General features: G+C 40.1%; 2 protein-coding genes across 19 annotated transcripts; one reads left to right on the top strand and one right to left on the bottom strand.

The window, feature by feature from the left end:
* Positions 1-1,347: 1,347 nt before the first annotated feature.
* On the bottom strand, positions 1,348-18,881 carry DEXI (Dexi homolog). Of its 4 annotated transcripts, none has more exons than XM_043523214.1 (3): positions 15,863-17,270; positions 8,331-8,374; positions 1,348-2,032 (listed from the first exon to the last, which is right to left on the bottom strand). In XM_043523214.1, exon 1 carries the CDS (start codon positions 16,669-16,671, stop codon positions 16,390-16,392), a length of 282 nt encoding a protein of 93 aa, XP_043379149.1. In that variant the 5' UTR covers positions 16,672-17,270; the 3' UTR covers positions 1,348-2,032; positions 8,331-8,374; positions 15,863-16,389. The 4 variants fall into 4 exon arrangements, 3 of the variants coding, with proteins under 3 accessions (XP_043379149.1, XP_037767247.1, XP_037767248.1); XM_037911320.2 differs by lacking the exon at positions 1,348-2,032 and adding an exon at positions 7,127-7,799; XR_006284102.1 differs by lacking the exon at positions 8,331-8,374 and having other exon boundaries at positions 1,348-3,850; positions 15,863-18,881.
* Positions 18,882-25,297: 6,416 nt separating this feature from the next.
* CLEC16A (C-type lectin domain containing 16A) lies at positions 25,298-214,942 on the top strand. 15 transcript variants are annotated; one of them, XM_043523247.1, is made up of 25 exons: positions 25,329-25,559; positions 38,829-38,957; positions 40,009-40,142; positions 41,673-41,821; positions 43,937-44,042; positions 45,825-45,830; positions 46,202-46,325; positions 47,281-47,455; positions 49,093-49,146; positions 53,298-53,411; positions 63,275-63,503; positions 68,968-69,091; positions 73,964-74,064; positions 82,506-82,628; positions 85,082-85,191; positions 90,761-90,805; positions 95,452-95,502; positions 99,062-99,190; positions 109,139-109,259; positions 157,272-157,423; positions 159,441-159,645; positions 161,770-161,937; positions 196,012-196,161; positions 203,280-203,399; positions 208,015-214,942. In XM_043523247.1, the coding sequence occupies exons 1-25, from the start codon at positions 25,480-25,482 to the stop codon at positions 208,374-208,376; spliced, it is 3,261 nt and encodes a 1,086-aa protein (XP_043379182.1). In that variant the 5' UTR covers positions 25,329-25,479; the 3' UTR covers positions 208,377-214,942. The 15 variants fall into 15 exon arrangements, with proteins under 15 accessions (XP_043379184.1, XP_043379183.1, XP_043379181.1 ...); XM_043523245.1 differs by having other exon boundaries at positions 68,962-69,091; positions 208,018-214,942; XM_007058151.4 differs by having other exon boundaries at positions 68,962-69,091.
* The last annotated feature ends 961 nt before the right edge of the window (positions 214,943-215,903 follow it).

Genomic DNA, 215,903 nt, shown 5'->3' with positions numbered 1-215,903 from the left:
AAAGGACATTTGAGCTAGAGCTCAGCAATTCTAAAATGTAGCCCCCTTTATATCAGTGCCTACATACGGAGTAGTTGCCTAAATCGAGGTCTCCACTGTTGAACATTTTGGCCGAAGTGATTTGCCTGAGATCTGACAAGTCAGGGACTGTTTAGCAAAGAACACAGCTCTCAGCACTCAGTCACCCTGTCCCCAGCAAGGACCCACGCCTGTGAAGTGCTGAGCAGCTTGGCTGACTTACTCTGCCTCTTGCAGGTTCAGTCACTAGCCTTGAAAGCTTTGTTTACGACACAGAAGATTGGGAACTGGGAGTGACCTATTGCTTCACTTTGCTGGAGAGTTGAAATATGTGATGGAAGTGCAAGCATGCCCAGGGCAGGGGAAAACCGGCCTTCAACAAGCATGCTGATTGGTTCATGGGGAACTGTAGTATCAGCTTACATGGTCCTGACTGGCTTTGAAAAGCTGAGATGGGTGCAAAGAAAATGCACACTTGGCTGCCTGCTGAGGAAAGAAATATTATCACTTCTAATAGCAATAGCTCATAGGAAGTCTAAAAAAAAGAGGTCAATTCTGTTATAGTAGCAATGCTCTTGCAGTACATCAACCTGGTTTAGGGGCTGATTTTGCTCTTACTCACAGTTTTATTTTGGGGAAATGAAACTGTTCAGCTTTCAGCCCTCATTCGAATAAAAGGGCTTGTTTGCCTGGCCCGGCAGTTCGGACTACAGGGGTGTGAACTGCAGCATGCGCTAGCTAGCTCACATTAAGGTGGTCCTGTTGGAAAGGGGATTACGTTAACGTGAACTAGGTACCTTGTAGTTCGCACTAGCAGGATTTGCATGGGGCAGTTACGATGCAACAGTTTGGTGTGCGCTGCAACTCATGCCCCTGTAGTCCACACTGCAGGGTCATGTAGACAAGCCCTAAATTAACCCAAACTATGTCCCTTTTAGTTTGCACAAGCGGTGTCCAAATGGGGGAGCTACAGCACAGCATGCTAGTGTACACTGCAGTTCACATCCCTGTAGTCCGAACTGCAGGGCCATGTAGGAATAACACATGCCTTTGCTAAAGAGTCTTCCTCTCACAGCTTTGCTAATGCATTTCAGTCAGGACCTGCATCATTCCTGCGATTTCAGTTTAGGAAGTATGTTTTTTAAAGTAGTTGTTAATGCAAAAGCTCTAAATGCTATTTGTATTTCAGGTACCTTTCTCTTCCATAAAATCTAGGTTTTAGTAGCTAAAGACTATATAGAACATGGAAGTGGCTTAGGAAAGTTTGATTTCTAGAAAGTACACTAAATTCCTTTGTGTAAATGAAACCAGAATGACTCCCCGACAAACTGATTTGCATACTTTTTAATTGAACAAAGTCAGTCTTCAATGTATTGCTTTTACACGTGTACATAAGAACTTGAATTTAAACAATGTGCAAAGTATCCTGTTAGCTAATTAATCCTCCAGATTTATACTAGATTCTCTCTTGCTGCCCTAATACAAGACTCACAAAATTAAAAACAAAACAAACAAAAAATACCCACACCTTACAAAACAATCCCTTTCTGTAATACTGCTCTGAACCAAATTTAATTTGCAGTGATTTTAGGCTCTATTCCAACAGCAGAACTGACCTTCTGAACTAACAGCCAGGAAAGTTTTCAACATATGACCTGATTTGAACTTCATAAACAGTAATAGAGATTGCCCATTTGGGTAATATATTTATTCAAAAGTTTATCAAATCTGAGTAAAAGCTTTGTTTAAAGTATGGAGAGACCACTTTTTAAAATGTCCATGAAGGCCATGTCCTAAGGAGGCCCGGTGATACATATGAATCACTGCAATTAGTGTAACAACCCTGATCCAACAATCCTGGGGAAAAGTCACAGCTGAAACATTCTGATGCTGCCACTTTACATTGTCTCGCCTGTTTTGTCTCCTGTACATTCCTTTTAGTTTTGAACATTCAAGGCCACAGTTTCGTGTTCCACGATTCCAGTCCTGGCACATTTTCAAGTGTGCAACAAACCTATTTGAAAGAAAACCAGATTATTACAATAACACTAGCTCATTAGTCCTTGACTCCCCAGTGGTTTTTGTTTAACCAAAGAGGCACTAAGTGGTGAAGAATAGCATGCAAAAATTTCAAACTAGACAGTTTTGAGGACAATGCTACTTATGTGTGTTTAAGGTTGAGACTGTTCATAGTGATGCCTAGGCCAGTTAAATTCCAAGACAAGTAAAGGTCTGAAATCACTCTTTCACTGAAGTCAATGCAACAGTGGGCTGGATTAGCCCTGCAGATAAATCTAACACTTATGCATGTCCAAAATTCATCGGAAAAGAAGCACAGTGCTATTCTCATTTTAAACTGACTTGGAAATCTCTCCTGAGACGCAATGTAAATTCACAAACAAAAGTTTTCTTTAGACAAAAATAGTTTGCTGCTGCCAATGTGGTCACCACAGTATAACACAAAGTTCAGACAGTCCTTGCCCCAAAGTGCTTGAGCAAAAGCGGGCCAAATCTGTGTGCTGTTCAAAGTTTTCACTGCTGTTTGAAGCAGCCAGAGTTTTCTTTGACAACTTTCATAAGTGTTTGTTACATGCATGTAATCAAACTTCCTTTATGCACTAAAATTCATTGTTGCTGGGGTTTGATCATAGCTAACAGTTGTCCTGTGTCTTCAATAGCCATCATTCTTTAGCAGTAATACCTGGACACAGGAAGACTACAAAGGAGTAGGGGTTAGGGAGTAGAGTGGGGTGGGAATTTTTGGATTAAATGGTTTTTCACTGGAAAATGCTGATGCATCAAAACCGAAACATTTCACGGGAAAGGGTGAGATTTGTCCTACCTTTTGTTGGGAAGGTTTCTCAGATCCAGGATGGAATTTCTGATCCAAACAAGGGGGGAGGGGAAGGGAGACACACATACACTACCCAGAATAGCCAATAACCTGGTGATAGAGTGCTGATATGGTTTGGATCCCTGTTCTGCCTAATTTGGAACAGGACTCCAAATGTGTAAAGTCCTGGGATTGGGAATGTCCTAGACATTAGGAACCCAGGAATTGCCAGAATGGATTAGACCCTAGATCCATCTAGTCTAGTATCCTGTCTCACAATAGCCTATGCCAGATGCTTCAGAGGAAAGTGAAAGAACCCCAAATTCGGCAGATGTGGGGTAACTACTCCCCACATAGGTCTCATCCTGGGTGTCTAACAGATTGTTTTTAGATTAGCCCATCATAATGGATGGCTAAGTACTGCAGACCTCAATAGCAGATTTCCTTTTTAAAAAGAAATCCCTACATTTGGCAGGCTATCGGGATCTCTTTCCACAGAATTGCTGTGTAATCCTGCGGCGACACACTGTCCTGACCCTAACAACTATGACTACAGCACTTTTGTGGCAGCTTTTCTCCTAATATGCTAAATGAGGCATTCTGTACATTAGAAATGCAGATGTATAAACTACTGTCTTTAGCTATGATTTTTAAGTGATCTCAAAACATATCTGCCTCCTTAAAATATAGTAATAATAACAGGAAAATGCCCTTTTCATTGTAAACAGAGGAGAACAAAATTGAGGTGCTGTATAACTTTACATACCAATGCTAATTCAGGGCCTAAGCCTACAACACCAAAATAATGCCATGGACGTCAAGGAGCTACTCACATGCAAGAAAGGATTTCAGGATCAGGCCCTCATGAACACTATCAACTTGAATATGGCCCCCAAATAAAATTTAAATTAAATGAAAACAAGCATCTATAAAACTTAAGACTAATAGAACTGCTACAATAAATTGTTTTCAGAGCTCCAAAGGTGCAGTGGGAAGAACCTGAAAGTGAAAAGATGCAATTGCTTAGTATTTTTCTCATTTTGGAGAAAGAGCACAGGGACAATGAAACTGGACGCTTACCATTCTTTTCTCGACATTTGGGATTTTTTTTTTTCTGATGTGGGTAAAGAAATGAACTTACCTTTGTCATCTTCAAAATCTCATGTTTTAAACTTCAGGGTCCATGAGTGTAAGAAAATGACAGCGTACATTCACAAACCCTTTTTCTAATACAACATATTGTACACCGTAATGTGTGTAGGAATTAGCCATTCAAAATGCATGAATGGCTGTCCTGAACTCTTCAGACTGTGATTGGAAAGGTAATTTTTCAAAGCTTGAGAGAAGGATTTATAGCTTACTTATCAGTGACTTTGATATTGCTCCACAGTTTGCAAACATAAGCTCAGTTAGCAGAATGTATTGATTCTGTGATGTCAATGAGATAGAGAAAGCAAGCAGATTATCAAATTGAGATAATCCAGCATTCATCTGACACAGTATATCCACTTCTCATACTGGTAGTTTCACTAGTATATAAGTAACTGTTACCTAAACAAATATTGTCCTTATGTTCACCTCTCAAGACTGGTAACTGATAGCATTGTTGTAACAGACTGGCAATGTTTATCTAAAACAACCCTATTCTGTTAGCAGGTGTTGATCCTGATGGGAAAGCGTTATATGAGTTCTGTTGACTCACCGAAGCAGGTGATTTCCATCATCTGGATATAAGTGAGGTGGTAAGTAGCTTGCTAGGAAGGGAGGGCCTCTAGTGTGGAAAAAACAATACTGAGAGAGGATCACCAAGCAGATGGAGGGGCTTTGATCTAATATTTATTATCTTATTGCTGTTTCTTTGTTAATAAAACCAAACCTCCTGAGCGGGGTGGGGGATGATTCTGGACTTCATATAGCATATGGACTTTAGTGTACAGTGCGTTAGGAAAAGTCCCTGCTCACAACTGCATGCAAAAACCTATTCATGTGTGTACCTTTCTTTTATGGGCCATTAAGTCTACCTTGCAAGAGTAGGTTGGTTTTGTCAGAGAGCAGCTCTTTTCAAGCATGACTCTGAAAATCCCATCTTTTCATTTTTCTCTCTGGCTGCTATGCATTTGCTTAACTTTGATCAAGACTGAGGGAGTAAGAGTCCCCAGAGATAATAGCTCTGCTCTGGTAAGTGGGGCTGTAACCAAACCTGGTACTTCTGGTGTTTGCCTTTCCCTGTGCCCACAAGTGGCCTTTACATACAACTTTCCAGAACAGCTTGGGAAAGGAATCAAAATATCTCTGCCTGCAACTGGGTGCTCACAGTTACCTCAGCTCCTGATTCTGTCTTCTAGACAGTCAGAGTACAGGTCCCATCTCTCCAAGATGCCCAAAATTGGTAAACCCAACATAGCAGTTACCATACCCAAACCTAGAGCCTGTTTGTTCCCTTCCATCTGCCTTCCTCCCCACAATAAAATGCCTGGGAAGGGACTTGGGACAAAGGACGTTTAAAAAGTGATTTGGAACGGAGTGTGGATCATCATTACAAAGGGGTGACCCTAAGGGCCTGGTGATCCAGCCATGAGGTACACAAGGCAGTTCATCTCATATTAGGCATGATCTCATTACCTTCCTTTTCTTTATTTAGGAACTTATGTTGATCTCCTGTCTAGGGTAAATGTTATTAAACAGACACAATTAATGTGATCATTATCATTGACTGTATTATAATGATTTAATTACAATTTACCTATATTTCACATAACCTCTAACTTCAGTTTGTCTTTCTCTTTTTTTAGAATCGCTGGACCTGCCAAGAAACTGTTATGGGGATCAGTAATATTGCAGGACAAGCTGCCTGGTTTTGGTGACAAAAATAAATACATCAGTAAGTCATGCACCAATCTTGCTTCACCTTCTCCTAATTTATTCCACCTGACCTAACCTGCCTTTGTTAGGCTAATGTGCGAGAAAACTATCAAAGGGGATTCAGTACCATAGCTAGAGGTTAATCCTGCCCTCACCTGGTATGATTCCGTTGGAGGCAGGATTTTGGGAAGTGATACAAGGAGTTGGTCAGATACTAAGATACTATAGTAATGGATGAAGGATTTTTAAAAAAACCAACTGTATGGGATGGTATAGCATGGAGCCCAGCTCTATAGGGGATTGGAGTCTTTGTATGGCTGTGTGCCAAGGTGTATGGATGCACAGAAGGTCAGGCATGGGGCTAAAGGATCCACTGCTAGGCAGATCCTCTGCCAACAGAGAGGGGGATTTTAGGACTCTGGAAGCTACGTCAGCCATTAGGCTGGAATAGACTCTGTAGAGCAACCTGCTAGGGGACAAGTCTTCTCCTTTCATGGAGATCGCCAGATGAGTTTGGGAGAGAGGATTGCCTTGTGAAGGAATCTTAACCCACCTGATCATCAATTAAAAGGAATTATATTTCACACTCACAGGAGATGGAAAAGCAGTACTAGGAAGCATGTCTTTTGTCTAATGTGGTATTTCTCTACCGAGTTTGTCTGCCATAGGAATGAGTTAAAGAGAAACACTACTGAAGAGTAAGGCTAAGATTTTGTCACTGATGTTTTTAGTAAAAGTCATGGACAGGTCACAGGTAATAAAGAAAAATTCACAGAAGCCCATGACTAAAAATGTCCATGACAAAATGGGGAGGGAAAAGGCTCCAGCACCTACCACTGCTGGGGCTCTGAAGTCCCCCACTGCCTGCAGCAGTGGGGCAGCTGAGGGGTCCCCAGGCTGCCCGCTGCCTGCAGAGCACATTGCCCGCGGCAGCCAGGAGCTGCAATCAGAGTGTGTCCCCCCCCGCTGCCCACGGTGGCCGGAAGCTGCAGGGTCCCCCCACTGCCTGCAGTGCTTCAGGGCTGAAGTCATGGAGGTCTCTGGAAGTCACGGATTCCGTGATTTCCACAACCTACGTGACAAAATCGTAGCCTTACTGAAGAGATCTATAAAGTACTATTACAGTCATCAAACACTCTTTATAACCTTGCTATTTAAACCAAGAACAAAGAACAGATGGAATAAGTTTTAATAAAGAGTTTAATTCGTCAATGTTTATCTGTTTAGTGATATTTTCCAGGCTGAACTGAACATTTTTGCTGCACTATAGAGAATATAGGTTTCAGAGTAGCAGCCGTGTTAGTCTGTATTCGCAAAAAGAAAAGGAGTACTTGTGGCACCTTAGAGACTAACAAATTTATTTGAGCATAAGCTTTCTTGAGCTACAGCTCACTTCCACTGAATGCATCTGATGAAGTGAGCTGAGCTCACGAAAGCTTATGCTCAAAAAAATTTGTTGGTCTCTAAGGTGCCACAAGTACTCATTTTTCTTTTTATAGAGAATATAGGGATTTTTTTTTTAGCATGCTATATATGGAGCAAACTCTTCTTTTTTACTCTTGTGCAACTCCAGTGAGTTGGCCTAGACATAACAGAGCAAAATTTATTTGAGCCTGTGCAGTTAGACTACCAAAGCACACAAGAGGGCTGCCTAACGAATGTTTCAAATATAGCTATAGGCCGCTAGACCAAGTTAGTAATTTATAGTAGCAGATATTAAATGGTGTGTGAATGATACAATTGACCAGCATATTCGAGTCTTGCCTCTCTATTCAATTGTTTAAAAAATAATCTATCCTTCAAATGTAATTTGAACTTAAACTTTAGTGATGGAAAACAAAAGTGGGCAAATCTTGTCGAGATCTTATAAATGCAGCCATCCTACTTGCTATAAAAACACCAGCAAGCATATAATGGTTCAGCTGCGAAAGCATAACACCAATATATTAAAAATAAATAAGTCATGCTCTTTTTGCTAATTCTGTCTTTGAAGTTGCTGTTCCTTCCAGGTCATAACAATGCAGAGGAAATGATGTGTCTTTATTTTGTATCCAGCACTGTATTCCTTCTAATTCCTGATATAATCCTGAAAGAAAGGGAGAGCTTAGAATTGGGCATACCACCATGCAGCCTCTTCCTGTCTGTTCAGACCACCATGCAGCCTCTTCCTGTCAGTTTGGCAGTTTCATTTTGGTAAGGTCAGATTTTTAAACCTCTCAACATCCACCAGATGGTAGGATTTTTATTTGTTAAGATCTATTTGGGATCTTTGACAGAATGGTTAATCTCTTAACAAAACCTTAGGAGAAAAATGCACTTAACTGGCCACGTGAAAAGAGCGTGGTTTGTAAATTTGAAAGGCTAAATTCTGACCAGTTTTTAGCTGATACTGACAGAGAAAAAAGAAATTGACCTTCCCAGATTAGGCTCTCCACAGATTTCCAAAACTTGAATTGTGTTTCTCTACAGACTTAACACAACTGCTAGTTTGTTTAAACTGCTTGTTTAGTGTTTAACACAGTACTCTACGTAACAGTAAGAATGAAAAGGAGAAATAGACTGTCCATTGCACACAGCTGGATAGCCTCAAAGGAGACCATGGAAAACTCTCACCTACCTTCTTTAGAGGAGGTGGCAGGCAACATACCTAAACTTCCATGCCTGTGAAGAGAAAGGGAGCTTATAATTAGCATAGATTAACAGAAAAATGTAGCCATCTCTGGGCAGTACTTGCTTGACTGGGACTCTGGGTTTCCCAAATAAACCCTCCATTGCTATGAAGTTTCAACACCCTTGTGTGGCGATAGAGGCAAGAGATCTAAGCTGCCCAAATCCACAGGCTAAGCGTCTGTAAACACATGACTTGTTTCTTCAAGTTTAGAACTACTGATTGCCATCTGAAAGGGAATATTAATATAGTCCTTTCTCCTAAAGAAATGATGCCTTTTTCTGTGAAGGATTAGATTGGATTCATTCCTTTATTCCTTTGACAATATGGCTATTATACCATGCTAAATGGCACTTGTCCCCTCTCATTAAAGTGAGCTGGTGACTTAGAGTGTATTTGCTTAGCAAAGTACTCTAACACAATAAATATGAAAATTCCTTAAATAAGTTTGCTTTTAAAATCACTTGTGCTCTGGTGCTTTTTAATAGATGAAAACGCTCCGGGCTCAGGCATTTTTGATCCTAAACTCAATCTTCATTTATTTCCTCTGCCTCATTTACCTTAGACTCACATTAACAGTAACTTTTGGAAAGCTCATAAAACATTTGCCTCCATTCCTGCAATATGCAACTGAATGTGCTCGTTCTAGAAAATGTCTTGGGACCAGGTGTCAAACCAGTGCATGGAGATGTTTGACGGGCTGTAGCTACTGTCCTTGAGGGGTCAATCCAGTTCAGTTGGCCAAGACTTTGTCTTCAGGTTCTACCTAGGGCAGAATTCCTAGTAGCTTGAGCTAAAATTGAATAGTATCTCTATATGGGCTATATTTTGACTAAGATTTTCAAAGCTAAGGGATCTGAACACTAATTCCCTTTCATTATAATAAATTATAATGGGAATTGGGCCTCCAAATCACTTACACGGCTCTAAAATTCTCAACTATTGCTCTTAAAGCCTGCTGTTACCACTGATGGTAGGAAATGCCAATTAGACTAGAGTGTGACAGATACGGCAATTTTCTGTAATATCCTGCACAAACCTTGTTGAATTAAGTTTAAGTATCTTTGGTGTCCATTTTGTATTAAAAATGCAAAGTTTATGTATAAGTGTGGGGTTGTATGTAATCTCTGGGGGCAAAGGTAAACCTTGGGAGGTGTTATGACCTTCACAGGACCCTTTTAAACAATGTGCCAGACAAACAAAGTTAAGTGGAATGCCTAGGAAATACCTGTGGGGAGGGGAATGCAAATTACCACCTCCGGTCATGCAAAGACCCAACCTTTTGAAGCTTCGCCCTGAGAGGAGACCATTATCTGGCTGGTTACCTATTCACCGTGTCTGCAGATGCATGCACCTTGGAGAACTAGTATGGAAGAATGAGAATTGTGAAGATCACATAAAAAGAAGACTCAGATTAGGTGCTGCAGCATTCAGAAAACTGCAAGCTCTGGAAGGCTAAAGACATTTTGCTTAAAATGAAAATCAGCATATTTGAGAGAACTGCCATGCTGATAAAGCTATACAGGTTGGAATGCTGGCATATGAGGAAAGCCGAGGAACTAAAGATATTGACTGCACAAGTGAATTAGCTAATAGGAATATTGAGAGATTCAAGACAGCAGAAAAAATGAAGTGACAAAAAAATGGCTAGGGCAAGAAATAATGCTGTTACGGGAGCTTCAGGAAAGACGACTGTGATGGATCAGACCCGTGTCAAGAATGGACCTGGAAAGGATATCACACGCAGCTATACACACCAGAGTGAGTGAGGAACTAGAAAGAGAGGAAGATCAAGAATCCACTGGACAGACGTGGTGTAGAATGACATAAAGCTAAAACGTGTAAAGATGAAGGAATCTCTGAAGCTGATACAAGCCAGAAAGCAGAGAAAGGGCTTCCTTCGGCCCCACTGGCGCTGCTGAGCTGATCGACAGGAACCAAAGAGAGAAGAGTTTTGATGCTGTCAGTGGGAATGGTTACACTCTCCTGCCCCACCTTCTCACCTATTGTGCCTGTTTTACACTTAGGGGAAACTCAGGCCCAAGTAAGTGAAGTGACCATGTTCACACAGTAGGTCGGGGCAGAGACAAGAGCCTAGCTCTTCTAATTCCCTATCCAATGCCTTGTCCACTGAACCACATTGCCTCATATAAACAGGGCACTTATTTTTAGTAGGCACTTTGTGTGTGTATAGCACTGCTATTTAAAGGATCTTAAAATAATTGCATAGGCAGTCCCATTTACAGACGGGGCAGAGTCCATGGGAGAATGTGGAACAGAACCCAGAGGTCTTATCCTTCACATTAAACTAATGACATTATAACAAGCTTTCAATTTACACAGCTGTGTACAAATAATAAGAAATCTCTTGGCTTTCATAAATGTAACATTTAGTGCTAATGATTAAAGAGAGCTAACATTTGTAATCCTAAATTGAAGTACGAGAGAACTGAGCTATTCCTTTGACCCTGATTTGGGATTTAAAAACTGGCATGCAACTAAAATGTTGCATTTCAGATTTTTGAATGCAGGACTTTGCTCATAAAAAGGAATTAATAATAATCCAGTGATACTAAAAAAAAATTATTATGCTGTTATTGTATATAAAGTATTAAATACATTATTTTTCTATTAAATATTTTTGCTGACTTTGATAACCTCATGATGAGTCACATTTAATTTTCAGGGATGTACAAAGAGAAGAGCAGTTACACAATCACATTCCAGTAGACCTCAAGTACATCACAGAGCTCAGAACACTCAACCTAAAATAACAGATGACACCGAGCAATTGCAGTTGCAATTCAGTTTACGTAGACAGGATTCTTAAAATATGCATTCTATTTAAATAGGACAGGAAGCTTTTTCAAGGGGTTTAGTGCTGTAACTCCCAAGCCCTGCCACCTACATGAGAGGATATAGAAAAGTCAGAGTTCTCCAAATAAATCAAGTGTAGTAGACTCCTCTAAGGCCCCACTTCTGCAGTCCATAAAAGTCTGTAACTCCTGTGATAGGGTGTATTTGCCACATCAGCCCCTGAGAGGGTAAATTAGGCCAGGGAAGCCTAACTGACCAATTAAGTGTCCAGAACGGGAGAGCTATAGGCTACAAGGAGGCCACTAATTAGAGGCAGTCGCAGCTGAGCTGGAACAAGAGGAGCCTGTAAAAAGCCCAGGAGCTGCAAGTAGCAAGGAGACCATAGTTGCCCCTCTGAGGGGGAGAATGGGCTGGCAAACCCAAAGAGAGAGGGGAGCCAGTTATGTAGGAAGACGACCAGGGAAACAGCAGCAAGGGCTAGCACAGTACAGGCCTTGCCTGCATGTTATAGGGTCCCTTGGCCAGAACCCAGGGCAGAGGGTGGGCTTGGGTTCCCCTGACACAGAGAGTTGGAGATGTCAGCTGGACAGCTGATCCACAAGGACTATGACTTTACCCGAAGGGGAGGAACTTAGTGACCTGGCTGGAGGGCCAAGCCACAAACAGGAAGCTGCCACTCCAAGAGGGAGAGACAGGCTCCAGAGAAGAAGGTGGGTAGAGACTGCTGAGGAGGGTGAAGCACTTGGCAGAGCTGACCCCCAGAATGGCCAGGGAGAGGCACCGTGCGCGATGACGGAATCCCATCACACTCCCTCTGAAGCTAATGGGAGTTTTTCATGAATATTGGCTGCAGCATTAGGCCTTTAACTGGGAAGCCCTAAGACTACTGTCCCAAGGGAGAACAAAATCTGGAAACACTTAAAATTAAATAAAATATTACAGATTTTAAAAGAATGCTAAATTACTTCATTTTATATCTCTATTTTATACTTCTGTATTAAATGACCTGAATTTAGAATGTCACACCATGTTAAACACCATTTAACCACTTGGCACAGGCTAAATTCATCTCCATTAAGTAGGATTTATACTAACAATGTTCTGATTAAGCAGCACTTTATCATCCTCTGCAATTCAGCTTAAAACATCCCTAGAAAGCAGGTGTCCTGACCAAGTGCTGTATACAGAGATTTTTCTCCTGTCTAGACAAGGACACACAATCGGAAAACTACACTTTCTGTAAGAACTCATTTTAAATGAGTACTGGCCACTAACTGGTTCCTTTTTATCTGTACAAGAACAGAATGATGATGGAAAGAAAGGAAGGCTGCCAAGCTTTATATATACACTGCACTTTGTTACGACTAGTCCGTCTAATACAGCTCTTACTTTTTCCTCTCTACAAACATAATAATATGGAAAATGCAGGAAAAAAAGCAAGATGACAAACTGTTTAAAAAAAAAAAGCCCATTAATTAAGAGAAAAATCTCTGGACTGAAACATTTGCGACAGAGGCAATGAGTTTAAACTGTGAGGAAGAGCAGTGTTCTTCATGTGCCTCCATGCTGAACTCGAAGAACAATTAAGCAATGATTGTGATAGGCTTTAGCAGCAATCTGACAAAGTCTTCCTTGCATAGGAAGATGGTGCTGCTGACCTGAGGGCTTGAGCAGTGGAACTGGATTGAAAAGAAAATAGGGGAAATCCTTAAAGGTGGTTTTGCAAGATGCAGAAGGATGAAAACGTAAAACCAGAATATAATATGTTAATCACAATGGGGCCTGTTCCTGGCCCCACAGAAAACCTTGATTAAACTCCCATGCACATCAATGAGATCGGGATTGGGACCATGTTATAATTTTATGTTTAATGGAAAAAGTAATGCCTATGTACTAGTCAATTCTGATAGCAACTCTGTGCCTCACCTTGCTGAGTTTTCTGTGAATTGTTCAGTGCCACACGCTTCTGGGGCAAGGCAGGAGGACTGGCTCCCTACACCTATGGATCTCCCAAGGTAACTCAAGATCCAGGTAGAGCTAGAATTCCCAGTGTCATCCCTCCTAGGAAATCACCCTTCAGCCTCATGCATGCGTGTTTTTGTTTCACAGCATGGTAAGAGATAATGCTGATAAGGTGAGCAGCACTATCTTGTACAGAATTCCCATAGGTGATGCTCTGAGTACATGCAGAGGGGTTTCTGCAGGAGCAACAGTGAGCTTGTTGCCTTTTCTTCCTTTTATGCCCCATAGTGCATTCAGCCAGGTTTTGCAAACCCCTGTTTATGGAACCAGAGGGGTACACTATGATTATATAACACCATTTTTCATTTTACATAGTATCCATCCTCCTGGAAGATCCCAACGCACCTCCTAGACTGTTAGCTTTGGTGGGAGTTATGTACAAATACCTGGGGACATAATTTTACCCTGTATACAAAAGGGTTACTCATCCATCACTTAAATGCTGCCAATGATGGGGACTGAAAGTCAGCTCCTGTAACACTGCACAGCTTCTTGGAAAGGAAATGAAGAACAATTTCTGCACCTTAAACTTCAGGGGGAATAAAGAATGGCAAAATATAATTACACAAGCTGGGCCTGGGTCAGTATACAACTAGCAAAAATAAAATGTGTGGGATCTTTTTAGGATCGCCTCCTATTGACATTTGTGGAAGTTGGAGAGAGAGCTGAGCACTTACCAGGACTGAGCCCTTAATTATTATGGATGGCCACTAGCACGATTTGTTCTGTGCTGACTCAGCAAAAAACATGCTATCCACTGAACCACTAACAATACTTCCTGCACTTTTCCATGTAAGTCTCCTGACCAGGCCCAATTCTGCTTCCGTAGTGTAATCAGATTACTGCTGAAGATGATACAGAACTCATTGCTCAGTCTTGCACCAGTCAAAATTAATTTCTTCTTTGGTAAGAGACAAAGACAAAATGAAAGATAGTTTTTAATATTTGTAAATTGTTTAGAGACACCTAGTTTTATAGAAAGAAAAGGAGTACTAGTGGCACCTTAGAGACTAACCAATTTATTTGAGCATAAGCTTTCGTGAGCTGCATCCGATGAAGTGAGCTGTAGCTCACGAAAGCTTATGCTCAAATAAATTGGTTAGTCTCTAAGGTGTCACAAGTCCTCCTTTTTTTTTTTTTGCGAATACAGACTAACACGGCTGCTACTCTGAAACTAGTTTTATAGGGAATTTTGTATAGTATTCCTTCATGGCTGCTATTATGAATGTAACTTTTCCCCCTCAAAAATTCTGTTGCAGTTTCCCCTTTTCATCTTTGTAAATGCTAAAGAAACTCAACTGATATTTCTGCAAAGATGCTCATTTTTATATATATATTTACATATGCTATTGTTTAGATCAAAATCCTGCTAGTACGTTTGGTAATAAGTTTCCATTTTAAAGTTTGTTTTCTTTAACATAAGAAGTTTGGCTAATTTGACTACACACATGGACTCCTGATTAAAAAGACTGAGTTTCTTAATGAATCACTTTTCAATATTTTTTAAAATGCTGCACCTTTCATAATTGTCTTTACTCCTTACAATTTTCAATTGTTTAGAATAAATCACAAGTACTAGAATAAATTAAGTTGACTAAATGATTTCCCTCCCCTAAAATGCTTCATGGCTGACTAATATGAAATCATGTATTAGTTGCAAATAACAGTTAATTGTGTAGGTTTCACATTTATCCAGGATGAATACAAATAGGCTTTTTAAAAGAAGAGTACTGATTCAAAATATTTGTGCTGCCCCAACTAGAATTTCTGAGTTTTTAACTGACTGCTGTGGCCTTTCTAGGCCAGAGTTATAAGTTGTGGTCAGAGCCCAGGAAGTTTTAGGGGCCTGATCATCACAGTTGTTGAGTCTAATTGAGTCAATAGGCCCTTCAGGGGTTCAGCACCTAAAAATAAGTCCTTTAAGGACAATACTATATATACCAGTCAGTGGGGGACAGCAGTACTGAGACTAGAACCAGCTTTTGCAATTCTGTATTCCCTTGCCAGTGAACTAAAGGAACTGCTCTGTTAAACTGGAAGAAGCTGGAGCCAGGAACCAAACAATTAAATGCTGCATTCTGAAATCTGATTAGAGGAGTGTATATGTATTTGAATTATGTCAATTACAAGACATGCTGCCAAACGAACGCCAGACGGCTCAGTGTGAACCACCACCCCGAGTTTAGCGTCAAACGATCTGTTTTGAAGCAACACAGAGATCACCCATCTAGACAGAGTCAAATTCTGTCCTCAGTTCAAGTCACTAGGGTTGGTTGCACACGCTTGCAGATGAGGGCAGTATCTCATCCCCACGCGCGGTGCACAGTTACAGACTCTACCATATCGATGTAGTGTGGAAAGGCCACCAGCTCACACATGGGATGCAGGATTTAATTTTAAAACGCTCTCCCTGTTTTCTGATCTACGTCCAGCTCCCAGTCGAATCGGAGTGTAAACTCCTCGCAGAGCCAACTCGTCCTTCCTTTCGGACTCCCTGCAGGCTGCAGTGTACGCCAGACTTTGCACCAGAACAAATGGAGACCTGTGCTTGAGTAGTAGAAATACACTGCGCTCCCGAAATCGCGCCCTCCTCCCAGCCCAATGCGTATTTACATGAACGTGAGCAAAAAATTAGCCAATACCTATCCACACGTGCCAGGCCAGCGGTTATGGGGAGGGGGCTGTTTCCGGAACTCGGTTAAGCCTCCTTCTAAACAGAATGGTACGCTGGGTGACGGGGGCTGGGGACAGATCCCCTAAACTTCCGGTGCTGCAAGTTCTGATGATGATGATGATGATACTGACCAAGCTGGAAGAAATGACTTACAGCGCTTTGGAGCCCGGCAGTGCCCCCTGTGTCTGTCTCCAGCTCCCCACCGGGGCCTCCGCCGCAGCCTCCAGTTCCCATCCCATGAGCAGCGGCAGGTCCTGGGCACCTCAGCGAGAGGCAGCAGCCCCCCACGGACACTTGCACTGGTGGGGCCATTTTGAGCACACGATGCCGCGCTGAGTGAAATCAGATGTAAGGACAGCACAGGGGTCTGGTGATCCCTTAGCCATGGCTACCAAGAGCAACAGAAGCCCTCCAATTCTTGCCGGGTGTGTGTGTGTGTGTGTGTGTGGGGGGGGGGGGTTATTCCATAGTCACTTTCTGCACTCTTTTTGCTTGTTATTCCAAATACCCATCAAATACATCCAGCTCACTGTCCGTGTCATAGAGCACCGAGCCAGGGTCTGAGAGCACCCCCAAATCCACCAGAGCCTGGTCCATGTCTTCAGGCAGGAACACGATCCCTACATTGAGGACGATATACTCCATCAGGAAGGCATAGTAGAGAATCAGCACATTGACAAAGAACAAGCCCACGTAAAACATATAGGGCAGCACCAGCAGCGCATGGAAGGCCCAAGACTCCAGCGAATCCAGATGTGCAGAAACTGCGGCGGGCATACAGCTGTGCTGAGTAGAACTGCCTCGGCTCTCCAGAGGCCGGGGCTGGCTGCTGGTGTGCAGAGGTGCAGAAACAGCTGGCGCGGGCGCCCAGCTGTGCAGAACCAGCAAGCAGAGGGTGGTCGCGCAGATTAGCGGAAAGCGCTGCGTGGCGGCGGGCGCCCAGCTGTGCAGGGGGCCAGTACACAACGCAGCTTCAAACAGAGGGTAAAATAAGAAACACGGAATGAGTGCTAATAACCCCAGACCGAGAGAGGAGAGGGGGGGTCCTTCCACGGCCCGCAAGGGGAGCAGGAACGGCAAATCCCCGAAGAGATCCGCTTGATCCACTCCCCCCTAATTCCCCTGCAAGAATGTGGCCAGATTTGGCTTCAGAAGCACTGCCGCAGCCCAGCCTTTGGAGGAAGCTTCTTCAGAGGCATTTCCCCGCGGCTGCTGCAGTCCTGCCGCTTGCTCTCTCGTCCTCCCGGCTGCAAACTTTGGGGGAATAAAGGTGCAGGCTCGCTCTTGTTGTTGTTAGGACTTGCCTGTAGTCAGCGATCCCACCCGCCGCCAGCCTCCGCAGCAGGAACCCCCCTCCCCCGTCCCTTACCCCTCCTCCTCCTCCTTCCCCCCCACCTCCTGTCTCCGCTGCATGCTGCTGCGTCTCAGCTGTTTGTGCACTGTGGGTCCCCCAGCATCACTTTCAGCACTGCTGCCTCCAGCGCAGACCGCCCACCCAAGTCAGCCTCCCCGTCTTGCTGATTGGCTTGAATGAGGCACTGATTGACAGCAGGGGGCTGGTTTGTTGACAATCATATCCCGTTTCACCTGGGGGGTGGGTACTGATTGCGGTCTCGCTGGCTTTCTGACCTGGTGGCGGCTTCATCAGTAAAGGCTCAGCAAGTTGCAACAATATTTATTTGTTTAGATGTTGCTTCCCTGTTTGGAATAACCACAGGATTCCCTTTCCAGCAACTTTACTATAACGTTGTCCTTAAGAACATATATATACACATTTGGTTCTTGAGGCCATTCTGTGCTCCTAGTTATCACAAGCACTTCTTCTCTAGTACTAGCCAATAGGATGAGATGGGGCTTCGGGAGAAAGAGAGAGATTAGAAATTGTTAGGAGCTTTTATATTATATTGCTGATTTATAGCGAGTTATTCCAGTTCCTTTTACTTTATCTGATCACCTCTTGGCATCGGAATCTGAGAGTCTTTTAAATGCTATGTGATTATCAGAACTGCTGGTTCCCCTGATGTCAAAGACCTTAATAATAAAATACTGTGGTGCACTTTTATAGCACATTTCACTGTGAGGTAGGTAAAGAATATTTAGGAATTAAATACCCATGACTAAAGCAGCCACTCTGGGAAGGAATTTGGCTTCTGTTTAACAGTGCACAACAATGCACAACAGCTTAGGGCTGAAACAACTGGGTAAGTAAAATGTAATTACTTGAGTTGGAATTTGGCCAGTAAACCAGAGCCCATACACTTGCGAAAAGTGCTATGGTATCTTATTACCAGTAGTGGTCAATAATTCTATTTTAACATTATGTCTGACAATGGCACCTATAGCAGTAGAGGCCCCTTAACATTATGCTGGGCATTTATATAATACTGACCAAGTCCTTGTCTATATTCAAAACATAATTAAGGATGTGATTTTAAACTGATTTAGTGAAACCGATGCAAACCCCTATGTGGAAACTCTTAGCTTAATTTAAACCTGATTATTTTGATTTAACTCAGTTCAGTTCCTTATTGAGTTAAGCTACATCAATATGAAACAGGTTTAAACTGAATTAAGAGTGTCCACTCTGTTTTTTGATAATATTCTCAGAAAAGAGCAAGCTGGTTTTTGGAAGGGCGTGGATACACAGACCAGATCTTCACTCTACGAAACATAATAGAACAGTGCTTAGAATGGCAACGGTAACTCTACATACATTTCATAGACTTTGAGAAGGCTTTTGATAGCATTCACAGGACCAGCCTATGGCGCATTCTGCGGGCATATGGAATTTCTTTCCGTATAATCAATGTCATCAAAAGCTTCTACTTCAACTTTACATGCAGTGTTGATTACAGTGAGCTCAGTTTTGAAGTCAAAACAGGAGTACGTCAGGGGTATGTCATGTCTGCAATCCTCTTCAACATTGTCATTGACTGGGTAATGCGGCATACAACAGAAGACATGCCAAGAGGCATTAAATGGACATTATTCTCATCCTTTGAAGACCTGGACTTTGCAAATGATGTCGCTCTCCTATCACATACCCAACACCATATACAAGAAAAAACAACTCAATGCATTCAGCCAGCAAATTGGACTGAAGATCAACCGCAATAAAACAGATATCATGACCTTTAATATTGTCTCACCATCACCAGTATGGATAGAGGATTATGTTCTCACCAATGCAGAAACATTCACAAACTTGGGCAGCACCATCAGCCAGGATGATGGAACAAGCCAGGATATCTGGAACAAAATCAATAAAGTCAGGAACACCTTCAGGTGCTTAAATACAGTCTGGAAATCATCAAAATACAACACCAAAACCAAACTGAAGATTTATCAGATCTGCATTCTTGCAGCACTACTTTATAGTGCAGAATGCTGGGGAATGAGAAAGTATGACATGACCAAACTGTCTTCATTCCATACAACCTGCCTCAGAAAAATCCTCTGTATCTTTTGGCCCAGAACAATCTCAAACCAAGATCTATGAGCACCATCATTGCCAGGAGGCGTTGGAGATGGATCGGTCATGTAATTTGGATGGAAACTGATTTCATCACCAGAGTACCAATAAGATGGACACCTGAAGACAAGCAAAAATGAGGCCGACACTGCTTCATTTGAAAGGCTAACACACTGAGGTGTAATGGCAACAGGCCAAACTGTCAGATCAGATCTTGGTACATAAGGAAGTTGCACGAATTAAAGATTACAATGTTGTTCCTTAGGAAGAACTTTCTGTTAAAAATTTTTTGTTTTCTAATAAATCAAAATAAATGGCAAGGGCAAATATGCCTGACCAACCTGATTGCCTTCTATGATGAGATAACTGGCTCTGTGGATATGGGGAAAGCAGTGGATGTGATATATCTTGACTTTAGCAAAGCTTTTGATACAGTCTCCCACAGTATTCTTGCCAACAAGTTAAAAAAGTATGGATTGGATTAATCGACTATAAGGTGGACAGAAAACTGCTACAGGCTGGGGACCAACTGGCTAAACAGCAGTTCTGCAGAAAAGAACCTGGGGATTACAGTGGATGAGAAGCCAGATATGAGTCAGCAGTGTGCCCTTGTTGCCAAGAAGGCTAACGGCATATTGGGCTGCATTAGCAGGAGCATTGTCAGCAGACGGAGGGAAGTGATTATTCCCCTCTATTCAACACTGGTGAGGCCACATCTGGAGTATTGCATCCAGTTTTGGGCCCCCCACTACAGAAAGGATATGGAGAAATTGGAGAGAGTCCAGCAGAGGGCAATGAAAATGCTAGGGCACATGACTTAAGAGGAGAGGCTGCGGGAATTGGGTTTATTTAGTCTGCAGAAGAGTGAGGGGGGATTTGATAGCAGCCTTCACCTATCTGAAGGGGGGTTCAAAGAGGATGGAGCTAGGCTGTTCTCAGTGATGGCAGTTGACAGAACAAGGAGCAATGGTCTCAAGTTGCAGTGAGGGAGGTTTAGGTTGGATATTAGGAAAAACTATTTCACTAGGAGGGTGATGAAGCACTGGAATGGGTTACCTAGAGAAGTGGTGGACTCTCCATCCTTAGAGATTTTTAAGGTCTGGCTTGACAAAGTCCTGGCTGTGATGATTTAGTTGGGGTTGGTCCTGCTTTGAGCAGGGGGTTGGACTAGATGACCTCCTGGGGTCTCTTCCAACCTAATCTTCTATGATTCTATGAAATCTTTTTTACAGATTTTTCCCATTGAATGGAATGTCTGCGGATGGTTTAGCTAGATATAAGCCCAGGCAACAAATAGCTACTAAAGTGAGGGAGGGGAAATGAGAATGAAAGACACATTCAAAACATCATTTGCTCTCCAGGATCTTGCTAGGTGTTGGATGTATTCCAAATCTTCAGTTTATTTTGACCCTAATACTAGAGGGCATTAAAGTGAACAATAGCAAGTCAGACATGGGTTCTGATCATTTAGGCTCCTATCCTGCAAGCACTTAAGTATGTGTTTAACTTTATGCACATTTAATCCCATTGAAACACGTGTGTGTATAGTAAAGCTCGTGTGCATTTGCAGGACCAGAGCCTTTGTTTTCCTTTAAAAGAAGAGAATGCCAAAATAGAACACTTAGAAGAAGCTAGGCTTATATGGAGAATTATACCTTTTCTTTGAAAACTGGAAACATAGACAGGAAAGAACAGGGGAAATACTTGATTTCATAAAGGGATATTTCTGATGAATTCTGGAGAGAATTGTTTTCATTTTATAGAATTACTACTTGTGTCACATCCACCACAGAGTAAACATAAGAAACTAAGACACCATATGTACTCAGTTAGCTGGTCCCTTTCTCATTTTTCCATTTGGAATATGATGGGAGGACACAGTTCAAAGCTATGGAGAGGCAGTGTGGCCTACTGAATAGTGCATTAGATTGGGATTCAAGAGTCCTGGATTATATTCCTGGCTCTGCTACTAGCCTGCTAAGGGTCCTTGGACAAGTCACTTCACCTCGCTGTGCCTTATTCTCCGCATCTGTAAAATAAGAATAATGATAGTAACCTCCTTTGTAAAGTGCTTTGAGATCACTGATGTTAAGTCATATTTAACTGACAGGTTTTGTTTCTCATACAGTAACAGGGGTTAGATTGTTTATATTGAGGGTTATGGATTTAGACTCTGCTGAGGCCTTTTGGATTTTCTTTTGTCATGGTGTGCACTCTCTGGCAAAGCAGTGGATGAAGCAGTATTGCTTTCTCCTCATAGCTTGGGACAAAGCCAGCCCTCTTTCCCAAACCTGTGGCCCCCTACAGACGGTGTCTCCCGAAACGTGAGCCCTCCCACCATTTCTGCTAACCCATGCTCGAGGGGCCTCACCTCACCAAACCCACTCTACACCTCATCTCTCTCCCTGCACTCTTCACTCCCTCCAGTGGTGCAAGCAGAAATCATTCCTTGCCAGTACTGCACTCATGGAAGGGACAAAAGGGGTCGGGGGGGGGGGGAGGCATGTGATCTCCTCACGTGACCCTCCATGTGACTCTTCCCCACCCCAGCCCCTCCTACAACTCTCTTTGTATATACAAACATCAACATGCTTAACTACTCACTTTCCCCCCAAATATGTAGTATTCAGTCTGTTTATATGGAATATGGAAGTTGGGTGAGGAGCCATTTCAGCATATGTATAACTTATTAAAAGACAAATTTTAAGAAGAACTGTATCCTAAACTGCTTTATGATATTGTACCCAAACATTGCATTTCAATGGGAGATTCAACTTCCTTTATAGGAACAGACTCTTGAAACTCTTACCAGCCCACAAAAGTGGTCCAGTCATGCAAATAGTCCCATTGTCTTCAATGGGATTGATCAAATGTTTACAGGATTAGATTTCAAGGTTGTAAATTGTTCTGGATGAAACTGACAATGCCTGAGCTGTCAGATCAGAAGGATCTTCATTCGAATAAAGGTGGGCAGGTGTGTGATAAGTTTTAGCTCCATTGCTTATATGAGGGACATATTTTCAGCCAAGTTCTTGGCAGATTCCTGAGGCAGCTGGTTTAAGGCCGTCAATGTCCGGCATTATAATCTTCACTTACAGTTCTCTCACCCACAAAGGTGGGAAATGAGGCATTTGTTTTCTTTGTTTTGCTGCTCCAGTTCCAGTTAACAAAATGCATGTTAGACTAATTTGGCTGCACAAAAAAAAAAAAAAAAAAAAAAATTCTATGTACACTGGGGACAACACCTGATTCCTGTAAGGCTGCAGAACTGGGCTGACATCAGAATCCAAACATCCTCTGGTCAGTGCAAGCAGAGGCATTCCTCCAATGATTTGGACTTGATGTGATGCAGTATGGATGTCATGGATAATTCAGACCAATGGGGAGAAACAGAATCAAAAACACGTTTAAACACCATCCGTCCCCCCACCCCTTCCCTCTTGAGGACTCCTGACCAATGTAACAGCACAATATATATGCTAACAAACCTTTGTCTAAGTTTGCAAAAAGAAAAGGAGTACTTGTGGCACCTTAGACACTAACCAATTTATTTGAGCATAAGCTTTCGTGAGCTACAGCTCACTTCATCGGATGCATACTGTGGAAAGTGTAGAAGATCTTTTTATACACACAAAGCATGAAAAAATACCTCCCCCCACCCCACTCTCCTGCTGGTAATAGCTTATCTAAAGTGATCACTCTCCTTACAATGTGTATGATAATCAAGTTGGGCCATTTCCAGCACAAATCCAGGTCCCCCCCCACCCCACAAACCCACTCTCGTGCTGGTAATAGCTTATCTAAAGTGACCACTCTCCTTACAATGTGTATGATAATCAAGGTGGGCCATTTCCAGCACAAATCCAGGGTTTAACAAGAACGTCTGGGGGGGGGGGTAGGAAAAAACAAGGGGAAATAGGTTACCTTGCATAATGACTTAGCCACTCCCAGTCTCTATTCAAGCCTAAGTTAATTGTATCCAATTTGCAAATGAATTCCAATTCAATAGTTTCTCGCTGGAGTCTGGATCTGAAGTTTTTTTGTTGTAATATCGCAACTTTCATGTCTGTAATCGCGTGACCAGAGAGATTGAAGTGTTCTCCGACTGGTTTATGAATGTTTTAATTCTTGACATCTGATTTGTGTCCATTTATTCTTTTACGTAGAGACTGTCCAGTTTGACCAATGTACATGGCAGAGGGGCATTGCTGGCACATGATGGCATATATCACATTGGTGGATGTGCAGGTGAACGAGCCTCTGATAGTGTGGCTGATGTTATTAGGCCCTGTGATGGTGTCCCCTGAATAGATATGTGGGCACAGTTGGCAACGGGCTTTGTTGCAAGGATAGGTTCCTGGGTTAGTGGTTCTGTTGTGTAGTATGTGGTTGCTGGTGAGTACTTGCTTCAGGTTGGGGGGCTGTCTGTAGGCAAGGACTGGCCTGTCTCCCAAGATTTGTGAGAGTGTTGGGTCATCCTTCAGGATAGGTTGTAGGTCCTTAATAATGCGTTGGAGGGGTTTTAGTTGGGGGCTGAAGGTGACGGCTAGTGGCGTTCTGTTATTTTTTTGTTAGGCCTGTCCTGTAGTAGGTGACTTCTGGGAACTCTTCTGGCTCTATCAATCTGTTTCTTCACTTCCGCAGGTGGGTATTGTAGTTGTAAGAATGCTTGATAGAGATCTTGTAGGTGTTTGTCTCTGTCTGAGGGGTTGGAGCAAATGCGGTTGTATCGCAGAGCTTGGCTGTAGACGATGGATCGTGTGGTGTGGTCAGGGTGAAAGCTGGAGGCATGTAGGTAGGAATAGCGGTCAGTAGGTTTCCGGGATAGGGTGGTGTTTATGTGACCATCCGTTTATTAGCACTGTAGTGTCCAGGAAGTGGATCTCTTGTGTGGACTGGACCAGGCTGAGGTTGATGGTGGGATGGAAATTGTTGAAATCATGGTGGAATTCCTCAAGGGCTTCTTTTCCATGGGTCCAGATGATGAAGATGTCATCAATATAACGCAAGTAGAGTACGGACATTAGGGGACGAGAGCTGAGGAAGCGTTGTTCTAAGTCAGCCATAAAAATGTTGGTATACTGTGGGGCCATGCGGGTACCCATAACAGTGCCGCTGATCTGAAGGTATACATTGTCCCCAAATTTAAAATAGTTATGGGTAAGGACAAAGTCACAAAGTTCAGCCACCAGGTTAGCCGTGACATTATCGGGGATAGTGTTCTTGACGGCTTGTAGTCTATCTTTGTGTGGAATGTTGATGTAGAGGGCTTCTACATCCATAGTGGCCAGGATGGTGTTATCAGGAAGATCACCGATGGATTGTAGTTTCCTCAGGAAGTCAGTGGTGTCTCGAAGGTAGCTGGGAGTGCTGGTAGCGTAGGGCCTGAGGAGGGAGTCTACATAGCCAGAAAATCCTGCTATCAGGGTGCCAATGCCTTTGTGTGTATAAAAAGATCTTCTACACTTTCCACAGTATGCAACCGATGAAGTGAGCTGTAGCTCACGAAAGCTCATGCTCAAATAAATTGGTTAGTCTCTAAGGTGCCACAAGTACTCCTTTTCTTTTTGCCAATACAGACTAACAGGGCTGTTACTCTAAAACTTGTCTAAGTTTGTTAGCACGTGTATTGTGCTGTTAAAGCCATTTAAAGAATGAATGCCCTCCCTAACCGCGTTCTGCTCCTTTAAGGAGTAGAGCGCAGCCCCAAGTCTTTCCGGTACCCCGCAACGGCTAAAAATCTCTTGCCGGTACCGTGTACTGGAGGGTACCACCCTGCTGGCGCCCAGACTCCCTCCCAAACCTGACCCTCTCACGCCCCCGCAGAGCTCCCACCCACCCGGGTCACAACCAGCGGCAGAAGGCGTGCACGGTGCATGCTGGGAGTTGTAGTCCACCATCTCCTGGCCGTCTCAGGGAAGGGGGCAGGGAGACTGCATTTCCCAGCGCGCCACGCGCGCGCATGCGCCTTTGCTCTTCCTGTCGCTGTCTGGTGGGGCGGCCGGCCAGCCGGGTTTGTAAGTGTCAGGGGTCGCTGTGCTGCCCCACAGCTGTGCGCTCGGGGCGATGGACGGCTAGAGCCCGCGGCCCTCAGCCTCCTCTTCGCCGCCAGCATGTTCGGCCGCTCCCGCAGCTGGGTGGGTGGCGGGCACGGTAAGGCCGCCCGCAGCATCCACTCCTTGGACCATCTCAAGTAAGTGCGTGCGTGTGTCGGGGGCGGGGGGGGGGAGTGAGTGAGTGAGTGTGTGTGTGTGTGTGTGTGTGTAGGGCTCCCCCCCCGGGGGGGGCCTGAGGCGGAGCGTGTGTGCAGGGAGCTAAGGTGGGGGCGGAGGGGCCAAGGAGGTAACTCAGGGAGGGGGGCGGGTCGGAGACCCTGTGGGACCAACGTGGGGCTCAGGTCCATGGCGTTTGGGGTGCTTGTGGTGTGGTTGGGGGAGCTCGGGTTGAAGGGGGGTTGCTCTGTCTCAGCGAGAGTGAGCTCAGAGCTTCACTGAGGCAGAAGGGACCCCTGTGGCTCTATGGCAAGCGGGTCTCTGGAGCTGGGACCTCTCTGGTGGGATTGGGGTGTGTGGACTGGGAGATTGAAGAGGCTTGGAGGAGTCTGCAATGGAGGGCTCCAGACTCAGGGGCTGACAAGGCCTTCAGGAGTTTGAGTGGGTCTTGTGGCTGTGGAAGAGTAATGACTTCTGGAGGAGTTTCACTGGGGGCTGCCATTGTAAACATGTACGAATGATATTTCCTCATCGTCTTACATCTCTCTGTGAATATTCATGTAACTATATTGCTTACAGTCCTCTTGAGTTCTCACAACTACTGATTATGTCATATACACTTCTCCTCCCTCCAGCAACCTCCCTCTCCCCAGCCAGTCCTGATTTTTGCCTTGCAGGTGATTGGATGTTCCTAAGTATCTACAGGGTGGTGATGTAGTGGCACAGCATGAAAAGACAAAGCTATGATTTTATAATGCAATAAACTTGTTCTGTAGAACAAAGTCTAAAAGGTGGTAACCTTAGATGAGTACCAGCATTGTAGAGATGGGGAGATATAGTTAACTGGGGCATCGAAGTGGTGAGAGAGTGGTCCAAAGTTGCACTACAAGTAATACAGAGGGTTTGAAAATATCACCTACTAGTCAGAGAACTAAACCTACTGGTGAGGAGGCAGGAAAAAGGGTCTTTCAGCACGGCCCAGGGGCCAGTGCCTTGGTTAGAGGCCTTAATCCCCATTACCAGGTGCTGGTAGAGAGAGAGAGAGAAGGTACTGGGAATCTTGAATGGGAGCTCTTTTTTTTAGGTATTACTCTCTGGCTAGGGGGTGTCTAATGAATATGAAGTCCCTGCACTGTAACTGGCTGCTGGAAAGGGGAAATAGTTTTCTTCTTGCACGATGAGCCTAGATCCTGGGGGAAGTAAAAGTGTGTGTGAAGGATGTTCTTTACTCCTTCTCCAGACTCCTGGCTGCTGTAAGAAAACCAGTGAGGTAAAGGTTCTTCTCCCTATTGAATAATTCAGGTTCTGGACTCTACCATAGCTCAAAATTTTCCCCAGCCAGGAGGGAATGAAATTGACCCATTCCTGTTGCCCCCACCTGGTTCTGAAAAAAAGCTTTGAAATTGAATAGCCTTGCTAATTTCACAGTCTGGCGGTTTGGGAAAGCTACAGAAGCGGTAACTGAGTTGTTCTTGGTAGACTGAGACACAACACTGTTTCAGTTTACTTCTGAAAAGTTTTTATTGCAACAGAACAGCCTAGAAATTTTCTTTTAAATGAAAGCTTACATGTTGCTGTAATAGTTGCTCGTAGTGTTTGTTGTAGTTGTATTGGTCCCAGAATATTTGAAGGACAAAGGGATGAGGTAATATCTTTTATTGGAGTAACTTATATTGGTGAAAGAGACAAGCTTTCTAGCTACACAGAGCTTTTCCTCAAAGACACTGGATGTATGGCTTATTACAACAGTGTGTAACCTACAAAATCCCCTCCCCCCCTTTGCCCTACCACTGCAGGGGTGTTAATGTGCCACTTCACTTGAAATGCTACTGCAACATAGCTGCACCACTGTAGCACTTGAATGTAGACACTACTTACGCTGCGGGGAGGGGTTCTCCCTTTGGCGTTAGGTAGTCCACCTCCTCGACAGGCAGTAGCTAGGACAATGGCAGAATTCTTCTGTCAATCTAGTGCTGTCTAAATCGGGTTTAGGTAGGTTTAACTATGCTGCTCAGGGGTGTGGATTTTTCACACCTTGACCAACATAGTTAAACCAACCTCATTTTCTAGTGTTGACCAAGCCTTAGAATATGTTTACTTATGCTGAACAATCTGTTCCACCTTGTATTTTAGCTGTGGTGCTCTGAGTACCTTTCCCAGACCTGAGGAAGAGCTCCGTGTAAGCGCGAAAGCTTCTCTTTTACCAACAGAAGTTGATCCATAAACCTTACCTACCTTGTCGCTGTAATTGATGGCTTTTATCTCCTTATATGCCAGGAGAAGTTTTCTACTTGCCAGTGATGAATAGGTGAATGGATTTTTCAAGACTAAGTAATATTCATTACATATTGACAAATTGCCCTGGCCTACCTCTTTCCATCTCAGTATTTTCTCTGAGTGTAGGTATCATTTTAGCAAGCATTATCATGAAAATTAAAATTGTTACTTCATTATTCTGATGCCTTCCTCTCTTTATACGTAATATTTTAGATGGATAAACCTTGCAGGGATCAGAAATTAAGGTTTCCCAGCAGCTCATCCATGGCGTTGAAACGACCATGCACTGGATACTGGAATTACCTGTTGTTCTGAAAGTACTATGGTATCTTTTTACATTAGCTTCCCCCAATAACATCTCTGAAGATGATGAAAGTATACTTATGACACACTCCCACCTCTTTACAAGACAAATAGGGAGGCCATCATCTTTGTGACAGAATGTTTGCTTTGTGATTTTAGTTGTACTCGGATACCACAGTGATGGTTGTATTAAACAGTACAGTACCATGATAGTTCATCTAAAACATACATTTCAATTTATCTGAATAGAAGACTCCTGAAATACTTCAGGAAATTATAATTTGATCAGTCATATCAGGAACAGAAAGTGAGTGTCATATATGAGCTATCCATTCATTCTTGTAAAACGTCCTAAATTACAATTGATGAGCTGCTAGTTAACCACAACATCTTGAGCTAGTGGTATTTGACAAACTGATCACATTTACTGTTTTTGGCAATCATACCATACACTGAGAACAAGGACCCAGTTCTTGGTGTACTGTATTAGAGCCTGATCCTGATAACCTTTACTCATGTGAATAGTCTTTGCCCCATAGTAAATCTCATTGAAGTCAAAGGGATTCCTCTTATGAATAAGGATTTGCAAATCCTTAATTGGTAATCATAGTTAGTGTCATTGGTGATGGTATATATTCTGTGCATCTTCCTATTTTTAAACTGGAATAAACAGGCACTAAGTAAGTAATTGCTGCATGTATGTTATCAACACCACTAATCCATAGCACAGTTTGACATCAGCACTCTCTGTAGGCATGAAATGGATGTTGCAGGTCAGGACTGAAGAGCATTGGTGTTATACCAATAAAATAAAAACCAGCAGGATCTTATTAAAGGGGAAAAGGCAAAATGCCACATTTATTGTGAATACAGAAAGAATCATAGTAAGCAGTTAGTTATAGCTATAACATTCCATTCAATCTCATATTCATTCACACACAGGTTCTGCAAGGTTGTTGTTATAGTTACCAGCCTTAGAGTTGCTCATGCCAAGCCACTGGCCAGGTGGCCTGGACATGAGGAGGGAGTAGGGCCTTGTCAGATGCTCATCTGATGCTCCTGGAAGTTGGTTTGCAGAATCAGACCCCAAAGTTCTCACTTTCTAGAGTCCATTTCTATAGGAATTTCTTCCTATGCCAGTCTATGGGAATTGCTTCATCATGCTGTTGCTGAATCAGTCAGCAGATGGCACATTCCTGACAGCTCCGTGCTGCCAGATGTTATCTTGTTCTTTGGTTCTCCCATTCTTGAGGCTGTTGGGTGGATTCCAGTCTGTCCTCCGGGGGTCCTCTGGTTATTTCCACTTGACGCCTTCTTCAGCCGATGGACACTGGATTCTTAAGCTGGCACCTCCCTGATCATGCAGTTATTAGCCACACCAAGCATCCATCCACATACATCCTCTATCTCTATTTTAATCACAATTGTTAATACAACAAAAGAGTGGGGAGTCTCTGGGTGCTGTTTCTGTTGTTACAGAGTATTGCTTTGAGTCTCTCTCTGTGTGAATTGCTTTGAGAACAGACTCTGTCTTAGAATGTACTAACGCAATTAGCAGCTTGCAAGTTTCACACACAGAGGGAGAGAAACAGTACCAAAAACCAAGAGACCTCTTAATTAGTAATACCCTGGAATTTAAACTATGGGGAATCAAACTCATTTGTGATTTTAATACAGAACTTCTTTAATATGATCCAACATTGGTAGAGTTGTGTGGCAAAATGTTACCTTACATCTCGTTGTGCTGTAGTATACTTGGCTCTGGGCAGTACTCATAAGGTTGTACTGTATTTTCATGAGCATGACTCATGCATAGTTTTAAAAAGTCCCTAATTTCTTGACTGCCAAGATGGTTTGCAACCTTGGTAGGTTCAAAGCCACAAACAGGCTTTATTTCACCTTTTCATGTTGATATATTGGGAGATGCATCATATGCAAACAATTGTACATAATTATTTGTGACCACTACATTTTAGAAAGTAAAAGAAATCTTTTTAAAAAGTTACTTACTGACTGCAGTTCTTGTGTGGCCTAAAGCAGGGGTGTGGGAGCTGGGACTTGCAGGCTGTGCAACTGATTGAGAGGTAGGTGACTCATCTGTGTGTCAGTTTACTACGCTGTAAAATAGGTTCCCTGATCAACAGCAATGTTCTGAAGCTTAATTATTGTAAATTGCTTTGAGATCATGTAATGAAAGGTATCTCTAAATGTAGATTATTTTGCTTGTCCCATTTGAGTTGGAGGAGAACGCAGACATGATTAACAGTCTGTTCATAGTTATACTAAGTCATTCTGTAATAAGCTTCATGTTTGGATTAGGTTGTAACTTAAACTCAAAAGCAACATCAGGCAGTGAAATCTAGAACTTTGAAAATAAACTTCTTTTTTTCCCCCCTTGGGGAAAGGGTAGGATGGACTATTGGGTTTTGTTTAATTTACAGGTTGATTGTGAACAATGCATATGTTATAATGCTAGCATGTTTTTGTTCAGTCATTTATGCACATTGGTCCCATGTACTGATCTATGATCATCTAAGATTTGATCTAACTTTCTATTTTCTGTTGCGTTTATAGCAGTTCTGTTTCCTGTATCGTGTTGTAGGGCAGGGTTTCCCAACCTGTGGCTTGGGACCCAAAATTGGGTCGCCAGAATGTTTCAAAGGGTCATGTGGCAGTTCCTGTGGCTCCTGTCCCGAAGTGCTGACTGGGCTTGACTCCCTGCTCCCGACACTGCAACTTTGGGGTCCCAGTGCCACTCAGGTTTGGCCCAGTCATCGTGATGACAGGAATCTGGGTAAGCCAAATTTGAGTTAGTGGCACTGCACCCCATGAGCCAGGTCACAACTCCACTCTCTCAAATTTGGTCCAGTCAGGGGGGCAGGGCCAAACTTGAGTGGTGCTGCCACCCTGGAGGTACCAGTGCCCAGATCAGAGAGCCAAGCATAGCCAGCCCTATAGTGCAGGAGCCACCAATTTGGGTTAAGTGCTGGGCAGGATCCGATTTTAAAAAACACCCCAGGGCCTCCACCCCCAGACTATTTGCTGGGTTGCGATAGGCCATACACATTTACAAATGGGTCTTGAGCCCCAAAAGGTTGAGAACTGCTGTTGTGTAGAGTATCCTTCAGAGTAAAGCCAACTGTCTATCCTTAAATTCTTCTCTGAAAATGAGTCTCCAACAAGGAGCACAGCATATGGCTGTGGAACATCCCTGCCACCTTACCTTTCCATGTTTGTTTTCACTGGTGTACAGTGCTTTCCCATTTCTTTTCCTAAAATGATAAATTCTGTCAGAAGAAAACCTATATCCTCTAGTTTTGTTTTCTAGAGAAACTTTCCAATGAGTTATACTTCATATAATCAAGAATGTGCATTTATTATTTATTTCTGGTGGTGCCACAGCGTGTTAGGCACTGTACAATAGCAAAGTAAGCCCCATTTCTTACCCTGAACAGCATGTAGTGAAACAGCTGATTTTTATGCATACTTACCAACATATGACCTGATTCTGCTCCCATTGACTTCTGTGGATAAGTGGATTAGACCTGTAACTGAGAGCTTGAGTCTTTTCTTAATTTAAAAAAAAAAAAAGAAAAAAAGATGTTGAGGGCCCATAAAGGCGCTAGAGTGGCAGATATGAAGTATTTTCCAGACAACAAGTATGGTGTAGACAGCAATAATGTACTCTTTCTCAGACAGACAGGTCTGTGACTCCTCTTTGATCTGGAAATGCCACTTCTAGGAGTCAAAGGGCTAATTTGGTGGCCAACTCTTTTCTTGGCTACTTTGCTGAGACTTGAGGAATGTGAGGTCTGTACTATGCTAGCTTTTGTTTTGTATTGTGGACTACTTTGGGGTTTTTTTTAATGGTCGTGCCTGGAAACTCCAGTCAAGGTCAAGAACCCATTATATTGAGCGCTTTGTAAACACATAGTAAGACAGTCCCTTACAAGAGCGTGAGTCTAGTTTAAGACCAGATATAAGTAGATATGATATACAAATAGAGGGAATGGAGGAAGGAGAATGAGGGTTATGGTGAGGCCAACACCAGGTTTAATAAATTAGTCATGTGCATAGCTAAATGGCTTCAGTTATTTTTAGTTTTAAAATATTAAAGAAAAACTAACCCCCTCCCCCCCTCCCCCGGCCTCTTGCTTCATTATTATTAGTTAACTTAGACAAGGTAGAAGTTGGGTCTTGAAGGATTTGAAGCAGGCATGAATAGTTGCTTTTTGGACTAATTAAGGGAAAGCATTCCATATGGTATTACTGAAACTTGGTGGGATGATTCCCATGACTGGAATGATAAAATCAATGGTTGTAACCTATTTAGGAAGGAGGGAGAGTGGTTGTGTTGAAAATGGCATTATCTGTTTCTGAGTCACCAACAACTTGGAAGAAGATGATTTTGAATGCTTATAGATCAGTAGCCTAGCAGATAAGGCATATGATGGGGTATTACGTGTTGTCTGCTACAGACCACACTAGGGAAGAGGATGACTGTATTGTGCACCTATATAATGTATAGGAAAAAAGCTGTGTGATCATGGGATATATGCTGGAGATCTCATGCTGCCAGTACTAAAACATTCTTGGAATTTCTAAATATTATAGATGACAATTTCCTACCTTAAAGTGTTGCATCCAGCATGGGGGAATTCTATGTTAAACTTCGTCTTGACAGATAAAGATGACCTGATCACAGAACTAAAAATTAATGGTAACTTAGGTATAGGTGATCATGACTGATTTAATCACATTTATAATGTGCAAACAGAATAAAGACTAGAACAGTGATATATATCCTTTTATATATATACTTGATGCTTTAAAATGGCCAATTTCACAAATCTGAAAAGAATTGAGCCAAATCAGCTGGGAGGAAGAATAGAATCAGAATGATTGAGAATTGTTTAAGAACACTTTACTAAATGACTAAAAAGCCACAGTCCAGCAATCAAGGAAGAATGCCATATTGGTTTAAAAAAACCTGCCCTGGTTTAGAGGGAAGTGAAGGCAGCTAAAAAATTAAACAAAATAAAAATTAATATAAATCAGAAACTGGGAATTGTAGAAAATTGATAAGGGGAGCAAAGATAAATTTGTGTTCAGTAAAGTTAAGGACAACGAGGAAGAGTTTTTTAAATAGGTTAGGAACAAAAAGAATACTAACAATGGTATTAGCCTACTACCGGATGGAAATGATAGAATTATCAATAATGCAGAAAAGGCAGAAGTGTTCAATAAATATTTCTGGTTTTTTGGGGGCGGGGTAGATGATAGATGATTTGAGGGTGACATGGTAAGATACAAGAATAGTAGTTTATGAAGGGACCAAGAAATTTGAAATAGAGGCCTGAAACTGAAGCAGTGCTAGAAGGTGGGGATGACATGATCAGAACAGGTCAGGAACAGTATGTTCATAGGAACATTATGAATAGACTAGAGATGACAGGCAGGCCACAGACAAGAAGTCAAGACAAGAATTAAGAGTTGGGAAAAGTTTTAGTGATGCAGACAGAACAGGCTGGATCTTTGCAATGTTATGGAGGAAGAAGTGGCAAGTTTTGGGAATGGGTCTAGAGAGGTCCTAGTTGGAGATGACATCTAGGCCTGAGTAACTGGGAACATAATGGTGTTACAAACAGTCCCTGAGAAAGGGAGAGGCCTTGAGAGTAGTAACTGCCTACACTGTGATCTGTGAGGCTAATGAAGACACCGTGACTCTAATCAATTTCAGACATACATTTACTGGTGGTGCTAACAGTCTAGTAGGTAAGAGCATGCTGCTTTGCCACTTCTAGGTGTGGGAGGAGGTAAGAGATTCTAGAGTGACGCAAACAGACAGAAGTGTTACCAATCATTGACTATTTTCAGTTTTCCCATCTTCTTGTGAAATCCAAAACAATGACATTGTGAAGGGACAGAGCTTCAGATTTTGCTTCATTTTTTGCTACTGAATTGTGTATTTCAGTTCCAAGCTCAGTGTCCAGCAACAGAGAGAGGCACCCATCTGTAAAACAAATTCTGGGTACTGTCGTGATGTGAAAGATGAATCACCTTGTTCACAGGCATGAGGAAAAAGAGCAGTGCTGCTGGGTTTCTTCCAGAGTGTAGAAAGAAGAAAATCAGTCTGACTAGTTAATTTTCTTCTGGGTTTCTTGACTTCTTGTTTTTCAAAGCTTGTTTTTTGAAAACAAGCCCATGCTCGTTTGAATGAAGTACATAGAATTAATAGTTAAAGGTGTACTCCAACTTCCCCGATAAAAATAGACTGTTTCTTTCTGAAAGAGAATTAATTTTATTCTTAAAAAGAAAAGGAGTACTTGTGGCACCTTAGAGACTAACCAGTTTATTTGAGCATGAGCTTTCGTGAGCTACAGCTCACTTCATCGGATGCATAGCATATCGTGGAAACTGCAGAAGACCTATGCATCCGATGAAGTGAGCTGTAGCTCACGAAAGCTCATGCTCAAATAAACTGGTTAGTCTCTAAGGTGCCACAAGTACTCCTTTTCTTTTTACGAATACAGACTAACACGGCTGTTACTCTGAAACGAATTTTATTCTTGTAATCTGTTAAAACTTGGAATATGCTTGGGTGACTTGGTTGCCCGTGGAGCCTTAATTTGCCCCCCTTGTCTATCAGCAATATGATAGTCTTTAATTCAGTGGTCCTCAAACTTTTTACCTTGTGCCTTCCCCTCCTTCACCCTGTCAGCTCCCCTCTCCCTTCAAGCCAGAGTCGGGGGAGGAGGGTTGTGGCTCCAGGCATGGGGAATGCAGATAGGCTAAAGGGGCTGGCCAGGCGGGGCAATGTGGACAGGGTAAGGGAGCCGGCAGGCAGGGCCACAGTGGGGCACTCCCTCCCTGCACCCCCATGGGGGATTGGCCTGTGTCCCAGCTGCACCCCCCCACCCCCAAACGCTCCTCCACACCCCCTAGGGGGGCACATCCCACAGTTTGAGGATCTCTGCTTTAATTACACAATCACAGACTATTTTTCCACTGGTTCCCTTCCTCAGCCTGTGCTTTCCAGACAGCTCGCTGACAACTGTTCCCTCTCTTGCAAGACCTTTTAACTGTTTAGTGTCCTTTTATCTTAGCCTCCAGCCTTAGCAAAACAGTTGCAAAAAGAAAAGGAGTACTTGTGGCACCTTAGAGACTAACCAATTTATTTGAGCATAAGCTTTCGTGAGCTACAGCTGTAGCTCACGAAAGCTTATGCTCAAATAAATTGGTTAGTCTCTAAGGTGCCACAAGTACTCCTTTTCTTTTTGCGAATACAGACTAACACGGCTGTTACTCCAAAACAGTTGTGTAATTTTTGCTGGAATGTGGAATTAGTATTGTTTCTAAACTTCCTGACTGTGTGCTCGGTGGTGGTTTATCTGGACCCATTGTATTACCTTCTTGCTTGCTTCGTAACATCCCTGCTAGTAAACTAAACCACCTGTACATACAGTACGCAAACAAATTTGTTAGTCTCTAAGGTGCCACAAGTACTCCTTTTCTTTATTCTGATGTATAGACATTTCACATGACCTGGTCACAAATAGTATTCATAAACTAATATGAATCAGCCTTTTGTCCTTCATACCTAATTCATTACCTGAGCACCACTCCTCCGATGCACTGAATGAGGTTGGGGTCCTGCCTGTGGTAAAAACAATATGTGATCACGTAATTAAAGACCATATCACAATGTGTTTGAATTAAGGCTGTATGGGCAACTTTAATTCAGCGTTTCCTAACTTTTCAGTGTTTGACGTTGCAACTATAATGTTCTTTTTAAAGTAGCTTTCTTGTATGTAATATTATATGGTATACAATTAATCTGCACAACATCCCTGCAGTGTTTTTCACCTTTAAGTTAATGAAACATAACACTGAGCTTTAGTATAGCTTTTGTCAGGGAATATTTAATTAGTGCTTGATCCTATTCTTGTGCATATCTAATCATAAGTGTAAATTTTGGCCTTGAGACCTAGAAACACCGTTTTCTTTCCACAAAGTCACCTGCCCCTTCACAGACCAGGAGAGTTAATTACAACAGCAGCGACACTGAAACCCAAGTAAATGCATGCAGACTTATGTTATGTCTACACTTGAACCACTACAGCGGCGCAGGAGGGGTTCTCCCGTTGGTGTGGGTAATCCACCTCCCTGAGGTGGTAGCGAGGTCAGCAAAAGGGTTAGAGAGGTTAGATCAGCATAGTTATGTCTCTCCGGAGTGTGGATTTTTCACACCCCTTAAAGAAGTAGCTATGCAAATGTAGGTTCCTAGTGTAGACCAGCCCTCACCTTATCACTTAGGTTACCAAAAGAACAAGTATAAAATTAAGCAACAATGAGTTTTCCAGTAAAATTCACCAAACAACTGGTAAACCTGTAATCAGTTTCCAGGAATATAAAGCCCTATTCACAAAGGCATCATGTTAAAATGTGTTCAAATTTAGTTTTTTGCAATTTGTCACATTGTGTACTAAACAAAATTTGTTTTTGGTAACCCTTTGGGAAACAGCTCAGAAATGCTTTGCAATGTATAGTGTCTTGGGGGCAAAGTTGAGTAATATCTTATGACTGTTTCTACTGTTTACTTTGACCAGCATTGCATTATTGGACTTATTCTCTCCCCTGCCACCCTCTCCAGTCTTCTGAAATGTAATTTAGTTCATTTCTAATAAATGCAGCCACTTACACGGATTCATTTCTCCATACATGTGATAGTTCAGGTTCACAGTTAATTCAGATAAACAGGGCTGAATATATGCAAAATATTGCACAGTTGATAGTTACCTCTGAACTAACCCTCTCCCCCCACCCCCCAAGGGGAGCTAACATTTGCTACCATCACACTGTTCTCTCTGCTTGTAATACCCCTTCTCCCACTCTGCCTGGACCTTGTCTATTTAGACTGTAAGCTTTTAGGGGCAGGGACTATTTAGGGGCATTACTGTGCCTAGCGTAATGGGATCCATTCTTGGATGATCCTTAGGCATACTGTAATAAACATGGTTAACTGAGTAAGTATGTACATTTTAACATTGGATCATACTAAATTTCAGTTTTCCTCATTTTGATTCTCTGCAAGTACTTACCTGGGAGGACAGACTGAGTCGTGTAAAGCTCTGTCTTAATAACATACAGTGTAATTGATTTTAAACGATATACAAAAGAACTGAGGTTGAAGATACATTACAGTGGGAGGAATTATCTGCAAAATGTATTAACTACTTTCAAATTTTCCTTTTCTTATCATGATTTGACAGTTGTAGTTTGGCAGGGCTTTTGGAGCTGGGCATATTTTGAAACTCTTGGACTCTGTGCTGAACAGTTTGTTCTGGTCTAAACTAGTAGTTAGACAATGTTCTGCATCATTTAAAATTCACACCCATTTTCAGCAGTAGTTAAATTTCCTAATGTAGACACAGCTCACAGTGTGAGGGTGACTCATCATAAAACATGCTGTTTTCCTGCAAGATAGTTGGAAGTAGATAGGTCAGGATAGGATCATCTGTGAGACGGAGTATTACATGTGGGTCTCCTTGTCTAAATGAACATTTTAGTTCATGGCAAGCTTGGGGTATGATTCTACTTTGCACTAGTATTCTAAGGGCTTACTGTCTTGTGGACCCTGCTGATATACATTAACAGTTTATAAATGCAGTTTGCTCTAGTCCTCTTTGAGGCTGGGCTAGGGCCTGGTCTACACTTAAAAGTTCAGTCAACAGAACTATGGCGCTTAAGGGTGTGAAAATACATAAATTTACTTACAAGTCTAACAAAAATGTGGCTTAACTCTTATTAAATATAATATAATTTCCCTAACATAACATGTTGTGCTTTTCTTCTATTTCCACGTATTTACCCAAGTAAAATGAAATTGGTACTACAGCTGTGTACAGGCACTCGTGCTGTTTCCTATCTGTCCTGGTTAAGATGTTTGGAGTTTTCAGCCATAAAATTTAGCCCTTCGGTTCAGACTGAGCCTTGGACCCACCTTCTCTCAAAGTAGTGTCTAAATACAGATGGTCGAAGGCTGAATAACTCAGCTCCACCCAAGGTGGAGCCAAGACATCCCTGACTGCCATCAACAATTAAGAATTCAAACAAAGATGCATTCCATGCAGCAATTCTATCGCTGTAATGATGCAGTATGTATTTCAGTTAACTTTACATGCAACCTGCTAGAATTAACCTCTCAGGGGTATTTAAATCTCTCCTTACACCCTGTAACTATATTTACCCACTTCGCTTTCTCTTCTCTCCCTTTTCCCATGCTGTTCTTACCCAACCGTAACCTACTCACTTAAGAAACTCAACAAATTACAAAAACAAATATAGAGGGTAAATAGTCAACATAATCACATTGTTTTAATAATCCTTTTTATTATGTACATGGTGCCTGTCATTCTAGGAGGTTAGTTTGCCTCTTACTGTTGCTTATTCATTGTTCTACCCCACCTCCAATGTCATTTTTAAAGTAAACAGAAGCAATTACATCAGGGGGAAAAAAATGAAGTTTCTTTCCTGGGATATAGTAATAACTGTGGAAGAATAGGTTAGTAGAGAACATTTGACAATGATTGTGAAAATCACAGCCCAATGTTGTTAAACACAGCAATAGTTACCAATTACATTTTTCTCCTCTTTTCTCCTCTCCTCAGGTATATGTATCATGTTTTGACCAAAAATACCACAGTAACAGATCACAACCGCAATCTGTTAGTGGAGACTATTCGTTCTATAACTGAGATCCTTATATGGGGAGATCAGAATGACAGCTCCGTGTTTGAGTAAGTGCTTTACAGCTTCACTGTTTATATAAAAAAAAAAAAAAAAACCAACAAAACCTAACCAATTAAATCAAAATTGTTGATCAGCTGAATGGGCGGGGTTGGCATTTGTAGATTGAGATGAATGGTGAAGCTTGCACTATGGTTCCGACCAAATGTGTGCTAGCTATAATTCAGCTGTCCATAGAGGTTAGCTTTCCTACTGTGCAAGTCATCAGCTACTTTAAGGAAGTTTCTTAATTGAAACTTGAGCAAACTATTTTTGGTAGAGTTCCTAACACACTTCATTGTAGAGGGGGAAGAGGAATTGCATACAGAGATGGTGGCACTTAGATGCTCTTAAAACAACTTTACAAAGGGGTGTGTGCATATAACTGGTATTGCTAGAAAGGTAACATAACCTCTCATCCTACTGAGGATTGGTATGTTAGAGGAAACAATAAATCATTTATTTTAAAAAATTCTGACCAATTCAAAGCTGCTTCATTGTACCATTTTGATGTTCATATGCCATGGTAAGCTTTGGAAGAAAATATGATGTAGTAACCTTTTTAAGGTCTACAGAGTAGTAGGTTTATAGGGTCATTCTAAATGTAATAACACACCTTTCTTTCTGATCCCCCTTCCCCCCCCCCCCCATGACGACAAAATACAGTAGAAGACAAGCTGACACTTTTAGTGGATTTTTTTTTTTGAAAGCTCTAGGAAATTCCACTAAAATATTTCCACTCAAAGACCCTTTCCTACAAAACTGCTTTCATGAGTTCGTAGGGTAAGGAAGCCTACTTTTCTGTTCAGTTGGACATTACATGTCTGACTAACCCTTAGATCTTTATCCCTTTTGTTTATTAATTTGAATGCTCTTCAAACATCCTGGTTCGTTTAATTTTTGACAGAGAGGCACTTTTTGTCAGTAAATGGATGCAATATTAGAAAGCTATACACTATGAAAGTTGTCAAACTTATAAAAAATAAGCCCCCAAGTCAAACCAACAGTTCGTCCTTTTTAAAAAAAATAATGAATCAGTAATGCTTTTACATTATCTTCTAGCTTTTTCTTAGAGAAGAACATGTTTGTTTTCTTCTTGAATATCCTGCGTCAGAAATCGGGTCGTTATGTATGTGTACAGCTGCTGCAGACCTTGAACATCCTCTTTGAGAATATTAGTCACGAGACATCACTCTGTAAGGACACATTTCTTATTAAACATTTGTTCTCCTTATTAAACAAATCAAAGCTTCAGCACACAGTGTAATTGCTCTTTTCATTTTATTAACTCTAAAAGCTAATGTACAAGAATGTTTTTAGGACTCAAGTCATCTAACTACCTCTGTGAGATCATTAATTTTTTTTAATTAAACAGCATTGGATTTCCAATGCAACTCCACTCTAAAGTGGTTGTTCATAAGTTTCCAGTAGTAAAAAAACCCTTTGGGTTGTACTGTTGAAAGCAAATAGTAAAAAATTTGAAAAGATTTACTATGTGGTCTTTTTAAAGGGCTATTTAAAATGTGAACATTGTATTGAGTATGTTCTAGATTATAAGTCTTCTACTCAAATGAGGAATTTAAAAACCAACAACCATAGAAAATCACTGGTTAATTAGGGTCTCAAATGTATGTACTTAACTGTTGCAGAACTAGCAGTGGAAGCATACACCCGCTAACAAAGCCTTTTGCTGTAGCTGTTCTGTGATCAGAGTGGTTGGCATCCAAACAAAACACCATGTTAATTTTAAGGTCCTTTAGAAACATATGAAGGGAGAAAAAAATAAATTCTTGCTAAATAAGAGAAACAAAATTGGCCAGGACAGCATCCATGCATAAGCTTTTGAGGGTAAATAATATGGAGGGGGAAAATGCTATTTTAAATAAATACTTGATTTGTAATGCCTGAGATTTGATCACCAGCTACAGCATGCTTACAGAAGAAACATAATATAGACAAGTGTATTCAGTTCTCATTATAATCCTATCTTTGGGAGCCAAGCCTTTTGCAAGAAGTTAATGAGCATTACTTCTATATATTACTGCTAATTGAAGTAGTCATTTGCATTGTTCAACCTAAAAATAGGGGTATTTAGTTGTCAAATGGAGACTTAATTACTGCTAGGTTGTGCTTATAAAGCACTTTTCATTGTCAGGCACTTTATATATATAAAAGAAAAAAAAATAAAATTAGGCTTGGAAGGATTAAATTTGTATTGCTAAGTGTCAGTAAACATTGATTTTTACTGTACACCCCTGCGCGCCCCTTCCCCCCCCCCTCCAAACAGCCCCAAAACAAAACCCATTTCCATCGATGGTGATCAAAATTTATGGAGGCAAAATAAGGAAAAATGCTGCTTGAAAACTTAGTTTGATTTAAGGATATCTACTTCATGTGTTTTGAAACATGATGTTGGCAATTTGTGTTTTAGCGGTTATGAAACCTTAACTTTTTAAGCTGTCTACTATCATTAAATTGTCTGATTCCTCCCCACCCCATCCTCCATAATTTCCTGCAAGTGTGAAAATTTAAATCAATGAAAACAAAAAAAATTGCATAACTTGTTTTCACAACTATGAAAATTTAAAATGATAAACGTTTTTCAAAAATAAACCTTGATATTATCCATTAAAACTTTAAAGAAATATTAAATTCTATGAAGCCTGTATATAACCTATTCCATAATTTTCCTTTGTGGTGATTTGTGATATGGTTTTATATTTCAGATTATTTGCTCTCTAATAACTATGTAAATTCTATCATTGTCCACAAATTCGACTTTTCTGATGAGGAGATTATGGCATATTATATCTCATTTCTGAAAACACTTTCCCTGAAACTCAACAATCACACTGTACACTTTTTTTACAATGAGGTAAGTGGCTGGAAAAATTTACAGTAAAAAGCCTTACTAACTAGTGTGTGAAATGAGTTTAAGGCCAAAACTTTTTGGTGGATCCCAGAAAGACTTGTCTCACCCATGAGCCTTAGCAGTTCTCTATCTCAGCTCAAGCTTCTTTCGAGGACTGCTCCTGCTCCATTGTCTTGCAGTTTAATATTACTTATATTGTAGTAGCAATGTGCCTGAGTAAGAATCTCAATCATGTTTTGTGTGTTGTAGCAAGTGTGTGGGGAAATCTTTTTGTGCTATGAAATGTCTGTCTTGTGTATTTCCCACTCTTCATACTGGTCTTAATTAAATTGTTAACATGTTAAAAGCTTTATACTGTTTGCACAGGCAATAATTAGAGTGCATTGTCTTTCTTCTGTAATAAAAAGTCTAAATTCCCTCTGTTAACTCCATTAGCATATAATATCTTGGCACGCTATTAGTGTGTATCATTTAAAAAAAATAGTGAAGGTGAGATTTTAAATATTTAATGTGTAGTTTTTCAGCAAAGTCCACAAAGTATTTTCTTTGGTAGTCCAAAACTGATTAACAGTAGAGGATAACCTCATCTAATCCCAGCCCACAACCAGCTTTCTTGATTAAATACTACAACCGCTGAAATGAAGGTCTGGTCTACACTTTAAACATAGGTACAGTGCTCAAGGGGGGGGGGGGGGGGGTGGAAATCCACACCCCTGAATGCTGTAGCTCTGCCAACCTAACCTTTGGTGTAGGCATGATTTAGCCTGACTGACCCCAATGTTTCAGTCAACGTAGCTGCCATCACTTGGGAAGGTGGAGTTCCATCACTGTAGCCTGAGTCTACGCTACAGCGGCATTCACTTTGGAGCTGTTGCTGTGCCGCTGTGGTGCCCCTAGTGTAGACATTGCCCAAGTATAAATACACTGCAACATGGATGGCAGAAGCTAATGTTCTTACTGATTCGGTCAACCTTTTTGTTGTAATAACATCAAACTGAAATAGTTAACTTTGTAAATCACTGCTTTAAAAAATTAAAAAGCTTTTAAAATATTGCATAGTGAGATCTCCATTTAAAAGAATTTAATATAATCTAAGTGCAAAAGAATATCCAAATTTACAGAAATTTGTCATTGGCATTTTGCATGTGTATATTAAAACAAACTACTTCATGGATCTTAGTACATATTGATGTTTTGGTCTGTCAGCTGCTATATTTGAATTATAAATGGCCACAGAACTTGGTATTGCAACATAAAGTGCAACATAACTTCAAACTTAAGTTAGTTCAGAATTCTGATGTTTCAGATGTAGTGATTACTCATGGAACCTAAAAAGAAAAGGAGGACTTGTGGTACCTTAGAGGCTAACAAATTTATTTGAGCGTAAGCTTTCGTGAGCTACAGCTCACTTCATCGGATGCATCCGATGAAGTTGAAGTGAACTGTAGCTCACGAAAGCTTACGCTCAAATAAATTTGTTAGCCTCTAAGGTGCCACAAGTCCTCCTTTTCTTTTTGCGGATACAGACTAACATGGCTGCTACTCTGAAACCTGTCACAGAACCTAGAGTTTTGTGTATTTACTACAGTACTTTATTCAACTGTAAGCCTGTTATCTTAAAGCCCTAATTCAGCATTTGAATCCACGCAGACACATCCCATATGAAATCAGTGGGGATCAGCATGAGCAAACACACCCACCTATTTTGGTTCAGTTGCAGGTCTAAGAGGTGGTTTTTTTTTTTTTTTTTTTCATGCAACCTTAGTCTTATTTTTCTCTCTCCACATAATAGTTATTGCCAGAAGAGGGCATCAAAGCTGTTTTAAAAAGTACAGAGATGTTATTGTGTGAAATATATGAAACTTTTGTTAATATATGCTTCCTGTAATAAACTCATGTACCTGAAACCTAATAGGTGTTTGAAACTCTCAGATTTTGTTTTAAAAAGGATTAAGATTGACTACATCTGTATGCCTTTATAGAACTATGCAATAGCTTAGATTTCCCCCTCGCCCCGCCTTGTTACCTTTGTCGGGTAACTTTTTTCATGCAAAATCCTAACAAAGTATTGAATGTTTGACAGGATAGTACATAATGCCTGCTGTATTTTTATTTCAGCACACAAATGATTTTGCCTTGTATACGGAGGCTATTAAATTTTTTAACCACCCAGAGAGCATGGTCAGAATTGCTGTCAGGACTATAACTTTAAATGTCTACAAAGGTAAGTTTAGTGTATCAGAAGACTAGTTCACCTAATACTTTGTGTAGCTAAAGTAAAATGTTAACAATTACAAACAATGCATATTAACCAGGCATAGCTTCTGATTTATGCAAGGTTGAATTAATTGTAAGCATGTTACTTAACATGCATGTGTTAACAAACATACATGTGTTAAATATAGACTTTTTCTTAATCTTTAAAGAAGACAACTCTAAAGCCAAAGTGTGTGTTTGTAAACATCCATGTATTGTCCTTGATAAAGAAAAGGGTGCCAACACAATATAAAATACACAAGGAAATTCACCTCAACTGCCACTAGAGGTCCTAATCTGGCCATTTAAAATATGACTTTCTTGTTAAGGATATCTGTTTCGACATATTAAACGTTTATAATAAGAGAAACAGTAATTTGTGGCAGAAATCAACATATATAGTTAATTTTTTTTATGACTGCAATTCTGGAATTTGGTCGTCCACTCATCAGTGGAGAAAAGCTATTGATAAGTTGTTCTTTGTGCAAGCAAGTATATGTAACTTGCACTTTATTGAAACAATTTGTTTTGTGTAGTTCTGTGTAAATTCATTGGCATAGCCTGGAGGCAGGAATGTAATCCTAGACTCTGGAGTGATCTGCATGGTGATGTGCATTCATATAGGGGTTTTTAGCCTGCAGTTGCCTTTAACTAAATTTGTATTTCAATATTTACACTGCTTTTTACATTACAAATTTAAAAGAGGAATTTAATATTAATTTGGAAATAGACTGTCAAGACCAATATAAAACTGCCTTACAAAACTTGCTATAAATCAGTGGATGTTGTAGTGATGCATGGACTGAAAAATGACTAGTCACTAGAAAATAATTTTTGAACTCTTATGTACAAAGTAAACACAACAATGCTTTTTAACTCAGTGACACTTTTTTCTCACAGACTTCTCTTTGAACAACTTACTGTTTAAGCTGTAAAGTATATAGCTATAATAATAAAATGATTGGATTAGTTTTAGCTCTCACCAGTATATAAGAAAGGTATAGAGTTTAATTGATCATTAGAATGTGCTTGTTACTGGATGTAGACAAGCTAATGGAGGAAGTAAAATGGCAACTGTGACATTAAAGTAACTGTAATTATTGATTACAAAACATAAAGCTGGAGAAAATTCTACTCCATGTTTTAAAAGCTGCTTGTTTGATCTGTATTGAATAAGAAAACTGTGAAGCAATGTGGATGCTAAGTGTCAACATTTATATGATAACCTTGAAGGATTTTTTGCTTTAGATGCTTTACAGCTGTGTTGATATCTGGACAAGGAGTACAAAATGTGGCACTTCCTGGTGTTTAGCAAGCAAGATCCATGCCAGGTTTTTTCTGCTTCTAACACCCAACCTCTGAGTGTGAGACTGTGTTGTTACAGAAACAGCAAAGTATGATGCACTTCATACTGTGTACATTTACTAAATAAAAAGGAAAGTTTTATGATGCTCTTGCCTAGAGTTTAAGTTGAATGTTGGAGAGCTCCGGGGGTTGAATTTGAAAAACACAACTATCAAACATGCAGGTGTCATAATTTTCTGACTATCCATTTGTAAATGTTCTGATCTAACACGTTCTAACCTCTATCTTTTAGTTTAGATGCTTCCTGCTTTAGCTCTTTAACCCTTTTGGAGGATGTCTCACCATCCCAGTTCCTAATCCTATTAACTGTTGTCTGTCTTCTTTTTTTTTGTTTTTTTGTTTTTTGCCTTTCCTTCACTGATGATTCCTGTGTTCCTTAATGCAGTGTCATGTAAGTCTAGTAACAAGTTTGGCTTTCAATATTATTGCTTTATTTTTACTTTGTCTTTTTAAAAAGAAAACTCATTTGAGTAGTGTAGTTTTCTGAGCTGCAGTAGATTTATTTACTATCCTGAGACCAATTGTAAAAATAACCTTAGTATTTTAAGAGGCTCATTTAGCCTTTCAAGAGTTGTCTATTAAAGTTTCATATGACATCTATTTCATGGATAAGATAAACCCATACAGGGGTGGGTGGGGGTGTGTGTGTGAGTTTAAAAAAATTAGCTTGTAATGAAAATTCAGAATGGTAAGTTGATTGTATCTTTTTTTTTTTAACATTGATCTTTTGGAAACTTATTTTCTTATTTAATTTCTCTTCAGTGGACAACCAGCCTATGTTGCACTATATTCGAGATAAAACTGCTGTCCCCTACTTCTCCAACCTTGTTTGGTTTATTGGGAGCCATGTGATAGAACTGGATAACTGTGTGCAGACTGATGAAGAGTAAGCTTCTTACAACGATTTTTCTTTTTGTGAGATGCATTGAAAACCTTTTAAGTTCATTTCTCAAGAAATGATCCTACCAACAAGCAGCCTAAAGTCTGTAATTCTTACAAGATAACGTTAGAAATCATTGCAGGAGGATATTTTCAAGTCATTTATCAATTTTAACATTCCTGTAAATAAATGATTTGTTGGAGACACGTTACTCCTCATCCCAGTTGGTTTGAAGTATATAGACTTTATTAATGAACTAAATTGTTATGCAGAAGATACATAGTGTTTGCATAACAATAAGACTAAAAGCATCTTTAGATATCTGTACACATTCAGAAAGCTGTATGTTAGGATAGTTTTCTGAAAAGTATGATTAGAATAATAGTCTTTCCAAGTTAATTATCTAAACACCATTGCCATCAATATAACTGGCAGATGGTAGCTTGTATAGAACCTCTTATTTTGTCAACTACAAAATTCCTGCTGTTGCTCATGATCACCACATTAGATTTGCTCTTTGAGTATGTATGGAGCAGTTTTTTAAAGCGTTACTTGAGTTAGAACAGTACAGAAGAAATATAAGTAGTTTTACTGGCTTTAAGATAAAAATGTTTAAATAGTCTTTTGTAATAGAAAACACAATTGTAATATTTCCTTTCATGACTGGCTTCTGAAAAGGCACATACAAAGTGGCAGCTGAGATTTTTATGCTACTCCAGAAAACCGAAATCTTGTACTCATCACTGGGGATGTTGCATTATGAAATTAATATGACAACACTCTCCTTCAATTGCTTCATTTTGATTGTAAAATCTCAAAGGTTACAGGAGGTAAATTGGATGTCTGCATTAGTCACTCTGTCTGCATGGAATCAGACAGAAAAAAGATGCAGATACATTATCTCACTGAGTTCTGATTGTTTTTTCTACCTTAGCTATGTCTAAATCTTTGTCTCTTTCAGGCACAGAAATAGAGGCAAACTGAGTGATTTGGTAGCAGAACATTTGGATCATTTGCATTATCTTAATGATATCCTTATCATTAACTGTGAATTCTTAAATGATGTGCTCACAGACCACCTACTTAATAGGCTATTTCTGCCTCTCTATGTGTATTCATTAGTAAATCAAGATAAGGTAAGGAATAGCTTGCATGATTTGGTGATTAGTTAAATCTTAATAATTAATGATTTCCACTCAGTATTTACAGTAATTTGTGCAGTAAGTGTATCCCATAAGTAGAATTATTATCCTCTACATTTAAGTACTTTACAAGAAACACAGTTTAAATAATTCAGGTCTTTGTTTTTCTTAAATTAAAAGATGACTGCCCGGGAGATGCTGGTTTAGGTGTATGTGTGTGATATATAAACCCAGCTAAAGACTCACGTACATTGGCCCATGTAGTTAAACATTTAGAGTCAATTGTAGTTGTTAACCATGGCTTAGCATTTAATGTTAGCAGTAGTGAAGGGGACAGGAGCAGTAAGTTTAGGTCTGGGCCTGAATTTCTCAGAAATATGTTTTAAAAGGCCAGTATAACTGTATCCAAAAGATGCTTTTTAAAAAAGTAACCTTTAAGATTGAAAACAGGATCTCTGTTATTTAAATATAAAATTCTCAAATCCATGCACCTGGCCTCTAGTCTGCTTTTTCTAATTTCAGTGGTTTTGCTTTTTTTTTTAAACATGTGACTAATTTAAGTATCATCTGTGGCTCTGTAAAAGGAGCAGAATCAGGCTTGCTATCTACTGTATGGAACAGATGAAAATTTTGCTTAAATTCCATCTAATCCAGGTTCTTATACAGTGCCCATCTCTGTGGTAATTGCATGTGTCTTGTGATCCTCTTGTATTTTTTATCCTTGTTATAATTGTGTGACATCAGTTGCTCTAAAGATTTATCGTACTTTGCATTTGTATGGAGCCTGCCATCAAAGATCTTAGTGTTTTTCATATGTTAATTAATTTAACCTGTCATATCCCCTTCTGGGTTAAGTAATTATCTTCATTTTATACAGTGAATTAGTGGTAGAGGTAGGTATAGATCAGATTTTATGATTTCCAGACTTGTGCTTCAGCCATGTTTCCTTCCATCTCTTTACAAATGCAAAAATATGCAAATATCTCTAGTGGCTTAAAACATGTTTCAGACAAGATGGTAAATATTGTAAATAGTTCTCTTTTCTGTGGGGGTAGTGGTTCTTTCAGAAACCAGATTATTCTAATTTTAATGGAGATTTTAAAGTATTGTCATTCTATAAGCATTTATTGTGCTCTGATTATGGAGAGAAAATGCCCGTGAAGCCAGAATGACCTACTTGAATCCAACAACGAATGTCAATAACTTTAGTAAAACTTATATCGGTCTTAATTTGATTTTGTGGAATAACAAATTGTAAGAGTCTCCTTTTATGAATTCGTCATTTCAGAAGTACCATCTGGTAAGGATATGTTGGAGGGATAAATACATACTTCTCACTTAAGCATCTGGTAAAAATAAATATTACAGGAAACTTTGGCAGCCATATTTTCAAGTGTGCAGCAAATGAAAAATGCATTCTTCTGAAATCCTTTTCCAAAGAAATGGAAAGTCACTGGAAAACGTCAGCATATTCGTTGGAACTTAGTAGCATTGTGGGAAGTGGGGGAGGTAGTGCACATGAATAAATCAAGCGTTTATACTTGTTTTTCTTCTGTGTTTAAAAATGTTCGCCTTTGTTCTATTTAATGGTGTAATTAATTAACTGAGCATTCTTTTCTTTTCTTCCATAGGGTGGGGAGCGTCCAAAAATAAGTCTCCAAGTTTCTCTCTATCTTCTCTCACAAGTATGTCATGTTTCAATGTGGTGTTTGTAATGGTCTCATAATTTCATTATAAAATGTGTGTTTCAGGGGGCTATTTTTCAGCTATACATCTGGAGAGAATTGTGCTCAGTTTTGAGGTGCAGTGTGTACCTTTTTAAGGGACACTTGTATATTTTTTTAAATCATTTGCTCACTGGTCATCACATGGGCCAACTGCCATCTTTACTTACTAGTACCTTTCCTTGGAGGTTCTTGGAATACTTTACAAACATTATCTAATTAAAACTTTAGAACCCAGTAAAAGGTGGATATTTTGAAATGTTTGTAACAATCCCTTAACTCACCAGTCTAATGCAGCCACCTCTTGAATGGGATGCAGCAGCTATTAAACATTGCATAACAGCATTGTACAACAAGTCAGGACTGAAGTGAAGAATACAGTATTCAACTGCAGCTCCAGGCAGAATACAGCATTCCAAATTTCAATTTGACTGGGACATATAGAAATCAGGGTTTTGAATCTTACTCTTGTGCAAAATGTTGTGGGATCTTTAATTTCAGGTAGTCAGTGCCTTTGTTTTATGTCTCTTGAAATGTGATCAGCATTCTTGTATTTACAAAAATAAAAATTGAGTGTCTGAATACTAAGCAGATGCTATAACTTCTGACAATTGAAAATGCCATTATGGATTGCACACCTCTTAGGTAATTTTACAATAGATCAGAGTGCCACCATAAACTTCTTTTTAAATTGGGAATTTTTTAAGTGAGTGGTGAAATATATAGTTAAATAAAAGTTCTTGAAAATGCCTGATGCTTATCTTTGTTCTTCAGATTATTGCTGTTTGCCCTAGAGGTTGAAAAAGCTTATTCTGTCAGCTAAATATTAGCCTACCTACATGCTCAATACATTTACATTCTTAAGTTAATATATACATTTAGGTCAAAATATATTATTGACTTGAGATTTCTGCTAGAAGCGACAATATTTTAAAATGACTTATTTTTAAATCAGCCTTTTTATAAGTGGGAGTATACTCCCAGGTTGATTTCTTGATGACAATTTGTAGACATTGTAAAAACCAGTTTCCACCTGTTTTGTTGCCTCAGAGAAAAAAACACTGCAATGCTGCTAAGTTTCTGTTTCCCACATCATTTTCAGTTTGAATTAGGTTTAGTGACTTCAGAAATGAAACCTTACAGTAGCAATCCCTTGAAACTAAGGGAATCAGTGTTTTAAAGTCACTTAATGCCTCTTATGAGATGCGTTGAGCCCTCTAATTTACCTTATGTAAATGGGAGTATTGAAGCAGTCCGCATTAGAGAGAGTCAATAATTTTTCAGTTTACTAACCATTCTGAAAAGTGTTTTTAAAACAAAAAAACAACAAAAACCAGCCAAGTGAAATTTGACAAATTTCTTTTTGGGGTGAACTAAATGTCTTGAGTAGTAATGGGCCAGAGATAGGGTGTATCAACTGAGAATGACTCTAGCTCAGTGATTAGGGCACTCGCCTGGAAGATGGGAGACCCAAATTCATGTCCCTGCTCTGCCTCAGGTGAGGGGGAGGGATTTAACTTGGGTGTCTCACATTCCAGGTAACCACTTTACAGGTAATAAAGGAGGCAATGGGTCCTCTAGCCATTTTGTGAATGGCATCTAAGTCCTCTTGTGAATCTAGCCCAAACAATTTCTGTGTCAAATTCACAATGGTTTGGGGTTGACTGAAACTGTATTTCTCCGGGAATGAATTATTTATCCAAAAAACGTCACCCTGTTTTGCTCAGCAGCTCATTGGGCCTATTTCATCATACCCAGGGCTTGTATACACTTAACACGCTACGCTGGCATAGCTATTCCACTGCAGCGCATTAGTCTAGATGCTACCTTCGCAAACGGGCGGGATTTCTTCTAAATCACCTGAGAATCAAATGTGTGTATCTAGGGGCAGAACATTATTCACAACATTGAGTAGTAGATTTCCATGTTGGTATCAAGATGCTGAGTAGTTAATGCAGCAAAACTCTTCCTTTATGGTTCTACTATATTGCATATCATTAGTATGGTCTGTCTTGTGCTACAACTTGGTCCATCTGATTTGAGTATAAATTGTAAAATGCAATCCCTGTTTATTTTATGCTGTCATTGTGATAGCATCTACCAATACAAATGCAGGATTATAGTAACTACTCACATATGAGTAGTTCCCAACCTATACCTCCTCAGTCAACATTAAGTTGTTAATTAATATCTTGATGGTCTGTAGTGAAGCAAAGGCTTGTTGAAAGAATCCTGAAATAGATCTCTATAGGTCAATAAATATCAACTCTGACAAGGTGGAAGTTGGACAGCCAGGTTCTTCCACTGAAATAATCTTGTTTTGAAGAGTACACATTAAGTAACTTAAGAAAACCACTTTAGTGATTTCTGCCATCAGTGTTGCATACACAGAGATGGACACTAGCATACCAGATACTCCATATAATGAACAGCTTTCTAAATTAGAACCAACAACTTGAATTGCATCCAGCAGCAGATGGGAAGCCACTGCTGTACCCGAAGTGCAGATGTAATGAACTTTATGCCAGGGCATTCCTGTGAGCAGGCAGGCCATTATCTTACGTTCCTGAGCTACTTCTAAAGGGTAGCTCAAAGTTAATCTTTGATAGCATATTGTTATTGAAATTCTGAAGCGGATTTATATGGGTTCTAGCCCATCGCTGCCAAATAGGAAGTCAAAGGTTCCCCCTTGCCATTGGAAGGCCGGATAATAGCATGTTCTGTAAGCAGATGTGGTCAAACAGTGAACCCAGGGTGCTGGTTTAGTGACTCTGAAACTGTTTTTGTCTCTTTCACCTAGAACAACTAGGAATTTATTTTAGGTTTTTCTGTAGCACCTATCATAATACTTTCTAAATGCTTAAATGTTGCAAACATTGGAGCCTTATTCCTACATTACATTGAGCTTATTCCTACGTTCTATAGAATCATAAAACTAGACCATTCCTGACAGGTGTTTGTCTAACCTGCTCTTAAAAATCTCCAATGATGAAGACTCTACCACCTTCCTAGGCAATTTATAAGTTTTTTCCTAATGTCCAACCTAAACATCCCTTGCTGCAATTGTCCTGTCCTATCCTATCCTCAGAGGTTAAGAGAAACATTTTGTTTTCTCTCTCCTCCTTGTAACAACCTTTTATGTATTTGAAAACTGTTATGTCCCTTCTGTCTTCTTTCTTCCAGACTAAACAAACCCAATTTTTTTCAATCTTCCCTCATAGGTCATGTTTTCTAGAAATAATTTTTGTTGTCTTCTCTAGACTCTCTCCAATTTGTCCACATCCTTCCTAAAATGTGGCACCCAGAACTGGACACAATATTCCAGTTGAGGCCTAATCAGCACAGAGTAGAGCAGAAGAATTACTTCTCGTGTCTTGCTTACAATGCTCCTGCTAATATATCCCAGAATGGTGTTCGCTTTTTTTTTTTTTTTTTTTTGCAACAGCGTTACACTGACTCTTGAGATTGAGACTTGTCAGATACCTCTCACTGAAAAACAACTATTAAGAAAAATGTTCTTACACTGTTGAAAAGTCTTAGATCTTCAGGCCAGAAGGGACTGTTTTGCAGGATGTCAAATTAGATCATAAACACAGGCCATAGAGCTTCAGCCACTACTTTCTCCATCAAGCATATTTTGTAAAATCTTATGCATGGAGTATTGCTAGGTGTTCCCATACCACAAGGCCTGTGAATATAATGTACCAGAATCACTTAACTGTCCTGGCTTTCCCCAATAACAAGATTTCTATGAAATTGGTTGACTGTAGATGAATGCTATAGAATCTTCATGTTTCTTGAAACAAATGGGGAGGAATAAATGGTGCTTAGCTGGAAGAGGATAAAAGGAAACTAGTGAACACTGGCCAAGTAGACTATCAATCAGGCTTGGAATTCAGGGAAAGGCAGATTAATTTGATGTAGAAATGGATTGTGGTCTCTGTTCCTCCTGAATACTAATTACAGCTCAAGTATATCCCAGTTTGGATTTTTTTATTAGACATTATGTAACGTAAAGAAATTTAATGATTTCATGAGGTGGGGGAAATGCCTTCAGTGTCTAAAAAATATATATATGTCTAACATTCTTTTCTCCCTCCCCCTCTTAATAGGTTTTCCTGATTATACATTATGCACCTCTGGTGAACTCACTGGCTGAGGTTATTCTTAATGGGGACCTTTCAGTATTCTCCTCAAAAGTTGAGCAAGATATCCAGAGAAGTTCAGTAAGTGGTCAACTAACTTTTGTATGTCTTTATTTTATTTATATATATATATATATATATATATATATATATATATATATATATATATATATATTTTAAAAGGGAGAGAATAGGATGGAGAAATCTGGTTAGAAAATACTTGTCTGCTTCTGGAGAACTGATGAGCTTCCATCGCATTCAGTGGGAGGCTATTTTGCAGCCTGATTGACCTTTCTGTTAAGATGCACTTCATCTGCTCATTTTTTTTCTATTACCCTAAATGTTTCCTTCTCTTCATTAATAGTATCTTTCAGTTTTTATGTAGACTTATCACTTTTTGGAGATGAAGCCAAGCTATAGCTTTCCTATTGCATAATTGTAAGTGAAAATGCAATATGGACTCAAGCTATTTGGTACAAATGACAGTGTTTTAAAAATTAACCCTGTGATTTCATTCTCTGAATGTTTAAATCAACTGTTTTATAATTAGGTGTGTAATGTACTCCAAAGTTCTTCCACAATTGTTTTTTATTTCTAAAAATATATCAGCCTGTTAAATCAGGGAAAGTAATGCTCTTCAGTTTTTTGATTCCCAGGTCCCTTTCAGTCATTGAATTAGGTTCAGCAAATTCTGAGAACTGAAACCTATAGCAGCCATAACTTTCAAGTAGATATACATAATTATCAAAATATAATACTTATGTGAGATCTGTAGTAGAAATGACCAGGCAATGTTTTAAAATAACTGGATATATTAATCCTTTTTAATGGATATTTAAATAGGAAGAAAGATTAAGTCACCTATGTTACTTATCTCTGAATTCCCTGCAGCGTGTGCTTGCATTTGCATACTTAAGAGTAGCTTAGTTTTTCTAAAAGCAGTCAAATCATGACTGTACATGACTAAACAGACTGTAATTCCTTTGTCAAAAGTAAAGTATGTCCTCTAAGCCTATGTCTACATTTATTGAGGCATGTAGGGTACAGACACTGAATGCCCAGTTAGCACAGGTATAATAGTAGTGTGTAGATAGTGAAGCACTGCTCAATGAGTAGAGTACAGACATGCCAGAACCATAGGGTATATATCTTCTTTGGCTCTTTACATGCCCAACCAGTGCCTCCAATATCTATGCTGCAGTGAAAGACTCTGGAAGGAGGAACTGCTGGAGCCTTTCCTCACTGCTACCCCCCATGAGAGCCTTTCTGCTGTGGCATGAAGCTACGTGTACTCTACATGCTGCCACAAGTATAGACAAGGCCTAAGTATCTGAACCTTCTACCCTTCCTCCCCCTCCCCCCCCCCCGCATGCACAATTTTTCTCACCAAATGTAACTTCAGGTTTGGCTCTTTAGCATGTTTAAGGATATTTAAAAGAACCTCTCAAAGGCTTGCTTTAACAGAAGTGAACTTTCCTAATGCCTCGTTGTGTCAGGGGAGCTTTGTTATGGGCTGATCTTTATTGTCCATGGCTATTCGGCACAGATACGGGGGTAGTCCGACTTTGCTCTTAGTATTGGATTTCTTTTTAAACAGACACTCCAGGGTGGAATGATAGTATTGTGAGTGAACACTTCCAGATAAAATAATCTCTTGTTCATGTTAGCAAAGGTGTGTGGCCTTTTGTTTGTCGCATACTGGATGTCTTAGTGTGAATTACTTGTATGCCGTAAATGGGTTTCATACAGAAGCAGCTTATTACTAGGAAACCTGTGGCCAGAGGGTGGGGTCTGTCTGTCTCTGCAGAAATTACACTTATTCTAGTTCACAGCTCTTATGCAAAGGCACCTATATCTGATGTTCGAGTGTTTTGGAATGTTTGTTTCAACGTTAACGGGTTTGTGGATTTCCTACAAGCTTGGGTTCGCTTTTATTGTTACTTTGTGCAGGTTTTGTTAGTGCTTTTTTTGGCTGCCACTTCCTACTGCTCAAGATAAGTGAACTGGCTGCATATAAACTGGAAGTCATGTCATAGCTAATCACATGAGCTAAGTAGGGCAGGTGTTAAGTCTTTCTGTGCTTGCTGATAGAAGTTTGCTTGTAGGAGAGTGAACTGAGCTTTTGGGGCTAAGGGGTTTCAGTGGAAAAGAGGAAAACTTCAAGTTAGGGAAACTATATTTGTGGAGAGTTCATCTATAGACTCTAGGAAGTATTTATAGGGAAGTAACGGTTTCATTAAGCTCATGGGGGAAACCTGTGGTGTGGAGTTTCCAATGGAAAACCTGTCAGCAGGAGGGAATATAGTTGGCTGGGGAAGCTGGACAAGAGGCTTCCAGTGAAGGGAATGTATCAGGTATCCAGCATGGTTCCAATAAAACAGACAGACAACATGGTGTAGGTGTAGCTATGTTCATGTAGGGTGGTGACAGGCTAAAGCCAGTCAGAGGTATTGAAAGATTCCTGATGTATTGGGGATAGGGTTGGGCAGGACAGTTTAGTGTTCTCTTCTCTGTTAACCTGTGATGGTACTCGCTGGGATGACTCAGGTTGGGTCCCAAAGTTAGTTGCCTACCAGTTTAGGGGTTATTCTCCAGGGCTATTTCTAGGTAGCTGAGTACCAGTATCACCACTGAGTACAATTTGTCGGTAAGAATTAGCGATGATATATTTCTTCCTATTTATCAATTAAAACTTTGCTCAGGAACTGGGTTTTTCTCTTCTCAGGTAATTACTGTATGTCGTAAATGGGTTTCATGAAGAAGCAGCTTATTACTAGGAAATCTGTGGCCAGAAGGCGGCGTCTGTGTATCTGCAGGGGACATTGTAGAAGAGTTGGGAGTGAAGAACAGGCTTAACTTACTATTTTCTTCCTCTTAGAGTGTTAAATTTTACTTTGAATTCTCAATTCTAGTAAGTCCCAACAGATTTCTCTTCCTCATTTCTTACTGTATGCTGCAGTGTTCCACAGTACATGTTTGAGTGCTAATATTGGCTCCATAGACTTGCATTGTGTTTAGATTTACCATAAAAATATGTTTAGGTCCTACAAACAATCAAAGGATATATCTTAACATACTATAATGAGAAGCAGTTATAAGCTAAAGAGAAGAGGAAAGTTTCATCTTGAGACTTAGAGACAGGATCTCAGTTCAAAGTTTTGTGTCTCTTGGTATTTGAAATGTCTTCAAAGACTTACATTTCCCAGGTACTAATGTGTGGCGAAATGCTGGTGGAATAATTGCATCACAAGTACTCTCTGGGTCCAGTATGCTATTTTAAATATATATTTCAAAACTGAAATTCAAAAATTCCCTAGAATTGTTTTTACTAGAAGTCCTGGATCAACTGAATGGCATTTCACATGGATATAAAGATCAGACTCGCTAGAATCTGAAAATTGTTCTCAATTACCCTGGCTACAAATATGAGCCAGTGGTGTGGAGTAAGGGTGCCTACGTGAGGGTAAAGCAATACAGTGTTGAATACTGAAGTCTGTAAGAGGTTTGCACCTACTTTATCAAAAAAGCAGTCAAACTTGTGTCCCATCAATATCTTCAAACTATAGGTGTGGTGTTTACTCTATTCCAGTACCGTCCCTTTGGATCCATGTTCTTTTTGGCTAGTGAAGGCCAGTGAGGAAAGTACTGGATCCATTGCTGGTGGAGATTAATACCTTTATTAGGGAGGGTAGGGTGCCAGCTTCTTTTTAAGAAGCTCTGGTGCATCCTCTGCTCAGGAAACCAACATCTGATGCTAGGGTCTTCCTTTTTTGGGTTTAAAAAGGCTGTGGGTTTTGGGTTCTCTGTTAAGATTACAGAGAAGTTTATAGTAAGACAACTGTTGCCTCAACCACCTTGATCCTTACCAGTCTGATTACAGAGCTGGGTATGGAACTGAAAGAGTCTACCAATGCAAGAAGTACAATCACCTAATGATGGATGAAGATCAGGTAGGGTCCATGCAGATACAGTTCGAGCTGTCAGCAGCTTTTGATGCCATCTAATGAGGTGATTTTGACTTACCTATGCACTGCACAGGTGAGTTGATTTAAAAACAAATAGTTTGCGGAGGACAGCTTGGGAACTAACAATTACCATTGTAACATAAAAGCTAACAGACCTGTCTTGCAAGTTATGTCAAAATGTATTTGACAGCTTTGCTATGGTACTAATTTCTGGAAATCAGGGTTTATAATGGAAATAGCAGCACATGTTGGTGACTATAAAAAGATAAGGTCATTAATTAGGGTTGGCAACTTTCTAATTTCTGAAAAAACTGGACCCCTCTGTTCTGCCTCTTCCCTTGAGTGGTATCTCCCCCCGCTTCTGTTTCCCCCCACCAATAGCTCACTGGGCTCCCTCTGCTCTGGGGCTGGGACAGGAGCCTCAGGCTGGGACACAGCCTGCCTGCTTGCAGGTAGTATGTAGCCCCTGCTGAACAGGGGCTGGTGCGAGTTGATGACCCAGCACCTCCCCCCTGCCCACAGTAACTGGACAATTGGTGTCCAGTCAGTACATCTGACCGGCTGCTGCCAGGTCCCCTTTTCATCGGGACTTTCTTGTCGAAAACCGGACACCTTGCAACCCTATAATTGATGCACAACAACACCTATAGTGATTACTGCTCAAAACAGATCAACAGTAAGAGATGTTTTTACTTTAAGTATCCAAATCCTGTGTATACAGATACAGTTCAGTGAAACTTATGCCAGGAAGTCTCGACAGTGCCTGTTTAAAAACGTGTGTGTTTATAAGTGAACAAACACCACATATCAATGTGTAGCAAGTTCTGAAAATAGATGTGAGTAGCAGAAATTACATGTCAAGGTAACTATTTTCTATATACTTCCTGTTATTGGACAGTGTTAAAATGAAGCTCTTGCTATGTTCTTCTTCTTGTGACTGTAGTTAAATATGTGAAGTCAGGGAGAATATAGTATAAACAATTTGACAATAGTCACATTAAGGTTTACCTTCCTTCCTGTCGGTGAGATCTGTTTCCTGTGTAATTCGGATGTTGCTCAATCCTACCTGTTTTAGATTTCTTGGTTTTTGTTTAACCTACTTTCTCCTTCTCGTAATATGAAGATAAGTTACTGGTATTGCCTTGCTTTACCATCACGCTTTACACAAGATCAAACTGCAAATATGTAAATAATTACTTGAGAAGGTGTAAATTAACATTAACCTAAAATTGGTATCAACCTTGATAAATTATGTGCCTTCTAAATTAATTTCTGCTCTGATCTTATGGTTTAAAGTATTAGGAGCGTGTAGCTCTTGTATCTGACAGCACACATTACATATTAGTTCTTTGTAACCATTCTTTTTCTCCAGACTAAACAGGCCATGAAAACTGGCCTTTTTATAGTATGTCCTTGAGTGTTCATCTCCTTGTTTTCAACATGTTTCATTCACATTGATAGGCCACAGTACACTGCATTAAAAATGTACTTACAGTATATTAAACATTTTCTTTAAGGAAAACTGTATGAGGCTTCTAGAAATAGCTGAGTCGCTAAATAATGGAATGGGAAAAATAAACTAAATAATTCTTGCAACTTGCATTTTATAAGATGTTCCCATAAAGAAAAGACTTCATTTGTTCCTCCATTTTTCATGCCGCTTGTAACAAGAACTCATTAATATAAATAGGGCTCTAAATCTAGTTATTTCTAAAACTTCATGTGTTGCAGTTCTATCTCTGGGTAAAAGTAGATTTGAGAGGTTAAGGGGAGATAATTTTGTGCTTAAAATATAAAAGCTTCATAGTGTGTTTTTTTTTTTTTTTTTGGTCTTGTCACTGTGAAGGATTCTTGTACCAAAGTATTTCTTATTATGATAAGTAGCTATGGGTGACCTGGGCAAGGTTTGAATAAGCTTTCTCTACAAATTGCAAATCCTTACTTGAACCTTTTAGGGCTACAAATTGTGCTAGAGATCTTGCCAGGCATCCCTTTCATGGTGTTTCATCACTTTTTATTGCTGTTCTGAAACAAACTGTGCAGAAGTTGGAAAAAACTGTCCCTTCACTTTTTAAACTTTTGAGCCAGAAGGCTTGATTATATACATAATTTATCCAATTGGTTTGCCCCTCAGTATTCATCTCAAAATACAAATACTCACTGAATTACCTCCATCAGAAGATATAGAATAAAGTACTGGAAATCCAGTGATTTTTGAGTTTTCTGTATCTGTATAAGAATATACATTTGTTCAAATGAGATCAGCTGTCTGGAAATAACCACCTCCACTAGCAAGCATATGTGAACAGCCTCCCTAGATCAAGGTTCTCAACCTTTTTCTTTTTGAGGCTTCCCCCCCCCCCCCCCCCAACATGGTATTAAAAACTCCATGGCCCACCTATGTCACAACAACTTTTTCTGCATATAAAAGCTACAGCCTAGGTTAAGGGGTAGCAAGCAGGGCAGTTGCTTAGGGCCCCATGCCACAGCAGGCCCTGCAAAGCTAAGTGGCTCAGGCTTTGGCTTCCGCCCTGGGTGGCGGAGTTGTAACCCCAGGCTTCAGCCCCATACAGAGAGGCTTTGGCTTTCTGCCCTGGGCCCCAGCAAGTCTAATTGCAGCCCTGCTTGGCAGACCCCTTGAAACCTGCTCGCGGCCCCCCGGGGGCCCCGGACCCGTGGCTGAAAACCACTGCCTTTATATGAGATTGTCTTTGTCTCACAAACAATGAACCAGAGTATTGATCATGGCTGTGCTGCTTCACAGTTAAGAAATAGTCTCTCTCAATGTCCTGCATAGCATGTACCTTGATTTGTTCAAAAGAAGGCTCTGTCTCTTACTTAATTTGTGGGATAAAGCCCTGTTTTAAATGAAGTACGTTTCAGAAACTTGCTGCACACAGCAAGAATGGGTAGGGGAGCTGCTGGAGGAAGACGCTAGATGAAATGTTCTTGAAGTTCAGCTTTTGCAGAACTTAAATGCACACACAAGCAAAACTTAAGCAAACCAGCCATTCTCAGCAGTCCTTTGCTCCTGGAATTCCCCCTTACAAGCTGATTCTGAGATATCTGCCAGCTGGCGGTTAAAGTCTGTGCTCATAGTCCTTTGACCTTGCTTGTATGGCTGGCTCCTACAATTAAAGACCACCCAATGATTTAAAGATTTCCCTGTCCCTCTAGGCCATTGATTGAGGTTGCTGTCTATATGGAATATTGTTCAGGTTAAATAAAGAAGCCTAGGTGTGATGAAATATTGGAATTGTTTTGCTGAGTGTGAATTTCTTGAGATACTTCATAGCTTTGCACTCATAGACATTAAGGCTTCTTGCCCACATCTCAAATGAAAATTGAAAATTGCTTTTAATAAAAATAAACAATACAATGATTTTGTGGCAACTTTGCAAATAAGACCACTGGATGACTGGAGAAGGTGTTTTCCTTGGTCATGAGCCTAGTAAGTGGAGTGCTGCACATCTGTTGCTAAGGGGAATGGTTCATAACAGATATGTTTGCCTTTAGCTGCCTTCATTTGTAATTATCCAGAACTTATTTATTTCCTATCTAAGGCACAGCAGTTTGGGTGTTATACATGTTTCTCATTCTGGAGTGCACTGAGTTGAATAATATTACGTTGAACATCCTAAAGTTGGAATACTTGGTAATTTGTGTGATATGGGTTTATGCAGTAATACTGTGAAATATACTTAATCATATCACACAAAATACTGGTGCTATGTTTTTGTAATAAATGAGACCTCCAAAGGTCCTGGTAAGAAACATGTCTTTTATTTTCTGTCTTCAGTCACTTGATGAGATAAGGTTACAAGAATCTTATACTCTTGTTGCACAACAGGAGTCAGTATCCACTATCTCCAGTGGCTGCTGTTATGTGGTGGGTTTTTTTTTTCCATATTGCTACTATTTCTACCCTGAAATGTGATAGCAATTTTAACTGATGAAGTATTGCCCATGGAAGCTGTAAACGTACAGTGACTGAAAATTTTTTCACTTAACAAATTGCTCTTTGTTTTGCATTTGTTTTAATAAGACTTATTAACAAGTCTGCATTATTTGTTAGTGGAGAAGCAAAGGAGGTTAAAAAGCCCCCCAAAAGCCAAGCATCCGATGTTGACTGGCGATGAGTAAACCCATCTACAGCATTTGTCACATTTTTGGGGTGGGGGGGGGAAATGTAGTCTTAAACTGCTTTGATATACTGCAGCTTTGCATCAGAAAAGAAACAGGCTTGTGTTAAGCCATGTCTTTTCAGTTCTTTATAATGCATGCCACCCACATACATACTACAAAATAAGTTTAGAAAACTAGATCTGCGGAGATGTTTTCGGAGTATAGAGAAGGACAAAATGAAATCAATTAGGGTTTGTCTACCTGGTGCTGTAGTCTGCATCAGAGGGGTTTAAATTTTAGTGTGCACTAGTGTGTCGTGCACTAGTGTGTCATGCACTAATTGGCCCATGTAGACCCTGCTGGCATGCATGAAAAGTTCCTTAATGCTGTTAATGGAGTTCTGTTTGAAACGGAACTATGTTTATGCGCACTAGAGAAATTTCAGTGTGCACCAGCAGGGTCCACACAGGCCAGTTAGTGTGTGGCAAGCTAAAGTGTACTAGAATTTACACCCCTGTGATGCAGACTAGTTCACCATTGTAGACTAGTCCTATGAAATTATTATAGGTTTTTGGGGGGTAGGGAGAGGAGGGAATGATGGTGACTGAGGCAGATGCACCAAGGACTAGGGATTTTGCTAATAGTGAAGGATGGGGCCAAGAAAAGAACATTGTACGTAATAGTCTAGCTATATTTATCCTTAATTGAATAGATTTATCTATCACATCAGCAACAGGAAAGTAATACCATGTCTGATATTGTGATAACTTTTGGGTTAGAACATACACATTTTAATGAATCCAAATGTGTTCGGTTCTATATAATCGGGGCCTTCATTTCAAGTGCAAAGTGTTTTTCTTGGAGCCATATTGTATGCAGAATATGAGCAGACAGGAAGTGTATCTTAAATGTCATCTTTTAATGTAATTAGCAGATGAACAGTTACTGGTTTTCAGCATTTACCATTGCAGCTTGAGCCTGCTGTGTACATAAACATTTAGGAAATTTCAGTTTTTTTGACTGAATATGGGTGCATGTTTTCTTTTTCTATATATTTTTAATTTTTGAGAAGGCAAATTCCTGAGACACACACACTCAGTGTAGTTGTATTTTAACTCTAAACATTCTTACACATGAAACTAGCCTTTTTAATTGAAGTTGATATGAAAACAACTACCAGTTAAGTACACTTTGACCTCTATTTAAAACTTTAAAAAGAGGTTAGAGGTATGGTAGTTTTTCATTGAACACATTGAGATAAAAAGCATACCTATAGTTTACTTAAAAGCTGTATTTTACATTAATGGGTTTTCTTCAGCCCCATTTTTGTTTTTTACTATTTCACTCCTTCCTGTTTTTTGCAATAGGCTTTTGTCTGAGTCCTCTCTGAGCTGTCTCCCCTGCATGGGCTAATTCAAAGAGCAGCTGGTGCAGTTTGTAGCATCAGTGGGATTTGATTTAGTTTAGTATTGTATGCTCTTGCATGGCGAAAAACAAGGTTTACTTTTTGACAATTTTTTTCTTGATGGTACATGCTTTTAAAACGGTCATGTTTAATAGATGGATCTAGAACTTTCTTGTCCTGAAGTGTTCATGTTTCCTAATGCTACCAAGTCCTTAAGATTAGAATAATTTTATTTTGTAGGTGGCCTGGAACTACTGATGATTAGATATTGCTAAACTGAGATTCTCTTTCTGGCCTTTTTAAGTTAAATTTGATGTGTGTAGGTGAAATGCTTTATAGATTTGTAAATAACAATTTGTCTTGCGCAAACTGAAGTTACTTCTACCCATTTTATGCTAAATTGCTGAAGAAATATATAGCTAAAAATGTATCTCATTTAAATTTAATAGGCAAAATCAAGCATCAGATGCTTCATAAAACCTACAGAGACACTGGAGAGATCTCTTGAAATTAACAAGCATAAGGGAAAGAAGAGGTTGCAAAAGAGACCCAACTATAAAAACGTTGGTGAAGAGGAGGAAGAGGAGAGAGGACTTGAAGATACTCAAGAAGACCCAGATAAGGCTAAAGGTACAGAGGGTAGTTCAAAAGGCATCAAGGCAAGTGGAGAAAATGAAGGTGAGTGCACCAATGAATGAAAACCATGCAAACTTTATATATGCTAATAATTTAATTGTATCACGTTTGTGGTCTAGTTCATGTTTTTTGTTCATTTATAATACTGGTTGCATAACTAAAACAAAATCATTAGATTTTTCCACTGTCAGTGGTTCTTGCTTATTTTTCAACCTCTCCATGTAGAATTCAGCTCTTTAAAAAACTTGGTGGAAAATGTGAAGTGTCTGCAGTTTCTCCTGTGGCATCCAGCCTTTAATCACAAGTACACCTTCTAGCTAGTTGCACGTGATTAATCAGTCTTGTAAGACTTGTTAACAAGTCTGTGTCATTTGTTAGTTAAAAAGCCCCCCAATGGCAATGAGTAAATCCTTTTCTACCAAGTACTGCCACATCTCTACATGTGCCTATTGTGCAAAATTAAAGAAACATCCCTCAAATTTTTTTATTTAATTACCTGACTGATGTGCATTCTAGTTGCTTCACAGAACTATCATGCCTGAATCGTTAGATTTAAAGTATTGGGTGTGCAGTTACTTTCGTTGTTTTAAGTTACTAGTGAAGAGGAAAATGCATATTAAAAAGTAGAGGTTTTTATGCATAAAATGAGACCGCGATGACAGCACTGCATCTAAGGAAGCATATAACACAATACAATTTTTTTTCCCTATGTTATGACTTCTTTGGGAGCCCTTTTTCATGTCCTGCTTGCATTTTGATACATGTAATTAATCTGTCCGAAAAGAACTTCCAAGTTCTTTATTCTGACTTCATGTAAATGATGCTAAATACAATGCATGTAATGACTGTGTATTGTCATTTTTTGTTCAAATTACATAATTGAACTCCTGTGCTTACGAAATGCATTTTTTAAAATTCTTCCTCTTCCCAATTTCTCAAGAGGCCTAACAAACTAATTCTGGGATGGGCAAGGGACCATGTTAGAGAAGTGAGGGCAAAAATCTTTGTGTGCCTAATATCTTAAACTGGGAGAAGTGTGTAAAACTTTTTTCTAACCCACTTTTTCTTCTAAAGTGGGTTAAAGGTCATTTAACATGGCTTGCATCCATACTACAACTTAAAATCTTTTTATACAAATGTCAGAACACTATCAGAAAGTGTTTCAGAACAGCTCTCACTTTAACCTGGTTTCTTTATAGTGGGGACAGGGCTTTAGTGGGTAGTTTGCATAATTTTTATGATCCTCCTGGGTAATCCCCTAGTACACAGCATAGCATTAACTCCTAATTCCAAACAAGTAGCGTCATGCTAATCAACATAGTGTGTACTGGGCTTTGTTCCATGATTCCAAGTATTGCATATTGGGCTTTGTTCCATGACTCCACATATTGTAAAGCATGTGTGTATTGCTTCCTGGCAAACTGGGGCTGTTCTCATAAGTTTGACAGTGATATAGCTTTTATAATTTAATCTTCAGCATTTACCTTGAAAAGCTTTAAATCCAAATTAGGCAAACCTACAACATTAAAAAAAAAAAAAAAATTAGGTGTAAAGGAAAGGGAGAGTGAGGGTTGGGACAAACGTTGTGGGCCATGCATAGTGACTGAGGAGAGCCTTAAGCTGAACAGCAGTGGAAGTGGTGGTTATTAAGCTCAAAATGTGGGTCTTGAGGCAGGATTTCAAGGAAACTGAGGATGTTTAGTAGAAAGAATAAAGATGCCATTCCAGTCACAGGGGACAGCATCGGAAGATACAAGAGCAAAAATAATAGGGTACTACTAACCCTAACTGTGTTACTGACTTGCTGTGCAAGGTTGGGGCAGTCTCTCTTATTTCACCCTGTCAGTTTCCACTTCTGTAAAATGGGGATACTACCTATCCAGCAAAGTTTGTTGTAAAACTTAGTAGTGTTAATATACTGTTGTCTTAGGATGGAAATGCATGTTAAGGCTTTTGTAACTAAGTGAAACTAAATATCTTGCTCAACTACTCTGCTTTCACTCAGACTTTTTTTTCCACAATGTGGACGACAACTTACTGTGGTGTGCATCATCTTCCCTTCCATTTGCAATCCTATGACATCCCTCTGGCAATTACAGCAATTTATGTGAAAAAGTAATATTAGGAAAACATTTGGGGAGTGCTGTAGTGATCATTTAGTGTGACTTAGTAGCTTTAAATAAGAGCTACAGGCCTGTTTAAAAGCTGTTTTTAATTCATCTGTAAAAACAGATCTATCAACTGGATAGATATCACATTGGAGTAACTTATCTTTATATGCTAATATTTTTAATAAACACTTTGTTCTAGTTTTGTTTTTGTTAGTCATAAGGATAAGTTCATATGTACCTAGGTTAGCCTAGGAAATTAGAAGTCCTGACCAATCCACTGACTCAGTGAGACTTTGATCCTTAGCACCTGAACTATAAAATTACATGAGTTCACTGGCAACCAGACACTGCACCTAAGTTGATTTGCACTGAGCAAATCCAAGAGATGAGTAGGTGGAATCTCTTGGCTAGGAATCTATCTATTTTGGCTATAGCTGATGGAAAAAGATTGGACTCTTTTTGAGTTTATGAATTAATTTGCCCTGTATAATTCTTGGGAATAGCACTTCCTTAATTGGTTTGAGTTGATTTGGCTGGCTGTCTTTTTTTTTTTTTTTCATGAGTATAACCGCCTGATCCACATTGATTCATATCTTCCCATGGAGCTACATGCATGCACCAGGATGACACTGTATCTTGAAGTCTGACCTTCACTTTTTTTTTTTTTTTTTCCTGTTATGGCTGCTCCTTGGAATCATGTATGTGGGCATGATAAAAATATGAACTCCTTTTTACAGCCATGGAAACAAATTTATTAGAGGGGCTAAATTGAATGTCATTTTTACTTCTGACCTATGCACTGTGCACACCAATCTAACTCTGCTGAGACTACAACTAACATTTCTACTTTGTCAGAGTCCCCATTGCTGTCATTTTAAAAAAAACCAACACACACACCACTGATTGTTTCTCATAAATGTGGCTTTGATAAAAATGGATTAAATTTATTTTCCTATAATTTCTGGGCCAGTAACTATCATAAACTCTTCCCTTACAAACCACATATGCTCAAGGAAATTTTGTATTCCATTATTTTGCTAGGATTCTAGGCTATTAAATGGCACAAGTGTGAAAACATTATACTGTCTGCATGCCAGTTGTCAAGGACTTTCCTGAGGAAACAGGAAAAATATGAAGAATCAGAGTGAATCCTGTCTTTGGGGTGGGTGACTCTTGTCCTCAGGGTGGAGGCAAAGTCCCAGATTACTCTGAGTGGACTGTGGGGCTTAGAGTAGTTGGCTTGAGGAATCAGTTGTCACTGCCAGGGAATAATTGGCTGTGGGTTTGAACTGCTAAGCCTACTGACAGTAGAGTTTCCGATTTTTGAGACTGCTAAGGGAGGGGCATAGGAGAGAACTTGGTTAGTAGCACGGCTATTTACAATTCAGCATAATTTTGTTTGATATTCCTATACTAATAGCTAAAAGCCTGTGCTGTTGCATGGGTATAATTCGTTGTCATGTGTTTAAAAGAAAAAAAGGCCATAAATGGCTGAGAATTTCAAAATGGGGCAGTAATGGACCATGAAGCTCAGTGATGATTCAACCTGATGATATTCTGAACAAAAAGATCTGTCACAATCGTAACTGTTTCCATCACTTCACACTGACTCCGCAGACATTCTAGGATTCAGAGTGACACAGTGACAATCCTAGAATCTTGGTACATAGATATACTAAAGTATCCTTTTTGTAACATCTTGTTTTTTCATGGTTGGTTTGTTTTTTCTTATTTGTTTATGTAGCCTCTTATTAGTTTTACTCTAAAATTTAAAGATTTTAAATATTTCCCCTTACTTGGTAGAGTGTTTTTATTTAAGAAAATGGTAGACGTTTACAAATGTGTATGAGGGGAATACTCTTAACATGACTGCCTTGGAAAAACACAGCTCAATATCATGGAGGGGAGGGATCCGGGGACATGGTTCAGAGCTTTGGAAATTGTCAGGAGTAAATTTTGCCTCTCCATGGCCTGTGTCAGTCAAAATCCTGCTACATTATAATGCTATAGTGCAAGCTGTGGCCAGAAAGTTATCTTTTCTCTACATTTCAGGATATCAGGTGTAGATGTATGGTAGTTTGTATGCTATAAGGGTGATCGATAGCAATTTGTTAAACCTGAGTGACATGCAGATCTTGCCATCAAGTGGCTCTGTGTGCAGAGAGGGATACATAGGCCCCTATCCACTGCCCACTTCACCTGTGACTGAGCGTCTCAGCCTCTGCATACCTATAAGATATGTCACTTGACCCTGGTGCCAATGAGCGCACAGTCTATGGGCATGTAAACAAGTGAGCCAGCACTTACAAAGTTTAAGTTTTCAGGGTCTGAAACGGTCTTTTCTTTATGGCATGCTGCCTTCTAGCACTGCCCTGTGCACTAGACAGGAAAGGATCAGCGAGTACAAGTGATTACAGGGCATTAAAGTCAATCAGTTGGCAGCTCTTAGTGGATCTATCGGCTGTCTGACAGTGAGGGGTTTCTTGTGTGACTAAATATGCAGTCTGTCTAATGGTAGCCTAGGGCTTCCATTGCTGTCTGTGAGGGAATGAAGTTTTGACATCACCAGTGAAGAACCACAAGTAACTCCTTGTGTCAGGAGAAGAGTGGCTTTACAAACTGCCTGTATGCACAAATTAATGTTTACTGGAAAAAAATCTCAATACATCAGTGTTTTCTTTAGCCTACACTTAAAGAAATATAGGGAGACCTTTACCAAAACTGAATTTCCTCAGTGTTGTGGAGGAAGTGTCTGTCTATAGACAACTTGTTGAAAGACTTTGAAACGTAATAGTTTCATACTCAGAACCTGAAATATTAGCCATAAACAGAGTTTGTTTGCATTAGTTACTACAGTAACAAGTGTACTACTCCTTTAAATTCCACATACTGTTTCCCTCCACCTTTTTTTTTTTTGTGCTAGTGTATTTTTTATAAAATCTGAAGCAGTTATATATACACTAGTTTTGTTATGTTTTGGGCGTAGAGTGAACAGTTTTTCACTTAAAGCCGCTGAGATAATTGAAAGTGTAAATAGTTTTTTGGCAAATGCTGACCATTTAAAAAATGCTGTTAAAAATGCTTGGCCGTTAACAGTTTTGTAAAGGCTTTCATATTCAGAACTGATGGTGTAATTATTTATGAAGCCCCGAGTTTATTTCCTTCAGATTGTGTTTTTTTAAATCTTATAAGAAATGCTTTTTAATATTTTGTGGTGATGGTAGGAAAATCAGAAAGGCCTCTGTGTATATTCTGACACATAAGCAGTGTCTTCCCTCATTTTTAGGTGCATAACACTTTTTAAAAATCACTTTTTCACACTTCGCATAAAAAATACTTCAAATAGGTCACATCTTCCTCTAAACTCAATTTTAGCTCTTTCTTTTAAGAAATAGAGATGGTAATCATGGAGCGGTGTAAGATGTCAGAATTGTCTATCTCAACTGTGACAGAGCAGAATACAACTGATGAAGAAAAGAGTGCAGCAGCCTCTGGGAATGAAATGATAAACTGGAGCAGGTATGAAAGAATTGTAATTCACCTGTCCAGGTTCCTTCCTTCTGCTTCTTTTTTCTTTTTTTTTCAATTTTGTCATCTCTCTTCTCTCCCCTTGCCCCCCGCCCTCCCAATTTATGGCTCATCCAAACATTTGCCTTTGACTGGTGTAGCTGTCTTGTATATGGTCATGTAGAAGGTGTCAGTAAGGAAGCAGTGTCTGTCCTCTTCATTCCCTGGAGGCTGCTGTATCCAGTCTCCTGCCTGAAAGGGGTGCCTTGTCTTAGAGCAGTTCTGTATGTTGTATGCCAGAATAGGAAGCATTACATGTAACACACAAACTGTGTTCTGAGGATGTGTTTTGTATGTCTTTTTGGTTTGCCACTTTTCTTACAGTAGTACCCAGAAGCCTCAGTCGAGATCGGGGTTCCATTATGCTAGGTGGGAGTCTTGCAGCAATGACGTTAATCTTTTTGGTGCCGAAGAGCCTTTTAAGTGTGAAAATTAATTCTTAGCAGTTAAAATCTGAAATACTACTAACAATTAGGAAACTAAAGGACGTGCCAAATGTTCACTTTCTTCCCATTTGATTGTCTTAAATTGCTATAGAATTAGTAACATGTAAATGATTCTGATTTAAATTTTAAAAAAAGTAAAATATTGATTCTGTTTTTGGCATAATTTTCTCTATTGTGTCCTAGAGTATCCTGTTCTGCTTTTTCCTCCTGTGTTGGGTAAATGACTTTTTAGATGTCACCATACCCTGCAGTAGTTTGGTTTGGATGCTGGGGTGATCAATAGCAATTTTGGTAAACAGAACACGTTGACAATAACACTTTTTTTATCCAAGTGATTTGCAGTGTTGTGTATATAATGCAGGTGAGGTACTTTTTTTTTTTTAAACTGGAACAACTTCTGCTGGTGAAAGACAAGCTTACATGGAGCTCTTCTTTAGGGAAGTGCTCTGTGTAAGCTTGACAGCTTGTCTCTTTCACCAACAGAAGTTGGTCCAGTAAAAGAGATTACCTCTACCACACTTGTCTAATTGTCAAGTGGGACAGCTTCATGAAGCGTAAAGATGGGTGACAGTAATGGGAACATAACGTTACAGTTACTAGCAAGTGTGGGCAGCATAGGGGTTTTTTAAGTGAAGTGTGAGTGAGCAAGAGATTCTGGTTTACCACTTTTTATAAAATGAAGTTGGCCATGATAGGACTAAGGACAGTGCCTGACGGTATTAGAACATTAGCTTTTAAGTCTTCAAAATGCAAAGTATTCATCTGATCATCCTAATACCTTGTCAGATATTTGCATTTCAGGACAGATGAGAATATAGATAGCGATCTAACAGCATCTTGCATCTTCGTTCAAATGCCATCTGTGCAGAAGTGAAGCACGTCTAAAAGCAAGAGTAGATCTTATCACACATGTAAGGGAAGTATTCCTAGACTTAGCAAAGTAAAATACTGCACAAGACTTTTTGTTAAAGTCAATTTTTCAGTTTCTTGGTTAAGAAACAGTTAAAATCTTGAATTTTTTTGATACCTCAGCATTCTAAACACTATTTGAATCCTCCCCTGTATAATGAAATAAACTGGATGAAATATTTTTTGCATTAAAGATTGGATCTGTTTATAAGGAATATCTTTCCTATTTTGGTTATCCAATCTAATGGATCACTACAAATGTCATAGCGAAGTTTGCACTTTCCAAAAGTTATGAAACACTGGTGGAAAGTGAGATAACTGAGGGCATGGCTACACTTGCAGATGTAGAGCTCTTTGAGTTAGACCAGCCTTCGTAGAATGCAGTAGGGAAAATGCTGCAGTCTGTCCACACTGACAGCTTCAAGCACATTGGCTTGGCCACATTGGCAGCACTTGCAGCAGCATTGGGAGTGGTACATTATGGGCAGCTCTCCCAGCATGCAAGTGGCTGCAATGTGGGGGGTGTGTGGAGTGTGACAGGGAGTGTGTATGTGGGGGGAGAGTGGTTTTTTGGGGGGCTGAGAGCATGTCAGCCTGCTGTCTGAACTTACAAGACAGCAGCAGATGCCCCCTCCCCCCCCCCCCCACAGCATTCCACAGTAATGGTTGTTTTGTCTCAGAGGAGATAAGCAGCCAGCTGTCAGAAAGGAGCTTTCAATGGGCATTCCTACAGCCAATTCCAAACAATGACAAGAGTGGCCACTTGACGTAAGGGGATTATGGGATGTTTCCCGAGGGTGATCAGAGCGCAGTAAAGCAACACCTTGTTCACACTGGTGCCGGAGCGCTCCAGCGGGGGTGCAGCAAACGTTATTCCACTCGCTGAGGTGGAGTACCAGCAGTGCTGTAGCCGCGGAGTCAGAGTGCTCTACGTGCCTTACAAGTGTGGATGGGTAGTGAGCTAGTGCACTCGGGGCTCCTTTATTGCTCTGTAACTCGCAAGTGTAGCCAAGCCCTGAGTGTGGTCTGTATTGGCACATGTTGACTTTTTAAATGATGATGTCTAATGTAGATCCATCTCTATAAAGCACGAAATTTAACAATATTGTGTGTAAACAAACCTTAATTTTGAAAGTTTTAATGTGCTCGACATTTGAATGCTAAGGCGGATCAATTTGAGTATAAATAGAATCCCTGTAGGTATTAACATTTGTTTAATATTGGGGGAGATACTAGAATCTGGAATTCTGTAGAAATTTAAAAAGTCATTTCCAGTCTGATCCTTCAAATAGAACACACATGAATCATTATTAGTAGGAGCAAAAATAACTGGAAAATATATTTGTCAGCACAATATTTGCTACATAAATAGTAGCCAAATGACACATTGGATTTTGTTGTTCGGCACCGATGTACCTAGAATCATAGTACAGTAGTTGGGAAAGGGCATATAGGATCATCAAGTTCAAACTTCCTGCTAAGGCAGGACATTATGGCTCAGTTCTCAGTTCCCCCCAAGCTAGTTTTTGTGTGAGGATGGATGGGGCAGATGGGGGAGGAACTTTTAAGTCATGTCTGTACTTCCCGTGTTCTCTGCCCTACCTGACTTCTAGCTAATACTTGTATAGTTGAATGGAATACAGCAAATGGCTGAATTGTTTATAGATGCAATAAATGTGGTTTTAAAGGAGACCACACATCCGAAATGCCTGATTGTAGGTTATATGCTGTGATCATGGCTAAACTAGTGGCAGGAGAGGCTGGAAAAATGCAGTGAAACTTGCTTGCATAGTGACTGCTTCTCTTGTATCCAAAGGAACATCCAGGATTGTCTTTTATGGCGGTGGTATTGAGAGGATAGGAGCTGTACTCATTTTTCTATTTTGGGCTTTATTATTGGTATTAAAGCATTTCATACTTTCAGTCCAATGTAATCAATTCCTACTTGTCATATTGTACACTTCATTGTACACGTTTCTGATACCTAATATTTTTTTGGCTCTGTGAAGCGTGCCTCCTTGCATCTAGGTTAGGGAATGAAGCTCACTGCACCAGCTGCCATCTTGCTGCTCATTGCTCACTCTGTAATAGCCTTTTGTTCTGGAAACTTAGCCGTCTGGCCAGGTCACCATTTAGTCCACCCCTTCTGGGCTTAACATCCAACAGAACAACTGTTCAAACACTGTTGCCAGACAGTGTTCAGCCCCAGCTCAGGATTCTGTGCCAGTGTCTAGCACTGGAACCCAGGCCTGTCTGTTACACTGGGTTTCAGCCCAGAGACCCTATAACTAGCCATTAAACTGCCTCGGTTCATCTGTAGAACCAGTGTATATGTTTATCTAACTAGTATTGTAATTATTAGCTTTCTGAAAGTGAAAAGTGCTAAAATAGTGCTGAAGCTTGGTATCTTACCCAGCCTCCTTTGAAGTGTTGTTCCCAACTAAACTCTGCTTCCTGTTTAGGTTGTATGAAATTAAAGCCAAGTATGTTGCAATAGTAGAGACTATAGAGAAACAAAGGGTGATTGTACAAAACAGGACAACTTTAGCCATGCTCTACAAAAAAGGCTGAAAAGCAGGCCTCAGAATCTAGTTATTGGTTTTGTTAGTTATACATGATTGAATGCTTTTATATAAAAATCCTTTTGGTCCTAATAGCTGCTCCACTGTGCCCTAGCTCTTTTTTCCCAGATGTCTGTTTAGTCCAGAAATTGAGTTTTGAAAGTATCTACTTGGTCACAACTCTGTCATGACTTGATTGTGTAAAGTCTCTGGCACTAGTCACTGAATCACCCCACATCGAACTCAAGATAAGAGTGGTCTGAAATCAATTTAAACAGCTCAGGTTTCTTCTTTTAGACTTCTGTTCCTCCACATAGGAAGGATAATAGTTTCCTCCATAGATGGCTTAGAGTAAAACTTGTAGCTGTGTTCTAGTAAACATTGCTTTTATTTATACTAACCAATAGTGTAACCATCTCAAAGTTGTTCATTGGTCCTGAAGATGAACATGGTTAATATGTTAGTTTTCCATATGTTCCAATGCAGTTTTGCATCACACACAGGTATAAACAACCCCTGAAGTTCGTTGTGTCTGCTTAGAACAAACTGTGGAATGTCTAATGGTCTGTAATTTTTTTCCCCGGGGTTTTTTAAGGCACCAGTGCCAAGGAACATTGGGCCTGAAAGATAACCCATTATAAGTGAAGGCAACCATTTGGGAGGGTGCTGGGGAAAATTCCTACTAAAATGACAGGTGTAATACCAGTAATAAACACAATGAAATAACTGCTTTCAAACAGCTTGACTTTTGCTCTTTACCATATCTAAAGAGAAAATTGGGGCATAGTTGGATAGTGAGTCATTCTGTTCCATAGGTAGGTAATGGCACAGGCTATGTTACAATTAGCTAGTTCTTCAGGCATCCGAACAAAATCACCATTTTAATACTACTCTTTTTTTTTCCACAGGCCTTTTCTCGATATGGTATATAATGCACAGGACTGTACTGAAGATGATTACTATGCTCTCTTTGTACTTTGTCTTTTGTATGCAATGTCTCAAAATAAAGGTAAGATGTTTATTGCTTTGGATATTGTTAAATGTGTCTTTCCACAGAAAGGAGAATAAAATAAGACTTGACTGCACTCAGTGGTCTTAGTTTGGTAAACATTTCTTCAGTGAACTACATATTTGTTTTTTCTAGTTTTTAAACTACAAGAAACAAAAAAGGTTGTGTAGGATCTGCATTTTAGAAGAATTTTTAATAGAATGCTATAATTGTTTAGATGGTTTGTTTCTTCAATTGGTTTCCTAGAACTAGAAATGAATTACTCATTTGCGCTTTGTTCTCAGTTACTTGACTTCAGTACTCTTAAGCTGAACTAACAAAATATGTTCAATGTGAACACTGGGGCCCTGATTCTCCCCTGAATTTCAGAGACACATGTGGTTGAAGTGAGTGCAAAGTGGGTGTACTACTAGAATGAGTGAAGAATTCCGACTTGGTAGCATTTACCCTTTGCTCAGGTGTAAATTACTACAGGATGTGCAAGGCAGTGGAGAATTAGGCCCCTTATTTTTGAAAGTCTACTGTGGTCGGTTATTGGTACTCCATTCCACACGTCCTTAATTCATTCTTTGTTAATGACACAGCTTTCTTTGTCTGCAACAGTTGCAAAATATGTTGCATCATAGTTCTTTGGTTTCAGTTTTAGAGATTTTATTATGAAGCTTTTTTGCTTTTAATACTTTTTCAGTTGGTTCATAGCTTGTATATGTGACATTACTTGGGGTGCTGCAGAGTTGGCTTTACTGCTGATTATCTTGTAATGAACAGATGCAACTTTAATGGATTTTTCATTGTGAAAGTATTTGGACAAGTGACACGCACAATGATATAAACTGAATGCTAATGTAAGAATTCCAGGAAGTCCTGGTAGATAAAATGCATCAAGTGTCTACATAGAATCATAGAATCATAGAATATCAGGGTTGGAAGGGACCTCAGGAGGTCATCTAGTCCAACCCCCTGCTCAAAGCAGGGCCAATCCCCAATCAAATCATCCCAGCCAGGGCTTTGTCAAGCCTGACCTTAAAAACTTCCAAGGAAGGAGATTCTACCACCTCCCTAGGTAACGCATTCCAGTGTTTCACCACCCTCCTAGTGAAAAAGTTTTTCCTAATATCCAACCTAAACCTCCCCCACTGCAACTTGAGACCATTACTCCTTGTCCTGTCCTCTTCTACCACTGAGAATAGTCTAGAACCATCCTCTCTGGAACCACCTCTCAGGTAGTTGAAAGCAGCTATCAAATCCCCCCTCATTCTTCTCTTCTGAAGACTAAACAACCCCAGTTCCCTCAGCCTCTCCTCATAAGTCATGTGTTCCAGACCCCTAATCATTTTTGTTGCCCTTCGCTGGACTCTCTCCAATTTTTCCACATCCTTCTTGTAGTGTGGGGCCCAAAACTGGACACAGTACTCCAGATGAGGCCTCACCAATGTCGAATAGAGGGGAACGATCACGTCCCTCGATCTGCTCGCTATGCCCCTACTTATACATCCCAAAATGCCATTGGCCTTCTTGGCAACAAGGGCACACATAATATAGAAATGAATTTTGTGTATGGAAGTATTGAGCCATGACCCATACAATTCAGTTAATCATTAGAATTTGGGCTGTCAATCGATTAAAAAATTAATTGAGCGATTAATCGCACTGTTAATAACACCATTTATTTAAATGACTTCAATTATAACCCAAAATACAAAGTATACAGTGCTCACTTTATATTTATTTTTTATTACAAATATTTGCACTGTAAAACACCCCAAAAGAAATAGTATTTTTCAATTCACCTAATACAAGTACTGAAGTGCAATGTCTTTATCATGAAAGTTGAACTTACAGATGTAGAATTATGTACAAAATCCCCTTGCATTAATAAATAACAGTGTGAAACTTTAGAGCCTACAAGTCACTCAGTCATGGCTCAGACTAACGAGTTTGTTTACATTTGCAGGAGGTAATGCTGCCCGCTTCTTGTTCACAATGTTACTGAAAGTGAGAATAGGCGTTCGCGTGTCACAGTTGTAGGTGGTGTTGCAAGATATTTACATGCCAGATGTGCTAAAGATTCATATATCCCTTCATGCTTCAACCACCATTCCAGAGGACATGTATCCGTGCTGATGACGGGTTCTGCTCGATAACAATCCAAAGCAGTGCAGACCAATGCATGTTCGTTTTCATCATCTGAGTCAGATGCCACCAACAGAAAGTTGATTTTCTTTTTTTGGTAGTTCGGGTTCTGTAGTTTCTGCATTGGAGTGCTGCTCTTTTAAGACTTCTGAAAACATGCTCCACACCTCATGCCTCTCAGATTTTGGAAGGCACGTCAGATTCTTAAACCTTGGGTAGAGAGCTGTAGCTATCTTTAGAAATGTCACATTCTTTGCATTCTGTGAAATCTACAGTGAAAGTGTTCTTAAAATGAACATTTGCTAAGTCATAATCTGAGACTACTATAACATGAAATATATGGGAGAATGCGGGTAAAGCAGAGCTGGAGACATAGAATTCTCCCCCAAGGAATTCAGTCCTAAATTTAACGCATTATTTTTTTTTAACAAGTGTCACCAGCATGGAAGCATGTCCTCTGGAATGGTGGCCAAAGCATGAAGAGATATATGAATGTTTAACATATCTGGCATATAAATACCTTGCAATGCTGGCTACAATTCTCACTTTCTGGTGATGTAAATAAAAGAGGGCAGCATTATCTCCTGTAAATGTGAACAAACTTGTTTGTCTTAGTGATTGGCCGACTCAGAACTAGGACTGAGTGGACTTGTAGGCTCTAAAGTTTTGTATTTTGTTTTTTTTGAGTGAAGTTATGTAACAAAAAAATCTACATTTGTAAGTTTGCACTTCAGTACTTGTATGAGATGAACTGAAAAATACTTTCTTTTGTTTATCATTTTTACAGTGCAAATATTTGTAATATAAAATAATATAAATTGAGCAGTGTATACTTTTGTATTCTGAGTTGTAATTGAGATCAACATATTTGAAAATGTAGAGAAACATCCGAAGTATTGTTTAACGGTGCGATTAAAACTACAATTGCGATTAATTTTTTTGAGTTAATCGTGTGGGTTAAGTGCGATTAATCAACGGGCCTAATCAAAATGAATTCTGGTTCAAGTTTCCAATAGAAAATTCTACTTCTACTTCCACTTCACATCTTGCATCTTTTTGAAATACTGACAAGTACAGAATGTATCTTACATGACTGGAGTATTTTTATTGAATTTCAACTTCCAACTCCTGAAACATACTGCCTTCAACTGAAATCAGTTGAACAACAACACAGCATTTCAGGACAGCACAGTGTGTGGGGGGGGGATGGGGGGGAGGGAGAATGACTTCAATATAGTGGTAGAGGCATTTCTCGTGACACTTTGAACAGGTTCAGGTGAGGGAAAATGGCAAGTAGATTGATGATAGAAGTCCTGGAAGTGAGGGTGCAAGTCCAGAATATTTTAATTTTACAACCAATTAAGGGTTATGGATACGTGGGTGGAAAGAATATAAAACTGTGGACAACTTTTTCCCCAGGGGTATAGAAAATTAGGGTTTGAAACTGGTTAAAAATAACTCTACAGAACCACACTCTGTGGAGAGAAGAAATGGATTTGTCTGTTGCGTGGCTCCATTTTTCAGCTGAAATTGTGTAGTGGATGTGATAGGACCAAAATAATTGAGATTGAGCATCTTAAGGATGGAAACCAGGGATCGGTGACAGATCAAGTCCTATAAAAGAAAATGAAGACTGAGGTCTGAAATTCATTATGTAGCAAATACTCCTTACCCAATGGTTTATTGGGATCATCTAGCATGCAGTTGCAAAACATTGACCTGCTACATTTCCAGTTCATGTTGAAGAGCATTAATAATGCTATAAAAAAAAATCAGGCTCTTGTTACGTTATGTCAATGAAATCAGATACAGTTCGCTTGCTGTACATCTTTGGCTGCAGCATGTGTGAAGTTAATTTGAGAAATTCTGTAAAATGTGAAATTTGAAGGAGTTAAAAAACTTCTAGTAGAGCAGATGAATGTGGGTTTTATATGTGTAGTTTATTGTAATGGCAGTAGTTAGACTGAAATAACTTCAGCATCCATCATTAAACCCTTTCTTACAGCTATCCAGCTAGATAAATATTTTAACACTGTACATATAGAACACTTCCTTTCAAATATAATCCTTTTAGCTTGACTAATTTGGGGAATTAAGAGTCCCATTTGTTGGGCTAGGACACAATACAATAATAGCATAGTTTATGAGATCACAAATGTGTATTCTTTCAGACTATAATCTCTCTGCAGACTATTCTTATTTTGTAGAATATAATTTCATAAGCAACCCAATTCCAAATCAGTTAGTCATAGGCATGCAAAGTTGCTATAATCACTTGTGTGTTCCTGTGTATATGGATTTGAAGATGTTTCCTGATGACCTGCTTCTCTATTTGCTCCATTATTAAATTTGTTCTGTTAAAAGTTTTTGGCCATCTGGGACCTAGATATGGACAAGCAATATGTCTCCTTTTAACATATTTTGCTATCATGTTGGCTCTTTGGCCGAGTCTATCTTTCATGCTAAGGGATTTTTTTAGTTCTTCACAAATAAGATGAATTAGACACCAACTTGGCAAATGGCCATTGTAGGGGCAGATGCGTGTCTGGAAGGAACAGAGGCAGTGTCTTTTCTGGATGAGTTCCAGCAGATCCTGCTCATTGAGATTCTGAAGGTACTGTAAAAGGCACTGGCTCTTTGAGTGCTTTGAGTATAGTAAGAGGGGAGGAATTGCAGGGGGTGCTGGTAAATGTCCAGGCCCTCCCTAAAAAAAGTAGAACGTGGAGCACACTACTATGCATAGTTTGTCATTATTCAAAAATCAATTTTTGTGACTGATAATCTTTCCAGTAATCATGCTTTATTTTCTTTTTGGTGAAGATTATTGTGAAGGTTATAGTGTCTTGTCCGCAGATTCCTTGAACCCTACCACCTTGTCTTTCAGCCTAGATATGATCAAGTTGGCACTGGTCTATGATTTATCTTGATAAGATGTCGATGCTGTTTCTCTCAGTTGGCATTCCATTGAAAATAAGGTTTGTTAATTCTTCTGCGGGACCTGACTAGGGTGCTTTTAAATGGGTTCTAGTCTGAACTTTTAAAAGCCTCAAAATGTGGTTTTAGGCAATTGCTTTACCAGCCAAACAGTCTCTAAAGCAAACTTCCCTGCGGCTCTATTTTATTATTCCTTTGTCTTAATATGTATTTGAGACCATTAGAGGTAATTGAGATAGTTTTGTGTTGTGGTGTCACTGATGTGTGGATGGGAGTCAGCTCCATCTGTTTTACCTCAGCATTCTCTGTGTCTAACTGAAATTGAGATTTGGATGAGAGTTGGCTGAAAACTGCCTGGATAACACAGATGGTGAGAGTGTGCCGAAGAAATTTTTAAGACATTACAGGAGTGAGTCTTGTTGTTTTGTGTGGCTTGGGCCATATTTGGCCCAAGCGATTTGTAATTTGGGGGTTCATTTGTCATCTTTATGGGTTTTGAATTGCAGAAGGCATCATTGGCTAATAATAATTTTCCACTTATGTGAGACAAGGAGCTAGTTCCATTTTCCCCGGATCATGGCCCTGCCATAAGAACCCTTGTGTAACCCATGTTAACAGATGTGTTGATACTTCCCCTCTAACAAGTGACCATGTACGGAGGTTTGAACCTTCTGTCTCTGAACTAATGCAGCCTGCTATTTTAGCTCTAGCAGTAGAGGCTCATGGTTTTTAGCTCCTCGGTTCAATCCCTGTATATGGTGATCCAGCCAAGGCCATAATTACAAGTGATGACCCACACAGGGATTTGAACTTCTATAGACTTTGGTATGAGCTGCCTTAAATTGGGGGATTATGTAACCCATGTTAACAGTCTCTTTGTCACCCTTTAGTGGAGAAATTATATATAGAGGTTTGTTAGCTACTGTCGTCTAGATTACAATAATCCAATGTGCTGTATTTGAAGACCACTGGAAAGTTAGTGTAGAAGACTACTTCCCACCTTTTAGGTGGTGGTGGTAAAAAGCAACAATAGTTCAAAAGCTGCACTGGCTTCCTATTTGCTTTCAGGTTCAGTTAAGGCACTATTTACCATTGTGGGCCGCATCCAATACTACCTGTATGGCCCTGAGGATGTCACATGGGCTGCTATGCTGTGCTGATTGGGCCGCAAGCAGCTCATGGGCCACAGGTTGAGAATCACTTAGTTAAGGTGTTGGCTTTGGGACTTGGTTGTCAGACTGCTCTGACTATGGTATGTTATGGTGGCTAGTTCTGTTTCTGTGGAATAGTGCTATTTTTATGTCCACTTCTGATGGAAGTGTTTCATGTACTTCTACCCTGAGTGCTATGTAGGGGTGTACTTTACACATCTAAAGTGTAAATAATTATCAGCAAATTATGTTCTTGTTAGGATGGGTGTTAGTGTATGGAAGCTGTTTTGTATTTGCATATTTCCACAGTAAATAGAATTGAGGACATGTGCTGTCTTGCTTTAGAAGGGCAACTTTCAGGTGCTCAAGTTGTGTCATTAATAGTGCAGGCTTGGAAAAGTTTTCATGTACGTGTCACCTAGTTAAACACAGCAATGTAGGACTTTCCAAAGGGTAAGAGCGCACACACAGAATTCTAATCGCTAGTAATTAATTTTGTTCATTATTGAGCTGAAAATTGACCCTACAGTGTCCCTGGAATCCATATAGAACCATTTTACATGCTAAGTATGTGAAGTCAGTGCATGTTCATTTAGAATTATTGTGTTGTCTTGTACCTATGCACATTGCATACATGTTACTATTCATTACACAGGTTGCATGCTTAAATAAATCTAAAAAAACCCAGAAGTTGAATATTTGGTCACCTATTTAAATAGTAACTTGCTGGCAAAAGGCTTTTACTGCTGATCTGTTCCCCTCCTTTTAGGCAAATGTGATTACTAATGGCACAGTTACCCTCCACGCTACAGTCAGTCACGCATTTTTGTGATCACTGTTAATACCCCTCAGTTTTGTTTATGAAGTCTTTGTACAATATGGTTTGAAAATTGTTAAGCAGTAACAAGTAATAAAGATTATGGTGTAAAAATATTATGTTTTTGAACAACAAGCCATGCTCAGTATTTGAGATGGCAGAGAATAGACTGTTCCTATGGCTGGGTGTACTCCTACTATGGAAGTAGTATATGAGACCTGGAAACTTCTCCTGTGAATCCTGTGTTGCCACTACATTGTTGTAGTAAGAATGCTTTGCTTTGAATCCAGCATACTACACAAATCATACTTCAGGGTATGGTAAAATGCTGCATACTTCAAAATGAATAGGAATGGCTTAATTCCTTACAAACAAACCTTTCTTTAAGATTTTTAGTGGGAAAACAAAACTGTTGCATTAGCCAATTGTAATTACAGTCAGCAGTGTAACTGTGGAAAAACTAATATGCAGAACTGTTTGAAAGAAGGATGTTAAACAGGCTTAATTTGATACCTGCCACAAAATAAAAGTTTACTTTTACCATACAAGCTGTTGGAATTACTTTTTATCTGGTAAGTAAATAAAGTGAGGCTATACTAAAAAAAACACTGAAATCAAGTGTTTCTAAAAGCACCCTTAAAAAAGATATAACCATAAGGCATCACAAGTGACATTTGGATTGGCTTAGCAGGAGTTCAGGGTTGGAAGAAATTCAATAAAGTGGAGTACATTGTTCTGATCTATTATGGAAATGTTTTAGAGATACTTGGAATCAAGACAATGAGCTTTTTAACAGTCTGTAACCATTGTCTGAGGTCTTACTGTAACACATGTTTTTCATAAAGGGTAATATTTCAAACCAGAATATTCTGAGAAATCCAACTTGGCACGAAAACTTGGAATTTGTTTAAATTTCTTGTAGGTACTTTTACAAAAGCCAGTGTGTTTAGCATTTTGGAGTTGTAATTATGAACCTTTTAATCTGGCTTGTTCCCTGGTAACTGTTGGTTGTTAAGAGAATTAATCTTAACACATAGGAAAAAAAATTCTCTGGTTTTCTTAAATCAGACTTCCAGCAGGACCCTTACATGACTTGGTCAGTTGTCAACAAAGTAATAATACTTTTAAATGATTTTCCAAGGAACTGAAGAAGTTTAGGTGTCCATTTCAGTGGAATTCCATCCTTCAGGCTCCTTTTTGAAAATCCCAACCTGGAGAGTTGTAAAATTTGTTCAGTCTTCTGTTTTCTTTTCCAACTGTGCCACAGCCATTCAAATGTCACAATTTTACTCTCTGCCAATGCAGTTCTATATTGCTTGTGATACTCTGCATTTTCAAGATGACTTATTGCAATTTTTAATAGCTATAGCTAATAAATATCCTCCTATTTTCTTCTGCTTCGAAAGGAATTGATCCTGTCAAGCTGGAGAGAATTCAGCTTCCAGCACAGCATGCTGAGGAGAAAAGCTCATACAACCACGTACTTGCAGAAAGGCTCATCAGGATAATGAATTATGCTGCTCAACCAGGTAGAGCATTTCTGATCATGTCAACTGATTACTTTTTTTGTGCAGCAATAAGTTCCGAAAATGTAATGTCAATGTTTAAAATATTTGAAGTACTTCCCCCATGGGGAAGAGACTCGCTGCTGTTCAGCTGGAACTAGCAAGCTCTTGTCAGATGATAAGCAGATCTGGCCTGTGAAAGAGACACATAGCGGCATTCCACTGGGGAGCAGAGTAAGTAGGAATTCTGCTTTTCTTCTGAATAGTTTCTGTTGTATTCAAGACAACAGGGAGGCCTAAGACCTTAGAGTTCCTGCGTATTGTTGAGTTACATAAGCAAAATGTCCAGCAAGCAATAACAAAAGAGTTAGTTTACATTTTAGTAACTGATATTAGGTCCCAATCCTGCACACATGCACTTCAGTAAAACTACTGCTGTGAGTAAAGTTACTTCCATGTGTAATTCTTGCAGTATTTGGCTCCTTAGTTTGTAGCTGTCCTTCATTTCTAGTCTGATTACAAATTTTCAATCGACGTTTTTTTATGCAAAATTTGGGCATTCAGCTAAATTTTTTTTACAGAAATCTGCTTTCCTTGAATTTTTTTGTTAATCAGAAAAATGAAGGGTTTTTTTATAAAGTTCAAATTTGTGCGGGTGCGGGGAGGAACACACCCATTTTTCCAATGGCTCTAGTCATCTCACCTCTTCTAAATTAAGTAACTCATGGAAACATTGTGTTCAAGCATTAGCTCTTCACTGCTTGGTTTCTATTTAAACAAAAGCACTTCCTTAGAATCCATAATTAGCACTGCTGGGCAAAACTGGTAGTGTGTTAGACATGATTCAGAGAAGTCTCCTTATTCCCCCCTCCTGCTCCAACTCTGGACGGGGCTCTACAGGGCCTTGTTTCTGGTCCTCTTCTTCCTCTATAATTTTTCTGAGTAATCTCATCCAGAAACATGGATGAGAATATGATCTTTATGCTGAGGATTGTCAGATCTACCTCTCTTCTGAACCACCATCTGCTATCCAAACTTAAATTTCTTCCTGTCCTTCTGAAATCTCACAGATGTCCAACCGTCAGTTTAAGATCAACATGGCCAAAACAGAGGTCTTAATCTCACCCCCCGCCCTCCAATACTGCCATCCTCCCTTCTTTCTCTATCAGTGGGCAACATCCTCATCCTTCCTGTAATCTGGGCATAATCATCTTCTCTGCAAGATTTAAACATAGCCTAGATGTGAGAATCTAGACGTGGCAAATTCTTTCTGCATAACATAATGTTGCTAAGATATGGTATTTCTAATCATCTACACAGCTAAAACTGTCATCAAAGTCTCCTCTTGGCTACTGCAACATCCTCCCCCTCCCCCGCCCCTGGCCTTGACACAGGCAGTCTTGCCTCGTTCGTATCCATTTAAAATGTTGCTGCAACAATCACTTTCCTAGCTTGTTGCTTTATCGGTCACCTGCCACTTTGCTTCCCTTCGCTGGCTCCCCCTTCCCCGCCACATCAGACGCAAGTTACTTGTCTTCGCTTTCAAGACCATTCACTGTCTATCCCATGCTACCTGTTGTCTCATATGCTTTTGAGATGTTCACTCCCACTCCTGCTCTTTCAGTGATGCCAGCCTTAACTGCCCACTTGTTGTTTTTTCAAATAAACACCCTGTATTTTCTTCCAAGTTGCCCATCATGCATAGAAGGGACTACCCAGAAAAATCTGCAAAGCTACCTCATTGTTCTCCATCAAATCCCTCCTTAAAACTCTTTTCTTAATGCCTTGAAAAAACTTAACAGTTAGACTGCTGGTGTGCTGAGACTGCTGCTTGTCATGCTGACCAATGTTGGCTCTTCGTTCTCCCCAATCAATCCACCTGTTGTGTGTATCTTATCTGTATCCACCTGTTGCCATCTTATATTTAGATTGGGGGCAGACAGTCTTGTGTTTGTATATTGTCAACACAATGAGATCCTGGACCATGACAATGAATGATGATAATTATACTTCTGTTCCTGAAAGCTGCACTGGTGTAGCACAGTTTTTTAACCTGAAGGAGTGAGCTGGGGATGGGGAGAGAAGAGAGCTCTTAAGGTTTCCTTTCCCCAAATGTTTGAAAAAATCCTGTTTGCTGGATTAGCCCAAAGCCAAAAAATTTGCTTTTAGTTTTGTGTCTGGGGCTGAGTCTCCTGGCAATAGTGATTTGACAGCTCCCAGAGAAGGAGTGGACTCCATCAGTGACAGAAATAACCTTAGCTTTCTCTTGAGAGAGCGCTATTTTGCAAGGTCATAATCTATGTGCCTGAGACTAGATCATGCCGTTGTAGTATAGTCTGGTTTTGTTGTGTGTGGCCGTTTGTGTGTGTGTGTGCGTGTGGGGGTGGGGGTGGGGAATGGAAAGCCTCTGAGTAAAAAAGATTTCTCCCTGAGTAAATACCCTGTACATCAGGATTGTAATTGACTTCTTACTTTAGATGGAAAAGTTCGTCTTGCAACACTGGAACTGGGCTGTCTATTACTAAAGCAGCTGGTATTATCTAAAAGTGGCAGTATTATAAAAGATGTTCACCTTGCTTGCCTTGAGGTAAGTGTGTGCTACTTAGCTATCACCTTAAAGTTAAGGCCCACATAAGTAATGGTTTTGTTGGTTATAATGGCAGCCGGACATGAACTACAGCTGCACAGATCATTCTGTTCTGTTTAGTTTCATATAATCCATCTCTACAGCAAATACCTTTTGTTTAATTGCACAGAACTATCTGAGGAAAGAGGCTGTCTAGCGGTTAGATTAAGGAATTGGGAGGTGGGACTCCTAGGTTGTCTTCTCAGCTTTGCCATCACCTTGCTGTGTGAACTCAGGAAAGTGTCAAGATAGCTGTGTATAAGGGCACTTCTGCACTGCCCCACAGTTCTGACTCTCTAGGGGTATAAATAGCAGTGCACACCAAAGTGCTGCACTGTAACTCTGCTGTGTGGATGTTGCAGGTGCAAACTAAACGGTTGCTACTTCACATTAACGTGGCTCTGTTTGAGGATTAAGTTAATGGGAAGTATGAACCTTTTAGTTCTCATGCAGCATCCGCATGGGGCAGTTACAGGGCAATGCTTTTGTGTGCACTGCTGTTCACACCCCAGAGTCCAAACTGCGGGGCAGTGCAGATATGCCTTGTGTTTCTGTGTAAAATTTGGATGCTCCCCATCTCGCAGTGGTGCAGTGAGAGTTAATTATTTGTGACTCATTTTGAGTTGCTCAGATGAAAGGCATTTTGTAAATGCAAAACCCCTGTTCTTTTCATCAAGATGAAGATTGGGAGGCTGAGTACATAGAAACCATGCCCAGTATATAATCAGCTTTTTTTCTGAATGAAATTATCAGGGAATAATTCTCCTTTGAGTGGCTTCTTCATATTCTCATTCATGGGATATGCCAACTGGATACAGCTGAGACAGTGGAATCTTAACCAGGAGTGCTTATTAGAGTGCTCTTGCACTCCCTCCTTCCCCTTCCCTCACTGTTCCTGAACACCCAGATCATTGGTCTGAGTCCTTCTTAAATTGCCCAACTATCTTTAATAAAAATCTGTACATATTCTAACAAAACTTTATACTATATTAGGATTTTAGTGTTAGGGTGGCTGCTCCAAGCATTAGTCCTGGAAGAAACCTTGATGGCAGACCCAAAAATTAAGCAGCTTGGCTTTAAACTCTGTGCTGCTTGCTCTTCAGGCTTCCCAGGATCAGTGTCACATGGTGCCTTGCCTGCCCCACAGAAAGATATTTATTATTAATTTTTATTAATTGATCAGACTGATTATGGCTAGACTGGTGAATGCTACCGTGGCAGAGAAGGCACTATTGACCAGCTCCTTGACATTACTCATACCTTCATTCCAATCATTGAACCAGACAATGCCAGTCTCCTTTCGAACCTTCACATCTAAAGATACTGGATTTGTCTGTAAAACTGAAGGGGAGAGAACAATTTCCCACTGTAGTGCATAATACATTGGAAGATGAAGAGTAGATGGTTTTACACAAACTTCAGGAAACAGATCCTGTATTCGAAGATTGACTATCCATTGATGAAAATGCGAAGATGCTGTTGCCTTTTGCAAATTAGTGGAAAGAATACCAACTACTTCAAGAAAAGAGTTCATATGCATATGTTCATTTGACATCCTACATTCTCTCAGCAGTATTAAATGGAATTTTACAATTTGTGATGCTCATGTGGGCAAGTCCAGCTTTGGTTCAACCAATATTTTAAAATACAGACAAATTATGTCATTTACCCCAAAAATGGCTTCTCCTATTCCTACACACGCACAGAATCAAACTCCCTGGTGGTTTAAGTGGCTGTTCAGAGGTCTAAAGGTCGATTAGTCCTTCTGTACTGCTTCATATAAGGATGGAAAGAAGATGATTTATGGGGGTTGGAGGAAGCCTTTTCTTCCTCCACTTTAGGTTTGAGTAATAAGCAGTGATCTTGCTGTACCAATACCATATATGGGTGAAAATGTCAGTGCCTACTGAACTTTTCCCAGGCTTAACAGAGAACTCGCAAATGCCATCATTATGGTGGGTCAGCAAGTGGCAAAATATAACTTGGGAACATCTCTTGATTCTTCCGACTCTGCAGTTAGAGCTGTAGTTTTTGCAGTTTCTGTTAGAAGGTTCGCTTGTTTAAATCTGCAAGAATTCCAGAAACAAAGTCTCTCTCTAAATTTGGGGATCTTCCCTTAGAGAAGGACTGTTTAGTACCAAAACTAATGAGGTTTCTGGAAAAATTAGACCAGACACCCTGCCAAGTTGCTGGGCATCTAGCAGCAGCCCAAGAGGAAACGTGGTTTTCAGGTACCCATTCATAGTCTTCCTCTTTTCGACTTCCCCACAGGAGACTGTTGTTACTAACAATGTCCTCTTCACACTGAAAGGGCTACTGAAGAAACTTCAAGAATCAGTGCAAACAATCATCTTTGAGAGCAGTGATGTCGGGCCTTTGGCCCCAAGTTTGACATACTGCCCAGGAACGGCAATCCAGTACTAATTGAAGTGTATTTCCCTCAATTTAGAGCCTGACTGGATCATTTTTTCCACTGCATTTCCACAGGCAAGTGTCTTTTTTAGAAATTACAAGAGGTATCAATACAGTTCAAAACTATTCATCCTTCCATTCCCTATTAGGAACCCTCGTTGCAAAAACCTGTTGAGATAATTTGGTTCTTGCCCTCCCCAAAAGAGGGTAGTGCCAAGGAATAGAGGAGAAACACAGGGCTCTATTCAAGGTCTTTTCTTGGAGGTCTTCACCCTATACTAGACCTTAAGAAGCTCAATACTTTCATCAGAAAATTAATTTCCATATGCTGACCCAAGCCTCTACTATACTCTCCCGTTCTTAAGGAGTGGTTGCTGCTCTCTGTTTAAAAGGACACCTGTTCCATATCTCCAAAAGACTCACTCATCGTAAGTACCTTCATTTAGTGGGGCAGGATCATTTTAGTACAAGATGGTCCCTTTTGGACTTTCTGCTGCCACAGAGTATTTACAAAATGTGCATCTGTGGTGGCAACTCACATAAGAGGGAATTTATGTGAACCATTTGAACAATAGGTTATGTAATCAAAGGAACACCTTTACAATGCTCTCTTCTGCATATACTCCCTTTGAAAGATCTGGGTTCATGATAAATTGAAAAGTTACTCTTACCAATCTCCTATAAAAGCTCTTTACCTTTTGAATGGATATTAAGTAATGTTTTACCTCAAATTCATGGGATTTTTAGTTTCAAAATAAGTCACCCTATATGCTAATCTCAAAATGAGAACCTTATAGCACTGGCTGTCAACCAGATACAGAGTACAAGACAGTGTGTATTGAAAATTAACCATTCCAGAGAAAGTGCTGTGATTTTTGAGGTGGGGCACTCAATTTGCAATGTCTTCAGGGGTATACCATTCAGCCCTCTTGTTCCATTTTAACAGTTACCTCTGATGTGCCAACAATGGATGGGGGCCTCACTGCTTCTGGTTCACAGTATAGGGAACACTAAAATCCCCCAGAGGCTAAGTTACAAATAAACCTTCTGGGGCTCAGAGAAATTTGTTAGGCATTAAAAACTTTCTTATGTCACCTCCAGCACAGTGGCTCCAGGTGGTTATGAACAATATCACAAACAGGGAGGTTCCTATTCTACTCAACTTTGCAGAGAGGTTACAGTTTTATGGGAATGATGTATTCTTATGCACCTGTCAGGGAAGAACAGCAACCTGACAGACCAACTAAGAAGAATAACAATAGAGGCTCACAAGTGGTCACTGAAAACACCAATGATGGAGGAACTCTCTGCATGGTGGGGACACCACATTATTTACAAAGAAGTCTGTTTGGAAGTGTCAAAGGTTTTGTTCATGAGCACAGAGAAACAGGCATTTTGAGTTTTGATTCTGCATCTAATGAAGGCAAGGACTCCTGCGTGCCTTTCTTCCTATCCTCTTATGCAGGGGGTCATAAGGAAAGTAAATCAGGACAAGGTCAAGATAATCTTATTCACGCCTGCTTGGCCCAGAGAACAATGGTCCCCAGACCTACTGTACCTCTTAGCAGGGACCTACAAAGTGCTGCCTGTTACTCCATATTTACTGATCCAACAAGATAATGGAGTCTGTCCTCTAGATCAAAGCACACTGCATGTCACCACATGGGCAATAGATTTCTAATGGACTTTGAACTACTTTTGTTATGCTGATGTTCAGAATGTCTTAATGAGCTCCAGAAAAGAATCTAATCAAATGGTACAATTTAAAACTGAAAAGCTTCAGTGTCAGCAGGTAATAATACATCCCCTTTGACTGCCCAATTCAATGTATACTGCTCCAGCTTAAAATCTCAGACTTGCTGCTTTCTTTAAGGTTCATTTATCTGCCATATCAGCCTTCTATTCTTTTGATGATAAATGTTTGCTTGTGAAACAGTTAAGTCTCTTTAAACATTTCTTAACATTTATCCTCCTATTAAACTGTCATCCTGGCAGGACGTAAATCTGGTTCTCACACATTTAATGAAATGGCCATGTGAGCCGATGGGAGAATTTGTTTTTATTTCATTTATTAAAGTAGCACTCCTGGAGGCAGTTCTGTGTGCAAGGTGAGTGAGCAAGTTAGAGGCACGTATGGTAAAACCACCATTTACAGTTTTTTCATGAGGACAAAATAGTTGTATATCTTCACTCCCTAATTTCTCCCTAAAGTAGTTAGACTTTCACATTAATCAGTTCACTTCTGTTTCTCTGAGTTTCATGTGCAGAAGGATGAAGCCAAACTGCATACTCTTCATGTTAAAGCTTTAGCTTACTATTTAGGTGGGAATAAAGAGTTCAGACATTCACCAAAGCTATATCTCCCTTTGCTTAGAATAAAAAGGGGCAAGCTGTGACTTCCTAAACATTACTCATCTGGGTCAAAGCTTGTATAGGAGAGGCTTTTACATTCATTTCAGGAATGGGAATGGAATATATAAGGTCTTGATCTGCCAGGGCCAAAGGAGCTTCAGTACCATATCTCAGACACATACCAATTAGAAATCTGTAAATCTGCAACTTGGAGCTCTAGTTCACACTCCTACAAAACATTGCTGTCTGAACCTCAAGTGCAGATCTGAAGCTCAGTTTGGCAGAGCAGTCATTCATTCACTTATTAATTAGGACTTCTCATCTCGCCTTCCTTTGCATCTACTGCTTGCCAGTCTCTCCCATGCATGGGAATATATAGACGCCACTTGAAGGAGAAATAACAGTATATTATTTGTAACTGTAGGTCAAGATGGACTCTGCGTATTTGCACTCTCTGACCACCTTCCCCTCTTCCTTGACTCTCATAAACTAGACTTGAAGCAGAGGGAAGGGACTGAGGTGGCTGGAGCGCTACAGCTTCTTTTATAGTCTGACCCCAAGAACATTTGGGATTGGTAAGGGGAGGGGCAAGAGGACATGAGTGCTCCAGTGGCCACTGCTAGTTAAAGTTTCACTGTCTCAGTGCACCTGCTGGCACATCCCAGGAGTGCTAATATGCAGAGTCCATTTCAAAGAACTCCAGTTGCAAGTAAATAACCTTAATTTTGGGTGTTAATCTGATCACTGACCTATTTTTTTTCTCTAGGGTGCACGAGAAGAGAGTATTCATCTTCTGCGGCGCTTCTATAAGGTACTTTTTTTAAAGAGGTGGATAAAATTAATCTTTTCTTATTTTAAATATTTCTTCTTCCAACTGAGGTAGACTACACTGTAGAAAAAAATGTACACAATATTTGAAGAAAATGATGGAGTTAAGTACCATAAATTATATTGCCCGTATTGTATGCAGTGTCTTTGTAGCTATTTTGGTCCCAGGATATTAGAGGGCCAAAGTGGGTGAGGTAATATCTTTTTATTGGACCGACTTCAGAAGGGTTTTAAGCCCTATGCTGGTTGCAAGATGTTTCTGCCAGTGAGTGACCCTCGCTCCAGGTGCCTGAAGTTTCTGAGTGAGGGCCACATTCAAGACCCACTGCTGGACCTATAAAGACTTGAAGCTGCATACAAAAAAGGACAGGGAGGTTGTCTTGTGTCCATCTTTGGAACCTTCCCACTTGGTGCAGGTGCCAAGTACATCTATGTTTGCTGTATGTGCCCCTCCAGACGTTCTCATTTACCCCCCAAAGATCAAAGGTAAGGCACCAATCCCCTTTTCTGGTGCTGAGGAAAAAACACACAAGATCCAATGAACACCGTTCCTCTAATGTGGGTAGATCTGATTCTGGGAGGAGACTGAGATCCCTTTTGCCATCTATCCTCAGAGTAGCAGATATGGCAGGTAGACAACGCGTCCTGGTACCAACCTCTGCTATATCTGTGTAAGAATCATTGACTCTGGCACTGGCTTCTGCGTGGTCGAGGCCAGTTCTTACTTTGGTGCCGAAGCTTGTGGTGCAGCAACTGCTGGGCCAAGGAGGTGTCTCAGTGCCGACAACACCTGATACTTGTGCAGCACATAGAGTTTTGCTCTGTCTCTCTGTGCCAGATTCTTCAGTCATGCAGGCGATAGGCCTACTGGTACTGGTCCCCTCTCTCTTCCCCTGCCCTAGCACACTCTATCCCAGCAGAAGTGCTATTTCAAGGCAGGGACAGCAGGCCATAGTGCCATCAATGGTCAAGTCCTTGGAATGTCCAACTCTTTTTCTCATCCTGTCCAGTCCAGGGATAAACAAAGTATGTTGTCCAAGTACGATCATCCAGCAGATGTTCCATTTCCAGAATCGAGTGGCACAGCACCATAGTGGCTTAAAGATCACTCTGGATCCTCCTCAGAGTCAGAGGTTGATTCCTGCGCACCACCTTTCCAGGATAGGAAGTCATACCAGTCATTACCATTATTGGGAGGATCCCAGTCCCAGGTAGCTATCTGACTTTGGAAGGCGTTCTGGAAACTGAGATCCATGGAGCAGTTATAGTTGGGGTCCTATGCCTCACCGTTGGCCTTTTTGGAACCCTTGAGTCACCCTCCCACAGCAGTCTTCCCCTGTTCCTCCTGTTGCAAAGTCACCTAGCAGGTGCTGAGACAGAGATCCCATGAAAATGTTCAGGTTCCTGTCTTTGGTACTGACCAAGAACCACAGGCTCCTCCACAAATTCTTGTGGCAGAAGCCTAACCATTAGAGAAGGTTCAAACCCAGCTGCCTTTGAACTCATCTTCCTCATTGCCTCATGACGCCACAATGTCTGGGGATTCCTCTCCTGTCCACGATAATTTCAGGTCATATCAAGAATTGTTAGAGTAGCTAACTCTCTTGATATTCAAATTGAAGTGATTCAGGAGATTTCCCATAGACTGATGGACATACTAGCCTCTGCAGGGCGTTCGGGTGGCTCTGCCCATAAATGTGGCCTTTTGTAGCATACAAAGTAGAGTGGCTTCTCTGCCCCTGACTGCTATGAGAACCAAGAGGAGGTGGTATGTCCCTTCTCAGAGATATGAACATTTTTTACACACAGCCTTCATCAGGTTCATTAGCAGTGAGTGAAAGATCACATCAGGGATAATTATCTTCTACCACGAAGGACAAAAAAGCAGAGAAACTCCAACTTTTTGGTAGAAGGGTTTATTCCACATCTGGGTTTCAGTATTGAATCTCCAATCACCAGGTCTTACTGGCTAGATACAGTTTCACACTCTGGGACATTATGCTGAAGTTCTTGAACAAATTGCTGGAGGAGGCCAGGCAGCACTTCCAGGCCATGATAGAGGAGGGTAAACTAGTGGCTAGACCCTCCCTCCAGACAGCCTTGGACAGGGCTGACTCAGTGGCTAGGGACATGGCATCCTCAATAACTATATGCAGATGTTTGTGGCTAGTCATCCAGTCTCTCACCAGAAATTCAGCAGGCAACCCAGGATCTTCCCTTTGAAGGTCCTACACTTTTCTCTCAAAGTACTGATGAGCTGTTATGTAGACACACAGATTTGAGCCCCAGGTTAAAATCTTTGGGTATTTACACACCCTTTCTTAAAAGGAAGCAATTCTGCTTTCAGCCTCTTCAGAGATACTTATTCTACCTACTTAAGCACCACAATGGAGAAAGACACAGAAGAATACCATCACCTTATTGTAATGCAGATTCCTTGAGACAGTATGCAGCCTCTAGTCAGGCTATTTGACTGCTTTTTTGAGGACAGGATACCCAACTTATCATATTAGTTTCTTCCATCCATATTTTTTTCCAACAGGTTATTGATGTCCTACATGACCACTGATGAATGGGTTCTAAGCACCCTGGCATCTATCATCCCCTCCATAGATCCCAGCAACTTGAGTGATGCATATTTTTATGTGGCTATCCACCAGAGCCACAGGAGGTTCCTAAGATTTGTGGAGCACAACACTCATCAGTTTGCAGCCTGGCTTTTTGGTCTATTGGCAGCCCTGTGAGATTTTATAAAATGCATGATGGTAGTAGCAGAATTTCTAAGGACCCATCAGCATTACTAGTACCAAATTCAAATCCCAGGGAGGAGTGGGATCTGCCACATCGGGAAACAGCCTGTCCAAACCCTTTAAGAATCTGATGGTCATAAGGTTAGAAAACACTGATCTGTTCTCTATTGGTGGATGGAATGCAGAGAGAGCTTCTGAAGGAATTTAGAGAAATTTTGATGCTTTCAGTGAAGCAAATAATCCAGGAGATGCTAGATAGAAGCCAGGATTGTTTCTGGCCACTGCTTCTTCATTACTTCTGTCTATGAAGGTAGTATTCTTGGTGGCCATTAACTTCACGAGAAGGGGATCTGACCCTCCATACACAGGTTTTTTATAAGGATAAAGTATATTTACATCCTCATCCAAAGTTCTTCACTAAAGACATCTCGGAGTTCCACCTTTAATCAAGCCATGTACTTACCATCCTTGTTACCTAAGCTACATTTTCATAAGGATGAAGAGGGACTTCATACTTTGGATGCCAGAAGGGCATTGGAATTTTATTTGGACAGAACTAGATCTTTCAGAAGATCTACCCAGCTGTTTGTTGCAGTTGCAGACAGAATGAAAGGCCTCCCAATTTTTAGGCAGAGGATGTAATTGTGGATTTCATCCTGTATAAGTCTGTGCTATGACATTGCCAAAGTACTTCCACCAGTCAGGGTGGAAGCTCACTCCACACGAGCCCAAGTGGCTTCCGCTGCTTTCTGGCTGAGGCCAAAGACAAGAGATGTTTGTAAAGCTGCAGCATGGTCATTGGTGCATACTTTAACAAGACACTGTGCTATATCCCAACAATCCAAAAATGATGCCTAGTTTTGGAAAGTAGTTCTTCAATTGTTCAGGTAGACTCCAAAATCCTACTCCAGTGTAAACTGCTTGTAAGATACCTAAAGTGGAATGAACATGTGCCTTCATTCTAAGGAATAAAAACAGTTACTAACCTGTTCTGTAATTGTTCTTTGAGATGTATCACACATGTCCATTCCACAACCAACACCTTTTCCACTCTACGTTGGAATTTATCTGGTAAGACGGAACTGAGGGTGTGTCGAGGACAGCTCCACCTTTTCTACCATTAGCTAGTAACACAAGCATGCAAAAGGTGCTTGTGCTATCCTGATGAGTACTGCTAAGAAAAGAACATCTTCAGCTCTGGTGCACTGGGTGTGCACATACATGTGAAATGGAATGGACATCTACAACGCATCTTGAAGAAAAACAGTTATAGAACAGGTTAGTAACAACTTTGTCTTGAACATGGATTAGTGAGTAGAGCACAAGCAAGGTATCAGAGGTGTATGATTGTAGTTTATTACATGGTTCTGCTACTTATGAATGGAACAGAACCTGAAACTTAAACCTCATTGGAGTACATCAGGGACTCTATCAGCGTTAGGGAAACACATGGTTATTAATGACACTTCTTGCTCAGCAATTATCTTTAGAAGGCTCATAATTTATTCTCAGCATCTTAAATATTTTCTTTTTTCCCCTATTTAAGTGAGATGTTCACAGCATTGCACTTCTTTTAGTGCATTGTAAACAAATCATGAGAGAGCTGAAATATTCAAGCTGACAATTTAACTCCTCCTAACAATAAACTAATGTCAAATATCCCAAAACAATTAATGAACAGACATGAAATGCTCCTATTTTGGTAAGTTCTTAAAAGAATGAGTGCTGAACGATGATGCAGGATTTCTTTTTTACTTGAATTTACTGGTGACTTACGAGAAATGTGGGTAATGAAAAACAGATGGCTTATCAAACATGACCCAGGATCCCTAATGTATATGTTTATACATGGAGAAATAATATCTTGGTTTTTTTTAAGGGAGAAGAGATTTTTCTGGATATGTTTGAAGACGAATACAGGAGTATGACAGTAAGTGATTAGAAAATAGAGGTTAAAATAGAAATGCTGATGTAAAACCTCACAAAATACCAAGGATTTTATTTATAGGACTGGAATAATAAAACTGCATGTGTTTTGCTCAGAGGAGCAAACTACATAACTAACTACATTTTAATATAAGGCCTTTTATCTAAAAATTCCCCAATACTCTAAATTTCTATAAAAAGCCTAGAGATCACTTAATCCCCTGAGAAGTGTAGTATCTGTTTAACAGCATGCCGAAACACTAATCAATGGAAGTAAAAAAAATCCTCTTTTCCTCTGGTAGGTGTGTAGAATGTAATAACCCTGGTTTCCATGCTAGATCCCAGTTTTGGTATACACTGCTTCTCTTGTGAAATGGGGGAATGGAATCTTACTGACAACAGACAGCAGAGCCTGGATTTTACATCCTATTTGAAAGATGGCACTTCCAGCAGCATAACACCCTGTGTAATAATCTCCATGATTTATACCTTGTCAACTCAAGTTTAGATAGTTTTAATTAAAACTGATTTTTCTGAGCAATGATACTAGTGGCAGTTGACATTGCTATAATCATAATGCTGGCCAGAAAACAGTCCTTGGTTTTGCAAAGATTTAATATTTAACCTATAAACATCATGTCTTAAAACAGTGTTTGGGCATCTCTGACCTTGGGTTGCCAGACTGCTAGTGTCACAAATATTTTTTCCTGTTAGATAATAGCAGGAGGCACAATAATTAACAATTACGTCTCCTATTAAAGTGTACAACCTACAGTTTGTATATTACAAAAAAAAAATCTTTTAACATTGGGAGGAACCTTGTGAGTCTGCTCAAAGTGGGGAGGTTGGAAATCTTTGGTCTGAAATGTTTCCTCCAATCTTTGCGTATTGAATAGCTTTCACTGAATGTTGGTGTGGTTCTATTCTGAAAAGTGCCTGAAAAACTTGTGCTGGATGGTTCCATGTGTATTACCTCTCTACTTGGCACTGAGTCCATGTGCTATGAAATCAAAGTTGTTCTCTCGCAGTTCTGCAAATGCATTCTGAGATCTAAGGACCAGATTCTTCTCCCATCTTATGCCAACATTAGACTGATGTAAATCTATTAACTTGATGAGAGTTTTCTGATTTACACCAGCAGATGAGAAAATCAGGCCCTAAGAGTCCAGTTGCATTCTCTCCTTCAAGCACAATCATTGTAACAGAGGCTTTTTTGGCAAAATGAGGTAGTCCATGACATCTGTGCATCTCTGTTGCCTTTAACAGGGTTACAAAAGGGTATGTGATTTGTTCATAGTGAATAATTCTGTTGAAGCAGAAGGAGGAGTAGAAACCAGCTTGCTCACTACTGTCTCTGCAGGGCCAATGAGTAAAAAGTTTGTATTTCACCAGCATCAGCAGATCTGAGTCAGATGGTGCCATATCTGCATTTTTACTTTTCCAGGGTAGAACTGTACTTTGAAATGTTAGCTTCATTTTTGAACTCAGTTCACCTTTTCAGTAAGAAACCTGATCAACTTTGTTCCTGAATGTGATTTTATCTGTAAGATAGCTGATTCACCTTATCTCAGAGCTGTTCATTTCTTGTAGTTATGCATTCACAATAGCATTATCTTTAATTTAGACTTCCATGTTATTTTTTCTGCTATCTTAATCTTGCAGATTAATACCCACCAAATTTCTTATTCACCAAAACAGTTTTAACTGAGTTATGCAACATTTTAGATACCTTAGGAATTTCTTCAAAAGGTATATGATGCTGAGAAGTCTTTTTTTTAATTATTATTATTATTTTATTATTAGCAAGCCATGGGGACCTGCATTCAGAACCTGTGTTTGTGGCAGAAACCAGTCTGAGATTACAGTGCTTAGATCCTTATCTGTTTCAGCCCTGTCTTGTTTTGCAGCATCTGGAAGCACATCATCATAACAAGAGTAGGCTTCAGTTGTCAGCCATCCAGCATGCCTACTGTGACGGGTTGGATCACAGAAACCCCCTTGGGGCTGCCAACTGATGTGCCAAGACTACTTCTGCCCCTGCTTTCCCTGCCAGCTTGGGACTCTAGCACCGTGTCTTGCTGAGCCAGACATGCCAGTCTGCTGCAACACAGACCCAGGATCTGAACCATGTGTCCCAAAGCTGCAGACAAACTGAAAGCAACTTAAGAAGTGTTCCTGTCTTTGACACTCAAATGCCCAACTCCCAATGGGGTCCAAACCCCAAATAAATCCATTTTACCCTGTATAAAGCTTATACAGGGCAAACTCATAAATTGTTCACCCTCTATAACACTGATAGAGAGGTATGCACAGCTGTTTGCCCCCCCCCCCCCCAGGTATTAATACATATTCTGAGTTAATAAGTAAAAAAGTGATTTTATTAAATACAGAAAGTAGGATTTAAGTGGTTCTAAGTAGTGACAGACAGAACAGAGTGAATTACCAAGCAAAATAAAATAGAACACGGAAGTCTATGTCTAAGAAAACTGAATACAGATAAAAACCTCACCCAGTAAGCTTACTTTTATAGACTAGTCTCCTAGTCTGGGTCCAGCAATCACTCACACCCCCTGTAGTTACTGTCCTTTGTTCCAGTTTCTTTCAGGTATCCTTGGGGTTGGAGAGGCTATCTCTTGAGCCAGCTGAAGACAAAAATGGAGGGGTGTCCCAGGTGTTTAAATAGACTTTCTCCTGTGGGTGGACACACCCCCTTCCCCTTGTTTAGAATCCAGCTACAAAATGGAGTTTTGGAGTCACATGGGCAAGTCACAGGTCCATGTATGACTGAGTTTCTTACCAGCCAAGCCACATTCCTGGGAAAGCTCAGATGTGGATTGGCGTCTTCAAGATCCATTGTCCATTAAGTGCTTCTTGATTGGGCATTTAACTTGCATATTCCTTCTCAAGAAGCTGACCAAATACTTACAAAGGCTACTTAAAAATCAAGCCAGTACACACCCAATATTCATAACTTCGAACACAGTAATGATACATGCATACAAATAGGATTAATAGATTCAGTAGATCATAAGCTTTACAGAGATATTACATGGCATATGTAGCATAAAACATATTCTAGTTTTGTCATATATACATTCATAAGCATATTTCCATAAAGCCTTATGGGGGGCACTGTCACACCTACTTTCCCCTTTTCTTTGGGACACCATCTGAAAAAAAACGTACTCTCTAGGCAAACTTCAGATTTAAAATATTAGAAATACATATTAACATCTATTTTATATGCACTGTAATGCTCTTTCCTTTTCTGGGTGCACTGCTGTACATCAGTAAAATCCCAAACTCCAATATGAATTTATTGATTTGGTCCACTTTTTTGTTTGGGGGAAAAAAACAGGCTTTACCTTGAATGAGCAAATATTGACAGAGTATATTTGTAGAACTTGTTTAAATTTTATATCTATGCACACACACCAGAGTCCTGAAAATATCATGTATGCTGCTTCTGGGGTTTGTTAGAAATAGTGAGTTGCATTTGAAAGTGAATTTGCAAATTCCTTTTATTGCTGTAATGTACGCTGAATGTGGAATTATTTTCATAGATTAAGCCCATGAATGTGGAGTACTTGATGATGGATGCCTCCATTCTGCTCCCACCAACAGGGACACCACTAACTGGTATTGATTTTGTGAAAAGACTGCCATGTGGAGATGTGGAAAGAACACGAAGAGTGAGTGAGCCTAGTTTTCTTAAATCCTTTTGTGAAATGACACTTAAGACTTTCTCTAAATAGGCAGCTGGCTGCACCTTCCGTGGGAAAAATGTTATGTCAACACAGAGCATCAATTAAACAACTAAACTTATGACTATTATCCATATAGTAATGAACTCTTAAAGTATTTTTGGCCAATATACTGGAAATTACATCATAGAATCAAAACTAAAGATAGGAAAAGCCACAGTGAGGTCACCTAGTCATATCCTATCTAGTACAGAAATGTTTTCTCTACGGTATTTCTTGTATATGGTAACTTTAATTTGTATTTGGGCAATGGACAATTTTCTTTATTGTACTTGGAAAAGGTTCAGAAAATGGCAACAAAAATGATTGGGGGTTTGAAACGGCTTCCATATGAGGAACAATTAATAGGACTGGGACTTTTCAGCTTGGAAAATAGACGACTAAGGGGGGATATAATAGAGGTCTATAAAATCCTGACTGGTGTGGAGAAAGTAAATAAGGAATTGTTTACTCCTTCTTGTTACACGAGAACTAGGGGTCATCAAATGAAATTAATAGGCAGCAGGTTTAAAACAAACAAAAGGGAAGTATTTTTTTCACATAATGCACAGTCAACCTGTGGAATGCCATGCCAGAGGATTGTTGTGAAGACCAAGACTATAAAACGGTTCAAAAAAGAACTAGATAAGTTCATGGAGGATAGGTCCATCAATGGCTATCAGCCAGGATGGGCAGGGATAGTGTCCCTAGCTTCTGTTTGCCAGAAGCTGGGAATGGGCGACAGGGTATGGCTCATTTGATTACCTGTTCTGTTCATTCCCTCTGGGGCACGTGGCATTGGCCACTGACGGAAGACAGGATACTGGGCTAGATGGACCTTTGGTCTGACCCAGTACGGCCATTCTTATGTTTAATGACTCTCACATTAGGATGCTTTTTCTGCTACTCAGTGTAAATTTTCCTTTCCTGATCTCATGCTGTTAACCATACTTGTAGTTTTTATCCTATACCAAAATCAAAAGTTTGCTTCTGTCAGGGTACCCCCACAACTCTGAACTCTGGGGTACAGATGTGAGGACCCACATGAAAGACCCCCTTAAGCTTATATTTTACCAGCTTAGGTTAAAACTTCTTCAAGGCACAAATTCCTTTCCTTGTCCTTGGACGGTATTTTGCTGCCACCACCAAGTGATTTACACAAAAATTAGGGGAAGGGTCACTTGAACTCCCTATCCCCTCCAATATATCCCCCCAAGCCCTTCACCTCCTTTCCTGGAGAGGCTTGAGAATAAAATACCAAACAGTTGCCTTAGCAATGTGAGCTCAACCAGACCCTTTGTCTTTAGGACACTAAAATCAATCCGGTTCTTAAAAGAAGAACTTTTATTATAAAGAAAAAAGTAAAAGAATCACACCTACAAAATCAGGATAGAAGGTAACTTTACAGGGTAATAAGATTTAAAACACAGAGGATTTAAAACCTGGGCTCAGCTTCACAGTTACAAAAACAGGAATGAAGCTACCTCTGTAGCATAGGAAAATTCACAAGCCAAAACAAAACCTAATGCATTTCCTTGCCCTACTCAGTTTCTGTGGTTTTAGATGGATTATTCCAGGTATATTTTTCAGAAGATAGTGTACCTGCTTGGCTTTTCTCTCCGTCTAGAGAGGGAACACCACACAGAACAACAACAAAAATCCTTCCCCCCACCCCAGATTTGAAAGTATCTTCTTTCCTCATTGGTCCTTCTGGTCAGGTGCCAACTAGGTTTGAACTGCTTAACTCTTTACAGGTAAGGCAATCCGGTACAGCTGCCAAGGAGGGATTTTATGCTACTCTTCCCTCTTTATTCATGACAGCTTCATTGTCTAATTCACCCTTCAGTAGCAGCATGAAGCACCAACCAGAAGCCCCAACCTGGCTCCATTGTGCTAGACGTATAGATATAGCAAAATACTTTTCCTGCCCCAAAGACATTAATCTTAGTTTGGCAAAAAGTAACCACTGGGTAAAACAGAACAGAGTCAGGTGGGAGTGGGGAGAGTAATACAAACACGTTTTTTCATAACAATGCTCGCCATTTGTAGGTATAAGTTTTTTCCTATTAATGAAGAAGACTAATTATATTGGTAGCAGTAATTTTAGGTTGCCATTTGTTAACATTGTCACCTGGCAGTGTTCTGCAAGCATCGTAGTAGAAGTAAGTCTTAAGCAGGGATTTGAATGAGGATAGTGTATTGGGTTCCCAAATTTTCATGGGAATGGTCATTTCCCCCCACAAGGATTGACCTATAGAGGGTGTTTGTTGGAGAAGCAGGCAATGGAGGCTGGCATTTTTGACAACAGCGACAAAAAAGCAACTACAATGTTCTATTATATTAGAGCAGTGAGGAGGTGTTAAATTGTGAAGCACCTTGAAGGTAAGGAGAAGCATCTTGTATTGGTTGCAGAGGGAAAAGTCAGTTAATTGACTCAGAGGGAAATCCTGGCCAGGAAGGTGGTCTTAGCAGCATTTTAAATGGGATTGAGGAGATAAGTTTGAGATAGTCAGGATGTGAGATAAGAGCCTGAGTGAATTTTGGTGCTAAGGACAAGGAAAAACCAGATCTTGAGTATGTTATATAGGAAGAAATAAGAAGATTTAGATATTGCCTTGTTTTCTGAGCCTAGAGGGAAGGCTGAATCAGTCAAGAAAGATCTTGGAATCCTCATGGATAGATTTCTGAAAACTTCCGCTCAATGCACAACAGTGGTCAAAAAGGCTATAACAGTATGTTAGGAACGGTTAGGAAAGGGATAGAAAAATATCATGATGTCTCTATATAAATCTGTGGTGCTCCCACCCCTTGAATACTCTATCCAATTATGGTTGCCCCATTTCAAAAAGCATCTAGTGGAACTGGAAAAGTTTCAGAGAAGGGCAAAAAAGATGATCAAGAGCACTGAATGGCTTCCATATTAGGAGAGACCAAAAAGATCAGGGTTGTTCAGCTTAGCAAAAACAACTAAGGGGATACGATGATAGAGGTTTATAAAATCCTGAATGGTGTGGAAAAAACTAATGCAGAAGTATTGCGTTATTCTTTTGCACAATACTAGAACCAGGGGCATTGAGGAAATTAATAGGCAGCCAAGAAGTATCTTTTTCACACAACTAACCTGTGGAACTCATTGCCATGGGATGTTGCGATGGCCAAAAGTATAACTGGGGTTTAAAAAGAGCTTGATAAGTTCATAGGGGATAGCTCCATCAATGGCTATTAGCCAAGACGGACAGGGACGCAACCCCATGCTCTGGGTGTCCCTAAACCTCTCACTGCCAGAAGCTGGGCCTGTATGGCAGGGGACAGATCATTGCATAATTGCCCTGTTCTGTACACTTCCCTTTAAACTTTGATATAGGCCACTGTCAGAGACAGGATACTGGGCAAGATGGACCATGGTCTGAACCAGTATGGAAGCTCTTACGTTCTTAAATGGTTCTTTCCCTTTAAGAATCATAATTTGAAATTTAATTCCCTTTGGTATTTAGAGTGCAGTACTAGGTATGCTGGCCTTGCCACTATAAAATGTTCGTTATGGAGATTAGCACTCTCCAACTTCATAAGTACTTGTGCTTTAGATCTCTTTGAATGTATGTGTAATTGCTGGTGCCTGCTTATATCCGTGAGGAAAAAGTGAAACAGCAGATATTTCCAAGAATATTCTAAATATACTGTTTCTATCAATGCTTATTCATTTAGCTCAAACATGTTACCACAGTAATATAGTTCAGCCAGCTGCACCCTTGTGGGATTACAGGGGATAAGTGAGAAATTGCTTTCCATGTTCAAAATGGCTACTGACTTACTGAGTAAAGCCCCAAGAGGTATTGGGTCTCTCCTGAAATACTCAACTGGGAATTGTGAGCTCCAACGGGAGGGGGGAAGGCAGGCATCCTTTTAGGCTTCAAGGACATCTAGTGGTCCCATATGTCCCATACCCCCCTCAGTTGAGTGGTCCCCCAGATAAGAATGAGTATAATGCTACTTCCTGTAAACAGTCACACACTAGACTAGACTCTAATCACACATGACACAGTTAAGAGATTAATGAAAGGACTAGTGAACATTTATTACTTCTTCGAGTGGTGTCCCTATGGGTGCTCCACTCTAGGTGTCGGTGTGTCCCTGTGCTGGAGATTGGAGATTTCTTGCAGCAGTACTGGGTTGGGGGAAGGGCGCACACAGGAGTAATCTCATGCAGCCATTGGCACCTCCTGTAGTGCTTGCTCCCCTGACCGTCCCCTCAGTTTCTTCTCAACTGTCCTCGGCTGCAGACGGAGCTCCGTGCCAATGCTCTCTTTGATCATTTCTGGGGGGAGGGGGAGGGAAGTTACATAGGAACTTCTTTTTAGTCTATACTTAGTTACATTGTTTAGTTAGTCTTAGTCTATACATAGTTACATAGTTTCATTAGTTCCTCTTAGAGATTTTCCTTCTTTTTTTTTTAAAAAAAAAAGGGGGTGGGGGAGAGAAGAGACTTTTTTTTCTCTCCTTAACTCCCCATTTGGGAACAGTTTCTACAGTTTACCGTTACAATTAACTCCCACCCTTATCTCTTGAGAAGCGGGAGAGGCTTAACTGCAGTCAAGCCAGGCTCAAAAGGATTTAAAACGTGTGACTCCTGCCGTGAACCGATTCCAGTCTCTGATGGCCATAAATCCTGCATTCGCTGTCTGGGAGAAACTCCTATCTCCCAGAAGTGGATACATTGCACCAACTTAACAACAAGGGCAAGATGTGACAGGGATCTGTGCTTGAAAATGCTTCTGGTGGAGAAATCTTTCCAACCTCCTTAAGAGATGTCCTCCGGGGAGTCTCATAAACAGAGATCCATGAGCTCTGATAAGGCTCCGACTTCCAAAACTGTCAGGAATCGAGCCTCAACCTCTCCAGCAAGGGTCTCTCAGAAAAAGAGAGCTTCCCCAGCGAGGTCATTACCCTCAGTGCTCCACTCATCCGGAGTGAGCACTTACGAGGCACCGGGCTCCTCCAGCACCATCCCTCAGTGGACTCCCGCTGAGCCCCAACGTGCGGGACCAGAGTTGAGACATCAAGTCTCCTCCATGGCACCAACTACCCTGGTGTAGAGCGTGGCACAGGCAGCAGCACCGCAATCAATGCTGCCACCACTGGCACTGACCCAACAAGCTGAATCCAGCACCGGTCAGTGCTCCAACGGTCGACCACAACCCCAATGCGGGACCAGCGCAACTCCTGCGTCCTGCTGACATAGCAGTTTCTTCAGCACCGCGGTCGCCACTGCGCGCCACTGAACACTCCCCGAGCTACATAGCACGGTACCATTCTTCATCTCCTGCACCACTCTCAATGCATAGTGGTGAGGAAGGAGATGTGCAGGACAACCGCTTCTCCTCTCAATGTTCATCCCCATCACAGATGAGACCTATGTGGAATGCTGTGAAGCCTAAGCCTCATCTCTCCGAGCATTCACAGCCCTGGTATGCACAGTACTGGCCTTACCCATTACCGCCTTACCCATTACCACCTTACCCCATGCAATGGCCACAGTGGGGTCCTTGGCCCACATACCAGAACCCCTATTCTGGTCCCCCTTCCCCAGCAACAAGAGGTTCCAGAGTATACCCATCATTACCACACAGAGAAACCTCTGACCCCCCTGAGAGAGAGACTATCTCAGGCAGATCTGGATGATTCACCACCTTCCCCACACTCATCTTCCGCACCAGACAAAGCGGTGATGCCATCTACCCCTGCGACACCAGATGACCTGAAACAGTTCCAAGAACTCTTCAGAAGAGTAGCAAACAGCCAAGAAATTGCCTTACATGAGGTGCAGGAGAAACAACATACATTGTTAAAAATCTTACAACCAGCATCATCGACCAAGATTGCGCTCCCCATGGATGAGGCTATGATAGAGTCTGCAGAGGTAATATGGCAAACACCGGCATTGGCACCACCCGCCAACAAAACGATACTTTGTTCCAGCCAAAGGCATGGAATTTTTGTTTTCACACCCTCATGCCTATTCTCTGGTAGTAGAGGCTGCTAATCAGTGCAGTAAACAGCCTCATTTCCGCTCCTCATTGCAAGATAAAGAACACAAGAGACTGGACCTCTTTGGGCGGAAAGTTTACTTGTCAGCCACCCTTCTGCTTAAAGTTGCCAACTATTCTGCTCTACTAGCAAATTATGACTACTCTAACTATAGTAAAATACGAGAGCTCATAAAGGACTTCCCTGAGCATAAACATCCTCAATTGAATGCCATTATCAATGAGGGTCAGTTAATAGCCCGCACTGCGCTGCAAGCCTCAATGGATGTAGCGGATGCAGCTGCCCAAACAACCGCAACAGCTGTGGTTATGAGAAGAACATCACGGTTGCAGGCTTCGGGAATTCCAAAAGAACTTCAGCTAAAAGTGGAGGACCTCCCCTTCGATCGGGATAAACTATTCTCGTCTCAAACAGACGATGTCCTCCATACCATGAAGGCCTCCTGAGCAATGCTGCGTACACTAGGCATACACCCACTGCCTGACAAACGCCCTCGCTTTACACCATACCAGAGCTCACGAGACACCTCGTTTAACTGTCAACAGCCACGATACTTCACTCAGAACAGACCCAAACAACGGGCTCAGAGACAACAAGCTCCACAGAACCAGGCCTCGTCCATCCATCCAGCTACATCTAAGCCACAATTTTGAAGTCTTGGTCGAGGGTATGCGCGACCTCCCCACACCCCCAGCGCCAACAGATACCCCATCCCACAATTTTTTGGTCACTGCCTAAGCGCATTTTACCATGCCTGGGCTGCGATTTAACCACAGATCAATGGGTTTTGGAGATCACACAGTCTGACTACACCCTTCCCCGACCCTCTTCAGGGACCCCTCTCACGAGCACCTTCTGCAACAAGAAGTAGACCGCCTCCTACTGCTGGGTGCTGTAGAACCAGTACCACATCAATACCAAGGGAGGGGGGTTTATGCCAAATATTTCCTGACAGAGAAGAGAGGAGGAGGATGAAGACCAATCTTAGATCTCCGAAAACTCAACAGGTTCGTACCCAACCACAGGTTCAAAATGGTCATTCTGGCCACAATAATCCCAGCACTAGACGGGGAGAGGGGAGGGGGGGACTGGTTTGCAGCCCTCAACCTCCAAGATGCATATTTCCATATTACAATACATCCTTCCCACAGACGGTTCCTGAGGTTCACAGTAGGACCCAACCACTACCAATACTGGGTCCTTCCTTTCGGACACTTTTATACATAACTCTGAACCCCTACCACCCCTGGTGGGGTACTGCTCTACAAGCACCTAGAGTAGAGCACTCACAGGGACACCACTCAAAGAAGAAGTTACTCACCTTGTGCAATAACGATGGTTCTTTAAGATGTGTGTCCCTGTGGGTGCTCCACTACCCACCCTCCTCCCCTCGAAGTTCACACAGCCAAGCTCTGCAATAGAGAAGGAACAGAGGGGACGGTCGGGGGAGCAGGCTCACGCTACAGGAAGAGCCAATGGCTGCACGAGACGACTCCTGTGCATGCCCTTCCCCCGACCGAGTATTGCTGCTAGAAATCTCCGATCTCCAGCATAACCTTCAGTACAGTGGTTGCTCCAAATACCAAATGTGTGCAAGAAGGAACTGTTGTCCCTGGCAGAAGGAAAAATCTAGAGCAGAAATTTCCAAGAAAGACCTAGACAAATATTTTGCCCAAACCAACAAAACCCTTAGCATCTCAAAGTCAAAATGGGAATTTGTTCATAAGCTTGCAGTTTCTGTACGAGACTCTTCCTTTAGGTCTAGCCTACACAAGTACACTATTTCCTACTTTTGAAGAGAGTAAAAGCTGTGGAACAGAAGTTGCTGCTTCACTAACATCTTGGTGTACATGTTTCTAGGCTGTGTAATGGGAATATGTATCCTAGAGCAGCTGTTTGTAGCATCTCCCTTTTTGTGACTAGCCATCCCCTCCCTTCCAAGTATGCATAATCTCACACTTGCTGAGTTGTGTAGGTCACTGGTAACTACCTATGAGCTTCTTCATAGTTACCAATCCCCAGATGCACATTACCATATTTTGGGCCAGTTTGTTCACCTCTTCTGTGTGGCATTTGGTCAGTGGGTGATAAGAAGACCTGAATCACTTGCCCCTGATGTATTTTAAAATATCACCGGTCTACTCTAAGAGTTCTGAATTTCCTCTAAAGTGATACTTCTGGTGGTGAAAGAAAGTCAAACATTACAAACTTTGTAACTCTTTGCCCCTGTGTTCAGTATTAGTTTCTTCCCCTCATTTGGTTAGTGTCAGAAAAAGGTCTCTTTTTCTTTACACTTAGCAAACCTAAAAAAGCCCCCTCACCATTCACTTAATGTGTTTATGAATGCATTCTTCAGACTTTCCATTAGGCTAATTCTGGTAAAAGTGTGCTGTGTGCTGTCCATAAATAAGAGTTAAAATAGGTTATCCTCGTAAGCACGTATTTATAGCACCCTTAAGCACAGATTCCATATACTAAGCCATAATAGGGAATGGGGGATGGAGGGTGGTGGTGGTTGTACAGAACTTTAAGCTGCACTAACTTTTTACAGATGGCTTTAATTTTTGCTCCAGCTCTGGTCTATCAATGTTTTTAACATTAAATGGTGGCTGCAGAAAAGAGAATGAAATATGAGCTCTTAGTTGAGTTTTCATGTATATGTTTGTGGAAATACATCCCACCTGTGTACAGCTGTTTAAAAAAAAGTTATTCCCACTACCAAATTGAGCACTTGTTTTATATTTTAAGCTCTCAGTTTTTGGAGTGGGTAAAAACAGTGCAGTCCTTTTCTAATAAAAACATTAATTGGTGTGTTTGTTAAATCATTGAACAAACATATACAAACTTTTATTAAACATTGACTTTTAAACTCCATGTTAAAAATGTGGTGGTCTTTTTCTGAAACAGTACAATACAAAAAGGTAAGTCTATTGTAACTGCTTTCTAATAAATACTTTGTATGCAGTGGTGGTGTAGTTGTGTTGGTCTTACCTTGTCTTTGTAATAAACACATTAAGTACACAACTTCTCTGAATGTGATTTACACTAAGTTACTGTTTCTTGCACATGTGTAGATACTGACACTCTCTCTCTCTCTCTCTCTCTGCGCTTTTTTGACTCTGGGGTCGGTGATATTCAAGCTAATTAGCTGTACAAGCCTTGCTCAGGCCTTCTCATCCCAATCACTTCGGAGCATTCATTTTACATTGAACAATGACACTCCACCCGTCAAATCAGCTATAGTGCACCTGAAACCTTCTTCCCCTTCAGTTCCCTCTGAAGGTGTCAAGCTATCGTCTAACATGACACTTAAGTGTATTGCCTGTTGACTTCCCCTCCTTTCATCCCTTTCTCCCCAGCGGTTGTGAGGGCATCATCACTACAATATTCTTGGTCAAAAAAAGTACTCTAGAGAATTTCGGCTTCCCAAGTGAGAGCCCATAGTGCTACTAGCTATACTACTAGTCCTGTCTTAAAAAAACAAAATAAAAATTCATCCCCCTTTAATGGAAAGGGTAGTTCAAATTGGTCCACACATTTTAAACTATCACTTGCCTTATGATCTTAGATTGTAGAGGTACACCTTCACTGTGTTCTCTGCTGATTTCACAGGATGGAAAATCCACTCTGTGTGGTTCTGCCTTGTTTTAGTTTTGAGGATAAACTGGTACACTAATGTGCTTTCTCAAATTAAACAGTTGACATACTGCACTACAATATAGTCAGTGGTTTTAAACACAGATGTATTTTTATACAACTGTTTGAGCACTTATTTCATTGTGCAGAGAGAGAAATATCTTTATCTTTAGTCTAATGCAGAATAATTTAACAGCATGTTTTTAATTTCTTTAGGCAATCAGAGTTTTCTTCATGCTCCGTTCACTGTCACTGCATTTACGAGACGAGCCAGAAACTCAGTTGCCATTGACAAGGGAGGAGGATCTAATAAAAACGGATGATGTTCTTGACTTGAGTAAGTAGCTTCCTCGCACCTCCAATTATCTAGTACGTTTAATGGAAAGTTGCCCATCTCTTTTAAGGAACTGACAAAAAAACCAATAGGTTTTCTCTTCATGTAGCTGCATAATGAAGACTGGTGTCTTGCTACTAACTTTAGCATCCGTTAGAAGTCTGTTAGATTGGGAACATGTCCCACCAGTGATAGATAATTTAATATTTTAATTCCATTTTTAACGGTCGTACTTCATTTATTTTTCCTTCCTTAGGTCCTTCACTAGAGTTTCAGCTACTTTAATACCTGAATATGTTTTCCTAGTAGAAACACTGCTTGTCTTAACTAGCTGGTCCTGAGAGGATGCATTTTGTTCTTATTCTCTTGTGCTTTGGTTTTTCAATTCTGCCCTTCCAAAATGTGCACAAACCAAATTTAGAGGGCTAGAGTAAATCCAACTACATCTACACAATCTTTCTGGTATCACTCTACCTGTGTCCCTCTTTCCTCAACACATCTCTGTTCTAGCATTTAAAGATGGTAATACAGTGACTTTTTCTCCAATTGAATAGCACACCGACCTATCCCAAGGGGGTTTAAAATCTGCAAGTTCAGGTCAGTGCAGCATGCACATGGTACAGTCTCTGAGCCTTAAACGATGCCTGTGTAGGAAGTTGAGAGTCAAGGTAGTCTCCATCGGCAATATCGTTAGAATGAGATTTTTGGATTCTCTATTGAAGAAACAGAAAACTGGGAGAGAAATGGAATCTAGTTCTGTGCTCTTCAAAATTAGTTTGTTCTTTGCCGTAATTTGTGAACTAAACCTTACTATTATGGTACTATTATGTACTATTATTACTTACTATTATTATTACTATTATTACTTACTATTATGGTACTATTATGTAATTTGTTCAAAATGATAAATGGGAAAGCTCACTGTACAATTAGGTGTAATCAACTGTTTTTACTTATCTGTGCATCTTGGTAAATGATAAGGTTTCTGTATAAATCAAACAATCTGCCACCAGAGCAATTCTGGCCTTAAGTCACAGAAGCACAAACTGCAGTAAACTTACTCCATGACTAAGATGCAGTATAAGAAAAGGAAACTTACCATGGTTTTAGTCTCTATTTTAAAAAAAAAGTGTGGGGTGTCTTTTTTTTTTTTTTTTCATTAAATAAAATAGCAGTGTGTGTTCAGAAATATAATTTTGGTTTTTCCATCCTAATATAGAAAAAGTATAATAATGTCATGCATTGCATTACTGTAATAAAGATTAAAAGAATTTAACTATCAATTTTAATTGATTACAGATAGCCAGTTAAGCACTTAACTGATAGTGTGCAGGCAGCTACCTTATTAAGAATTTACAGACAGTGCATCTGAATCTAATATGATTTAATACAGTGTAGCATTTTGTAACTGAAGTAGATTCAAGTCCCAGCAAATAAGTGAAGTCTACCTCTGTCTAAATGGCATACTGTAAACTAAGACAAGAGAGAGAGCTGAAATCACATTTCTGACACTTTGGGCTCATAACACTGTAATGGTACACTTGATTGTTTTGTTGATCCTATTTACCACAGCATCTGTTTTTCCTGTGTTAAACACTTTCAGGTTGTTTATGTTCAATGGGATTATCTCATAAGTGTTGTAAGGGTATTTTAAAAGGAGAACTTTTTTAGCATAATTGATCTGATTTTGAGGCACAGAAACAAAAGACGTGTTTAATCACTTGAAAAAAAGAAAAGGAGTACTTGTGGCACCTTAGAGACTAACAAATTTATTTGAGCATAAGGTTTCATGAGCTACGGGGGGGGCGGGACGGAAGAGGAGAGGAGAGGGGAACCTTTTGTAGTGATAATCAAGGTGGGCCATTTCCAGCAGTTGACAAGAACTTCTGAGGAACAGCTGGGGGGGGGGGGGGGAGGGGATAGTTTTACTTTGTGTAATGATCCATCCACTCCCAGGCTTTATTCAAGCCTAAGTTAATTGAATCCAGTTTGCAAATTAATTACAATTCAGCAGTCTCTCGTTGGAGTCTGTTTTTGAAGTTTTTTTGTTGAAGAATTGCCACTTTTAGGTCTGTAATCGAGTGACCAAAGAGACTGAAGTGTTCTCGGACTGGATTTTGAATGTTATAATTCACCTGAGTGAGGGAAACTCTTTGAACCCACAATATGCCCAGACTTTTCATTTAATCCCAGAGTTTGACACCAGTACTGCTATGCCAATAGCCATGCATTGAAAGAGCATTCAGAATAAAAATATACAAATGACATTGAACATTCCACTTTAATTCTTAGTAATATTATCAACAGCTTAAGTAGACCAGGCACACAATCCTGGACACACCCCAATTGGGTTTCTGATAGAGGAATTTGTAAAATGAAGTGATCTGGTTGGTGTGTTCATTTGGTTATCAATCTCATTTGAACTAACATTGAGCAATCAACTCCTGGAAAAGTTTCAAGCAATTTTGATGATAAAACAACAGGACAGAGCTGATTTACTGAAAAGAGGATAGATGCTGTCCCAGTAGTTAACTAAACTGGATTACTTACTAAACACAGCAAAAATGTACTAGTTTGAATGTTTAGTTTCACTGGTAGCAACATGGAGGTATGGTATTTTAACAAAAGCTTAAAGATGACAAAAATGCTAATCGTAGGAGAGATCATGTAGGTGATGACACAGTAAGAAGTGGGTCTTTTTTAACTTGCGGTGTATATGGTAGTTTTGACTTTGTAAATCAAACTAGTTTACTTTGCATTAAAGTAAAAATTAGTCCTTTCAATCTTCATGAAGTATTCTGGCAGAACAGAAAACATTTCACCAAAGTAGTAAGTTGTATACTTTATAAGAGGTTTCAGAGTAGCAGCCGTGTTAGTCTGTATCCGCAAAAAGAAAAGGAGTACTTGTGGCACCTTAGAGACTAACAAATTTATTAGAGCAAAAGCTTTCGTGAGGTACAGCTCACTTCATCGGATGGCACAATCTACCATACTTCCTGTTGGATGCTGATGGAATTTGGAGGTAATTTTGCCAACCATATGGGTGAATGGAAACTTGCACTGCATTTGCTTATCCAGCTGGCATAAGTGATTTCAGAGGCCGTTTCTATCAATCTCTATTTTTTAAAAGTCCAGATGTACACATTTAAAGCCAATTAAGAGTGCATACATTTTGCCTGCCTTTTTCACTGTAGCTATTAACATATGAGAGACTAAAAAAAATCCCTGTACATATTTTTTGTAGGTTTTGAGAACAGTTAATTATATTTTAACAAAGTATTGCAAAAGTCTTGTAATCTATGTAGAAACTATCCAAGAGGATGAATTTTCATTTTTGCAACATGCCCATAATTTTTTTTAAATATAGTTTTTGCCTCAAAATATAGGGAAAACACAATTAACAGTCGTTGGTTGGACAGGAAAGCAACAGAATCCTACCTGCATGCAGCTGGTTATTTTCCAATGAATTGACAATATAGAACTAACCTCATTCCCTGTGTTTTCCTGAATTACACTTTTGTTCTTCTGTTGGGTCTGTGAAGTGGAATAATGGAAGTTTCCCACTGCAGAAATCAAGTATATAGGTTATAATTAATTCGAAATGCAATATGATGTAGCTGTCAGTTTTGTTTGTGTGTTAAAGTAAATCAAATTGCAACATTCTTTTTCACTTTTAAAGTGGGATGATGTAGTTGTTTCCTGCATATTGATTATTTGATTGGTATCTGTCTCCTGCAATTTTTTACTTTCAGTAATGCTCATTGATGTGGTTTAATGTGTGTTCCTGTAATCTTTTCCTGTTTTTATAAAATAATCATAATCAAGTTATGGTACTGTACATTAGACTTGTTCTGCTAAAGTAAATAATTTGTTTAATATACTTTTCTCATGGTTTTTATATTCCCAACTCTCCCCACCCCCAATATTATTGCTCTTAAACAGTTTTAAGAGTTGTATTTTTTTTCAATCAGGCATTTTAGTGGAAATACAAATATTTTTTTCTTGGAAATATTAACTATATTCCTATTCTGTTAAATTTTATTTATTGATTTATTAAAAAGGCACATTTTAGAGTGCGCTCAGTGCAAAAATATAACTAAAGGTAACTTTAAAAAATACGCCTTTGACATAAGTGACTTGTTCGATTTGTTTTTAATTTGTTTCTTTGGGAGAGCAATTATATTGTATTGCGACAATAGAGCAATTCTTCTCAGGTAACACAGGATACAAGACTAATGAGGTTTTTTTTTTTACGATGCATGGAAGATTAATCTTCACCTATTATCTAGGTTTATCTATGTGTCTTCTACATACATTTCATAGACTTTTTGAGAAGGCCTTTGATAGCATTCACAGGACCAGCCTATGGCACATTCTGCAGGCATGTGTAATTCCTTTCCATGTACTCTTCATCAAAAGCTTCTCTTTCAACTTTACATGCAGTGTTTGTTTGATCACAGTGAGCTCAGTTTTGAAGTCAAAACAGGAGTACGTCAGGGGTGTGTCATGTCTGCAGTCCTCTTCAACATTGCCATCGACTGAGTAACACGGCATACAACAGAAGACATGCCAAGAGGCATTAAATGGGCACTCTTCTCATCCTTTGAAGACCTGGACTTGGCAGATGATGTCGCTCTCCTATCACATACCCAACACCATATACAAGAAAAAACAACTTGACTCAACACATTCAGCCAGCAAATCGGGCTGAAAATCAACCACAATAAGACAGATGTATCATGACCTTTAATATTGCCTCACCATCACCAGTACAGATGGAGGATTATGTTGTCACCAACGTAGAAACATTCACATACTTGGGCAGCACCATCAGCCAGCATGGTGGAACAAGCCAGGACATCAGGAACAAAATTGGTAAAGCCAGGAACACCTTGAGGAGCTTAAATACAGTCTGGAAATCATCAAAATACAACACCAAAACCAAACTGAAGATTTATCAGATCTGCGTTCTTGCAGCACTACTTTATAGTGCAGAATGCTGGGGAATGAGAAAGTATGACATGACCAAACTGTCTTCATTCCATACAACCTGCCTAGAAAAATCCTCTGTATCTTTTGGCCCAGAACAATCTCAAACCAAGATCTATTGACACAGTGCATCCAAGAGGATCTGAGCACCATCTTTGTCAGGAGGCTTTGGAGATGGATCGGTCATGTGCTTCTCTGTGATGTACTGATTCCGTCACCAGAGTAGCAATAAGATGGACACCTGAAGGCAAGCGAAAACGAGGCTGCTAGAAAACAACATGGCGACGACCTGTGGAAGCCGAGCTGAAAAACCTGGGGCACGGCTGAGGAACCATTGAAAGACTTGCCAGAAACAGACAGGAGTGGAGGAGCTCGGTCACTGCCCTGAACACCAGAGGCGTAATAAGAACATGATGATGATGATGATCATCTTCTTTGTAAAGATGGTACATGTAAAAAGAGTAGGTGCTAGGTAGTAATACAGTATTGCCAAAACTTGGAGCTCGAAAGTCAGACCCAAAAAAATCAGATCGGCTTTGTCATGAAAGTGAAAAATAACTTATTTAGTTTAATCATTGATGTGAAACCCTCATTCCAGTTAAACCATGAGTGTATACTCATACATTCTGCTGGTTTCCATATCTATAGTCCAGATAGCTCTCTGCTTGTCTGTCCCTAATCAGAAGTCACAAAGCTGCCATTCTATCCCTCCCTTATTATAAGACATCCTTTTCCATCTGCCAGACCCTTCTCTCACAGCATCCTGCCTGTCACATTTCCCCTCCTTGCACCATGGTAGCCTCTTGTGGACGCAATATTGCCTTCACTCCTTCTCCCCGAACGTTCGCCCTCACTTTTTTTTTTGCCTGAGTTACATATTGGGAATGAGGGCAGACTGGCTTGGGAGAAAAGTGTTAATATCTTTGTTAGGGGCAACCTAACATCTGCCTGCAAAAGCTGTAATGAAATAGTAGCTTGCTTTGAAAAGGCAGCTGTGGCTTCAGTTTCAGTGAGAAAATGGGAGATGACCATTGTTGGTAAGGGAAGAAAAAACAAACCAAACCAATACCAGTTTCTTTATGGGATGATGAGCAGCTTGAAAACAAACATCTAAAATCACTTGGCATCTTGAGAATTGGGCACTCAGTAGTAGACACTCATAAAATAATTGTAAGATCCAACAGCCATCTAAAAGATGACTGCAAGTGGCTGGTCATCTGAAACTGAGTAAGCACACTGCCAGAATATGTAAAATCTCTTCCCACACTCTCAAATCAGCAAGATAAATGGGGAACACAAGCCAAGAAACTGCTTCTATTCTCAAGCCATTCAGTCATCCAAGCAGATCAATGCTATAAAAAAAAATCCCTACTTGGATCAGTATTCCTGCCATTTCCGGCTCGTTGCTGAACAGTTGGCTGTGTTGTGAAGGGAGACTATTTGATTACTTACACAGTTGAGTTCTGCACAGTCTCAGATTTATTGCCCTAAGGCACTTTCAAATTGGACTAAGGGAGGGATAATTGTGAAGAGATGGTAATTGGTTACTGTTGGTGCCCCTGAGGCTGTCTTGCACCTTCCTCCTTGGTCCAATAAAAGGAGTTCCATTTTTATCCCCCGCACCAACTGTGTGTCTGGTAAGATGCACCTATTGAAGACTGGGGAGCCCACCTCAGTCAAGTCCAGACACACACTCTTTGGTCACGCCAGGAAATTTCACTTCGCATAAACATGCTAGAGCTCTGAGCTATTCATTGGGCTTGCAAGATGTTTATCCACCATTGAGAACCAGGTGGTAAAAGTTCTTATAGACAAAAACCACTGCCATGTTTTGTCAGGAGAAGCAGGGAGGAAAAGTTTGCCTCAACTGTGCCAGGAGGCTATTCTCCTAAGGAATTTATGCATTCATCAACATTTCCCTGAAGGACTGCATTTTCACCTTCCAGGACTGAGAAACACACGTTCAGATTCTCTCGTAGACACTTGTGTTGGTCTATCAAGAATGATGTTCTCCAGATTTTCCACCGCTGGGGTACTCAGTAATAGACTTGTTCGTGACCAACCTGAACAGCAAATGCACCAAGATGTTTCTCCAAGGCAGAAGGCTCCATCACAGACGCCTTTCTTTTTCCATGGTCCAATCATCTCCTCTGTGCATTCTTTCCAGTTCCTCTGATTCTGAGGGTACTCAGGAAGCTGAAGTGAGACAAAGCATCATTAATATTTATTGCACCAGCATGGCCAAGACAATATTGATCACAGACCTGCATCAGCTTTCTGTCCAGTCACAGATAACTTTTACCACTAGTTGAGGATCTTCTGTCTCAGAACCAGGGCAAGTCTCTATTCCTAACCTCAGATCTCTCCACCTTATGACATGGATGATCTCTGGTTGAATACCAGTGAGAAACTATGCTCCCAAGTTGTACAGCCCATCTTGTTGAGCAATAGAAAAGAATCAATTAAAGCCATGTACGCAGCAAAGTGAGAGATTTTGAGTTTGGGCACAATATCAACACATACTGCACGTCTCTTGGAGGTTACACATGTACTGAACTATCTGTTGCACCTGAAATCCATCAGGCCTTTCAGTGAGTTCCCCTGGGTTCCATTTCTGCACTACATCTGCCAGTAGATGGGTTTTCCATTTTCTCTCATTTCCCAATTCTTGAAAGGTCTGCTCAATGTTTACCCTCCTGTGTCTGAACCTGTACCCATATCGGATCTCAATCTGGTCCTCTCCAAACTCATAGGACTCTCTTTCAAGCCTATGGCTACAACCTCATTACTGCCGTTGTCTATGAAGATGGCTTTTCTGGTGGCGATCGCTTCTGCTAGGAGGATTTTCACAACTTCAAGCTGTCCTGGCTGATCCTCCTTTCACAGTTTTCCATAAAGACTAAGTTTCCCTTAAGCCACACCCTAACTTTATGCCTAAGGGCATGGCTGCACTTGCATATATAGAGTACTTTGAGTTAAACCAGCCTTCAGAGAGCGCAGTAGGGAAAGTGCTGCAGTTTGTCCACACTGACAGCTGTAAGTGCACTGGCGTGGCCACGTTTGCGGCACTTGCAGCGGCATATGGGAGCGGTGCATTATGGTGTTTGTCCTTCCCCAAGAACCGGCCGCCGCGACTGGCTACCTTCCTCCAGGCTTGAGAACAGCTCCTGGGTGCGTGCATCTAGGGATGCCGGGGTGTCTTCCTCAGCCTCAGCACCCTCGCTCCTGCTTTCTTCCTCCTCCTCCTCCTCTCATGTTGAACTGGGCTCTGAAGTATCCATGCTGGTACTTGGAGTGGAGGTGGGGTCGCTGCTAAGTATTGCGTCTAGCTCTTTGTAGAAACAGCAGGTCGCAGGGGCAGCACCGGAGCAGTGGTTTGCCTGGGGGGCTTTGTAGTAGGCATTCTGCAGCTCCTTCACTTTAACCCTGCACTGCAGTGCATCCCGGTCATGGCCCCTTTCCATCATGTCCCTTGATATCTGCCTGAAGGTATCGTAATTCCTACGGCTGGAGCGCAGCTGGAACCGGACAGTTTCCTCCCCCCAAACACTGATGACCAGCACCTCATCCTTGCTCCATACTGGGGATCGCCTTGCATGTGGAGGCATGGTCACCTGGAAAGGTTTGCTGAGAGCACTCCACACCTGGTTGAGCGAACAGGAAGGGGATTTTCAAAATTCCCAGAGAATTTAAAGGGCCGGTCTGACGGTTGGTCACCTGAGGGCAGGGCAGTAGAGTTCAAAGTGATGACCAGAGTGGCTAGAACAGACATTGTGGGACACTTCTGGAGGCTGATCAAAGTGCACTAACAGACCAGGGTGTCCACACTGGTGCTGCGGCGCTCCAGCAGGGGTGCATCAAACGTTACTCCACTCACCGAGGTGGATTACTAGGAGCGCTCTAGCCCTGGAGTCAGAGCGCTCTGCGTGCCTTGCCCGTGTGGATGGGTAGCGAGTTAGAGCACACAGGGCTGCTTTAATGCGCTCTAACTCGCAAGTGTAGCCATGCCTTAAGGTAGTGTAAGCTTTACCCCTAAATCAATCTATTCATTTGCTGGTGTTTTTTCAAAAAGCCCCATTCTTCTAAAACTGAAGAAACACTTCCTACTTTGGATGTTCATAGAGCTTTGGCATTCTGCTTGGACTGCGCTTGGTCCTTCAGGAATTCCCTCAGGATTTTAGTAGTCTCTGCTGAGAGAGTTGAGGGTCAATCAGTTTCAACTCAGCAAGTCTGATTGGATTTCTGATTGCATTAAACTCTGCTACAATTTTGCTAAAACCCCTCCACCACCATGTCTACACTACAAAAGTACTCCGATTTTACAGAAGTCTATTTTTGGGAACAAATTGTATAAAGTCGAGTGCATGCGTCCACACTAAGCACATTAATTTGGCGGTGTGCATCCACAGTACTGTGGCAAGCGTCGACATTCCGAGCGGTGCACTGTGGGTAGCTATCCCACAGTTCCTGCAATCCCTGCTGCCCATTGGAATTCTGGGCTGAGCTCCCAATGCCTGATGGGGCCAAAAATTTGTCGCGGGTGGTTCTGGGTAAGTGTAGTCAGTCAACCCTCCCTCCTTCCCTCCCTCCGTGAAAGCAACAGCAGACAATCATTTCACACCCTTTTCCCTGGATTGCCCGAGCAGATGCCATAGCATGGCAAGCATGGAGCCCGTTCAGCTCACTGCAGCAGTTACGACCGTTGTAAACACCTTGTGCATTATCGTGCAGTTCATGCAGAACCAACACCTGAAAAACCAGGCAAGGAGACGACGGCAGTGCGGTGATGAGGACGTGAACACAGATTTCTCTAAAACCGTGGTCCCCAGCAATTTGGATTTCATGGTGTTACTGGTGCAGAATCAAGCTGTGGAATGCCGATTCTGTCCCAGGAAACAAACACAGAGTGGTTGGACCACATAGTGTTGCAGGTTTGGGATGATTCCCAGTGGCTCTGAAACTTTTGCATGCGTAAGGGCACTTCCATGGAACTTTGACTTGCTTTCCCCTGCACTGAAGCGCAAGAGTACCAAGGTGAGAGCAGCCCTCACAGTTGAGAAGCGAGTGGCAATAGCCCTGTGGAAGCTTGCAACGCCAGACAGCTACCGGTCAGTCGGTAATCAATTTGGAGTGGGCAAATCTAGGGGGTTTGATAGCATCAGCTTAATGATTGCGTTGGCTATTTGCATCACAGGTGTGGGATTCTTGTGATGCAAGTAGCCAACGCAGTCATTCAGCTGATGCTATCAAAGGTAGTGACTCTGGGAAATGTGCAGGTCATAGTAGATGGCTTTGCTGCAGTGGGATTCCCTAACTGTGGGGCTATAGATGGAATGCATATCCCTATCTTGGGACCGGACCACCAGGGCAGCCTGTACATAAACCACAAGGGGTACTTTTCAATGGTGCTGCAAGCACTGGTAGATCACAAGGGACATTTCACCAACATCAACATGGGATGGCCGGGAAAGGTTCATGATGCTCACGTCTTCAGGAACTCTGGTCTGTTTAAATGGCTGCAGGAAGGGATTTACTTCCCAGACCAGAAAATAACTGTTGGGGATGTTGAAATGCCTATAGTTTCCTTGGGGACCCAGCCTACTCCTTAATGTCCTGGCTCATGAAGCCGTGCACAGGCACCCTGGACAGTAGTAAGGAGCTGTTCAACTATAAGCTGAGCAAGTGCAGAATGGTGGTAGAGTGTGCATTTGGACGTTTAAAGGGTCGCTGGTGCAGTTTACTGACTCGCTCAGGCCTCAGCGAAACCAATGTTCCGACTGTTGTTGCTGCTTGCTGTTTGCTCCACAATCTCTGTGAGAGTAAGGGGGAGACGTTTATGGTGAGGTGGGAGGTTGAGGGAAATGGCCTGGCCGCTGAATACATGTAGCCAGACACCAGGGCGGTTAGAAGAGCACAACAGGGAAGCGCTGCACATCAGAGAAGCTTTGAAAACCAGTTTCATGACTGACCAGGGTACTGTGTGACACTTCTGTTTTGTTTCTCCTTGATGAAAACCCGCCCCCTTGGTTGACTCTAAATTCTCTGTAAGCCACCCACCCTCCCCCCTTCTATCACAGCTTGGTTGCAAAGGAAATAAAGTCACTATCATTTAAAAAACATGTATTCTTTATTAATTGATTATAAAAATAGGGAGATAACTCTTAAGGTAGCCCAGGTGGGGTGTGGGAGGAGGGAAGGAAAAGGCCACTTTAAAACTTGTTGAATGACAGCCTTCTGTTGCTTGGGCTCTCCACTGGGGTGGAGAGTTTGAGTGCCTGGACACCCCCCCCCCCATGTTCTTGGGCGTCTGGATGAAGAGGCTATGGAACGTGGGGAGGAGGGAGGGCAGTTAAACAGGGGTTGCAGCAGCAGTCTGTGATCTTCCTGCCGTTCATGAACCTCCACCAGACGCCGGAGCATGTCCGTTTGGTCCCACAGTAGCCCTAGTGTTGCCTCATGCCACCTCTTGATCTTCCTGCCACCACCTCTCCTCACGTTCATCGGTCACTTTCCTGTACTCTGCTATTGTGTCCCTCCACACATTCTGCTGAGCTATGTCAGTGCCGAATGACTGCACGAGCTCAGAGAACATTTAATCGCACATGCGTTTTTTTTCGCCGCCTTATCCGAGATAGCCTTTGGGACGGAGGAGGGAGGATTGAAACATATGCAGCTGCTGGAGGAAAAAAGGAGTATTTAAAAAGATACATTTTACAGAATAATGGCTATACTCTTTCACGGTGAACAACACTATTCACATTACATAGCACATGTGATTTTGGTACAAGGTCGCGTTTTGCATCTTATATTGGGTGCCAGCAGCTTTGGTGTTTAGAGATCACACACACAGTGCCGGGCAACAGAATTCGACTTGCAGGTGGCCATGGTAAGCCATAGTCTTTTGGCTTCTGCAACCTTCATAACAGCAGCGCCCTCCTCTCCCATACCAAGCAAAGCCCATTGAGTTAGCCATTTAGTGCTGCGGTTTTCCTGCTAACATGCAGCAGCAGAAACCAAACTACCCCCCCCCCCCATCCAGTTCTCTGGGATGATTGCTTTACCCCTCACCCCACCACGTGGCTGATATCAGGGAAGATTCCTGCTAGCCAAACGCAAACAGCTCAGCACCAATGCCCCCACCCCCCCACGTGGCTAACTGTGGGGAGGATTTCTTTTCAGCCACAGGAAAACAGCCTAGTAGGAACGGCCACCTCTGAATGTCCCCTTAATTAAATTCCCCTATTTCAACCAGGTGACCATGAACAATATCACTCTCTTGAGGATAAAACAGAGAGATAAAGAACGGATGTTGCTTGAATGCCAGCAAATACCGGGACCATATGCTGCCAGGCTTTGTCATGCAATGATATCAGATTACTTGCTACTAGCATGGCGTGGTAAAGTGTCCTACCATGGAGGATGGAATAAGGCTGCTTTCCCCAGAAACTTTCTGCAAAGGCTTTTAGAGTACCTCCAGGAGAGCTTCATGGAGATGTCCCTAGAGGATTTCCGCTCCAGCCCCAGACACATGAACAGACTTTTCCAGTAGCTGTACTGGCCACAAATGCATCCGAAGTCCTCAGGGCTACTTAATCATTAAAAAACGCTTGCTTTTATAACATGTATTATATTTTAAAAAGTACACTCACCAGAGGTCCCTTCTCCGGCTTCATTGGGTTGGGAGGGTATTTCAGTCAGGGTGATAAAAAGATCTGGCTGTCGGGGAGAACGGTGTGTTGTGTGCTCTCCTCAACCTCGTCGTCGTCCTCATCTTCCCCGTCTGCAAAATCCTCAGGCATGGTGGAGAGTACCCCCTCAGCAGAGTCCATGGACAGGGGTGGGATAGTGGTGGCGGCCCCCCCTAGAATTGCATGCAGCTCAGCGTAGAAGCGGCATGTCTGCGGCTCTGTCCCGGGGCGTCCGTTTGATTCTTTGGTTTTCTGGTATGCTTGTCTGAGCTCCTTAAGTTTCATGCGGCACTGTGTTGCGTCCCTGCTGTAGCCTCTGTCCCTCACGGCCTCGGAGATTTTTTGAAATGTTTTGGCATTTTGTCTTTTGGAACATAGTTCTGATAGCATGGATTCATCTCCCCATACTGCGATCGGATCCAGTACCTCCCGTTCAGTCCATGCTGGAGCTCTTTTTCGATTCTGGGACTTCATGGTCACCTGTGCTGATGAGCTCACCTGGCCAAACAGGAAATGAGATTCAAAAGTTCCCAGGGCTTTTCCTGTTTACCTGGCCAGTGCATCAGAGTTCAGAGCACTGTCCAGAGCGGTCACAATGGTGCACTGTGGGATAGCTCCTGGAGGCCAATATGTTCGAATTGCGTCCACACTAACCCTAATTTGAAACAGCGATGTCGATTTCAGCACTAATCCCCTCATTGGGGAGGAGTACAGAAATTGGTTTTAAGAGCAGTGTATAGCGAAAAAATGGCTTCGTTTTATGGACGGGTGCAGAGTTAATTCGATTTAATGCTGCTAAATCTGACATAAACTCGTAGTGTAGATGGTCCCAAAATAACAGCTCACTCCACAAAGACTCAGTCCACTTTGTCAGCCTTTCTGATCAAAGTCCCAATAGCTGATAACTGCAAGGCAGCAATGTGTTTGTCTGTACATACCTTATTATACCACTCATTTTGCCATCACTCAAGTTTCCTATGACAATGCCAGCTTTGGCAAGTCAGTGTTACAATCTTTGCTTCGATGATCTGAAGTCCCTCCACCTTAACGGAGCTGCTGATGTGTCAGCTGCAGTGGAATTTATATGCGCACAATCATTCAGAGAAAAAATGCTTATTTACCTGTACAGTAACGCTTGTTGTTCCAGATGTATTATGCACATGTACATTCCATGAGGCTCCCACCTTCCCCGCTAGTTTGGACATTTGTATACAACGGTTTGAAGGAACGGAGAAGGAGATGGGCAAATGTGCCCCTTTTTTTGCCCTTGACTGAGAGCAGGTGTGAGCGCTGCCTCGTGGTACTACTGGCAAAAGTCTCCCACTCACGTGCGTCCATATACAGGTGGAATGTGTATGTACACAAAACATCTCGAAGAACAGCAGTTAACTTCCCAGGCAAGAAGTAATGGAGAAAAGGTTGTGAATGGTGATCTTGGTGACATGTTACTCAACTCACACTCTTCTGATGTAGCGGCCACCGTGCCCTCCTATTACTCTCACTTATAAAAGGACTAACTTGAGGGTAGTCTGTTTGCTCTCAAACTTTTACAGAACCATCCTCTTGCAGTATATGTCAGAAGGATGCACCTACTATGGAGCAAACTAAAGGAGACATGACATCATGTGTTGGGAAAACCAGAGGATAATCCTTAAATAACTGAAAACATATGCTGTGTGAATCTGCAGTGTGAGGCAGTGTGAAATTTGAGCATTTTTTTAACAAGTGATAGGTTGATACCACTGATCTTTACACCCTTAATCTTAAAATTCACATTTTCTCCTTTTCTCACATTTTAAGAAGTGCCAAAAGAAATTTTCCTCTCTAGGAATGTTTGCAGTACCCTTGTAAAAAACCTGACTTCACCTGCACATTCTTGGTAAGAACTTCTCTCACTGCTCTAGCTGCCTTTGCACATATGTCACTGATCAGAGCACCACATTTAGTTACAAATTTATACTAGCAATGGAAGGATACCCATTCTGTCAATGGATATGCATGGTCCATAAATGCTCATTATGCACACATATTCCATAAAGTCTTTTGGCCTGCTTTCCTCTCTCACTTCCTCTTGTGGCAGCTGATATTCTGGAGCTATAATGAGAGCTTCTGAAATAGATATTTGGTAATTAAGTCTTTATATACTATTACTTGTTACTGCAGCACTTAGGAGTTCTAGTTGTGGGCCAGGACCGCACTGTGTTAAAAACCTTTAAGATTTTTCTAGCCATACACACATTTCTAAGTTTTTGTTTGTTTTTATAAAGGCTCACAATATGTCTGTATGTGGATGGAACTTTCCAAAATCATTTTAAAAAACAAGTCCTGTGAATGTAGCTTGAATACTGGCTTGTTTCACCACCAGATTTGCTTGGTGGTAATACTGTTTTACTCTTGCTGCTCATCTGTTTCTTTCAGCAGTGAAGGTAGCATTCACACTACAGTCTGGACAGCTGCAGATCCAGCATTCTGATATTTCCATCCACGAGTGACATTGCTTTGACTCTGTACAATATGTGACTTGTTATATAGTCTGGACTTGATTGTGTGATGTACTGAGCATCTTCAAAAAAAAGAAAAGGAGTATTTGTGGCACCTTAGAGACTAACCAATTTATTTGAGCATAAGCTTTTGTGAGCTACAGCTCGTGAGCTGTAGCTCACGAAAGCTTATGCTCAAATAAATTGGTTAGTCTCTAAGGTGCCACAAGTACTCCTTTTCTTTTTGCGAATACAGACTAACACGGCTGTTACTCTGAAACCTGAGCATCTTCAGAGCCTCTAAAATGAGTGAATGGGAGTGGACTGTGCACAGCACCTCGCAGGTTTGAGCCCTTTTTATAGAGGTAGCTGTGGTAATGTCTGTGGCAAGAGATTCATGTATTCTTAAGGGAAGTTAGTATAGATGCAATTTTAGTTTGTTAAAATGAGCTTTCTGAACACTTCTCACGGGTGTACTACTAATGTATTTCTGCCAGTGACAGCGGTAGTGGGAATTCTATTGTAGGCAGTGTGCTGTTACTTCTGCCACCACATTTAACTCTGCTGAGTGCAAGTCTAGAGGACATAGTGAAAATGCTGCTAGTGACTGATCTACACTTGACCTCTCACTTTGCTATCATTGTTGGGGCTGTGTCAATGGTAGTGCAAAGAAGGGAAACTTTTTAAAGAAAAAGCTTAATATAGATGAGGCCCAAGAGACCAGGTGTGGAAAAGCTAGTCTGCCTTGGATATCTTTTTCCTTACTTTGAGGAACATAATGGTTCCATGTGCATTATAAGTAAAGATCTGGAATTTATTTTCGTTTCCTGTGGATTTGTAACTTACATACAGTAGGTAAACCAGATCTGTGTAGTTCTCATGTGACTGTCTGGTGAAGTATGTTCTTTTTTGTCAAACTCCTTACCAGAAAGATATTGACAAAATAGAGAGGTCCGAGAAGAGCAACAAAATGCTTAGCGGCTGGAGGTAAAGCCACTAGGAGAATTTGTTGGAGAGAGATGTTTAGCTTGGCTAAGCAACCACCCAAGTTTGTGTGTATGTGTGTTTTGAGGGACGTCTAATATGAATTGGATAGAACTAGGGTAATGGTATGATAGAGAATTTAAGTTGAATACTGTATAAGGAAAGCTGCTTGACTGTGAGATCTGGTAGCTTCAGAAACAGTCTCCCAAAGGCAATAGTGGAAGCCTCATAACTTAAGCCATTTAAAGCTAGCCAGGAAAAGGCGCGCGTGCGTGCGCACACGCACTCTTCTCATCCATATCTAATTTCTATGTTTTTATGACATGATTTTGTGCACTTCTGTCCTCAGCTGGTGTGTAGTGTTTGTGTGCTGTTAAACAGCTATATTCCTTCCCAGAAAATGGGTACATTTCAGAAGTGAGTGGGGTGATTCCCATATATCACAGATAGGTAAGGCTCCATTTAAGGTTTTTTCAAGTATTTTCTGAGAATTGTGATTGAGAGGTTACTAGTACTAGTGCTGTAGGACCTGGGAACAGTAGATGAGTGAGTTAAGGACACAGAGTCGTCATTAATTCTGAATTCTTGTGTTTTAAGTGGCTTAAAGTGAGTCTGCACCAAACATTTACCTGACTAAACATTAGAAGTTCTTTAGTCAGTTAGTTAGTTCTTGTATCCTGACTTTCTAATACTTCTTAAAAGAAAAATCTTGGTGACAAACTTGCTTTGTGGGCTTAATCTGTAAGATATTAGTGCATTTTGGGAAATGGATTGCGAATGAGCATTTAAGCATGTAAATTACTGACATGGAAATTCAAGAAGAAATCTGAGAGGTCTATTCCAGAGAGCTGTTCAGTGGATTGACCCATTTTACCCATTTGAAAGAAATAAAGCTGCTATGAATTATTATAAATCAGTGTGTTCATTAAAAGTCTGGCTAATACTGGCTATAGTTTTCTCCTTGATCATATCCTTTATGAACTTTTATTAAAAATAAAGCCTATGTAGAACATGCTATTACTCTTATTAAAAATTAATAACTTGCTCCTTGAAGACAAAAAACCTTCAGAGCTTGGCATCTTACTGCATTTAATAAGTCATTTGCAGTTGTACTCCCCTCTATTTTTGTTTTTTTTTTTTTTTTAATTTGTCCTGTGGTTAAATGACTACCACTTACTTTTAGGATGACATCAGCTTCTTTATTTTGAAGGGTGAATGGAACCTGAGAAATCCTCTCCCTGTAATAACTTGTTGTCCCATTCAGTTTCTGAATACATGGTAGCTTAAATTTGCAGCAATAACTAAATTTAACATCCATTCAAGGACAGCAAAGGTAGAGCTTGGGGGTGGGAAGAAAGCATGATCCTGTGGCACTCTTTTGTGTATGTGTCTGAAACCTATTAGCTTTTATCCTATTGTTCCTTTGCAGAATAAATTAAGTCAGTGGCTTTTCACAATTCTCCATTAAGATCCTGGTGGTATCCTAAAGATAAGTTTCAAAGAACTTAAAAATTGGGGTCATGCCATTATTTTTCTTTCCTGAGGTAAAAAGAAGGCCTGATTGGGCTTTTAAAATTAGGAATACCAGGAATGTCAATTTTGGTCCCCTTGATTTTGCCCAAACTTATTGGCAGGTCTCAGAAGATGTATATGTTAGTACTTCAGTAGAAAAGATGTGGGATGTTAAGCCTTTAGCAATTAATTTCATTATCCAAAATGTTGGAGTCATAAAAATTAAATGTGTTCATAAAAACAAAAGCCGGACTTAAACAGCATGAATAAACATCCCTTTTCTGCCCATCAGTTACTTAACTTTCACACTTCCTGTTCTTGTGGCATCATTTCATTACTTCTCCAGTCATACTCTTCCAGGGCAGGGAAAAATTTCTAGTGATACAATAATTAAAGGTTCTGCTTTTTTTATGTGGTGCTTTTATTCCTCCCACGCATTTTTTTAAAAAAAAAAATTCTTCCCAGTCTTATTCCCATCTTGAAAGATTCTGGCCTCTGACTCTCCATAATCTCCATATTTTCTGTTAATTTAGTGCTATTTCACATATATCACATTTCCTTCAGATTTATCTTAATCCATTGTACAAGCCATGTGACAAATCCTAATCTTAACACACCACTCAGGTAACTAAGATGTGCACTGGAGAGTTCTGGAGAAGCCAGGGTGGGAAGCGAAAGGAATCCTTGTCCAGCAGATCACAGTGCATAGAGCTCGATAGCTGCTACTGAAACTTTAGTGCTGCATTGGCCCCTGCAACTCCCTTCATGGAACCAATGTATCCATTATCCCTACTGTATTCAGGAATCATTCTAAAACACTCCTTCACATCTTTACGCTTGGGTGCAGAAAGACCTTGTGGAGCACAGCTTTGCAGCGTATGAGATAGGACCCTCTGTACAATGTCCCAGACTCTTACCCCTTCCTCCTTCTTCCCCTCCCCCCCGCACACACACCAAGGTCTTCACCAAGACTGCTGCAGTCATGGGTTATGGAGGAGGCACGATCTGATTGGATCAGAAGTAACATGCAAAAAATCCATTCTCCTATGACTAATATTAGTTGCATTTCTTCATTTTCAAAATACTACTTATATGAGCCCATCCAGCACTCTGGGTGCCTTACTATAAATTTAAAAATTACAGCATAAAGCTGTAGTGAAATGTAGTGCTGTAAAACTACCACTCTACTCTTCTGCACTCTGCATCCTGAATCATGTATCCAAATGAAGGAAGAGGATTGGATTTAAGTAGGTTGAATTTAATTAATCAAGGAACTTGGGCAAGAGGTTGAGGCTGACATCCATAGTCTTACAAAGTGCACTTGGGTTCTTCATGTTTTTTAATTTTCGGTGGCATCTTTCATCCAAGGAGCTTGGAGCACTTAACATACATCAGCCTCACCACACTCCCGCAGCGTAAGATTTTCCCTCATCTCATGGATGTAGTAAATGAGACACAGAAACTGTGTTATACTACCCTTTTCTTGTTGAGGCCCCCAGCTTTGCAACTACTGGTGCTAGCAACCATTAGGAGCCCAGAATTCAACAAAGTGCTAGTGGCCACTGGTAACACCACCATCCCTCTGAGCATGGTTAGATGATAGTGGTTAAAATGCTTGGAGCTGCCTGGAATCTCGTCTACATTAGTACTCCCACCATTGCTACCACAAGTGAAGCTGTACGGGTGATAGTAATGGTGGGTAGTTTTTACAAAAGAGGCTAGTGAAAACATAACAAGAAGAGCTTGCTCAAGATAACAGACAAAGCTTATTTCAGAGCTGGGAATAGAGGGTGGGATTTTTCAAAAGCACTTAAGAGAGTTGGGAATCCAGCTGCCATGAACTTTCATCACTTCCATGCTTTTGAAATTCTTACCCAGAACTCATAGATCTTCTTGACCCCCAATTCTGTGCTTTAATTCCTAAATGGTCCTTCCTACCATCTGATAGAAAGTCAGGATTTGTTTCAAATTAAATCTTTAAACTACCTGCTAACGAAGTTTCTGACTGCTTTTTCCACAATCTAGATGTCTTTTTTTCTAAACTCAAAATAGTTGAAGGTTAAATCTTACTTAGAACTCTGGACATGTAATGGATAGTGTGGTATATGTGGGGGTTATATCACCAACACTTGAGCTTTTTCTGTATTAACCCACTGATGTGTTGCAACATAATTGAGCTGAATGAACTGCTGTAGAACAGCATCTCTTAATAGGTACACAAGAACTGTGTTTAATTACTCATAAAAAAATTTTCCCCATGGCAACAGAATGGCTGGAGGAGAGATTTTTCTCTTCCAGGGAACATGTCTGTAGTCATAAAGAATAGAAGTTTGTCTTGAATTCAAGCAGCAACAATAAACCGAAGGTGATGTGCTGTGAACTCTGACCTTGAGCTATGCACAGCTGTGATAATGTCAGCCATTAGTTTTAGTAGTAACTCTACCACCTAGGGTTACTACTAAGTACCAAGGAGATAAAAACCGTACAGTTGTTTTTAAAGGTGATACTAAATTCTCCAGAAAGGTCAGAGCATCTGTGGGAGAAAGTGTATAAATAAAGGCATCTTGTGCCTGATTTTTGAGCTGCTAAGCAATGCACAGCTCTGATGGCACATTAATATCTCTGACAACTGGACCCACAGCCTCTAAATTGGGTCTCCAAAAGCTGAGCTCACAAAGCTAAAAACCTGTAAATACAGCGAAGTTGGTAAATGCATGAGTCTCTAGAAAGCACATCCGTCACACCGGTAGAGATCATTTGAATTTGACCTCTGGTATGAAGAAAAGAATATTCTTTTGTCCCAACCCCGTAAATCTCCCACCTGAATTAATGAGCCTAGATAAGCCCAGATATGGGTTGGAGAGGTTAAGGGAAAAACAGACTATACTGAAAGTATTATGCAGTATAATGCAGGTTCTTTTTTTTTCCACGTATAACATTTCATTTCTGAGGAAACACATTTTATAAACGGAGTCCTTTCCCTGCAACATCTAATTTAGACCATAGAGATTATTATACATTCATGGTACTGTACTACCAGTTCAATACCTAGTGATGTGTGCAGTGTACCCTAAGTTGCTTTTTTGCAGGGGAGGGGACGTGGGATGGTAAGGCACAAAAGTAATTGAAAGAGAATGTGTAGGAAGGTAATAAGTGCAACTACCAGGAAAATATTGTCTTGCTTTGGTTACTTTTGATCAAGTGTGCCTTAAGAGAAAAACGAAGTAGTGTTCAGCACTATGGAAACCAGCTTTGTAAGATGAGCTATATGAACTAAAACTGTATTATGGAATCATATCACCGGTTTAGATTTCAAAAATTTTTTCTCTGTGCAAAAATAAATCCGAGTTTAACTGTCCAAAAAAAATAGTTGCTGAAAATTTTCCAGTGACTTTGCTGACCAGTATGTGCAGTTTAAACATGTTAAACTAAAACAGTGATAATATTTATGATGATTATTTAGGGTACTTCACTGTCAAAGCCTTTGATGACATTTTAACTAATTCTGAAAGGTAAATAGCTGTAAAGTATTGATGTCCTTATTTTCTAGGGGAGTGCTAAAGACTTTAAGTAGCTTGCCCAAGGGCCCAGAAGCACTTCTAATAGTAGACACTAGAATTGTGGCGTTCTTGATATCTGTTGTGGTGCTTGGGTTCCAGAATCATGAGCCGGGAAAGATTTACATGATTCATTTAGCACAGGAACATTCTTCATGTGCTAATTCTTTGTGAACATTACTATCTTGTATGCAGGTCTTCCAGTTAATGATGCAATTCATTCTAAAAATTGAATGATTTTTTTATGTCAGTGTTTCTATTAACTCAGTTTATCTTCACGCATTAATCAATTTCTGCATAAGTAAAAGCAGGTGACTACTATCCTAATACTCTACAGCTACTGTAGAATCTTTTTTGGTGTGCTGTGACAAGCACTATGCTGGAAACTGTATTGCAAGGACCCGATCCACTAATCCAGTTATCTTATATACTTAATTGTGCTCACTCAATGAATTGATGGCATTGTATTGTACAGAGAGACAAGTCTGAACATCTAACTTTCATAAATATGCAGTTGACCTAAGGCATCTTAAAATGACAGTGGTGACACATGCAGGAGTATGAAGTTGCAGTATGGTATGCCAGCCCACTGTCTCCTTGAAAGATCATAAGTAACTCCTTTCCTGTGTTAATAGTTTTATTCCTTACTGGAAGTAGGTCCCTCAGATCCAAGATTACCATCAATTGGTAAGGCAGCAGTCCAGCTGATGTGCTTGAGAACTGGTGAATCCACTCGAGCAAGAAAGCTGCCAGATGTTTCAAGTAGTTTCTATCTCAGTACTGTTATGTATGGATGAGTTTCAAAATTGCAAAATGTCAGATGAATATTTACTATTACTGAAGGTCCAAGACTGCAGAGGGAGGGGGAATTTTAAATGACCTTACTGAATGAATCTACTTACTCAAGCCTCCCACCTTCATTGCTGCTCTTTATTTGTAGCATCTGTCACCCACCTTTTCTTCTTGCTTCTCTGAAACAGCCTCCCTGTGGCACAGTGTTTCCATTTTGTATGAAACTGGAGTACCCTCAACAAACTCAGTTACTCTTACAGTGGAAATAACTCAACAGGTGTCAACCGAATCCGTATTTATAAATAACTCTGCCCCACTAATATAGATTTTTTTTTTTTTTTTTTGCAGTTTAGCAGGTGGAATGAATAAATGTATGTGATTACTGATTGTGCAGGTACTTTTCTGTATGCTAGACTTTGATTTAGAACAGCTTGATTGAAGTACCTTTAGTGCTTGATTTAAAGATAGCTTAATAGATCTCATCTGACTGTCATTTTCCTCTTTGCTTACAATGTACTGGAGTGTTTTCCTACGGTTAGATACATTTTGTTTGATTTTTTTATTTATTTTTCATCTTAATCCTCTGTGAAGGATTCTGTTCTTTCTCCGTAAACTAAAGTATCTAACATAACTCCTCTTTTTAAGCACAGCTTCAAATACATAAATGGAAGAATTTCAAGCTAATATCTGATATTTGATCAAACAAAAATCATTGTTCAAATTCTAAGCTGATGCTAAATAAGAAGAAAAGCTGATCCCTTCTTGTAATACCAGCAGTATGACTAGCTTAGGTGGTGTTTCTCCTTTCCCAAGGGAAGTTAAAAATGGTGGCCAGCGTGGGTGAGGTGGCTGGGAAGAACTGAAACTGTTTTAGTCCCTAAAGTGTTGGCCAGTTTTTCTTTGTCATGGCTTAATTGTACCTCTTCAAGTCCTCTGAAACCAGATGTCAGAGTCTTCCCCTTCCCTCAGGCATGAGTTTGGAAATTTTGCAAAGGGTTTGAAGGTTTGAAATGTGCTTAATATTTCTTTGGGGGTGCCAGGTTTTATTCTTCATGCTGTCTTGCAGTCTGTTTTATAATTAGTTTGCTGCTATCAACAAAATTGACTTAATAGGTGTAGCTGGAGTTTTCAGAACTTTTGTGATTATCTATAGTTATTGTATTTTTAAGGTCTGAAACGTGTGACAAAGGTCAATAGACTTGTCTTATCTTACACTTCGAGATCTGTACCCAGATTTCGGTTAAAGATATTTCAGTAAACTCATTAAAGTCACCAGAGGGCATTAATCCATGTAGGGTTTTTTTAGTGTGAAAATACTTTATAAAAGAAAAATTAATTCTTTTTTCAGAAGAAATTCAGTTGCCAAATTGCTGTAAAGTGGAAATGACTTAATTTTTTTCTACAACACCCTTCTGCATCATTCAAAAGTAGATCTTTTATGTGCAGGGTTTTTTTTCCTGTTTTGTGATAGTGACCTTAAGTTGTCTTCCCCCCTACTATTGACTAAATTTATCTATTTTGGAGATTTTGTGGTTGACTAGTGTTGAATTTTACTAAGAATTTGCTGCAGTAACAGACTAGGTGTAATGTGACTATTTTTCCACTAAGTAGCTGAATAGCATTTCTAGGTGTCTTGTATGCCTCTTGTCATTTCTGAACTAGTTCTCCAGCATAGTGTAAGCAGATGCTGTGCTGCCAGGGGTGCCATTTTCCAAATGAGAAGTAAGAGATTTACCACTTGTCACAGAATGACTTTTCTCAAGAGTAGGGGTATTAAAGTCCTGTTTAACCAAATTCAACTTGTGCTCTAACTAAACTTTCCCAGACTCTAAATGGTTGTGGTGTGCTCTTAAACACTGGTTTGGTTCAGGTATTATGGGAGATGGAGAAAGGATAGAGAGAGCTAATACAACTACAGAGAAAAATTGAACAATATTTATTTTAAAGTGCTTTGGATTTCCATTTATATGAAGGATGCTATAGAAATGCAAGTAAGAAAACTACAAATTCTTAACTAAGTTCTTCACCTTACTGGAAGATGGTTTAACACTTTTTTTTTAAATTTCATGGCTTCCTACAGTGTTTTTCTCCCATTTCAGTCACACCCTGTTTATCTAAAAGCAATAAGAGACCCAAGATTTGTTAAAAGTGAGAGTTTTCATTTTAACTCATGGTGGGAGGAATAAGTAAATTTTGGGGTAATAGGACTTTAACACAAAAGGAATTAAGATAATAAAGGTTCTATTGCAGTTTTCTCAAAAGGAATCAAATTTGTATAGATGAAGATATTTACACTTCCTTAAGCTATCTTCTCCTTTTCTGAAGTGTTGGTATTTGAAATTTAATAGCTGAAATACCAAGATACATTTTGATTTAAGAGATTAATTGATGGATTTACCAACAATCAAAATGCCTTCTGAACACTGACATGTCTACTATGATGCTCAAACATAAGTTGTATGATCATAATGTCAATATGGAGGGGACGCTAACATGACTGGATAATCACTTACGTTTTTTTAATTTTTAATTAAGTATAGTGATTCACAAAAAGTGTGTCCTCAGGTTACTTTAGGATTCAGGATGCAATTGAAAGGTTTACAACTATTGTGACTGTATATTTAGGAGTCAGGTGTTCCATAGAGTAGTTATATTGCATATTGATGGATATGATGCAACCATCAGGCATGGTATACTGATACTTCTCCAGTATGGATAATCTAGATATGCAAAATTTTGTAGTTGGCTTTGTTAATCTTTATATGGCAACTAACCTTTTATGTGAAGTTCACCTGTAGCTTAAATTGACAGTGGCCTGTCTTGCTGCTTTGATCTTAGTTTCAGATTATTAGTTGAAACAGCTATAATTTCAGGTTTCCTTCCATTAATACAGGGTGTATATATATGGGTAGTAAAAAGGTTGCATATACTGGTGGTTAAAAATATTGTTGCTATGTCCAACAAGTGTACAGTGGTACACTTGGAATACACTTTAAAAATGGAAAAAATGGTATTATTGCTCATTAAATCTCATCAAGATTTTGTTGGTGAGCTTCCGTAAGGATTGGAATTCGATCTGGTGCTCTTGAAACATCAACAAGTTTTAATTCTGGTTTCTCTGTTTTACCATGATGGCATCCAGCAGGTGTCCATGTCTGTGCTGAGCCAGGCAATCTGTTCTGTCATTCAGACTTGTGTAGGTCTTAATTTATTCTTCTTTGAGTGATGGTCCCTACATGGATTCCAGACATGAGTGCAGCAGATGGAACAGCAGGTGACAATGTGGGCTTCACTGTTGCAGTAGAGACAGCTCTGGTGCTCATCCTCAGAGAAGGAGCCCAGGCACGAGGCACAGTTCTTGAAGCTGACTTGTTGGGTGATAGTCCTGGAGAAACTGTGGGAGTCTCTGTATAAGGAGAAGCCCAATAGGGGAGTCTAAGTGAACTGTACAAGAACTACTATATACAACGCTAACAACTATATACAGACAGAAAACGGACAAGAATTCTCTTAGCAGGGGTTCCGATTCTGGCCATGTGGCAGTAAGAGGGATACTGTAGCAGTGTCGACCCACATGGCCTCTTATAGCCTCGGATGCAGACACACTGAAGACGGAAGACGTGTGTGGGTCAATGGACACGGCTGTTGAACAGTTCTGGCTCCAGTGCATTGTGCTCATGTGCAGCCACGTCTGGAATCCAGGTAAGGAGCACACATCTCAAAGAACCTCCAGTTACGGTAAGTAACCTCATCTTCACTGTTCATCATAAGACGAGGGGTTTACAACTAGAGATTTCACAGTGAATTTATTTCCATGTGTAAGTATGTGACATTAACTAACTTGACTCCACTCTGTTACATCCTTCTCGCACCAGTATTGGTGCACAGGGCATAAAATTGGGTATTCTGTTGCTCTGTCATTTACAGTTGCTTCCATATGCTCTGTGGTGTTGAGATCAACTGTTCTGCCCTGTTCTTCATAAGGCTTCTCTTGAAGGCGCTCATTTTCTCACACCAGTTGGTTTCACTTGACCACTTCATATGGGAATCACAGGGCTTGTCTTCACTACCGCAATCGATGCAGCGGGTGTTGATTTAGTGGGTCTAGTGAAGACCCGCTAAATCGATGGCAGCGCACACTCCACTCGACCCCAGTACTCCACCTGTCAGAGAAGAGTAAAGTAATTCGACCAGAGTGTGTCTGCCATTGACACAGCGCAGTGAAGACACTGGGGTAAGTCAGCCTAAGCTACATTGACTCCAGCTATGTTCTTCATGTAGCTGGAGAAGCATAACTTAGGTCAACTTACCCCAAGTAGTGATGACAAGCCCTTTATGTTGGCATCCAGAGTTTGTGCACCAGATATGTCCAGCGCTTCCTTCTAATTCTGGAGGAGACAAGCTGTTGATTGGTGACGTCTTGGATCTCTTTGGAGAAACTTCATTACCATCCAATGCCCAGAATCTTTCATAAGCACTTTTTGAAGGCTCCTAGTTTTCTGTCTTTGAAGGAGTCTACTTTTTTTGTCTGACATTGTGGTAGATCTCAGTTTTCGCAGCCGTATGTTAATATTGAGATTGTTTGAGTTGAAAACAGTTTTGTTCTTGTGCTGAATATCTTTGGTTTTTCATATGTTGTTGAGTTTAGTGAATGCTGTTGGATGACTTTCCTATCTTTGATGTCACTTCCTTCTTGAGATCTCCATTGGCTACTATGGTGCTGCCCAGGGTGATGAACTATTCTTCTTTCTTTGTTTTTGCCTTCTGATGTGAATTTGTTGCTTTGCATCAGAGTTTCAAGGATATTTGTTGTGGCGTAACTGATTTTGAGCCCTATTTGACTTATTGTTCGTGTCAGGTTATCTGTCTTTGTAGCTTTTTGAGAGTGTCGCACAGTAGTGCAATATCATCAGCAAAGTCTCTAGATCTTCAAAGCATTTGCTATTTACCCCTGCTATACCAGCAATCGTGTTGCTAATACACTTCATAATCCAGTCTATGGCAATGTCAAACAGCAGATTCATAGATTCCAAGGCCAGAAGGGACCATTGTGATCTAGTCTGACTCTGCTGTATGGGGCAGACCATAGAACTTCCCCAAAATAGTTCCTAGAGCATGTCTTTTAGAAAAAACATCCAATCTTTGATTTAAAAATTCTCAGCAATGGAGAATCCATCCTTGGTAAATGGTTGCAATGGTTAATTGCCCTCACCATTAAAATTGCCTTATTTCCAATCTGAATTTGTCTAGCTTCAACTTTGATCCACTTGCTCTTGTTCAATCTAGCAGAGAAAGGTAGAAGAGCCCATTAAATATTTGTTCCCCATGTAGGTATTTATAGATTGTAATCAAGTCACCCCTTAACCTTCTCTTTGTTAAGTTAAACAGACCGTGTTCCTTAAGTCTATCGCTATAAGACAAGTTTTCTTGTCCTTTAATCATTCTCAGGGCTCTTCTTTGAACCCTCTCCAATTTATCAACATCTTGAATTATGAACATCAGAACTGGACACCATATTCCAGCATTGGTCACACGAGTGCCAGATACAGAGGTAAAATAACTTCTACTCAAGATTCCCCTATTTATGCATCCTAAGGTCTCATTAGTCTTTCTGGCTACAGCATCACATTGGGAGCTCATGTTCAGCTGATTATCCCCCTCTACCCCAAAATCTTTTTCAGAGTCACTTCTTCCCAGGATAGAGTCCTTCATCCTGTAAGTATGGCCTACACTCTTGGGTTACTAGATGTATACATATTTGCATGTAACCATATTAAAATGCATATTGTTTGCATACAGTTTACCAAGTGATCTAAATCACCCTGAATCAGTGACATGACCTCTTTATTATTTACCACTTCCCCAACTTTTGGATCATCTGACAACTTTATCAGTGATGATTTGTTTTCTTTCAGGTCAAACTAAATAATGTAGGGCCAAGAACCAATCCTTGCAGGACCCCACTGGAAACAGACCCTCTTGATGACGACTCCCTGTTTACAGTTACATTTTGAGACCTATCGGTCAACCAATTGTTAATCCTTTTAATGTGTACCATGTTAATTTAATCTTTTTTTTATCAAAATGTTGTGTAATATCAAGTCAAACACCTTACAGAAGTTCAAGTATATTATGTCAACATTGTTACTTCTATTACCCAATCTTGTAATCTCATCAAAAATAAGAGAAATCAAGTTAGTTTGACTGGATCTATTTTCAATAAACCCATGTTGATTAGCATGAATTACAATACCCTCCCCCCCCCCTTTTTTTTTTTTTAATTAGAGTCCCATATCAGCTGCTCTATTATTTTGCCTGGGATTGATGTCAGACTGACAGGCCTATAATTACCTGAGTCATCCTGTTTACCCTTTTTAAAAATTAACACATCGTCATCCTTCCTCCAGGTTCTTGTAACTTCCCCAGTGTTTCAAGACTTATTGAAAATCAATGTTAACAGTCCAGTGAGCTCCACCACCCACTCTTTTAAAACTCTTGAGTGCAAGTTATCGGTCCCTGCTGATTTTAAAAAAATCTTGTTTCTGTTTAATGTTCTCCAGTGATATTAGTGCAATGGAAAGAGTGTTGTCATCATGAGATTGTATCATCCATTTTTCCCCAAATACAGAACAGAAATATTTATTGAATACTTCTGCCCTTTCTGCATTATCGATAATTCTATCATTTCCATCTAGCAATGGATCAATTCCATTGTCAGGATTCTTTTTGTTCCTAATATATTTAAAAAAAACTCCTTCTGGTTATCCTTAACTCAGCTGGCCATAAATTTCTCCTTTTGTCCCTTGGCTTCCCTTATTAATTTTATACAATTCCTAACTTCTTTGGTTTATATGCTTCACCTTTTCTTCTATTTGCTCAGAATTGTTTTCAGATTTGTGAAACTGGCACTGTTAAACCATGAAGTGTGTGTATATATAACTGATCTGGATTTTATTCTGCTTGCACATTATAAATGTAATCAAGTCATGAACATTCCCCTGTGTTGGCTGCAACACTTTTTGAATTAAGAAATTGTAACCTATAATGTTTAGAAATTCCAAGGATGTTTTATTACTGGCAGCATAGGTTGCTCAAACTGAAGTCCCCCAGGATCTCCCCCCCACACACACACATTATAGATAGGTGCATAAGGAAGGGGTCATCCTGTTCCCTAGTGTGATTTGGTGGCCTGTAGCAGACACCAACTTGTACTCCATCGTATACTTTATCTGTTAGGACATTGATCCATAAGCATTCAAGATTATTTTCTTCTGAGTTATCAGTGACTCAAATAAGTATTGACAGGTTTCAGAGTAACAGCCGTGTTAGTCTGTATTCGCAAAAAGAAAAGGAGTACTTGTGGCACAAGTACTCCTTTTCTTTTTTCAAATAAGTATTGCCATTTTTGACATAAAGTGCCACTGGATCCTTCCTAAATACTTTATAACCACTGATGTTAACATTCCAGTCATTTTAATCATCCCACCAGATTTCAGTAATACCAACTAGATCGTATTTATGCTTATAAATGAGCAGTTCCAATGCCTCTTGTTTGTTACCCAGACTGCTAGCATTATTGTATAGGCAATTCCAGAATTTCTTTCCTCCATGTTCTTCTTGATTAATTTTGTTCTGAGAGGAGACTGCAGCTCTGTTTCATGCCAGTGTCCATTGTGAAATACTCTGTCTGGTTGTTCACCCTTACAGAGCACTTCACATCTCTATATGTGGCCTTAATGATGATTACAACTTTAGCTGGGATTTTAAATGAAAGCAAATATATGTTTTTCATTCTAGTGGATGAGTTATCACTTTCAAAAGCAGTGCTGTTAATGTTTGTGGTAAACTCAGACCAATTCATATCTATAATCTTACTGTAAATTATTACTGTTAATATACTGAGATGTTGCTGTCTTTCAGTGTTGCCCACTCCCTCCTTTTTATCCTGTTTCATACTTGGTGTCTTATATGAGTACCCGTTTTTATCTTTAAAAAAAGTTAGTTCTCCTTTGAGTGATTGTTCATGTATGCATTCCACTGCAGGTGTAGGTGTACCCAATGCACTCGAATCAGACTTTTGCCAGCTGTACTACTAGACAAAACAGGTGTCCCTGCTCTCCTTGTGCACTGTGCCAAGGCCATAAAAGGGGCATGTCTGCTGCTGCTGCCCTCTAAGTTCTTTCTCAACAACCATCTGTGATGAGTCAGAGCTCCCCATAAGTGTTTGTTTACATTAGCCAGTGTTTTCAGAAAAGCTAATGAAAAGAATGGCCCCTTCTGTAGGAGTACAGGAGCTCATTCAAGAAAATCTTCATAATATTTTACAAACCCCTGCTTTGGGAAGGGTTGCCCTTCCCGTTACCAAAGCCTGGGTGTAGCTGGCAAAACCCCTCTGGCAGACCCCCGCATCTGTACCACCTATAGCCAAGAGACTGGACAGATGCTACAAAGTCCCTCTAAAGGACTTTGATTATTTTTTCATATATCTGGTCCCTGACTATTGGTGGTCATGGCTACCAATCAGCACTCCCAGCAGTCTCATCCCAAAGCAATTCCTAAAGACAAAGAGCTCAAGAGATTGGATGTGTGCAGCAGGAAGGCTTACAGCACGGCTACTGTTCAAATGAGGATGGCTAACTTTCAAGTTCTTCTGTTCAACTATAATTTTATTAATTTCACAGCATTAGCCAAGTTAGCAGACAAACTACTGGAAGAGTATAGGGAACAGTTTATGGATCTTGCCTTTCAGAAGGGCACCTCATGGCATAAACATCCCTCCAGGCAGCTATTGACATAGCTGATACAATTTCACAGTCCATGGCCACAGCCCTGAGACATTCTTGGCTGCAGATGTCTAGAATTCCAAAGGAGCTACAAAATGCAATCAAGGATTTGCCGTTTGAGGGGTCTAAGCTGTTCTTTCAAAATACTGGTGACACCATGGATACCCCCAAAAGACTGCCAGGTGACTTTGAGGTCTTCAGGGGTTTACACCCCAAGTTCAAAGAGGAAGCAATATACACCTCAGCCCTAGTACTGATGGCATTTCCATCAGCGATTCCAGGACTCTTAAGAGAAGATCTAGGCATTTTCAGTGTCAGCAGATGACTTCGTCTCAGCCAGACCTTCTCACCAGACATTGACAGCCTCTAAGTAGTCATTCTGACTGTCTCCTGAAGGACTGTATACCAGTCTCTCCACCTATCCCGCCTTTTGGAAGATGTCTATTCCTCATTTACAGCACTTGGAATGAAATAACATTGGACAAGTGGGTGCTCCACCCTGTAAAGGAGGGCTGTGTTATTCAGTAAACATCCCATCCTTTCCCCAACTCACCGTCCCTGTCCTTTTTCAGGAACATGTCTCACAAGACCATGTTGCTTCAAGAAGTACTGTCTCTTCTGGAATTGGGAGCTATAGAAGAGGTTTCTTGTCATCGCAGAGGTAAAGAATTCTGTTCCTGTTACTTCCTAATTCCCATTTTAGACCACAGGAAGTTGAACAGCTTTATCAAGAAAATCAAATTCAAGGCGGTTATCCTCACTTCCATTACCCCTTCACTGAAGAGTGGAGATTGATATGCTGCCCTAGATTTGCAGGACACACACTTCCATGTGCCAATACATACTGGCCATAGGAGGTAGTATCTTTAGAGCAAGGGATACCCACTACTCTGAAGCTCCCCTTTCACCTGTCATTGGCCCCAAGGGTCTTCACAAAATGCATGGCGGAAGTAGTGACCTACCTGCGCTATCCAGATTTTCCTTTACCTGGACAATTGGCTATTGCACAGTGCCTCAAGCATCCAAATACGTAGCAGCATCCTCATCAGGCAGAATTTACTTAATTTGGGCCAGAAACTGAATTTAGACCAATTAATGTTACAGCCAACACAGCATATAACATTCTCAGGAGCAGACCTCGTTGTTATAACCACAATGGCCTATCTTCTGATGGGCAGGTTTCAGTCCATAGTTGCTCTGTCTATTGACCTTAAGCACAGAAGCTTGAAAACTGTCACCATATTATTTTTAAGCCTTGTGAGTTTTTAGCTCACTTATGCTTCCAGAATTTTCCGTATACAAAGATCTTCCTGCTTTGTTCAGTTAGTCTTCTAACTTTGGGGGCAGATAGGTAATGACTAAAAAGCTAGTCAAGGCAAAGAACTCCAATAAGTATTTCTTTTGTAACTTGATGGTGCGATAGTTTGACTGTGGTGGTGGGTGGGGTGGTTGCTGCCTCTTTTTCTGACTGTCTCAGCTGTTTACAAGGCAGTTTGAGTTTCGCTTCTTATCATAGAATCATAGAATATCAGGGTTGGAAGGGACCCCAGAAGGTCATCTACTCCAACCCCCTGCTCGAAGCAGGACCAATTCCCAGTTAAATCATCCCAGCCAGGGCTTTGTCAAGCCTGACCTTAAAAACCTCTAAGGAAGGAGATTCTACCACCTCCCTAGGTAACGCATTCCAGTGTTTCACCATCCTCTTAGTGAAAAAGTTTTTCCTAATATCCAATCTAAACCTCCCCCATTGCAACTTGAGACCATTACTCCTCGTTCTGTCATCTGCTACCATTGAGAACAGTCTAGAGCCATCCTCTTTGGAACCCCCTTTCAGGTAGTTGAAAGCAGCTATCAAATCCCCCCTCATTCTTCTCTTCTGCAGACTAAACAATCCCAGCTCCCTCAGCCTCTCCTCATAAGTCATGTGCTCTAGACCCCTAATCATTTTTGTTGCCCTTCGCTGGACTCTCTCCAATTTATCCACATCCTTCTTGTAGTGTGGGGCCCAAAACTGGACACAGTACTCCAGATGAGGCCTCACCAATGTCGAATAGAGGGGAACGATCACGTCCCTCGATCTGCTCGCTATGCCCCTACTTATACATCCCAAAATGCCATTGGCCTTCTTGGCAACAAGGGCACACTGCTGACTCATATCCAGCTTGTCGTCCACTGTCACCCCTAGGTCCTTTTCTGCAGAACTGCTGCCTAGCCATTCGGTCCCTAGTCTGTAGCGGTGCATTGGATTCTTCCATCCTAAGTGCAGGACCCTGCACTTATCCTTATTGAACCTCATCAGATTTCTTTTGGCCCAATCCTCCTCTTATGTTTTTGTTAAACACAGTAGATTTCCCCCTTTGAATACCATGTGCCCTATTACCCATAACTCTCTGCGTCTTACCTCGTCCATCTTGCCTTCCATGTGCTGACCTACAGGCTTTCTTCCAGCATGCTCCAACATGTGGAGTTGGGGGAAACTGCATAATCTGCAATCACTTTCTCTAACTTCTTCTGGATTGTCCAAGAGTTTCTCTTTGCCCTTGAGGTATGGGTGTAGCTGAGGGCTCTTTTTTCTCAACTGTCTCCTGGGGCTGGAAGCATGCTGGAGTTTAAACATGTCATCCATTATATTTGCTTCCTGAGCACTGCAAAAAAATGTACTCAGGCATTAAGTGTTAATTTACAAAACAAGTGGTAGGAAAAATAATGTTTTGGCTACCTGGCCTATTCAGGAATCCAAAATGTTCAACAGCTTTGTATAATAAAATTAACAAATAAGCCATTACTTTTTTCAAAATCTCTATTAAGGTCTGAAAAGAATAGATTGTCAATTGTAAAGGCCTGCCTAATTTCAGAAAGTTTTTATAGTACTTACTTTTGTTGTTCAAATGGCTTCCAAGAAACTTCACGCTTTTTCTTTTGGTTCCTTACCGGTTCCTTACCAGTTCCTTTACAGTTCTATGTACCGTTCATAAACAATGCCATGTATTTTCCTAGAAAGGAAGCTTGGTTTAAATATATTATGCAAATATGAGTCATTCTGATAAGTAACTGCTTAGGTAACAGTATGATGAAAGTGGCTTTGAAAAATACTTCCTCTTTTGTAGTCCAGCAACTTGTTGCTTCGTAGATAAGTTTATTATACATGGTATCAATGAGATTTTGGAGGGAGTCCAGGAAATAATCTCTGATAATTTAAGCCCTGGTTGCAAACCCTTTCCAAACAGCTAATTCAGCATCTCCTCTATCACATTCCTTTACACCCCTCACCTCGTTATACAATGTCTGCATACAGAAATGAGATGCTGGTATGAAAGTTATAAACCACCATGCTCTTCTGCCCTGTCTTTTGGTCTCTGAGTCACTCCCCAAGTGAAGAGCCTTTTGATGCACTCCTTTCACTGAAGGTGAACCTTGCAAATCTCTGACATAGGAAAGGTCTATATCATAAATTGAGGTATAATTGTAGTGAGGCATCCCCGCTCTAATTTTAATCCGCCTAGTATGGGAAACAATAGCAGTGAAGTTCAACCTTCACTAGTGAGTAAATAATTATTGCCGTGCACAGTGTAGGAAAATGGATATGGAATTTTCTAGTACAGATACAACTCTTGCTCAATGTCGGAGAATAAAAAAATGACTTTGTATAAAAATCTATAGAACACATTGGTTAACATGCCAATATCTACATTTTTCCTCCTCTAAGATATTTCACCCTTGTCTTTAGAGTTGATTTTTTTCCCCTTGCATTTCGTGTATCTTATGTTTTTCACCAAATTGAAATTTAAGGGACACAGTCAACATAAAATATATATAGTTAAAAAAACTGAGTTAAAAGGGGTTTCAGATTCCACATTAGTCCCATACCTGCCCTGCCAATTTTTGTAGCTTTAGAATTACTTTGGCACAGCAACCTGGAAAGAAATGTTTTAGAAGACCCACAGAAGCAGGAGAGAGTGAAACTGTTCATTCCCAAAGTGGTGCCAAATGCATAAGGTAAACAAACTGATTACAGGTAAAAACCATGTAACATAAGAAACAAACACTATCTGCCAGTAAACAAACAGGAACTCAATACTTATAGCATAAATACTTCTAATGAATGTTTGTTCCTGGTTGGTGTCTGATGTATTTCCCCTAGAATCTTGGAATCATTTTATTTTGGAGTTGTCCGCTGCCTACTGTGTCTCTTCTACTTAAAGTGGGACAGAAAGTTCCAGTAGACACACCTTCATTCAGCCAAGAAGAATTCCAGATCGCAGTCCAGAAGTTCAAGTCTGAGAAGGCACCAGGGGTTTGTAACATCACCCTGAGTTGTTGAACACAAGTGAGAGTGTTATACCGTGGCTGTATAGGCTCTTCAAGGCCATCTTGTATATTAGTATCCTCCCAAATGACTCAAAGAAGGATGCTACTCTGCATATGTTCAAAAAAGCCACAAATAGCTATTATAGAGGTTTTATGCTATTGTTGGTCCCAGGGACTGTCTTCCTGCTTCCATGTTAATACCCCAATCAGCAGTGCACTTTGTGGCGAAGGATATTGAGCGCAGTTTTACACTTGGTTGTTCCAATGGCAACCAGCTCATTCCCTTCAGATAGCTTTTTGAGAAGATGGCTGCATTTAATAAATGGTGCTCAGCACTTTTTCGGTGGGGGGGGTGTTCTATGAAACCTTTGATTCTGTACATTGAGCAAGCTTGTGAGATCTGATGAGGCTACTTGCCCTCAGTAGGAAGATACCGTTATTGTTGTAGGAGTTCTATAATGGAAAAAGAAAGCTGTGTTCAAGTCAATGGTAGATACATGGCATGGTTTCCAGGAAAGTTCAGCAAGGCTGTGTCCTGTCACCATTGTTCAGTTTTGATAGGTTGATAAGTTTTTTGAGGAGGCAGATGTTTGTGATCTCCATCTGAACACTATTTTGCTTCAAGATCTCCAATACACTGATGCCTTTGCCTTGTTGGCTCAGTTTGGGTCACTGCAGCTGATGCCTGATTGGTTCAGGCAAGAAGCAGTGAACATCAGTCTTGTTGCTAATCTGAATAAAATATATTAATTAATCTGAATACAGCTAAATCCCTGGCCAATACAATCAAGTGGCAGTTTGATGTTTGAGTCTCATCATCTTCATCAGCTGCTCCATATTAAGTCCTAGGACATCAACGATGAGGATAGTCCTAGTCAAACCCTGCCACCTAGATCTCAAGCATTGATTCGATTTTGGCAACTTTCTTGGTACTGATATATTAACATAAATATAAGCCATACTGGGTCAGACCAAAGGTCCATCTAGCCCAGTATCCTGTCTTCTTCCAGTGGCCAATGCCACATGCACCAGAGGGAATGAACAGAACAGGTAATCATAAAATGCTCCATACCCTTTCACTCATTTCCAGCTTCTGACAAACAGAGGCTAAGTATACCATCCCTGCCCATCTTGGCTAATAGCCATTGATGGACCTATCCTCCATGAACGTATCTAGTTCTTTTTTGAACTCTGTTATAGTCATGACATCCTCTGGCAAGGAGTTCCACAGGTTGACTGTGCATTGTGTGAAAAAATATTTCATTTTGTTTGTTTTAAATCTGCTGCCTATTTCATTTGATGACCCCCTAGTTCTTGTGTTACGAGAAGGAGTAAATAACACTTCCTTTTTTACTTTCTCCACACCAGTCATTATTTTATAGACTTCTATCATATCCCCCCTTAGTCATCTCTTTTCCAAACTGAAAAGTCCCAGTCTTATTAATCTCTCCTCAGATGGCAGCCATTCCATATCCCTAATCATTTTTGTTGCCCTTTTCTGAACCGTTTCCAATTCCAATATATCTTTTTTTTTTTTTTTTTTGAGATGGGGCGACCACATCTTTATGCAGTATTCAAGATGTGGGTGTAACATGGATTTATATAGAGGCAATATGATATTTTGTCATCTTATCTATCCCTTTCCTAATGATGCCCAACATTCTGTTAGCCTTTTCAACTGCCACTGCACGTTGAGTGGATGTTTTCAGAGAACTATCCACAATGACTCCAAGATCTTTGTCTTGAGTGGTAACCGCTAATATAGACCCATCACTGTATATGTATAATTGGGATTATGTTTTCCAGTGTGCATTACTTTGCATTTATCAACATGAAAAACCCATGAATTATGAAGTACATTTACCAAGGAATACCACTGCATGGTCAGCGATCACTTGGTCACCAAAAGCTTCAGTGTCGCAATAAGGTTGCCAGTGATGGGTATAGTCCTAACATTCAGCCAGAACATCTTAAGGATCTAACTAGAGAGAGATCCAGGGTGGTGCTCAGCCATCAAGAAGGCTATGTCCCTTTGGGATTTGTCATTATGGCAGTAATCAGTACACAATAGCCAAGTGATTGTACACTTTGAGACAAAGTACTTCCTTAGGTTATGTTTACATTACAAGGTAGGGATGTGATTCCCCTGCTTAGGTACATATACTCGCGCTAGCTCTCATAGAGCTAGTGCCAGTACAAATAGCAGGGTAGCCGCAGTAGCATGAGCAGCAGAGGCATGGCTGAGCTGTGTCAAGTACATACCCACCAGTTTCAGGTGGGTTTGTACTCTGCACAGCTCAGTTGTGCCCCCGCTGCCTGTGCTACTGTGGCTACCCAGCTGTGTATGCTGGCCCTCTCGATGAGAGCTAGCGCGAGTATGCGTAGCTGAGCAGAGGGATCCCATGCCTACCTCACAATGCAGATATAACCTAAGGAAACACTTTGAGAGAAAAATGTGCAGTCAGTTGATACTATGTACTCATTACTTTCACAATGACAAATCCCATTTGTTTATATGATCAGGGGAATCCCATATCTAGCTCTCAGTGTAGACGTAGCCTTAGAGGCTGGTGGGTGTTAAGGGCATAAGCACCCACATCAAATCCCAAGTCTCTTGTCCATGTGAGCCATTACTTGCTGTTTCTCGTTTTATTTCTCTCTGTATAACATCCATTTCTTGTTTAGCTTGGATTTATTTTGCTATTGCAAGTTTTGGCTAGTGTGTTTTTTAAATGTAAATTTATTTTCAAGTTGCTATGCTTGTCTGGCATACAAATATAAAGTGCTTGCCCATCCACATCGCTGAGATATAGTTATATATAAAAAGGTAATGTATCTATTCACATCCTATTAAAAAAAAAAAAAAAAAAAAAAAGAGGAGTATGGAGTATCAAGTTGTACCTACCAAATCCCCGGTCCAACAATTGGTGCAATGTTTGTTAAATGCATTAGATAAGTGGCTCTCATATACATAAAATACAAAATACTTGGTGTGGCACCACCTTTTGTAATTCTAATCAGAGTCATTGTAATGAATTCTTTCTGATACTGTAAAACAGCCTATGTACCAATAGTGGTTCACACACAGCAGTGCTGAGAATTGCTGCGTTAAACAGCACCACATTCTGCGTATCTGTTTCTTCACAGAGAACATACAGGATGGTTAGTGGCTGTGCAAGCTTTACCATACAAACATAACCCATACTCAAGAGTAACTTTTTTCTAATGTTCACTTGATTCTTGGCCTCAGTGTGGAGGCTACCAGTAAGGCTGGCAGTTCTGGTGGGGTATTTTATTATTAGATTTACATAGTATCTATCTTCTTCTTTTAAAAATATCTGATATACAAACTGCAGGGTAAACAGGGATCATTTCCATTCACCTGTGAAATAGGGTCAAATTTGGCAAGTGTTAAATGGCACACAGTACTGCTCCCTAACAGTTTATGATAGGAAGCTATCCAGTTGAAACTGGAAGGGAAATGTAAGTAGTTGGAAAGGAAATATAATTTGGTAGAAATGTAATTACCTAAGTTGCAATTTGACCAGAAAACTTGGGTAAAAGTTGTCTGCATATAGCTAACCTGCAGCTGCCAGCTCACTACACTCAGGTGACTAAACAACACTCAGGATGTGACAAATTCCATTAGTTCTAGAACTGGTCTATCACTGGAGCTGATGATTTTGTAAATAGTGTATTTGATCTGGAATACATCACTCAACCTAGAAATTCTTTCAACTAAATGCATTTGAGTTTCTGACATACAGGCAGATCGTTCTATGACTGGTTTGTAGCATAGATGAAAATACTCTCAAGTTCACTGGAACTGTTTAACCACATTTTTCTCCTTTGATTATTTTTAGTCATCAAATACATTATGTGGCATTAAAACTTCTAGCTACTGTAAATTAGAAAAAAGTGTAACTGGGGTACATAAAAGTTTCCTGTGACGTAGTTCCCTAATAAATGAGTAATTTTTCCTTTCTGCTCCCTGAATAACGTTTACAGTTGTAATGTGACCTGTGTTCCTATCAGATTTAAAATAAAACCAAATGCTCTGATCTTTGGGAAACAAAAAATAAAGTTTTTCTTTTAGTAACTTTACTGTGGTGCTAACTTGCTGGATCTCAGTCTTAACATGTCAAGGTTTTGTAACTAGACTGTTCAATGCCTACAATAAAACTCCAATGACATAAATGACTGTTCGTAGGATCTGAATTCATACTTTAATTGTCAGTCGTGGACCTAATCCTGCATTCTTTACTGACTTAAATGGACAAACTGAGGAAACAGAAGTCCACATGGTCATTAACTGGGCTTGTGGTGCCATTAAAGGAGAATGGGAAGAGAGTAGAGGGCACTGATACAATAGTTGTAACCAAATAGGTTCTAGAAAACTGTCTTGAAGCATTGCTTGAACTTCCTGGGCTGAAGGCACTTAAGGCTTGTGTGAAAGTTCTCTGAGTACCCAGGCCTGTGAGTCACCTTGTTACACTCTTGTCTGCAGCAAAAGGAAGAATTTCCTGTGCTTAACTGGCTGTCAGATTCCTGTCAGCACCAGCATGTTAGCCACTCAAACGATCTCCTCTGGGCTATGCCAGTCCTTACCTTTTCTTGCAGGTGTACTCCAATCCCCAAGTCCCTTTAACTCCAAGAGCCCGTTTATGCCAACTGGCAAAGGGCACATCCAACACACTGTTGGCATAATATTTAGCCAGTGTCTTGTAAGGTACTGTGTAAAAACTGGTGACACACTGGTCATGAATATCCTTGTGTGATGGGTATACTGGTTGTTTATGAAGAGTTACATATGTGTGCTGGAAATAAGTTCATAAAATGTGTTTTGGAGGCAGTTGATAAACAAGCTTGCCCTAGATAGACAAATGAATGTGGATATTACCTGATTGCCTGGCTTGATTACAAGCAAAAGACAATGAAAATACATTTATAACCAAGGTAAACAAAGTGATTTAATCCAATCAAAAAGCAGATTGGCCAGAGGATGAGGAGGACAGCATGGCATCTGCACACCAGTGGGGGAGAAGAACTGTCTGCAGTATGCACTTCAAATGAATACATTTTAAAAGTTTACTAGAGTATAAAAAGGTGGGGAGAGAACCAATTAATGATATATCACTTAAAGGACAAAGCGATGAACAGCACCCTCTGATTCTGTAAACCGTGGATCCTCCTGCCTCAGGGGCTAGAGATGCTGAGAGTTTGATGTAAGTGAGAAAGCTGCTTAGGCTAAGATTGTAGCTTGCTGAAGTTTAGTTTGAGACATTAGAAAGCATCATTTTTGTTTTGTGTGTAACCACACCTGTCTTCTCTCTTTTTCTTAATATCACTTAAATTTATGCTCTTAATAAATAAACTATCTCAGTGCTGTCATAGTATATAAGGTGTGCATCCTCTATTAAGCCAACAGGCTGGTGTGTATTCTGTCTGTTTGGAGACAGCAGACTTGGTTAATTTCTGAGAGGGTCCAGTGAGAGGGACTGGACACGGCAGAGTCACGCCTCTGGGGAACTGGGGTTCAATGAATGTTACCTGTAAGGCAAGGTTTAGACTAGCAGAGTCTAGAGGAGTTTGCTGATGAGGTGGACAGACTGGTATGGCAGGAGCTATCACATAGTTTAAGCTCCAGCAAAGCTCTCTTGTTGAGGAAGAGGAGTAACACAGTTGCGTGCCTGAGGGAAGCATGTCCCCTCTTTAGTGTCCAGCTCCTTATCCACTGAATACACAAGAAATACCATGTCTGTTATCTCCGAGGGAACATGTATGCACCAGGTTGAATGATTCAACGGATGAGTGCTCTGTATAACACAACAGCACTGAGATGTTTTCATGATAAATACAATAAGTTTGGCTAAAGATTCAAAAGATAATGCAAATGGATAATAGGAACAGGGTTAAACATAAATGAAAATCATAGCATAACAGGCTAACTTTCTGTCTAAAGAGGTTTCTCATCCCCAATAGCCTTTGCAGCATTTTAATCAAGCCCGATAGAGATTACATTTTCATGAATGTAAACATGCTGTCAGTTTGCTTCCCAGGCCTGGGATAAAAGGGAGTCCCCTTGCTTTCTTCTTGTATCCCCAGAGTTCGTCTGTCCTCAGGGATAGTAAAAATCCCTGTCACTTGTTTTTCCCAAGTCCCGCTTATTCCCTGTTGATGTTACATTCCTCTGACTTCCTGTGTAAATGGGGCTTCCATTTTACTGGCTGCTAGTGTTTAATTTACATGCTGACCAAGAGACAGGTGAATGAACATCTGGCAGAAAACCTGTTTGTCAGCTCTGCCTTGATACAAACTTTAGTAAAATATTTTCAGCATACATCCGTAACTCCTTACATAGTATCTGTACATACATGTCATAATGACATTAATGACCAGGGTGACCCTGCCTTTCATTTAAGACATCACATAATATTCTTTGAACCAGATCCTGTGTACCAGAATCAGGATAATCTTGTAAACTCCTTGACAGTTAACACTGAGAGATTCATGTGTCACAACTTGTCTGTGGTGAGATTTTTTTTCTTAAAATTTCAGTGTTGCATTACCATTGGAGCCACTGCACCAATGGTATCAACAGAGGGACTTTTAGCATAAAGAGAGCACAGGTGTCTCTACCACCATATTGTTTAACCTCACTATGATCAATTCTAGATGTCACAGTAGTAACTATAGACAAGGTGTTAGCACAATAGCTTCAGTTATTGCTACCCTCATGGAGCTGCCCTGTCAGTATTGCAGCCATGTGAAAATTTAAACACCAGTTAGTGTAGACTGTGTTATTGAAATATCGGACTATAAAAGGCTGAGCTAAGCAGGCTGTGGCAATTTGGAGCGTACAAACATTCTGTTCCTTTCAAATCAAAACATGATGTGGTCTGGTAGCATATTTTATAAATTGTTCAAGAAATCTGATTTTTATTTAAACATCACTAAATGGCTCAACCTCAACAGGAGAATGCATCCTTTTTTAGCATGCGGTAAAGAGTAAGAGTACAAAAGTGTTCTAAATGCTTTCCTGAGATGACCAATTTCAGTTTCAAAACAAGAGCAACAATGTACCAGTCTATTTGCATCTTGGTGAAAATATTGCTGACTTCCTTTCTCTATGTAAATACCATGAAATAGGCTGTTGGTGATTTGAGAATCTACCACTCTTGATAAATTCTCAAAGGCAACATGTCAGAGACTAGCAAACCTTGGAAATAACAGAACCTAGCTGGGGATGCCTGATGGAGCTGATAAAAGAAAACTATCATTTTAGTTTGATAGTACTTTTCTAAAAAAAATCAATACTTTATTTCAGTGTTTTATCCAAAGGCTGTAATGAGATATTAAGGGCCAGATTAAAAAGAAATGATGTTCAGTTTTCCTATTGCTGAAGCCTGATATGGGCTCCAAAACCATATTTATTAGCTTGTGTGTCTTACTGACATTGTACTTCATTCTCCAGGGCTGCCTGCTCCACTTCTTTTACAAGGAAGATTCTATTTAGAACCTGTACAGCATTATCAACAGCAGTACATGCTTCTCCATGCTGTCCTGCCAAAGTTGAAACTGCCAACAAGCATTTTAGTCATGATGGTAGCTTTTGTGAGGGGAGTGTGCGTGTATTCAGTAATCAACTTTCTTGACATAGGGTCCATTTCTCCCCGGCTCCCAGTAATCAATTTGATCACTATTTACCTGTGCTACTTTGAAGTAGGTGGTTTAGAGCAGTTTCTCAACTGATGTTTCTCAGTTAACAGCATCACACAGCCTTGAATATTTCTTTACAACCTAAAGCAAAGAAAATCTCTGTTCCATACACCCTTTTCTCCCATCAAGGTCAAGTATTCTGCCAGCCTCCCAAAACATACACAAATGTGTACATAGGCTTATCGATCGGAAAATTCATAGACGTAATAAATTTCAGTTTAAGGCCAGAAGAGACTATTATATCGTTTAGTCAGATCTCCTGTAGTCAGATCTCTGTACCCCTATATTGAGCCCAGTGTGTACATATTAAACATATCAATCCTCAGGTCCCTAAACTGTTATGCGTGCAGGAGAGACTGATGTGCCACCAAAGGTTGAGATTCCTGAAAAGGCAGGAAATTGACTAGGAGTAAGATGCTAGCAAGTTTTCTACACCGCAGGTGGTAGAGAAAGGCAAAAAACTCCAAAGGTCACAACCAAACTGGCCTAGGGGAAAATTCCCTGCTCACTCCTATTCTGGTGATTTGTTGGACTCTAAGCACATGAGCAATACATACCAGTGAGGTATGTGAGAGAAGATTCTCTGAACCAACTCAGAGCCCTGGCCCGGTGTCCGATCACCAGCTGTGGGCAATATCTGATGTTTCAGAGGAAGGCAAACACCCCCCCTCCCTTCCAAACATCTGGCCAATCATGCATGGGGAGCAGGAGTTGATATTCCATTAGATTATAGATTATTCATAGAGTATAAAGCCAGAAGGAACCATTGCTATCATGCAGACTAACCTCATGTATAACACAGGTCATAGAACTACCTTGAATTAAGTTGTGTCTGAACTAGAGCATATATTTTAGAAAAACATCCTATGTTGAGGTAATATAACCTCCTTACTCCTACTCAAGATTCCCCTATTTGTACGTCCAAGGATCACATTAGCCCTTCTGGCTACTGAGAGCTCATGTTCAGCTGATTATCCTTTGACCCAAGTCCTTCTCAGAGTCATTGCTTTCGAAGATAGAGTACCCCATCCTGTAAGTATGCCGTGCACTCTGTTCCTAGATGTATGGTAATATAAAAACACATATTGTTTGGTTGTACCCAGATTACCACTCCCCCAAAATTTGTGTCATCTGCCAAGTTCATTGCAATTGTCTTCTTTCAGGTCACTGATAAAAATGTTACATACCACAAGATGAAGAATCAATTTTTGCAGAGCCCCCAAGAAACATACCTGCTTTATCCTTCTCCTCCCCCCATTTACAATTACAATTTGAGACTTAAATCTGTTAGTGAATTTTAATCAATTTAATGTGTGCTATGTTAGTTTTGTATAATTCTAGTTTCTTAGACAAAATGTTCTGCTGTACCAAGTCAAATGTCATATCAAAGTCTACGTATACAATACTATTAGCACTATTAGCTTTATCACCCAATCTTTTAATCTCATCTAAAAAAAAATCCAATTAGCTGGATGAGATTTATTTTCCATAAGCTCATGTTGAATAGCATTAATTATAGTACTCTCTTTTAATTCTTTATTAATCAGTTCTAGTATCAGCTTTTCCATTGTTTTGCCTGGGATCAATGTTAGACCAACTGGTCTATAAATGCCCAGGTATCCAGTTTTCTCTCTCTAAATATTGGCACAACATTAGCTTCCAGTTCTCTGGAGTGAACTTCCCCAGTGTTCTAAAACTTATTGAAAATCAACAGTAGTGGTCCAGAGAGCTCCTTGGCTAGCTCTTTTAAAATCTTGGGTGCAGGTTAGCTGACCCTGCTGATTTCAGAGTGTCTAACTTTAATAGCTGCTGTGTCAGATCTTTCTGAGTTACTGTTGGAATGGAAAGTATTTCATCGTGATATGAATGCATTATCTAGCCTTTTTCCCAAGCAAAGAACAAATATTTATTGAATTCTTTTTTACGGGGGGCGTGAGAGGGGTACTATTAACAGTTTTATCATTTCAATCTAGTAAGGGACTAATACCATTGTTAGGATTCTGTTTGTTCTTAATATAGTTCTTATCCTTAACTCTGCTAGCCATGGAATTCTCCTTGTCTTTTTGCTTCACTTATCAGTTTTCTACAATTCCTAGCTTCTTATAATTGATAGATTATAAAATAATTAAAAATGTATGTAAAGGGCTTGTGAGAACTTTTTACTTCAAATTAAGGGTCACTAATCTGGAAATGTTGAGCACTGCCCCAGAAGGTTGAGTCATTAATCAAATCTGGCCCATTATCTTGTACCTGGGATAGTTACAAGAAAAAGAATAGAAGACTGTTTTATGCGGAAAACCACTGTAATACCTCTGTTTTACTTTGAAGTAAAAATACAAGGTAACTAGATTAAGACTAAGGTTATCAATAATTCCATACTTTAGCTATGGTGTCTCAATTTCACAGCACTAATAAAAGTGCTAAAATCATCTGGGAATATACTTTATGAAATTATCTTAATGTCCCATGTAACTGGAGCTTCAAGTGATATCCAATATTATCTTACCTGGGTCTCTAATACTCACCGAGCTTACTCAGTGTTTAATTCTTCTGAATTTTTGTGCATCTAATCAACTTCCTAATAGCAATGAAGACACTTCAGGTGGTACATAGCAGGTTAGTTGTACTTCCCTTGAGCATAGAGAGCTTTTCAGTTACGTTATATTGCTTCAATTTAAGCACGATCACATCCTTAAGTACATTATCTGTCTCATTTTAATTTTTCAGCTATTTCATGTAGTTGGCTTAATGCATGTCAGAAGTGAACATAAAATATTTTTTTTAGTTTTTAAAATCAGACTGTAACACTCATTCAGTTCTAATTGTTGAAGTGTCCGAAAGCTGTGCATATTGTGATGTGGTGGTGTTCTCTAACATACATTGAGGGACAAGATATTAGTGGAAAAGAACCACCAGACCATTTCACTTCTCGTCAAATGCAGAAATAGTCAGAGATGGAGGGAGAATGAAATGACTTGTGTGTACTGTGTTATCTTGGAGTTCAGCTACTGGAACTAATGGGAACTGCTTAAACTTACTGTAATATTTTCTCCTATTTACCAGGAATTGTTTTTGAATTCTTTGGTGATGGTTATAAATGCTTTTTGAACAATTATTGCAGTACTGTTTTAGAGTAAATTTTTCAAAAGCTCCTAAATCAGTAGATCCCATTTTCACAAGTGACTTAGACTTCCAGGTGACATGGAAGCTTTTGAGAATGTTATTCTTAATCTTGACACATCCTGTATATTGCATTAGATTTGTGGTTACAGGTAATTCCATGTTGCAGTATTTTGGTTCTAGACTGTATGCGCAATATGCTTATTCACACCAGACATCCACAGTTACATAGTAATCATCTGTACTCTGCAACTTTCCTCCTAGTCATTTGTCTAGTACGGGGTGGCCAACCTGAGTCTCAGAAGGAGCCAGAATTTACCAATGTACATTGCCAAAGAGCCACAGTAATATGTCAGCAGCACCCCATTAACTCCCCCACACCCAACTCCCAGACCCTCCCACCCACCGGCAGATCTGCCAATCAGCACGTCCCCCTCCCTCCCCGCACCTCCCCATCAGCTGTTTCGTGGCATGCAGGAGGCTCTTGGGGGAAGGGGGAGGAGCGAGGGCACTGCAGTCTCGGGGGAAGGGGCGGAGTGGGGGCAGGGCCTGTGGCAGATCCAGGGGTTGAGCAGTGAGCACCCCGCGGCACATTGGAAAGTTGGCACCTGGAGCTCCAGCCCCGGAGTCGGTGCCTATACAAGGAGCCACATATTAACTTCTGAAGAGCCTCATATGGCTGCAGAGCCACAGGTTGGCCACCCCTGGTCTAGTAGTTCAGAGTCTCTGGACAACCCACAGAATGAAACTGTGCTTCTTAGTATCCTCACCCCTGTTTTGTTTTTGTTCTTTTTCTTATTGCAATTATGTTGAATGTGTTGCTGGCACACTAAAGAGATGCAGGATGCCAAAATGTAGGCACACTGAATTGTGAGTGACTGTGTGGCTCCCTTTTGATAGAAATAAATTAGCTACCTGGATTAGAAACCGGTGTTTTGTGGTGAAAGACACTTTTCTTTTGTTACTGTAAAGCCTGTCCTTATCAAACCAATTTCAGCATATTTGTGAATTATCTGAAAAAATATGGGGTTTGGGCGAAAAAGTAGCAAGAGAATACAGAATGGGAAAAGAAAATAGCACATCCAGAAAGTGAGGAAGGCTAACCTCTACAGCAGGGGTGGGCAAACTATGGCCCATGGGCCACATCCGGCTTGTCAGACCTTTTAATCTGGCCCTCAGCTCCAGCCAGGTAGCAGATCCTCCGAACTCCTTGATCCCAGCCCAGAGCCCCCTCTTGAACCCCAAACCCCTCACCCCCCAGCCCTGATCCCCCTTCCACCCTCCGAACCCCTCAAGTGTATCCTGGAGCACCCTCATGCACCCCAAACCCCTCAGCCCCACCCCAGAGCCCTTCCCCCCCCCGCACTTCAATCCCCAGCCCAGAGCCCCCTCCCTTACCCTGAACTCCTCATTTCTGGCCCCACCCCCAAGCCCACACCCCCAGCCGGAGTCCTCACCTCCGACGCACCCCAACCCCCAATTTTGTGAGGATTCGTGGCCCACCATACCATTTCCATACCTCGATGTGGCCCTCAGGCCAAAAAGTTTGCCCACCCCTGCTCTATAGGCTAGTCTGTTCAACAACTGATGCCAATAGTGTGGTCTTCCACCATGGGAACTAGTAGGAGAGGGAGGAAAACTGAAAGGGGTACTTGGATAAACAAACGAGCAATTGCAAAAACAAATAAATGCATAGCTTTAAGTTCAGAGGTATCTCAGCAGTCCTGAAGAGGGAGATATCAGCACTAACTGATTTAAGTTCAACCCTGAAATCATGTTGAGTGTAACACACAAGCCTGGTGAACTAAAACCCTTAACCATCTAAATAGCACACCCTGTTTGTACTCAAAGCATTCTTGACAAAATAAGTCATCATCCAGTGTATACCAGGAATTAATTCTGAATGAGCATGATAAAATGACTCTGAATGTGAAGAGGAAACGAGTATCTGAAATGTGCCAAGATAACTTAGGTTTCTAATGCAAAGCATATTCCTTGAAAAATCTTGAAATTCCTAACAAAATAAGCTATTGCAGAAGTTAACTGTGATAGCTGCCTATCTTAACTATTTTTTTCTCTTTAGATAACAGCGATTTAATTGCTTGTACAGTGATTACAAAAGATGGAGGTCAGGTTCAGAGATTTCTGGCTGTGGATATTTATCAGATGAGTTTAGTTGAACCAGATGTTGCCAGACTGGGCTGGGGAGTCGTTAAATTTGCGGGCCTTTTGCAGGTAAGATATCTGTTGACCCGAGGATTTGTTTTCCAGCTGAAAAGTCTGTTAATGTAAGAAACAGTGTAATCAAATTTAGTATTGGTTTTATCAGTGTATGTTTTAGATCAATAGCATACCTCCCTATTTTCTGTGTACTTAGTATCCTTTCTAATTCTATCTTCTGTTAAATTGCTTTATGCTATTTCCAGCTTTCCAAAGAAGTTCTTTAAACGTTCACTAGCTGGACACTTGCAAATGAAGTAACTTCCTCATAAAGGCCCTGCTTCAAGAAAGCATCTCTATTAATCAGAGCACTGAAGTCCCACTAACGTCATTAACAGTTAAACACATGCTTAAAGTTAAATCTGTGCTGAAAGGCTCTTCTGAATCACAACAATAGGGAACAGATCTTATAATACTCGTGAAGAAAAGGAAAGAGATGGTTTCTCATCACAAATTAAACTGTGTTTTTAAACTCTGAAATACTTAAACACGAATTCCAGTATTTGCTCTATTAAGTACACTTAACAAAGAAAATAATAGCTAAAAGGTGCCCTGAAAATTGTGTGTGTGTGTGTTCTATATGCATGCAAGCACACAATACATCTGGGTATATATTGGGAAGATATTTTATTTAAGTGTGTATTGGGATTTGTTGTGGAATAGTATGAAATCTTTTATTCTGCAAAATTACCTAGAACAGTGGTCACCAACTGGTAGATAGCGATCAGCTGATCGATCCTGGAGCCTTTGCCAGTCAATCGCGATTTCCGGTTGCTAAAAGTCCAGCAGCACAGCAGGGCTAACGCAGGCTCCCTGCATGTCCTGGCCACATGCTGCTCCTGGAAGTGGCCAGCACATCCCTGAGGCCTCGGGGGAGCCCCCTCCCGGAGCCAGCACCCCAAACCTCCTCCTGCACCCCAAACCATCTTCCCCAGCCCTAATCAGTCTTCCCAAGCCAGCACCCAAACCTCCTCCTGCACCCTGAACCTCTCCCGCTCCCCAGCCCTGAGCCCCCGCCCAGAGCCTGCACCCCAAACCGCCTTCCCCAGCCCTAATCCCTCTTCCCAAGGCCGAACCCAAACCTCTCCTGCATGCCAACCACTTGCCCCAGCCCTGACCCCCCCCCCTCCCAGAGCCAGAACCCCATATCTCCTCCTGTACCCTGAGCCCCCTCCCGCACCTCAGCCTCCTGCCCCAGCCCTGAGCCCCCTACTGGAGCCAGCACCCCATACTCCCTCCAGCCCCCATACTCCCTCCTGCACCCCAACACTCTGCCCCAGCCCAGAGCCTCCTCCTGCACCCCAACCCCCTGCCCCAGGCTTAGCCTGGAGCCCCCTCCCACACTCCGAACCCCTCGACTCCAGCCCAGAGCCCGCACCCCAACCCCCTGCCCCAGCCCGCTGAAAGTGAGGGAAGGTGGGGGAGAGTGAGCGGGTTGGGGCCCTGGGGAAGGGGCGGGGTAGATCCTGGGTTGCACTTAAATTCAAAAAGTGATATTGTGCATAAAAAGGTTGGAGACCACTGACCTAGAATGTTACAATGAAGAAAGCAAGTATAGATAATTCTAGAGTCTAGTCCTTTGAATTGTTGTTACCCGAGAAAAATGGGATTTCAGCATCTTTCAGTCTAGTTTATAATAATTCTTCATTTAGTCCAATGTTTTAGTACCTAATTCAAATTTCTTGGTATTCCAGCTGCATCAGAATGTAAACATCTATAAATGAGTTGCTCAGCAGCAGTAATATCTGTTTGTTATGCCAAGCTCAATAGTCATGTTTCTAGAAAATGGAGAGAGAGAAGTACTCTTTCACAGTCAAACCACTTAACTTAATTTTTGCCTGACTTAGCCCTGTTGGATTTACTTCACAAGAAATTTGTACCAATATACTGCAACATTTGTGTGGGGTTTTTTTTAAAGCAGTACCTCATGTCTCTGTCTTCTTATAATGATATATTGTTCATATCTAATTTAAATATTCACAATGAACAATTCAATTTCTTTCACCGCTAACTATATTCCATTTCTTTATAGGATATGCAGGTAACTGGAGTAGAAGATGACAGTAGAGCTCTGAATATAATAATTCACAAACCTGCATCTAGTCCCCATTCTAAGCCCTTCCCCATTCTCCAAGCCACATTTATTTTTTCTGATCACATTCGCTGTATCATTGCGAAGCAGCGTTTGGCAAAGGGCCGCATCCAAGCTCGACGTATGAAAATGCAGAGAATTGCAGGTAAGCAGATGCCTTAAATGTTTCTCTTTGAAGTGGGAAACATGTCTCATGACAATTCAGCGTAAGATCTGCTCTTGTTTGTCATCCAAAGCATCTGAAATACTGTGTCCCAGGAGAGGAATCTTGAAACCAGTGTCCAGTTTCTAAACAATAGATCTTAACAATATCTTAGTATTATAGCAAAATGTATATTCATGTATGATAATGTCTGCCCCAGCAGGGAGGAGGAGAGAGTGAATGAACCACATGTTAGTGTTGCTCGATTCACTAATGGAAGGTACTCAGATACTATGCTGATAAGAACAGTATGAGAAGCTACATAAAATAGAATGTCAGCAGTTAAATTTTCTGAACTTTTATGCATTAAGAGATGTAGAAAGGAGTGTTACCTATGTAGGTGGTTATCCATCAGGTAGGGTGTCATAAAGGGAAGGGTAACCACCTTTCTGTATACAGTGCTATAAAATACCTCTTGGCCAGAGGGAAAACCCTTTCTCCTGTAAAGGATTAAGAAGCTAAGGTAGCCTCGCTGGCACCTGACCCAAAGTGACCAATGAGGGGACAAGATACTTTCAAAGCTGGAGTGTGGGGGAACAAAGGGTTCTGTCTGTCTGTGTGATGCTTTTGCCGGGAACAGATCAGGAATGCAGCCTGTTAAGTTAGTAAGTAATCTAGCTAGAAAATGCGTTAGATTTCTTTTGTTTAATGGCTGGTAAAATAAGCTGTGCTAGAGGGAATGTATATTCCTGTTTTTTTGTCTTTTTTGTAACTTAAGGTTTTGCCTAGAGGGATTCTCTGTTTTGAATCTGATTACCCTGTAAGGTATTTACCATCCTGATTTTACAGAGGTGATTCTTTTACCTTTTCTTTAATTAAAATTCTTCTTTTAAGAACCTGATTGATTTTTCATTGTTCTTAAGATCCAAGGGTTTGGGTCTGTGTTCACCTGTACCAGTTGGTGAGGATTATTATCAAGCCTTCCCCAGGAAAGGGGGTGTAGGGCTTGGGGGGGATATTTTTGGGGGAAGACGTCTCCAAGTGGTCTCTTTCCCTGTTCTTTGTTTAACACGCTTGGTGGTGGCAGTATACAGTTCAAGGACAAGGCAAAGTTTGTACCTTGGGGAAGTTTTTAACCTAAGCTGGTAAGAATAAGCTTAGGGGGTCTTTCATGCAGGTCCCCAAATCTGTACCCTAGAGTTCAGAGTGGAGAAGGAACCTTGACATAGGGATTGAATGTATAATAGCTAAGGCCTAAATCAATGCAGCACATGGTGAGGATTGGAACTAATCGGGTGAGTGAATGGAAGAGGATAGAACATACAGGGAAAGGGGAGGGGCAGGTGAGAAAGGAGACTGAACATCTTAGTTATTTGATTACTGGAGAGCATCAATCACTGTCTGGAATATCTGTAATATGAAACAATGTATAAAGAAAATCTGGAGTAGTATTAAAATTAGTGACTCAACTTCAACTGAGAATTATTCGGTCTAGAGTTTTAAAATCCGTTTCTAATGTTTCAGTGCTATGTGAAATATACTTATGCTTTGGTCCTGTGAATTATAATTGTGCAGTCTAATTCTTTGGTCTTCTTGATTTCTGGTATCTAAATTAAGAGTAAGTTCAGAGTTAAGATCTTCCATGGAAGTAGACCTAAAATAGTGTGGGTGGTCACACACACTGCAGGTATTTACTTACCAGATTACCTGTCTCCAAATGGCTTGGCCTGCTGCCGTGCACAAACATAACTAATGAATGTCCTTGTTGATGGATATTTCTTACTATGATACCAATTTTTGAAATGGCTTGCAACCATCACGTTTATGTAATGGAGACATATTGCAAAAGGCCTGTTTCCTCCATTAGTAAATATTGGGGTTTCCCTAGTATATACATGAAAGGGAGTACAGTTTGCAGCCACTTGTTGCCTTTCCCGCCCTGTAATTACAAGGCAAAACGAGCAGCAAGCTGTTTTTATTCAGAAGATGCAAGTATGAGCAAGCTATGTAGATTGATCTAAACTAGCTATGGTCCCAAGGTTCTCGGCAAGTTGGCAATGTAATTCTCACATTAGATCTCCTTTTTATAGATTTTTATTAACAAAAAATCAATTTGTTTAAATGTAGCTCTCCTGGATCTTCCTGTCCAGCCTTCAACTGAAGTGATGGGTTTTGGACACAGCTCTGCATCTGCATCACAGCACCTGCCATTTAGATTTTACGACCAGTCACGGCGTGGCAGCTGTGACCCTACTGTACAGCGATCTGTTTTTGCATCTGTTGACAAAGTCCCAGGTAAGCCAGAACTTCTGATGAAGCAAGCTGCTGCTCCACATCAGTCAAATATGTGAAACGTGTGGCACAGCCTTTGCCTCTTGAACTTTTTGAGCAAAACCTCAACCCTCACCAGAAATGTATTTTTTTCTTTCAATATTATCCTTTTTAAACTATCTTGTTCTATTATATGTAACTTATCAAGAAGTGAAACCATTCTATTTTCAGATGTTAAAAACAAGTAAGTTGTTTCTCTAAACCTAGGTCAGAGTGTCTCCTTAAATAAGATATATCTAATGGTTGGTATTTTGTCTGTCTTGTTTTCAGATTATAAATAGGTCTGTTCAAAAATTTCTTAGAATTACAACCTTGAAACTTCTTAGAAACACTCAAAATGTTACTAATCAAGTTGTGGTAGTTTCATCAGTACTACAAAATGACTAGTTCAGCAAGGTGTGGTTACCCAAAAACACTGATTCTAAGGAAAAGATGACTACACATTTTAATGCTTATGTTCTGTGGTGTAAGCTTAAGATAGGTAAGATCCAAGTCTTTCAAAGCTCAGTTTCTAAAAATTCAAAAGTTAGTTTACAAGTTCAAGGTTGATTAGCCCAAGCATTAGTAAATATATTATAGAAAATGCTCTTGTAAGTGGCAGAGAAGCACAAGCTAACCTGATAAGTCTTTCCACCTCCAGCTTGTGATGTGAAGGTGCTTATGCAGATGAGTATGCACTGGATACCTGAATAATTAGTGATATCTGGTACTTATATGAACGCTTGTTGTATAGCTTATAATAGTATCATATGGTCCTAAATTTGTTGCTTTTTTAAATAATGCAGTAGAAGTGTCTGTCAAATGGCTATTGGTACAACTTTTAAATATATTAAAATTGCTTGGTGACAAATCTAAGTGTTTTGGCCTCCAGTTCCAAATGATTCAAAGCTAACTGGGTCACTGGGAACAGTAGATAAAAAAAAATTGGGCTAAACTCAGATGTAGAGACACACTCCGGGATGAGCCTCTAGGAAGAGTTGTTTAGTAAAGCAATATTTCATAACACGAGGTGCATAAGTAGCTTCTTGGTGCATGCCTCAGTTGTGTTGTGAACAAGATGCCAAAGGTACATCTTCAAGTACCAAAGAAGTGTACTAGGTCTTCTAGTACACACCCTGTCACATATTACTGCTGTTGGAGTATGGGTCATTTAATGTCACGTCTTTTAAAAATCACATATCTTGTCCTCTCTGAATAGCTCCTTGTGATACAGAGGTTATAAATAGATTTTCTCAACTATTATGTGAAATTGGGCTAGTGACAGATAACGTCGTCTTTAGTATGGAAATAGCAACATTTATAAGTTAAAAGAAAGGTTTGAAATTCATTTGAGGGCTTCAGGAAATGCAGAGTGCACCTTTGCAATATCTCATGGAAATGAAAAGATGGGCACCTGTTCACAATGTATTCCGTGGTTTGGAGGTCTCTGCATGCGTACTCTGGCGAATCTTTGATTCTCCATTTTTGCATCAGGTATTCGATGGTGGGATCATCTAGGAGGTGCTTTTTGTTTACTTCAGAGCCTGCCCATTGCACTCACCAGGTGTCTTCTGGGTAGGAGTTGGATGACAGAAGAGCTTTTTCAGCTGCCCAGAATGGTTGGTGGAACTTAAAGCAAGTGTGAGGTGGATGAACAAAGTTGTCATAGAGCATTTTTTGTTAGCGAGAGCATTCTTGTACCCGTGCAAGATAGCCAGCTCTGAACAGATGATTGGAGGAAGGATGTTTGCGAGGACTGGAATCCAAGGCAGTAGAGTGGACTTTAGACTCATAGCTGTGTTTAGCTGGATATAAATGAGGTCCATGTGTGACCTTCTTCCCCAAACGTGTGCAGTATTTGGCCATGCAATAAATTAAAGCCACTTTTGCCATTTGTAGCGCATGAGCATCACAGCACCAGCTAGAACCTGCTAGCTTTTGGATGATACTGATGCGACTAACAGAGAAGTGAAACCATCAAACCTTGTTAAACTGTGGTTGAGAGATTTTCACAGGACCAGTAAGGGTGTAACCAGTGCAGATTATGTGGCTAGGTTACTGTTTCCCTGTCACATCTGACTCAAGACTTCCATGGGAAAGGTGTGGTTGGAAAAGATGCCAAGATTCTGAAGGGGAGTAGTCTTCTCTGAGTAGGTTCACTGAGTAAGATCATTGTCATAAATTATCTCAGCAAGTAAGAGTACTTCTGCAAGGAGGACAAGATAATCAATGCAAATGGCTGACACACTTGTCAGGCATTCCTAATAAATAGTTATAACTGGTAGAGACTGGAGACTGTTTCATTGTTTGCATGTGCAAAAATGGAAAAAAGCATTAACATTTAACATGGTGTCAAACACTCAGGACAGGAAATTTAAAATATTAAAGTTACTTCCATGCAGTTCACTTGGCCATGGTGCGCATTCTAAATGTTTTATGGGTGGGTGTATATTACAATAGTCAAAGATACAATGGGGTTCATCTTTAAAAAAAAGCAGTGGATATAACAAAGTATAAAAATGCTACAATAAGTGCATTATGGCCAAGTTAACATTATTGGAATCGCACACTTCTCTTAGAGTTATAAGACTAATGGTTTAATCTGACTTTTTTGGGGAGGAAGTGAGCACCCATAGCTCCCAATGACTTCAGTAGAAATTGTGAGCGATCATCTTTAGTAACTGACTGAAATGGAAGATTAGAAATAAAGCTCAGGCACTTTTAAAATTTATCTGACAAGTTGCAGTTGAGTTATATTGTCCCTGTACTAGTCATTTACTACTGCTGTATGTTTCAGTGCTATTAGAAACTGATATTCAGTACATGTATGCTGATGAGGCAGCAAAGTTCTCTTTATATTTATAGAGAACACAAGACTTGCCTCTTCTTTCACAGACATGGATTCACAGAGTAAAATAGGCACAAGTAGTCTAAATTAATATGCTTCAGCTATTCCAGAAATATTTTTCCAAAATAACTAAAGGTACCGGTGTACAGGAAAATTCAGTTCATTATGTCTGCCTACTCTATGCCACTCACTCCATGTTCTCGACTATTAGTGCTACACAGCTAATATAGCTATTGTAAAGTCTCCTGTGCCTCACATATAAGCAAAATTGTCAACAAGGTTCTCATTGCGGAATCTTTATTGCTTGTTGTAATCAACAGAATTAAATAGATTTATCAGATCTGTTTTGGTTTAAAATGCACCAAAAAAAGCCGCCAGAGTAGCTTCCATGAAATTTTGCTTGGCATAGAACGTATTAGCTCTGTAGTTCATTTAATGTTAATATACTGAAAATAGAAGGCTAGGGCTGGACTGATATGTTTTTGAACTCCTCTCTGCACTGGTACCTAAATATGGCTGTACCTGTAGACAGGGTCCATGTCCTGGGCAGAATGTTAACAAGAACCACTGCTCTCTCCTGACCCTCTGCTGTTCCGATCACATACATATCAAAGGGGCATAGAGGACTAAAGAGCTCTACCCTGTACAGTTTAGGAGGCCTGGACAAGTGCTGGGACAATAGTCTGGTCAGAAGCTCTAGGTCCTTTGTCCACTGCTCCCTCTTAAACTGGAAGTGAATGAAAGTTAAGTTCCTAATTTGCACAGAAGTAGGTCTTTTGTCCCTTCATGCCCTTGTTCACCTCCTGGCCCCCCAGAAATCTCCACCTCCCCTGAACAGCAAAGTGTCAAGGGCCCATGTACTCTGCATCAGGCTGCACCTGAACTCTGTAGCATTCCCATGTGGCAAACCAGAAATTCTGTGGTAAAGCCAAAAAGGAGAGAATTTGTGAATTAAAATATGAAAAAATGTAGTCAGTAAAGAATTGGTGTTGGTATTTTTGTTAAAATGATCAGTGGAGAAATGGCTAATGGCATTTGAATGATCATAATTTGGCTTTATATACTTACACTTCTCAGAGCTACTATTTCAAACTGTCTGCAGATTTCACTGCATGAGTTACACTGTTCACCTTTTGAAGGGTTCTTTAGCCGCTGCAGTTGTGAAGACCTAAATTTAGATGAAAACTTGAATTTTCAAGCACAATTAGGAGGCAACTTTTAAAAAGAGCAGTTGAGACTATTTGCATCACATTACATGTACACAGATTATGTACATTATATAATTGCCTTATCCAAATAAGTCTTCTGCTCCACCTTGCTCTTACTGTTTTATGGCGCAACATGAAAGTTGCTTAAACAGTGTGTGTGGCAATGGTGGTTTGAAAGAAAAAGGGCACGAAGGAGTACTGAAATGTGACAAGAATGCAATGTACCACAATGACTGCTCTTCTTCTTATTGTGTTTATGACGTGTATTATGCAAATACATATTGAAAGTTTTTTCTCAACACAGATGATTCACCTGATGAATGGAGCATGTTTTATCGGAGAGGAACAAGGAACAATTTTAACATATTCCCAGAAAACCCTTGTAGCACATTAGTGGCCCCAATCTGTGAAGACTGAGTAACACTTTCCCAGAATTATTAATCAGTCTTCACAGATTGTGGCCACTAATGCACTAGGAGGGGTTTCTGGGAGTATGTTAAAATTTCTTCACCAAACTGTAGAGAACTTTGAGATCCTTTCCATGGCTGTCATGTTCACCATCTTCCTGGATACTGCTAAATCATTCCTGCCAGAAATGCTGTATTCTTGGAGCTCATAATAGTACTTTTGAAGAGCACATTTTTTTGTGGAGAGGATCCGACTTCCTCAAAAGGGGAATTTACTTTATAAACATTTCCTTGTGAAATATTTCCAAACGGAAATATCACTTAACTTGCCCACTAGCCTCCTAATTTCAGATTATACCAGTTGAACGCTGAGCTCTATATTCAGTATATTTTACAGGAAGGACTCTTAAATATTTCCAACCTAATGCTCTTTAATCTGTTTTACCAAGTGGTGCCACTTCCCTACTTGCTTATGATTCAGAGGGACTTTTCTTTAAATAAGAAAACAATAGATTCCTCTGTCCCCTCATCCTCTTTAGCGCTGTATATACCCCTTGTACATGGGGCTTATCGCAGACTAATGGGAAGAGATTGTGGAAAGCCTCTGAAGAATATTAGCTGTGCATTGCTGGTCATTGCCCCTTTCTCATTTCAAAATCTGAACAAAAAAAAAATTTCCCTGTACCACTCTAGGTTAAGATTCTTTTATGAAGATTTTAGTTAAGGGTTCTATACGTTAGCCAAGGAGCTTCTGGAGAGCAAAGCAAGGTAATCTGAACAAAGAAGAATTATTTCAGCTCTACATGAATGAGACCTTTCGAAATTCTGTGAAGAAAATGTTTCCATTCTTTTTAAATTTGCATTAAATAAATGAAGAGTGTAAATGCAACGTAGGAGAGGGCAGGGCAATTGTCTATGGTGTACAAAGGGATACGATCTAGAACAAATAGGATGAAATTAAGAAAAGGATAATTTAGGCCAAATAACTGGAATATCATTTTACAGTTTATTAGCTGTTGTAATCTATGAATGTGGTGGAAATCTCATCACTTCAGTCATTGAAACTGGACTGCACAGACACTGAAAGCATTTTGTAGATTCATGGATTCCAACGCCAGCAGGGACTATAGTGATTCTAGCACTGGCAGGGGCTGGGCTAGATGATCAAGGTAGCTTTATTCCTACTTAGCGTCTGGTGTCTGTGAACTCTGTAACATTCTGTTGTAACTTGTAGATCAGAAAAAGACCTGTTTTAATTTGAAAGATTCCCATGTTCCAGGATTACCAGAGCACCTATTGGGCCTTTGGAGTTGGGTGAGATCTTTCACTTTAGAATTAAAAATTACAACATAAAGAAATTCAAATTGGGATAAGCCACAGCTCCCGTGGACATACTTGCCATTAATAAGAATCCTACCAAATCAGCTACTCATCTCTGAAATATGCATAAAGTATGAGAATAGGAGACTGCAGATGCAATGTCAGTATCTAAACTCTAATCTGATTCAATATTGTACATGACAGTCTGAAACCCTGCCATTAATGAAAGATTGCAGAGGATGGGGAATGGCATTGAGGATTTAGGTACTAAGTCTCTAATAAAACTTTTTAAAATTAAGGGAAGGTGATGACATCTATCCCCCTTTTGGGGCTCAGGTTGGAGAAGCACATATTACAGCTGGGATAAATGAAGCCTTGTTCATAATACTACTTTGGTTCACTAATATTTTTGTTAGGGATGGCAGATGACTTGTGGACAAGGTCAGTTTTGTAGTCTTTTCCTCCGCACGGGGCAAAGGGATATGTTTACCTAAATCATTGACTAGTGACTTGATTTGTCTGAAATGCTGACCATCTGTACCTCCCATTGACTTCAGTGAGATTTTTGAGCACGCAGTACTCCTGAAAATCAGGACAAAGATCTGTTTGACCTGGACTATGGGACTCCTGGGATATTCCAGACCTTCATGCTGATCACCACCCACCTTCCTAATTATCTGCTGAGCATTGTAGCAAAGCGACAGCTCTGCTGTACTTTAAGACCAGCTTTCTGTTGAAAGCTCAACTCTTCTAAGTGCTCTAAAATCTCTGTGGTTACTTGGATTGTCTTGTAATTTGGCGTGCCTCATGAGGACATGCAGTTCTACTTGTGATCCAAATTTGAGGCCACTTGACCAAGGGGGACTTGAGGTACCCCAGACCTTCATTCTCATCACCACCCACTGTCTTAACCTCACTTCCAAGGTAACTTTCTACAGTACTTGTAAATTCTGTTTAGTTTGGATATCGGATAAATACACCGAAGCATTTACTTCAAAAAAAATATAGGTCAGCAGTGGTTTTAGAACATCTGAAGGGCTGTTTGTACTTAAGGAATTGTAGTGCTTTACTTTTTTTTCCTGTTACCAAATATGTATTAATGTCTCCAAGCAATGAATACTTAAAGATTAGTTGTTTCTCATTAAACAAAATGAACAGCTGATTTCAAAAATGATACCTTAACATTTACTTTAGCTCCTGGTTCATAAGCTCCCCCAATGGAATTGTGGGAAAATCAAAACATGGATGAGTTCCAATTTGAGAAATGCTGTGGAGATGGCTAAATTATCCCTTCCTTGTTTCATAGTTCACTGAATAGCATGGTGGATTGTAGACCATAGGTAAGTTTAAACAAACCTAAATCACTCCCATTCTCTGGGGGGGAAAAACCCCATGCACAGTACTATGTCAGCCTGCTATGGAAATAATCACTATAGGGGATATAGAGGCTTTTGGCAAGTCTAAGTGCAAGTCTAATTTGAAAAACTCACATTTTCACGCATTCTTATTCTATAGATCTGTTCCGTGTTTGTAGTCAGTCATACCTGCTGATTTTAATGACAAGATGATATTGCTTTTTACTCCTGTTAACACTGCAGGACCAGAACAGTAATGAGGAATGGACTGGATTCTATTTCTTCTTGTTCACTGTCAGCAGAAGTGTTTGAAATGTAATCAGTTAGATCTATGCAAACTTATTAAAGGAAATGGGGTTGGATCAGTGTATCTAAGCACACAGTTGGAAAGTGTTAGCATTGCACAAGTGTTACTGCCTAAGGTGGACTGCAGAACATTAATTACTATTACTGTGTGAAAATGAAAGAGATCATCTGACCTCTTAAATCCTAGCATTGGATTTATAGGAGTCATAGTTGGAAAAAACCTGATTTGGTAAAAAGCTAAATGTATCTGAGGTGGAAATAATGGATTCCCACAACGGCATACTTTAAATGGTCACTTTTCTAAAAAGAACTACACTTCTAAATAACACATTAAGGAAAAGCCCAAGAATTTTGGACTCCTATAATGTGTGCTGATGCTTTTAAATATCTGTGTCATTTATTTCCGTTAGAGCCCCTCCACTCCAGTTCAGTTGCATTGTTTGAATTTCTTTGGCTTTACAGAGCAAGTGCCTCTCCAAATGGCAGAAAAATGTTTGGCAGATTGTAGCACTTAGTGCGCTCTTCACCTCATCCATCCGTCTTCTAGAGGGATAGCGAGGGAGAAGGGGCTGTCAGGAATACAAAGGGCAGCATAGTTCCTGGGGAGAATGTGCTGTGAGGAGTATAAGATGATGTGGTGAGTAGCTGGGGTTCCTTCACTGGTGTTTTAGGGTCCTCTGGCTCCACAGTAGATTTCCCTGTGTACCCACAAGCTTAAAAGTTTTTCCCCACAGTAGTCATCTGGATAGGCCTTCCTAATTGTCTATATTGAGTATTATAGCAGAGCAACAGCTCTGCTGTAATTAAAAGTTAAGACCAGCTTTCTGTTTAAAGCGCAACTCTTCTAAGTGCTCTAAAATCTACACCTTTAAATTTGGAGTGCCTAATAAGGACATGGGGTTCTGCTAGTGATCCAAATTTAGGGCCACTTGACTAAGGGGAGCCTGAGATAAAAACCAGAGTGCAGATCGTCACACCAGGGTCTCCAGCAGTTGAGGATTACACCAACAGAGTGCTTGGCACCCAGCAGCTCTTTGGGGAAAACCAAATTAAAACGTTATATGAAAAAGATTTTGCTTCTTCAGTTAGCCTCACGTGCTTATTCTTGCTCCTAATAGATTGCACTGAGTGTGAATAGACAGAGGAGATAGCAGCAGTGCTGTGCTGTGATATTTTTAGTAAGGCATGCAATTCTACACATGTACTCGGTGGTCCAATATGTCATCCTTCGTGCAGCATTACCTTGTATACATGGTCAAACTGTGTGGAGGACACCATTTTGTTCTACAAAATGGCATCCTCTGTGTGCATCTGGGGGCCGGATAGAATTGTCCCATGGGCTGGACCAATGGGCGTACAATGCATGGCTTGCATACATACACAGCATACCACTGGTTAGCAGGATTGTTAGTCTTTGAAGTTTCACACCAGCTGAATACCTCAAGAGGATAAGCAGTTGTTCTTTGAACCCAACTCCCCCAGCTAGTGTCCGTTCAAGTCCCACTTTGGACAGAAAACAGGAAATGGTTGGGAGGCGTATTACTAAAATCTGCCTCTGTCAGGGTGGCTTTCTGTTTTGGGGGAAGTAATCAAAAATATTTTGTTTAAAAATAAATTAAAAAATAGCTGAATGCTTGCTGGCAAGGAAGATTCATTTTAGGGGGTGGAGGAGTTGGAGGAATGGGGGCGAGAGGGGCTTGGGGCTGCATTAAGGGGAGAGGGGATAGATGGAGATGGGTGGTAAGGGAGGTGAGAGGGGTTGGGAGCTCAAGAGGGAGGGTGTAGGTCATTGGGAGAGAAACTGGGGAGAATAGGAGCAAGGACAGCTGTCAGTCTCAGGTTCTCCTCTTCTCTGTGTGACAGGATCTAGGGGGTGTCTTCCTACTCCATGTGACTGGGATCTGGGGGTCTCTGCCCCCTTTTTTGTGTGCCAGGTTCAGGGGGCCTTGCCTTTATGGGGAAGGGTCGCCTTTATGGGGAAGGGTCACCTTCTTTGAGCAATGCCCCATAATACCCAGCAGACATACTCGCACTCTACCTTTTCACAGCAGAGCTACCTGCACTTTCCATACACTCTGAAATGGAGCCTATGCCCCCAACAGAATCCCACACTTGTAAAATTAACAACCACTTCATACCTTTTTATTTCATACCTTCACATTTTCACACAGGATACCACCTAAACCTATACTGTTCCCTGCCCATCTTTAAATCCACAGACTGATCTCACATCGCATCTCACTACTGATATTACCCATGGCAAGAAGACCCCAGGGCCCTGCCACTGACACAACCTACACAATTCTGTATTGAGATGATGCAGAATGGAACCTCCACATACATATGCTTCTCTTTCGTTGGATAACATATATGGAGGGACTGAGAGCCAGATCTCCTCATATCAAAATCACAACATATTCAATACAGCTACACTTAACATAGTGAATGCAGCTGGAGTGCTTGCAGCTAATTCCCAGTGGCTATTGCCAGCTCCAGGGGGTCAGAATTAAGGTTCTGTGGGCGTTTACGTTAACTCTGAGTTTCTGAAGTTTGAGTTTTGCTGAATTCGATGTTCAGGAAGGACATGAGCTATCGATGGACAGCCTAAACTCTATTAATGAACTTTTTTGCCCTTTAATCATTCCGAATAGGAAGCTTGCAAAATGCATGTTAAATAATTCCTACTAGGAAATACATCACTGCCAGATAATCAAAGCTCTAAAGCATTATGAAATATGTATTTAGCAACAGTTCCAAACGTTTCATGGCAGACGCTGCTTTTGGTCACTTTGAATAGCTCTTTGATGGATTTCTTGATGGCAAATATATTAAGTTAAATTACAGTGCTAGGTAATTTTTTTAAATGTTTACTTTTTGGAATGCTACCTTATGAAAAAGAGATTAAAGTATTTTACACAAAGGGTGGCACTTTCAAAGTCATCCAAGTGACTTAAGAACATGCGTCCCATTGACTTTCAATAGGCCTTGGACTCCTCAATTCTTGGTTAAGGTGAAACTCCGGACTTCAGCAATTTCAGTATATCCAATACTTCTATGCCTTCTGTGCCTTTTATTTTTTTAGACACCAGCATCAGTTAACTATGAGTGGATCTAATTTTCAGTCTCATCTCTGCATTTTCCCCTCATTTGTGGGAAATTTTAAATATAAGATCATCACTTATGTAATCTAGTTTTGTTGTGATTTTGATATGAGGAGATCTGGCTATAATTATATATATATATATATATATATAATAAAGAGCCAGGCCACAAAAATCATAGAATCCTAGAATATCAGGGTGGGAAGGGACCTCAGGAGGTCATCTAGTCCGACCCCCTATTCAAAGCAGGACCAATCCCCAATTTTTTCCCCAGATCCCTAAATGGCCCCCTCAAGGATTGAACTCACAACCCTGGGGTTAGCAGGCCAATGCTCAACCAATGAGCTATCCATCCCCCCCTTAAAAACACTTTTTTTTATTTGCCTTTTGGTTTGTGAGCACTTGAGTCACATTTTCTGGCTTTTCTCCACACTCATGAAGGCTAGAAACCTTTATTTTATTTTATTTTTTTTAATGACAGCAGAGATTGTTGCATTGCAGGACTCCAGAAGTTTGGGGAAAACACCAGATATGAGACTTGTGATCGAATTGCAACAGCTGTCAGTACAAGGGATGAGATTATCATGTGTTTAAGTGCTTTGTTGAATCAGGACGTATATCCCTGTGCATGTCACTAAAAACCTAGCCACTACCATCTGCTAAAACTAATATTTCCACAAAATATTTGGAAAGCTAAACTTTGGTTGGAATTGCAGCTTTATACATACAGTAGCACATTTTTCTCTTCAATGAATTTGTTCATCTTGTGTTCAAATAGTTATGTCTGCTTTTTGATTGCAGACAGAGCGTCTTTTTAATGCACACTGAAAATAATGTATTGGAACATTTTGATAGTCATCTGCAAAGGTAAAAGAAAGGAAGATGGAGAGACATGACAAGCTAATGGGGAGGAAGATAGGTCATTGAAGCTCAGAAGAGAGGCAAAACCCAAATCAAGGATTAGGAGAACTGTGGATGGGTGAAAGGACCATTTAACAAGAAGCTACAGTCATCTTAGTGAAAAGCTGTGGACTTAAAAGGTGATAGGAAGGAGTGGGGGTAAAATTACAGTCATTGAATACCGAAAAAACATATACCACATGGCAAAATGTTGAGACTAAAAATTATTAGAGCATGTCTGCCATACAATCCATTTTTGGGTACTGATTAGAGCTGTGCAAACTGCTGGCAGCAAAACCCCAGACTCCACAAAACTTGTCAGGTTTTGTGTTTTTTGTACCAAACCTGGTCTGAGCTTCACATATGTAATATTTGTGACCACGGATGGATTATTTTGAATCAAAACAGTACAAAATTTGCAGTGATGGTTGACGGAGTTTTTGAGATTTGGGGTTTAAACCTATGCAAGTTGAAATTGAAGAGAATGTTTGAATGAAGTTGTGTGAAGGAAAACCACCACTTTCTGGCAAAGATGTGAAATATCAACAAAGAACATTTGAATTTCAAACTTTGTTTTTTACTTACTGTACATGCACAGAGAAGCCTGAGTTGTGGATTGTTTGACTTATCTTGTAAAGTTAGGAATGACAATCCAGGAGGAGGTGGAAAGTTGGCCAGAACCTGCTGGTTTGCTCTTGGGCACTCTCAAACTGACTCTGCAGATCAGAGTTATTAGAGCAGTATGGGGAGGAAAAGAAACGACGACACCGGAGCTTAGGTGAATGGCGATATGACTGTATGGAAGAAAATTGTGTTTCTCGGTGGAGGTCTGTGTACCATGTCTCAACTTTGTGGATGTTTTCCTCCACTATGTTTTGTCTGATCTGTAGGACTGTCTCCTTATTTGAGATGACAGAATTAAAGCTAAACCATTCAGAAGTAGAGGCAGAGGGGGAAACTCTGAAATTTAAGACAGAGCAAACATGGCCTTCATCACCCTCAAAGAAATACAGTAGTATTGTTAAAGTAAAACTGAAGAGATACGGCAACTTCATGTCTGCACTGAAACATCAGTGGCATCTTATAAAGCATTCCTTGGCAATACTGTTAATATGTATGTAAGAAACTTAATGTTGCCCTGTGAAACTTGTCCATTTTCATCATGCAGAAAAGGCATTCTTCTATAGCAGCTTAGGGAAATGCATCCTTCCTGGTATCAAGTCTTAAATTTCAAGGGAGCATGTTGACAGATACAGAAGGTTCACAACTTCTTGTCAACTGTCTAAATGGGCTGTCTTGATTATCACTACAAAAGTTATTTTTTCTCCTGCTGATAAAAGCTCATGTTAATGAATTAGCCTCTTACAGTTTGCATGGCAACTTCCACCTTCTCTGTGTGTGTGTGTGTGTGTGTCTTCTTACTATATGTTCCATTCTATGCATCTGATGAAGTGGGCTGTAGCCCACGAAAGCTTATGCTCTAATAAATTTGTTAGTCTCTAAGATGCCACAAGTTCTCCTGTTCTTTTAGAAGGTTCATGGTTATTGGAATGGAAATGGGGCACATGTATCAGTGTCTGCATTTCTAAATTTTAGCTTTACCACCACTTGAAAGCAAGCTGCAGAGGTTACAGATGAAGGTACTTTAGGACAGGGGTGGGCAAACTTTTTGGCCTGAGGGCCACATCGGGTTTCCAAAATTGTATGGAGGGCGGGTTAGAAGAAGCTGTGCCTCCCCAAACAGCCAGGCTTGGCCCGGCCCCTATCCGACCCCCCCTGCTTCTCACCCCCTGATAACTCCCCCGGGACTCCTACCCCATCCAACCTCTCCTGTCCCCTGACGCCCCCCCCCCCCCCCCAAGACTCCTGCCCCATCCACCACCTCCTGCTCCCTGACCGCCTCCGGAACCCCCGCCCCCCACCACCCCATCCAACCCCTCCTCTCCTTCCTGACTGCCCTCCCAGGACCCCTGTCCCATCCAACCCCCCTCTTTCCTGCCTTCTGACAGCCGCAACCACTATCCACACCCCCAGCCCCTGACCACCCCGTCGAACTCCCCTGCCCTCTATCCAACCCACTCCCCCCCGCCCCCTTACTGTGCTGCCTGGAGCACCGGTGGCTGGCAGCGCTGCAGCCGCGCTGCCGCGCAGCACAGACCACCAGGTCAGGCAGGGACTCTGTAGCTGCGCTGCCCCAGGAGCTCACAGCCCCCCAGCCCAGAGCATTGCGCCAGTGGCACAGTGAGCTGAGGCTGCGCAGGAGGGGGAGGGGGAGGGGCCAGGGGCTAGCCTCCCGGGCCAGGAACTCAGGGGCCAGGCCGGAGGGTCCCACAGGTTGGATGTGGCCCGCGGGCCGTAGTTTGCCCACCTCTGCTTTAGGACCTCTTAGGTCTCATTTCGCTTCCAATAGCCATGACTAACTCTGCTTACTTTTTTCTTTGCAGATTGTTCCTGAAGAAGTCTCATGATTGAAATATATCTTTCTTTATCAAGGCTCTCAAGCTGAGGCATTTTAGACGATTGAGATTTTTTTTAAAAAATGAGATTTTTAACATCCCAGTACAGCACCTCTAAAATTCATCTGCAGATAAAGTGCTTAAAAACTTGTATTGATTATTCTCCATTGATGTGACTTGGTGTGGGTCATCTTTTTCTGTTTTCAGCATGCATTCTTACTGAATCTGCTTTTATGTTTTCTTGTGTGAGATGATAGCCACATAAGATACTATTTCTTTTCTCTCATTAGTCAATGTAGCATTGTGTTAATTTTCCGAAATAATTGTTCTGAAAGTTTGCTGTACTTCTAGTTCAGGCCCTGCAAGGAGGAAAATGTTTTATAGAGGGATACATTTTCATTACAAAATAGTTGGCAAATTTTGATTAATATTTTGTTCCAGATAACTTAATATAAACCTTCTGCTTGTGGTCACAATTTGGCAAAACCTGTATTGACCTAACACTCAGTTCATGGGAAAATGTTTGTTTTTTTCCCACTTACTGGTTATTGTGTGACTTACTTTTAAAAGTGAATGTTGGTAGCAAAAAGTATATAGCTTTGTGATGGGTAAATCACATTTTTTACTATGTAAAAAGCTCACGTTTTGGAGTATGCTCTCATCTGAGCTCACCTTACTTATCTCCTACTCACTGAGATAAATTATTCTCCAATGTATGTCATTTGTATGGACCCAACTTTGATTATTTATAAACATTAACTGTAATGTAAATTGCAGTCTTCTGTTCCTGTCAAACAAATTGAGGCACATTAAGCACTTTTGGTACGTGCATTCTATGATTGTATGTTTGTAGAAAGCTCAACATAATGAAGCTGAGCAAGCTGCTGGAGTGAAATAAATCATAACTTATGCGTATTTCCAATGGCAAGAAACTGGATTTTGTTAAACTTCAGATAAAGAATTTAACACTGAAAAATTACTTCATATTTTTGTCTGATTGCAAAGAAGGTATATTTCTGCTAGGTTTAACTATTTTAGAGACCAGGTGGGTGAGGTAATGTCTTTTATTGGACCAACTTCTATTGATGTGAGAGAGAGTGGTCTCTCACCAGCAGAAGTTGGTCCAATAAAAGATATGACTGCATCCACTTTATCTCTAATATCCTGGGGCTGACACGGCTACAACACTGCACAGGTTTAACTATTGATGTTTTTGTGAACTATTAAACTTTTGTCTGAAAACATGGCATATCTTTTTGCTTTGTCTCCCTCCGTGACACACACAGAAGCACAGGCTCAAAGGGGGAGCGCCCTGCCTCAGAAAAAATGGGCTGCATGTTTTTCAGATATTTCCTGCATCTATTATGGGAAATATGTCTAGGACTATAAACCTGCAGGCGTATAAGGAGATACTTCATTTTAATGAGAAGTTGAGGCCGCCTTTACTGTGCTTTAATTTCTGTGTGGACTGGTTTTTTCATCCGTTTTTGAATTTATTTAACTTAGTGGTCTAATGTCTGCCTAATTCTACTCATTGATAACATAAAGTGCCTGACATGCAAAGAACATGATGAATGTGGGAAGTATACTGGAAAAATTGCCAACAAAAAAGAGCAGTGTTCACAGAACAGCAGTTCCTGCCAAATATCAATCTAAGTCCTTTAGAAGATTTCAGCTTGCTGGTCAGCCCAGTGCAGAGAGATTATGAAACTTTCTTTCTGAATGACAATATTGAAAAGCACACTAGTAGTTACAAGTGCCTTTTATGCAAACTAATTGAACAGTCACAATGAATATGATAAGATGAGGCTCATTACGTTTCTCAAAGACATAGCAGGCTTGCGCAGAGGCTTTCAGTCACTGAAGAGCCACAACCCCAGTCCAATTAACTTTGGTAAATGTAATTAACAAAATCACAATTGTTGTTTTTGTATTTTCTTTTCCTGTCGTTACTGTGTACTGTTGATATGTATGTTAACCAGAAGCTTCCTCTTTCTTGTTCATCTGCTGCTGCCTGATTGATTAAATGCTACAATTAGATGATTGTAGCATCAGAGTTACTTTGTATGGTGTGAAGGATTCAGATGATAGGATAATTAGAAATGAGCCAAGCCGTGTTGGAAGAAAACAAGTGACCTCTACAATTTACAGGTCAAACTGGGACAGGTGGTACTGAGGGGTGTGGTGGGTTGTTTTGTTTTTTTTAAAGGTGCTTGTTGATGCTCACTTAAACTTTTCTCATCTATGTGATCTTGTACAGATACGTTTGTGGGAGTTCATAGCCAATAAAAGGAAGAAATTTGAGGTCCAACATTAATTTGAGATTTGGAGAAAGCTCCTAAGTCCTAGATGGTCTCTGGCAGGGCATCCTCTTCCTGTTGGCAGCCTGAGGTACTGAACAGACTTGCCACACTAAGCATATGCCTCTTGGCCAACAAAACGGATTTCACGTTGCTGGCTCTGCAAGACAGTCTTAAGTGTACTGAGACAGGTAGCTTGCGTGCTAAAAAACTGTAGTTTGGACAAAACAAGTTATATAATAATGGATGCAGACAACCTCAGAAAAATAAACTCTCAGTTTCACCACTGAGAATCTAAATCTGTGTTCTCTAACGTAAATTTTGGATTTTTTCTCTAGACTTCCAATATGTTTGTTGATAGAGCTCTAGCTGTGCAAGCAACCCTTGTGGGCTTACAGAAATGTATGTGCTTAAAATTAATGAGAATAAAATTTTATGCTAAAAATTTAAGCATAGTTGTAAAAACAGCTGCAACAGACTAGTCATTGGTAAAGCTGAGGAATTACAAATCAAGAACAGTGGATGGGATTTTACTTCAACATAGCTGTTGACGGGACAATTGAGTTAAGCAAAAGCAAATTTATACATAATATTTTAATAGAGAATGAGAGCAGGAGATAGGATTCCTGGTTTCTATTCCCAGCTCTATTGCAGATGTTGTCCATGGCTTACTGGCGTCGGTTCCCATAATCTTTAAAATGGGCATGAAACTTTCCTACTTCACGGGGGCAATTTGAGCATAAATGTGCATAAAGCTTTTTGAGATCCTTGGCTGAAAGTTGCTGTAGAAGCATAGATTACACGAAAGTCAGCACAGCAATGTAGTTTTAGGTCTTATTAGATTTAATAGGCAATTAATGTACAGTTCTAAGGTCTAATTGCTTGTCCTTAAATTCTTAATTATGAAAGCTGGAATTGATGGGGTTTTCATCTAAAACTTCTCAGGGAGTCACAGCAGTGATCAAGTGAGGAGGTCAAAAATTCAAAATTAAATATATGTTTTCATTTTAGAAGTTTTGTGATGTTCAGAGCAGGATGTCTGTAGGACTAGGTATCCAAGATAAGTGGAGGCCTCTTCAGCTCTTGCAAATGGGGGTGTAGTAGTTCCCTTAAGCCCATATGAGACACTGCACACACACCCTTCTCAAAAAAACAAACACACATGCACCCTTCTCTGGAAAGAGACACTAAAGTCACACTCATTGACTGTACTAAAAATGGATTTTTATCCACTCTGGTAGACAGCACAGCTTAGTCAAGTAAAGACACGAATGAAGGTAATGGGTATGTTCCCGAGTACGTACCTTATATGTCTCTCTACATGCCCAAGCCATGCCTCCCCGTGTATGCTGCTGCCGTTTGCAGTGTAGTGTCTCGAAGCCTCTCTGCTGCTGGAGTCCTTCCTTGCCACAGTGAAAGGCTGAGAAAACGGGGAAAGTCTCCGCCCGCTCCCACTTCTGGAGCCTTTCCCTGCTGCCTCGTCCCTCCAGAGCCTTTCAGTGACACATGTAGCTACAAACCACTGTGTGGAAGCAGCTTGCATTTCACTGACATGGCACACTGCCTCCAGTGGTGTGTAGATGTAGGCCTATGGTGCCAATATGTGGTAACTAAAACTTAATGGGACTTAAGCTGGCCAAAACCTCAAAGAAATGCTCTTTTGGCACAGTGCCATTTGCAAGTGATAAGTTGATTTTTGTAAGCAATAAATGTGATTATAAAAGTCATGTACAAGTTCTCTCCATTTCAGGCACATAGAATAGTTCAAAACTGAGTCTATGGATTTATTGCTTGGAGTTAGTCCAAAAGATACAAACAATTTATACCTAAAAGAAACAGTCTGTCTTAATTATTTTGAGGACAATAATTGCTAGTACACTACTGGGACTCGAAGAAGAGCAGCAAGTTTGGTAATCAAACTATTGTTGAGAGTTTAATAGACCTGTCTACCTGGTCTTTTTTCTTGTGTCTTAAAAATACTTGATTGAGTTTCAGATGCTCTGCAGTATTTGTCCAGATCTGTCACTGGAAGTTTGATATTTCTCAAAGAATCCTGAGTCTGCCCATTGCTGCTAAGTCCATAATGAGTTTACCATGTTCTGTTGACTATACATTTCCCAGTGTGATATTGCTTAATTTGCTTGCTCTAGTATTTTTGTCTGTTAATGTTTGGGGAAATGTGTATACTATGACATGTCTTGTTAATTTTTCAGTTAACTGCCTTAAAATTCCTTGAGGGCACATGTACTGGCTTTAAAGTGAAGGTGTAATCAAGGAACCTAAATTTAATGGTAGCCAAAGAAATAATGCTCAGACATGGGGAATCTGAAACAATGCAATCATTAAGAGATTATACCATATTCTTAACACAGATTTACATGAAATAATTCCATTATAGAGATTACAAAATGACAAATGTAAATATCCTGGGACCAACATGGCTACAACACAGCAAACAACAAATGTAAAAGCATATGGAATCTACTTTTTCAGCACATTAGTGCCATAGAGATTCCATGTTTGTAGTATCTCAATGATTGCCAGATCAGATTTGTTCATTGACAAGTCATTGTTTTTTCTCAGTCCTGCAATTTTACCTTTTCTTTTCTGCAGATATATCTTCAACACAGCTTAACTAAGTCTGGTTTGCTGGTGTTGAGTGAGAGATCCCAAGTAGTTTTCAGATCCAGGATATATCTGCAAAGCTGCCAACTGAGGTAGAGTAGAAATCCCTTCTTAAGCCTAGCAATATTGATCTGACTATCACTGAGATACCAAAATATAGACCCTTCTCGTGATACTTCCAATCACTTTTTAGAGTTGAACTACTTTTTAAAGAAGTTATTACGATTTCAAACTACAGAGGGCTTTGCCACCAAAAAAGAAAAGTCAATATCTCTCTCCCCTAGTCCATTGTCATTTCTGTCATGAAACTTCTAGGCTTCCCATATAAAAAAGAATTTAGCAGAGCATTCTCCTTCCATCTGACTTTTCATCACAGATTAATTGTAATCACATAATTAGCAAGCATCACATAATTTCCCCCAACACTAACCCAAAATCTGAAAGAAAAATAAAAGCCCTATCCTTATTCCTTAGTGATTTGGGAAAACTGGATATGCATAAAAATATATGTATATATTCTGCATTGCATTTCCTTTTCCCAAAGCTAATAATCTCTTCTCTGGTTCTTGTTTTAAAAGCACTCTACTATTACTGGTAACATGTAATTGTTCCCATTTTCCTCCTGTAATTTATGAGATAAGTTTTCATTTTATACTTTTCCAGAAATGTTTGTTTTGGTTATGGTCTCCCCTCAGACTCATAACATATGGGAAGGAAAGGCATTTTTCAAAATTGCTTTCTTGTACATTTGAACAGCTTTGACAACTGAGAGGAGATATTTGTGAAAGTAGCTGAACTTGTGGATGGACAAAAATTGAATATAATCTTTTAAAGTATTAAGGAGCTCCTTTTATGTGCTGTTACTCCTACCCTTTGTCATTCATAGTGTGATCATGGCTATATGTAGCTAATGGGGACTAATTAATTATTGCTTAACCTAGCCAAAAAGTCAGAAGTGGTTCTCTTTAATAGATGGGACAAATAGTAATCCTAGTGAGGAAAATGCAGTGTATTGCCAGACATCTGCATCTGATATGTGTGCACAGCTCAGTTTATCTAATAGCACTGGTTATGACACTGTTGCAACAAACAAGGCCTTTTTTCTGAGAGATGTAGAGCATCTGCAAAAAAAAATTTAATTCAAGTGTCAACATCCATTGGAGTAGACTTCAGATTTGGGAGTCAGGAGGTACTTAGCTTCCTTCAGAATGGGGATATCCTCTGTTATATAATTCAAAGGAAAGAGCAGTATTTTTCTAGAGTGAATACATTTTAGGCAAGTAAAAAATTATTAAACTTCGTTCACTTCTGTAGGGCAATAAAATGCTAACGAGCTAGACCATATTAAAAGTTAAGGAGGAAAAGGATTAATCAAACTAGTTAACATAATAGAAGAAGAGGGAAGTTGTGTTATAAGCTGTATGAAATGGGAGGCAATTTACAGCGATCTGACTCAGTCAAAGCATAGATCATGCTGGCAGCAGTGTGTATAGTTAAAGTTGCAGAACACTTTCTATTATAAGACTCTGTTTTCAATTGCTTATAACTTTGATAGATTTTACCCATTTGAGATGAAATTTCTGTGCCAGGTGTCTATCTCTGACATTAACTTTTTTTTGCTAAAATATAAAAAAAAAAAATTTCCAAGAATAAAATGAGGAAAATATGTTTGGCCAATGCTTAAAAAAAAAAAAAAGGTCTTAACTGCCGAGAAGTTCTAGTATCAGAGGTGCCTGTATCTAGTATCTATGCTTTGATGCAGGGACTTGAAATTGGGCAGAGAAGTTGCTCTAGTATCAGAGGTGCCTGTCCCAGTGAATAACCACGCACATTTGTATGTCTCTGAAAATCACTATTTGCACATTCTCAGTAGAAGTTTATTAGAGTTTGGTCACAAAATTCTCCAACATTCCTTCTTCACTGAGAAGGACTTTTCCTGCAATTGCTCTTCCCATTTGTCACTGTGGCACTGGACACCAGACCTGATCAGGGACACGTTCTTCTGTGTTCTCAATGCTCCCACTTCTGACACCTAAACATCATGGATGAGAAGGAGAAAGTACCCAACTCTACTGCAAGGGACTGACTAGTGAGGGGAGGGATACAGTGTGTGGGGAGGGGAGAATGACAGGAATAGAAGGATTTGTAACTGCTAGAGAATATTCTTCTCTGGCCTTGGAATGGAATCCAGGATTCCCCGTCACAACATTCCTCTGTTGCCAGCAAATATTCGTTAATCCCGCTGTCAAAATGTCTCATACTCTTTTGTTGTCTGGAGGATCCTTGTGTTGTTTGTTTCATAATATGGAAGGTGTGTAATGAATGAGGATTGGGATTGCAGGAATGGTCTCATAGTTAAGACTGTTGAATGGCAACCCAGAGAAGTGGATTCTGCTCTGCCACAGAGTTTGTATGTGATAGTAGGCAAATAACTTACAATGGCTCAACGTGAAAAAAATAGTTTTGTGTTCTTCATGTGCTGGGTGCTCAATTTGAGATCTAGGGTCTGATCTGTAAAACTACTGAGCTCACACAAGTGCAAGTGAAGTCAATAAGTGTTTGATCTGAGTACTCTGCAAAATGAGGCCCTATGCTTCTTAAATTGATCACCCAAACTTAGCGCATACTTTTGGCAGCTTTGGCTTTAATCTCTCTCTATGTCAGTTCTCCATCTGTAGAATACCCTTTTTCTGACACAGGTATATTGTGAAGACAAATTCATTAGTGTTTGTGAAGCAGTCGTAAAATATCCATGAGGAAAATAATTCTTTATTCAGTGCAACATTTGGAGAGTGTGCAGTAAATAAGGTGTGAGACTACACACTGATGAGAATAAAAAGATGTAATAAATATCTGAATCCCTTTGCATTGACATGAACATTAATACTCTACCTTCTGTTTCCTTCCAAATACATAAATGACCAATGCAGTTATGGGTGGATCCCTATCCACACCCTGAGTATCTAGAAAGCTGCAGCCTGGGGATATGAAGGTACAAACTAAGAGCACAGTCCTGCAAAACCCTCGTCATCTCACAGACGTCAGTGGGGCTATTTGTGTGACATAGGACTGATTTACACACACAATTTTTACCAGTATAACTATTTGGGTTAGGGGTGTGATTTTGTTTTTACCAAAATAGTTAATCTACTTCAGTCCCTAGAACGGATGCAGTTCTAGTGGTGTAAAGATGCATTATACCGGTATAGCTTATTCCTGTCCTTGTTAAAGCACAGTGAACACTTGCAGGAGGAGCAAAATAATAAGAAAAGTTAAGTTTACAAAAAATTAAATATAAGCAAGTTAGAGGTAAGGAGTAGCAACGTGAACTTTAATTTGTAAAACTGGCAGAACAGAAGGCAGTCAGTGATGTGAAGCAACAGGCTAGAGTTCTTAACAAATTAGTCCTGACTACTTCGCCACGTGTTCTTTTTAATAACCTGGTTGAGAAGCAGCTTCCAGCTCTGTTTAATGTGCACCTTCAAACGTCCGCAGATCGGCACCTAATTTCTCTGCTCAGGGAGGAGCCTACAGTTGTTGCAGAATAGGGTTGAGGATTCATTGTTGTAAAGCTCTCTGGAAAAGGTTACACACTGCCTACTCATACTACACCCAAATCTGGCCTATATCAGGCCCACTCTTCAAAGAGCAAAAAAAGTCTTGTAAAAGTGAACGCGAGAGAGAATTTTCCTGTGTCTAACTCATTGTCGGGGTTTGACTGACATGAAAAAATGGAATCGAAACTTTTGTGATTCTCAGAAATGATTGTGCTTGGCCTGTGTGGTCTCAAGGCCATTGATTGTTCCCTGTTTCCCAGCATAACTGGTCTTCCAAAATGTGAAGTATGTACCAGAAACCTAATATGCATTTATTTTTGCAAAAAATAAACTTCAGTGGGCATGAATGCTACAGAACTCCTTCAGATTTGAAGTAGTTCAGTTTGTGGTTCCCTTCACATAAACCATCAGGCGCCATTGTATGCAGCCTCAGTTTGTTAATTCATCTAAAAGATTGTGGAAGATCAATCAGTTTGGTTTCTGAAACAAACATAAATAAATCCTTGTGTTTTACAATATAGATAGCTGCTTACTACACTGTTGTTGTTTTTCTCTAAAATAGGTCTATTCTACTATGGTTATGTGTACGTTTTTGAAACAGATTTTAATGTGAGACTTTATGAACATTGACTTAAAATATCAGAAAATCCTGATATGTCACTGTAAGTCTTCCACAGTGGATAGGTGTATGGTCTTAATGAGATGGACAGAATAGTGTGTAAACATCGAGCTATATGAGTATAGACACAGCTTTTATCTGCACACTTCACAATCTTTACTGTTACTACCATGTTCTCCATAGATTCTTTAAAATAGAGTCAGGAATGGCACTGTATCCTAAAATGAAGGATTGTGGTTAAGTTAGAAGATTTTTCAGGGAATTATGGAACAAAGTCATAGGAGATATTGTAGGAATATCATGGCATGTGATAAGAGACGTTATGGTGGATTTATGTATTATTGTAACAATGAAATTTAGAATTACAGCAAATGACATTCAAAAACTTATTTAAATGGAAAAGTACAAGCACAGTCTCTAGAGCCAACTAAGAACTAAGTCCCCAGCCCTGCAACAAGCTCCATGTAGGTCTAAAACCGCAGGTTGCCGTTATAAGTGTTAACTTTCTCATTACTTAACATTACTTAGCAGCAGGTAGTCTTAAAGTAAATATGTATTAAGTTATCATTTCTCTATTTAAATATTTCCTTAGGAGCTTAATAAATTTTCTTTCCATTCAAAGTACCAGACCGTGATTTAAATTGAAATATTTATGTAAGCAACCATAGGTGCTGGAACTAGGGCTGCTGCCACAACCCCTTGGCTTGAAGTGATTTCCATCATGTATAGGGTTTACAGTTGGTTCAATGGCCCCTCTATACAATTTGTTCCAGCACCCCTGTAAGCATCCCTAATTAAAAAGCAGTGTCTTGAACTGCAAAAGCTTGAGTGAAATTCGAGAGAATTATTTTAATTTTTAATTTTCCATCTCATTACAATGGATGTAATTTTAAAAACTGGGATTTTCAAAGACACCTAAGAGAATCAGGCACTCAATTTCCATTGAAAATCAATCAGATTAGAGGACCTAATTCCATTTAAGCAGAGGGAAAATCAAAGCCTAAATGCATGGAGTGAAATGCTGGTCCTAAAGAAGTCAATGGAAGTTTTGCTGTTCACTCCAGTAGGGCCAGGATTTCACCATAGTATGCCATGTGGAATTTACTATGGTATCTTGTATGTTGCAACAACGTATTTGTACAGTGATAAATGTTTACGCTGAGGAACACTGAATTTATTATGGTATATACAAATGATGGAAACAAATTAATCATTTAGTATGTCTGTATTTTTGCATAGCATTGGAAGTATTTATTTATCTTACCTTTGAGTATCCAACTAAGGTACTGACAAAATGTTTAGTGAGGGAAGCACTGGTCATTTAATGTTCTCCTTTATGGGCTAATTAAAAAACAAGAAATTCAATTGTCAAAATAAAGTGTCTGCCAATAGGAAATTGAAATATCAAGTTGCTTAATTTATGGTTAATACAGAATTAGTTTCCAGATAATAAATTCAGGGATCACGTCAGAAACAACAAACAAACAAAAAAGAGCTAAATGAGGGATTCAATGGGCAAATGCTTTTGCTAAGAAACAGGCGTCAGTGTTAAGTTCTGCTTCAAAAATCAAGGCCAAGCTTTATCTAACAGAGATCTGATTGCAGTACATGTAGACGTACCTGAGCTAACTAATCTAGGAATGAAGCTGCAGCACCATGGGCTTCAGTGCCAGCTAGCTGCCTGAGAAAGTGTCCACTGTCCCACTTGTATGGCTCTTGATGAAGCCTTTGCTGCTCCAGCTTAATTGCTATTGGTACCTTGATAGGTTGGGTATATCTACAAGAAAGGTAGTTACAACCCATGGTTGCAGAGTAGTCATATCCTTAGAGACTCCACCATCCTAACATATATGACTAGCCTCTAGCCAAAAGGAGCGCACCTTACCTTAGACCTTTGTTCCTCCTATGGCGCTGAAACTTTGGGCAGTCCAGTTCCTAACTGTGATACTTCTTCCTAGGTGATGCCTGTTATCATAAATATAAAAGGAAGGCTAACCACCTTTGAATCCCTCCTGGCCAGAGGAAAAACCCTTTCACCTGTAAAGGGTTAAGAATCTAAAGATAACCTCGCTGGCACCTGACCAAAATGACCAATGAGGAGACAAGATACTTTCAAAGCTGGAGTGGTGGGAGGGGTGTGGGGGACAAAGGGTTCTCTGTCTGTGTGGCTTTTGCTGGGACAGAGCCGGAATCCAGGTCAGAACTCCTGTAAAGAGTTAATAAGCAATCTAGTTAGATATGCGTTAGATTCTGTTTTGTTTAAATGGCTGATAAAATAAGTTGTGCTGAATGGAATGTATATTCCTGTTTTTGTGTCTTTTTGTAACTTGAGGTTTTGCCTAGAGGGATTCTCTATGTTTTGAATCTGATTACCCTGTAAGGTATTTACCATCCTGATTTTACAGAGGTGATTCTTTTACTTTTTCTTTAATTAAAACTCTTCTTTTAAGAACCTGATTGCTTTTTTCATTGTTCTTAAGATCCAAGGGTTTGGGTCTGTGTTCACCTATGCAAATTGGTGAGGATTTTTATCAAGCCTTCCCCAGGAAAGGGGGTGTAGGGCTTGGGGGGATTTTGGGGGGAAAGACGTTTCCAAGTGGGCTCTTTCCCTGTTATATTTGTTAGACACTTGGTGGTGGCAGCAATAAAGTCCAGGGACAAAAGGTAAAATAGTTTGTACCTTGGGGAAGTTTTAACCTAAGCTGGTAAAAATAAGCTTAGGGGGTTTTTCATGCAGGTCCCCACATCTGTACCCTAGAGTTCAGAGTGGGGAAGGAACCTTGACACCCGTGCATTCAGTATCCTCTGTCAATGTCTTCTCCCAGTTCTTTTTTGGCCTTCCTCGCTTTCTCTTTCCTCCCTTGGGTACCCAGTTTAATGATTGCTTGTCATGCCTCCCATCTTCCATATGGTGTATGTGTGCCAACCACCTAAGCCTTCTTTTTTTAATGATATTGTGCAACAGGTCCTGACCTGTCAGCTCCCTTACTCTCCCATTGGTTGTTTTCTTTCCATAAATGTATAATATATTCCTCAGCCATCTGTGATGAGCAGCCTCCAATCTCTGTTAGCCACTGTCATTGTCCAAGTCTCTGCTCTGTATAGTAGTGGGCTCAGTACTACCTCATGGTATAATCTGACCTTTTGTTTGATGGGGAGACTTCTGTTTGACCAGATGATGATCATCCTTCCAAAAGTGTTTCCTGATCTTGTATGAATACGTTCAGATGTCGCCATGCTCCCCAGATGACAGAACTCTTCTACTTGTCCAGTCTCTTTTCCATCCAGTTTCCTTCATAATGATGGTTTTGTTTGCATTTACCTTCAGTCCAATTTTTGCTGCTTCCCTCTAATACAAGGGCAGTCATTAAGTTCCACATCGTACTTAGAACAGTGATGTTGGCAAAGTTAAGGTCGTGTAACTCGTATCTGCTAAACCGTTTTACATTGTCCACAGTGCTTTTTGTTGCCTGCTTCATCACCCAATCAATTGCTAATGCAAAGAGGATTGGTGATACACACACCTTTGTCTAACTTCAGTTACAATATTGAACTATTCACCCAGGCCTGTTTCTGACTTTACAGCATATCTACTTCATCATGTAAACTCCTTATCATGTTGATCAGCTTGCTGGTCTCCCATAGCTTTTAGTCTCTCTGTGGACATTAGCTTACGCTTTCTTGAAGTTGATTAAGACACGCTTTTGCCAAGCAGTATCTTTTTTGGTGATCTGTCTAAGAAGGAATACCTGTTCAGAACATGATCTACCTGGATGGAACCCAGCCTGTTCTCATAATATCTCACTCACTGCCTTCAGTGATTAAAATGTCATGTGACGTTTTAAAAAATAATTTAAGCATTCCAAATTCTAAATGATTTGTCAGAGTAATCTACAGTGGGTTCTTACTACACTTAGCTATTTACAGTGAGCAAGTATTTCATTGTGTGTGTGTATTAGTGCTTTAACTGGGACTATAGTATAGCAAGAATACCACATTTTCAACTTTCCATCTTTTGTATTAAAGTTTTTTATTCAAACTTCCTTGATATTTTCCTAATCAGAACAACCTTGATAATTTATTAAGTAGGAGCTTAGGGGGCGTCCACTTTGTGCACTTAAACTTAATCAGTGCAGCCATACTTCTCACATGGTGCAGGACATCCCACATCTGGCCCCAATTTTTAAATTTGTACCACATTGCCATTTCAAAGTCTATATTCATCTAGTCTGCAAGTTTTCCTGGTTCTGAGCTGTACATCTTGGTGCCTGATGTCATCATGTCTTACACCCACAGCCAGTCACTGCCATGTTTGCACAAGCAGGTGGAGCAAGGCAAATATGTGAAGGTAAATAGCTATAAACAGCTATAGCTACAGTCTCTAAAATGACAAGAGCTTGCATAATTTTCGCTTTATCATCATAAGAGAACCATGGCTGGTAGTTCAGACATAAAGGCCATATACAAGTTGCAAGATTACTGGCGTTTCTGGAGTTCTGCTGCATTTACCCCATTTTCTTCATTTTGGATATTTACCTACCATTATTTTAGCATAAACATGAACAGCAAGGACTGCCATTCAAGCCCTCGGGTCGTCACAGCAGAGCAGAGGGGGGAAAAAACACAAAAGATGTCAATGGAGGTCCTCTGGAGAAGACACAGAAGAGGTATTCCACATTGTAGAACAGCTGGTACAAAGAATTCGCCTGGGTCACTGATAGTCGATGTGGACAAATATTTGATTTCTACAATATCTGTGGATGTGACTATACTGTGATCCAGGAGGATATCAGATAATGTGGCATCAATGACTGGGAGAAATAACTTGGTGCTATTCAGGCTGAAACAAATCAAGCAAAACAGAGTCAACGTGGGTGGTCTCTGCGATGTAGCAAATACCTACAGCAAATCCAGAATAAAACTTTCAGAACCTGCCGAGGAACTTATTTCTCATGTATACTGTCACTTCTCTTCAAGCTCCTAAAGGTATCAGCTACTAAAAGAGTGTGCCCTGTTCATCGACAGTGAGTCATTGACTATAATAAGCTTCAGCATGGAGATGCCTTGGAACTTCTGTTGAAATGAACATATAAAAAGACTGCATTATTTAATGGCACAATACTAGGTAACATTATTTAGAAATTCCCCTTAAGAGATCAGCTGTTTAAAAAAAAAAAAAATGCAGCCAAAGCTGTCTGTTCTGCTGCCACATTAGGGATTACAAGTAGTGCTGAAGAAGTCAGTCAGCGTATGGATCAGTTTTCAGTGTATCAGGTCCAAGATTTTCTTTCTACAAGAACCAGTGGAGAAATAAAGCTTTATGAGAGACTTGTAAAGACTCGCTTATGTTTGCCCCACTCAAATGTTGAGCCTGAACATGCTTTCAGCATTGTGACAAAAGTCAAAACTGAACTGAGACAAAGCCTCAACATTAAAACACTTAACGCTGATTTCTGTTAAAATAAGCGGAAATCATGAGTGCTTTCAGCACAGTAGCCGAAGGAAATGTTGGGGTTGGCAAAAAAGCAACCCCAGAGTGCAACAACAGTGAGTGTTTGAACAAATTGACTTTTTATTTTAGTGTCAATAGTGGGTCTACAAAAAACACAGAATCATTTAGTTTCATTGAAACAAATTCCGGGCTATTTGCATGCTTATGTATTTTTTTTAATAAAACTGTGTGTTCAATAAAAATTTGATGTCCCCCATTTCAAGGTGTGTTGTCCTTTGTGCTGAAGGTCACTGTCTCTCATTTCAAAGTCCGGGACTTGAGAGGTATGGATACAATTGGTTATACCAAATGGCCTTTGTGGGATTTCTGGGAGTTCAGTAATCTTTTGGGGATTTCTTAAAATCATAGATGCTCCTGACAACTACTCCTTGACAGTTCCTGTGTATAGCATCAGTGTACATGTTGCTGGGAAATAGTACACATCACATTTTCTGAATAACAGAAAAAATCCCTAAATTTCTTATCTTAGACTATATAGAATAAGGAAGTAGTGGAAGCCCCATTGCTAGTCATTCAAATCTGGACTGGACAAAATATTTGAGAATATACTTTACAAAACAATTGGTATGGGATGGACTAAGCATTGGAATGAGAGCTGAGCAATATAAATTTTCAGATAAATTATAGTTGTGTGAGCATAGGAATTAGAAACGGACAAGATGGCAGTATTTTGATACTGAGTTGGCATGAAGAGTGAATAAGCGTTTGCTTAATATTGAGCATATACTTATCCCTTTAAAAAACTGCACAGTATAATTATGGGCTTCAACTGAAATCTTTTGCAGCACCCTGCAGAATAGGATTCTTCATTCTTTCAACCTATTCAGCAGAAGTATGGCTGTCACATAGAACTGTTTCATAGTCCATTTCATGCAAGTCATTCTGAAGAGTTGGAAGTGGAGAAACAAACACTGTTGTCCACCCTTCTGAACAAATCAGGTCAAGCAATCTCAGAATACAATATCAGTGTTCCTTTGTATAGTAGGAAAGAACAGGTCCCTCCACAGCAAATATTGGTGCAATGCTGTGGCCTGATTTGTGCAGGAGGTCTAACAATCCTTTCTGTCCTTTAAAATGTATAAACCCCCTTAATTATAGGTGCCAGAGCTGAGGAAACAATGACATTAACTGAACAACTTGTATATAGCTGCAATGCCATCTCTCTCTGAAGAAAAATGGCTCTTGTAGCTTTATGTTGGTTGACCATTGTTAGAACATCTGTTTCTGCATTAGTGAAATCCTTTCCCCCTTGTGAGTTTGCAAAATGCAAAATCACACAAGAACATTCATGCAGACAAGCAATAGACCATATCTGAACACCTTCTCTTAAGACAGCATTCTAAAACTATCATATCTAGATGATGCTCTTCTACTAACTAGTAGTCTCTTTTAATGACCTTTGGAAAGCTTTGGTAGTAAAATTCTGAACTCCACAGAAGTAGCATCATCTGCACTGGACTATCAGTTTGAATTGGAATTGGATGGCTACATTTTAACAGAAAGAATCACTAAGCTTACCTTTTTATAAACAAGCGCACGCACAAGACATCAGTCTACACCCAATCAGTGATAGCCAATAATAGTCCTCACCCTATAACTATCCAATAATTGTCAAATAAAATACTGTCCTAATCAAGGGATTCCACAAATTGTTAGATTTAAATATGTAGTGAGAGTGAGTCATACCAGAAGTTTATGAATATTGATATGCTCATAGGTCAGACAGTACGCTTTGTATTTGTGTAATAGCATCTTACGATAATCTGAAAGTCCAACAATCAAGATGTTAAAGTTAATAAACACATTTGTTGTCAAACCCTTATACCAAGTTGTGAGGTTCAGACACTGTATCATCAGTGAGAGCTAAATCTGTTAACTGTTTAGTGTTGGTGAATGATCAGGTACATCCAGGTAAAACACACTGGCAGTCCTGGAGAATTTAGTAGATAAATCCTAATGTTTACTTGATTTCAGTAAAATATGAATGGATGACAGTACAGCTGTTGCATCAGAAGACTAGTAGCCAAAAGGCTGAAAGTCTGTCGTACTTAAGTTTATGGCACTACCTCTGTATATAAAAATGAAACTCCTTTTCAGTATTGTGCAAACTTCTAAAGACAAGAACAATTTTTCTTTCTGATCTAGGGGATTTGGCTATATCAAGAACTCATAATTTCTAATCCTGGCTTTGCTGCTGAATTGCATTGTGGCCTTGGGCAAATCACTCAAGCTAAAATTTTCAAAAGTGTCCACTCATTATGGGTACCTCAGTCTTTGGATGCTCGGGTTGAGACAGGAGGGACCTGATTTTCAGTACCTACAGTTTCATCAGATGTCAGCTCATGCTGCAGGTGCTCACTATGTCTGCAAATTTTGTTTTGGGTGTCAAAAGTTGGGTACCCAAAAATAACGGTCAGTTTTGAAAATGGCCTGGACTTCTGTTTCCCCATCACTAACGTGGGAATACTGAAACCCGGCCTTAAAGGGGTGAAGATTGAGCTGTTGTGTTCTGTATCTTCCTTCATCATTATTACTCCTGTAGCAAGTAGCAGCACTAAATGACTCTTGCAGTGATGTGTGAGGCAAAAAGAATACACAGTGATTGCTATAATACAGACTAGCAGAAAATCTTCCTAAGCAGCTGAAAAGAACTGCCACTCACTGTGCCCTGTCCCTTGTAAAGAGCCACAAAACACTCTGTGTTTTGGGTAGAAGGAAAAATGGGAGACTGTCCGGTTTTACTAATAGTCATAAGAATGGCCATACTGGGTCAGACCAATGGTCCATCTAGCCCAGTATCCTGTCTTCCGACAATGGCCAGATGCTTCAGAGGGAATGAACAGAAAAGAGCAATTATCAAGTGATCCACCCCATCATCCAGTCCTAGCTTCTAGCAGTCAGAAATTTAGGGACACTCAGAGCAGGGGGTTGCATCCCTGATAATCTTGGCTTATAGCCATTGTGGGATCTTTCCTCCATGGACGTATCTAATTGTTTTTGTAACTCAGTTATACTTTTGTCCTTCACAACATCCCCTGGCAATGAGTTTCACAAGTTGATTGTGCATTGTATGAAGAAGTACTTTCTTATGTTTGTTTTAAACCTATACGTTTTGGGTGACCCCTGGTTCTTGTACTGTGTGAAGGGGTAAAAAATACTTTTTCTCAACACCATTCATGATTTTATAGACCTCTAACATATCCCCCCTTAGCTGTCTCTTTTCCAAGATGAACACTCCCAGTCTCTGTATTTTTTCCAACTCTAATATGTCTTTTTTGAGATGTGGCAACCAGAACTGCACACAGTATTCAAGGTGTGGACATACCATGGATTTATATAGTGGCATTGTCATATTTTCTGTCTTATCTATCCCTTTCCTAATGGTTCCTAGCATTCTGTTAGCTTTTTTGATTGCTGCTGCATGCTGAGCAGATGTTTTCAGAGAACTGTCCACAATGACACCAAGATCTTTCTTGAGTGGTAACAGCTAATTTAGATCTCATCATTTTGTATATATAGTTGGAATTGTGTTTTCCAGTGTGCATTACTTTGCATTTATCAACACTGGGCAACAAAATGGCAGATGAAATTCAATGACCCAGTTTTGTGACATCCCTTTGTAGCTCTTCACTGTCAGTTTTGGACTTAACTACCTTGCGTAATTTTGTATTATCAACTAACTTTGCTACCTTACTATTTACCCCTTCTTCAGATCATTTACTGCACTGGTCCCAGTACAGATTCTTGGGGGACCTCACTATTTACCTCTCTGCCCTGTGGAAACTGACCTTTTATTACTACCCTTTGTTTCCTATCTATTAACCAGTTACTGATCCATGAAAGGACTTTCCCTCTTATCCCATGACTCCTTACTAGGTTTAAGAATCTTTGGTGAGGGACCTTGTCAAAGGCTTTCTGAAAGTCCAAGTATGTGATATCACCTGGATCACTCTTGTCCACATGTTTGTTGACACCCTCAAAGAATTCTGATAGCTTGGCAAGGCATAATTTCCCTTTAGAAAATCTATGTGGACTTTTCCTCCAACATATTGTGTTCATCTATGTGACTGATAATTCTGTTCTTTACTATAGTTTCAACCAATTTCCTGGTATTGAAGTTAGGTTCCTGTAATTATCAGGAACACCTTTGGAGCCTTTTTTTTAAAAAAAATTGGCATTATGTTAGCTCCCCTCCAGTCATCTTGTACAGAAGCTAATTTAAATGATAGCCGTTGGTAATTCTGCAATTTCATATCTGAGTTCCTTCAGAACCCTTGAGTAAATACCATCTGGTCCTGGTGATTTATTACTGTTTAATTAAAAAAAAAAAAAGTTGCTGTTAGTTTTTGTGTCTTTTGCTAGTTGCTCTTCAAATACTTTTGTCCTGCCTAATTATATTTTTACATTTGACTTGCCAGAGTTTATGCGTCTTTGTTTTTTCCTCAGTAGAATTTGACTTCCATTTTTAACGGATGTCTTTTTGTCTCTAACAGCCTCTTTTACTCTGTTTAGCGATGGTGGTATTTTTTGGTCATCTGTTTTTTCTATTTACGGTATACTTTGTGTTTGAGCCTTGATTATGATATTTGTAAAAATTGTTCAGGCAGCTTGCAGGCATTTCACTCCAAGTTCACTGTTAGATATTTTTCTCATTTAAAAAAGCACAGGCCAAACAAATAATAGTGCTAAATATGTTTTCACATCTTCTGCAGAGAAAATAGACTTCCAAGTGATGATGGTGTACCACAAGGACATAGAAAAGTGCTGCATAATAGAATCTGTACACTACATTTCTTGAATAGGGGGTTAAAAATATTTGTTAATTGAGAAGATCAGCTATTATGTACTACTCTGCTGTATTCTGACTTGGGAAAGTCTCTCAAACAGCTGGAAAAGCATCTGATGTCAGCATTTGGTTTGACGGATAATATTCCCCAAGGGTAGTGATTTTCCACTGAGGTGCTATACAGGTTTTCAGCCTCACAAAGAGACAGCTGTCTCCTTAGTAAAGCTCTCTTTTTGGCAGGTCATCTTTGAATTTATTGAAGCCAGTATTTACTACTACTTAGCCTATGCGCAGCGTGCCTCAAGGGGGCACGTGACCAGGATTCATCACCTGGAATTTGGTCCACTGGTTGGATCATTAGGTTCCTCGGCTTGGGCCGGGTCAGGTACTGATGGGGAGTGCGACTTGAACGCTGATTTGTGCCCCCAGTATTTACTGAAAATTGGCAATAGCTTTCAAGCATGCATTGGATCACTGACAGTCCATTTTGTTTCACAGATTGATTTTGTGCCTCTTACCAAGCATCTCTACATCCTTCTTCCATCATCCATCTGCCGGTTTAAGTAGCACTTTTCAGTTAGGAGTCGCTTTGCTTCTCAGCTGCAATTGACCTTTAGGTAGCTCCTTTGTCAGTGAACTGAATCAACACTAATGTGAGGCACTATTGTGCCTCTCACCCTTTCCCAATCTGCCCTTACCATACTGTCCAACTTGAATTATTTCTGTTATTAAATTTCATTGTCTTGTCTTGTCTTGTAGGTTTTGCAGTAGCCCAGTGTATAAACCAGCACAATCCATCACCGCTTTCATCGCCATCTCCTTCTTCCAGTGGTAGTGGGAGTACTGGACACTGTGATTCAGTTACTGCCAGCTCAACTTCCACTCCTTCTACAGCACAGAGTCCATCAGGTAAATCACTGTTTTAAGTCTTGGCATCCAGGGTGCACACTGGTTTATTTTATAAATGCTTACTGGATTAAATTGTGAGTCGTGTTTCAGACCTCTTTTACTATCCTGGATGTTTTTGCAACACAGATTGTGAAGATCTTTTCAGCTTTCTGGACTGCTTTAGTCTGTGGATACTTTACTATTGTCAGTGTTGATTTGAATGCTGGTTGAAAAATACACCTTTACCTGCTTTCTCTTTGTCTGCTACCAGGTTGTCTGCTTTAGTTTGTTTTACCTGTAACTATAATACGGCAGATTTATAGCTCATCATCTGATCAGCTGGAGCCCCTGTGAATAAGTATGAGATTCTACACTCAGTGTAACTTTACTCAGCTGAATGGTTTTGTTCACATACCACTTTTACAACTTTTTGTGGTTGTGCCTTTTATTTTTAAAAATAAAATGACTCACTTTTGCATATTTAAATCTGACAGTTATGTTTGTATTGTATCTATAGGGCAAACATGATATATTTCAGCACATGTATATAGGTTGTTATATGGTAAAAGTTGGGCCATGATTAATGTGGCCTTTTGGTTAAACAGGCATTTGAGGAGACTCAAATTCATGCATTCCACTGGTGGAGAGGAAGTTGGCACGTATGCTAACGGACAATAGTAACTTGCTTTCAAAGGTTTTACACAGCAAACGACAGTGGTGCCATTGTGTAAAAGTGCTTAATGTGAATATTTACAATGAGATTCCTTTTTGCAATCCCAGTTAGGACTCCCTTTTCCATTCTTCCTTTATTTGTGAAGTATTTGTAGAACATCCCATACTGGCATTTATCCTCAACATTCATTACATCCATCCTTTCATTGACATATGAGAGTCAGGGAGCTGCTAAGACACAGAGCTAGGGGCAAGGCAGGAAAGTCATTCTGCAGCAGATTCTCCTTGAAATGCTTCCACTGTGCACCTGCTCCACTCTAACCAGTTTTGGTTTTGGCAATTGAGGTGACTGTTTTTAAAAATAATCAAGTTGGGCAGCCATTCCCAGGCTTGAAATGTGGATAGTCATTTGCAATTCTGATTACCATTCTGAGTGGCCATTTCATTTTCTGATCATAACTTGTAGGCATTCAGTTGTTAGCATCCTTGGGGAGCCTGAGAGAGACCTGTTTAAATTTATTGCAGGGGGCTGTGTTCTAAAAATGGGATTTTTGATGACAAGCATTCCATGATCCACACTTATGAAATTCTAAACCAATTAGTAAATGCTAAAAAATGTGGTAACATCAACCTTATATCAACATTTCAGAAGTAGAATGAGTTAAGTTGCATGAATTACTATGTACTCCAGTACCAATAAAGTGGCATTAAAAAATCGTCAGCAAGTATATAACTTTGTAAAAGATAATATATTGTGTGTTTACATAGCTGCTCAGTCGTGAGGTACAGACCCTGCATACTTACCCTAAGACACATCTTAAATGTTGCTTAATTTTTCAGTGTCTGATTGTCCTTAATTACCACCTTATCAGAAAGTGAAGGTCCATTCAACTATCACTCTCTAAAGAAATGGACACCAGAAAAAAGCCTAGTTTTGAAATGACTAGTTTTGACTAAAATCACTTCTCAAGCTTCTGGGTATTTATAAAATACTGTTTAGTGTTTTTATCAAAATCCAAGAGGCTCTCTGTCTGTCACAAATAAAATCTCTGGGAAAATGCATGAATTCTCATACATTTAACTGATTGGACTCCACTCTGTCAAGAAGGGAAGTGAGTTAGAGTCTAAGATCCCTTCTGAAAATGCCTGCTGCCAGCCATTATCCAAGAAGCTCTAAACTCCATTATCTCTGATGATCATGACCTTTGTAGTCACCTGGGGAGTGATGCTGTCTCTAAGGTTGCCAGGATCCAAAGCACTTAGGGCTTTAAGGTCATAATCAAAGCATAAACTTTACCAAGAAACAACCTGGCGATCAGTACAGATCACATAGCACAGGTGATTATTCTCCCAGCTAGAAGTGCCACTTAAGTGGGCTGCAGCATCCTACATCATTTTAAGATTGAGTGTAACCCCGTATAGAGCAGCCTGCAGGTGTAACCCCGTATAGAGCAGCCTGCAGGTGTAACCCCGTGTAGAGCACCCTACGGTCATCCTAAATGGAGGTTAAGGCATACACTTTGAAAAGTCCTCATCTGAAAGACTGAGGACATACCTTCTTGTCAGAGATGAAAATACTCTACCATTAGTCACAAAAAATCACTGCCTGTCATAATCCTTTTCCTCACCTCTATCTACAACATATAGAGATACATTGCAGCACCATTTTGAAATAAAACAAAATATGAAAGTCAAAGTGCTAAACTAAAACTCGTCTCTTGCTCCAAGCTTTGAAATGACCTTGTAGACATTTATCATTTTTTAGTATTACAGTCCTTGTTCACTGGTGATCGCTGAAATCGGATCTGTCAAAAGAGAGAGAAGTATGTGGGGACTGAGGGAATGAAAAGATGGTAGGATTTTCAAAAGCTCCAGTCTGAAATAGCTTCATGTGCAAGATAGATAGGAAACATATGCTTATATAGCTGAGGAGAATGCGACCCAAAAACTCCATCTAATATCTATATGCTGTACTTGAATCTTTAGTGTGATCATGAGCTGGCATAAGTAAACGTGCAATCTGACTTTTGTCAGTGGTGGCTGAGAAAAAAATGAGAACCATACATTAATTTTTGTTACACATATTACAGTAGTGCCCAGAGGCCCCGTTGTGCTGTATGCTGTACAGACAAAAAGAGAAGACCCAAAGAGCCTGCAAGTTAGGTCTTCTACCACTATCAGAAGGAATCCTTCTACAGCAAGACAAAGCATTCTTCATTCATATAGCACTTCCTTATTTTATACTATTAAATAATGGTTTCTGGTTACACATGGTCACCCCAAACTCAAGTATCTGAATTCATGCCTTGAATCATATTACTTATTTCAGGCAGATGTCTTTTATTTGTGACCAGCTGTGACATCCATGAACAATTCAGTTAATCAAAAGCAGATATTTCCCTATGTAATAATATGGAAAGATTATAGTGTATAGCGAATGCCATAGTTCACAATCTTCCAAAATCTATTCATTGAGTATGCTGTTTCAGTAAACTTTTATTTATTTAAATCCTGTAATTTAAAGTGCTCAGTCAGGTGAGGCTTTTTATTGTTGACTACAGATATCAGAGTAAGGTTTTGAAATGTTTGTTTTTCAGTTTCAAGATGGGTGAGGTAATATCTTTTAGTGGACCAACTTCTGTTGGTAAGAGAGACAAACTTTCGAGCCAAACAGCGCTCTTCTTCAGGCTGAAAAACTTGCTTCTCTAACCAACAGAAGTTGATGCAATAAAAGATATTACCTCACCCACCTCATGTCTAATATCCTGGGACCGACATGGTTACAACTACACTGTTTTTCAGTGTCTGCACTTTGAAATTCTGCTAAATCACTTAGATTGAGTGAGCTACCCATGCTAAACGTAACCCATGTTCTGATTAGTTCACAGGTACAGCTTTAAAATTCTACTGTTCTGCAGGAAGAAATCCTTAATTAAAAAAAAAACAATAACAAAAAACAGGATCTCATTGTGTTTCACTGAATAACTTTGCAAGATAGGAGGAGATTCTAAAGCTCCAGGATTCTGGGTGTAGGGTATTTTGACTCTTAATCTTCCCCTGAATAGCTTTCTGGAACAATTTTCAATGCCCTCACTTCTGGAAGTGCTGCCTCTGAAATTTGTACTCTTAAAAGCAATGCATTGATTTACCCTGAATGTAGAAACAATAGCGCCCTTCCAGGAAGTACCCCTTCTAGGAGCAGCAATTCCAGAAGAAAGATCACTGCAACTGTGTTTTCTCAGAGCTGATTCACATAAGGGTAGGTTTGCAGGATACCTGCGATCTGTTTATACTGCATCTGGCTCATCTCTGTTGCACATAGTGATCTTATTTAAGTTTCATTCCATTCCTATTTGTAAAGGCTGCTATAAAATCTTTAAAATAAGGGGTTAGAAAAAATATGCTGATACACGTATAATTGTTTTGCTGTTTTAAAAACTAAGTTTGAAAAGCTATTGATTTTTTTCAATAATCATTCATAAAGAGTCCACATTTTTTTTGGAATTCTGTGCACTATTGATGCTGACTCTTTTGATGGTTAATCAACATTTCAAATGTATTATACTTGGAAAATTTTTATCCCATTGAATAGCTGTTAAAGGCATTTTCCAACAGGACACTTGCGTAATGTGCCCAAATTACTGAAAGTTGCATAATAAACTAGAAATGCCACACCTGCCCAATTATAGCACTTATCCAGAATTGCAGTGTATGAAGTGAAACTTTCAGTTCAGCTTCCAAACCGTTCTCATTGCCAGAGACAAAGATTTTAAAAAACATGGAATCTGATTGGTGAGCTCTGGAAAAGGAAATAGTGGATGCAATAGACTTCTGACATTATAATAGCATGTAAATTTGTAATAAAGTCACATTTGAAAAAAGTCTGTTTATATTGTACAACTAGTAGTCAATTAGGAACTACAAAGAACTAAAAAAGTTTTGCCTTTCACTCTAGTGAAACAAAGTGTTGCACATTGTAATTACCAATTCAATACCAAAACATTCTTTGTAGAACCTATCCCAAGAAGAAGGGGTGGGGGGAAGCACAGAAACTTTTAATATACAGTGAGTATTTGCTACCACTTCTGCTTACATCAAACAGAACCATGGTATTTTCCTTCACAAGGGAGGTCACTAAATGTTTTGTATATTACATGCCTATTACATATATTTCAGTCACTGGGAGAGGACAGTGGTTATTTATCTACTTTTCTGTGAATAAATTAAGCTTTTTCCAGCTCTTAATGCTACTAGACACATTGATAGCTAATGTTATATTCCATAGACTTTTAAGGTTATAGCAACCTTTAAGTCCTCGTGTAGAAAACTGTGGGGTAAAATCAGGGGTGGGCAAACTTTTGGGCCCAAGGGCTTCATCTGGGTATGGAAATTGTATGGTGAGCCATGAATGCTCATGAAATTGGGGGTTGGAGTGTGGGAGGGGGTGAGGGCTCCAGCTGGGGGTGCGGGCTCTGGGGTGGGCTGGGGATAAGAGGTTTGGGGTGTATGAGGGTGCTCTGGGCTGGGAGGGCGGAAGGGGGTCAGGAGTGCAGTATCTAGGCGGCGCTTACCTCAAGCAACTCCTGGAAACAGCGGCATGTCTCCCCTCCAGCTCCTATGCGGAGGCGCAGCCAGGTGGCTCTGCGCTCTGCCCTGTCTGCAGATGCTGCCCCTGCAGCTCCCATTGGCCACAGTTCCCGGCCAATGGGAGCTGCAGGGATGGAGTTTGGGGCGGGGGCAGAGTGCGGAGTCCCCTGGCCGCCCCTACGCCTAGGACTGCAGGAGGGACATGCCGCTGCTTCCAGAAGTCACAGCACATGCGGAGCGGGGCAAGCCCATGACCCCTCTCCCTGGCGGAAGTTCAAGGACCAGATTAAAACATCTGGAGGGTCAGATGTGGCCCCCAGGCTGTAGTTTACCCACCCCTGGGTTAAATGTAACTCTTGCAATATCTCTGATTGTTCCTTAGAAGTGAAAAAGCAGAAGTTGTTGTGTACTGGAAGAAAGGAAAGTCCCGAGAGGGAAAGAGCAAACAATACAGTCCAAACAAGTCACATGCATTGCTAGCAGGTTTTTTACTTGTTATACTTGTGATCTTCCATGAAGTAACATGCCCATGTGAACAGTTGCTATGTATAAGATGAAAACATTCTCCTGGTAGTCATACTTCATCATTATGCCTTTTGAGCTTACAATGTAGCCCCTTTGCTGTCAGTAACTGAAAATTGTATTATTAAATGTGCTTATGTATGTATAGTAAATGGAATAGGGACGCTTTATACTTGTGTAGAATTCATATACTAGCCTACAGTATATATTCATTGTTACACCATATTTTACTGAGTATTTTTAAAACTGTCAAGTCATAAAATGCAGCTGACTTGATCTTCCTTTTAGAAAATATTTAAGGGATGATAACAGGACCTGGAGATATATAACCCAGCACTAAGTAATGAGTGTTTGGGATTTCAGGAGGTTTTTTCCTTCTTGTGTACCACTTACAGCATACTGCGCTCTTAGTTGGGGCAGAAGTTGCTTTGGAAGTGAATGGATTAAAATGGAAAAGATAGTCCTTTGTTGCTGAGTTAGAGTAATTTGCATTCTGATTTGTAGAGAATATATATTCCAAAATTCTGAGCACTGGGATCCTGTAAAAAAGCAATCAGGCCATCTTGCTGACACCTCCTCTGTCCCTTCCATTTGTGATTCAAGTAACGTAACTGTTGTGGTGTTTCAATTCTGTTATGCTAGTAATCCTCTCTGTTAATTAGGTACAAAAATACTTTTATTTAACTAAAGTTTCTTTTCTAGAACCCTACCTATGTGCTAAGCAGACTTTCTCTTTTCTTAACTGCTGGTTTTCACTAGATATCTCTCTAAAATACTGCCCTTGGCTTTGTTAAAATCCAAGTGCAATATTTCAGTTACATGTCTTTAAGTAGAAATATTGGATTGTCCAAAATATTATCCTTTTGGAAAAATAGCACATGCTATCCTATAATTTATTGCCAATGAGGGATCGGAATATTACTACCACACCAACATTTCTAAAAGATTGGTTCTGTTTAATATTTTTAATGTGTCTGGCCAGATTACAGTGTAAAAGCCTACCAATCCTGCCTCCATGTGATTTCAGTGGGAGTTCAGCTGGTGTCAGAATTGCAGGATCTGGCCCTAAATACCATAAGTAAATCTCCAAATATGTAGGTAACAAAATAACATGATTTTAATTGGTTTGTAAGGAACACTAAATACACACACACACAACCTTCAGAAGTATTTTCCTAACTTACAAGACTCTTGGTGTGACTTAAGATACCACTCAGAATACCCGCAGTTATGAATAAGTCCCTGTCACTTATACTTGTTGATACTCTAATATTTATCCTTTGTGTCCATTCCAGTTTCCCTTCTGTTTCATTGTGAAAGCCTTTGTATGATATATCACTGTGTTTTCCTCTAGTAAGGTCTGGCAGGAAAGGACGACGGCGGGTGTTTAGTCTGTCGGAGGCTGACAGTCACGGTGGACACTGGGTTTAGGTCTTCAAGCAGCAGCTGCAACCGCAACTCGTGCAAAATCAATGCAGGCAGGTTCCTCCATAAGATTTCAAAAGGCCACAACGTTTAATAGAGCATAGCATTATCTATTTCCATACTAACAGAATGACTATCTACTATTATATGCATGAGATATAGAACTTAAAATAGCATCCACCTGTATCTAGTTAAGAGCATCATTCATAGATCTAGCAATTGACTTCTAAAAGGTTTTAACTGGTGGCTTCTCATGTTGATTATTCTTGGTTATCTTGCTAAAAGAATTAAAACTCCTCTCTTTGCCTGGAAAAGGTATGTCAAGTCCCAGCTTTCAAACAGCCATGTCTTCTCTTGAACAGGGGCAGCTATGGCTCCAGTGGAATTCAGTAAGCAGGGGTTTCTAAATTGGCATGAATGCAGACAGCTAGCCAGTCCAGCCACAGGATCTCTAGCCTGTAACTCAGGTGAAAGAGAAACTTTCAGCTAAAGACTGTCCAGGATTTGACCAGTCGTATTTTCTATTCCTACAAAAATCCTCAGAATCTAGTCAGATGTTGTTATGGAATTATTTTTTCTGGCTTTGCTTCAACCAGGCAATTTAATATTGGATATGAGAAAGTGGGAAAATTAGCCTCAGGACATTACTGAAATTTACAAAGTAGTAACTGTGTTTACTAGGATCAGATTAGTCTCTTTTTGTATTCTTTATAGTAGTGGCATGAAAATAGAAAAATATTGCCAGTTTTGTTGGATGATATATAAACAACTTCCCTTATTTTTTTTGTAGATTTATTAATACTCTTCTCACTTAGTTTCCTAGTTGTGTTTTAATTGTTTATTTTTTATCCTATTGTAGGTTTACTGCATGATTTAATTAAGAGACTTTCCTTTAGACCATTTCTGATTTTTTTTTCTTCCTCTGCTCCTTTCTGCCTCCTTTTTCCAAATTACCCCACTTAACACTTCCATTTTTGTAAAGTTAATCTAGGCATTATCCTGCAACTGCTGAGCAAATCGTGGGGGTGCTGTGCACCCTCACTTGTCACTGAAGCTAGTCGGAGTTAAGGGCACTCAACACCTTGTGGGATCTAGCCCTTATTTTGCAAACTCTAATCAGAAATTACTTAACTGTGTACAAAAAAAGTTTACCCAATATTTTTTCAAATGTTAATTTCCCACATCAGCTGGCACACTCTCGTTCCTAGGAGTTACTGCACACCCCAGGAACTAGAGGACTAGTTAAGATAAAAATAAACCCCTTCACCCTTTTTGTGCAAAAGTCAAATGGAACTGCCACATTTGGGAAAACTCTGACTAATATCTTAGAGGTGGAAGTGCCAGAATAACATGGGAGGATTCTATTCTCTCAAGATACCATCTGCTTTGTTACTCTATCTCTTGTGTCTCCGTGCCTCATTGATTTGATGGAGGCTTGAGATCCAGGAGTGAGATCCTATGAGATATCTCCAAAGAAGCAGAATATTCCCTCTTTATGGCATTTTCCACTGGGCTTGGGGCAGGAATTCCCACAGCTCTTGAGAGTTTGTATTCTTGCCAAATGTCCAGCCCATGTCATAGACTCCAGAGTTTTGGATCAGCTATAAAGAGGCGGTCAAACCTTCAGATGCTTCTTGGAACTGAACTCAAACGCCAAACATTTTGTAGTTGGTGACTAATATCTTCTCTCACTGATAGAATGATACTGAAGGACAGTAGCTCAGTTAACACCTCTGGAGGCTGCCCATAAAAAACCTTTTGCATCAAGGTGATACTTTGATATCCACCATAAACTCCTTGTATAGTACACATTTTCTACGTCAATTGGTCCCCTTGCTCTGTTCCCTTGGATCCTTATTAACTTGGTTGCCTGATAACTTAAGATCATGTGATTTTTTTTCTAGCCTTTAAAATATGTTATACCTCGTAAGGAGGAGTGTTTTAAATTAGACATAGATCTTACCTTTTAAACTGATGTAAGTTACCGACATCCATTAGAGAAATCAAAAACTTTTGTCATGCTAGTACTAGTTACCCCATGCTGACGTTCATTGTCTGCACCTACTAGGGGCTATATTTTCACTAATCCATCGTTAGCATTGGCAGGTGCCCTGCTGGGATGCAGTAAATTTGTCACCGCTACTCTTAAATATAGCAATACAGTAAAGGAAATGAAGTTCAGGGAGCTACTAATGGGTTATGGAAAGTAGATGATGAAAGAAAAATTACAGCCATTAATAATACATATAACTTAGAGAAAAAATACAGTACAGAAGATCTCTATTTCTGTACTTTCTATTTATAAATTCTACAGCTGAAATATTTCAAGGGCAAGTTGAATTTGTTCTGCTGATATTTATGGTGCCATTTTCTAATCATTCCTCTGAGGTTGTTTTACAGTGTGTTGAATAGAAAATTGCATTTTTTTGGCCCTGGGTATGTCCTACAGATAAATATTTTTCAACCATTTATTTTTCCTTATATATAAAAAGTGGGAGACATTTTAGCATTCATTTAGGTATTATATAGGATTGGAACAGCACAGTGCAGTAAAATTTAAAAAAAAACTTTGTCCTCTGTTTGCTTATTTAAATCCATAGGATTTTAAAAAAACATTTAGGATTATACCAAAATTTCTATATAAGGGAAAATGGCTATAATTAAAGCAGTCAGGCATAGAACTAAAATGTAACAGATTTTTGAAGAGCTGCAGTAGAAATACTTCATATTTGTGTCCACTGATAAACTACATTTACCGAAATTACTAATGTGTCTGAATAATACATTTTAGTGAGTGTTCTCACGATATTCAAAAGCCCGGATTGGGGTAAAAAATAATGGAAATTTAAAATTTGTTTAGTCATGGACCTTATGTTTTTTTTAAACTATCATAATAAATACTGCAGACATTTAAACAACTACACTAGTAAAAAAAGACTTACTGGTTGGACTTTGTTTAAATGTTAGTAATTGCCTTTGAATTCAGAGAAATAAAAATTCATGTTCAACTGCAGCTCACGAAAGCTTATGCTCAAATAAATTGGTTAGTCTCTAAGGTGCCACAAGTACTCCTTTTCTTTTTGCGGATACAGACTAACACGGCTGCTACTCTGAAACATTTTCTTAGCAATTCTTCGTCTTTCATGCAAGTCTTGCATCGTTTCCTCTAATATCGTTTACCACATTCTCCCCAAAGTTTTTTTTCACGGCTACTAAGAAAAATCTGCAGGGTTATTTTGCATCAGCGCTGTCTTTCAAAAGGCAGTTAGTGGTGACACTTGAAAAAAAGTGAGAGTCAAGATTTTGCTACAATTTATAAATCTTGTTTTCTTTAAATAAATAAAAAAAAAAAAAAAAAGGCAAGAAGCTGTAGCCCGCAGACTGTCAGCAAAAGTGAAATGAAATGGTTTCTGAAGTGAAAATATACATTTGTTTGGAGTCTTGTTAGCAGAAAGATGAGAATTTTACAATGGAAGGGATAAAAACCGTGTCTCTCACCCACACCCAAACCACTCATTTTCTCTCTCTCTTGGGTGACCATTCTTATCTCTTCATTCCATTCTAAGCTCTTATGGTTTTTTTCTTGTGTTTTGCCTTAAGTTTATATTTTCTGTTCTTACAGGATTAACTGGAATTCATATTGAAACTGAAATGTCTTTAAACGTCATTCTGGAGTTAAAACAAAAAAACAAAAAAAAAAAACAGTCCTCCTTCTTTCTACTCGCTAGAATGCCTTGTAGAATTTTCTGCAGACTGCAGAATTTTCTTGTGTGCTTAGACGTGCTGTCTCTGAAATGAAGAGCCATGTAAATAGTCTGGTAGCTGGTTACCTGTGTTACTCCATTTGTGTTAGTTTCTGTAATCTGAAATGATGCATATTGGCCCGACCTGGGAGACTTTCTAATATAGGACAAAATTTATAAGCCAATTGGGGGTTTTTCACCTCTGAAATATCCATTGAAGCCAAATTAGCAATTTTTCCATCACTTATTTAGGATTTTTAAGAAAGAGGTGAAAAGGAATGTTATTAAAATGCTTCTAATTATGTGTAATTGTTTCTAGCCACCTTTATTTTGTTTGCTCAGTGCTGCCTCAGTGAGCAAACAAAAGTGCAAGAGGAATAAACAGTCCTGTGTATCTGCATTAATCGAACAGTTCTGTAGAATTATTCTCCTTCCTATTCTCCCATGGTTGAATTGATGTAAGTTACCATTTGTTTGTTTCACAGCTTCTTTAGAACCAGGTTGCTTCATGGGAAATGAATTCTACAGTTTTCTGTTTCCAGAGAACTTCCTGATGTGGGTTTATGTTGGTTGCTCTAATCTATGCTAAATTCTAGAAAAGCTTTTTTCACTACTCTCCTCCACTTCATCCCACCAGAAATAATAGTGATGTCACACTGTCACATTTCAAATGAATTACTTACACATAGAGTATTTAATAGCTGTCAATTCAAAAAGCTCACAGCTGGCATTTCACATCTCTACTAAATATTTCCTGTATTTCATTATTTACATGATCACAGGGTACATGTGTAAACATACTGCTTCACAGATCTTTGGTTTCCTCCTGAGTTTAAGTAGTAAGTAAAGAGCTTTATACTGTTGGTGTTTGTCATGTGGATTGAGCACAACTGAAATGCTAACTGCTGCCTAATGTTTTCTTTAGTAGGTGACTCTTCAGCTCTCGAACAGCCTCCCATGACCTTTTCCAGTCAGGTGATGTTGGTTGATGAAACCTCTTCAGCTGCCTCAAAATCTGGCAAGAACTCTGTAAAGAACCCTGACGTGGAAACAGCTAACCTATCCCCTAGCCTGATTCCTGCACAACAGCCCACAATATCTCTAATCTCCGATGACAATACAGATGCACTGAGCGTAGAGTCACTTACACTGGTCCCACCGATTGATCCACACAGCATTCATACTTTCAGCTGCATTCCTCAGTCTTCCTTGCCATCTGAAGTTTGCAGAGTGACAGAGGGAGAGGGCTCCAATCAGAGTCAACAAGCAGACTATGATGAACAGTGAAGAAAATGCAACTGACTGCTCTGTATTTTTTCTTTAAGTGAGGTGATGGGGGCATTAATAAAGCCACAAACGCCAGTTGGCTCACAAGAAAGAGGCCAATTACTCAGTAACTCAGCATATGGGCAACTCTTTAAAATAAACATTATACGTTCAGCATTTTTGAAGGAAATCTCTACTGTAATATGGGAAAGTGAAGAAGCTTTGTTGGGCTACCTTGGCTTCATGATGATTTACTTCTCCAAATATGGAGAGACAGCATTTGCCAGAAAAAGGAAATATTTTAGGATCTTATAGTACAGAGATGCTGTTTCCATTTGAAACAGTTTTTCTATTCTGTCAGTCTTATTCAGCTTTTAGAGGTATGGCATAAAAACAGACTTGGCCACTTTCAGTATTGTATTCATAGGATTGTAAGCTTTAATATTGTATCCTCTGTGTAATATTTATTTCAATGTTCAACATAAATATCGAGCAAAGATTTTTTTTATTAAAATGAATTGAACCCCTGATATAAAAATCAAAGGCTTATTCAGGTTAATATAAGACTTTTTTTGAGAAGCATGTTATGTAGTTTTTTGCATAACCAACTACAGAGGAATGTGAAGTATTTTAAGAGACTGATGTTCTACATTTTCTTAAGTGATTGCTTTCGTCTGTTCACTTCTGACAGAGGGAAATTGTGACATCTGAGGAATGGCAAAATCCCTTCTGCAGAAGGACACTGTCTCTTCTTTAGAAACAGCCACAAGAACTTGTGCTGCATACAAGTTTCCATCTCCAGTGTAGCCAGGAAGCCACCTTACCCAGCTGATGATATCTCACTTCAGAAGGATGAAACTCAAAAGGGAATATACTGATTTTTCTATATGGAACCGGCTAATCCTGATGTTAACCAGATTAAATTTCTCAGTGAATGTGAATCTGATCTGAAGCCTATCTGACCTGTAGGTCCTGGTACATAGAAGATAGAAATTAAAGAGAAAGCATAAAACTTGGCAGAAGTTTGGCATGTTCTTTGCTGAATTGATTCATACCTTAACATGAATAGAATTTAAACACTCTCAAATAAATCTGCAGTGCATTCATTTCAAGTGGTGATAAAACTAGCAGGGAATAATTATTTCTATATAGATGATGATGTAAAGTATTTCCTGGTTCTCAAAAATTAACCTACACTTGTTTTTGCTTCTGTTTTGATTTTAGTTAGCAACAGAGCTTATTATCGGATTCTGTTCTTGTTGAAATCAGTGAGAATTTGCCATTGCATTCAATAGTAACAAACCTAGACTCCAGTCTTGTGTAGGATTAATTTGAAAAGTGTGTACCTATCTTCCATTCGCCCTGCCATGGTTACACGATTGTTTGGCTGTCAATAAGGGAATACTTGAGCAGGATGTTTTAAAGGTTGTATTTTTATATTTGACACCCCACTGACTTTCGGTCTAACTTTGTTTGCTGCTTGCTTTTTCAGGCTTGGTCCTTTGTGAAGCATCTTACCCTTAGCAAAATACACACATACACAATGTTAGTGGTGGTGGTAGAGCCACTAAGTGTTTGTTCCTATGTTCAGAATTGACTGATTCAGATTTGTTACACTGTCTGATTCCTGTGGACTTCAGCAGGCGTTTAATCAGTCTGAGGGTTTGATCCTGCAAATGCGATGACCCCAAACCTCACATGAAGTCTGAGAGTTAGGGGTCCTCAGCACCATTCAGGCGGTGCTTAGCAACTTGTGGAACCAAACTCAGATCAGAATTTGGCCTTCGGGTGGAATGGGAGCCCATATTTCTTTTGGACCATTCTTAGACATGGTAGTCAAAAGACCATCTCAAAAATTATTACCTGCTTATTTCAAAAATCTTCTTTTGTGTTAGATGTGACATTTCGCTTGACCTAGATCAGAGAAAATGCCATATTACAAACCTAATTGTTCTAAATAATATTACTTTTAAATGGAAATTTGGGGTCTTTGTTAAAAGAAACATATTTACCTAATTTAAAATTACATTCTAGTTCAATTAAGTCAACAGGCACAAAATAGGCCAGTTAGCACGCAATGCACCTTCTTACCTCTAAGCCATAATGCACACCAAGAGATGGGACAAAGGAATTTTTTTTAATAAGCTTACAGAAAAGTAAGATTTGAAAGGAAATTGTCTTAGTCTCTGCTTCCAGGTACATTGTGGTCACTTTAAAAGCCAACAATCTACTTGAATTGTCTGCTGGAAGCTTTAAAGGGAAGAGGAGGGTGAAAACATATATTGAAAAAGAGAAAATAGAAATAAATGACTAAACAGTTATGATGTTCAAACAATTGCTCAGACTTGTTTGTTTCTAACCTTAAAACGTATATAAGAATTGACAGTGCCTTAATGCTGCATTAAGGAGAGTTCACCATATAAAACCCCTATAGATATTGAAATGTATCTTCTGGAAATCTTTGCTCTGTTTACAAATATAGTGTATTGCTCATCTGCTGCCCTTCGAAAAATATTGTGCCTGTCACTTACCAGAGCAGCTCAAGAGCTGGCTCCCTTCCGCTGTAAAAGGGAGGTACAAACAAGAGAGCATTAGCTCAGCAGCCACCTTTTTCATCTTCTTTTTTTTTTTTTGAAACCAGAATTGATTGAATCGGTGTGTTCTCAGTATTGTCTGAACCAAATCCTCACTGTTCTCCAAACATACTGGTCAATCTTAAGGCTCGGTATTTTCAGGGGCAATTCTGTGGGGTCTGTAAAGAGGATCATTATAAAAAATAACGTGTAGAAATGGACCAGAACATAACACTGGATTTGAACTCACTCAAACGTTGTGAGGAGATGCTACGGTCTGGGTGTGAATTTTGGGGTTTGTTCCCATCCTTGAACCATGTGTTCTCATGGTTCTTGCTGAATGCTAACTGGATAAACCCCCTCCAATTCCTTCCTGTGAGACGAGACCAGCAAAGAAATCAGTGGTATGCTGAATGTGACTTTGGCAGTTTCTTAGTCTATTCTTCTCACATGTATTTTATCAAATCTGTACCAAGGTGCGATAGTTCACATGGGCTGTTGGATCTCGCCTCACCTTTGCTCTGCCCCCATCGCACTGATGGTTTTGGTTTTCAATGAACTGTAAGAGTAGAACCTAGATTTTCAATCTAACAGAGTAACTGCAACATACACTTAAGTAACCTGGGGTAGGAAAAATATCTAAAGATACAAGGCCTGATTCTGATCTCCCCTTCACCGGAGTAAATCAGGAATAATTCTTCCAGAATCAGTGGAGTTATGTGCGTATAAAACTGGTTTGAAGCCTCATTCACTTTCCTGAGGCTTTTTAAAATTTAAATTTAGGAAATTGTATTTTTGGTTTCCTTTTTAGGATTCTATGGATTAACCATGCTCAGTCGAAATGTTGTCATTGTGCTAATATACAAATAAAGGGCCCATAATTTGAGAGAGTAATTGCCTTGGTCCCACAGTAAGGGATGAGTCTACACACATTCTCCATTGCTAATTGGTGGTAGTTTAAAATTCAGATTGGATGAGTTATTGTATGTTTTATTAACAAACTGCTGGCTACCCAAGGAAATAGTGCATTTTGTTCCTTAAATTTGGCAGAGGGTTGTAAATACAGAATTAACTGGGTAAAGGAGTTCTTCAGCATTCCTCATGACCTTTAGTTCAAGGAGTTCTAAACTTTGTTCAGTTAAGGGCTTTGTTAACAAAAGGTGAGAGGATCTGTTCTTCCATCACCTGTATGGAATTAGTGCAAGTAATTTCACATTCTGGACTGTTGTCATTAAAGATATGCCTGATGCCCAGACCAGAATTCCAGATCAGGGAAGAGTCAAATCTGGATCCCTGGTCACAATTTAGGCCCATCCGTAGTGAGCCTCATAAATCCCTTGCACATCAGTGAAAGTCGAAATAATGTTCCTGTGTGGATTTTAGTTCTAAAGTTTCATCGCTATCTTATGCGTGCAAAGTTTTAAAAGATATTGAAAGTTAAAATGGTTTAGCTATAGCAAAATGAGCAGCAGCCAGCAGGTTTTAAGTTGTGATCTTTCTAATTAAGCAATAAGACATGGGTAGCTGTAATTTCTATACTGTTATGATAAGTGGCCTTGGATGATTATTTTAACCACTCTAGATATGTAATAATCACCCTGTAATTGAGTGTCATTTTTCTAATAGGAAATTGATTTTATTAGTAAAATAAGGGAAACCCATCAGGTCAAATGTATCCAGATTTCTGAAGTCAATCATAAAATTCAACAACATATCTGTTTGCCATACGCTGTGTTTAATGTGTTCTTTTTTATCTCACATGTTGCTGTGCCTGTATTTGCTCTTATGGGTACATAACTAAAAAATAACCTACTTAATATTCACTATGCTAATAATCACTGCTTCTCCACAAAACAACCAGTCGTCTTACTTCGCTTCTGAACAAATTTTAATAAGGTGAGTGCTGGTAGCTGAAAATTTTATTGGACAGCTACTACCTGGAGAACTAAACCTATTAACTAAATGCCAAAACGAAAGATTTGGGAAGGGAGAGGGAGGCATCATGCTGTGGTGAGAAATCTGCCTTCCACCTCCAGCTACTTGGAAGGGAGAGGCTGCTGGGCTTTTTACCGGGGTGCTGCCTTTGATCCTTTTCTTTCTGGCTACTTCATGTGATATATTTAAAACTCCCTTCCCATCCTATACTCTCCTCTGGTTGCTAGAAAGGCGTTTTCTCTTCCACACAGATGCAAAGCTCCACTACCCTGTCACCACCAACACCACATTGCTGGTCACTGTACTCCCTTAACCAAGTCTTCTTTTCTGCATGGTCCTCTCAAAGAGTAGCTTCACTGCTTGCCTCTGCTGCTGTTCAGAGCTTTCCCAAGCATCAGCGGAATGAAATTGAAATTCTTCTCAGTCCTACTGCTTCCCTCAGGCTTCTGAACAACCCCAGTGAACCTGAGCAGAATTTTGTTAATTTCACTTTGCTGCTGCGCAGAAAACCTCTGAGCATCAACAGAGGCACTGGAAAGACAGTATTGCACTGGGTCAAATTCAGAAGGTTCTCTTCACACAATAAGGGCCAGAAATGTAATGTTTTTATAATAGAGGTTTAGATTCTATACAACTATTGCTGTCTTCGGCTCCCCAAAGTTTGTTCAAGCCCTACAGATTGCTAAAATTGTATTCCTTTTACAAAATAGTCTATAAAATGTTGCCCAGTACTTTTACGAGTATATTACAAATTCAACACTAAATTGCACATGTCAAAATAATAGTACATTTTGGAGGCAGTCGCCCTTTTTATTGTATTTGATTACTTGGTAATTTGCAGAATTCAGTCATCAATAATGGGTCATCCAGTCATTAGTGTGAATTAAAGTGCTACTATATTGGATTAGAAATTTCTGTAGATAACTATTCATTGTTTATTTTTTAATCATTGTAGTGACTGTGTAGTATGTATATTTCACATACATAAGAGGTGAGTCGTCTTGATGTAATGAAATAACATAGCTTAATGAATAGTAATATTTAATGGCATTTATTTAATTCAAATTGTTTTCTGAAGAAAATGATACAGAGCCAGAGGTAAATAAGGTACAGGTACTGTGTTCCCAGTATTAGTTTAAAATAAGCTGTCAGACATTGTGTATGATTCTCTTGGCCATTGGCTTAGTCCTTTATACCAGTGAAAATATTCTGATTTGGTTGCGTATTCCTCTCTGGTGTAAATGACTACCCCAGGGCTGAGACAGAGGAAAACCTGGCCCAAGTGTTAACGTTTATTACCCGATAAGTGGATGTAAGGACTATGTGCCGTTGAAAATGTTATAGTGTACATGAAGCTAATTTAAGAGGGGACGGGAATTGCAAATGGTTTCAGTTTTGCAAACTAGAGATGATTTACCAGAGCCCTAAAAGTCTGGCTTTGCCCTGTATAAACACTAAGTAGTAATCTGTTAAACCATTGTAACTTCAGGGAGCCCAGTTGTCAGCCTCTCCACCTGCAAATATGTTTCTTTTGTTGTTTGAACTATTGAACTTTGTTGCAAACATTTTGCTTCATTTTAAATTGCTTTGAAAGTTCAGTTCTGTTTTAGGCACAAAGGGAGAAACAAACCTATTTTTTTACATAAGTGAATGTATTCAGGCATTGTGCAGTACATAATCGCTCTGAGCAGGAAGGACTGTCTTCTTGTGAAATATATTTGAATAATCATGTGTATGAGATGTACTTGATTTACAAAAAAATCCAAACACAGGGTGGATTTAATTCTGAAATGTCTTTTCTACATGCAATAAGTATAAACTATTTAACACAGATTGTATGAGACATTCAGTGTAAATGTGACAGTACATTATGTTCATTTAAATTGAAGGAAAATGTAAATAGATGTCTGGGGGAGGGGAAAAATTTGTGTACATTTCTGAAACCTTACAGACTTCTTCTACAGAAGGGTGAATTTCCTGGCAGGAATCGTGTTTCGCTGGGTGTTGAACACCTGGACAGGCACGAATAATGGAATTTTCTTTGTAAATAGAACTTTGCAATAAAAATGGTGTTACTGAGAACCTGTCATCTTCTGTTGCTGGGTTTGTTACATGCAAGCACATACAGTAACCGTGCACAGCAGCGCTATTACCTCATTCTCAGTAGTTTGCTTTAATTAATAGGGACAAATTTGTGTGGGTTTGGTTTGGGAACCCTCCAGTTAAAAATGGAGTTAACAGAAAAGCAGCCAGCAGAGACGGTGGGAGGTAGCAGTTAAGGGATATAGAGCAAGGGACAAGGAGGATGGCTGGGCCATAGTTGAAGTAGCTGTCACTAAAAGGCAGCAATCGCTTTCAGTTTGAAAATGCCCTTTTTGGCTGTCGGATGTGATTTCTTCCCAGCTCCACCCCTGCGCTCCAACGGTGTGAAGTGCCAAACCTTTCAGCTGAGGTTATTAGGTGCATTCCTGTTATTTAGCCACTTCATCTCCAGGGATGAATTAGTGACCACACTGTCCTTGCAAAGCATTCTTTTTCAAGCTAGGTATTGCTCCAGGAGAAGAGTCCTGAGAAGAGAAGAAATTGAATTACATTGTACCATGAAATAAGCAAACTGTATAATGACTAGGTAAGAGAAAATGGCCCACAACTATGGGAAGCAGGTCGAGGACCACAAAAGAAAAGAAATCAGTGAGTTTATTTAAACCTGCAACAGAATGAAATGAATTTTACATTTCATAATGGGAACTTGACTAGGTAGGTATTGTGGGTATAATTGTGAGGTGCCCCTCCCCATTTTAAGTTGCTCTCTGTGGCTTGCATCTCCTCCCCACTCCTCAAAAACACACCATTAGCAGCCTTACCCCTGCGTCAGAGCAGGCTTCTGGAGCACCTTACATCACTCAATACACCACCTGTATGAAGTAGGCATTATTATCCCCTTGCTCCAGAGAGGTCAAATGAGGCGCGGAAAGGTGAAATGACTTGGCCAGCAGCACAAATGTGCGTGAGATGGAACCAAGAGTCCTGACACCAGGCC

The sequence above is a fragment of the Chelonia mydas genome, chromosome 10 (assembly GCF_015237465.2).
Source record: "Chelonia mydas isolate rCheMyd1 chromosome 10, rCheMyd1.pri.v2, whole genome shotgun sequence".
NCBI lineage: Eukaryota > Metazoa > Chordata > Testudines > Cheloniidae > Chelonia > Chelonia mydas.
The sequence above is the reverse complement of the archived record's forward strand: the minus strand, read 5'-3'. Positions and strand labels throughout refer to the sequence as shown.

Bases quoted from the DNA above. Each gene is read 5' to 3' on its own strand.
- DEXI (XM_043523214.1), bottom strand. From the start codon at position 16,671: ATGCCCGCCGCAGTTTCTGCACATCTGGATTCGCTGGAGTCTTGGGCC.
- CLEC16A (XM_007058151.4), top strand. From the start codon at position 25,480: ATGTTCGGCCGCTCCCGCAGCTGGGTGGGTGGCGGGCACGGTAAGGCC. The intron at 69,092-73,963 runs GTATGAAAGAAT...TTTTTTCCACAG, and splicing joins GAAATGATAAACTGGAGCAG to GCCTTTTCTCGATATGGTAT. The intron at 109,260-157,271 runs GTAAGTAGCTTC...TTTTCTCTTTAG, and splicing joins GGATGATGTTCTTGACTTGA to ATAACAGCGATTTAATTGCT.